This window comes from Hyperoodon ampullatus (assembly GCF_949752795.1).
Source record: "Hyperoodon ampullatus genome assembly, contig: scaffold_390, whole genome shotgun sequence".
Lineage (NCBI taxonomy): Eukaryota > Metazoa > Chordata > Mammalia > Artiodactyla > Ziphiidae > Hyperoodon > Hyperoodon ampullatus.
In genome coordinates, this window is record NW_027640681.1 from 975 (window position 1) to 289,332 (window position 288,358).

Sequence of the window (288,358 nt, forward strand, 5' to 3'; positions counted from 1 at the left end):
TGTAGCGACCAAGCTGTACATGACATCACGATTACTCACTTATCTTATAACTAGAAGTTTTTATCTTTTGATCATCTTCACTCATTTTCCTCACCTCCAACCCCCCGCTCTGGCAACCATCATTCCATTCTTTCTATCATGAGTTCAGTATTTTAGATTTCACATATGAGATCCTAAAGTATTTATCTTTCTCTGTCTGACATTTCATTTAGCATAATGCCCCCCAAATCCACCCATGTGGTCACAAATAGCCAGATTTCCTTCTTTATCATGGCTGAATAATAGTAGGTTGTATGCACCCCATTTTCTTCATCCATTCATCCACAAAAATCACTGAGGTTGTTTCCATGTCTTGGCTACTGTATTGGGTTGGCCACAAAGTTCATACAGTTAATGAATACACTGTTCAATAAAACTTGGTGAAAATGAAAAATGTGTCTTTCATTTTTACTTAAAATAAATCTTTGACAAAGCCAGCTAGGCATCCCTTTGAGTAATGACTTATATCGCATTGAAATATTTTAAACATATGAATAGTAATAGCTTAAATGACAAATGTTACTACTATTGACACAATTGATCAAGGAGAATATGTTAGAATATGTTAAAATGCAGATGGACAGTGAAAGAACAAATATAACTTTTAACTAAATATTGTCTTGATATTTAGACCATTGGTTAAGAACATGATAACAGGTTTCATCCATTTCAAGAAAGCAGAATATTTGCAGATCCCTTAACATTTACTAGGTATGTTCTCAGTCTGGAAGGATATATTTCATTTACACGTGTCATTTAATTTAACCACATCCCTCTGTAATAGATAGTGTTATCCCTATTTGCAGATAGGAAACAGGTTCAGAAAGATTAAGAATGTTACCTAATTCTAGTAAGTAGCCAAACCTAAACTGATCTAATTCCAGGGCAAAGCTCTTTCTGACACATCAGTGTGGGTCTTTATCTCTTTGAGAATTGTTGAACATTAAAAGCCTTCTTCCAGGTAAATGCATAAAGAAACAACATGAGCAATGATATAACAATACAAGTCTCACTAAATAATTGGTGTGTTTGGCCTTGCTTTTGCCGATAGATCTTTTGCAAAATTGCTTTTCTCTGAGATAGTGGACTTTAAATATTTTCTTTGAAGACTTTCCTAAATTATACCTATCAGAAAGCTACTTTGCTTTAAGGCTAAAGAAAAATGAAAGCTTACTTAACTACACTTAGGTGCCAGGGTCATACTGTGAACTCTACACCTGCCAGGATTCACGCTAAGATAGGGTGGCTCCTCAAACTGTCCATAGTACTGTGATTTCTTTCTGATATTTTGAAGTAGAAATAATTTAATAACTATTCACAAAAGAGAGAAACACTGTTTCTTCGTCCTCAATATCATACTGCTGTAGGCTAATTCTTTTTCTCTTCTGTTGCCCCTTAGTATAGAGAGTGTGTTTTGGGGGCCCTCCTTCACGATCTTCTCCATTCCAAGAGCATCTTACATAAATCCAGGACTTCTCAAGCAGCCAGTTTTGCCAGAGGGTCTTAGGGTTGGTTGTACCCATATATGTATAATCCTGAACTTCTCAAGTAAGGTCCTTATAGAGCATAATGGCTAAGAGAATTGGTGCTGATACCAGACCTGAGTTCAAATCCTGCCTGTGCCCCTAACTAGCTGTGTAACCTTGGAGAAGTAACTTAATCCTTAAAGGGATTAGATTTCTCACCCAGAAAATGGTATAATAAATGCATCTACCCCATATGGTTAGTGTGTAAATTAACGTAACTTGAGATGGTGCATGTTAAGCATTAGCACAGTGCCTGTCTCTTGTTAGTAATACCTGCTTTTATTATTAATTATTCTCTTTATATTCCCAGTTTCAGCTAGGTGCCTAACATATAATAGTTGTTCAGCAAATATTTACTGGATTGAACTAGCTCTGAAATTTAAGCATTGGGTCAACAGCAAAGTAGTCACCCCATCAATATTTCTCCCACAGAAAGGGAGAATAGATGGAAGCCAGCCATCATACTTTCTTTTCTTATTCTAAACTTCCCATCCAGGCCCAGCAATAAAATAATCTTCCTGAACCCCAACAATTTCGAGAATTTTTCAAATCACACTATTTGAAAATAGTTGGGTTTCCCTAATCTAATATGACCCAGGGCCCCAAGGTCACCAAGCTTATATTAATGAAGTCTAGTTAAGATAAATGATTACACTTAGTAAACTAACTGCTTATGAGCTCATTGGGCTTTTTAAAATTTACTATCTGCACTTCATAGAGACACAAGTATTTTGCTTTTGTAGGACACTCAACAGTCAAAGTAGTCTTTTAAAAAGCATAAATCAGATGCTATTATTGCACTGCTTCTAACCTCTAAAGGCTATCTATTGTAAAGAGATTAAATTTTCAACTACTTAGCCAGGCTCACAGGGACCATGGGCTCTGGTCACTTACTACATCTTTCCCTGACCTTCATGGGGTTCGAGGCACAGTTGTCTTTTTCAGTCCCTCAGATGCAACAAGCTCTACTTCTTGCTCTCCCACCTTTAGATTGGCTAATCCTTCTACCCAGACCAATTTCCCTCTGATCATTAAGGTCTCGGTTCAAACGCCACCACTACTATCTTGACCAAAGAGACCTGCCTCCTCAGTGCCTCTCCGTCCCATTGTCCAGTCGTATTTCTGTCGCTGTACAAAATTTATTTACATGTTTACTCTGTCTTCCTCCACCACTGGACATTTGCTTAAGAGCAAGGACTTTGTAATTTTTTGCTCACCACTGAATCTTCCAAGGCTTGCAGCAGACACTGGCACATAGAAGGTGTGTAGGAAATGTGTGTCTAATAAATGAATAAATATGTGAATGAAAAAAACTGAAACACTAACACAAGAATATTCTCCTTTCAAAAGAATAATGAAAAATAATTTCATTCAATAAGAGTCGTTCTTAGCTACTGATACATGACTTAGTAGTTCCCAATCAATTTAAAATGTTCCATTATTTTCTGGTACTTCACAAGTCATTAATTAAATGTTGCTCACATTTAAGGCCAATCTGTGAGACATTATTAACTTGTCTACTCTAAAGTTCCAGCATTAACTCAGGCGGGGCTTCACCAAGTACTGATCATGTGACCTTGGCCTCTCATTGCCTCAGTTTTCTCATTTGTAACATGGGTATAATAATAGGCTTATTTCATAGGCCTATGAGGAAAACCTCATATATATATGTGTGTGTGTGTGTCTATATATATGTATTTAAACAGTGTCTTAGAATAGTGTCTGGCACATGATAAGCATTACAGAGTATTGACTGCTGCTACTAGTACTGTTATTATGAGAACTAACTGTTGAGAATAATCCTTCATATACTGGTTTATTCCACTGAAGATAAAGGAAACTAATAGAATGTTAGAAATCAGATTAAACACAGAAAGCCAATAAAATATACCAAGACAGAAGATGAGAGTGTAAAAGCATAGAAGAAAAAAATGGTTTTTGTTTTTCTTATTCTTTTTCTTTTTTAAAGAAGGAAAGAGCCTAGAAATAGGACAAAAACTATTCATTGGCTATACTGACATGGGAATCGCTGGTGACCTTCATAAGTAAAATTTCAGGACAGTGGGCAGTGAGATTACGGTGAGAGAAGTCAGATGGATGTAAATTATAGAGTAAATGGGACGTGAGGAAATGGAAACAATATATGAAGATAACAATTTTGAAAAGTTCAGACATGAATTGGCTAAAGAAGATATGCAGGGATTAGGGGAGGAAGGAGGCTTTCATGTTACACGTATAGTTTTTAACATTTTAAGTTGGAGTTACTAGTCTAGAATGAGGTTGAATTTTGGCAAGAATCATTCATAAGGAGTAGATGGGCTGTAGAAAATGCAGTCCTGTGAAGTACTTGAGAAGATGAGAGAAAATGAAATGCTATCTGCAGTGCACATGGCCTTTTAACTTTAACTCCTGTAGTAAAAGGGAATACAAAGATCAATGCAAATGCTAATGAATTAATGGATTTGGCAGTGGACTGTTTACTGACTTCTGTGTTCTTAATGAGTTATGAAGCACCTCACCAGCTCAGAGTGAAGGAAGTAGAGAGGATGGAGGTTAAGTAAAGCTTCTAAGAAAATAGTCCTTAAGGAGAATTAGAAAGAGCTTACTGTAAGTCAGAGCAATATTTCCAGTCTTGAAAATCCATTTGAAGCTGGTGATTATTAATTTATTGGAATACCAATTTGCCCTGCCACATGATTTTTCTCCAGCTACCTGGATATAAGTTACACAGAGGCAGAAGAGAGTGAGAGATAACAATGGAGGGAAAATACAATTAGTATTTTTTTTTGACCTTTTTCCACTTCCCCGCTCCAACTCTGGGGAGCCTTCATGGACATGGCTGCCCTCCCAGCCTCCAGCAGCACTCTGTTATCAAAGAATTCAAAGAAATGGAACATAGGTTTCCAACTTATTAATTTAGCAAGATCAAAAATTATATATAATGTCTTCCGTTGGCAAAGATTTTTGCAATATAATTTGGTTCCATCTTTTGACAAGTAATTTGGCAATGTCTAGCAAGATAAAAATGTTAATAGCTTTTTACACATTAATTCTAATTCTGGAAGCTTATGCCAATAAATAATTTATAATCCAGAAAATTATTATATAAAGATGCTCATTGTCATGTCATTTGTAATAACAAAAACTTGGAAACACCTTTAATTGTTAACAATAGGAAAACAGTTTAGGAAATATCCACTCAGTAGAAAGTTACACAGTTACTATATTATAATTACAAGATGATGGAGCAAAATAGAATAATGCTTAATAAAGAAAGAATGAAGAAAGTTGACCTACAATTGTGTCTTCCTTATGACAGTAATTATGTAAACATATAAATATTTATTAAAACTTAAAACCAAAATAAAGTTTTAAAAGCTCTGTACCAGTAATGGGGATTTTATGTTTGTTTCAAAATATTTTTTAACATAACTCTTATAATTTTGTTTTTTCTACTCCTTTTCTTAAGAATTTCTGATTATTACCTCATTTTTCATTCCATAGTTTCAAATAAAGTCAGCAATTTTATCATCAGAGAAGATTAGACTTATTTGACAGTTCATAATTCCAAGTTACTTGGTATAAAAAGACCATATACACTTGTAGGTGCTTTCAAAATAATATTTCGAGAACCTTTTTTTTTTGCTTAGTCTTTCCTAGTATGGAGATTCAGCAAACTACCTAAAATTGCTAGCCATTCTTTTTTCATTTTTCTCATTTTATTCATTTATCTTGCCCTTCACAGAAATGATAACAAATGAGTCTGCAGTTGCATCTGCCAATTTCTTAAATCCTCTATTATCCACATTATGAAATCATACTTATATGAATGCTTCCAGTATTTTCAGAGCTCTTTAGTTATTATACTTGAGCATTCTGCATGAAGTATCTTATGTAAGTGTAAAATTTAGACTCAACTTCTGGAAGCTTTTGATTTCTTAGTTCAAAAGTGAGAGATCCTTAGTTCAGCCATATGATTAACAATTACTTGTATAGTAAGAAGCTCCTAAATTATTGTTTTATGGATACCTGGCAGTTTTCTTGCCATTTCTCAGAGGTTCTCTATTAAACACATTCTCTCTCTTTCTCTCTCTCTCTCTCTCTCTCTCTCACACACACATTGTGATTAAAAGCACAGACTTTGGCATTATGAAGTCTAAGGTTCAATTTCCAGTTCTGTAGTTTCTGGGCCACTTCACTTTAGGCAAGTAACCTAATGTCTCTGAACCTTGTTATTTTCATCCGTAAAATGGAGATTACAATTATATCAGACAATCATCAGAACATCAGTAATGAGTTTAGAGTTTCAGAGTCAGGTACAAGCAGGAACTCAGTAAATGGCTAGTGCTTTTATTACTTTATTATTATTTAGGTCTTGGTTTTCCTTGAGTCTGTGAGTCCCCATAATGAAATGTAATTTCCAGTAGATTGAGTAATACCTATTTTCACCAAAAATTTTAACTGAGTTCATTACTCTCTGTGCAACCCAGATTAGTTTTCTGCCTTTTTTTCTGTGCCGTCTGTAGGTGTTCAATAGATTTATTTAATAAATGTATGAATGCATGAACGCATAGATGAATTTTTAAATGCTTGTTTTTGAGAAGGTAGAACAAATGTGACACAGTAGAACAGAAAAGAAAATAGTCCATGGAAAAAATGGCAAAGTCACATATGTGCCCAGGACCAGCCTAAGGAGAATTGCTTTTTTTTTTTTTTTTTAAGGAAAAAAGTGTTGAATAGCTTATTTTAATTATTTTTAAAAGTTAAGTACAGGGACTTCCCTGGCGGTCCAGTGGTTAAGACTTCACCTTCCAATGCAGGGGGTGTGGGTTCAATCCCTAGTCGGGGAGCTATGGTCCCACATGCCTCACAGCCAAGAAACCAAAACATAAAACAGAAGCAGTATTGTAACAAATTCAATAAAGACTTTAAAAAGTGGTCCACATCCAAAAAAAAAAAAGTTAAGTACAAAAATTTGCTGATGATTTACATATTTAGCACCAATAAAATAATGTGAGATTAGCTGTACTAAAACAGAATGTTGAGCTACATTCACATTAAGTGACATTATATAGTCTAAATTTATGGAAAACTTCTGAAATGGCTGATAAAAAGTAAGATGGTGAGTGACCTTTGAGCAGAAAAAGACAGAAAGAGAAATGGCCTTTTCTACATTCTATTGTGCCTCTAAGTAAAATGCTTGGTAATCTAGCTACAAAGCAATATGTCATTTGGCTTTAGGCACCTACTGTGATTTACCTTGTGAGGATCAGATTTTGCCATGGAGAGGATTTGTAAAAGTATCACACATTCCAGTACCATTGGCAACCACAGCTACCAAAAACTCCAGTTTAAATTGATGAACCTAATGTCAGATGATAGTATCATTTCCTTGTGGGTGTCTTGAGAAAAGATGGGTAGGAAATGTATAAAAGTGAATACTTTATTGACTGAAATAACAATTCATCATTTTGAAAACATAAAATACATTAAAGTTGTTATAGCATCATGCATTACTATTTCACTGTACTTTAGACATTGCCTACAATCAATGTTTTCTGCCCTTTGAAACAGAATCTTGCTTGTGGTATGCATTAATCATATAAAAGATTAAACACTGAAAAGAAATTCAGCCTTTAAAGACAATTTGCTTTGATTTATTCAGTGGGTTCTTCCAAAAAGTTAATACAAGAATTATTGCTTGTTGAATTGGAGTTACAAATTCTTTCAGAGTTACTTAGTATTTTCTGTAATATCAGTATCAAGGAAGGTAAAGCAAATTTACATATTCATTAGGAAATACAGGCACATAATCATAAAACAAGAAAACACAGTGTTTTTATAGACTTTATTTTTTAGAAGTGTTTTAATTTTACAGAAAAATTGAGAAGATAGTATAAAGTGTTTCCATATACACTATACCCATTTCCCTCTATGATGATCAACTTCTATTAGTATGTTACATTGTTACAATCAATTAACAAATATTGATACATTATCATTTACTATAGTCCATACATTAGTCCAGTTCCTTAGTTTTTACCTAATGTCCTTTTTCTATTCCAGGATTTCATCCAAAACATCACATTACATTTAGTTGCCATGTTTCCTTAGGCTCCTCTTGGGTTTGATAGCTTCTCAGATTTTCCTTGGATGACCTTGACAATTTTGAGTAGTTAGGGTTTTGTAGGATGCCCACTACTAGAATTTGTTTGATGCATTTTTCATGATAATATTGGGATTATGTGTTTTGGGGAGGAAGACCACAGAGTAGAAGGGTTATTTTGTCAGATCACATCAAGTGTACAAAGTATGAATATGCATTATGAATGCTGAGGTCGACTTTGATCACCAGGCTGAGGTAGTGTTTTTCAGGTTTCTCCATCGTAAGATTACTGTTTTCCCTTTTTCATACTGTACTTTTTTGGAAGGAAGTCAATATGCTCAGCCCACAACTAAGGAATAGGGAGTTATGCTTAAGATGGAGTACTACATAAACTATTTGGAATTCCTTTGCACTGGAGATTTATCTATTCTCCTGCATTTATGTATCCAATTATTTATTTATATCAGAAGAACTCATGGATTTTTATTTTATACTTTGGGTTATAATCTAATTCTACTTTAGTTACTTTGTTCCTCAAATTGCTCTAGTCCTGACCCTTGTGAACTCTTTTCAGTTGGCTCTTGTGCCACTCTGAGGTATCCCCATCCTGTATTTTTTTTTGGAACTTCCTTACTTTCTGACACTATAAGATGGTCTTGTATATAAATCTTGTATATTTACTGCCCTAGTCCTAGAATCAGCTATTTCTGCAAAGATAACTAGGTCTTTTTAGTGGAGAACGGTATTAGACAGCAGGATCTGGGTGTGGGGTGTGCTAATTGCTGCTCGGATGTCATTGCTTCTAGATCTTCTCAGCTGACAGAGCAAAGAGATAATATGTGTGTACATTACCCATGTATACGCACATATCTATAAGTATCTCTCTACATAGCCATGTGTATTAAGGTAATATGAAGCAATATTAAGCTAAACATGAATGTATATTGATGTTTCCAACTTTAATCTGTTACCACATAGATCATCTTAGCCTCATCTCTTGCTTATCTTTAAATTTCAACTCCAGCAAAACACTTGGCTTTTAGAAGTATGAAAATCAAATTGTAGCAACTTTGGGAAGCCACATCATCTAGTAGAATAATTCTTAAAGGGCAAGGTGTATATCATCAAATTTTAATTTACAGTCAGCAGTACTTTTTAACATCAAAAGGCCTCCAGACCTCTGCTTCCAAGAAGATGAAGTAGCCCATTTCTCCCAGGTTCTCCCACTTAAAACTAAAACCCTGAACATAACAACAAACAAACATAGGAAGACGCTGAAAGGTGGAAATGAGAAGGCAGACTTAACTAGGGACTTTGGGACTTGAAGAATAACATGGTGATGAGTCCCCTGTGTTTCCTGTTGCTTCCCATACATCCTGGAGAGGGTATTAAACCACCAACAGAACAACAGACAAAAAAGCTTCAGAAAAAAACACAAAACCCTGTTCCCCCTAGCCAAAGTATGAGGAAAGGGGTTGCTAAAGACAGAAGACCATTTGGGCAATAATATACACACTACTCGAGCCAAGTGCCAGTGGAATATACACACTACTCGAGCCAAGTGCCAGTGGAATATTGCACCCATCCCCTATGTCCTGTCGTTTCAGTTGGGCCAAGGTAGGATTTGATCTTCCACACCACCCCACTCCTGCCCTCCAGAAGAGCCAGCGCTCTGATTCCCCACCAGGGTTGTTTCAGTGTGGTCCAGTGGTGAGCTGAGCCTCCACCCCTTTCCATTAGCAAACAGACTTTAAAAGGTGGTGCCTGGGCTTCCCTGGTGGCGCAGTGGTTGAGAATCTGCCTGCCAATGCAGAGGACACAGGTTCGAGCCCTGGTCTGGGAAGATCCCACATGCCACGGAGCAGCTGGGCCCGTGAGCCACAGCTACTGAGCCTGCACTCCGCAACAAGAGAGGCCGCAACAGTGAGAGGCCCGCGCACCACGATGAAGAGTGGCACCGACTCGCCGCAACTAGAGAAAGCCCTTGCACAGAAAGGAAGACCCAACACAGCCAAATAAATAAATAAATTTACTTATTTAAAAAAAAAAAAAAAGTGGTGCCTGACAGGCTTGTTAACACTGGGCTGCCCTCACACAGTTGTGGGGTCCAATGGTGGGACTTAGTGTCCATCTCTCCCTGACATCAATAAGAATAGGATGTTACAGGTTGGCGGGAGTAGGCACCCCACTAACCCCCAACACATGATGTCAGTGAGACCCAATGGGGTGCTGAATCCCCATAACCATCCTGAGGCAATAAGACAGAATGAGATGGCACAAGCAGGGCTAGTTGTCAGTTCTCTTCCTCTTACCCTGGTATCAGTGGGGCCAGCAGGTAGCTGACCCTCTACCCACACCCGGCATCAACAAGAAGGAATGAAGTGGGAGGAAGGACAGCAAACACTTCACTTCTCCCCTCCCCTGTGTCAAGAAATCTACTGGGGAGATGAACTTCCACTCCTACTAAAAGGCAACACAATGATATTAATGTTCCCACTTTTGGGGGGAAGGTGTCAGAAGGGCCAATAGGATAGCTGAACTTCTACTTGATCTGTCTGCAGTGAGACAATGTAAGTGCCCACTTTTGCTGAGGTATTGTCAGTAGGGCCCAATGGAAATTTGTACGTAACCCCCCAGTCCTCATACTATGCCTCAAATAGGATGACTTCCTTCTAAAAAGTAATAATAAAATTAAATGGGTTACAGAGTCATATAATAACTCACAATGTTTAGAATACAATGGAAAAATACTCATGACACCAAGAACCAGGAAATCACAGAATAAATGAGAAAAGACAATAAACATACACCAACACTGAGATAAAACATCTATTGAAATGATCAGACAAGGATTTTAAATAAGCTGTCACATAAATGCTTCAATTAGCAATTATGTGTTCCTTGACAGAAATGGGAAAAATAGAAAATGTAAACAAAGAACTAGAAGCTATAACAATAAAAACAAATGAGAACAGTAGAACTGAAAAATACAACAATCAAAAAACTTTGCTCAAGAATAGAGTGGAGGGCTTCCCTGGTGGCGCTGTGGTTGAGAGTCTGCCTGCAGATGCAGGGGACACAGGTTCGTGCCCCGTTCCGGGAGGATCCCACATGCCGCGGAGCGGCTGGGCCTGTGAGCCATGGCTGCTGAGCCTGCGTGTCCGGAGCCTGTGCTCCGCAATGGGAGAGGCCACAACAGTGAGAGGCCTGCGTACCGCAAAAAAAAAAAAAAAAGAATAGAGTGGAGATTACAAAGCATAGAATCATGAACTTAGAAGAGATCAATACAATGTACCAAATGTACAGAGAAAAATAGACTGAGGGGTAAAGATGGGAGAAAGAACAGGATCTCAAGAACCTGTAAACAGTAACAAAAGCACTAACATTCATATCATCAAAGTTCCAGAATGAAAAAAGAGAGCAGGTAGGACTGACAAAGTATTCAAAGAAATCATGGCTAAAAAGTTCCCAATTTTTTAGAAGACATAAACACAAATTCAAGAATCTGAACAAACCCAAAGAGGAAAAACGCAAAGATATCCTTGCCAAGACGTGTCATAACTAAACTTATGAAAAGTAGAGACAAAAAAAATCTCGAAAGTGGACAGGAAGAAATGATGCATTACTTATTGAGAAACACCAATTCCAATGACAGCATATTTCTTGTCTAAAACTCTGGAGTCAGAAGCATTGACATAACATTTTTCAAGTGCTAAAAGAAAAGAACTCTCAGCCACAAATTCACACTTTTTATATCCACTTTCTTGTTTGACTTACATTAATGGACTACTAACTCATCTTTCTATATCCGGGACTGCCATCACCCTTCTCCAAAAATCTAGTCACAGTATTTCCAGAGTGATCTTTCTGAAAATGAAACAATTTTTTCTTATAAAAATACCTGATTGTATTATGATACTTTTCTCTCTTCTAAGTTACCAGTTAAAATCATTCAATGGATTCCCATCTTTCTTGGAGTAAAATCTCACATCCAAACTCTCTTTGTCCTTTTGGGCTGCTGTAAGATTATACTGCAGGTTGGGTGGCTCATAAACAACAGGAATTTTTTTCTCACAGTTCTGGAGGCTGCAAGTTCAAGAATAGGGTGCCAGTATGGTCAGATGAGGGCCCTCTTCTGAGTCACAGACTTCTCATTGTAACCTCACATGGCAGAAGAGCTTAGGGAGCTCTGTGGGGTCTCTTTTATAAGAGCACTAATACCTTTATCATTTCCCAAAGGCCCCACCTACTACTACTATCACCTCCGGAAATTAAGATTTCAATGTATAAATTTGGAGGGGAACACAAAGACTAGACCATAGCACTTAGTATACATACATGGACCATTCATGGTCTGGCTTCTACCACCCTCTCCATTGTCTTCTTTTCTTACACTCCAGTGAGCATTTCTTTTTTTTTTTTTTTTTTTTCTGCGGTACGCGGGCCTCTCCCTGTTGTGGCCTCTCCCGTTGCGGAGCACAGGCTCCGGACGCGCAGGCTCAGCGGCCGTGGCTCACGGGTCCAGCCGCTCCGTGGCATGTGGGATCTTCCGGGACCGGGCCAAGAACCCGTGTCCCCAGCATCGGCAGGCGGACTCTCAACCACTGCGCCACCAGGGAAGCCCCAGTGACATTTCTTATACTGATTATGAATGGAACTCCTTTCTGGACTGATCCTTAACCATTCATTTTCTGGCAAACATGAATTTATCTTCTCTTTTCCTCAAAAATTCACCCTTCCTTCATGTTACATATCCATTTCAATTGCCTTCTACAGGAAGCCCTACTGATATCCCCCATATACTACTGTCCACAGCATGAATTAAGGTCTTACTGTGTCTTCCTATATCACTCTGTAATAATTTTTACGGTAACTATGGATTTTCTTATTTGAGTGTCACAATACATTGACTTCTAGGTGGCACGATAATGATTTTAGTAACAGTAACACTGGTGCCTAGTTTAACCCATGGCATACTTTAGGTGTTCAATAAATGCTTGTTGAATGAGTTAATGAATGAATGAATGGATGGTCAGTTTGAAATCTTAATCATGTTACTTTTCAAAAATCTGTTAAAAAGATACCCACAGTTTTCCAGAAGATTAGGGACTTAGGATCTTCAACTTGATTTAATAGAGGAAATTTTTACTCATACATCATGCTTAAATACCTCAAAGTAAAACCATTAACGCAGGAATTTAAGGTTACCCATTTGGACTTGCAAGCCAATAATTAATATCTCCTGCCCCGACTGTATTAGATGGTTTCAATGCTCCACTCATATCTCCCCAGCACTCATCATTCCAGTATATGCTGATAGACTCATGTTACCACCTGCAATTATCCACCTTAGGGCAGGCCAGAAATGTACAGGAGTTAATGTATCTGGGTGTAGCTTTCAACCAAGGACAGAGGGGACTGGAAGATAAGTACTTCAAGTTTCTCACCAATTCTTGGGATAACTCTGAGACATGTTCTATAGAGTTTCACAGAACTCCCCTGAAGTACTGGCAGCAGTTTTCTGCAGGAGTAATTTATTCAGTAATGCACCTCTGTTGGCTTCCTTCCATGCCTCCATTCTCAATTCCCACTCCACTTCTGAGTCTTCTGGAAGCACCTCCCAGATGAACAGTTTGCATTCAAATTATTGCCTCAGGTTCTGCTTCTAGGGGAATTCAATTTATAGCCTCCTAACAATCCAGTGCTCCTTACAGAGCCATCACTGGTACAAGTACCAAGGCATGGCACATTATGTATCACCCCTCCTAAATCCTAATATTTTTAAACAGATAGGAAAGAGCATGACCTTGAAGAGAAAAATCGTTTATATGAGAATGGCCAATGGATAAAGGGAAGGAGAGACAGTGCCATTTGTTTTCCATTAATGATAGTGTGAAATTTATGGGCAGATGGTCTAACAGGTGTGACTATAATTTGAGGAGCCTGCTCCCTTGGTTACAGAAGACTGCTATTGTTATTATTATGGAAGCACAACCTCATGACTTTATTGCTTCACTTGATGTAGCCTTTTCCTTTACCCTTAAATCTTTCTACATCACTGAATTGCAGCCAATAGATTTATTTTCTCCCTATGGCTCCATCACAAAAAAAAGACACACATGTGCACACACACACACACACACACACACAGAGTTTTGTGTATGCCAGTGCTAGAAAAGACAAGCTCATGGTGCATGTATGCAATGGATATTGTACATTACAGGTCTCTGTGAAATAGTCTTCTGCAGGTTCCTATGTTTATTTTATGAATAATTAACTTTAGTAAAGTTAATTTCCTGAAGATCTTGCTGAAGACTGAAGAAAGGAAGTAAATTTTAAAGAAAAAGACTTAGAAACTTGCCCTTTTTGCCCTTTCTTTGTGTCTTAATGAACAAAGGATAACTGGGACTTTTTTGAAGTCTTTGCTTGAGTTGAAGACACAAAATGCAACCTGTGCTCTTATCATAATATGTTCAGTTTATGAGTACACAAACTTATAAACTGTGAATTTCCCTCAAGTTATTATACCACTTAGAAGGTGTTTGCTGGGACGTTTACTTAAAACCAAACAATTGAGGTCTATATGTCCAAATAATTTCCTTCTCTCTTTCTGTCTCCATTTCAGTTTCCTGAGTTTCTGGGAAGGCCTGGTTTCCCCAAAGGAACGATTTCTGGTAGAAGTCTGAAGGTCTGACCCAAGAAAAATAATCCAGTATAGCCAATGAATTGAGGACAAGAAGTTTTCCAATCAGGTAGGAACATTTAATCTCATACATTACAATCACCTTAAGTAAGGTGTGCTGATAGCTGGATATGATTTAACTTCTTGGAAAATGATGCATATATAACCTGCCCCACAAGGAAGCTGTTCTCAATTCCCTTAGTGGTTGTGGTGTTTATCAGAGAGTGCCTTGGGGGAAGATGAATACAATAACAGTATGATGCTTTTCTTTTCATTTTTAGCTCATTGTTGCCAAGTACCCTTGGTGACCTTGGTGCCTGTGGTTTAATCCCAGGAGGTTAGACATGTGGAACAGCACATTAACCCTTTTTAGTATTTTCTCCCAATACAAATCATTTTTATAGGTTGTCTCCATGGTCTTCTAGTTGCTTATCAAACTTAAGCATCAAGTCTTCTAAGTGAGCAATAGGCCCTGTCAGTGTGAGGAAATCAGCTTGGTTCTTATTGGGGCACATCTTCTTGGTCTTGGCACAAAGTGAGTTCACATAGGGAGTTAGAAGGAGGAGAATGGGGCATGCGAAAGGGGAGTTCTGTGTTCTCATTTACCTATGCATGTTGAAACTCCACTAACAGTTTTATTTTCATTAGCAATTTGTGATAAAAACTTAGGGTAGGGCTTCCCTGGTGGCGCAGTGGTTGAGAGTCTGCCTGCCGATGCAGGGGACTTGGGTTCGTGCCCCCGTCTGGGAAGATCCCACATACCACGGAGCGGCTGGGCCCATGAGCCATGGCCGCTGAGCCTGCGCGTCCAGAGCCTGTGCTCCGCAACAGGAGAGGCCACAACAGTGAGAGGCCCGCGTACCGCAAAAAAACCAAAACTTACGGTAAAGGGAATAATGAAGCTGTCCCACTATATGGCACAACAAAAGATAGTAGTGACATCAAAATCAGGGCCTATCCATCTCATTTGCAGTTATATACTCAGTGTTTAGCATAGCATTTGACCCCTCATCAGTATTCAATAAGAAGATGCGTGTTGAATGACTTAAGGATGAATTAATGAATGAAAAAAGTTAATATGGTAGAAAATGTGTTTTATCCTTGTTTTTTCGTGTGTTGACTTCTGTATTTCAAGACCCAGCACTGTAACTGACACATAGAATATAAGCAGTAAAATTTGTTGAAAGAATGAATGAGTCCCCACAATTCTAAGAATAATTTTAAGACCAACACAGACCCCATATCTGCCAAGGTCTATGACAGAAGTATCCAGAGAAGAAAGCCTGATCTCAGCTAGTGGTAGAGCTGACAGAATTTATCTAGTTTTAATAATTTACAGCTCATCACATTATATTTAGTCATAGTACCTACATGAGCCATACAATTAAATGTTGACTGAAAAAAAATGCACAACCTAAAAGTTGAGAATTATGTTTTATTTGGAGGACATACTGAGGACTTAAGTCAGGAGACAGCCTCTCAGATAGCTCTGAGGGACTGTTCTGAAGAGGTAAGGGAGGGCACAGGATATTTAGGGGTTTTTGCAAAAAAAAAAAACAACCCGGTAGTTGGAACATCAACATCTAGCTCCCCCAAGGTAGACTGCAGCGTGTTACCCTTCCCTCGGCCTACCCTGGGGCACCCTGAAGGGCCTACGGGTCTGAGTGTGGCCCAGCAAGCCCAGGGGAGCCGGCGGGTCCTCAGAGTTCTTGTCCTGAAACTGGCGCTGACGCGACGGGGCCACGAGTCTCTAGACACTTACTGCCGTTAAACGAATGCAGAACTGCGACTAAGGCCTCAGGGAACCTGCTTCACGCCTACCCTTCTGGATGCCAAATCAAGACCTTACGTTGAGGCTAGGGCCCCCGTTGAGATTCCCCTTAGCTCTAGAGCAGGGCAGGAAGAGCTCCCACCCAGGACCTGGAAGCACCCTCTTTCTTTCGAGAAAACTCTTTTTTTTCTCAGAGCCATGCCTGCAGGGACTAGAAACACGGCAACAACAGTGTTTTTCAGGTTTTTTCCGGCTGCAAGAATGGAGCTTTCAAAATGGGAAAACCAGGCTTTTCGCTATAGACGCCATGTCTAGATTGACACGCAGCCTAAATACGTGTGTTTTCTAACAAGTAAAAGAGACACAAGCTACCCACTGTGCCCTAAACTGAATCAACTTTTTAAAGCAGGGTGTTCTGCGACTAGCAAACTGCCTCAATGAAGGAATGCCTTCGGTTGGCCGAGGGGCCTGTGTATCTTCCAATATCCGGCAGTGTTACATGAAGAACTGTTCTTTAGTTGAAGTTGCAGTGCAAGCTGAATTTCCCCTTGAGGTATGGTGACTTCATGTATGAGGTCCGAGGAAGAATTGCCTTCCTCCCCTTTGAAGTCCCAAACCACTACACCCAACATGTTTGTCTTTAGTTGAAAGTGGTATTTAAGGTGAGGATTTCAGCCATTTGGGAGATTTACTGAGTTCTCCTGGGTCTCTTCCATGTATACGTATTATTAAATTTTGTTTGATTTTCTCCTGTTAATCTTAATCTGTCTCATGTCAATTTAATTCCTAGACTAACCAGAGAAATCTAGAAGGGTTCAGGAAACTTTCTTCCTGCCCAACAGGCATTATAGTGCAGGGCACATTGCCTGCCTTTGAAAGCATCTGAACTTCTACACATTGAGAACCCTCTCCTTTCCATGCCCCTTTACCATAGGCATAAAGATTTCTGTGCACATCGAGGCTGAGAAGAACTCCTGAGTCCATCATTGTTTCTCCAGGCAGTCATGAAGACTGTCAGAGAGGAAGAACTTTTCCTCTGCCCTTCTGTAGGCAAATGGAGTAGGGAGTCCCCAAAGAAAAAGAATCAAATATAACTTTTTGACATAAGAGAAGCCATTTTAAGCCTAAATCATTTGTGATCTCAGGCTGGTCATGATGCTTGCTCTTGAACAGGTCTCAGTAATTAATGATCTTGTGAAATAAAATTGTCCCTTACCATCTGGTTCTATAAGAATGAAGTCACTAGCCACTGTAGTCTCTGACCTTGACAAAAAAGTAATCACTTGATCTAAAAGAGAACTGGAAATTTTTCTTTGAGCCAAATTTGAGGATTATAACCTGGGAAGAGCATCTCAGAAAACTCTGAAAACTGTTCTGCCCATTAGAAACCCAGGGAGGTGTATAAGTTTTTTTTGAGACAGAGAGCTGTACATCAAATGACATTTTATTGAACGTTTACATAATTCAGATCTAAGTGCCATCCTGCTGGTCATGTAACCCCTTACAAGGTCAAGAAGAAATGTTATCTCTTAAGGAGGGACTTGTCTTGTTGATGTTAGGAGAATGTTGCTCTTTATGGTTGAGCAAGTGTCCCTGCCTATGGGGGAGGTTTGGTCAATGTATAATGCAGATGCACAATGCACAGTGTGGGGAGAGAGGAGACCAAAGGGCAGAGAAGAATTTATGTTTAAATTTCTCTTGTCTTGCCATAAAATATAAATTTTGTTTCACAACCTTCAACACACCCTGAATGGAATTCAGGACAGAGATCAGGAATGAGGCAGTCTATGCTCTGGGAAAACCCGGCAGAACAGGCCTTCAGATAGTTAGATATTTTCAGAAGACTTTATGAGCCCAGTTTCTTTTATCTTCTCATATCTAGAAAAGCACTAAAATCATTAATGGAGACATCTGCTCCTTGTGACTAGCAGCCGCCATTTCGTGACTAGCAGCAAATTTCTGCCAAAATGTGTCCCTGATTCCATGTGTCCCCCTTCACCAAAATCACATACATGCTGACCTTCCCCCTAACTCTTTCGAGCAGTTCCTCAGAGCTATCTGAGAGGCTGTTTCCTTGGCTATAGTCCTCATTTTGCCCCAAATAAAACTTAACTCACAACTCTCAGTTTGTGCTTTTTTTTTTTCAGTTGACAGTTTAAAACTTTCCCAATTTGGCTGTTCAAGGAGCCACCGTTTTGGGAAAATCCCTGGTGTTCTCCTTACTTGCTGCAAGTAATAAAGCCTTCCTTCTCCTGCCCTTTGGCTTGGTTGTGTCTTTTGGCTCAACAAGAGAAGTGTTTCAGGTAACACTTTTAGCTGGTCTAAGAATTAAATTGACGTGAGACTGATTAACAGGAGAAAATAAAACAAAAGTTTAATAATATGTATATCTAGGAGTCATTTTTGGCCTAAGCCATTTTGCAATGTAAGCCTGGCCAGGATGCTTGCCGTTGAAAGGGTCTCAGTAATTAATGATCTTAAGGGAACAAAATAATGCAGAATCAAAGGACTGTTTTCAGGTAAAAGAAGTAACAATAACAAAGATAATTGTAAAGACTCCCAGTTCTCTTTCAATGGTAAAGATTAGCCTGATCAACTGGGAACATAAGGAATGATGATATTGACCTTTTCTGACCCTCGTGACTTCAGTCCACTAAAGCTTGGACTCTGTGGACCACCCAAACCCCTTCATGAATATGCATATACCCTTAGCTTAAAAATTCCCCAATTTTGCTGTTCAGGAAGACACTGCTTTGGGAAAGACCCCCGGTGTTCTCTTTACTTGCTGCAAGTAACAAATCCTTTCTTCTCCCAATCTTTGTTTTTGTTGTGCCTTTCAGCTTGACACCCACCAAGAGGCAAACCCAGGTTTTTGGGTAACATTAGCTCTTTGGCTGGCAATGAAAATGACATAAGGCAGATTAACAAGAGAAAATTAAATTATTATGTGCACATGGGGAATTCACATAAGTATGAAGAATTCCAAAGACAGCAAGACAAGGTGACATATATATATTCTTGACTAAAGAGAAGTGAAACTGAGCAGGACCCTGTGGGGCTCCTGCGCACTAAAGTCTTTCTGTGTCCCCCATTTCTTGTTTGCAGGGACTAGGCTTCAGCCTCCGCAACCTTCCCTGAATTCCAAAGGGTAGGGTCAAATAGTTGCTAATCAGGGAAGGGAGGGGCTGCAGAGACAAGGGAGGAACTGTCAAGAAACAATAGTGCAGCTTTGGGACAAGATCCTGGTTCTGCCTCAAGGGAAACATATAACAATAACTGAGCTCTTCTACAGAACTAAAACCCCCAACAAATGGAAGATGTTAACTACTTGATGAAGCATCCTTCATTCTAGAGAGAAGGTCACAGTTTGATAACCTTGAGAAGCATAGAAACCACTTGAGGCCAGATTAAAGGATTGCGGGCCCTGAACACACCATAATCCTTATCAGCAACCCTGACCTTGAACCATTGCTATAAAACTCCTCACCAAATCCCCCCAGGTTGGGACACACAGTTTTGAGGGCATTAGCTTGCTGTGTCCCCCTTTGCCTGGCAACACAATAAACCTATTCTTTTCTACTTCACCCAAACTCTGCCCCCGAATTCGATTCCATACCAGTGCACAGAGGCCAAATTTCGGCATCAGAAGGAGGTATGGGTCTGAAATTTCAAGGGGAAGTAAGGTAATTCACAGGAAGTTAAAAAGAGTTAATGTTTGGTAAACAAATGTTTGCTGATCCATCCAAAGACAATGAGACACAGAGAGAATTTTTTTTGCGGTACGCGTGCCTCTCACTGTTGTGGCCTCTCCCCTTGCGGAGCACAGGCTCCGGACGCACAGGCCCAGCAGCCATGGCTCATGGGACCAGCCGCTCCACGGCACGTGGGATCTTCCCGGACCGGGGCACGAACCCGTGTCCCCGGCATCAGCAGGCGGGCTCTCAACCACTGCGCCACCAGGGAAGCCCCACAGAGAAGATTTTGATCAAATGGGCTTTTCAATGTTCCTCCTGTTCTACCACACCTAATATTATACTACATTTATCTCTAGTGATAACTTCTTCCTGGGACAGGCCTCCTGTCTTAAATTATTTTAGGCAGTAAGGGGGAAGTTCAAAAGCTCTTCCTGTGTCTTTTGGGCCTGATTGTTTTCAGCTCAGAATAATCCACATGCCATAGTGGCACATCTTGTGGTGGCCTGCACTTAGACCCATTGGCTCCCACGTGCAAATGAGAACCATGCAATGACTCAGGGAGAGCCCTGAGCACATTATTCAGATAGACACCAACATGATGCAATTTTTCTTCGGTGTGTTCAGTGAGAGAAAGCAATACAAGAGGCACTGCCCTTTTACTTTGGGGGAGGTTGAAAGTCCCTTCGTAGAAAGGAAAAATAAGTACTTTTAGAGCATTTAGAAAACCTAAAACCTGTGAGTCAATTTTTTTTAAGTGCAGAGTTAATTTTACCCAAATGTGTTTTCTTAAAAATTGCAACCAGTCAAGATCAGTATCTTCAAGGGGTGCACCAGTTGTGATATTTGCTGACTTTACACTGTTCTGAAATTGAGGATACCTTCCCTCTACTCTGTTAATGTTTATTTTTATTAACTTTTAAAACTGTTTGAAGTAGGAGATCTTTTACTGGAGCCTGAGGATTGATAATGTTAACCACTGTGACACTGCTCTGTTACCTCCCATCAACCAAAGAATTGTGCAGGAGCCGATCACATACCCTGTGATTCCCCTCTCTCATCTGGTATTTAAAAATGCTTTCATGAAACCCATCAGGAAAGGAGGTTCAGGTGTTTTGAGCACTAGCTGACCTGAACTCCCTGCCTGGCACCTGCAATAAACGCTGCACTTTCCTTCGCCATAACCTGGTGTCAGTAGATTTCTTTACTGCACATGGGAGAGCAGACCCACGTTTTTTTCATCAGCATATTTATATATATTATTATATATTGTAGGCAATGGAGATATTTTACTTCTTTCCTATTGTGCTGTTTTATTTTTTAACTGAGTTAGCCATGAAAGTCAATTTTTGTTGATAGAGGAGAAAAGGTACAAATTAATGAGCTATAGTTAAAAATTTAAAGCTTTTAAAATGCTTGTTATTTATAATGAGATTTATATAATAGAGAATTAGGAAATAATTCTGTATTTAAATGGTTCGATTGTGACCGTGGAACATGAAATTGGTAGTCCACAGGACATATACTAAATTTTCACCCTTAGTGATACTATATGTGTACTGTCCATGTCAAGCTAAAATGTTGTTTTTCAACAATCTTTAGCAAACATATCTTAGTTTTATTATTCAGAGGGAATATAGGAGCTCAATTTGATATAGGGAACTTGAGCATTCCATCAACATGAATTTGAAGAATACACTAAGAATATCTTCTACATTACATTGGAGTAGTGAATTACTGGTAATTATTTAGGGAATTCTTTTGAAAAATATAGTCACCAGGGGCCAATAATTGAATTCTATTGAAATATAGAGATAGATATTAATAAGAATGGAAAATCATATTTTCATTTTATATTGCCCATATCTTCATTTTATTTGTAGGTTTTGAAAGTTTGCAAGAGAAAGATATCAGAATTTATACTTCATTCAGCAGAATCCCTTGGACCAAATGATCACACACTCAGAATACATAAGTGGAGACATTACTGACTGTGGCCCAGGAGACAAGGACAAGACCTAGAAAAGACACAGTAAATAATGGAGGGAAAGAAAGATTGGAATAGACAGGCATTTCTCTTAATGAAAAATGTTAACAGTAGAATCCTTGAGGGAGAATCTTTGAAAACATTGGATTTCTATAACAATAAAAAATTGAGTCCCAAAGTACAGTGAGAAATAACAATAATGAATAAATAGGATAAAGAAATTATATGTTAACTGGCATACATTCCAGGCGATTATCAGACTCCTGCAGAAACCAGGGCTTTCTGGCCTTTAATTCCCCTTGGGCAGAACTGCAGCACCCCTGTCCCCAGCCTTCAGCCATCAACTCCAGGACTACAGAGGCAGAGTCCTGGCCCTCAAGTCAGGCTGCCTCACTGACTTGAATGCCCATGGAAAAGGGAACATTGATCCTGACCTGAGATACAGCCCTCAGATGTTTGTAAGCTGGAAAGTCTGCATCAGACTTCCTCCTTGCATCTCTCTAGGGTGAACTAGGGAAAACAAAACGTCAGAAAACCCTTTCCCACAGAAGAAGTCTGGGAAAAAACACATGACGATCTTGGCCTTGGTGCCAGGTGAGGCTGATATAACTAGAGCACACCTTCTCCTGGGTTTGGTACCAGAATCCAGGGCCCTGGTGGGAGGACCTGGCCTCTGCCCTGGGTTCCATGGACACAGACAAGCAAGTGTGATGTCAGCAACCTTCAAGGACCCAGATGTGAGAAAGAGGCAATGAAGACACGATGGCTGCTTCAGGGTGGCTTGGTGTCAGCCTAGAACAGCTGGACTTCATAAGGAATAACACACTGTGGAGGGAAATAATAAAGAACAGAAAATAGTTTTATTTGAGCCAAGCTGAGGGCTATAATCTGGGAGGCAGCCCCTCAAAAGGCTCTAAGGAACTTCTCCACTGAAGCATGGTAGTCTTATACTTTATCAGAACAAAGAACATACATCAAACATGACAGGGGTATATTCCTTAAAGATTTCAAAAGAGACAGATTTAGTACATATATAGTGAGACAGTAGGATCCTGGTACGTGGGAAAGGAACCTCATCTTCGAGAGGGTGTTAACATGGACATCATAAGAAGGGAGTCATTTATCCTTATTTTTGAATCAGACATTTCTTTTCCTTAATGGTTAAAGCAGATGTGCTGTGTGTGTTTGACAGGCTCTTTCAGTTCACACAAAGTTTAGACTGAACCATGTATACGCCTAAATGATTTCCCCATACCTCATTACGTGAAAAATTTCTCCCTCAACACTATAATTTGGGGCTTGACTAATCTTGGCAATAAACCAGACACATAATACCCTCAGCTCTCTAGGCCTCTCCACCTGCAGATCCTGCTGTATCCTCCCCCCAGGGCACAGCACCACAAGAGGGTGTCAGGTGAGGGGTTTGGGACTCAGAGAACTGACTCCCGAAAGTGTTTCTGTTTTCCAAGATAAATAACAATACAGTTTGGATTCTAAAAATCATCCAAATAAGTGAAAAAAAAATGCTAGACCAACAGTGAATCACAGCGTTTTTCATAAGATAAATGAATGTTATAGAATGAAAGAGTAAATAGAGCCCAGAGGCTTTAATATGTAAAATTAAAATGGAGTTCAGTAGTGTTTAAAACACATCCAAAGGTCACATTTATGAGCTGCAAGTCCAGCTGTATTCAAGAATTGAGGCAAATGCATGAAAGATGAGTTATGAGTAAAGCACTATCCCCAAACTGTGGGTGTGGGGAAACTCATCCTAGCACTTTGTGCAGAACTAATACATTGCAACCATATCTGGTTTCAAAACTGATATTTTCTGCAACTAAAAAGGCAGAAATAAGCTAAATAAGCTACCTATCCCCCCTTTGTCCTTCAGTTATTAATTAAGACTCCTATTTCTTCCTCTCTTATCTATTTTTTAAATTCCAATTTCAAATGCCAAAATATTCAGCTATTATATATGATATTGTTCTCTTAATTTAGTCTCTACACAGCCTGAAATTTCTTTTTAATTTCCCTATTATATAATTAGTTTTATATTCATCAATTATGTGATATTTCCAGCAGGTACTGAGCTTTTATGCTCCAAATGTATGCCCTTCCATACTTTAATGCACTTAAATATACTTTATACTTTTACATCAATTTAAAAGGTAATCTATTGAGTGCAAATTCTGTCTTCAGCATTTTGTTGGGGTCAGCAGTGGGGAGAGAAAATGTAGAAGAAGGAAAAGACATGGCTTATTGTTCTCAAAAGAAGTTACAGAGAAACCTCTGACTTCCTTATCAAAAGGAGGCCCATTTCTTTTTCAATGTCTTTTCTTTTATTTATTTATTTATTTATTTATTTATTTATTTATTTATGTATTTATTTATGGCTGCATTGGGTTTTCGTTGCTGCGCGTGGGCTTTCTCTAGTTGTGGCAAGCAGGGGATTCTCTTCGTTGCGGTGTGAGGGCTTCTCATTGTGGTGGCTCCTCTTGTTGCGCAGCACGGGCTCTAGGCTCATGGGCTTCAGTAGTTGCAACATGCGGGCTCAGTAGTTGTGGCTCGCGGACTTAGTTGCTCCACGACATGTGGGATCTTCCTGGACCAGGGCTTGAACCCGTGTCCCCTGCGCTGGCAGGTGGATTCTTAACCACTGTGCCACCAGGGAAGCCCTCAATGTCTTTTCTATTGACTTCAAATCTATCGGGCTTTAAAATTATTTGTGTGTGTGTGTGCTCATATTCTGACTGTCTCTCACAGCAGATTGTGAGTTCTGTGAAAGTGAGGCAGGAGATAGATGGGCCCCAGGGTAAGCAGCAGGAGTTCATTCCCTCTGGACAGAAACTCCAAAATATCAATAACAGGGCAATCGAGAAAGGAGGCTGTGCCCTGCCCAGATAAGAGATAAAAGACTAGATGTTCCTCATTCTCGTAGTCAAGGAGACCTTCCCAGCTACACATGTGCAGAAGGGTTCCTTGGAGGTCAAAAAGGGAGAGGGCACCACCCCATAGTAAGTGATGTCAACTACCCATAGGCCTCTTCGCTAGACTCCATCTTGGCTAAGAGATGCACATGAACACGGGAGGACCCTGAGGTATACCAAATATGGACTCAGAACCAGGCAAAGCAAGATGATTGGTCAAAGGAAACCTGCAAGAAATTCCCCATAAAAGTGATTCAAACTACCCTGCGAGCGCAACTCTCTCTCTGAGCCCGCCCATGTGTCTATCCACATGTATTCTTTGTCCTCCTAATAAACACTTTACTTGTTTCACTACTTTCCATCTCTGTGGAAATTCATTTCTACACAGCAGACAGGCCAGGACCTTGTCACTGGCCACTAGTCCCTGGTGGTCTAGTGGCTAGGATTTAGTGCTTTCACTGCCCCGGCCTGACTTCAATCTCTGGCCAGGAACCAAAATCCTGCTTCAAGCAGCTGCAGGCTGAGGCCACCTGAGATGAAAACAGGGGCAATGTTTATCTTGTTTAAGGTCATGTCTTGTTAAAAAACAAAATTCAACTGAGTAAATTTGAAAATCTGATTGGCCTTATTTGATGCTTTATGAATTGGGCAGCATCTCATCTAGTAAATAGAAGGGCACTTTGAGAAGTTACACAGAGTGGAAGGTTTTTATAGAAAGGAGGGTGGGCAAGAAAGTCATTAGCAAAAGAAAAAAAGGTTATTTGGGACCAGTACTATCTTCTCTTTGTAGGGAAGGGAAGCCTTGAGTTTTATCTTGCAGATTGCCTCTTCTTCTTGGGTTGGGGGAGATGGAGAGGGCCCCTGTGATAGATTACCACATTGGTGCTGACCAGAAAATTCCAGATTTCAGAATTAAGATAACATTTCTGGTGAAGGTCGAAATTGCAAGTAGGTTAGGTATTAAATATATGCGTGGTATCGTGGGCTTCAGCACAAATGAAACCATTTTGTGTCAGTGGTTTTCCTCCTTAATAGTCCCTAATGCAGAACTAGCAGAAACACAACAAAGATTTGTGAAAAAGTAAATGAGTGCCTAACTCAATTGGTCAACTGGTGTAAAGAATGTGGCATAAGAATAAAAAGATCTAGAGAGCAGATGAAAGAAGCTTTTGTTTATATTTTTAAAAGGAATGTCTTCTGTGTTTTCAAATTACTGCAAATCTAATCAGCAATGTTGATGTGACTATTAAAAATGATGCTTTTTGAAAGGTTAGAGAAAGGAAAAACAAGAAAAAAATAAGGATGTTTGGCATTCTGGATGTTGGCTAAATGGCAATTTAATCACTAAGAACATATTTTATTCTATTGTCATGATATATATGTAATGTATGTAAACATATATTTATATGTCATACCTAATATATATTTCCTTTTAATCACCCCTATTGGGGTACAATTTACATACAACTAATAGCACTCATGTTAAGTGTATAGCACAGTTAGATAAATTTTGACAAATATATACAGTTGTGTAATCACTACCACAGTCATGATACAGAAAATTTCCATTACCCAGAAAGTTTCCTTAGGCTCCTTTGTGGTCAATCCTCACCTTCCTACAAAAGTGATATGATGATTTGCTTTCAGTGACTATAGTTTTCCCATTCTCAAATTTACATAAATAGAATCTAACAGTGTGTATTTGGTTCCTGTTTTCTTTCACTCAGCATGTTTTGAGATTCATCCATGTTATGTATATTAATATTTCATTCCCCTTTATTGCTGATGTGAATTACTCATTCACTTGATGATGAACATTTGAGCTGTTTACAGTTTGCAGCCTTAACCTTTATGAAACCATCGGGATTTCCATTAGAATTCTTTAATTTCTTACCCAATTCAATGGTATGATTTGAAAGTTATCAGAAACCTGCACTTGTCAGAAAGTCTTTAGTATGAATCTTCCTGAAGATGAAGCATTTTTGCAAAAGCATCTATGAATGATAAAAAGACTTAAAAAGACACAGTTAAAGAGCTGGTTAAAATGCAATTGACAAAAAAAATTTTTGTTTACTTCTGTAACATACAAATTTGACATATTCAAATTTTAGAAATTTTATTTAATTTCATATAACATAAGAATATCTATATTAATGATATTTAGTATAATCTAAATGTATAACCTAAGAAGGTTGGAGATACATTTATCTCTAATCAATTGACAGTGCCTCCCATAACATACCAAATAATCCTAATTAGTTTAATATCTCTCTTTGAGATGACTTAGGGGTCCTCTGAAACATCCCAAAGCTATCTAGAGGTCAACATATCTTTAATTAGGATTCTCTCCTTGAGAAGTTTATCCAAAATGTTAAAAAGTTTCAAGACACTTGGTCAAATAGGATTACAGATCACTGTGAAACAATGCTTATCCATTTAACCAAAGTTACAATGAAAGATTTTAAAAGCAAGTACAGAAAGTTATAACAGATTATTTAAAAGGTAAAGAAAATTTACCATCTGTAATCAAAAGCAAATCAATATTCCAAGAAAACTTTTTTCTCTTAACAGAGAGAGAAAAAAATTTTAAGTTTTTGTACCACTTTACTTTTAATCTTAAAATTCATTAACTCAATTAAATTCATTCTAATCTTAGTGAGTCCTGACAACACATAGAATTTCTTTCTAAAGATTACTTTTTCCCCAGAAATCTACAACTTTCTATATTCATATTAACTTGCCCTTTATTTTATTTCCTATTTAGAAATAACCAGCTTTAAGACAAAATTACTTCCTTTTTTTTAACAAAATAAATTCCTATTCTTCATACCTTCTTTTAATGAAAACACACATCCTATTACCCTGTATACGAAAATGTTCTCATTATTTCTAGTGGCTTTAATTACATATTTAATTAGAATTCTCAAGTCTTAAAAACCTAAATTCCTAGTGAAAATTAAGAAGTAAGCAATTATGAGCTGTTCTTTACATTAGCATTCTGTAGATTGGCAAATTTATAAATAAATGCTATTTATAATTTCTAAAAATATGTGCTTTCTTATGGAAAATGTCTCAGTGTGACACCAAACATATTTATTAAGAGTCTTAAATATCTTTACTTTCTCTGTAAAAGGAAGCCAATGTTTAGTAATTAATATTTCAGTATATTATTTTATTTGGAAAAGACCTCGGTATTCAATGAATTCTTATCATTTAGCTTAATTTAGTCAAACTCCAAAATTTCAAGTTACTAAAACGTCCAGAAAAGCTATTTTTAAGTAGACATTCCTAAAACATAATTATTCCCAGAGTTCACCTAAAAACCCTTGTCTCACTTACCTCTATTTTATTCACTTGTTCTCAAAAATTATGTTTAGATTACCCAAGAAAACTTTATGAGACATTAGACCAAGTCAGCCATTATCCCAAATTTAATATTGAATATTTTTCAGATCACATGAATCTGAAATTCATTCAAGTTAGTTTCTTTTATATTTCTGAGAATTTCTGTAAGTGCTTAATTTCCTTTAAGTCAATTAAATAGAGCTCATTTACAAACTAACTTTGATAATACCATCCAAAGGAAAAGAGATATATTTATAATGTACACATGGACATACATACATTCCAGACAAACAGAGATCTCACAGTTTTCCTGCCTGAGTTTAAAAAGGACTCTTCTCCCTTTTTTTCCCCCCTCAGTCTCAGGAATTGGCGATGGTATAGACAAGAGTGAGTGAGAGTACATTAGAGCCCAGGGTAGAACATTTACCTTTCAAAGGCACAGGGAGAAAAATGTAAGTTCCTCCTAGTAAGATTTGTTTCCTTCTGGTCAGAATAGTGAAGAGATACTTTTAACAAGCCACCTTTTTCATTCGCAAAAACAAGTTTTAGAATGTCAAAAAGTGCCCCATCTGGGTCATTATTCTCCAGAGACTAAAGAATACTGTGACCACATGATTTTAGAAAAATATCACCTTCTCCTTTTCATGGGTATGAGCCCATGAAACTAAGAGCTAAGAATTTCCCGATTCTGCAAAATACACCGTAGGGAATATAAGATGAAACAGAGCTCTGATTACCCATTCTCAGTTGTTTATGGCTGGTAATCTTAAAATCTCAAACAAACAAACAAATGTAGTCTCTCAGGGTTTCAAACTCCTCAGCCCAAAAGGGAAAATCCCAAGAAATGGTTAGCCACTGACAGACCCAAATGGCTAAGAGAATGAATACCCTGGTATTATCACACACAAGTTCCACTACTTACTAGAGAAATCTCAACCAGCAAAGCATGTGTCTTTTTCCCTTTACCACAGAAATCAAAAGTGCCATGGGCCAATGATGCCTGGTCAGTGGCAAGTGTTCAGGGCCATCTCTGAGACAAAGGTGCTCAAGCAGCTGCTGAGTAGTATCCATGAGCTGCCACTGGTCAGGGGCCAGTGTGCTATGGTTGAGATGCCCACTAGGGATGGTGGCCCCTTCATGGTTGCCCAAATTATTGCCAAACCAAACACAGATTCACTCACCCAATGCAGAGCAAAGCCAATCTACTGATACCAGTTGTGGTGAAGGAAAGTACAGTGTTTATTTGCAGGATGCGAAGCAAGGATAACAAGCAGCTAATACTCAAAAGACCCAAACTCCCTGAAGACTTTTGGGCAAGTGTTTCTAAAGACAACATTAGGAGTGAGGGTCTCAGGGTGAATGATCAGTTCATGGACATTCTTTTGATTAGTTGGTGGAGAGGTGACAGGGTGATATTTTGGGAAGCTTAATCATCAGCCTTCTTGTTCCAACCAGTCTGGGACCTACATGCTTGTGATCAGCATGTAGTCAAATCCTCCATCAGGTGGAGAGCCTTAGTGTCTACAAAAAACGCTCAAGTGTCGTGGTCCATACGTGGGTTGGAAAAGAATTTCCAGACACAAGGCAGAATGTAAAGAAGATAGAATTTATTAGAGGAAAGTGTCTCTGCCAGAACAGCAGGCTGACTTCCTAGTAGTCTGGGGGAGTGGACCCCAAACATGTGCTATTGATCAGTTTTTATAGCCAGAAAACAAAGGAATGCTCCAAGGTGAAAATTTCGTTTACTAATTGGTCGAGGCACATATACTTTCCTTCTATAGGGTGGCAGTGGGACAGGGAAGATGCCTTTTCTTATTTGGGACAGGTCTCATCGCCCAGCTGGGCTGAGGAATTTCATAACCATCACAACATGGTGGGGAGGGCAATTAAGGGTCTGATAAGGGGTGTAACGCTGACACTTTTTCAGAGAGGGTTGTCCTTTGTCCTTGAAGCACCATTGTCCTTGGAGCACCACATCAAGGATATGTGTCAGACTGTTATCTATATCCCTTGAGGAGAAAGGGATATAGACAACACTGTTTTTCAATCTATTGTTACTTTTCTTGCTTGACTGCTTTTCCTTTGTTTCTGAATTTTGTCAGTTCTATAATCATTAACTGCTCTCTGGAAATCAAGGGAGGCCTAGGAGACTAAAGCTTTGTTCTTCCAACTAGAAGCAGGGAACACTGGGAGTCTGTCACTGGAAAGGCCCCACAGGATCCTACTCAGTTTCACAATCATGAATAAAGTTGTTTCTATGAACGTTCATGTACAAATTTTGTGTGGACATATTTTTCTAATTTAAATTCCTAGGGGATGAAATTAGGGGGTTGTATTAATGCCGAACTGTTTTCCAAAGTAGTACATCATTTCACATTTTCCTCAGGAATGTATGAGACTTCTGGTTGTTCTCCATCCTTACTAACATTTGATGCTATCAATCTTTTTAATTTTAGTCATTCTAGTAGATGTGAAGTTATTTGCATTGTGGTTTTAATTTTTCTTTGATGACTGATAATGCTGAACATTTAAAAATGTTGCTTATTTACCATTCATGTATCTTCTTTGGTTAAGTGTCTTATTAAATTTTTTGCCCAATTTAAATTAAATTGTTTGTCTACTAAGTAGTGTTTTCGTAAAAGCTGGAGAAGAAGCAAGTTTGGCTGGATTACAGAAAACAAGGGGGAGAGTGGTAGGAATGAGGCCAAGAGAGACATGGGAGAAGGGGAGAACAGATCAAAAAGGACTTTGAGGCCTTGGTGAGAACTTTGGATTTATTGTAATTAAACTGAATTCACTGGATGATTTTGAGTGTAGAGTGGCACAATCAGGCTTAAATTTTAAGGGACCACTTTGGCAGCTCTGTGAACAGGCCAGAGGAATGGGAGTAAACACAGGATAGACCAGGAGGTTATTGCAGCAGTCAGAAAGAGAGAAACTGGTTAGTTGCAGTTCTGAATGACCTTTCCCCTCACTCTTGTTCCTGACATTCCAAACTGCATAATTTCAGATGTGGAAGACTGAGAAATTTCCTGGATTTTCTCAACAGAATAGTGACTTACTCAAGGCCTTTAAGTGGAACACTCTACTGAGGGTTGAGAGAAAGCTGACAATAGTGGCTTGCTTAGCTTAACTCAGTGGTTATGGTTGTTAGTTTTGGTTGCAATATTATGGTTGTGTGACTCTTTGGTTAGTATTCACTTTCTCCATCTTGGAATATACGTTTGATGAGGATGGAAAAATGATCTCTGTTTTTAACTCACCACTGTAGCCTCAGTTTGAGCACAGTGCCTGCCAATTAGCATTTAGTCAATGGGTTTTTTTGTAGGGGAGTGAATATGTGTATGTGTGAGGGAGAGAGAGAAGAGGGGCAGAAACAGAGAGGGGAAGAGACAGACATAGGGACAGGGGAACAAGTCCATATTGCAAAAGAACAGGACAATATTTTCTGTGAGTAGAATGCTCAGAGCCTGTGTGCTATGTTCTTTTCTACTTTCTCAGGTTAGATTTATCACTTCATAAATTTTCTTTATCTTATCCAAAATGAATCTACATTTTTTTTTCTTATAAGTATAAAGAAAAAGATTTTTTGGGGGGGAAAATTTTTAATGTCTCACTACAATTCAAGTGCCATACATGTCTCTTTCTATTATTTGTAATCTTGAAAATATACCAGCATTATTGTCTAACACAAAGGAGGCACTAAATAAAATTTTTTCTTTGAAACATTGGTACTATAAATTATAAGAGACAGGAGCCATGTTTTCACAGCTCTGTTTCTTGAGCACCCAGCCCAATGGTATTGTGGAGATGGAATAACAATCACCATGAGCACAGGTCACTGCTGACAAAGGGACTTGCTTTCTCTCTAAACCATTTGACTTTGTTGGTGCCCAGGGCAGGATGCTCCAAAATATGCCTCAGTGGAATATTCCTTTGAATTAAAGTTACTGAAGAAATGACTGATGCAAGAGAGACACACTGACCTTCCTATCTGTCTCCATGAAAGCAGGAAATTAATATCTCATGTGAATGGTGCCCTCCCTGTACCAGGAGGTAGAAAGACATCATTAGCACCAGAGACAGGGAATGCAGGGTCAAGAAGGCTGTATAAACCTTGTGACTTCTTTAACTCAAGAAGGTTGGCAGGGACATTTCTTCCTCCTCAACAGCTGACAAGACAACCAGGAGGCTGGCTAAACCCTGCTTCCCACCACAAGACTGCTGCAGCTGAGAGATCCTAGGACACATGACAAAGGCCAGCAGAAGGTAAAATTTCTTATCTCCTCAACTTCCCAGGCCTGTAAGGTCTGGTGGGAGGGAAAGTGCTTAAGAGTCTCCTTTTCTCTATGTCTAAATTTAGATTAGCAGAAGAAAATACTTATGGAGCAAGATCCTTGTGACATAGAAAATGTGGTTTTTGGAAATGAGTAATCTCGTCTCAGTTTTTCTTAATCCTTTCCTCCCAGAGACAGTCACTGTTTTTCTTTGTCTCTGTCTCCTGAGTCATGTTTCATAAGAAGAAAGAACCATAGGGCAGAATACAGGCATAGGCCCTATAAGCCTGCTGTTTGAGACAGCCTCACAGACTGGTGAGTTAACAGTTCTCTCCAGTCCAGTGCCTATTAAGACAAACTTTGCTGTCAGTCCTCTATATAAAAACTGGATGAGATTTTTCCTTCTGTATTTTTCTGTGTCCTGAGAGTTTGGCTTTCTGTCCAGTGAGAATATTCTCTCTGGTCTCCACCATCTGGATGGTGTATTTACTGGGGTGCATCTGGTAACCAGTTGAATTGACTGGGGTTCTGAGACACAAAGTCATAAACAGCACACTGTAGTCTTGTTGTGCCAGCTGTCAGAGGAGTTTGTCCTAAGGGGACCCAGTCCATAAGGGGCCTTTGTTGTTTCAACCTTCATTGCCTTGTTAGTGTTGGAAAAGTCCCATTCCAGCAGCATATGCCTGATGTCACAGATTAGTAGGTTTGGGATCAGAGGTGCCTCAAATTCCCAGGAGAGACCAGGGACACAGTTTGCATTATACCACCCTTACTGCCTGTGCAATGAAGGCCTTTGCTTTCTTAGGTTATCCTTGGAAATGAATATTCACATTATAGGGGCTATATCATCCGTGCCCTCTCCATCTGAAAGTATGCTTATTTCATCCATGGTAAGGATTTATTCTAAGCCTGAAAAGTTACCTCTGGGTCGTTCCATAAAAAGGCTTACTGATTTGAGTCACTATTTGAAATTAATGAAAGGTCTTACTCCTCAACGGCCAGATGATGGATCCTTTAAATTTGCTGTATTTAAAAGATTCCCTTTTTGAGAGCTCTCATCATAAACAGCTGTCATATTGGTATTTATGGAAGGATCAAATTGAAAGGAAAAATAATGTATAACAGCTAGCTTTAGGGAATTGTTATTAAGATGAAATAACAGAAATTAAAGATCCAACATGAATTCCCCTTTTTAAGAAAAATTTTAAAAATTGCCCCATCTCCTCAGCAATTCCTTAGGCCCTCCTACAAATAATTAGGAAAAGATCAGTTGGAAGCCAATATTCAAGAGCTAATAGAAACAATTATCTTTGTCTTCCAAATCTCTACAAAACCAGAAATGCAACTTAGGAACAAGTCAAGGTCCATTTATCTTCACCAACCCTGAAACCTATTCCTCTCAAATTCTTGTAGATATTATAAAAGTTGAGGATAATTGGAGCAAAATTGTCCTGTACTTAAGAAGAAAAAGTTTTTAAAATAATAATTACCCTGAGACTTATGATAATAGAAAAATACACTCCAAAACTCACAGAAGAAAATTTACACTTTTTTCTCTGTCCCTTAAAGTTATAAATCTTACCATGTCTTTGAAATGTAAACACAGCCACATTGCCTGAGACTGAGCCCAGATTATCTCAATTGTTAGAACCTGAAACTAAAATTTAAAGAAAAAAAAGGAAAGAGGTTTTTTTTTAAACAAAAACCACCAGAAAAACCCTCTCTTGCTCAAACTCTAAATCACAGTCTCCTTCAAATTGTTTATCAAGGGCAAGTACACTTAAAGGGCAAGAAGACTTAAAAGTCTTCTCCATAAATAATAAAAGACTGTAGCTATCTGAGTGAGTAAACTTAATTTATTCCAACAAGCAATATAAAAATTCTCAAAAATATAACAAAAACGAATACAAATATTTTTCAAATTCACATGATCTAGGATAATTTTTGGTAAGTAAAATCTAGTTCAGGTTTAATGGTTTAATTAATACAGACATATCTTAAGAGTTATCAGCATTAAGTATAATAGCTTTATGCTATGTAGTTTTACTAAAAGTCAAATAAGCTCATGTTATCTCTTTTACAAAATTTCTCAGAAAAAAGTAATAATAATAATAATTTAAGATGATGACTAACACTACTTTAACATCTTATGAAATTGTCATGAGTAATCTGAGTGATTGTTAAGAACAAATTAATTAAATAGACATAAGATAAGAATTCTTTTAGGTAAACTTTTTTTAGCAATAATTGTTTTTGCTATGTCAACTTAATTAGTTTTCTAAATGTCTTTGATAAATTGTACCCTTAGAGTTTTGCTAAGTTAAATTAAATGAATTGAATGTCTAGATTACTTCCAACTAAGACAAAATACTGAAATATTAATTGCTGAATGAGTCTAAGTTTACCTACTTTTGACCTCTTATTACACACTAAATATGTTTGGTTCTATTAGTAAACATGTCTTGTGCTTCATTAAAAGCTTGTACTATGAAGTAGAATATGTTTCTAGAAATTATGAAATGTATTTATAAGTTTGCCAAGCCACAAACTACTTACACAGTTAATAATTTTTAACTTTATCTTTACAAAAAAATTAAAGCTTCAAAGGATTAAGAATTGTAAATAATATATGTGGTTAAAGCTACTAGGAATTATAAGGAAATTAGAATATATTTTGGGGTAAGAAAAAGTGTAAGGTATGGAGATGTTTTTGTTAATGTAAAAACTTTGTTAAGTGATTTTTGTCCTAAAGCTGGTAACTTCTAAATGGGAAAGAGAACAAGGGACAAATCAAAATGGACAGAGAAAGTTGTAAGAGGTTTGTTAAAAAGGAATCTTTAGAAAGGAATTTTATGTGTAGTCAGGTCTAAGATTGGAATGAATTTAATAAAGTGATTGAGTTTTAATATCCAAAGTAAGCTGGTAGAAAATTAAAATTTGTTTTTTCTCTCTTTTTGCAAAATTTTCTTAATTATTGGTCTGCTCTTAATGAGAAATTGTAAACAAAGACTTTTTTTTACATTTAATGTAATCTGTCTAGCAAAACAAATATTGTATTTTGTCTTTATGAGTCTTTGATAATTTTGAAGAAAAACTGAGTGCTTTCAATATTAAAAGAGCTAAGTCTTTTTACACTATTAAACTATCTGTATTTACATGTGAATCTTTGTCACTTTGATTAAATTGATAACTAAATATTAATTCACAGAGACATACGATCATATTTGACAAAGTGTTTTAAAACATTTTTATTTTTGAAAAAGTAGATTTTCCCTCAAGTCAAATTCTAAATGAAGTCTTATTGACCTGGAAATAACGTTCAGGTTTTCCAGAGGCCCCTTGGAACACCTTAAAAGATTTGTTTTATCTTATTAGAAAAGAGAGCTATGAAACTCATTAGGCTTATTTGGTATGTTACTTACATGGGAAGCATTGCTAAATAAATGATCATAAACTCTAGGTTATATCCTAAGGGTGAATGTTATTAATATAAATGTTCTTGAAAGTATGTGAAATTCCTAAAATTGGATATGTCCTAGTATAATGTTATCAGTCATAATTCTAGTTATTATCTTAAATGTTTTGTGTCACAGAGATAAATTTTCTTGTCAATTCCATTAGAATGAATCAAATTTTTAGTAATGGATATTTGTCTTTTATCACTTAGACAATGGTTTTACTCAGATGCTTTTACAAAAGCTTCCTGAAAATGTGTTTCATGTTCAGAGAAATTCATGGAAAAGGATCTAACAAGTATTCTAGAACACAAGTTTCTGATGAATTTCAAATCATTACACTGAACTGAGTAAGAATTTACAGAACCCTAATGGAGAAATTGATGGTTTCATAAAACTTCTAACAAAAGATCAAACAAAACAAGAATTAATTACATGGGACTAAGTAAACTGAAGAAGATGGTTATAATATTTTATGATTTTAAAAATAAATTTATTTATTTTTGGCTGCATTGGGTCTTTGTTGCTGTGTGTGGGCTTTCTCTAGTTGCAGCGAATGGCAGCTACTCTTCGTTGTGGTGCGTGGGCTTCTCATTGCAGTGGCTTCTCTTGTTGTAGAGCATGGGCTCTAGGTGCATGGGCTTCAGTAGTTGTGGCTCGTGGGCTTTAGTAGTTGTAGCTCAATAGCTCTAGAACGCAGGCTCAGTAGTTGTGGCGCGTGGGCTTAGTTGCTCTGCGGCATGTGGGATCTTCCTGGACCAGGGCTTGAACCCATGTCCCCTGCACTGGCAGGCAGATTCTTAAACACTGTGCCACCAGGAAAGCCCCATTTTATGATTTTTTTTTCGTGGTACGCGGGCCTCTCACTGTTGTGGCCTCTCCCGTTGCGGAGCACAGGCTCCGGATGCGCAGGCTCAGCGGCCATGGCTCACAGGCTCATATCAATCAGTGTGATACACCACATCAATGAATTCAGTAAAGTCACAGAATACAAAATTAATACACAGAAATCTCTTTCATTCCTATACACTAAAAACAAAAGATCAGAAAGAGAAATTATGGAAGGAATCCCACTTACCATCACATCAAAAAGAAAAAATACCTATGAATAAATCTACCTAAGGAGACAAAAGACCTGTACTCTGAAAACTCTAAGATGCTGATGAAAGAAATCGAAAGTGACACAAACAGATGGAGAGATATACCATGTGCTTGGATTGGAAGAATCAATACTGTCAAAATGACTATACTAATTAAGGCAATCTACAGATTCAATGCAATCCCCATTAAATTACCAGTGAAATTTTTTTTTTAAGATTTTTTTCATGTGGACCATTTTTAAAGTCTTTATTGAATTTGTTACAATATTGCTTCTGTTTTATGTTTTTTTTGTTTGTTTGTTTGTTTGTTTTTTTTTGGTTGCATTGCATGTGGGATCCCAACTCCCTGACCAGGGATTGAACCTGCATCCTCCTCATTGGAAGGTGAGGTCCCAACCACCGGACCGCCAGGGAAGCCCCCACCAATGGCATTTTTCACAGAACTAGAACAGAAAATTTTAAAATTTGTATAGAAACACAAACCCCCAAATAGCCAAAGCATACTATGAAAGCAAAAATGCAGTTGGAGGAATCAGGCTCACTGTCTTCAGACTATATTACAAAGCTACAGTAATCAGTATGGTACTTGCACAAAAACAGAAATATAGATCAATGGAACAGAATAGAAAGCCCAGAAATAAACCCACACAACTATGGTCAATTAATCTATGACAAAGGAGGCAGGACTATACAATGGAGAAAAGACAGTCTCTTCAATAAGTTGTACTGGGAAAACTGGACAGCTACATGTAAAAAAAATGAAATTAGAACAATTTTCTAACACCACAGACAAAAATAAACTCAAAATGCATTAAAGACCTAAATGTAAGACTGGATATTATAAAACTCTTAGAGGAAAATCCAGGCAGAACACTCTTTCACAGCAGCAATATCTTTTTGGATCCACTTCCTAGAGGAAAGAAAACAAAAACTAAAATAAACAAATGGGACCTAATAAAACTTAAAAGCTTTTGCACAGCAAAGGAAACCATAAACAAAACAAAAAGACAACCTACAGAATGGGAGAAAATATTTGCAAATGATGAGACTGACAATGGAATAATCTCCAAAGTATATAAATAGCTCATGCAGCTCAATATCAAAAAAGCAAACAACCCAATCAAAAAATGGACAGAAGATCTAAACAGACATTTCTCCAAAGAAGACATACTGATGGGCAAAAAGCACATGAAAATCTGCTCAACATCGCTAATTATTAGAGAAATGCAAATCAAAACTACAATGAGGTATCACCTCACACCAGTCAGAGTAACCATCATCAAAACGTCTACAAACTGTAGACTACAAAAATGTTGGAGAGGGTGTGGAGAAAAGGAGTCCTCCTACACTGTTGGTGGGAATGTAAATTGGTTCAACCACTATGGAGAATATTATGGGATTCCTTAAAAAACTAAAAATAGAACTACCATATGATCCAGCAATCCTACTCTTAGGCATGTATCTGGAGAAAATTATACTTCCAAAAGATACATGCACCCCAGTGTTCAGTGCAGCACTATTCACAATAACCAGGATATGAAAGCAATTTAAATGTCCACTGACAGATGAATGGATAAAGAAGATGTGGTACATATATACAATGGAATATTACTCAGCCATAAAAATGAATGAAATAATGCCATTTGCAGTAACATGAATTGACATATCATACTAAGTGAAGTAATTCAGAGAAAGACAAATATCATATGATATCACTTATCTGTGGAATCTGAAAAAATGATACAAATGAACTTAATTACAAAAGAGAAACAGACTCACAGACTTAAAAAACAAACTTATGGTTACTAAAGGGAAAAGGTATGGGGAGGGATAAATTAGGAGTTTGGATTCACATATACACACTACCATATATAAAATAGATAATCAACAAGACCCTACTGTATAGCAAAGGGAACTCTACTCAATATTCTGTAATAACCTATATGGCAAAAGAATCTGAAAAAGAATGGATATGTGTATATGTATAACTGAATCATTTTGCTGTACACCTGAAACTAATTCAACATTGTAAATCAACTATACTTCAATATAAAATTAAAATTAAATTTTAAAAAAAGATTAAAAAAAGAAGTGTCTTCCAATGCAAGGATCAGATCAAAGAACATGAATGGAATGTTCCTACTGGGACGATTAGGAGGATAACACATCCTTGGTAGGTGCAGAGCCTGTTCACTTATCCTCTGACTTTCCTCGTTCCCTTTCTCTACTACATCCTATTAAGCAGATAAAAACTTTGAGAAAGCTGCCTCTTCCTTCACCAATGCCAAGCAGGACAAACTCAAAGAGCCATTTGTCTGTCTGTCTTCCTCTGATGTTGCTTCTTCATGTTTGAGCTATTGGGAGGAGAGAGAGGCAATAAATTCTCTCAATAAAAGCAAAAAATAAAAATAAAAAATAAGCCTATATGGTCAGTCACAATCCTTGCTATACTTATATAAATAAGACCAAGTTTATTCAATCTAGACTTATTTTGCAAACAAATTTGTCTTAATTTGGCTATCTTTGATAGAAATGAGGGTGATTTTAGAGACAAAAATTATCTTTCGATAGAAACCAAAATACATATTGTGGATATTAGATTCTAGTGCTATTAATTTTCCTTGAAGTTTTGTTAATTACCTGAAAACTGGACTGTATCCTGAATTTTTCTAGTTTCCTCCACTACCTGACTACAACTCTCCAAACTAGTGTTTCCAAATTTTCTCCCACCCTTTTGACTTGGAATAATTGAAACTAAAACTGCCTTTTTTTCTGAAGTCCTGCATACTGAAGGTAGATATCTTAATATAAACTTCAGAGAAATCTCCACAGCAGCTCATGTTTAGACAGTCTTCTTCGTTCCTGTTGCTATATGGACCACTCAGAAAGTTTACCTGAACATCTGATGGACATTCAAACTACAAAAGATGCTTTAACCCTGACATTTAGAGATCTTCTCAACTGTCTACCCTCAGAACTCAAAAACTGATATGAAATTTGCCTCAGTTATTAACCATTGTTTTTTTGTCTCCATAGCAATGCCTCTTATTAAATACCTGATTGCTTGTACAGTAAGCTTAACTTCTACTTGGAAATACTGCTTTGGAAGAGAAAATTAAGGTAAAATGATCATATGGATGGACTCTAATCCAATATGACTTGTATCTTTATAAGGGGGGAATATTAGAACACAGACATGCACAGACTGAGGGGCAACCATGTGAGGACACAGCGAGAAGGTAGCCATCAAAGCAGAGAGACCTCAAAGAAACTAAACTTGATACTTTGATCTTGGACTTCTAGCCTCTAGAACTATGAGAAAATATATTTTTGTTGTTTAAGCCACCTAGTAGTCAGTGTGGTCTTTTGTTATGGCAGCCCTAGCAAACAAATACAATCACTATTAGGGAAAAAAAAATCATGTGCTTTGTTATTCCAGTAGAATGATTTTAACACTGATTACTTCTTACCTTGAGATTATAAAAGACAGTGATAAACATTACTGTAGAGTATATATGAGTTGTGTCCTATGAAACAAAGGTAGTTAACAAACACCTCTCAGCTGTAGCTGATGCCATGTGTTCATCTGATCAGCAAGAGGACATGAGTGGAAGGGAGAACCTTTTCTGCTTCAGACAAGCAACTTCCTGGCTTACCCTGAGTATGACAAAGAGGGCCATTGCTTGGGGACCAGGTCTCCAAGCAGTCACAACAGGCCTCAGGAACCCACAAGAAAATTGTGAAGGAAGAATATTACTAGCCAGGCCCATATGAATCTTTTCCTCCCATCACTGCTCTTTTGTGAAAAATTATTCCAAATACACATTTTTGTCCCAAAATATCATGTTGGACGCTCGCTACTAGGAGCAAATTTTTCTAGCATCTCTGTTGGATGAATTTTCACACTTGCAAAATCACTCAGAAAAGAGTTCATCCTCCCAACACCTCCCCTGCAGCAGTGTCCCCCTAAACAGCATCTGACCACAATATGAAGGAACTTACCTCCCAGGTAAACAGGTGCTTGAATGTGATTTAATTATCTCTGTATCCTCTCCCTGGTCTCCCTGTGAAATCCAGTCACCTCTTTGCATTAAAGTATTTCTGTGAGAAGCCCTGTAAGGTGCTGGCTATTCTCAATTCTGTCCTGCTGGTTTCTCTGAAGTGCCTAGAAGCTGTCCTCTCCACACACAAACTGTTCTGACAAACTTCATTTGAATGATTTGGATTTTAATTCTCAATTTGCTTCTGTTCCTAAGCCTTAAGGCTTTTTTTTTTTTTTTTTTACCAATTCAGAAAAAAGCATCATTAAAAAAAAGACAAGGTTGGGCTTCCCTGGTGGCGCAGTGGTTGAGAGTCCGCCTGCCGATGCAGGGGACACGGGTTCGTGCCCCGGTCCGGGAAGATCCCACATGCCGTGGAGCGGCTGGAGCCGTGAGCCATGACCGCTGAGCCTGCGTGTCCGGAGCCTGTGCTCTGCAACGGGAGAGGCCACAACAGTGAGAGGCCTGCGTACCGAAAAAAAAAAAAAAAAAGACAGGGCTACTCGCAGATCTAACATGTTAAGCTTTAACTTAGTACGTTCTTAGGACTGATGTTTTCCAAGGAACAAACTTTCTTGTTTCCTGTGCAATAATAAAGGTTTGTTATAAAAGTTAAGTACGAAAAGTGAGAAAAAATAAAAATAGTGGTATCTTCACAGTTGAGTTCTTAACATATTTTCTGATATATGTAAAAAGAGAAAAATTGGCAAAATGAGTACCAACATTTTTAAAAATAATAATTAAGCCTAAATCCCTGGATTTACCAATTTTATAAAATAAGAAAGTAACATTTTATAAAATACAATTTTATGAAATATGATTTTATAAAATTTGTTTAGCTAAGTAACAAATGATTTGCCCAAAAAACAGATTTAGCAGGTGGAGTCCAGGGGGCACATTCTACAAAATAAATTTATTGACACTGTAAAGGGTTACTAGCATAAAATTGTGGTGGGAATAAAAAGGGCAGTGACCTTCTTCCTGAAGTTTAGGAGTGATCCCTGAATTGAGAGAGATCTGAGTTGAAGTGGTCACTGGAAACAAATGGTAGAGACAAATCACAGAGAGCAGACTGTATCAATTCCAGCTTCTGGACTCAGAGAAGGAAAGAAGAGCTTCAGATTTCATTGCAGAGAATGAGGCTGAGAAACTTTAAAATCAGATGCTTTTTCCCAGATCCAGGGGGCCAGTTAATGCACAAAAATGCTTAAAGCCACATAGGTATGTCACCTTTATTTCCTAGAGAAGATGTTAGCATTTTCTAAATCCTCATCTACCGTGCCTGGCATGCATTATTTTATAGCTTTCTGGGAGTTTCATCAGCACCACTGGTATATCTGTAGTATGATGTGTCTGTGGAGAGTACAGAATGCAGGTCCGGGCTGGGGGCAACGGACTCTTCTAGCTACCACAGTGAGTGGTGCCCCTGCAAACCTGAGTAAGGAAGACAACTTGCCTTTGGGTGGGTAGTGTTACAATCTGCATGTCTAGGGGCACAAATGTAAAGACCGACCCTGTTCTGGGAATGATGATGATTCTGACTGACCTCAAAGGGGTAATTATGAAACCCCTGGATCATCAGGATCTGGATGTTCCCTACTTTTTCCATGGTGTGATCATGACAGAAAGTGTGGCTGTAGATATCTGGGAACATTTCCAGAAATGTCCTCCTGTAGGAGTTAATTATAAAGTAAATGTGTATAAAAGAGAAAATAATATTGAAACCTATCAAGGGGAGTAGATCTTAAGGGTTAATATTGTAGATGGATTACTTTGGAAAAAATCTTTTTCCCTTGGAGTATTAAGAAGTCATCGCATAATTGCCATCTCTCCACATTTTGTTCTAGAGTGCCTGGTTTATTGATATCAGTGTGAGACCTGTTTTAAATAAAAATCTATTTGTAAAAATCCAGATCTGTAATATGTTCTAAATATCATTATAGTATCTTTTAACTATAGATTAAAAATCACTTCATTTTCAACAAAATATTTTGATGTAAACATCAAATGTTTTGAAAACAAAGGGGATCTGTTTTTGTTGTTTTCTGTTTTATCTAATTTTTGTATCCATTTTGTCTGGGCATATTAAATGGTAAAAATATTTATAAGATTTGCACTAGGTGAATCTTCTTAAAAAGAAAATACTGAAGGCCACAGAGTCTGGGAATATTAATATCTTTTTAATAGATTGATCCCCCTTGATTTCTTATTCTGGAGTAAAGGTACAAGTTTGTTTTGTTTTTTGTTTTTTGTGTTTTTTTTGCGGTATGTGGGCCTCTCACTGTTGTGGCCTCTCCCGTTGCGGAGCACAGGCTCCGGACGCGCAGGCTCAACGGCCATGGCTCACGGGCCCAGCCGCTCCGCGGCATGTGGGATCCTCCCAGACCGGGGCACGAACCCGTGTCCCCTGCATCGGCAGGCGGACTCTCAACCACTGCGCCACCAGGGAAGCCCAAGGTACAAGTTTTTCCATGAAAATTAGACACACAAATCATCTGACAGAATGTATGACAGATGGAAAATGATTGATGGGAATTTTGCTTTAATGCACATTGTTCATTGTAATTTTGCCCAGCTTAATGAACAGTGAATTAATAATGAGGAGCAACACATTCAACGTATTATAGTAATAAAGTGCTTTTATGGACATTTTTCATGTTTCCAGACTTTCTTGGCCACCCTGAACAATTTTAACTCAAAGGATTAAAAAATAATTGCTTATTTAACTGTGTTAAAATAGTCAACTTTGAAAAGGATATTTTCCTGTATGAACTTTTTCCTAATTGATTCCATTTTGTTCTGATCAGTAAACTTACCTGAGTAAGCTGCACTATTTAAAAAAAAGTGACCTGATAGAGTATTAGATGACATAAATGACCATAGTCCATTGTTTTCTGATTCAATGACATAAGAGAGTAAAGTGAAAAATTAATAATTGTACATTTTTTAATTAGGAGAATAGAAAAACTAAATTTCTTGTAGAAATAAGCCCAAAGAGTCCTCGTGTCAGCCCTGCTCCTCTTAAAAGACCGCGACGCTGTAATACCAATGGATAATCTGGGAGAGAACCAGCTGTCATTAAAATAGATTTTACCAAGGCAAGGACAATAGGTTGCTTATTAGCAGTGAGAAATCAGTAGTCTTTTAGAAGTGTACACTTTGGAAAGTGTGAGCTATATAATAAATGAAAGCCTTTCATTATTCATTGTTATAAGCCAAATGTAGATTAAATGTACACTACCTTCAATTCAGATATTAAGATATCCTTCCCTCAGTAATTTTATGAGGTAACATGTATAATGTCAAGCATAGGCTAAGTCATATATTTTATAATCTTTCAAAAATTTTTAAAGCAATGTGTTAACCCTATAATGAATATAAAATGGATCCTAACTGCATGTCTTAGAAAATGTGCATTTCATAGAATTATTGAAGAATGAGTCCTTAATAGCCCATCTTTTTAAGTATGTTAGCTGAACGTTATGATTGTGTAATATCATTTTAGGGCATTACCACATTTTAAGAAATAAAATAATATTCAGAAGCATAATTTTGCCAGAATGTAAAATTTAAAACCAGAAATTTGACTTGTGAAAAATCCTCACATGATTATTGGCCTGTTAAAAAATAAAGCAAACCCCACAAACCTGATGCAAGCTATTATGTGCAAAATAATGTGCTAGTTACACAGCCCTCTGGGAAGTGAATGTGAGTCCGGATGCTTCTTTCTTGGTTTATTTCATTCCTAGAGTACCTTTGTTGCAGGTTTTTCTTATGTTTCCAAAGGAAACAAGTAAGCCATCTCAAGTTTAAGTTCTGTCCTCAATAAAGTAAAAAATGTGCCAGGTACCATTTGACTGGATGATAACTAAACTGGACAAATATTTTCTCTCACTGGAGACTGACAGTGTTTTAGTTGTGCTTAAAATTTGTGATTCTCCTCAAAAAAGGGTACAAATGAAAACTTATGGTTACCAGGAGATAAGGGGGGAAGCATAAATTGGGAGATTGGGATTGACATATACACACTACTATATACAAAATAGGTAATAATAACCTACTGTATAGCACGGGGAACTCTACTCAATACTCTGTAATGGCCTCTATGGGAAAAGAATCTTTAAAAAAAAGTGGACATATGTATATGTATAACTGGCTCCCTTTGCTGTACACCTGAAACTAACACAAATTTGTAAATCAACTATACTCCAATAAAAATCTTTTAAAATAAAAAAATAGAGTACTACATGCATTTCTAAGAAATAAACATTATTTTCTTCATTCTTCTCAAATAAATAAAAATAAAATAATGTAATATGTGATTTTCAAGCTAATGAACACCTAAGAATGAAATTTGAAAATCTACATTTGGAATGTATAATTCTTTTGTTCAGAGGCAGTGACATTCCAAAAGAACAAAACTTCTCAAACATTTCCCCATTTAGAGTAATGCTGACAGTGAGTGCCTGGTGGATCTCAGAGGGGCACAACTGATAATATATTTATCATGCTGCCAGTTTGCTAAGTGGTTTCATATTCACTAAGAAAGACTTGTCAATGGATACTGAAGAATAGATGTGAGGTCTCTGTGTGTTGTCTCTGGGTGAGATCTCTGTGTGAAGTCTCTGTATGAGGTCCCTTTGGAAGGTATCTCTGGGAAATCTGTTAAATCTGTGCTAGGTTTCTGTCTGAGGGTCTGTGAAGCAACATGAGGTCCCTGTGTGAGGTCTCAGTATGTGATTTCTGAGAAAGGTGTTTGCGTGAGAAGTCTCTCTTGAGAGGTGTGTCCGTGAAGTCTTTGTGTATTGTCTCTGGGTCTCTCCATTTCTTTTTTTCTTTTGGTCTCTCAATTTCTTGTCTTACTGTACCTTATGGAAGACGGAGCAGCAAGAGAAGGGCAAAGGGACTTGCTTCTTTCTGTTTTCTTGCTGTTCCATCAGCATCACCTGTCTGTGGCACTCTCCCAGCAGGAGCCAGGGGGGTCCAAGTCCAGCTTCCCCATATTCCCAGAACTCACTTCTGGGTGCCCCTGAGAGGACCCAGCAGCAGCCAGGCTCAGGTCCCAGCCCTGTCAACTCTTTCCTCTGGGTACCGACCCCTCCCACAAGGCCTGGCTCCACTCTCACTGCTCTGCCCATTCTGGAGGCTGCCTTGGGAATCGGGGCCCAGAGGTAGGGCCTGGCTCCAGGGAGAAACCAGGGGTGTGAGCAGTCCTGTGCTCACTCTGCCCCCTCCACCCCAGGTCACAGCATTTCCACATGTTGAGGGGCCTGACAGGGATGGGGGATGGGGTCCATTTCTGTTGTCATCTGGATCAGGGGCATCAGCTGGAACAGAAATCTCCACAATGAGAAAGACACCACCTGGAGCTGTGTCCACCATGTGCCCTGCACATGGCAGAAAGCACCAAATCACTCTAGAGGAATTCTTCCTCATCTCCCTGCTTTTCCATATGGATGGGGGTCAGGAGACAAGAAAAGCTGTGCCAGAAGCAGATCAGTGGAACACTCCTGGATTGCACCCTGCCCCATCCACTTTGCACAGGTCACCTCCACACCACCACAAATCCTGTCTGATTGCTTCTTCACCTGCCAGGCTCTGGGGTGATCAAGGACTGGGAGACAGGCAAGGCTTACTACACAATCACAAGCCAGTCCCCACCTCTCTCCTGGAGCAGTCCTTGGGCCATGTGTTTATGTGAAGGTCACCAGACTAGGAGTCACATCCCAAGTTCCCTAGTCCTGGCTTTTACACCTATTGTTAAGTTATCCTTTCTACAAGTCAAGAGGTGATGATGTGTAAGCTTATTAAATATAGTATTAAGAGATTAACCTTCCCTGATTTGCTTTACTTCTATAAGTTTGACCTTCTGTTTTGACCTAAAGGTGGTTTCTCTAGGTCTGTGATCTTAGAGTTGGAATAGGGTAGAGACCCTGGCGTGGGGCCATGGTGAGCTACTGGACCCTTAACTTTTCCTCCCCTTTAGGCCTTTAGATGGTGGTTGTATGTCAGGGGGCTGCTCTTTCAGAACTGCAATTTATGGGAATCTGGTACCACTTTGCCTCCTTCCTTGGATCCAATGATTTTTCTACACCTACATCCCACCCTAAATTCACAGTGTTTGACCATCAGATAGTTACTACCCACAGTCACACCCCTATTCCATTCATCCAAAACTCCTTCTCTGGGGTTAACATAGAGTGGAAGGTAGGTGACCCATGAACGCAGCCATTCATTTATATGGGACTGGACTCAACACAGCCCTCAGCAGCCTCCCTGATACTCCCCCCACCTACACACACAGAGCTGGAAATGCCATCCTTGCTGCTGCTCTAAAGTGTAGGAAAAACAGAGGTGGGGGAGGGTGATGCTGTACATTTTCTTATGGCTAAGCTAAAAGGGGTTCATAGGGCATATCTCAATCCCAACCTTCATCAGAGAGAGAAGGAACTCTTAAGAGCAGATGTTGTATATTCCCTACCAAGAGATCCAGGGGCAAGATTTCTCCTGTTTCTGAACTCACGAGCCCATACTCTATTCCCCCCAAACTTCCATCCACTTGGCTCTGACACTTCCTGGAGCCTGAATTGGAATGTCCGGCCCTATCGAGTAAACCTATCCACTACAGTTGCATAAAGTTCAAAGTAGCATAGAAGAAGGAGAAAGACTGGTTGAACCAGATCCTTGGGTGTGGGTTTCATAGGTTTTTCCCATCTCATTGTTAGAGTAATTTTGGTTTGTGTAATGACAGTATTATAAGGTGCAATGAAGGGACACGAGACAAGGAGCAAGCTTGTGATGCTACTGTCAACCTCCCTCCATGCCCCTCCCTTCTAGAAGACAAAGTGCACAGCACAGACAGCAGCCATTACACTATGCTTTTATTAGAAAAAAAAAAAAATATATATATATATATATGTATTGGGGAACATTAAATATCTTGGATGTGCTAATGAGAAAATCATTTTCTCTACATGGACTGAATTTTTACTTGGAGACATGTCTTCCTACTAAAGGGAAGACTAAAGAAGGATTTTACTGTCGACCAGGCAAGACACCTCCCCAAAGATGACAATGCCTTGGACAGTGTTGATGGCGGGCTGGGGCACCTGGAATCGTTGGCCCATACTGGCAGGTACTAACTGGAAACAAACTCTTCTTGGGGGGCAAGGATGGGAGGCACCTTAGGCCCAGCTGCTCATCGTCGAACCTTACACTTTTCAAACTATGTTGGTGTCTGACTTTCCTTTCCCTGATAGAACAGCTCTGGCCCTTGGAGGTGGCTTTATGACTGCAGGCTGTATAACCCATCATTCTCCGTTGCTCTGGGTAGGAGGTAAGCCTATGGCCGCAGAAACACCCACATACTGGGACTTGGAATTCCAGTTTGTGTTCATTTAACTTTGTGGCATGAAGTCCATGGTGAATTGCTCTTTTTTCTTCTGGGATCTGTCCAACAGCTGTCATGAGTGCCTGACCCTCAGCAGTCTCACTCTTCAAGATTGATCTGCTTTTGACTGATCCGTGACTCTGGGCAGTGGCTTATATGGGCTTGAATTTTTGCAGAGCATCTCGACCATTGACTTTTTTATTGGGGAAAATCCACTTTAAAAATAGCCTCATCCTTTTTCTGAAGAGGCTTTCTGGAGGGCTATGTTTCTTCTCTGGCATGAGCTGGAGACATCTGCTCCCAATAGAGTCTGTTATTCCCCTGACCTGGGCAGGGTGGCTCATACTTCCAGCTTGAGAGGTCCCTAATTCTTTAAACCTTTCTTCGTGCTCTCCTGGTTTATGCCTCCTACAGTCCTCTCTTTTGTAAGTAGGGGCAATCATCTTGCTCTGGCTCTTCCATGAGTCTTGGAGTTTTGAAGTTTTGGGCTCCTGCTGCCCTAGGTTGCTCCTTTGGGCTTCCATAAGGCCACTTGGCTCCTGGGAAGCTAACCTGTCTCTGGTGGGGACTCTCTGGGGATGGCACTGAGGCACCTGAGAAGCCAAGTTGTCTGCAGCAAGGAACATGTGTTTGGGAAAGTCCTGAATCTGGTTGTCTGACTGTACCTTTACTTTGGAGTTAAACTCACTAGCAACCCCCATGTTAAGGCATGGCTCACCTGGATGTTGGAAAACAGACATTCTAGGTAGTAGGAAACTTTTACTGGCCGCTGGCACCTCTAAACTCCTCATATGTACATTTGTGGTTTGGGATTTTGTCAACCCTTTGGTTTCCAAGATAACACTAGACTGTGGTTGAAGAGCAGGAGACTCCTTGGCCTCCACAGCCTCCCTGGCCTCTTCACCTCTCAAAGATTGGGATCCTAAGTTCACCTCCATCACTGTTACCCTATGGCAGGGGTCTCCTGAGGCCTGACCACCACTCTCCTCTGTTGGCTCATTCCTGACCATTGCTGAACTTGGACCTGGCTCTAGGCTGTCCCTCTTGACCCATTCCCCAGTCTCACTCTTCCAGGTTCTGCCCACAAGGCTGAGTGTGAGGGACTGAGAAGGTGGCCTGCCCTCCTGTCCAGTCAGAGAAGCCTTTGAGGGCCCATGGTAGTCAGCAGATGGAATCGCTCCCAGGGCACTCTGGATTTCCTTACACACAGTTGAGGGGACAAGGAGAGGCCTCTTCAGGGTAGGAACTGACTCTTCTGTTATCACCTTCTCTCCTGAATGAGCCTGAGGAGGTTTCTCCAGGAACTCAGCACACTTGACTGTTGAGTGGGACCCAGACACACAGGTGGCTGAAGGGGAAGAGGCAAACTGCAGGACGGTGGAGGGTTGGAGCTTTTTCAGCTTCAAGAGATTTATGGGCTTGAGGACCTTGAGGGGGAGGGTCCACCTGTGCTTTACCCAAAACCTTCTAATATGTGCTTCCAGCAGCTCTCGAGTGTCTGGATCAAGGAAGGAAGCCCTACAGGAGGTGTTCATGCAGGGTTCCCAACCCTTCAAGCAGTATCTTCCACAGGCTCCAGCAGGCACTGCTTTGCACATCTCACCAGGAGGGTCTTGACATGAGAGCTGATGAAAGTTGCCCTTGCCAGGAAGCCTCCCCAGGCAGCTGTAAGAGAGCAGATGGGGCCAGGATGGCTGGACAGGACAGGCAGGGGTGGGCACCTGTATCCCAAGAACCCTCCTCTGCCCCCACACTGACTTCATAATGCTCCTGCTCTCCCTCACCCTAGGGCTTTAGCCACGCCCTCCCATGGCTCCCCCTCCCAGGGCTGGGGTCACATTATAGGCTCTGGGAGGAAGGACGACCCAGGAGAGAAGGGGAAAGATTCTTTACCTTTGCAGAAGTGAAACCAGGTTGTGAGTCCCCTCCAGTTCTTCCAGACAATCTCTGCAAGCTGGAAATCAGGAGACTGGGTCATGGTGGTGAAGGCAGAGGCCTAAGAGTCTTTCAGGAGGCTGAGTGCAATGGCCCTTTAAGGGAAATCTTTGGAGGATTAGACTCTGGAGCCCAAGTATCAGTGTCCAAGGCCACATGTCCCTGACAGTGATGGTAAGTCTCACTTGAAAAGAGTTTGTGCTTTGCAAAGTGCCTCCACGTTAATTAACCCCTGTAGCCCTTACAACTGCCGTGTAGGGGAGAAAGGTCAGTGGTCATCACACAGAGGAATCTGAGCAAAGTTAAACAACTTGTCCACAGTTGGACTTGGAGGTCCCACTTCCCAACCCAGGCACCAATGGTCCACCACAGTCCACACACCCCATTTCTAGGTCCTCATGGCTTCATTCTAAGCACAAATTTCTGGGAAGTATCTGGGCTCTGATCTCCTTCCAACGAGCCTTCCCAAGGCTCTGTTTCCTGAAGAATAAGCTCTGCCACTGGCATCCTCAGAGACCGTGAAGCTGGGCCCTCAGGATTAGGAGAGATGGAAGCTAACTCTCGGGGGCGCGCAGGGCTGAACGGCAAAGGCTGACCTTTCAAAGATCCACTTTTCTTCCTACTCCTGCTCCTCCCCTTCAGCTCTACTTGATGCTGAGAGAGAAGAAAAAATGAGGGGCTAACACCCAACTCTCACTGTCATCTATCTAGGCAAGCTGTGTTCATGAACAACATGACTTTCTACATTTAACTAAAACTCTGTGGGTTTTTTTCCCCTTTTACTTATTTTTAAAGTGGATAAAAATATTTTCAGTTTTTCTTCTTTGAAGAGTGCAAAGAAGGATTTTTTTTTTTTTTTTTGCGGTACGCGGGCCTCTCACTGTTGTGGCCTCTCCCATTGTGGGGCACAGGCTCCGGACGCACAGGCCCAGCGGCCATGGCTCATGGGCCCAGCCGCGCCGCGGCATGTGGGATCCTCCCGGACCGGGGCACGAACCCGCGTCCCCTGCATTGGCAGGCGGACTCTCAACCACTGCACCACCAGGGAAGCCCAAGAAGGATTTTTTAAGTTTTAATCACTATAGATTTCTTCTGTCACTGTTCCTCTGATCAAGAAACACACACATTCTCAGACCTAAATGCCCACGTGAGCTTTGTCAGATAGGATTCTGCTTCCCAAGGCCAGACCTCCACTCCAGCCTCTTCTCTCAGGCTCTCAGGGGCTCAGCATTGCCCTTAGATCAACCCCAACACAGAGGAAGGTCTCACTTGAGACACCCGCTGTGGGAAGGTGGCTGGTGAACCAGGGCTCAGGGGTCAGCCTTCCTGCAGAGATTGAACTCTTAGTAATCCAGTCCTTAACCATTAGTCACTGCACTGGGGACTTGCCCTGGAGCCCTCTACCATACCTGAACTCCTGGTCTACGATCTTAGGCTAGAAATCCTCATGCCCACTCTAACCCCTCTCTGGCCTGGCTTTTCCCTAGAAGGATGATGTTCTATACTTTTCTGAGAGTTCCCATCTCAGGAGTCTCTCTAGGTGGTTTAGAAAAGTGGAAATAAGAATAAGAAAAAAAGAGAGAATCTCTGCTGGGATTAAGCCAAAGGTTTCTTACCTTCCTGATGTTTCTATGTTTCCTAGGTGGTGTTAAGAATGGATTACTCTGGAAGCAGGGGAGTAACATTAGGAAGAGCCCCAGTCCACACAGGAACCCAAGGATGATATCAATCACCCAGGAAGTTGGGCTGGATCTCAGCCAGATAGCAACAATGTTTTTCAAAGAAAAGAGATTCTCCATCTTCTGAACTGCATTGCTGCCCTCAGGCAACAGAGCACTGGGAGTTCACTTGATGGCAGAACCCCAGGCCTGCATCACAGAGCTGTGGCCTTGTCACAAAGGGCTCCTGAGTGTGGGGGAGGGGCAATAAGAGAAAGAGGCTGAATCACTGCCCCTCCTTCCCATCCAGACCCACAGACACCTGCACCCTCCTGGGGCTTCCAGATCCCTCCTTCCAACTACTCTCATCCTGTCAGAGAGACCTTAGCCAATTTTCCGTTCATTCCATCTGGAACCTGGTTCCTTCATCCATTAGAGACCTTTACTTGAGGCCCACCAACTTGATAACTCTTGAACATCTTAAGCTGACCCTGGAAGACTGGCTGTTTCACAGACATTTTTACTCAGGATTTCCTTTGTCCTCAGCTCCAACTTTCCCACATCATGTTTGTGTCTTGTGTAAACCCAGGGATAGAACTTGAATTTTAGTTTTGTGAATTTTGAATAGTGTATGTTTTGCCTCATTTTCTATCAGAGGGAACTACACACAAAAATTAAAATAATTTATTTTTCAAAATTCATAAGTATGAAAGAATTATAAATAGTTATGTAATAGGGAAGAACAAATCTGACTCCACATCAGATCTTTTTTACTTTAATCTTTATGCTTTGTTGCCTGAGCTAACTCTGTCCATCCCTGTGACCCAGGCTGGCTCTGCACTTTTTGTAAAACAATGTTGCCTAGAGCCTGAAATACACAGGATAGCCTATTTCTAAGGCTCTGACTTTTAAGAGCCCATTCATGGAGATAAAAAGCTGCAGAACAGAGAATAATAATTGTTTTGTTGGAGGTTTACGGGAACACATGACCTGACCAGGATCTGACCCATCTGGCCAGCTGCTAGAACAAAGGATCCAACACCAAGATATTTGCAGCAATTAGCCATGCCCCTCCCTCACCTTGCCTTTAAAAAGGCTTTGCTGAAAGCCTTCAGGGAGTTTGGGGTTTTTCCTGGGCATGAGCCACGTGTCTTCTTGCATGGTACTGTGTAAACCTTTCTCTGCTCCACACTCTGATGTTTCAGTATTTAGCCTCACTGTGCATCAGGCACACAGACTTGCATCTGGTAACAGTTAAACCTTCAAATGATATTTTTGTAAGTTTGTAGTGTTTATAATTCTGGAGTTAGTAAATCTTTAAACTGCACAAAAACTTTTGGGACACACTGCAAACACGCACACACACACGTACTCATTTTCCTTAACCAATCTAGTACTTTCAAATCCAATAATCCATAATTTTCTACGTAAAAAAAATCTTTCCTATGTTGTCTCAACCCAACTTCTTAGTTTGCAACGATAAGACAGTCCCCACTCTCCAGATAAATTTTGAAGTATGTGGTCTTAATCCATTAGGGCTGCTATAACAATATACCATAGACTGGGTAGATGAAAGACAACAGACATTTATTATCACAGTTCTGGAGGCTGGGAAGCCCAAGATCAAGTCACCAGTATGGCCACCTCATAGTGAGAGCTCTCTTCTTGGTTCACAGCTGGAGCCTTCTCTCTGTATCCTCATATGATGGGAGGAGGCTAGAGATATCTCTGGAGTCTCTTTTATAAGGCACTAATCCCATTCATGAAAGCTCATAAGCACTTTTGCATGGCCCCGCCTCCTATCTTTAAGAGGTAGGATTTCAACATGTCAATTTTGAGAGAACATTAACATTCAGACATGTGCACTCATTCTATACCCGGAAGCTAGGAATGGGTTAGGGTGAGCCAAGGTCCTGACCCCAAAGGGCTGTAGGGTGAAGAGTAGGACTAGGGGTCAAACCCTTGGGGCTGAGCCAGGTCTTGAGCAGCCTCTTCAGATATCCCTAGTGTGTTATGTATGTATTCTCTTTTCTGAGTGCGCCTTGCCTTTCCTGCCCCATCCTCCCAGGCCCCTGAAGCTTCAAGTCCAGCCTGAACCATATAGAAAAGGAGCTTTGAGTCTTACACAAAATTCCCTTATGACACCACTTCCTATCCCTTAGCAGTAACACAAGATTCACTGAAGGATTCACATGGTAAATATGTCTTAATGCCCCATGAAGGCTTTAAAATAATGTGTATTCTCTGCTTGTTAGTCATAATTTTATACAGTTTTAGTGGGAACGTGGGCATGTGAGTTTATTTGGCTATATTGCCATGAACGTGCACTTTCACAAACATATCTCCTACATCTACTATTTTTCCTACAGTCTTTTCCTCCCATATGATAGTCTCACCTTAATTCAACCTTTTATCAAAATTTAGACTTAGGTCTGTCACCATGTGGACATGCTTTGTAACAAAATAGCTTCAACCGAGGAGGTCAGTGGAAGGCCTGGACCAGCTATCTTGGTTCCATGATAGTAAGCAAAGGATCGCAAACTCCCATGTTAAGCTTAAGCAGAAAGCAAAGTTTAGTTAAGCATAGGTACACTCTCAGAGAGGGAGAGAGAGAAGGAGAGAGAAAGAGCAGGCTGTTTCTGAGAACAGGCTATTTCAGCGAAGTGAAGCAAGCCCAAAGCAAAGTATATGGAAGCAAAGGTACACTCTCGGGGTGGGGGGGATGGGTGTACTGTTTCTGCAAATTGAAAGCAGCATTCCTATAAAGGCTTCCGAGCGCGTTTAAGGAGCATTTTGCAGAGAGGGGGGGGTGAGTGACAAGGATCATTATTTGATTGACAGTCCTGAGCTATGGAACAAGTTTTCTGCTGCGCATGCTCTCATCCTTGAATCCCCAAGAAATGCCTACTGGGTGGGGGGAGGGGCAAAACCGCATGTAATTTATTGTAATTATGGTCTAATGAGTCTGGATTTACTATAGGTCATACGCCTGTCTGGTCTGGGCATGCACAGCCTGGAGAAGTCCCCTTGTGTTACTGTGCCTCTCTTTATCAGGATAAGCTGCCCACCACCCGACCATAGTTTCTCCCGTTCTGGGTGGAGTCAAGGGAGAGTCCCCAGATGGCTGGGTGTGACTCAATTTCTTCTTCTTGTCTTTCTCACCACTGTCACCTCCTTGCTGCTAATGTCTGACTTAACTACCTAACAGGTCTTCTTTGCATTCATATTTGCTCTCTAAATTTTCTCTATTACTTTATTTTCAATATGTTTTGTTTGATGGGGGTTTTTTTTGAAATTTAAAAATCTTATGATAACATTTACCTTGATTTATTTAATTATTGTTCTACTGTTGTTGATTTCTGCCATCTTATTTTATGCTTTATTTTCTACATTTTCTTTATTGTTTCTTTTTTTCCCTTCTTTGGCATCTTCCATTTTACAGGTCAAGGGTACTTATGTTTGTTTGACATTTGGGAATTTTAGTATTGTAATGGTTTTATATCTTGAATTATGTTAATTTTCTCCTCAATTTCTTACCCGTGGATGAAAAATGTTCCCTGCCATATCAGTAGACAAAGGATGTTGCAGTCATCAAGTCAGACGTCAAAGCAGGAACCCTCAACTGTGCACCTTGAGGGGATTTGGGATGGAGAAAAACAGGGTACTGGTTCTAGAGTTAAGGTGCATATCAAAGGAATGATTTCACGGAGCCCAGATTCTTTCATCTTTTCATACATAGAAAAGTGCTAAAGTCCTTAACTTGAGAGGTCTAGTTTTCTTTAATTAATAATAATCTTTTGATGTTCTGACTACCTGGTTTTTGTTGACTCCTCCCTTAGGTCTTCTGAGCAGTTCCTCAGAGTGATCTGACAGGCTGTGTTCTGGGCTTAAGTCCTCAGAAAATCTGCCAAATAAAACATAATTCTCCTTTTGGGTTGTGCATATTTTTCAGTCAGCAGTCTTGGCAACCAATGAAGGGGCCCAGAGCAGACTTTTCTTCTTTGCCTGAACTCTATGAGGATCCAGAGTCCTGGCACCAGCAGAGGCTTCTTGGGCCTGTCCGCTTTCTCAGAGAGTCCAGACGAATTTGGGTGAGTATCTCCTGGTTCTTGGATCTCCAGTTTTGGTTGATGATCCTAAGTTTTATTCAGTGGTGTTAAACTCTTCTCTTGAGTAGTAGGTTATCCTTGAAACTTGGTTTCAAGAAGAAGTACCTGGGTCCTCCTCAGTGAAAGACACTGGGAAGATTTTTACTCAGTTTAAACACTGAGAGCTTAACCTCGGTAGAAAAACACTGGGAAGACTTTTGCTCAAGTGGGTTAGCCTCACTTAAAAGACACTGGGAAGATCTTGCTCAGTTTAGACACTGCGTGGTTTATCCTCAGTTGAAAGACTGGGGAGACTTTGCTCAGGTGAAAGACACTGAGTAAAAGTTGGACTGGGTAATTAGGTGGAAGACTAACCTGTCTTCCTTGAATTGGCTACTTTAATAGAGTTTGTCAAAATAAAAGTGATCTTCACAAATTGAACTCAGAATGGGGAACTTAGCTTTCAATACAAAAAGAAAAGGAACAACAGATTTCCAGCCTCCAACGGATATCCTGGCCAGGTTTATGTCCATACAAAATTTACATTTACAAGTGCTTACTTTCTTGGGACTTAAAGAAAATCTTGCCCTAAAAATGACTAAGATAGGACTCTTTTATTGCATATGCAGTTAAGTTAGAAAAAGCTGGCTTGATAAAAACATCTTTTCAGAATTCTGACTTCAAAAAAACAAAAGGCTTTCTAGGGGAAACTTGCATTTCTCTTCCTGTGTCTTTGAAATGTTAAGTGTTCTGATATTCTTCAGTGTGTGTGTGAGTGTGTGTGTGTGTGTGTGTGTGTGTGTTTTGAGAACTTGGTCACTACCATCCAAAAGTACTTATATGGTGTACATTTGCCAATTTCCTCACTTCCATTGTGAAAGGAGTTCCCTATTCCTAAGAAAATGGACCTATGTCCGACTGACACAGAAGATGGAGATGTATCCCAGTGCATTTATATATGTATATCTATTAAATTTATGTATATATATATATAATGCCTAATGGAAACATCTCAGATGTTCTCTTTGGTATTTTTCTTTAATTTTACTTATAAAATTGTGACCGTTTTTTAACTCAAAAGAGGAGAACCTTAAAAATTAATTAAGAAGACATCCTCAGTAGTCTAAGGTTCAGAGTGACTTGGCAGAGAAAATTGCTGAATGGTTAGATAATAGTGCTGGTATGCTTGGCTATTGTAACACTTTACATTTGAGTTTCTCTTCCTTGAAATTACAAGAACTATATGACTCAAGACAAAGAATGATAATTAGGAATATTCTGCTTGCTTTATTTTATTTAATTTATTTTTTTTGTTGTTGCGGTACGTGGGCCTCTCACTGCTGCGGCCTCTCCCGTTGCGGAGCACAGGCTCCGGACGCGCAGGCCCAGCGGCCATGGCCCACGGGCACAGCCGCTCCGCGGCATGTGGGATCCTCCCGGACTGGGGCACGAACCCGTGTCCCCTGCATCGGCAGGCGGACTCCCAACCACTGTGCCACCAGGGAAGCCCCTCTGCTTGCTTTTTATATAGCCTATTGAAGAACATTTTAATTATTTGGAGGTCATAGGAAGGAACCTTCATGATCTAAGTTTTGAACAAGTAGTGTTGCAACACAAAGCTATGACTTAAAAAGGAAATTTGAAATGACCTATTTCTTTTGGCATCTCAATCCAGATATCTGTCAGTAAAATGAGTCACTTTTCGGTCAAATGGGTGCTCAGCAATATAATTTTTTATTGGGAAGCTGAAAGGCACCATTGCCAAGCAGAGCACCTGCAGTGTTAACATCTATATTTGAGCATCTTTCGTTTTCCCAAGGGGTGCAAGTGAAGAGAAGGCAGGCAGAGAAATGCACTTGAATAAAGCTTTTCAAGATGGATAGAACAGAGAGCATTCCCAGAGGCAGGTCAAGTTCAACCCAAGAACAACTCTCTCAGTGCTTTCACAACTAGGTAAAATACAAGACCAGTAGTAACTCAGCTCTCAAATGAGTGCTGAAATCCAGCAGAAGGTTGTTAATATTGATACGGTTAACATACATCAAATAGGATTACTGAATTTTCTGAATCCAACTGAACTCCCAGGATTGTTTGGTTTCAAAGGCTGTTGGGCTCAAGATGCATTTGCTTTTAAATAATCCTTCCTAAAATGTTCAGCTTTCAGTCTAATATGATTGAAACCCAGCTTGAGTGTGTCTTATAATACACTGAACTGGAAAGACTATGGGCATTGAATTATTCAAAACATGGCAGGCGAAGGAGTGATATGTGGGGAGGATGTGATCATAGAAATGAGTGAGACTTGATATGTCTTGTTATCTCATTTGATTTACCTGTTAGAATTCTTCCAAATATTAGAGGAAAGAAATCAATATCAATTTTCACCTGTCACGTTCCACACTTCAATGATTAATGAATGTCAAATTTGACCACAGTTTTCTGTACCACCTGCTCTGAAATAATATTTCTGGGCCTTTATTAAAAATGTAAAATTTTCATTGAATTTCCAAATATGATTCTGCAGTGGCTAATTCAGCTTGTTTTATTAGTAAGCAAGTTCTGATGAGTAATACTAATTTAATAAGCCTGCATGTGAGGTTAAAGTGTAAACTATTCCTGCCGAAGGTGATGAGATATGACTGTGATGTGGTGGTAGGGCACTCACCTTCCTGAACGAACCCTGCGAGCACACAGGTCTTGGGAGAAACCAGTACAAATCTGATATCATTTTGCATGTCTCCTGTAGCAGTGGAATGCACACACATACAAACATGATCATGGGTGAAAAAACACACATGCGCACCTTAGAGGCTTACATTAATTTCTGAATATAGTTCTCCGGAAAGAAAAAGCTTTACTGATGATTTGTATTTTCATAGTTTATTGTTTTATCCATACTAAAACACTTCATGAAATCACTTCCTGTTTTGTTGTCCATGGAATCCTTTCAATTTTGAGATGCTAAATATAAATCGAAATAATGATTATAGTCCTTGGCCATGAAAGACTAAGTTACAGAGAACCCGGTGACTGGAGGTCAGAGCTGACACGGAATTATTCTCTGCTCCAGAGGCCATCAGAATATCACTGTGTACCCACTTAAGGATAGAATGCTGCTATTGAGAAACGAGCTCTCTTTTATTTCTACTAAAAGGAGAGAACAGTAGGGGACCTTGGCTGCGCGAGTGTATGAGACTTTCTCTGTTTTGGACAATAAGCCAAAAACAATACATGAAATAGCCTCACGCCTTTTGTCTTTTGTACCCAGCTCCTTCCTGTATTGCTCCTGATCAATTACACTTACATCAACAAGAGTTGCTTGAACATTTTGACAGTTATGTTCCCCATACCCTGAAGCATTTTTAAAGGGTTACTGAGATAAAGCTATTTCAAAAATACTCCCTCCAAATTTTTTCAGGGTGGCATCAATGAAAGTAACTTCTGAGAGGAAAAAAACTTGAGTTCCTGGCCTACCACTCTAAGGCCAGGCAAGCATAAACCTTCATAGCAAAACCTAAGTTTGCTCCCAGTTGAGAATTTGGTTTCCACGGTCTTATATAAAAAGTATATGGAGACTTTAATTCCCTATAAGCCCTTTCCAAAGAGTGAATACAGTTCATCATTCGTAAGAGATGATGGAAGTTACAATTTTGTTGAATAGGTGGAATATATATTACATATAATATACATATTTATTTTTAATATATACATAATATATATATATAAAGTTACTATTCAGAGTCCTAAAACGTGGATTTTTCTTACTTATCAAGAATGAACAGTAACTTGATCTCTAAACAATAAAGCACCTGGTCATAACAGAATCATAACAAATATTTGATATCAGAATGAATTCACTGTTCAGGTGTAAAGAGGGAATAGCTTCAGTTTTCCTCTTTCGTGCACCCCATTATTGCATCCTGGACAGAGGGGATTTTCTTGATTTTAATCTAAAGGAGAAATGGTCACTTTTGTTGAGATGGAAATTGACCACCTCAGTAGGCAGAGGCACTGTTTTTATTTGGCTGACTTCATGTTTCTAGTGATAATTCAAGGTGTAATAGGGTTTTCTCAGCCACTCCAAAATCTGAAAATGATAAGCATCTCACCAGAGTTTCAGGATGGCCCATTACCTATTCTGTGGAAAGGATATTCAAAATACCATGCTTCATCAATGTCTTCTTTGACTTATTAATGAATGGACAACTACTGAGTTAAGACAGTGTCTTATCCTTGCTTCAAAAAAATAAAAACAAAAAACCCCCACAAACACAAAGAAACTGTTAACAATGAAAACTTATTATGCCAGGCCTTAGTATGGCCTGACTTGGAAATTTAGTTTCAGAGGCTTTTGTGAATATACCAAGGAAAGAGGACCTAGGTGTACCTTATTCTCACAGGCCGCCAATAAATATTTGCTTAACGGACAAAAAATTAATATATAGTATAGGAGAGAACCTGACAGATGCTTAACATTATTGAGTGATAGCAATGCCCAAACTCATCTGTGATCAAACACTATGAAAGTATCCTCCTAAGGATAAACTTATTACAAATAAGAAGTGAAAGTTCAATTATGCAGATACTTTCAATGTCAGCTCTGATATGCAAAAAGCATGGAAGTTGTCACTGTATCTTGTCCTTACACGATAATGCTGTACAAAATGAAAATCAGTGACTTTTCTCAGACGTGATTAATAAAACATGTAAGTATGAAAGAATTTTCAAACGGTAATTATGTATGTGTATATATGTGTCTCTGAAAAATCTGTGTCAAAGAAAACTGAGGCTATCAGTATAAACTTATTTAACTTCTATCTCTTCTTACCTTTATTTCCTCCCAAACTTACCAGTATCCATCCAGCTCAAAGGATACAAGTGATTTTTATATACTGTGCAAGGTTTTTTTTCTTATTCATATGTCCATGTTTCCCCAATTCTCTAAATTATTATCTACATCTTCAGGATCTCCTTTATTGGTTCCTTCATTTCAACATATAAAATATAAGTCCTTCTCATTCTAAAAAATTCTTTTTTGCTAATTATTTTCTCTTTTCATCCAAACTCCTTGAGAGTAGCCTATTCCCACTGTCCTCACTAGCCCCGCCTGGCCTGACAGGCAGCCCTACACCCTCAGTTTATTGCCATCTGGCTTTTTGTCCACCACTTCACTGAACTGCTCTAAGGTCACTGGGGACCTAACTGCCCAAATCCAATGGACACTCACATTCTCTGAAGGATGACACTGTCATCTACTTCCTCCTGCTTGAAACTCTATCACCTCTCCCCTTCCCAGAATTCTTTCTCTGCTTATTACTTAAACGTTGTCAGTACTCACAATTCTCTGAAATCTCATCCATTTTCATGATTTTAATGACTGCTGCTATGTGCTGATGACATTCAAATTTTTATCTTTCCATGTCTTCACGTGCATGTCCAGTTATCTACCAGTTTGTCTTCTGAATTCTACAGGTGCTTTAAAATTCTACATGTCCAGAACTAAAGTCTTTTCCCCACTTCAGTTCTTTATCCCCTATTTCCAAACTCAATGATACCACCACCCAACCTTAGTCACACAGATGGGGGTTCAGCCTCCGCCTCCTACTTCTTCCTTACTTCCCAAGGTCAAGTCTTGCTGCTAATTTCCTAAATACAATTAGAACTTATTTCCTCCCTTCATCTATACCTTATTTCAGACCCCTTTCTTCTTGCTATTACCTGGTCTAGAAGTTACGAAATTGCTGTTTGGTGGAACCACTTGTTAGACATTCTATTAGAAAAGGACTCTAGGGTCAAATAGCTTTGAGGATGGCTGTGTACCATACGCCTGCTGTGACGATCCAGAATGAACATTAGCCTACAGCAGCCCCGAGAAGCTGTACAGTAAAGGAACCTGATTAACTTTACTTAAGCCAGGTTCTCCCTTCTGCCGGTCTATAAACCTTTCATTAGGGACAGGAGAGGAGGTGGCAGCGTGAAAATCCCACTTGAAAATATAAAGCACTGCTCCTCAGAAGAGTGGGGCATAATTATCTCCAGGCTTCTTCAGATTCCTCATCCATTCTGACGTCAGTGGTCTAAAATGCCACCTGAACTTGTCCTTTGCATTCTTAGCTATTTTCTGAGGAAACCAGCTCCACGCACATGGATGGTTAAGACCTGCTCTCCTCCTCCTCGCTGCCTCCTTTAGGGGCACTTGCCGCTGCCTGGGGACACTGCACTGATCCTCCAGAGCCTGTGCCTGTGGCTCTGTAACACACCCCTCGCACACTCACGGCTCTGGACTTCCGCTGTCCACTCTGCCTTGAGTATCCTTGCCTTTCACCAGCTGACTCACCAGTTTCTCACGAGTCCTTTAAGACTTAGCTTAGGGACTGCCTCTTTTGACGACTTTTCTTTGCCTCACGGCTCCCCCTCTTCTTCCACAAACACTGACTAAACGCCCTGAATATGCCCGTCACAGCATGTCACGTGCAGGATGAGACATCTGCTGTGCGTCTTCCCCTCTCACTCCACTGCTAAAGGGCCAACAGTACATCTTGCTCGTTGTTTCACTCCTCTAACACTCAACCCATGACTAAGGAACTAACTAGTACTGTAGTAGCCCTCTTAGTAACAATCAGGCAGGACCTTCTACAAGAAATCTGACACTCCAGCTTTTCTCTGATCTCACCTTTCACTCTGATTGAACTAAAGACTTATCTGTACATGTTTTACCAGGGAGACATCATTTAATCCAGAGATGTGTCATCACATACTCTTACATACTCTGCCATTTAAAAATTCTGCTCACGATGGGGGAAGGAGACAGGTGTGCTTTCTGACAGCCCCACTGTTCTTGCACTTCTAGTGGTCACTGGCTTCTCTCTCAGTGCCTTCCTTAAACCCTTCTTCTCTTAACAAGGAAACAGGATAACAAAGTAATTAAGAGCCTGGTTACAGCCTATGTGTGAACAGAAACATAACCAAGGACATAGAGAATAGACTGGCGGTTGCCAAGGAGGAGGGGGTGGGAGAGGGTTGGATTGGGAGTTTGGGATTAGCAGATGCAAACTGGTGTATATACAGGATGGATAAACAAAAAGGTCCTACATGGGACTTCCCTGGTGGCGCAGTGGTTAAGAATACGCCTGCCAATGCAGAGGACATGGGTTCAAGCCCTGGTCCGGGAAGATCCCACATGCCAGAGAGCAACTAAGCCGGATGTCACAACTACTGAAGTCCAGGCACCTAGAGCCCGTGCTCTGCAACAAGAGAAGCCACCACAATGAGAAGCATGTGCACCTCAACTAGAGGAAGCCCGCGTGCAGCAACAAAGGCCAAACACAGCCAAAAATACATACATACATACATACATACATACATACATTTATTTTAAAAGAGTGCATGTATTTAAAAAAAACCCAAAAAGGTCCTACTGTAGAGCACAGGGAACTATATTCTATATCCTGTGATAAACCGTAATGGAAAAGAATATAAAAAAGAATGTACATAAATGTGTAACTGAGTCACTTTCCTGTACAGCAGTAATTAACACAACACTGTAATTCAAGTGTATGTCAATAAAAAATAAAATTTAAAAAAATTGCCAGAAAAATAGTCACATAAGGGGAACTTCCCTGGTGGTCCAGTGGTTAAGACTTTGCCTTCCAATGGAGGGGGTGAGGGTTCAATCCCTGGTCGGGGAGCTAAGATCCCACATGCCTTGAGGCCAAAAAACCAAAATATAAAACAGAAGCAATACTGTAACAAATGCAATAAACACTTTAAAAATGGTTGACATCAGAAAAAATCTTTAAAGAAAAAATTCACATAAATCAGAAACAAATGAAAGATAATAAAGTCCATACATTAAAAAAAAAAAAAAAAGAGCATGGGTTGGGGTCACATTGCAACTTCCCACTTACTTATAGCTGTGTAATTCTGGGAAACTCACATGTCTCCTCAGACTGTTCATCTATAAAATGGGGATGGTAAGAGTTCCCTACCTCAGAGCGTTGCTGTAATCCATAAACACGGTTAAGTGCCTTGGTAAATGTTTGAGGCTCTCTGGTTATTATGAATTAAAATATGTCAATGGCTTCTGGCCGTGTGATTTATAATAGTTTGATGTTTAACCAAATGGTAAAACTATTCCATTTATTATTCCCATCTCTTTTTAACCCTTAGCCTGCTTTGTTGTTTATGTTTTCTCCCACCACAGAGTGCTAGTTCCAGGAGAGTAAAGGCTTTATTTTGTTCACTGCTGAAAGCAAAAGCACCCAGAGAAGTCCTGTACATATGAAGCCCTCAGTAAACACTAGCTGAATGAATGGTGCAAAGTGTTACAAGGAAAAGTACACCCAAACTTTCATTACAATAAAAAAGTGTAGATAAAAAAATCTTTCTCTAATGGCTTCCAGTCAAGTAACTGAAAACACCATATGCTATAATAAAAACATAAGTAATTTATTAAAATTTGAAGGCAAAAACATAATTTTAAAAGATTTAGACCTATGTTAGGCGTGATAGAGTATGGATGCTTTCTTGAAATTCACAATCAGATCCAAGAGTATCGCTTTCAGACTGTTCTAGTAGACTGAGTTTACTTTTAGTTGTCTTTGATGAAACAGTCACTATTCTACTCTCTTTCTTAACAGAAATGTGTTTTTTCGAAGACTCACTTTTAATTGGTTTATTAACCAAAGAATTATTTTGCCCAATTCCTTTGCTTTTCTGCTTTACAGGTGAGTCAGAGCAGGAATGCAGGTCCTTCCCAGGTTGTTTCTTAGCAGAGTAGTTTTTGGTCTATTCACCTGCTTTGCTCATTTTCTCTGAAGAAGACCTGCTATTTCTAGATAATTCCTCGTCTTTTCTTTGACTTCCAGTTCCAGAAATGACGTCTGCTGAAGGAGAACATGTTCTAGCAATGAAATCTTCAAAAGACTCCTGCCGCTGCTCTGTGACTGGGACCCCCAGGTTGTCTTTGGAAGTTTCTAAGGCCTCCTGAGTAGACGCTGGGACACGGAAGGAGTCGAGAGGCAAAGGAATCCTAGCATCACCTGTAATTTTCGGAAAGTGGAGGGGAAGACAAAAGACAAGACAAAAATTCAGTGATGAACAAAGCCAACCATTAAAAAGTAGAGTTCAAAACTTCAATGTTACTCTGTAATCTTATTATTAACACAGTCAATTGATTAATCAGAAGATTTCAGAGCCAGTTTTTTTTGTAATTATATCTTGCCAAGTGATTCTCAGCTTAACCTAGCTATAACCAAGGCTATGTCCGCTACGTTTTCAGACTTTGGTGATTGGGGTAGTTATTACCCATTTCCTTTCCCTCACTAAAAATAAAACCCTATTCTGTAAGATAATTAACTTCTTTTCTATCCTCCAGGCACATGTAAACCGTATATAGTTTGTGACCAGACTGTGTTCTCAAGCTGTCAGTTCCCAAGACCACTCTGAGATTGGCTGATGGGGGCTCCAAGTAAGGCTAGAGGAAAAGCTGACAGGTTTTCCCCTCCCATTCCCATAACCAGGTGATTCACTCTAATATGTTACCTATTAGCTATGTCTGGATTACTTATTTTAAAAATTATATCAGTATGTGTACCTTCATTAGTGTTCCTTCATTGTAAGCTGACTGCATACAAATAGAAACCTAGATAAAATATGAACAGAATAGACATTTATACAATTTAAAATCTGGAATATTTTCTCTAATGTCTTCTTTCTTCATTAAGGATAGTTTGCTTTAACTCATAAATTTTCTAAAGAACTTCCAGTCTCCTTATTTACAAAAGTACAGTATCATGAAATGGGCACACATTTACTAATCTCAGATTTGGAAAGGACTCCAGAGTCTTCTAGCTCCCGAGCATGTGAACCATTAGAGACTGATCATTATTGTTTTCTCCCTGACTTGGTCATTTCCTTTTTGCTAATCACTCTTAGAATCATTAAGTGCTGTTCTGTCCATTTACTTGGCTATTTTGCATTTGTTATGGGGCACCCTGTTTTGATTCTGATTTTCCTTCTTCAAGTGCCTTCTTTTCTTCTTTAGGTGGACTACTAACAGTAGAATTCATCTGGGGACGACCTAGTAAATGAAAATCTGACTGATCTATACCAGCCATTGTGGCCAACTGCCCAAGCCTAGACGAGAGGAGGAAAGGAGAAAAGACAAAGGTTATTATAATCACAGAAGAGCAGTTTAGATTTCCCCAGACCTACAATCATGAAATACTTCTAAAATCTTTTTTTTTTTTTTTTTTTTTTTTTTTTGTGGTACGCGGGCCTCTCACTCCTGTGGCCTCTCCCGTTGCGGAGCACAGGCTCCGGACGCGCAGGCTCAGCGGCCATGGCTCACAGGCCCAGCTGCTCCGCGCCATGCAGGATCCTCCCAGACTGGGGCACGAACCCGTAGCCCCTGCATCGGCAGGCGGACTCTCAACCACTCCGCCACCAGGGAAGCCCTACTTCTAAAATCTTAAAAGCCAACATCCTACTCCAGACTACAAGCCTCTCTCTCCCCCAAATCCTCAGCCCTTTCCAGATTCATCCTCTAGGAGACATCCCACTGTCTCACTAGCAGCTTCAATATGTACCATGCACCCTGTCCACTGCCTGTCACACCTCCATTCCCACACTTCTTTACCACCTTTCCTCCAGTTTCCAAGAATGTGTTTGTTCCTTCCTTCCCAACACCAACACCAATTCATTCACTGACAAAACACCACTCCATCAACTATCAATCTCCACTTCCCTCTTTCAGCAAAATTGCTCCCGGTTGAGAACCACTGACCTATATATCTCCCCTGCAGATTAATAATCATTTTTATGTCTAAGGCAAAGATAACTTTAATTCAAACTTATCAAACAAGCAAAATAAGTGAAAGATAGGAAAATTCGTATGCATTCCCGACTATTTTCAATGAAAACTGCCTTTAATTTAGTCTTTACAAAACAACTATACCTACTAATCACTCTGTCTACAGGTTACTCTTTTATAATGGGCTCCCCACTCTACCAAAGCAGGCTTCCCTATTTGCATTTCTTAAAAAATTTAATTCCTCATTTTAAAACGTCAACTATATTACCTATAATTACACTAAATTTGGCTAAATATAGCCACGTAAGTGATGAAAATTGCTCCAGTTCCTCAGCAAACTACCATTATAGTCGCAAAGAGAAGAATGCCATGAAGAGAAATGAACTAACCCAGCATCTTTAAGGAGAACCAGGAAAGCATGGAACTTCTGAAAAGAATTCTCAGTGCTGCCCAAAACACCTTCATCACCCAGGATCATGCTTGTCAATGAGTGGGCATGAAGGGCTTCAGACAAAGAGAAAGTTGAGTTTCTTAACTGGGCATTTTCATGTTCCAGCTATACAAGAAGACTGAAAACGTCTGACATGATTTTTTCTCATTGTCATCAAAAGTAGTCTTGCCTTGGGCTTCCCTGGTGGCACAGTGGTTGCGAGTCCGCCTGCCGATGCAGGGGACACGGGTTCGTGCCCCAGTCCGGGAAGATCCCACATGCTGCGTAGCGGCTGGGCCCGTGAGCCATGGCCGCTGAGCCTGCGCGTCTGGAGCCTGTGCTCCGCAACGGGAGAGGCCACAACAGTGAGAGGCTCACATACCGCAAAAAAAAACCCCCAAAAAACAAAAAACAAACAAACAAAAAGTAGTCTTGCCTAGTTTCAAGGAACAAAACTAAAACACTCAAAATGTAATTAATTTATAATTAATGTAACCCTCCGCCAGTAAAGACAGAGACCATATCACATAATAACCAAAACCCACAGGCACCCAACAAAGTTTCCTATATAACACTTAGGTGGTATATAAATAAACCAAAGTTACCGTTTTATTAATGATCTTTCACAAAAGATCACATTTCTAACTGGTTCAATTCATAATGGAGCCTCATTCCACATTAGAAAATGACCTGCTTTAAGTTTCCCTTAAATTAGAAAGTGAATTATAGAATCTGATTTGAACAAAACATATTACAACTCTGCTGAATGTTAAGAATTAACTTTAGTGAGTAAAATATCTAATGCTTACGTTTAAAAGTCCTAAATCATACCCAACCCAATTTATTAAATGTATGATCACCAGTATTTTCTTTGGCTTCTTGAAAATATTCACCCCCGTGCACTCTTCCCCTTCCGCTCATCATCTACGCACTTAAAACCCCCTGTAAGCTCAACTCTCGTATTTCTCAGAAAGGCCGTTAATGTTCATGATGCCCCTTTTGCCTTACATGAGCAGGTGCTCAACGTTTATTGAATGAGTGTCTGCCAATCCAATGGATGCACTTTCAAAAATTCCTCCCTACACTCACCCTGTGATAAATATTTAGATAGAACTTTTTAGATTATGCCCTGCTTTCATGCACATTACCTAATGTAATTCTCATAGTATATATTTTTATCTTTCATTGCATTCTTGGAAGTTTTCCAATATCTTAAATTTATTTAAATGATTCACTTTCCTAATTCATTGCCAGGAGAGTCTCATCATGTCTTTTATGTTACTGTATATACAATATATGCACAGAAAGTGCCTTCTTGAATCAAAGAATCATGAACAGGAAATAAGCTAATGTCATATAAAAGCACACACACACACACACACATACACAAAACCAGATTTTCACATCTTTAAAAACATGCTTTCTGGAATATAGATCATATGATCACTAAATACCAGTAAATGCAAAAGTCCATATGATACAACCAATTTGCAGCATATTACCGTTTTAAAGCTTACAAAATATGTGTATATGGCTTAAAATCAAATCAAAATAAAACCAAAACACTCTCAAAAGCAGATGAAACGTGTTTACCTCACTGACTCGTCTATCAGCCTTCAGTCTTATTACTCTTTCCTCCTTTAACTGCTTTAGGCACTCCTCCAGGGTTTCCTAAACAAACAGAGTCAATATTATAAGTAATTCATAGTATAATATCCAAAAGCCTTTCCAGCTATTGGTCTCATCAGGATTTAGGGGCAGAGCCAGAAGTGAACTCAGATTTTAGTCTGCTACTGGTCATAGCATACCATGCCAGTGAAATGAATGATCAAAATCTATCAAATTTGCAAAGATTTATTTAAATTCCACTCTTTCCAACATAAATCTGTGGCAGCCCACCATAAAAGGCATATGCATATAACATAGTAAGTCAGAAATAAGAAGTTACAACCAAGAAAGAAAAATTCGATTTTTCTTTGTGGGTCTCTTTATAGCAGGAAGTCCTATTAACGAACCTACTTAGCATACCTGAACTGCATAATTGCAGATTCAAAAGCATGTTTTAAAAAAGTAATCACTTTTAAAGCAATTTACAGTCAAGCACTGTTCCTGGAGTTCCCTGGGTATTAAATAATCGAATCATCAAAACCCTAAGAGGGGGCTTCCCTACTGGCAGAGTGGTTAAGAATCCGCCTGCCAGTGCAGGGGACACGGGTTCGAGCCCTAGTCCAGGAAGAACCCACATGCCGCAGAGCAACTAAGCCTGTGCGTCACGACTACTGAGCCTACGCTCTAGAACCCACGTGCCACAACTACTGAAGCCTGCGCGCCTAGAGCCTGTGCTCCGCAATAAGAGAAGCCACCGCACCGCAATGAAGAGTAGCACCCCGCTCGACGCAACTGGAGAAAGCTGGCCAGCAGCAACGAAGACCCAATGCAGCCAAAAATAAATTTATAAAACAAAAAACCCTACGAGGAAAGAACGATCACTAACTCCATGTTATTTTACAGATGAGGGAAACAGAGGCAGAGAAGTAGAGTAAGTAGAGCAGCACAGCCAAGGTCACACCACTAAGTAGCAGAGCCACACTGTGGACTCAGGAAGCTGGCTGCCATTCCTGCTCACGGAGGTGGTAGTCTTCCCTTCACCAAGGTCACTGAAATAAAATGAACACTGATAAACTATCTTAGGAGTTTTAGGAACTAAGACACTTCGGTCCTTGAAGTGGGGACACTGCTTGCAATAGGCAGAATTCTGACAGAGCCCCCAAGATGACCACTTACTGAAGTACACAAACCTTCACCTTCCACTTATCCAATCAAATTCTAAATGTAGGTGCTGTAGTGAAGGGATTTTGCACATGGAATTAAGGTTCAAAATCAGTTGATCTTTTAAGATAGGGAGATTATTTTAGGTGGATGTGGCCTACTCAGGCACCCCATGAAAAGGACCTGAACTCTTCCTGAATTGAAGTACAAAAGGGACAAGAGGGAGACTCTCCATTGCTGGCTCTGAAGAAGTCCAATGCTGCGGCAGGGAAGGCAAGCGAGAGGCCTCTAGGAGCTGAAACTCTGCCCCGACTGACAGCCAGCAAGGAAATGGGGACCTCTGTCCTGCAACTGCAGAATCTGAATTATGCCAACAAGCCGGAAGAAGCCTGTAGGCATTCTTTCCCAGAGCCTCTGGACGCTAACACAGCCAGACTGACATCTTGATTTCACCTCTGTGGCCCACACAAACTATGGTGAACATCCAACGTTTGGGGCTCAATATCTTACACTTAAACTTCACGTGCTTTAACACTCTCAGGAGGGAACCCACATGTTCCCGTGTGTATCTGAGCAGGAAGCCCAGTCACGCTGTGCCTGGACTTCTGACCTACAGAACTCTGAGCTAGTCAAATAGGTATTGTTTTCAGGCAGTAAGAGTGTAGTAAAAGAATTAATATTCTACTCAACCTCCAGGTTCGTGAACAAAATAAATGATTGTCATTGTTTTAGGCCACTGTTTTGGGGTGGTTTCTTATGCAGTGATAAACAATCATAATACCTATACTTATGAAAACAGTAAGGTATATTTATACATGTTAACTGCTTTGAACAATCACTTAAAGAATGAGGAACTCTATTACCTGCCATCATTGGGAGAGGAGCTGGTATCACTTTCTGGACAGTAGCTTTTGGTACCTAACAACGATCCTACATCAGGAGTTTACCCTAAGGAAATCAAAGATGTGGGCAAAGATTTATCTACCAACATGATGTCATAAGATTGTTGATAACCAAACCCTAGAAGAAAGCTAAGAGCCTCCGAATTGGGACTGGTTTAAATAAAAACAGCTCATCGTCTGAAGGAATGCGCTATGAAGCCACTAAGAATGACAAGAGGTCTCAACCAGAGTTCATGAATGGGCTTCAGGAGTGCTACATTCAAAATGTATCTGTGCGTTTTTCCTGGGAGATGATGCATAAGCTTAATCAAATTCTCTGATGTAGAAGAGTAGTTAGTGACATGGCAAAATATTTCGGATACTTTTTTAAGACAAAAGAGCAGATTAGGTGTGTGTACATGCAGAGGTGGCTTTTATTTCCTTCAAGAAGTTGTTCATTGTTTTCAAACATTTGCTCAATGAACATATATTTTTATATTCAGAACATGTTTAAAAAACTGAGAGTCTAAGAACTTCAAATTCTTTAATGTTTCATTACTAAAGCCAGTCAAGTTTTCAATGGGGAAAAAGGGAAAAAAATTGCAAAATTCCTCTACTTGTTTTTTTTCTTTTTTTTTGGTGGTACGCGGGCCTCTCACTGTTGTGGCCTTTCCCATTGCAGAGCACAGGCTCCAGATGCGCAGGCTCAGCAGCCATGGCTCACGGGCCCAGCCGCTCCGCTGCATGTGGGATCTTCCCGGACTGGGGCACGAACCCGTGTCCCCTGCACCGGCAGGCGGACTCGCAACCACTGCGCCACCAGGGAAGCCCCCCCTCTACTTTTAATATAATGGTTTAATCAATCTTCTAAAACTGATTTCAAAGAAATTCTAAACAAATAAACAAAAAAACAAAAAACCCTCAGCATGGTCAGAGGAAAGTAGACTAAAATTCCTGACTGGTTCTAAATAGCACATCAAAGTGCAATTACATGCAACAGTTTCTCCCTCTAATGGAGGGAATTAGAACACAGTGTTCAATTTTTGTGAAAAAGTGTACCCTCCTCCTACAAAGTATTCACAATTCATGTCCCTTACATGGAAATATGGAACCAAAAACGTTAGAAAGTAAAATTGTTTGATATTCTATTACTTAAGTAAGACTAATGATAAGGCTTTGGAATAATTTTCCTTCCTGCCATCTGCTCTCCTTCCTCCCTTCTGTACACTGGCTAGGGTGATTTTTCTGGGACAAAGCTCCCATCATATTGGATATCAAATTTTATGTTCAACTTTTCTCCATTTAACATTGAAATCAATCATTTCTCATATAATCAGGGGATTCATAACCTTGATTTTTTGTGTGGGCTACAAAATATTCCACTGAGTGGGTTTACTGGTTAACCATTTTACACACTTAAATTCTTTCCAACTTTTCAATATTATCAGACAAAATAACCGTTTTTATGCATGAAGGCTTTTTTCCATATTGAGAATAACATTCTTACAATAAATCCATAAAAATGAGTTTGAGATCAAAGCAAATGAACATTTTTAAGGCTCTGAGGTACCTATCTCCAGACTTCTTTCCAAAAGATTTCTGAGATTTTACACTGCCATCAGCGATGTATCACTTGGTATATAACCTCTACTATAACTGTTGGCTTACTTCCTCACTTAGAGTGCAAGTTATTTGAAGATAGGGGGTGTATTTTATTAAGTGTTTATCCCCAGCACCTGTGCCTAGCACAACGTAGACGGTCAATAAATAATTGCTTAATAAGGAAAATCCCTGCCACACACGTACATATAAGATGTACATGTGTGAAAGACAGACTGTGTGTTTTTCTCTAACTGGATAGATGAAAACTTGTCATCTTCTTTAATGTGCAATTTTTTTGCTTATAATTAGTAATTAAATTTCTCTTTTAGATTATATTGTAAATATTCAGATTCTGTGAGGCAAATGGGCCTGGCACTACCCATTAGCTACATAACCTTGGACAAGTTCTATAACTCTAGGCCTCAACTTCCTCATCTATAAAATGGAGATAAGCTCCCATATTACAGAGCTCTTGTGAGAATTACATGAGTTAAAACACATATAAAATTAAAAGAGTGCTTGGTACATAGAATATGTGCAATTAATGCTGAATGAATGAACATGCGAATGCAAACAGTAGTGAAGGGCTTAAAATGAAACGGTCTCAGCCCACTCCCACATCCAGCACTCAAGAAGCGACCGATTCTTTACGCAGTTTTTAATTGTAAAATACGATATGTGTACTGAGAAGTGCACAGAACAAAACTGTCAATGTGACAAATAAAAAGAGAATACTTACATAAGCACTACTCGAATCTGTCAGCATCGCAAAAACCCCCCATATCCTTTTCTCATCACAAGCTCCTTCCCTCTTCCCGGTTAAACACCAACCTCACTTCTTGACAGTCATTTCCTTTAACCTGCATGCATCCCTAACAAAAGAGTTTAGTTGTGTCAACATCTAACTTTATGTACAGGATCATAGTATATGAAGTCTTTTCTATCTTATTTCTTTCTCTCAACCTTGGTTTAAAAAATTCATCCACATTGCTGCCTGTAGCTCTAGTTCATTCCATTTTATTGCTGGATAGTTTTCCCACTGTACAAATACACATCATTTATTTAATTTTTGACTCTTAATGGACATTTGGTTTGTTTTCAGTTTGTGCTAATGCAAATCATGGACAGGAATCCTGCTGTACCCATTATTCTGGTGCATTTACATAGGGCAGGGGTGAGGGCTGCTGGCTCACAGGCTATTTATATACCTTCAGTTGATGGAGAGGGCTAAATGCTTTCCAAAGTAGTTGTGTCGATTTATACTCCAGTATAAACAGGGTAGAAGATTCCCATAGTACTTCAGGTCTACAATACCTGATACTACCAGACTTTTTATTTATGTATTTGTCAATCTGATTGACATGTAGTTTCCTTGGTTTTGACTCACTTTTCACTTATTACTTAATGAAGTCGTACACTTTTCTGTGTTTACTGGCTGTATGGATTTCCTTTTTTATGAGGTTTACGTCAAATATTGTTATTTTTTATTATTTTATTATCATTATTTACTTTTGGCTGTATTGGGTCTTCGTTGCTGCGTGCAGGTTTTCGCTAGTTGCGGCGAGCGGGGGCTACTCTTCATTGTGGTGGCTTCTCTTGTTATGAAGCACAGGATCTAGGCGCGCAGGCTTCAGTAGTTGTGGCACATGGGCTCAGTAGTTGTGGCTCACGGGCTCTAGAGCACAGGCTCCATAGTTCTGGTGCACGGGCTTCGCTGCTCCGTGGCATGTGGGATCTTCCCGGACAAGGGCTCGAACCCGTGTCCCCTGCCTTGGGAGGCAGTTTCTTAACCACTGCGCCATCAGGGAGGTCCAACTATTGTTATTTTGAATTCTTCTCCATTTCCAAGTAATACTCTTACATGACTATTTTCTCACTAAATTGGAGGCATTATCTGTTCACTTTCTAACTTACTAATAAGTAAGGGTTTAGTTCCTCTACACTCTTTCCTATGTCCACACTGCTCAGTAAAGTTATGTCATCATGAGTTATTCCACCGCTCATGATCTCTTTGACTTGTAGTGATATACTTAGAAACCTACATTGTTGATCAACTAGAAACTCTCTCAACGTCACGCTTTGTAAAATGAGGACATTCATACCATCTTCCCTTTTTTCTACCTCCTGTCTACCTTCCAAACCTAGCTGTTACGTTGTCAAAGTTGAAATTTATATTCTGTTCTATGTGCAGTTAAGTCTTCTGTTATTTGAGAGTCAGTATGGAGTAAGGTTTAAGAGAACAGGCAGAGAGCCTAAACTCAAAGCCTTGATCCAACCTTAAATTAGGTACAGCCTGGGCAAGTTCCTTCCCTGTATTAGCTTCCTGTTCTCAAAAGTGGGAATGATATTAGCACCAACCTCATAACGCTATTCAGAGGATTAAATGAGTTAATATATGCAAAAACACTTAGAGACTAATATATACTAAGTACATACTAGTACACAATACATTTCAGTACATACCAAGTTAATACTAACACATACTAAGTATAGTTTACATTAGATATTTGTGATTACATGCACGTTGACAATAAAAGCTGCAAACCAAGACAGTATTGCCATTATTACAATGAAATTAATATTGCCCACTGCAGATGTACTGTGTCTCTGTGTATAGACTACACCTCGTTCCATACTGTGCCAGTGTCACTGCCCTTGTGCAGGGTGACCACATACCCCAAGCCGCCTTGGGCTGTTCCAGTTTATACCTGTTGTCCTGATGTTACAGCATTAGAGTGCCTCCTTACACTATTGAAGTGTAAGGAGTTTGGACATGTTCTGGTTTGGACAACAAATTAGATACGTGGTCATTACCCCTGTGTGTCACTGAAAAGGGGGCCATCTACAGTGTCAAGTTGAAGTGGATTCTTCCCTTCCTCACCAATAGTAGCTTAAAAATCAACCATAGTTTAGTGTGCTTCAGGTTTATGTCCGTATAGCCTTTTCTCCTCTGGAGTTCAAGTTCCTTCTCCTCTTCCTCTCCCTCCTCCCTTCCAACAGTGCCTAACACCTAGTAAGTACAATATGCCTCAAGGTGTTTCTAAGCTCTCAATCACACAATCAATAGAAGCCTCTCCACTCTAGACTAGCTGCAATCTGCACTGAATCCCCTATTACCTTCCTTCTTGGTTTATTGCCTCATTTTGCTGGATTATGTCTATAAATAGCTTAAGATGTAGCACAGGAGGTCAATTTTTCAAATTTCTTTGGGTACAAAATATCTTCTTCAGCCTCCACTTATGACTCATAGTTTGGCTGGATACAAACCCCTAGGGTGAAAATTATGTGCCTGAAAAACTTTGGAGGTATCTTTCTAATGCCTTCCAGGATCCATGGTGCTCATGACAAGTATGATAAAGTCAGGTTTTAACCTTTTTTTTTAGGTGACCAGTATTTTTCTCTCTGGAATGGATGTATCCTCTCAGTATTTTATTCTAATTTATTTTTTCAGTATTTTAAAGTTTCACAATGAAGGGTGCCTAGGTATGAGTCTATTCTTGCTCATCTTGCATAACTTTTTTCAATCTGAGGCCTGATGTCTACTTTCAGCTGTGGGGAATTTTGTTGCCCTTTGACAGCTTCCCTCCATTTTTTTTCTGGGTCTGGAGTTTCTAATAGTAACATGTGGGATCTCCCAGATGCAGCCTCTCTAACATATTTCTATCACATTTTCCATTGTGTCTTTCTTTTTTATATACTGAGAAATTTTTAAAATTCCTACTGAATTTATTTCAGCAACCATATTTTCATTTCCAGGAGAACTCTCTTGCTTTCTGACCATTCTCCTTTTCATTAATACCCTAGTCTTATTTTATAGTTGCTAGCTCTTTTTAAACCTCTCTCAGGATACTAATTAGGGTTTTTTCTTAAATTATTCTGTTCCCTAAATTGTCCCTGGTCCTACTAGGATATGTTTGCACTCTTTTTTTTTTTTTTTTTTTTTTTTTTTTTTTTTGTGGTACGCGGGCCTCTCACTGTTGTGGCCTCTCCCATTGCGGAGCACAGGCTCCGGACGCACAGGCTCAGCGGCCATGGCTCACGGGCCCAGCCGCTCTGCGGCATGTGGGATCTTCCCAGACCGGGGTATGAACCCGTGTCCCCTGCATCGGCAGGCGGACTCTCAACCACTTGTGCCACCAGGGAAGCCCTGTTTGCACTCTTTCCCCCTCTCTCATGTTGTAAGCTTTACTCAACTAACAGGCAAATGACAGTTATTTTCTATTTAAGAATAAGCGCAGAAAGCTCCCTGAACTCAACGATTGATTGGCTTCTTATGCAGGAAGAAGCGGGGAGTAACTGTAACAGGATCTCCCCCAAACACAGTTTTCTAGGGTGTAAAAACTCATACGAGCTGCCCCAGTTCTCGCCAGTTTCACTGTTTTCAAAATGAAAGCATCTCATTTCAGGAGCGTGAGGGCGGGGCTGGGAGTCCACTCCCCCAAACACATCCCTTCAATGAGCTCCCCTATTTGTCACACTTTTAACTAACTCCACCCTCTCTCCTACATGCGCACCTGAGCATGGGGCTACTTTTTCAGGTGGGGTCAGAATCCTCCTCAGTTGCACGTGGTCCCTGTGCATATTCTAGGTGATGCTTTTCCTCTGTTCTACTGCTTCAGTTTCACACTCTTCCACCTGTCTTCTGTCTTTCAAAACTATGTTGAAATCTCTTGATTGTTGTGGGCATATATACTTAAACACTTTGATACCATCATTGTAGTGCCCTGTCAAAACAGAGAAGAGCTAAAAGGGTTCTCAGTGCATTCTGAATCTGCTATTCTGTGGTCCCAGTGTTTAAACTTCTTGGACTTCCCCAGTGTCTATTACTGCTTTTACAAATACAATCTCGTGGTCTATTCGTGAAGGAAATGAATACACCACATCTAAAATAACAAAGAATGGGGGTTAGATGCTCTAGGATCTTGTCATACTCTGCCATTTACTAATAAACCACTTACGTTCTACAAATTGTAGGTGCTCATTTATAAAACGAAAGGGAGTAACTCTACATGAACTATAGACTTCTCCTACTCTAACATTTCATAATTTTCTAAGTTCTTTTCTTAAATTTTCTCTATATTATCATTGATTTTAATTAAAAAATAAAAATCTAACTTTCTCTTTTGAAAATCAAAGAGTAATTCCCGTAGTCCTACAATAATGGGATAATCAGTTCTGAAACCTGTCAAGTGTCATGTTTCATATGAAGAGAAAGTCATATTAAATAATTTTAAAAAATTAAACATGGACTTTGTAGCACAAAGACAAGGTCCCCCCCAAATGGAGTTCCTTTATTTACTAGAAATGTTCAGCTCTGCATTAAAGTTGAAATAAAATAAATATATTAATTTTGAGGTGCAAAAATTTCTTATAAAAATCAATTTTTCTTTTCTGTCCATACAAACAAAAGTATGGAATGACATTAGAGGTCAGGTTTATTTGGTAATAGAATGTAGCTTCTTGATATTTTTGATTTTAGGAAAGGAGAATATCAACATCAAAACTTTTTTCAACTTTACTTTTATTTAAAATGAGGCCATATTTTCCTCTTATAAAAAGAGAGTTCAACTAGAACTGTCCATTTTCTCATCTGTAGAACAAGAGCACTGAATCAGCTGACTGTATTCAATCAGAACTCAATTTCCTTATCTTATGATCACTAAGCTTCTCCCTAAATCTAATATACTAAGGTTCTAAGGAAAGGAAAATATATTACTAACGACATGTTTTGATTTTAGTTTCTTAGAGTTCAAATGTCCACCATTCACCTTGGTCTAAGCTTAAGGAACCATTCAAGGGGATACAATGCAGGTGGGAGGAGAAAACAGAACCCTCACACAAGCTGTGCTGTGTTGCAATCAGCCTTCCGTTTGAAAAATAATCTTCTCTATAGCTTTAAAGTGATAACTCTGTACCTGCAATGCTTCTTGTTTCAAACGGATTTTCTCTGGCTCTTCCTGAACACGTTCTGAGGAATCATTGACCTCTTCGATTTCTGAGGAGGAAGGACTCTCTACTCTCACAGTCACAGGAAATTCTGATGGACCTGAGTGTCACAAGAAGAAGATAGGAAACCACAGAGTTGTTAAACTAAAGTGCAAAAAAAGAAGACAAGATTGTATAAAAAACAACACAAGCCAGATACCAAATATCCAAATATTAGAGGACACTTAACAAAAGTGATCTGAGGTATCATTATTTATAAATGTCTCTCACTGCTCTTTAGTGTAAAACAGGCAATGACTAAGTAAAAGTACAGTAACTTATTTTTGCTATGTTACTGTACAGACCTCTGTTGTACGTGGTTAGGATTAGTAATGGGAATTGCCCATATTATTTTATTAAGTTTCTTTCACAGAAGCCAAGTGAAGATCCAAGGTAAACATTTTTTCTCAGATCAACTTTATACTGCAAATGAAAAATTTATTCTTCACCATCAGACAAAAACAGTCTGGAAGAAAATGTAGTTTTTCAGAGGAAAATACATCAGTAAAGGGACTGATGAATAATCAGAAAGTCAACATATCTAAGCTGTGAATAATAGACATTAGAATTTTAAAAAATAAATCACATACACATACACAACTAAAACTGACCCATCAAAAATTTCATCTTCTCACCACCCTTAAGCCAAAACTAGGGCAACAATTCTCCCAGCAAGCTTCACTGCCACTGCAATGTTGTTCAATAGGGCATTTCCAAACATTTAAAAACTGACCTGGCCACAACCCCATAAAAGTCTACAGATCATAAAGAACTGTGCTGGGATTACATAACCACGCAGAAGACAAGTCACTAGGACATCATTTTGACAACAAGCAGCAAACCCTGCAGCATAGGAAAACCCTAACAGGAGAACAAGGTGCACACCCCTCTCTCTGGGAATGCAAGGCCAGGACTGACACCCAAGATGCTCTTCTCTCAACCTCAGCAGTGGTGCCATTCACAGAGCAACTATGCAGTCTCCCAAGACCACTGGGAAGGAGAATCTGATACTGACAGTATTAGCTTGCCACGAGGCCATAAGCGAGGGAATGTGTGTGGCCTTGGTGAGAGAGCAGAGGTTTGGGAGATGTTGCTTTATATTGGCTTTCAGATCAGGAATTTGTACATATAGCCCGCAAACAACGTTTCTTGAAAACATGTGAACATTCTTGAGTATGACAGCTCCATGTGAGGGGTCAGAAATGGCAGTCAAGTTCGTTTCACTGGGTAACAGCTGATTTGCGGACTGGAAAACAGGCTTCCTTGTTTACAGACATAGCCACAAGGCTGCCAGTTGTGTGCCAAATCCACACAAGTACACAGTTGCATTGGGAGAGCGACCAAACATGTTTTACATGGATTTATTTCAGAGAGGGAAATGCTTCTTGTAAGGCTCTGTCAGTTTAAAAAGCAAGAAGAATGACCATCCACCTTTCCCAATTCAAGCCCTATATATCGTAAATATGATAGCTACACACCACCAACTGATTACATACATCAGGAGCTTTGATGAATGGAAAGCCCCTAAAGAGATATCAACAAAACGAAGTTAGATCTTCATGTAAATACATCACCAGTTAAACCCAGTTAATACAACTATTTAGTATTATGTACAGTATCCATACAGAATTGTGTATAAAAATAAATAAGCTCAAAACAAGGACCTGGAGGGCTCTGCTACGGAGAAAACAGAACAGAGTTCAGCCTACTGGCTTGGTAATAACTCTCTGAACTGCTGAGAGGCCCCTTCAGCTCCTATGTTCAGGATGGTTGAGATTTCAGTCTCTCTTCTTTAAATGGTGATATTAATCGTTCTCTAATTTACCCCCCTGTGTGACGAGGATGGACCTGCGATTAAGTGTCTCAGGAAGAAGACAGGAAACCACAGAGCTGTGAAACTCAAGTGCAAACACTGGGGATTCAACACTATAGTTTATGCAACAGCAATTCACATTACCATTTGCAAAAAAGTAGTCGGTTGTCCAGTGGGGATTAGAAACATCCATTTAACATGAGCAACTGAACAGATATTTTACACAGTAACTACTTCAAGTACTATTTAAAATCAATTCTTTGTTTTCTTAAGCAATTGTTAATCCCCAATTTCGTGATTACTGCCAAGTAAGTCACCTGAAGATCATCTAGAGCCATCTATTTCACTTAGCAAGCCTAAAGCTATAATTCAACCATTTTATTTACTGTTCTGTGACAAAAATTACTATGAACAGCTATCCCCTGGATAAGAAATCAGGTAATGCTAGTTTGACTCACTAAATCTGATTTACTGAGTTAATAAGCCAGTTGATTTAGAATAGGTCTAATGCATATTTTTCATCCATTCTGCATTAAACTATTTCCCATGCCTAAAATGTCTTTTTTCCCATTCGTACGTATCCAAATTCCTACTTCTGTGCTGTAGGGCTTCGCTCAACTACACCTGCCTTTAATCAAACTTTTCTCACATGCACAATTGGTGATCATTTTAGTCTCCTCAAGACTCCCACGGAGTTACCTCTGTTGTGACACTTGAGAAACAACTTGAAACTCCCAATTACTTTTAATTTTTCTTCCTTAGAGGGCTCATTAGGCAGAAGCCATGTGTGAGTTACCTTTTTTCCTCTACACAAAGCACCAGAGACCACCCACATAATACAAGGTCCAAAATAAAGAACTCTAAATGACTGAAAAAGACAGGGAATGCAAACAGGTTACCTGTTGCTTTTTGCACTTTCTGCAGGACACAATGGCCGGAAACCAGACACTCCAGGTGGTAGCGGTTCAGGAGGGCAACATTCTTTACCAGCAGAGTGTTTCCTTCCATTACTTACAGGCTTCTTTGAGGCCAAGACTACGTTTGACAAAGCATGAAAAGAAGGAATCAAGATGCACCAAAGGTCTACAGAGCAACTGTCACACGTGCACACGTCGAAAGGAATCAAAAAGGCACTTGACAATGATGCCAAGCCCATTAAAAAGAGGATCGGTTTTGTACAAAGATTGTACATAAGCCAGCATTTTTAAAAAATATAAGTTCTCTACAGTAACAAGTTCTTTTAACTAAAACAAAAGTATTGAGATGTGCAGAAATGCAAAAATAAAGTTTAAAAAAAAATCCCAAAGTATGATACATTTTATGTATCATGCAGAAACACTCAAGTTTCCTGAATCTTAGAACACCTTTGGCATTTCAGAATCTCAAGGACACAGAAACACAGATATACCCATGACTTCTGCCAAACAGAATCTTCAGAAGTAGACCAAAAGTTAAATTGAAGATGAATTTTTCTATGTAAAAACAATACAAGTTATAAGGCTGCAAGTTGCTGGGGGGTAGGTGAGTCAATTTCACCCTCCTATAAGCCTGTCAACCTTCACTGCTCCTTTGATTTCATATAGAAAACACAAAAAAAAACAAATGAAACCCACTGGATGAAAGAGTGAAATGTGGAGACTTACCCTATATTTCAGTAGTAAAGAGGCAAGTATCTTTATATGAAACATTTGGTTGCAAACACTAGACCTACGTGTTAATATTTTACTTAGAACAAGCCATATATTAAAATTCACATTTAAATATTTAATTTGAATTTACTGAAAACAAACATCATAGGTTAAAATGGTTATATTTATCCTTCAAAGCTACTATATTTTGTTATTTTATTTATTTATTTTAATAGACCTTGATTGGAGTATAATTGCTTCACAATTCTGTGTTAGTTTCTGTTACACAACAAAGCGAATCAGCCATATGCATACACATGTCCCCATATCCCACCCTCTTGAGCCTCCCTCCCACCCTCCCTATCCCACCCCTCTAGGTCATCGCAAAGCACCAGGCTGATCTCCCTGTGCTATGCTGCTGCTTTCTACTATATTTTAGCAGCATTAGGATGCAGGGTAAAATGGAGTGTATGCAGTAATACAGGACAAATATTTCATAGAGTGTAGCTTATTGATAATCACCACACGATCCTCTGTGATTTACATGCCTCTTAAAAATATATAGGAGCTCAGTTCATTTTGTGCTATTTTATTGTGTTTTTTAACTTAATTGCCATCAAAAAAAATGTTTGTATGCATATGGTTTGTATGTGTATACCCTTCCTTTACTTTCAGAAACTAATGCAAATACATTTGTATTAAAATTTTTTTAAATTACACTTTTCTTGTTAGGAGATTAAAAAATTTCTAATAAAAGTTCCCATCTTTTATTAGGCATACATAAGTACAATATAAATGTGACACAATTCACACCATTATTTCACCCCTATACTCACCTGGATCTAGGTATATACCCAGATACTGATTTGGCTTACCTCTATGTCTCCAAATAACTGAGGCAAATACAAAAAAAAGCCCAAGAAATAAAATTACTCTTAAAAGAGCTCAATGAGCTTGTATACTTCAGTTACATTTCCACTTTGTTTAATCATGCTAACTAAAAAAAAATGTTTAACTGTTCTCATTCCGTGATGCCCTATTATTCTGTACAAATTTTACAGAATTCCTAATATGTTTTACATATACATGTTTTATTTATATATATTTCCATTTCTAATATCATAGCAAAAGTCAATGTAGCTATTTTAAGAATGCTTTACATATGATATAAATTTTTAATAATATCTAATTAGTGTGATATCACAAATCTTAACTTCTTTGAATGTACTATTTGATTATTAAAATATCACTCTCTTGAAATAACAATTGGCAGACGATCATAAGCTTTTTTTTGACTTCATAAACACTCTTAACAACTTATTTAATACACTATTGTCCAAGCAAGTTGATGAATAGAGAATCAAAAACATACAACTTTAAGTAGAAAAAAAAAGCTGTATTTATGAAGATGTTTACAATAGTTTATTCGAGGTTATTTCCAATTTTTCACCAATTTAAAAAATTGACCTACTCAATGAAACCTTGTGAATGCAATGTTAAAGTATAACTATGAATCACAGAATTTAAATTTAGTATGAAAAGAATGGCAAATTATATTGAAGCTATGTGGAATTATGTTTATAGACAGCAGAAAGAGAAAATTAAAATGTAAATATTGCTTGATAGGATAATGGGATTAGAGGTGGTCTTTTAAATTTTTCATTTTTATGCTAATACAATACCTTTATAAAACCCAAAAATCTTCAAACAACACATTTTTTAAAAATTGTGGTAAACGACACAGAACAGAAAATTTATAATTTTAACCATTTTAAAGTGGACCGTTCAGCGATATGAAGTCAACAAAGTTTTAAAACTTTCAGAGGGCACCTGAATAAAAGATGTGCTGTCCACTGGTGATTTTAATGTATCTGGTATATAACTAAAGTCACCACAAAACTCTTTCTGGGAAATTGGCAGATCATAAACATAAAAAATTTATTTTGCTTTTTATTAAACCTTATTGTTTTGCTGTTTCAAAATTCAAATTTACTCACAAGAAAGAGTCAGTTTCATATTACATTTGGTTTCACAAATGCTGCTCCTGCTATTCATTCTTATCACCAAAAAAAAAAGACTATTTGTGACTAACGATAATATGTTACAGAAAATAAAAAGTTAAAAGGTTTTCAGTCTGCATATCTGGGAACCTAAATTAAAGCATTACACAACATTTTCAAAAACAGAAAAGCCATTTGATTTGACTAAAATCTTAGTTTTAAGATGGCAGAAAGTACCTTGATAATTTTCTTTTAAGAAAGAAAGAAAACCAAGCCATTAAAGAGAAATTCTTCCGAGAGAACTGAAACATGTTATATACCTCTGACTTGGCACTCCTTCCACCTGGAGAACTTTTTTGGTAACTGTTTTCATCACAGAATGATCTAAAGTAAAATGAATTGAAATTAGAGTAATTATTTTCCAATGAGTGGCTATTTCCATTTAAAACCAAAAGCCAACTAATTATTGCTTTTCCCATACATTTAAATATGAAATCTACATTATATAATTATACACTTATTTCCCCCTTTGTGTATTCTAATTTCTTCCTCAGAAACCTAAGATGCCATCTTGCAGACTGCCCACAGTGGCTACTATTTTGGCAGCAGCAAAGGTCAACTTTAAACATTTTGCATCTAAAGTGGCTTTGGATACCTTTGGATACAAAGTACAGTCTGAGCACCGTCCAGACGCTTAGATACATAAAGAGCATCTAAGATATCAAACCAGGGCATCCAAGATAACAAACCAAGTCCTGATATTCCCTCAAAAGCTGCTCCTCCCATCAGCCCCCTTCTTCTAAGTGATACTACCCAGTTGCACACATAATCATCAACGACTTGTCTCCTTGGTACTATTTCCTTCATACCTCACATCTATCTGCAGGTCTTGATAGCTACACCCTCAAAACACAACCTGAATTCAACCACTTTTCACTTGCTGCAAACTTCCAACCTAACCTAGGCCATAAACATCTCTTATTTGGAGCACTGTGATAGTCTCCTAACTGGTCTCCCTGTTCCTCTTCTTTTTTTTTTTTTTTATTGCGGTACACGGGCCTCTCACTGTTGTGGCCTCTCCCGTTGCGGAGCACAGGCTCCGGACGCGCAGGCTCAGCGGCCATGGCTCACGGGCCCAGTCGCTCCGCGGCATGTGGGATCTTCCCGGACCGGGGCACGAACCCGCGTCCCCTGCATCGGCAGGCGGATTCTCAACCACTGCGCCACCAGGGAAGCCCCCTGTTCCTCTTCTTGATCCTCCCAAGTCCCTTCTCTATACCAGGTCACCTTATTCAGATACGATTTGGATCATGCCTTGTTCCAGTTCAAACCCCTCTACTCATTTAGAATAATCCACATCTTTACTCTGGCCTTCAAGACTTTACAAGAGCAGACTCCTGGCTAGCTCCTTGACCTCATGTCATACCACACTCTTCTTCACTCGGTACTCTGCCCAGATTGGCCTCCTTGCTTTTCCTTAAATACTCTACCCACCTACATGCCTACATACTCATTGCCTCCTTGTCCTGGAATGTGCTTACTCCACATCTTCCATGGCTTGCTCCTCTCTTCATTCAGGTCTCCGTTCAAATGCCCCTTCTCCAGTGAAGCTGTCCCCTAACAAACCTATCCAATGGAGTCCTACCTGCTCTCCCTCACTCTCCTTACATTAAGATATTTTTGCACTTCCTACTCTCTAAAATTATATTACTTCTCTGTTTACTCATTTCTATCGGATCTCCTTCACTAGAATGTAAGCTCCATGAGGGCAAGACTTTTGTCTGTCTGGTTCACTGCTTTATCCCTAGTCCCTAAACCCGTATCTGGCACACAGAAGATGATTACAAAATTACTTGTGAATCTGACAAATGAATAAAGTACTCCTGGCAAGAATTCAGAGGTTGCACAGGAAAGAAATAATGCTCTTGGTGGAAGCAGGCTTAGTATCTAGGTTCACCTCTATTCAGAGTAGAGATAAGAAAAATTTACAAGTATAATTCACTTTAATTAGTACATTAGCTGCTAAAAACATAAGGGAAGTGCAACACTAGAAAAGTACAGTTGAAGCTTGAACAACATGGGCTTGAACCTCGCGGGTCCACTGACACACGCATAGTTTTCAGTACATATGTACTATCGTCCTACATGATCCAAGGTTGGTTGAATCCACAGATGTGGAACCACTGACTATAAACTTATACCCAGATCTTCAACTGCGTAGGAGTCGACACCCCTAACCCCACGTTGTTCAAGGGCCAACTGGATATGATGAGGAAAGTTAAACACATTAAGTTTTAAAAAACTGTCAATACCTGAACAAATTCTTTTTGTTTTGCTATGTGTTCATCAATTTAAAAAAAGTGACCACATACCAACAAGCAGATTTTTTCTTATATCCAGAACGAGCAGAGTTCTGTTGGTTTCAAGGGCCTTTAGTAAAGCCTTTGCTCCTTCACTGGTGAGGCCGCACTGCTGCAGGTCAAGTGCTTTCGATGAAACACAAAAGGTCACTTGCTAACTCTACAGATTTAACATATAGACAACTCTCATTTTCTCACGTGTGGAAGAGTCCTGCACAAGACAAGTCATGGCAGGTTTGTAATTTGGGGTATGGAAAAAAACAGAAACATATACGCACACACATAATGCATAATCCAATTTAAAAACCTCTTCTTGGATGTGCAATGATAACCCTGGCTTTAGTACCAATAAATCAGACAACATATTTTACAATTACAGAACTGAAGAATAACTGTATATAACCTATGAGCAAAAAGCATCACAAAATGAATCTCAGTTCATAATTAGCAAGGGCGGCAGGGGCATGTAAACCTCACAAGCAAAACCTGGTGGAGCTCAGAAATGCACTGCATTCTTTTGATCATGATCTTCAGCTCCAAATCACACTTGAAACTAGTTCAAAGGGGAAAACAAAATAGAAGAAATGTAATAACTGTTAGTTTTAGAGGAAAAAAAGACAAGTCTAAGAGGATACAAATAATAAAAACTTTCAACAATGTGTGAATAGAGAATACATACTAAAAACCTATCATGAAAGTATGATGGTCAAGAACCCTCGCAGTAAAAGGTCAGACAAAAACCAGAAAAACTGATCATGAATTCTAGTAGTTCTGGGGCTGAACAACCTATTCATTTAAACCAAAGGGATCATCACTAAAGCACAAGTATTAAAAACGATTACATGAAAGGAAACTATCATGAGTCTTTCGTTTAAGTGTTGTGTGGACCATCACATTAAAATAACTGGAGTCTTTCAACACCCCCATGACACACAGAAATAGCAAGTCAGACATACGGATCTGACAGGATGTGATACAACCCTTACAAACTCTCACTACAGAAGAATGGACACAGGGTATAATTAACCAAATAGCCAAATTAATACAAACAGCCAGTAAACTGCACCAGTCAATCAAATGAATACAAAATAAAACAAAATGTGGTTATTCTCCTATCAGATGAAGCCAAGATTCTGTAAGAAAAGCCTTTAAATAATGTCTATACCCTTTGGATCCAACAATTCTCTTTCTAAGAATTTAACCCAAAGAAATAGTCAGAGATATAGGTAAGGATATATATCAGAGTACTATTTGTAACTGAAAAACTGGACAAAGCTTATATACAAGAATGGATAAGCTATGTGCACTGTGCCATATTCATATAATGGAATACTGAACAATCACAAAAAATGATGTAGGAGATGAAAATTTACTGACTTGCTAAAATGCTCATACTAAATTAATTGAAAAAAGTTATAAAATTTGGAGTAATCCCACTTGCATAGAAAATGGAGAGGTACTCATTTTTGTAGTTTTACATTTTTTTACAAGTGCTACAGGCCAGTGTTTGTGAGAGGCAGGCTTCACATCTACTGTTGGGGTGGACTACAAATTGGCATAGCCTTTCTGGGTGGTAATTTGGCCATGTGTATCAAATGTCTTAAAAATATGTCACAGTCATTCCACCTGTAGTACCTTATTCTACAGAAGTAATCCCGATGGACACAGAGATGTATATACAACGTATTCACATTGTTTCTGACAGGGAAAAGCAAACTGTCTAAATAGAATTGCAAAGAATTGATTAAACTATGGGACATCAATACGACGCAATACTACATGATACATCATTAAGTGAAAAAAGCAGGAATATGAAATAGCAAGTATACTACAATTCTACTTTTGTAATCCCTAAGTGTACATATGTATTTCTAGAAAAAAAAAGAAAGTATATACACCAAAATGAACAGTGATTATATCTGGGTATTAAAATTATAGGTAATTGTTCTCTTGTTACTCTGTATTTTCTATAAAGGATATATGCAACTCTTAGAGAAAGTTTAAAAGCAAAATAAAAGCTATCAGTACAATGAGGCTTTAAAAAAATCCTATCACAATAGTATCATGCCAAAAGCTAAGCATATTTCATATTAAAAATTCAATATTTTCAATTTTAGAATTTCCCTCTAAGCCATAAATCCTCACTAAGAGATTCTGCCAAAGCACTTGCACCCAGGTCACCAATGAGCGTGTTGCAGTTCAGAGTGATGCGCCTCAAACCAGCCATGCAGTCAAGATCAGGTCTCCTGGAATGAAGACTCTCAGCCCAGGTTTCTTCATGCCTTCTGGTAGTCGGATACTTCAAAGATTTAATGGGATGAAATTAAGATGCTTGAATAAGGAAACAGGGTGTGCCTGAGTATGGCTTATTATGTCAGAGATTTACACACACACACAGATCAAGCATATATGCCAGGAGCATCAACCTGAGAAATTCAATAGTCACTTCTGGTTTACGAGTCCAGTGAGTGACCCAGATTCTGCTCGGTCAGTGATTAGATTCTAGCCACTGCATTTCCTGTTTCTGAACACTTATGTAAAGTTGGACAACTCAATTACAGTCTATGAATTATTTTCCTTATCTTCTAAGTCAGGGAATTGGTTCTAAATTCTATCTTTGCTGAGGCCCTATATTTCATCATCCTGTCCTCCAATGGCCTCCAAACACCTGACTGGGCAAACCATAAGCAAACTTTTTAATATGCATCTTATTTATTAACAAATTATATACACAAAGTTCCATACATATAATTTATGTACATGATAAACTACACAGATTTTTTAAAATAATACAAAGGTAAAAATGTTCTAATATTTTCTTTTCCTAACTCCTAAGGCATTATTTTATTTTACTTATTTTTTATAAAGATTTATTTACTTATTTGTTTGTTTGTTTGTTTGGCTGTGCCGGGTCTTTAGTTGCAGCATGCCGGATCTTTTAGTTGTGGCATGTGGGCTCTTAGTTATGGCAGGCACGTGGGATCTAGTTCCTTGAGCAGGGATCGAACCCAAGCCCCCTACATTGGGAGCACATAGTGTTAACTGCTGGACCGCCAGGGAAGTCTCAAGCATTATTTTAAAAACTATATTTACAAAATGTCTCTCACCTGCTACCTAGGGTGTGCACACCAGCTTTAGAGGCCTGGACTCTGCAGAGCCAGTTTGATGTGCCTTGGGAAAATAATGGTTTGACATTTAAGCAAAAGTGCTGTCTTGAAGACATTCAATTCTTTATATTCATAAAGTAAATTTTGGTAACAGGGAACACTGACTGTAAATGAAAAAAGTCGTATTACATTCCTGAAAAAGTAAAAGACTCAAAGTGCCTTTGTTACTCTAAAAGGAAAATCATTCGTGTCATTTTTCTATTAACAATAACTTATTAAAGTTCCAAGCAGAAACAACAGCAATCACTTACACAGTGCTTAGTATGTGCCAGGCACTATTTATACAAATAAGTGCATTTAAATCTCATAATGAGGCATAGAGGTTAAGTGATTTGCCCATGGTCACTAGCTATGAAATGGGAGAAAGGGAATTTGAACCTAGGCCATTTGGCTTCCGCACCCAAGTTCCTGACTGTTTTCTACCTCAGGGGTCAATGGACTTGCCCTGTATAGGCTCAAAGAAGTTTTCACTTTTTAAAATCTAAATTTAAACATTTCCAGATTTGTGGGCTATACAGTTTCTGTTGCAACTACTCTGCCCCACTGGTGTAGGGTGAAAGGAGCCATAACTACCATGTAAACAACGGGTGCGACTATGTTCCAGAAAAACTTCCTTTACAAAGCCAGGCGACGGGCTGGATCTGGCCCACCAGCCAGAGTTTACCTATCCCTGATCTGCACCATCAAACTATTAAAAAGCCTCATGTCAAATTATTAACTAACTTTAGGCCTAAATACAGTCATTATAACCACTGTAAAGTTGTTAAGGCATTATTTTAAAAACTGTATTTACAAATTGCTGATGTACTGACTTTTATTAGTTTAAAAACTACAACAGCTAATAAACACTTGATTCATTTAAGTCTTGAAGACTAGAATGGCATAGTTTCTTCACAGTATTACAATAAAAGTTTTCAGTAAAAAAACATACATAAAAGTATTATTAGGTATTATATATTAAATCTCTTATTTCTAAAATTAAGTGGACTATCATTACTAAATGGTAGAATCCCAAACTGAAAACTGGTCATATTCTTTCAGCAAAATGAAAGCTGCGCTCACATGTATCAAAAGACAAAAATTAGGGCTTCCCTGGTGGCGCAGTGGTTGAGAGTCCGCCTGCCAATGCAGGGGACATGGGTTCGTGCCCCGGTCCAGGAAGATCCCACATGCCGCGGAGCGGCTAGGCCCGTGAGCCATGGCCGCTGAGCCTGCGCGTCCAGAGCCTGTGCTCCGCAACGGGAGAGGCCACAACAGTACCACACACACACACACACAAAAAGACAAAACTTAACTGCCTTCTGTATCAATATATTAATGTGTTTCAATCACATATGTTTTCATGAAAGTTTAAACATAAAATCACCTTTAAGATCTAGGCCATGTGATGTGCTCCTTGCCATCTCAGAATATACCCCGTGACGTTTACTTAACTTGTCTTAAGTGTGATAGAATTCTTTATACCTTGACAAATAACTAAAAGGAAAAAAAAAAAAAAACCCCACACACAATAAGATGAAGAGCCTATACATTTGTCAATCTTGACTTATTTGCTTTTCTTGAGTCAGTTGGAAGTTTATAGCCACATTCTCAAAATCATTAACTACAATCTTCCCAAACAGGTAATTGACGAACAGATGCATTCTAAAACTTGTCAGTAACAAAGTGCTATTCCAGTTTACAGCAACAGTTTAATTCTATTTAGATACTAAAACTGAATACACTGAATACTGCAAACTTGATTCCCAACCACTCAGCAAAGTATTACATACCTTTTCAGATATAGGGAAAAAAAGAAAAAAGAGAAAAAGCATACGATTCTTCCTATTTTCATTTCCAAAGATACATCCCAATCTTAATGATCAATCAGAGATTTAAACGTCAACTATAAACCCAGTATACTGCTGCTATGCAGTGTACTAGAGCAATAGAAGAGAGAGGACCTCAAACCCTCTGTTCCCTCAAATTCAAAGGCAGGCTTCCTGACCCCTCCAGACCACTACTGGACACAGGGAAGGCACACTAATGTTTCAGGACCCCAACCAACAGTCACCTGCTTTGTGATTACTTCCATGACACACCCTCACCAACACCACTGAGTTTGCTGCTCCTACGGGACGTTACATGTATTTCCTATTTTAACACATACCACAGTGCATCATAATTATGATTGCAGATAGATGATCTAACAATTGAAAGAGAATGATGACTTTTTTGCTCTTTACATCTTGCTATTTCCCGTCCCATAATATTTCTTGAAGCGAAACCATAAAATATAGACAAACACAAAAAACAGAAAATATACAAAGCGTGTGCTTTGCACCTTAACGCAAACTTAAGTAAAATTAGTTCTGACAGTATCCAGCATGACAAACTTCCATGGTACAAATGAGAATGGACCAAGGTTTGAGCAGGTACAGGAGACAATCCAGGCATGAACACCACCAAGGAAAGGTAGACAGGAAGTAACATGGTGTGTAGGAAATCACGAGACCAGTCTGATGGGAAGAGACTTAAACAAGACTGAAACTCACTTTCTAAACCTCCATCTCCAACTGGACAATTCGCAGGACACAGGTGCACCAAAGTGGCCAATTTATTCAATCCCTTTAATATGGAGGAAGAGTTTAAAATTTTACTGGTTTAATTTGCCCCAAAAGCAACTCTCAACAGTTATGGCCTCTGTCGTCGGAGCTTTGTATGAAATTAAGTCAAAGTGTGGAGCTCCTTGGCCTTTTTTTTTTCTCCTTAAAAAAGAAAAGAAACAATTGTTCCGAGTAAAAACAAACATATTCCAAAGCATGTGTACATTGAAAAGTAAAGAAACTTTATTAACAACTTCATAAAAACTGACTTAAAATTTTAAAAAGAAAAAAACATGTTTTGAAGCCCTTCCGACTGGAGTCGTGTCTCATAGTGTCCTTTCTTTACAGAAATAGTCGTATTATGACACATATGCACAAGGATTAACACCATGACACACTGTACACGGCGGGCCCCAGCGAGCTCACCAGTCGTCGTCTGAGTCCAGGTCTCTGGGGAGGATTCACTCCACGGATGAGCCCAGCAGAGTCTGAAGCTCGTTCGTGAACTCCACCAGATCTAAGAGCTCCTTACTTTCTGGATTACAGGACTCCAGGTCTTTGGGGCAAGAGAATAAGAGACTTGCTGACACTTGCCGGCAGAACTCGGCCTCCGCGATGGTGACAATTTCCACATTTGGGAAATTGCAGCGGAATATGCAGGAGGACATTTGCAGTTTCTTGAGCAGGTCTGAGAGCAACAGCCAGTTACGAGGCCTACACCAGAGAAAGGACAGTGGTTTGAGTTTCCGGCAAAATTAGAGGCGCTCCCAACTATGAACTACCCGTCTCCTGGCGGTGAAAGGGCCTGCTACTTCCACTTTGATTACCCCACCCCCACCCCACTTCTCACTGTCCTTAGAAGATCTACTTCTTCTTTTTTTTTTTTTTTAATTTTATTTATTTATTTATTTTCGGCTGCGCTGGGCCTGTTGCGGCGCACAGGCTTTCTCTAGTTGTGGCTCGCGGGCTCTAGAGCGCAGGCTCAGTAGCTGTGGCGCACGGGCTTAGTTGCTCCGTGGCATGTGGGATCTTCCCGGACCAGGGCTCGAACCTGTGTCCCCTGAACTGGCAGGCGGATCCTTAACCACTGTGCCACCAGGGAAGCCCGGAAGATCTACTTCTAGCGGGGGAACTCTGGACTCATGTGCATGTGTTAAGAGACCACCTAGGGCGGATCAGCCAACTTAGACAAAAGCAGGAGCAGCGCCCCTGAACGAGCCTCGTTGCAGGCCACCCCAGTGCTGCCTTGGCTCTGGTCACAACTCAGGTCACCCCTCTCCAAGTAAGTGCACCCCGTTCTAGTCACTGGGGAAAACCAGTCTGTATGCCAACCCAAGGGAGATGGCAAACACCTCTTTGACCTCTCCTCTCCTCCGGCCCTCACGGAGAGAGCATGAGAAACACTCGAGGTCACCTGGCTTTCCTTTCCTTTCCCACACCTCCAACCCGCCCCTCAATGCTGCCGGGAGTGAGGCTTTTTCGAGAAGGGAGGTGGTACAATCCTTCCTGATACCCTGCCACGCTTTATGATCTCTATCCCGAATACAGTGTCACCACAAAGGCAGACACGTTCCCAGCCTCAGAGTCCAAGGAGGATGCTACTCCTTAAGCACCGGGGTCAACACACAGCAGAGCAAGCTCTCCTGATGTGTTCACTCCGAAGGGCTGGTCATGGGGCACAGTGGCCCGACCGTGGGGACAAGACTCGATCTAAGCAAATCTGAAGACACATAAGATGCCAGGTGCCACATACGGCTTTCTCTAATCTTATACGAGAAGAGGGTACACATCAGTATCGTCCCGTGGACCTCACGCGCCTTGGAAGGCCCCTATGGTAGCCGTTTGGGGAGGATCCCTTCCCCAAGCGTTTAGTGACTGAAACTGTGCAATTGCAGTCGCTGACTCCCGTGTCCTTTGGGCTCTAGGGGTGTGTTCCAATGAGGGCAGTTGGCTGGGGAGCCCTCCCACCCCCCAAACTTTTCTGGAAAAGTTCCACTGCATTATGTGAGGTCGGTGGACACTTGGTGAGGAATTCACTCACCCCCCAACCCATCCACCCTCATCTGCTGAAGGGGACTTCTAACTCCTGCCACCCCACAGAGCAGCTGGGCTGGCTCTCGACCACACGCTGGCCACGCTCACCCCTGAGCGACGGACACCTGGACATTATAACACGGCAAAAGGGGGTCTTCGGAAAATTCAGATTCCAATAGGTCACCATAGGCCTCGTTGCTGCCATCCTGGTCCTCCGGTCCTGGGGGATTTGCTAAAACATCGTAACCACTTTCATCATCTGGTTCTAAACGGGGGGGCAAACAAGAGAGAGGTCAGTAAGCTGGAGCAAGATTCCAGCTGTTCGCCAAAAAGGACCCTGGAAAAATTCTTTCCCAAGCAAGTCCTGCTCACAGCACCACCCCCACCTCCACAAGCCCAACTGAAACGAACAAGGCTGCTCACCACACACACAGCTGCCAGAGAACTCCGAAGAGCAACCGGGGCTACCATCGTCAGGAGCCTGCAGGTTATTTAAACAGTCTGGAGAGAGAGAGGGGGAGAGAGAGAGAGAGAGAGAGAGAGAAACAAGATAACGCCTGCTGGTAAGAGGCAAATGCTGCTGGAGTTCGGGAACATCTCACGCTGGGGCTGGTGTCACCTCCTGATAAGTCCCACTGCACACGCCTCCAGGTATCTGACTGAAACCTCCCCACGCGTCCACCCGCCTTCCTGAGGGACTGCCCGCCTCACCGCCCCAGCCTTCCGAACAAAAGCTGGCCTGGCTAGCTAAGAGTTTTCCAGCCCCCCACCTCGCAAAACTCAAAGTATGTATCTCTTCTTTGACAGACTAACGTTGGGCCGCTTTTCCCAGTAAAGGGTCACTTAGAGTAAACGGGGGGTGGGGGTAGGGGGAACCCAGGTGAAAGGCTGTGAAGTCACCGTCTAGATGCTTGAACAAGACCGTGTCTTGACCTCTGCTGTACCTGTTAAGAACTTCTCCAGAAGTTCGCTGTGGTTCACTTTCTTGATGGTTCTACCTGAGTATGTAGCCAGGGTAGGATCAGCACCGTAGGAGAGGAGCAAGCGGACAATTTCGAGATGATCATTCTTGACAGCATCGTGGAGAGGCCTAGGAGAGGTGCGGGGGATTACACCCGTGCACGCGACGCTTGCTTCTAAGGACACGGGGCAAAATCGAGCGTGTGCGGCCAAGCCTCAGAGGCGCGCTATTTCACCGAGGAGGTGAGTGTACGGTCGCTGCGACAAATTACTCTGTTATTTCAACACATAACCCTTTACGGGACAGGTGAAGGGACCATCTCAGGCTTAATTCTTCAATGCACATCTCTCTTAATGCATGGCCCAAGGAGGAACTCAGGCCACGATGAAAACGTTTCCAATGAACTTAAATAGTGACAGACTGTAAGAAGGTAACGTACGGCGGGGTGGGGGGAAGAACCCCAGCACCACGGAAGCAGATACGACAAGCCATTGTTACACCATTACAAACAAAACCCAAAAAGTGCAGTTTGTAAAAGAAACTAGGGGCAAAGCGGAACCTCTCCTGAAACCAACTTGGAGATGCGTGATCAACCCTCTCGCCCAGAAGCAGTCGACAGGCAGGGCGAGTTCTCAGGAGGATACAGAGTCCTCCTGCCCGTGTCCGCTGGGGTCAGGAACACTGTCCGCAGTCCCATCCAGAAAGGATGCTATTTGGAAACCATGAACCACCAAATACCTTACGGTTTTGCTAATTTTATGACTGTCAGGAAAGCCCCAGTGCCCTGCCTCGTGGTGGCATCCCAGGTACAACCAGGAAGATGCTTGGGCTGACTCAGACCTGGGCCTCTGGCCAATAAACCAAGGTCAAGGACAGAGTGGGGGCCAGGCCCGGGGATGTGGGTGGACACGGCAGGTCCTATCAAGCCAGTTGCCACTGGACCTGTCTGTACTCCTGCAACTTTCACCTCACATATATGTTCAAGATTGAGATTCAACAGACGCTGGTGAAGAGTCCAGGGTCTTAAAAGAGAACACCCCTGATTATTCATGCAGGCTCAACATTTTCAGGGACTTCTGTCCATAAGAGCGTCACAGAGTTTTAAAGTTCTATGTAAATTTGCCAGAAAGATCTGTCCGATTCCATTCTAGAGAACTCCGCCATTAGTGTGCTTACAAGGCACTCACTCTCCATCTTTCCTTCTGGGGTTCCCCGCACACCCTGAGAACCACTGCCTATGCCCCAGCAGGGCCAGGCCAAGAGCAAGACCGCCACTGACCCGGTTCCATCCTGGGCACTGCAGTTGACATTGGCGCCATATTCAAGGAGGTGTCGTACGATGTTGAGCCGACCTCTTGCACAAGCCTCGTGCAGGGCACAGTAACCCGCGTTGTCGCGGTGGTTCACATCACAAATCTTGTTCTCCAGGCAGTACAAGACCACTTCCTATGGGGAGAGGAGAGGAGAGGGGAGGAGATACCATCAGACACCATACAGTGAACCTTGTAAGCGTGACCTCCCCATAGCTTGGCGGTGCCCACTTTCAAAGGCATACATCCTTGGGGCCAAAAGCCCACCATGGCGCGGGCAGGCGGCAGGCATCCTGGTGGGGGGCGAGAGTGCGTGAGAAGGGCTTGGAGATGCAGACAGTGTTGTCTAAGGCTCTGCTGCACCAGTGGCCTGGCCATGGGCAAGTTACCCTTGAACTTCTCCAAGCTTCCACAGGGCTGCTGAGAGGACGCATTCGGATAGCGATTCGGATAGCGATGAAAGCCCTCAGCCCAGGGGCCGACATGACCAGTACAGAGGTGTCACGGCTGCTAACATCTTAGATGACACATTGCCAAGCACAGACCATTCTCACTTGATGGGTCTGTTCAGTCAGTGGCAGTGGACGATAACACAAGTTTAGATAAAAGTATGGATGACCAACACTTAAAGAGAGCTTAAATCAGCCAGAGAACATTCCCCAGCTTAGAGAAGCAGGGACACCCAGGTCAGCTACATCCTCGCACCCCTTGTTAAGACCCCAAATCAGACCCTGGGCCTCAGATGCTCTTGTCTGTACGTTAAGTGGAGTTAAAGAGAAGCTCTCTCCCTCCATCCTCGAGGAATGACACAAAATGCCTCCAATAACCCCACCCTCTATTTTGCCTCACTCCACCCTCTCGAGTAAATATGAAAATTTTAGACTGATTCTGCCCCAAGTTAATGACAGGAACCTGATACACCACAGGCTGCAACCTCCACATTTCAAGAATCAAATAAAACGTTCACCCCCGCCCCCGGAGATGTTCTGTGTCAACACTGTGCATTAGAATCACTGTTATTAACCTTATTTCTTTGGCTTGTTAAAATATTAATATGAACCACTCTCAGTAAGCAGAGCAGGAATTTATTCAATGTTTTATTACCTTAAGAAAGTTTTCAGACACATCGAAAGCATTTGCCACCAGAAAACACGTTATACTGTTTATACTGGGTAAGTCGTGCCCAGCAGAGAGCCGTCAGGTTCTGAGAGCTGGGAGTAGGCAGAACGTGCATGTGGCCTAAAACATGGTCTGCAGGGTAAGGGGGGATGGGATGGGGTCAGAACAGGCCTCCTTGTGACATCTCTCAGGTAACTCATCTGTTAAACCTAAAACGGGGGTCATTCTAGCCGCCCATAAGTGCGAGATGGGTTCTGTAAAACCTTTTATGCCCTTTGGAGGACACGCCAATCAAAGGTGACCACTCACTTGGGAGCGAACTAGAATGTTCCATTTGCTTACCACGTGAACCCAATGGGGCATGCTGGTAAACCTGGCCATCGGTGCCCTGTTACTTCAGGTCACTGCAGCAGCTCCCTTCCAAAACAAGAGGAGGAAGAGAAAAGGCACACCCACGAATGCGTTTCTCCGTTTACATCCCAACCTGCCAGAAAGCCCACAATCCTCTGGGCTCCCAGGCCACCTGCCCCGAGCCCTGGTATCCAGGATACCGCATGAAGCTGCTGCTCTTTTAGCAGGCCCTCACTAGCCAGACTTGAGTGGACGGCTGCAAGCTAATGAGTTGTGTGCCCCAGCCAGGGAGAGGCCCTGTCACGTGGCTCTGGGATCAGGTCTGAACGCCACCAACTGCTGTGCACACATCAATTTACTCAACCCAGGGTTTATTTGCTGTGACAATCATGGCCTTCACCTGGAAACCTTCATCACTACTAGGGCAGATTCAAGGGTACCTAGAAATGAAAGGCCGTCCAAGCTGATGGGTAAGTCAACTCTCTTCTCCTGGAAGATGGTAGCAAAGGCAGCAGTAGCCCCACGGCCAGGTCAGACTTTTTGCCACGGGCTGTCCTAACTCAACCACGTTGATCCCACTATTTACACAGTGCTTCTCATTTCCCCAGATGAGGACGTCTTCTGTCACCCATAGGAACCCAGGAGATAGCAGGAAAGGAAGGTAGTACTATCCTCATTCAACACTTGCAAACTGAGGCCCAGAGATATTAAACCCCAAGTTCAATTTACATGAAGTACTAGACCTATAACTCAGGTGTTTGGTACCTGGTCAGCTGGGAAGATTCAAAAGGCCCAAGAGGGCCCCAGTTAGAGGGATGCAATCCAGCTGTGACGAGCATCCCACAGGCCTTCTCTGTTGGGGGTCAAGTGGGCTAACTATACTCTCCTAGCTAGGAGGGTGAAGGCCTCTAAATGGATGGCAACCATCGCCACCAACACTTTCTCTAACTGAAAGGTGAAGAGGCGGGGCGAGTCTGTCGACGCAACACATTCCTTGGTTTCTTTTCTCCGCTAGAAATAAACGGGAGTGTCTGAAGGGCAGCCCAGCCATTCCCGAGCAAAGTCAAACTGCTTTTGTCGGACAGCTCTCTGTTCAGCGGCTATAAGCCGAATGCCATTACCCGCAAAATGTAACCATAAAGGCCATAAGCCCGCCGTTGTTAGTTAATTAAATGCCTCATTAACTTTTTAAAAAACATGACTTATTCAATTCATAGAAAATTTAACCATCACCGCTAAAGGCACAAGCATGTGGTTGCACACTGGCGTTTTAGCCTAAGAAATAGAAGCCTTTTTCCCAGGAGGGAAAGGTTTGAGGTCTTTGACCACGCAAGTGATCTATTTAACGCGGATCTGAAGCCAGAGTGTGTTTCTAAACTTCCAGAACCAGATTATCATGACATAAAGCTCAGACAGCCTTTATACTGCACATGGTATCTTTGGCTAAGCAGAAGAAAATAACCAAGAATGCTGAAGACAAAACTTCAGGAAAACCCTCCCAAACCACACCCTTATCTGGTTAAGCAAACTGTCCTTCAATTTTAAAAGGTTTAAGCTGCCACATCTCCCAACTGGGCCATCATCCCAACATTTAACATTCTGCCCAGACAAATCCCAGAAAGTTGGATTCAAAGTTGAAAGCGTTCATCTACTTGTCACAATGTTCAGCATCAACACTGGTGATCTGTGGAATCTACATATTGAAATTTACATTTGAAGAAAAAAACAAATCCGACCCTAAACATTCCCAAGGCTTCCTGTGCAATCAAAGGCCAGGTAGCCTAAAAAAGTATGGATCAAGTGCCCCTTGGTCCAGGCCTCAGAGCCACCAAACCAAAATGGAAACTGTCTTAGAGGACCAACGAGGGTCTTTTGACGTCTCTGGTCCCAAAGGGAGGCTGCTGGAAATGATGCCAAGTTCACAGGTGGGGCTCGGAGCCCCGCCCTCCACGGCGGGTGCAGCAGCACCCCGCCCCCCATCTCCAGCATTTGCTGGAAGCGGGAGTCTACTTTCTCAACCCTAACCCAAAAGTTGGGGTTAGGGGTCTCCCCCCCACCTCCAGCGTTTGCTGGAAGCAAGGAGACTATCTTCTCAACCACGGGGGGTCTAGCTCAACACTATGTGCAACATCTGCTCTGTCCTCCTAGGCGCCCGCTCTCAGCTCTTGGGAAACCAACTGGGTGCTCCTTGGACTTCACCTGCAAGTAACTGCGCTAACTCCCAGAAAGTGCTCTCTAGCTAATGGAGAGGTCTCCAAGAGACGTGTAGATATAAACAACAGCACATTCAACCCACAACAACAACAAAAAAACACCCCCAAACTAAGCATAGCCCTAGTGCTTCCAACTTCCCACCCACAGTCATGACTTAGGGCCAAGGCAGGCACACTTCCAAGGGCTCACGGCACTATGGACCGGGGTGGGGGGACACGACGGGAGACGGGGTACAGGGGCACAGAGCTGGCTGAGGGTGTGGGCGCCAGGGCTCTGGGCCAGCCTGGGTCCTGCCACCCCAGTGCTCAGCCACACCTCCACGCTCAGCCTGCTGAACCGCGTTTTACTGTCACCATTCAACTCCCAGAGGGCTGATGCCAGCACAGAAAAATGCCTTTGCCCTGTGGGCTATTACATCACAATTGCTACTGACAAGTATGGTGGGGGAACTGCACAGGGCAGAGAGAGTCATCTGTCTCACAGAGGTTTTGAACTGTAAAAAGGGCAATTCCAGTGTGAGCCAGTCTTGCTGAGGAGCATAGTGGGCTGTGGAGCACTTCTGGATTGCTACCTGTACGGGTATCAGCTAACCCCTCTGAGGCTCAGTTTCCTCATCCGAGAGTGGGCTAGTACTCGTTACTCCCAAGTGAAGATGTTAAAAGGGTGAAAGGAGTTACTACAGATCACACGGGCTTAGGCAGACATCAGCTATCTTTCTATGTTGCTCTAGCAATAGAGGCTATCACTGTCATCAGCCGTGCTGGGTTGGGATACAGCAGTGTGGACAGGGAGTTTTGGGCAAGGCTCAAGCCCTGCTCCCCGCCCATCAGCCCTCGGCTCCCGTGCCCTCTCAGAAAGAGACTGCTCAGGTCTGCCCCACTCCCACCCCTACTCTGCACAGACACTTCCCACCCGCTACCCCACAGGGGCATCACTCTGCCCCAAACAGCACAAGTTAGTAGAGCTAATAACTACTCTCCTTCTTGCTAGTCAGAATCCAAAAGGGCTCATTAAAATTCCCCTGGTCGCCAAGCCCTGGGTAAGGTCAGATTTTATATCAGAGATAAGTGAGCCGGACTGGCCGAAGCAGCCTACCTGCCTGAACGGGAACGGAACATCAGAGAGGCCTGCCTTTCTTTTCACACCACGACTGAACAAGCCACCAAAGAGCCCGCAGTGTGAGCGGGGCCAACGCAAACACCCTGCTGGAACACCCAGCCCAGCCCGCCACGTGGAGGGGGCTGGGCTCTGAGACCCGCCCCCCATCCCCAGCCAGTGTGTCCTCCACCCAAGGAGCAGCAGCCGGCGGATCCTGATCTGGGGCACCCACAAGGATGCTCACCTCGTAGCCAAGCCGGGAGGCCTGCTGTAGGAGGGTCTCGCCCGCGTTCTTATTGACAATAAGTCTCCGCGCTTCCGGTGGCATCGGGCGGGACTGGGTGGTCTCTGGAGGGGAGCTTGAGCATGTCCGCTGCGAGGCCTGGGAAGATGGTAACAATTGCTTCAAACGGTCCAAGGGCTTCTGGTCCTGCTTGGCCGGCGAAAGATCATAGTCGGAACTGGGCTCAGGCCGCTCCTGAGTGGAGGAAAGCACTTTTCCTCCTCTCTGTCTGAGGGAGGCGGGGCGCGAGGAAGGGGCTGCATTTTTACTCGCTGGAAACTTCACCGCCACCCAGGAGACAGGTCCCCTAGGAAGGGGCAGGGACGTTTTGGGGGGAGGGGTTCAGGAAAAGGAAAGCTTTGTCCCCAGAAGCAGAGAAGTAGGCAGGCGGGATGTGCCTGCACAGGCCCGGGGGGCGGGGGAGAGCCAGGGGCAAGACGTACCTTGCCATCCGCATTGTCCACGTAGGAGTCCCCTGGCAGCGGCAAGCCCCGCCTGGGCTCCTGAGGGATCAAATGCTTGGTTTTGCACGGTCGCTTCCTGGATGGTTTCTCGCTGTTGTCGGTGTATTTCTGCGGCAGGGGCGAAGGCTGCCGATCCATTTCTTCGTCCATGCACAGCACATCTGTCAGGGGGAGAAGAAGCGGGCGTTACACAGTTGTAGCCGGTGAGGAAAGAAAAGCCCATTGTTAGCACTGATCGTTGGAGCAGCTTCAGTTTTTAAAGATATACCAATTATGTTTTCAAAGCACTAATATTTTAATTATCCCACATCAACCGGCAAATAGGCTAACCCACGAAACGCCAAATGGCAAGTCGCTTCAGAGGGCCGCAAGACAGGGCAGAAGCCAGCCCTTCGTGCGCTCCCGTCCCCACCCGTGGGGGGCCTGGGTGCTCGGGACAGGGCGACTGGGGACAGCCTGAGGCTGGAATGAGGGCACTGACAAGCGCCCGGGGTCACCCAAGACTTCCCTTCCTGCCCAGCCGCGGGCTGGGTGATGAGGAGCAGCCCAGGAAGTCGAGCTCCCGCCTCATTGTCCATTCCATAAGGAAGTGTGCAGGCTGAAAGGACCTCATGAAGAAAACTCCCCGCTCGCCACACACTACTCTTGTCAACTTGGATGGCGCTCAGGTCCCCTCCAGGGCCGTTTCCCACAGAGGGCGGGTGATCCACCCTCCAGGAGCGCCCCCCGCCCCGTGCGTACCTTGTTCATTGTCACTGCATTTAAGGGACTCCTCCAACCAGCTGCTGTTGCTTTTGGCCTCTGCCCTTTTCCTGCCAGGTTTCTCTTCGGAGATGCTATTGCCCTGGGGGGTGACCACAGGCTGAACCGCCTGGGTCACTTCCTTCCTGCCCTGCCGGCCAGGTTTGCTCTCTGCTGCCGACACCTGCTGCTCCCGCCGTTCTCTAAGGTGCAGCAAGCGGCGCTGCTTTCTGGGATGGAGCCCTGTTAATTCAATGCACACCTCAGGTTGGTCAGCTCACTATAATGTGGCTCTTCTAAGCGGTTAGAGGAACTGTTTGTCATTTCCCTCTCAGGCCAGTCAGCTAATGGAGAAATAACTACAAATTAATGAAGAAGCCCCCCGGGGCGGGGAACGAACTGTCTTACACATCACTAACAGGGGTCGGGGAGGGGAGGGGTGTGGTCACTGTGTTGGCTGGAACTTGTCACCAAGTCTCAGGAGGGGGCCTATTTGCCTTTGGCCACCTTTGGGCTCCAGCCCCGGCACCTGGCTTTGGGGGGGTGGGGGGTGGGGAGGTGTGAGTGGCTCCCCCCAGGGCTCCAGGGTGGGACTGGAACTTTCCACTGCTCCGCTCCAGGACTTCCGTAGGGTGCCCTGCGGTCCCGAAGCGAAACCGAGCTCACCTTTGGAGACCCGTCTCCGCTTGGCTTTCAGCAGAGAGTCCTCCGGGAGCACAGTGGTCTCAGTGTGGTTCCTATCGCCAGACACCTTGCGCTTTCTGTTCAGCCGGAGGGTGGGGCTGCGTGACGCGTCCGGGGCCGCCTGGTCGGCGGGAGACTCTCTGGGGGGCTCCGTGTCCATGTCCTCAGGAAGATCACTGTCTTCTGGGGCTTCGAAGGGGTCAGGTTTGCTTCCATCATAGCACTCCCCTAGGGGAGGGGAGACAACCCGGAAAGGAGGGAACAAAGGTCACCAGGAGCAGGCAGGACCCCCATGCCCAAGGCAAACTGCTACCAACAGACCACCCCCCTTTGGAGACCAGGGGCCTCACACGCTGGAAGCACAAAACCCTCAGAAAGACGTCCCAAAGGAAGGACAGCTGAACACAACCAGCAAAGAAAGCAGAAGATGAGGCGTGTAGCCCACTCACAATCCATCCTTCAAGGGTCAAGGTGAGGCATCTACACCATCCCTCTACAGGCATGTGAGATAACTGCCTAACTGCTTAACTCTCCAAGGTGGCTTACTTTTAAAGGGGGGGTGAGTGACCTCACAGTAAGATCCAACCAATCAGGGCGGAGCTACAAATGACTATGGAAACAGCTGCTAGTCAACAAAAAAGGCTGATGTCATCAAGAGACCAAATAGCCCCCAACTGCCATCTACACAGACATGGCACCAATGTTCACTTGGGTCAGCAGGGGCGAGGGTGAAGAACAAGGGTAGGGAAAGAATGGTGGGAGGCTGGGAAGCTGGGGAGACCAAGGCAAGAGGAGCCTGGCAAAGGGAAAGGAAAGGCTTCCTGGTGCACACACAAGGGTCAAGGGCAATTTCAAAGAACTCAACCAGATTGCTACAAGTCCGTCTGTCCTCTTTCCACACCCGTGGGGGGAAAAGCATTTCACTGCCATCGAGGGGCTGCTCCTATTTCCTGTCTAGGAAGAGGGCCCTCAGTGACACCAGTCACCCACCTGGCACGTCTCCACGCCTTCCTTCCCAGGCAACAAGCATCTAAAGACATTTCAAAGACAAGACTCCAACCCCTTTCATTGGGGTGAAGGGTGGGGGTGCGGCGGGCAGGGCTGAACTGCTCACACCCCAGCTCCGCCTGTGTCTCTCCTGCCCCCTCTGCTCAATCTAGCATCCACTTGGGGCTTTTCCTCCAATCACCCCAGCCTAACATCACTCCTCACTTTTGCTCTAGCCAAAGAAACAGTTCAACTGCTTTGCTAGTCGCATTGTTTCTAACACACAAATAATTCCATAATGATCACTGTGCTGTTAAAGAGTTCCCCGAAGATGACCCTGTGTCCATCACCGGCCGGGGGTGGGGGTGGGTGTATGAGTTTGGTATTTCGTTAACACCTGAGCTAAGCTCCCACAGCCCGTTTTTCTAGATGAAATCATGGACACACCCCTCACATGCTGCTCGCATTCCTCCTCCTCTCCCTAGACCACTTCAAGTATCACTCCCGCTTCTGCCCAGCCGGCTGGTCCCCTGATCAGCCTCTCTTGGGGGCATTCCCAGCATTTAATGGCAGCCAGTTGTGGGGATGAACCTCACCCTGGCCTGGGCTAGCCTGACCTGTGTTCTCAATGGTGGAACACACTTAGCTTTTCTCCAAGGGTATCCCAAGCTGGGACAGGTCCCCATCTACTCTTGCCGGAATGGTGGAATCACCCCAACCGCGAGGGTCTCCTGCCATGGCAGCAGGAGAAACCCCAAACTCCTGGCCTGTGCTTACAGGTGATGCAGCCCAGGCTACCGCAGGCCCGGTGAAGACGGCGTGCTGCAACTCTCACTCTGGCTTCTCTGTGACCCTCTTAAACACTCGGGCAGGAATGGCGCCGCTTTACAACTCGGCCCCCTTCACTTGTAAAGTGGGAATGTTACTGCTAGCCTCCCTCCAGGGTGGGCTTCATAATCACGGGCCGGGCTCAGCACAGAGAAAGGCTGGAAAAATCCCTTTAACCAAAAGATGCCAAGACTTTCAGACCAGCCTGAATCTCAGGCCTGAAATGTAGGAAATTTTAAGAGGTGAGCCCTGCTGGTTACACCATTGGACTTCTCTGGTCCAATCAGCCTTCCCTAAAAGCTCCGTGGGAGGGGATCCATGGAGGAATGGAAGGGCTACCTTAAGAACCCCCATGTCCAATTTGAAAGTTTCTTTTTCCAAACTAGGTCCATCCACCCTTCCCCCAACCCCGGAGCCTTTTAGGGCAAAGATCTCAATTCCCCTCAGCTAAGGCCCCCCAAGACCTTACGCTAGTGTGACCTTACCCAGGCCAGTAATAACCCTGAAGGACACCCACCCCGACTGCCCAAGATGCCCATGGCCACCAGCTATGGGGTAGAGGCTCCGTGTCACTTGGAGCTTCTCAAAGACTGTTCTAACCACGACCCACAGGAGGATTACCCTTGAGGGCAGAAGAGATGGGGAGATAAATAGATACACGGGGATCCTAACCATCAGGCTTTGCCATCATTGCTACTTTTGGCCCTTCTAAAAGTGGGAAGCCATGTGCCCTTGGTCACTCAGTCTAAGCAAGATGTGAACGTGGTCCCTGCAGCATGGTCCTATGACTCACAGCACCTATATCCCAAATTCATTATGGTTGTACCATAGCATCACCTCACAGAAGCATCACCACAGCAACATTTACAAGTCACTGTGGCAACAAAGCACCCTCACCACTGTTGAGCCATGCCCAGTGAGGCCTAAACAAGGTGAGAGGGTTCTGAGTTGCTGGAAGGCTCCCCAGGATTAAAATCCCCTTCTCTGTAGCTTAACTATAGCACCTCCAGTCAGGGCTAACCTTGTTAAAAGTTACACCCGCTACACAAGGAGTGCAGGGGATCTCTGTTCCAAAGTAGTTTACAAACGTGCAGGTGCTCAGCTGGAAGAGAAGTTCCCTGAGCAAAGAAGTTTCATGAAGCCCCTCGACTGAGGCTTCCTCCAGCTCCTGGCCAGGCACTGCCACTGAGCAAGTCCTAGGCCTGTCCCAGCCAAGTGGTTGGCAAGGGAGATGGTTACTCCAAGTTTGAGAAGGAAGGGACCAATGCCTCCTTGCCCCACCCCATCTTCAAATGCCACTGAGGGTTCCTAGTGATGAACTTCCAAGTCTGAGGAACCTCCAAACTCATTTGGTCAACTTCCAAAATAAAAATTTCACTCAGCCACCCATGTGATCATAAAGAATAAATGAGTATCTCGGCCACTGTGTTTTCAAGTTAATTCCTTTTTTTAAACAAGCCCCTAGCAACAAGATGCACCCGCACCAGGACAACCAGGGCCGCGCAAACAGCACCCACCACCTTGGAATCTCCTGGTCCCTCCATGGGTAGGGGCTGCCTCAGAAGGGGGAAGGCATCTTGAAGGCGTCCTGGACCCTCTCTGTGACCCCTGCCCGGCCCAAATCCCCGCCCCAGCTCCCATGTGCTCACAGCTCGGCTCTCGGCCACACCGACACCCATGAGAAGGACCTGAGCCCATATCAGCTCAAGACATCATGGCCCAAGAACAAGAAGGCCCATTCATATCCAGCTGAATGGAATGAACACCTGCTGTGCCTTGGATGTGGAGGCCGCAGTAAGAACAGTGGCCCCTTCAGGTCACCTTTCCTGACCAGCTATTTGCAAACCCCACGTCTCTACAAGACAGAGGGTGGATGGGGAACCCACCTCCGTTGCCCCAATCTTTCAAACGGAGCCCCTCACCTTCCCCAACCCTTCTCCTGCCCTCCCATGGTGGCGATTCATGGCTCACTGGGCCATGTCCCAGGTGCTCCAGGAAGAGACCCGTCGGTCGGTCTGAGATGGGAGGCAGGCGGTGGGGGGAGGGGGCTTTCGGAATCATCTGGGGCTCAGGCCCTGCTCCCCATCAGCCACACCGAGTTCTCGTCTCCACGCTCAGCAGGAAAGACTGGGAAGGACGCACACAAACGTCTCTGGGAAGAAGGGCGGGTGAGGCCACTGAGACGTGAAGGGCAGCGGCCACCCTGGGTTTGGCCACGTTGCTGGAGAAAAGGGCGAGAAGACTCGAGGCCGGTTAACTGCCCGCTCCCTTCCTCCAGCCTCCCTCACCGTCCACCCACAACAGGCAGATCCCCTCCTCAGAAAAGTGCAGCCCCGTGAACTTGGCCTTGCCCACTTTCATCACATCTCTCTGAGAAACTTCCCCAGGAGCTGAGTTATGAGGCCACTCAGGAGGGTAAGGGCTGCGTGTCCGCTGTGAGCACAGGCAAGGAGGGAGGCCTTCTTGCTGCTTCACTCCAGGGTGGCCTGGACCCTCCGTTTTTCACTCCAATCCCGAGGGGGAGGAGCTCGGAATCGTCTACTCCAGGCACATCAAGAGCCCCATCCCTCGGGTAAGGCCGCCACTGACTAGCCCCAGAAATCCCCTTCTACGGGAGCCACGTAGGACAAACCGGTCCCGGTGTGGCTTACCCAGAACCCTGGCCACAGGCCTTTGTCTGACCCCAAAGATGAGCTGGGGGAGGGCAGTGCTCCAAGCAGCAGAGAGATGCACACGCTGTTGCTGACCACAATTTTCCCGAACTGCATCAGGCACCCACGACCTAAGCGTGCGGGCGAATGCCGACCCTACGACTGGGTCCAAGGGCCTGGGCCTCCCAAACGTGCCCACCACCCCCGACTGTCCCGTCTCAGGAGGATTTCACGCCCACCCTGTCCTCGACGTTCACCTAGGTGCCCTCACTCACCATCACCGGTGAGGTTTCTGGGGTCCGGAGCAGGCTGCAGGCCACAAGCACGCACACTGAAGAAAGAGGGAGAAAGACCTCCACTTGCTGCCAACACATCTCATTAGCCCAGGAAGTCTCGAGGGCAAAGCCCGAAGTCAACCCCAGTGGGGGAGCAGCTGATGGGACCGCAGAGTGTGACTCGAGGCAAACACTAGCTTTCTCTCCAATTTGGCCTCCAAAACATAATACACCCCGTCTGGTAGGAAGAACGCCCTCGTTTATCCCACGCCCTTGGAGCGTGCTGTCAACTCCTAATGACTGCAAACAAGCCTGCCACAGAAAATAATTATGCTCATCTCTCTGGTGCCTTCATCAGCCCTCAATCTCATTTTAACGAAACCTCTGCCTTTGGAGGGAGAATCCGAGTACTCTCCACTCCCTCCCACAGGAGACTGTCACTCTGGAGGGTCTGGCTCTGGCTGCAAGTGTCATTCCACTGCTACCAAAAACCCGTATCCGTACCTGCTACAAAACAGAACACATACCTGCTACGCTGGAGGTCTTGCACTGCCATTCCTCTGCTCTACTGTATCAGACTATTACTAACTACAGGACTAGCATTTCTCCGGAAAAAGGAGATGCGTGCCAGGAAACAACATTTCATAGGTGCTTCACTCCTGGATGCCGCAACGCTCAAAAGGACAACCAGCCTTGCAATCCACAGCTGGGAAGGATGGCCAGAGCAGCCCGTTCTCCGAACAGCCAGCACCCAGACGCTGGGCCGTCGGAAGCGTACTGTTTCCTCTCACCTCCCTCGGCACTGGGAGCGGAACCGCCCCGTTCCCACCGACGTGGTACCACACGCGAGCCGCCTGGGTTCACTTACATGTCTCACTGTCGTTCTGGTCGGCAATGGCCTCCTCCGGGGCGACCGACTTTGGCTTTTTGTCCTGACTTCCTTTCAGCCTTTCCCAGTCAGCGGGGCTGAATTTGCGCACCTCGGAGTCTTTGGTCGTGGGGTGGCCACCTTCTCGCTCTTTCATCTCCACCTCTGAGAAGCGCATCACTGCACGCTAGAAAGAGAACAGAGATGGAAAAAAGACACACCTTACCACCAAAGCTATTTCACTGCCCTTACCTTAAAGGAAAGTATCTTCAAAGAAAAGTTTGCCCAAAACCAACCACAATTTATGATACAACTGAGATATTTTAAAATTGAACGATAAAAATGTAAGAGTGTCTATGTGTAACTAGTCACACACTCTTTCTTCGTAAAGCCATATGTATGTAGAGATATATGTGGTGTGTATGTATAGCCATACATACACCGTGGCATAGAGACAGACATTCTCTTTCGAAGGTAAATAAAACAAAACAAAAACACAACGCAAAGAAAGCGAAACAAAAACACAACAGAAAAGAAAACAAATGCACAATGAATAAAGACGACCATGGCCCACAAACTTCCCTTTGTATATTTGGAAATGAAATTTAACTCAAAAGGTTTATGGAAGATTCTAGTAATAAAAATTTGAACAACTGACCTCACAGTAAGCAGCGGGTAGACATAAAATACTGTCCTCTTGTAATCCTTCCATCTATGTAATTAAAATGGGCACTCAATGCATCATTTAGATAACTTCATCCATTTTTATATGCATAAACCAATTTTTTTCTTAACATTGCAAAACAATTTGGCTTTATTTGTCTTCTAATTAAAAGTAAAATATCTTAAGGAAATTCCTATACAACATCTATCATTCACTAGCAAGTTAAATACATACTCTATCCCTTTAAGCAAGGTTTGCTTTGTTTTTTTTTGTTTGTTTGGTGGAAAAAAAAATTGCACGAATCTCACAGACAGGCGGCCGCTACACACCTCCACCAAGTATCACATAAGGCATTCTAAGCAGCGCTTTTAGGTATATTTGTTAACGTACAGTAACGGCAGAGAAATCAAAGCGATTGATAGGTAAATGTCATGCAGTCTTTTAGACATCCTTCGCAATAATTAAAACTTCCGTTATCAGCATTCGAGTGGAGTTCGCTTAAAATCTACAGAATAACTTAAAGTATCCACTTACGTCCCCTTACTGGACACATTTCAAACATTTAAATTATCCTAAGCTTCATTAACCAAATCAGCCCGGTGTCCTGCCCTATCATACCCCCGGCCCCCTCCTCTTCACACATTAAAAAAACCTGACAACTGGTCAGGCTCCTGAAATTCGGGTGGGGGGCGCTCACCTGCAATGCCCGCTGCTCCCGGCCGAGCTGACTGGAGTCTGCGTACAGTCCGGTAGCGACACACTTGAACCGGTCACCCACGTAACCAGCGGAGTTTGCGATTCTCTTTGCCAGCTTAGATGGCTTCGGGTTCAGAACTTTGCCATCGGTTGATCCTGCCTCGTCAGCTCCGTCTTTGGTGTAGGTGGGGGTGACGTCCACACTCGGTGGGGCACCGCCCACGCAAAATGGTTTGGGATCCTCTTGGGTTTTCCCGAAAGCGACCGCAGAGCCGTCGCTCCCCAGGGTCGGCTCCAGGAATGGAGTCGAGACCGGCGTCGCCAGGTTCTCCTTGTTGGTTACCGCTGGAACATTCTTCTTGCTTAAGACGGAGACTGGCTGGCCCGGAGCCTGTTTGAAAGTATAGGCTTCGTGGAAGTCACTGATGCGCCCCAACTCCTCTCTCAGGGCAATGAAATTCCGGTGTGGCTGTAGAGCCGGGTCAGGCGGGGGCTTGGTGGGCTCGGCACTCTGCTGACACTCTCAGCCGTGAAGCCGGGTTTGGACACGTTAGCGTCGGTTTTCGCATCTGGCTCTTCCCGGAGGAGGTCTACATAGACAAGCTTGTCACTCTTGACGACGGTCTTCCTTTGATTTCAGCTGGGGCTGGGCTTTAGGTTCTTGTCCGCAGGGACTTCTGGATGTAACTTGGTGCTGCCGGCTTCCAGCATCTCAGAAAACCGGTTCCGGAGGCTTGGATCCTCTCGTGGGACCGGTACCTCCTCTCCGGTTTCTCCTCTTTAGTGATCTCGATGGGCGTGTGAGGTATCAACATGGGATGCACCATGCCCAACCCCAACGCGTCCTGGTAGGTCACAAACTCCGGCCTGCCCGTGGGTAGCCCGTAGGGCAGTCCCGGCTTTGGGGCGAGGTGCCCAGGAAAGAGACTGCCATTGGCCAACAACACCGGGTGACGGTAGACAGGGCCTTTGCCGTGTAAGGAGAGGGGACTTATGGCAATGCCCTCGGGTGCTGGGTAAGGCTGGTAACTCCTGGGGTAGGGGATTGGTGGGGACCTGAACGCCTCGTTTGGTGAGAGAAATACTGAGCTCGGCGGGAGGCCATTCTCATTCGCTTTGAAGCTCGGCTCTGGGTTGCTGGCTTTGGCGCCCTTGCTGCCGGTGCCGCCGCTGTGCTTGGCAGGTGTGGTCGGGGGCTGGCCCACGTGCTGGATGACGGATGGCGTGGTATCCACGGAGCTCCTGCTGGTCTTGCTGCCCTCGGCGGTGGCATTTGGGGCCGGCGACGCAGAGGCTGGGCGGCCGGCGCTCGACACCGACCCCGAAACCTTAGTGACCACGGCGTCGGCGGCACCCATGCGGGGACGCGAAGAACTGCGCTGCTGCGGGATGGCCCAGTCCAAGGCCTTGTTTTTCAGCGGCAGGCCTTTGCCATTGTTCTCTTCGTTAGGACTTGGCCCGGGCACCACCCAGGACGAGGGAGCCGTGCTAATGATCTCAGATCTATAGAGAGCACAGCCATTTCCTGGAGGAGATAGAGTTTCTTTCAGAATCTCACTTCCGGAGAGCACTAGGCCGCTTCCAGCTCTGCTGTGAACCAGGACGGTGGGAGCCATCTTTTTCATGTGGTCAGCTTTGGAAGCATCTACATCCACCACTTTAGAGGACAAGTCTAGTGGCTTATCGGTGACGTCTTTGGTAACTGTCTGCTTCTCCAAGAGAGGAGGTGAGCTGCCATCTTTTCTGTCTTCACCTGCTGTTTTCCGGGTGTGCCTGGGAGCTGGCTGGGTGCTTTCGGCTCCTTCGGGAGCCTTTGGATACTTGCTGCTGCAGAGCCTGGCCACGGGGAACTCGCTGCTGACCGTCATGTATGGCTTCGACAGGGTGACCGAGGGTGAGGTGGAGATCCTGGCACAGTGCTTATGGAACTCGGAGTAGGTGTCCGCAGCGGGCTGGGAGGGCAGGTGGACACGGGGTGAAGGCCGAGGCGAGGCGGGCAACAGGAGAGCCGTGTCCCCCGGCAGGCCGCTGGTGACCGCCTTGGCCGAGGGCACCCTAGGCTGCTTACTGCTCTGGATGTGGGGATACGAGCGGGAATCGACCGGGTTCCCAGGACGGATGCCCATCTTCCAGGGCAGGCTTTTGTCTGCGCAGTGGACCAGAGGCGGGATGGCTGGTGAGGCCGAAGGCGTCGAGAGTCTCATGGGCGAGGCCAGGGATGATGGGATGTGGGGACTGATGTGGTGAGGTGGCGGCAGGTAGAGAAATCGCTCCCCATTGGTACAGACCGGAGAATACAGCGGCTGGGCCACGCCGTAGGACTGCTGAGGTAGCAAGGCCTTGTACGTGTTCAGGGAATACTTCTTTGGCGAGTCGACGAAAGGGTAGATGGCTGGCGTGGCCCCCTCCATGTAGGGATTGACCCAGGGCAGCCGCAGGTAACTAGCACCATTGATGTTGAGCGGGCTCTGTTTGTCGCTGGCAGGTCTGTCCAAGCCCAGTGTTTCTGCCGTGGGGACAGCACTTTTTTGTATTCCGGGTGGCGTTTTGTATATAGCACTGAAGCCATTTGGGGGTTTTCCGGAGACAGCGGAGGTCTCCACCGTCTCGGGTGTATTCGGTTTGAACTGCATCTCTGGGTTTCTTTTGGAAGAAAACCCCAGACCACCTATGGTTGTGGCAGCCTCCCGCCCTTTCTCTGAGCCCAGTCCACACGAGCGAGAATAGACGATGTTTCCGGGGACACGCAGCCCTTCCCGGATCAGACCGGTGCGTGCGGTCCAGGCTCAGCGCTGCCAGGCCATCGATCCGATGGGCCGTGGTCGCGTCCACCTTCGCAGAAGAAGAATATGGGTATTACCGAGGACATGCCTTCAAAGCAGCCCATCCCAAAGAGAAACCGCCGACTAGCTCAATAGGACATCAGCCTCAACATCTGAGCCGAAACGGTTAAAAAATAAAGGATTCACAAGGTCTTTGGCCCCCTCCTCGCTTATCCAGAACCCTCCTCTGCCTGCCGCCTCACCTTTGTCCAACTAGTATCCTCAAAGCACGGAAAACGTTGGTCCCTTTAGACTTGAGGCCCCTGCATTAATTCAGTCATCTATTAACTCTGGAAGATCCACCTTCTCAGCAAAAATTCTTTGCTGCAACTGAGGTGATACCAACTCCACTGCTCTCAGAACCACCCTCGTGGGGTACAGAACTCGGACTCACCCTCCCCAGGCCCCAGTCAGGTTGGGGCGGGGCGATGTGCACTGCGTTTTTCCCGGATGGAGCTGGAGCGGGGAGGCGTTCTTTAACATAACAAAAACCAATCTTCAGGGGACAGCAAGGAATGAAGGACTTGAGCCGTCTCATTTCTAAATCAATACAGAGGCCACGGGTCAAACTGCAGTTGTGTCTTTTGACTTCCTCTCCCTGGTATCTGAAGACAGCTCTGTTTCATATTTTACTGGGAAGGTAAACCCTAAGGGTCTACTTGGAGGCTACACATTTATCCAGCTGGGAGCACTGATGTGGCACGTAGCTTATCGAAGAAAAGGCGGCACGTATCCCACCAGTCACCAGGGGACGAGGACGTAAATGGCGAGCACAGCCAAGAAAGCGAGCCAGGAAGAAATTGGGTGAGGCTTCCTCCTGCGGCCTAGGCTTTCTACTCAGCCCTGCCCTGAAACACCCCGCCCCGCCCCCAAAAGGCCCTTTAATGGTATGCAAATGAATGCACGATTGATTACAGATCACTGATACTCAGCACATCAACAGAAGCCATTCATCTCTTACCACGTTGTGATTCAAGGGATTTTCTTCCCTTAGTTCCAGTCTGGCCTTTGAAGTGTCACCTTCGTTTACAGGAATTTTCCTATTTAGAAGGACACACCAACTTCATGAAAGCATTCCTCACTTAATCCATCTTTCATAGATTGCCCCAGAATAGACCAGTTTCTAATAACTCCGTTTTTCCAACTGCCCTTAAAAAAAAAAAAAATCCTCCCCAATGGCCCATATTGAAAGTTGTCCCCGAATGGTGATTCAACGGGACTGGGAAAAACAAAGGAAAGGCAGGGCAACAGGGATGTGAAATCACAGATGCTACGTCCTCGAGGTGGGTAAGGCAGAAATTCTGCACAACCACGTCACCCTCACAATTTTTTCTCCAGAGAGGCCGGGCAGGACAGTCCGGGCTCTGCTGTCCTAGCAGACCCTTATAAGCTCTACCTGAGGACAGGAATGAAGTAATACAATGTCCAAAGCCAAAGTGGGGACCTCAAGGCTGGAGTCTGCGAGCTGGCTACATCAATCACTTCTGTGTTACCCGTGAGGACAGTCTTTCAAAACTTTTCCCCAAACAAAGTTAGGTACCATGTCCTATGAAACTGGTTTCCATGGTGATAATGAAGCCATATTTGACTGCCTCTATCAAAATGATGGGGGATAACACACTAATATCGTACAAATGTCAGCTGCTCCAGGGGATGCCGCACATCTGTGCCAGGCTGCTTGCGGCTGCCCCTGGAACTTGTTATCAGAGAGCATCGATAATGAAAGTGCTTGGTGCCAACTTCCAAATCCCCAGGATAAAATCACTGACAAGCGGCAGAGAGAAGTTTCATCATTACCCGGAAGAGCAGCTTCAATTATCTACTGCTTAGCTGCCTCTACCCCGCACTCCAAAATTACTGATGAGGAAGCATAACAGAGCTGCCGGGTGACTGAAACCAGGAGCCAGTGGCCTCGCTTAACAGGTGGCGGAGGACGCAGAGAAACCCTGGGCTTCAATGGTGTGAAGGGTGGCTATCGTCCCATTTATTACTGAGCAAACTATTTGTTTTAAAAGCACATCGAAGGCCGATCCACCTGGGCCCACACTCCTGACATTTAGAGTTAAAGCAGCATATAGACTGGGATTAATTCTCCTTCGTAAATATGAAATAATAAATTAAGGACGAGAGTGCACTGAAAGGCCGTTTTAGGGGCTAACCTCTTAAAGGGCGGCAATGCTTCGCTGAGCCAGGTTGCCTGTTAAAACTGTAAATCAAGGGCCACCAGCTAGGCAGGAGATCTCCCCCCTACCCCCTTAGGGCCCACTCCGGCTGTGAGGACATGAAGGGGGAGGCTCTGCTCAGGAGCCCTGGGGAAGGACCCACGCTCTCCCCAGGCCTCAGCCGGACACGCGCATTTACCTGTCGTCGCTGATCCCACACATGCGGACCCTCTCGCTGTTCATCCAGCTGTGAACGTTCCCATACGGGGGGGGCGGTGCTGAAAGCATGTCGTCTTCTTGGATGGCAGCTTTTCTTCAAGCGTCTAGTCTGTTTAAAACAAAAAGAAGCCCAGGAGGTTGAATAAAAAAGGAGCCAAAGAGGGAACAAGAGAAACCCTCCTTCTAGGCACTTCATACGAATGCACTTGGGAAGGCAGACCCTGCTCCACGTTCTACAGATGGCCAGAAGCAAAGGAACACACCTGAGCCAGAGGTTCAAGGAGGGAGGTGGAACTTCCCTGGCAGGAGGCGATGGGGATGCAGAGAGTTCAAGAGCCACAGGCCACACCATTCAAGGTCCAGCACGTGACACCCTTAACCTGCCCTTCTCCCTTCTCCCTTCCCCTTTCCCAGCCTTTTGGAGAACACACTTGGATCGAAAGTGGACGGTGCTGGATTCCAGGGAGCCCCACATTGACTCTTCTTGTGGCTGAAAGGATTGGGGACGGGGGTGGGGTGTGGGATAAAAGGCACAACAGTCCGGTGTGGCAGCCCAAACTACGACTCACTTCCACGGCTGCGGTGCGTGTGACTTACAGATGGAGGGGTAAAAAGAGTCAGTGGGCTGGAGAGCCACCCCACCCGAGCCCTAGATTGGATTAAGCCCCAGACCTGGGTGGTTTGGCCTGGGAGCTGCAGAGGGAGGCGGCTGAGTAATTCAATGACGCCTGCTCGCTGGGGACCAGCGATCAGGAGCGAGTGCAGAAATCGTAGCAGCCCAGGCTGCCGGGCTGGGCCTGGGGCTGCAAGATTCCGGCCCACGGGGAGCAAGCAGAAGCCACCCGTTTTCCGTCTACCGGGAGGAGGGGGGAGGCTGCTGAGGCACAGGGGAGAGCCCCGCCCCCTCCTTAACTTCCCGGCCCACCAGCCCCACCCACACCACATTCTAGTTTGCTGCATGAGTGAAGGGTCAGGACAAGCTGCATTTCATTCACAGGATTATCACGGTGCAGTGATTCATCCTCGTGCAGGATTTTAATTGCTCTTTGGAGGTTGAGCCGTTTCTTTTGACTGCGCTTCAGCTCCATATCCTGCTGTTAAATGCTGGGTTAATAATAAATAAGTAGGGGAGCCTTTAATGCCTGGGACCGATGGCCCTAGGCAATTCCCCTGCTCACAGACTCCCTTGTCCGGGGCGGGGTGGCCGGGGAGGGCCCCCCCCCCAGCCACGGCCTCTTTACACAGGACCCAAACCTGAGTGTGAAATCACTGGTGTGCAGCTCATGGGGGCAACCTTTCTTTCTCCTCCCTCACACACCCACCCACACAGCTTCCGAAAGCCCAAATGTTCCCCAAGTCGACACATTTCCTTTGTTAGCAGGAAAAAATACGCAAATGCTTGCTTTTACACTTTAGCACACGGAGCTGACCTCCAGGTCTGTTGGGTGGGAGCCACCAAGGACTGGGGACTCTTTTTCCGAGAATGACTAGGGGTGGGGTCGGGGAGCACCTGGGAGACCTGAATCCCAAAGCCAGCCAGGCTATCCCTCTGCATTTCTTTGTCCTAACACAGGCTTTTGTCCACCAGCATCCCCCATCGGCCCCTATACAGAAGAGAACACCGTCTGTTCATCAAGAGCCCCACGCCGCAGACACACGGCGCGTAGTTAGAGCTCAACGATGAAGCTGGAGGAGAGGCAGGGATCTCCCAGTTGTGTCCGGCCTGGTGGGATTCTAGAGAAGCTATTTCTTTAGGAAGCGTCCCTTTCTTTAGACAGACTGGGGCATTTCCAGTGGCTGGCCACAGTGCCCCGAAAAGGTGGACTCAGATGGACTTGGGCATCAAGGAAGGTTCTGTGGGGGGCTCACGGGCTGTTCTTCCATGTTTCGAACATACAGATCAAGTTGGGGGCAGGCCACCACTAGTGCAGGGCCGACCAGAAGGCACGTTCAACAAAGTGTCCCCTCCCTAACCCCTGCAGCCCCTTCTACAAAAGGAAGACCAAAAGGAAGATGTCCAGGGAAGCCTCATCTAAAAGGTGGAGGAGCAACATTCCTCGGTGCAAGTGTCCTGGCCGTGGCTGCAGCGGGAGGACCACACCATGCCACCCCCTGGCTGGGTGTCATGATGAAATTTGGACATTATACCAGAAGCCAAAGGGTCACTCCATCAAACCCTTAAGAAAAGGATGAGGGACGAAGCGTGTGTGCCCTCGAAGCCCCAATCTCCTTCTGGTGCTCCAGTCTTCAAAACTTACACAAGCTGCCTCTTACATGTCTCCTTTAGTTGTCACCTTGGGACAAGGACCTCTGAGCACCTGACTGAGGAAACAGAAAGGCCCCTGCCACAATCATCCTACTGAACCCTCTCCCCTCCCCTCAAAAAGGGCCAGCAGCCCCCTTCCCTTGAAAGGGCTTTTCTTTAGAAAGGGCGGCCTGGACTTAGCATGAGAGGGGAATGCAGTTTAGAGACACCTGGGACCATGGGGTGCTTTCAAAGCCTCTCCCCGCCCTTCCAGGTCTTGACTGGTGGGGTTTTCAATATTAACGCCGCACAGATAAATAACACCCAGTGTCAGGATGAAGTGTTCTTACGTGCACAGGGTCAGATGGAGGGTTGAGGCCCCGAGCGTGGTCCGGTGTCACGGGAGTGGGGGCGGGGCGGGGGGCTGGCTGTGAAGAAACAAGAGGAGGAGGGGCAAGGCTCAGTACTGGATCCTGCTGACTACACCCCACACACACCCACACACACACACCCACACACCCACACCCACACACACACACACACACCCACACACACACACTTATAAACTTTAGCTGCCCCATGAACTTTTTGTGAACTGTTTAAAAGTGGAGGTCTGTTGAACAAACAGGGGCGCCACTGCCAGCCATAATTTCATTGCAACGAGCTAAAGACTTTTAACTCTTCAGGTTCCGGGCCAAAGATGGACCTGAGCGGAAAGGGCCATGGAGCCGGGGGCCCTGCCTGGCGTGAGGCCCTTCTCCAGAGTGACAGCCCAAATCCTGGGCAGGAACACCCTCATCCTGGGCAAAGGCCATACTGCGTACACCCCACCATCCCTGAAGAACGGGCCCACCCCCATCTCTCTGGGATGTAGGACTAAACTAACTAAGGGGATCTTGGGCGCAAGGGACACAGAGATAGGGTCAGAGACACCGCCACGCTCACCCCATTCCTCTTCTAGAAGCGGCTATTGAAATAGTTCGGGGTCTTTCTTACTTTCTTCTTCTTCTTTTTTTTTTAACCTCCAAGGAAAAGTTCTTCAAAAGTGACTTCCCTGGCCCTTGGCTGTGGGTCATGCTGCAGGGGGCAAATGACGTGATTTAGATGGCAGACAGAGCAGGCGCTTTGCTGCTGTATGTAAGAGGCTCATCTGCCCTTATTTCTCAACGACCCCCCCCTTTTCTTCCACAGGTGGGTGATGCTTCTGGAAGTGCCAAGATGTGTGAAGTCAGTCATGAAAAGCACTTTACAAGCACCAACCTGTTTCCAGTGGGAGCTGCTAAGCTACACCTTGGCTCTGGGTTTTAACCCTTTTTTCCAGCAGTGGAGAGAAGGGGGCAAGGATGTGGGATAGGGATGAAGAGGGAAGGTGGCCAAGAGAAGGGGTCAGCCGGGGAGACGGAAGAGCGTCTGGTTTCTGAAGAACAGACCAGGAATTGTGGTGGCTGCCCGCTGAACACCCAGTTCTGGGAGAGACCCGGCTTGCAAAACGCAGACTTGCAAGCGTGGTCTCCGGCTTTCGGTCTGGCCCTAGGGGCAAGCACAGGAGAGCTTGAGTCTCCCTCCACAGACTTGGGCAGTCATCTGGTCCGGGAGCCAGGAGATATGATTAGCATCCGAGCTTGGCCTGGACGCTGGGGAGAAGAGCCTGATTGGCAGAAAGAGGTCAGAGGGACCAAGATTAGGAGCTGTCCCCCCAGCCTCGGCATCCCTGAGCGAGGGCACCTTGGCCCTCTGTGAAAAGACACGAGGGGGCACACGGGTCCCCAGCTGCACCCACCACCGTTCTGCCGATTCCTGCCATGAAGACACCATTATGGAATGAGGAGCAGGAGAGAACGTTTGTTTTGTTTTGTTTCTTTAAAGGCGACTTCCCTTGGCAGGCAACACACAGGTTGCAAAGGAAGGAGCAGTGGCCGTGAGAGGCTGGCGTGAGCGCAGGGAGGAAGGCAGCACCAGGCCACTCCCGCCACCTCTCCTTTCTCTCCACCCCAGCTTCTCCTGGCACCGGGCCACTTTCCACTGCCTCCGCCCTTGAGGCGCTGATGGATTGGTTCAAGTCTGCACAGCACGCGTGTCAAGTGACAGCGACGGAATGGGAAGCAGTGCCACCAAACCATCCCAACTCCACTCCAATACGAACGGTGCCCCTTCCTAGGGCCTCACTCTCTAGGCACCCCATGCCGCATCAGGCACTTATCCAGTTAGTGACCAAGAAGACCTGGACAGGTTTTGGGGAGCTTCCGGCTCAGAAGGCCGGGCAGACGGCAGGGCTCCCAGCCAGCATGCCATGTGCCACGGTCCTCCGTAGGCTGAGGACCTCTTCGCGGAAGGGGTGTCTCTCACTGCACCGGCATGGCTGGTTCTCTGTGGAGGACACGCGCGCGCGCGCAGTCACCACAGCCTCCCAGCTCCCACTCTCATCCACGGCGTGTCTCTGGGCAGGTGGCCGGACCTCTTCAACTCTGGCCCCCTCATCTGTAAATATCTGGCACCGTGTTTTCCAGAGGATTAAACTGCACTATGGACTTGAGTTCTGCCTGGCAATAGCTGGTGCAGGCCACATCTAACCCATTAAACAGCATCTGACTCCACTAAACAGTCTACGTAACAAACAAACCCCAGAATGGCTATACAGTTTTCTTGCGTCAGAGGGAAGGCTGAGGCAGGGACACAGAGGGGGCCAGGGAGGGGTGACCTTCTGCAGAGTGTGTGGCTTTCATGGAAGCCCAAAGCTCATGGCGCGGGAGCCCTTCCTGGGACTGCTCCAAGCGCAGACTGAGTCACACACAGACACTTCTCTACTGGCGTCAAGGAAGGGAGGGATGAAGTTCCTATCTTAGCAATGGGGGCCGCGAGGAGGTGGGAGATGAGAAAAAGCGGTCCAGGGTGTGCAGCGTTGGGGCAAGTCCTCCTGGGATGTTTTCCCCAGTATGTGTAGCAGTGGGGAGAAGGGAACCCCAAGGATGCCCCCAGGTCGGGGCGAGGGTCGCAGGCTTCCTGGGGTGTGGCTGAAGGAGGTCGCCCGACGGGTCCTGCAGCCGGGCATGGGTGCTGGGGGGGAGTGGGGGGTGGGAGGAGTGATCCAGCCTGCCCAGGCGCTGTCTCTTGGCACACTCCAAGTCATGGCTGTCGCCGCCTCCAGAGGCGTCCCCACTCACGACCCAAGTTTTGCATTAGTAACAGAGCTGCGGAGCAGGAGTGCGGGGGTGACGGGGTGGGGGACGGGAAACTCACGCGGCTGGCCCTGACCTTTTGAGCAACCAGAACCTTCCCTGCCTCCTCCCAGGGCGCCAGGATAGCGCCGCGAGCCACTCGGGTCAGTCGGGAGTGAACTTGGCCCGCAGCGGCAGCGGCGCGGTGGCGGCGGCTGCGGCGGCGGCGGCGGCGAGTGGGGGAGGGGCGCCCCCTCCCCCGCCTCAGCCCTGAGCACGGATCGGTCGGCAACAAAGGGATTTGCTCTCCCACCACACACCCCCGCGCTGCCGCAGGCTCCGCGCCCCTCCTACGCCAGGTCCCCGCGCGGGGCCGCCCGCCCCACACGCACCCCCCCCGCCCGACCGTCCAGGACCCCCGGCTCTCTCGGCCAGCCCCCGACCCCAGCTCACCCCGCCCGCGCGCTCCTCTGGGCTCCCCCTTCCCAGGCGCCTGCCGCTGAATCTCTGACAAAAAGCAACTTTGGGTGGGCGCACGGAGAACCCAGGATGCGCGGCGGCGCGCCCCAGGGGAGTGGGCACTGACTGGAGACCGCTCCGGCCCATCATCCTGCGCTCCCTTCGGCCAGTCTGGAGTGTTCTCTCCGTGGAAGCCTCCCCCACCTTCCCCGATTCAAAGATGCAAGCCAGGTGTAGCCAGCTGTAAAAGGGGGCTCGGGGGCTTGGGGAGGGGGGCACCAGCAAGGATCGAACGGGAGAGCCGCTGCCAAACCGGGGCTGCCCGCCACACACCCCCTTTCCCAAAAACAGAGCCGTGGCCCCCCGTCAGCTCTTGGACCAACCTCAGACACTTCCCCTTCCCCCCGCCAACCCGCCCCCCACCCCGACGCCAGGCCTCGGCTTTTTGTTCCTTTCACTTTCTTTCACGGTTGTGCCACACACAACCACGCGTGTATGCAAGAGGGGGCCCCATTTGGAAGCTGGTGTCCCTCAACAGGAGGCAGCAGCCCAGGACAGGAAACCGAGGTTGAATGCAATTCATCAACCTTACTCCTCTCCTCCCCGCCAACCCACCCTCCACACCCCCTCGGGTCTGGTCCCTACAGGCTGGGTTCCCACTTGGAGTCTACACAACCTGGAGGCAAATCCAGAATAAACGATCCATAGACCACGACTCTAGAGGGGGTGTCACTGCACTGCAGCCTCCATCAGGGCTTTGTAGAAATAAAGTGAACTCACTGCAAACTCCTACCCCCACAAGGAACAAGCTAGACCAGAAAGCTATTAACGACAGCTATCATTAGTACACACAGGAAGCACAAAGGAACTTTTTACGAATAAAAGATGCATAAAACACAGGGTCCTGTGATCTGCACCCGGCTTCCCTGCTGATTGTGTGCAGCCTGGGAGTCCTGGGAAGGCTGGGGATGAGGGTCAGAGGAGGACAGGGGCTCCCACTTTCTTTACGAGGAACAATAGGAACCCCACGTCTGTTCATCTTGGAACCCGGAACACCACAAACAAAGCTGTGGGAAAACTGCGGTAGACGTGGGGGCCCGTGAATTTTTCTAGCTGTTCAGAGCTTAATTACTCCTCCTTGATCCGTGGGACCAGACACGACACCACCAAGGTTAAAATGCCCCAAACAGCGCCGAGCAGATGTGAGCGAGCTGGCAGACGCGCAAATGAGGCCTGCCTCGGAGCACGATAACAAGTGACTAATACGTTGCATATCGTTGAAAGAAAATTATTTTTCTCTAATTTGCATTTGCTTCGGGGGAAAAAAAAAGCCAACCAGAGTCCCTCTTCACAAGCACGAGTCTAATCCTGGAAATGCAGCCCGGCTGCTTTAAGAGAGCTGGAAGGAGGGCAAGACTGCCAGCGCTTTGGCGTTGCAGGCTTGTTTATCTTTCCGCCTTTCCTCCAAGGCGAAACTCGTTTTGCAAGCAACATTCCTACAGAAAATGGCACACGTCCTAAAAAGAGACCAATTTATAGAACCGGCACCGAAGTTCATGTATCATTCCAGAAGCATCTCCCAGCTCCCCACTAGGGAACCCAACTAGATGTACAAGTCCACATTATAACTCAGAGAGTAGATGTGGGGGCGGGGGGGAGCGGAGGTGGACCCGTAATTTGCAGATATCCTGCAAGCTGTACACTCAGGGGCCGGAATCACACAGAAGGGCAGGATATAGAATTAAGTCAGCTCTAAATGATCCTCCAAAGCCCGGGGGCCAGGGCTGCGGAAGCCTTCAACCTTGAGGTTGGGGGGAGTGGTGCTTACACCCAGCTTGCCCCAGGACAGCCCAGGGGCAGGCCCAGCTTCTGGACCATCCTGAGGACCATCCTGAGCCCGCCAGCTTGGACCGGCCCAGCGGGGTATTGCTGCCACCCACCAACTGTTCTCCCTCCCACCCTGGCGCCTCCCCGCACTGCCTGGCAGAGGACCAGGAACTCAGAGAAGGCCGGGCTGTGGGCATCTAGTTGATTAAGTCACAGAGGGGGTGGCGCTGTGGGCAGACCTCAAGACAGCACCGCTGGTCCTGCAGCTGAAAGGCAAGTGCGCTCTTAAAAACCGGGAAGGCAAAGGGAGGCGGGTGATCAAAAGCCGACTTGCACCCCTCCCCACCCCCATTCACCCCCCTTCGGGTCCTGAACCTACACACTTGTGTTTCCAATCCAGGAAACAGGGCCGAGGGCATAGAACACAGCGGCCGCCTGTCTCTTGAACTTGTCTGAATAACAGGGCCATTTCAGAGGAAGAACAACGGCCTTCAGAGCCTCTGCAATTTCCAGAAAGCCTTCAGTTAATACATTCTTTCCAACAGGCTTGCTTTAGGGTGGAAAGTTACTTTCCCAAATCTTAACAACCCGGTCACAAGCCACTGAGGCCCCAGGTCAACAGATCCCGGCCAAACCCCTCCAGACAGTTGACACTCATGACCCCGCAGGCCTTCTCCTGCCACCTCTGCCTAACAAGTTCCCTAAACCACAACACACCAACCAGCGCGCACGTCCACCACGATCCCAGGAGCCAGAAAGATGCGTGTCGCGGGGTGCGGGGGTGCGGGTACCGCCGCCGGAGGGCTCTCTCGCAGCGCATCCGAGGGCTCCCGGGCCAGCAAGGGGCGGCCACCTCTGCAGCTCTCCGTGGGCCTGCACAGTGCGCGCATTGTGTGAGCGCCGAGGAGGCACAGCGCTGCTCCTGCACCAACAGCTGTCACATTCTTTGCACTCGCTGTAAACAGCCTTCACATTCCCCCCTTACCACACAGTTAAAGCCAGACTAACCATCCAGTTAGAGATCAAACCAACGACAGCAGCATTGTGTCTGCCTTCGCACCAAGCCCAGCAGCTGGCAGGTTTCTCCGGAACAAGAGACCCCCCCTCCCCCCACCCCTCCAGGCTCCAGCCAAGGCTGGCCGAGGCAGCAACGCGTGTGTCGCTGCTGAGTGTTAAAGCAACAGAACACAGCCATGTCGCGCAGAGTTCTGTGCGGTTCATCAGCTCTCCCAGAGTGTCCTCCTCTCAGGCCCCCTCCCCCATTTCCTCAGCTGGGAATAAAGGTTGTTCAGACTCCCAGGGTCGGTTTCTCTGCTCAGCAAAGCGTGGGTCGGCCTGCCCCGGCCAAGCCTGGGGTCCTGCAGCCCTCTCTACCGTGGTCCCAGAGGCTAGGCAGCTCGGCACTTTCTGCAGCCCAAAGCCTCGTGTTTCGGAAAACCGTCCAACTCCCTGAATCCCTCCTGGTCGCCCCACTGATCAAAATGTCTCCTTTTATGATTTTTGGTTAAGTCGAACATCATCGTCATTATTAGCGCAAATTACACGCCTAATCGGTCCTTAAATAGATTTTAATTAAATAATCATACAGGCTCATTTTATGACTTAAGAAAGGCATTAGTTTTCGTTATAACCTTTCCACCAGGATATAGAATAATGATAACAGACAAATACTTATTCTTTGAAAAGCAAACTGATGGGCAGAGTATTGGGAAAGCAGACCCTGCTTCACACCTTCTGGAATCCAAGTGGAGACCAGACAGACCACATCCGCACGACTTTCCTCCGGAGCAGGGAGAGGGGATTTCTTCCTCCAAAGCATCACTTTTGTCTTCTCTTCGGGGCCAGGAGAAAGGAACCCCAAATGTTCCTTTTCCTTGCCCATCTGAAGAGACTTCTCCAGCTTAGAAGTCTCTCCTAGAGACCACTCCTCGCCACCCCCATCTGTTTTCCACCCCTCAGTCTGCTGAGAGCCGTGGTGGAAAGCAGGCAGGCTGTGCTTGTTAAATGCTCTGTACAATGCTGTTAATAAAATAATAAATACAAAGGATGGAGGCTGCTGGTTCCATGGGTGTTTTGACTGGAAATGCCTTGGCACTTGTCATGTGTTTATGGGAGGGCAGACAACTCTAGGAATTACATAGTTTGGACATCTCTGTACTTCATTTATTCTTTCCTAATTGACGTAGGCCTAGAGCTATGTCAAGTTTGCATTTGTACAGAACTGTTAAATGCCTAAGAGTTTCTCCAACTAAACCAAGTTTTAAATCAGACCCAAGGCTGGAACGTACTCTCGGCCTCGCCCCACTCCACCCCTCTGCCTCTGTGGCTGGAGAAAACAAACAGACCCTCAACAACGATCCCCTGTCCTTGCTCTCCCCACCTTCACCACCCCCACCCCCGGGGGGGCACCTAGGGCAAAGGTTAAGGTGTCTTCAGATTACAGGCAAGGCCCTGGCTACACACACTGGAAAGCACTGCAGTTGGGCGCATCCTGGGCATACTCGAACCTCTAAAATAGTGAGCTAAGATGGGGGGAAAACTGCTGGCCTGGTAAAACCCGCCGTTCACAAAACAATGTCAGCAAAGGCTGGAAGGCATTCTTTAGAGAGGTACCAGGGACTCATGCCTACTGAAGCTCTTTCAGCACAAAGGCTTTTAGGGGAAGAAGGGAAAAGGGGGGTGGGGGGGAGGAGAGAAAGGGAGGGCTCCTGTTTCACAGCAGGCATCCCCAGAGAGTCAAGAACCAAGTGTAGCTTCAATCAAACGCTCACTTCCCCTCTGGGAGTCTAGTAGGAAACCTGATCACAGTAGCTTACTACCGGCCTGGATCCATACAGGTCTGGTTTTCTTCTCATGCTAGTAAATTTTTTTAAATACATATCCATAGAAAAGAAGCAATCCCTGACAGACTTTTATTGAAAACCACACTGAGACCTCATAACATCCGGACTTAATCCCTATCAGACAAACCACAGCACCTCTGGCCTCTGCAGCGGGCCAGACCCTTTCACCTCTTCCCACCAGCTCTCTCCCCTCCAGCCGCTGCTGTTCCCTCCCCCCGAAAGAATGACGGGAGGACTTGCCAAAGAGCACCTACATACCGGTTCTGGAATCAATTCCTAACCATATAAATGATCCCACTTAGGGGGAGAAAAAAAAAATCCCAGCCTTTTCATATGGATTCCTTTAAAGCCCAGAATGCAAAGAACTGTAACAAAGGGAAAGAAAGAGGAACCCACGGAGGCAGACCTGGAGGAATAGCCTCAAGAATACCCTTGGAGGGGAGCTTAACCTGCAGGTTGGTCCCCAGACACTGGCCTACGCAGGTCTTGCGGGGGGGAGGGCGGCGGGCATCTCAGGGGCAGCAGGGAACGGAGAAGCAACCTATAGGAATCTGACCAGTCATTCAAAGCAATTACTAATCCTCCAGGCCTACTATGTGCCAAGTATTCTTTGATCCTAAAGGTGGAAAATTATACCCAGTCTTACAAATAAGAAACTTACTGAGGCTCAGAGGCCATAAATAACCTGCCCCCAAGGTCACACAGCTAGTAAAAATGGGCCACGGTCAAACTCAGTCCTGGAGTTGCGGAGAGGAGCCAATGATCGGTCAAATTGTGCCATCCAGAATCCCCAAGAAGTTCGGAAGGCTTCCTTAGCCCTTGTACTCCAATACAGAGTAAAAGGATAGCACTTAACACCTATGAAATTCGGTCCACAAGGAGCCCGCATCCTAGTTTCTCCTACACCCAGAAATCTCTTGGTCCATGTGAAGTCTTTCGAAATTTCTGCCAACATCCTACCCATCTCCCTACACTGGAACACCCTGCTGTGAGGCCAGGGAGTCCCAACAAGCCTCCGCTTTCCCCTCCTCCAGGAGCCCAGAACAGGCAGTGGGAGGTGGGTGCTACTCTTAGGTCTCTGGAAAAAGTGCTGACACCTGGAACTACAAGAAGGCTTGCCACACTAGTTTTGCCACATAAAGCAATCAATCAAATTATCTAGACAGAGCAAAAGCCCTTTGGAAAGACTGCCTACATCTACCTTTCCTAGGACTTTAATGAAAAACCCAGGGACCAAAGTGGGCTGGGGAGGCAACTGAGGGGGAAGCGGCTTGCAAGATGCTGGACCCTCCTGGACTCCTGGGGGTCCCCACAAAAAGCCAAGTCCCGAGACAAGCCGGAGGTTGGGGTTCTCTCTCCTCTCCCCAACTTCTCATCCCAGCAGCGCAGGGTCAGCGCTCAACATCCCCTCCCCACCCCATCTTCAATTTCCTGCTCTGCCCCGGGCTTTCAGAAGCTCCGGGAACCATCCACACCCGATGCCACAGACGCCACAGGCTCCACGACCCAGGGCCGTCTCCAGCTCAGCTCGGTGGGAAGGGGAACGGGCAGGAGGGCCGGACACTCAGCCGCCCCTGCGGCTTCCCGGCCCCGGGCGAGTGGCTCCTCCAGTGGCCGAGGCTCCGGATGCGTGAAATGGCTCCAGGAGCGCCTGGGGCAGGCCAGGGCCTCTGCAGCGGGACGGACCGAGGCGATGGCGGAGCCGGGTCCTCACCCCTCTAGTCAGCCAAACACGCCCCGGCGGCCCGGCAGCCCCTGGCTTGCAGCCAGTGGCTTTCTCTCTTTTTTAAACTTTCCAGCCTTGGCGATCACCGCCGATTGGGACACGATTTCCAGCCCCCGCCTTCCCTCCTCCACACCCTCCGTGCAGGCCCTTCCAACCTCCAGGGAGGTGACCCCCGCCCCCGGGCACCGTGAGTCCCTGGCCCCGCCAGACCCTCCCCCGCCCCCGCCACTTGGGCCACCTGGAACGAGCCGCTTCCCAAAGCGATCGGCGTCCGGGGAGGAACTCCCGCAGCCTCCAAAGGTCCAGGCCTGCCCGCAGCGGCATGCAGAACCGCCCCCTACTCGCGCTCTCTTCGAGACCAGACGCGGGGGGAGGGGGGGCGGGGAAAGTTTACGGCCCGTCTTTAAAAAAAAATTTAACTCTTCAGATGCAAGAGTTTGGGTGCCCTTGGCACGGTTATGAGCGCTCGGGTAGAACAACAGAAATGGGGGGTGCCGGAAATGGTGCAGGAAGACCCCTATAACCCTATAAACCTCTCCTCCCCCCTCGCAGTTACTATTAGCATTAAAAGATCCCAGTGCCTTCAATGCAATAGTGCCTGTTTATAACTTTTCCCTGCTGGGTCCCCATACCCTAAACAAGCCCCCTCCTCACGTTTTGAAATCACCAGGGCAAAGATCGCTCCCAAATCTGTGACCTCCCGGAGCTCTTGGGCCTCTCACCTGCTCTGCCCCTGGCACCCTGACCTCACTCACCCTCTTCCCCCCAGTACTTCCTCTGGTTTGCACCTAGACAATAAATTTAGTTTCATTTAGCTTCCGGTCTTTAATTTTAGCAGGTCTCCTTTCTGCATGCAAATCAATACGGCAATTACCATCTAAAAGCTCGCCCAGCCCCGGGTCAATGTAAATTGATCATTGTCCGCCTTCCACAAAGTAACACCGGGAGTCTGTGATGCATAACGAGATTATACTGGAAACTGTCTTTTAGATCAAATTCTATTTAATGCTGTCAGGATCTTCTCCTAGCGGACTTCCCCGCTAGTCTAATCATGGGGCGCCGGAGCCCATGGGTGCTGAGGGGCGATGGCTGGCCGGGGAGACACGGTTCTAAGAAATAACAAAGTGCGGGGACGCCCCCCCCCCAATTCCAACACCCTCGACTAGGGGCCGGCGGAAATGAGCCTGCGCTGGTAAAGGGGGCCTGCTACAGAAACGTTGCGGGGGGGGGGGAAGCTCGTTGGTTAATTCCCATCCAACAGAAAGTCAGCTATCCCTTCCGGAGGAACACATGGGGGGCAACCAGCGAAAGCCGACGGGCCGGGCTGGAGGTTGGGAGACGTCCCCGGCCAAGTGCTCGGGGCACAGGCGGCTTGGCTGCCACGGGGGTGGCCTGAGAAGACCTTCCACTCCTGCCCCGGCTGCTTCTCAAGCCAGCGCCACCATCTAGGCCCCGGCAGCGCAGCCAGCCTTGCAAACAGACGGAATCCTGCCGGCCGTTCACTCGGGCGAGGCAGCCCGGTCGGGACGGGCCTCCCCTCCCCTGACTGGGCGAGGCCCCTCCAGGCCGAGGCCCCTGTGAGCCGAGGGCTGGAGGCCTCCAGCCAGGAGAAGGTCCTCCCGCCCCTGCGCGGCCCCCAGGGCACGGGTGTGACCCTGGCGCTTAACAAAGGGCCTTCAGAGCTCCTTTCGGCCAAGGGCTGGCGGGGGAGCGGTGGGGCCAGCGGGGAGAGGGGCGGTACGGCGGCCCAAGTGGACCCGTGAGGCCCCACGCCCCGCCGGGCTGGGTCTGCCGGGCCCGCCGCCCTCGAGGAAACCACCGAGGTGGCATTGCCGGGGCCGCTGGGCACTCCCGAGGACCGTCCTGGGGTTCGGGCGGCTCGGAGGCCGGCGAGCCTCCTGCCCAGCCCCGGCTGTCGTGCCCAACCCAGCGCGGGCTCCACCCGAGTGCGGTCTTCCCAATAAAAGCTGGAATTCCCGGCTGGGCTCAGACAAAGAGGGACCGCGGCAAACCGACGCCACGCGCAAACCAAACCCAAGCCGAGTTTACGCGCGCGTCTGGGGTCACAGAGGCGCCCTCCCTACGCTGGCCGTCCCCGCACGGTCTCCTCAAGGGGGGAAAAAAAGGGAAAGTAAGCATACCTCCCCTTGATTCCGCCCAGAGGCCGAGCTTCGCACTTCTTTCGGTTCAGTCTCTCTCAGTTCACTAGGCCCTGCGCCACCTTAGCAAACAGGGCTTAGAGGAGCGCAACATCCCTTGCTTCCGACCCAGAATGCAAAGCTACTCCTCTTTTTCCTCCACCATCCATCCTCTCAGGGTCCAGAACTCAAAAATCTTTCAGAAATCCTCCTACCTGCTCAAGACATACTCTCTTCCCCACCCTAGATGGGAAGAAACTATAACCAGAAGCAATCTTAGTAACCAAGGGCCATCCACCCTTAGCTAGGCACCGTCGCCCTCACTTTCCCTCTAGCCGAAGACACAGTATTTCCCAGTGAATGAGTGTGCGATGTGGTTGTGTGGCCCACACTTCCGTGCCCTGCTCTGTCTCACTGGGCAGGAAAATCTTCATCAGGCACTGAGGAGTTTTTGTCATTCAGCCTGTGTATCTAAGCATGGATGTATGCATGTGAATGCTTTTTGTGTTTCCAAGTGACCCTCTTCACACCTTTAAATGGGCTTTTGTCTCTCGAACGAACTTACAGAAATCCTGCTCCAGTTTCCAGCTCAACAAAGTCTGGGATTTTCTCCTAGAATCTCGCTCTAGGTCTCAGTATTTGCATACCCATGTTTACATTCCTCGCGGCCAGTTCTTTCTCTCTTCTCTATCTCTTGTTCCATGTGGGCACCAGAGCCCAAGGGTCTTGATTTGTCTCAGCACATGTCATTCAGGCGCACATCTTAATCTGTGCATTCCTGTCTAACACGTACACCTCCCCACGACTTACATTCTTGCTTTGCCTATAATGGGGCTCGTTCCCAGACCAATATGGGTTTGCAGTTTAAGGTAACTAGAGGATCCCCTAAGACTACAAACCCTAAAAGGAAGAGGAGGGGGAAGGAGAGAGGAGTGTGACTAATGATTCATTTCTCTATAGGGTAACCCACCTACCTCAGGGGTCTACCTCAGGGAAAGAACGAGACCAATGCCTGCAGAGTTGTATTAAATTTTTAGACCCATTCAATGTTGACCCCATGGATGTGTATACAAATGATCGATCTTGTACACATCGCTGTCCGACTCCTGTTTGGAGGCTGCCTCCCTGCACATATCTTATTTGAACTCTCCACAAGTTCATGGTTAAAAGTGTTTTTATTTCCATAGACAACTCAAGGACCCCTTTGCTCTCTCCGACGCATACCTGTACGCACTGGACAGGCATTTCAGGCTTGGGTCTTTGGTAGGCAACACTCTCGGTCAGAGGCCCCACTGACTAAAGCTCTGAGCAGACCGTCACATACTGGGCCGCTGGGAACGGTAAGGTCTAACCTCTGCATCTCCCCAACTCACTTCCTTAAGTGAGGGTGCCCACTGTGTGTGTTCACACCTTCCCCATTGAGAAGTATCGGGTCAAATTAGATCACCTAGCAGCTGCATTTGGTTCGTCGAAGAATCGAGCCCAATGTACCAGGATGTGAGATTGCATACACAGAAGAGAAAGGAAAACCCTAAGCCCAGACTCCCGCCTCCTCTCCCCAGGGGGCTACTTTGCCTCCAGGAATTTCGACTACACTCCCCACCCCCACGCTCCCTATCGTCTTTAAAGGGTTAAGAGAAACCCTCGCAGCCTTGCCTCCACCCTGGTCGCTGGGCCCGAAGGCTCGCTCGCTCACGGGAGTCTGCCGCCGCCTCCGCGGCCCGCCCCCAGACAGACAGAACGCTGGAGCGTGACCGCGCCTGCAGGGTCGGGGTGGGACTCTGCGGGCTCGGGCTGCCCCGAGCGCACAGCGGGTCCGCCCCGGCCCCGGCCCACAGCGCTCCCGCCAGCCCGGCTGCCGGGGCACAGTCACAGCTCTGCGCGCTGGGCAGTCCGATTTTTATCTTGTCTAATCCCGAACTGGGCGGGGAGCACAGGCGTCGTGCTTAGAGAACAAGAGATAGGCGAGGGAGGCGGGGAGGAGCAGCCAGGCAGCGACGCGAGCGGGAGCGAGTTAAAGACACAGTCGAGGCGACCGAGAGCAAGAAGAAAGAGCGGGCTGCGCGGGCCTCGAGGCGCCGCACGCAACGCGCCGCCCGGCCAAGTTACACTCACCTCCCGGTCGCCCCTCGCCGCCCATCCCTCCCCACTTCCCAGAGGCGCTCTCCGCAGCCCGGGCCGCGGGGTCCCGGCCTGTGTGGGAGGCACAGGCCCGGCCGGCCCTGCAAAGGGCTGGAGAGAATCACTAATGAGCTGTGCGGCCCATTGATCCGGAGAACACTTCTTAATTAACTCTCAGTCACCTACTGGTGACACTGCCTCAAAGGACGGCGCTGGGGCCGTCCGAGCCCCAACCCCGACCTGCCCGCGGAGCGCCTGGCGCCCGAACCCCGCGCCCCCCCCCCCGCCACTACCCCAGGCAATCCCGGTGAGTGGCGGCGTAAACCCGCACACTAAAGGCCAGCCTCGGATTAAACCTGGACGGCATATTAATCACCGCCATCTCCCCGCTTCCTCCTCGCGGTGAAATCATGCCCAAAATAAACAAGGGAACCGACACTGCAAAGCCCAGACCAGATAACGGGTCGGGGGTGGAGTGGGAAGGGTCGAGAAGCAAATGTGTTTTCCAAGTGTCCACGTACAGGAGTCTCGGAGGCCGACAATTAAAATGCCTTCCACACAAGCAATTCTGTTGGCCAAACCGAATCCAACACCTCCTAAGGATTGATTTCGGCCCGCGGTGTCCGTTTCCAGTGCCACAGCAAGTGTCACATGGCTACAAATACCCAAGTCTGTCTGCGTTCACCACCCACCACCTTCTGGGGTGGGCCATTTCCTCCTCGTTTTTATTCCTAAGTCATTTTAAGGATTTTTCTCCAGAGACTACCCCTAGAAGCAAATACCACTACCCCTCCTCTGGCCTTCTCTCAAAAAAAGAAAAAAACAAACAAACAAAACAGCTAAAACCCTGAGCTGTCTACTCTAGACACAAGAGGCTGTACGAATACCTATTTGAAGCGCGCTGGTTTCTTTTTTTAAGGTTTGTTTTTAAATACACATAACCCTCCCCCCTCCTTCGCTCTTCCATCCCCGCAACCCCCCAACCCTTTAGACGCCGGCGGCGCGCGCCCTCGCGCGCGGGCACTCACAGCCTCTAGCTGGAGATCGCGGACTTTCTGGAAAAGATTCATTAACTGCAAATTAAGCCTCGCCCCGGCTTCGGCCTACACGCGGCCAGGCTCAGCCGTCTCAGGGACCCGGGGACGTGCCCACTCCAGAGTGCAGGTGGCGCGAAGCCCGCCGGGACCACGCGTGCCTCGAGCCGCCCTACTCCGCACACGGCGCCCCGGGGCTTGCTTGGTAAACAGCAGGAGCACGTCGCCGCCGCCCCGAGACCCCTAGTTGGCGGAGGCTCTGCAGCGCAGCCGCCCGCCTGCTCCGAGCGCGGGCCCCAAGGCGCAGCGGCGCCTCGCCCTCCCCGCCTCGGCCGAGGATCGCGCCCGGGTGCGCAAGTTCCTCTTCGCCCTCAGCCTCTGCGCCGCACGCCCTCCGAGTGGGACCAACTTCCTCCGGCCGCAGACTCGCACCCGCCCTACAGGGCTTTCCACCGGACTCCACGCTACCCAGAGGAGGACCCAGGTCTCGCCCCCCTGCCCGCCGCCGCCCCCGCCCCCGCACGATCTACCCCCACCCCTGGGGTCTCACAACTTAAAACCAACCCCACGACGTCGCGGGGAAGGTGGGGGTGGACCAGGGTGGCAGATTACAATTTTAAAAGAACATTTAGAAAACAAAGCGTCTGACCTGACTGGCTGGCGGGCGGGCGGGCAGAGTTGGAACCCCTCGCTCTGCTCCATTTCCTAGTATTTTTTTTTTTTAATCCACGTGATTCACGCTTTGGAGCAAGCCAAAAAAAGCCCCCAAAAAAACAAAAAACCGGGACTCCCCTCCCGAGTCGCGCGGCAGCGGGGGCAGGTCGAGCTCGGCTCGGCCCGGGGCGCCCGCCACACACACCCTCGCGCACGCACACGCCGTCGTTCCACGAGCAAGAACGAGCTGCTCCCGGAGAGGCGAGACGAGGCAGCGGCGGCTGGAGGTTTTTACAGTTCTTTCCCGAGTCGAAAAAGAAAGCAGACGGGAACCCGCCGCCCTCCCTTTCCTGCTAGCGAGCTAACGACGAGCCGAGCTTCCCAACTTCCAGCCTAGCTCACCCCCCCCGCCCCCCACGCCCGACTCGCGGCACTCAGCGACGACCGCGCTCCCGCGCACACAGGCACACACTGCCTGCAAACTTCCACTCCGCGAACTCCCTGCTCTCCTCCCAGCCCCCAGGGGGGCGGCAGTCCGCCCCCGCCGCGCCCCTCCCTCCCCGAAGCCCACGCCGGGCCGCTTAGGTTGGCTGCATTTTTAATAACTTACAGCTAGGAAATAAAAACGAAAGCGAGCAAAGCAGCCAAAGTGAAGCGCGAGGCACAAGCTTCGAGGGGTACGCGAGAGAGTCAGAGGAGCCACCCGCCGCTAGTCTGGGCCCCGAGGGAGGGGGCCGACTGCAGCCCGCCGCACGCACGCCCGCCAGCCCGCGCGGCCTCCGCGGGGAAAGGTGTTCCGGGCACTGACCTGAAGTCCCCAGCCGGGGAGTAAGCAGGGAGCCTGCGATCCGGCGCTTTGAAGTTTTCCCCGGAGCAGAGTCGAGGCGGCGAGGAGGAGCGACGGGAGGCGGGGTGGGTGGGGAGAGGTGTGCGGGGTTGGAGGAAAGTCGGGTGGCGACGTTGGCGATGGGAGAAGGGGCCGGGCCGGGGAAGCGCGGCGAACTGCAAAGTTTGCCGTCCCCCGCTGCCCGCAACCCGCTCGCGGCGCCGCGCCCGCTCGCCTCCCTCGCCGTCTGCTGCCAGCCGGCTGCCCTCGGGGTCTGCCCCGCCGAGGGGTGGGCTCTGGGCCGGGTGGGGGTGGGGGTGGGGGCGGGGGCGGGGCGGGCTCAAAGCTTCCGGGCAGGTGGCGACAGCCCCGCGCGATCCTCCAGGCTCCGGCGGCTGGGCCGGGCTCGGCCGGGCTCGGCCGGGCTCGGCAGCTCTCGCGTCGCCGCTGCTGCCGCCCGCGCTCGGGCAGGAGCCCCAGCGCCATGTTGACGATTAGCCGCGAGCGCCAGCTCGGGCTGGGTGTGTGAACGTGTGTGTGTGAGTGTGTTGGCCAAGTCTTCCCTGCGCGGCGACAGCGCGGCTTGGGCTCCCCGCCCGGCAGCTTGCGGGCTCCCCCTCCGCCGCCGCTGCCGCCTCGCTCCCGCTCCCGCTCTCGGTCGCGGTCTGGGCTCCGGCGCGTCTTCCCCGCTGCCGCAGAGCTCGGTTCGCGTTCAGCAAGGAGCGTAGCTCCGCCTCACCTCGCCGCTGGGAGCCCAGGCTCCGTCTGACGCCGCGCGCCGCGATCCCAACGCGTCCCCCCTCCCTGGTTCCCTCCTCTTCCTCCTCCCCCTCCCTCCCTCCGCCCTCTAGCTCGCCCTCCCTCCCAGCAGCCTCCTCCCCTCCCCCCGCAGGCGCAGCGCTCGGGCGACAGCCGCCTGCCCGACGCCTCCTCCAGCTCTCGCAAATTTGAGCTCCCCCAGCCTCCGCTCACCCTCCGTTGCAGCGCCTGGGCGGTGGGGTGTCGGAGGGGTGATTCCCCAAGAAAGGTTTGCCCGAGTTTCCCCAGCCGTCATCGATTCCCGGCGCGTTTCGCCTATCTGGGTCCGAACCCCAGACCACTTGGGTGGCGTCCTCCTCGCCCCATGTCCTCCCCTCCCCCGCTTGGACCGAGTTGGCTGCGCACACCCCGCCCGGGCGCGCGTCCTGGGCGAGTGAGAGACCGACTTGGGCGGCGGCGGCGGCGCGGGCGGCCCGTTGATCCTGAGCCGAGGGGATGGGGGGCGGCGGGGGCGGCGGGGGCGGCTCTCCCAGCCGCGCGCCGAGACCCGGAGAGTTACAGAGCAGGCGTACATTGGAGAGAGCTTTCCTATATAGGAGAGCCAAGAATTTGTTACTTCTTGAGGGGGGAGCATGAAGGTAGGGGACCCTATAATGAGAATCCTAGGTTTGCTTCTAGATTTCTAACTTGGATAAATGACAGGACGGTACTCTTTGGTGAATACTAAAGGAACAGTAACAGCAGCAAAAGTCTAAGAATGGAACTTTAACATATCACAATGCCACCTTTAAAGTAAATTTGGCATTCTCCTTTTTGAATAAAAGAAAATGCATTAATTCAAGACATACACATTCACACACCTGCTAATATCTGCTCTTCTGCAATCATGTGTTTTCTGTATAGTGTCTAAATATCTATTCCAGTTGAAGTAGTGCTTAAACACTTCAATATGCCTCTTTCCATCCAAAAAGAAAAACTGTCTATGACTGTTTCAACGTATTTTAAATATATGTATAATCATTGCCAACTTATCTGCTTTGCAGATTCTCGTTTCCTACACAATATTTAACATCTCCCTTTATTGAAAATGTCATTGCTCAGTATTATGATTGTTTTTCATTTTTATTATATGTCTGAATGTTAGAATTATTGATTAATCTCTTTATTAATGGAATAATCTCAGCACAATGTTAAATACACTTCTTCTCTACCATTATTATATGTTATTTTAACGATTTTCCATACAGTTACTTTAAATGGGATTTTCAGAGTTTTCAGGCTTTTTGAAGTCAGTGGGATAGGCTCCAGTGAGTAAAAGAAATGCTGAAGAACAACAATATGAATTAAACAAATTTAAGTAGTTAAGAAAGCACTAATCTAGTCATTGAGAAATATATATTACTATTTACATAGTATGTATATATAAATCAATAGTTTCAAAATGAGATAATCTACTGAACAAAATATCTTAAAATGTGAATGAAAAGATGTTGTAAAATCGCTATATGATTAAAGTACAAAATTTTTTATAAGCTTGGAATATCAATAATAAGTGCATTTTTGTCTGGGAGACAAGTTGTTATCTGGGAAACCTCAAGACATTTTGTAGATTATCGAAATCACTTTACTATCAATCTTGAGCATTTCTCCTATCAACTCTGTAATTAGTATTGGAATTAGTATGATGACTCTATTTCACCATCAGGAACATTGAAGAAACTATTTAAAGTGCTAAACATTGGTTTTAACAAATAAAAAACAATTCATCTGAAGAAGATGTTACAATGAACTGAGGAATTAAAAGATCTCAAAGTAGAGAAATTTCACTGACTGCAGTATAAACAACTTGAGGGTAGAGAGTGTCTGTTTTTCCTGTTTGCCCTCCAAATTTGGCAACAGTGTTATATGCACGGTGCAGGGTAATAAGCAAATATTTAACAAATGAAAAGTACTGAATTCATTACCTTGTGGTACAAATTAGGATTTCTTTTGTACTGTAACTAGAAGATTTTAACTTCAGCATTATGAATTATTAATGTCTTTATCTGATTCCCAGTTCTGTGTCAACCAAACTTATTTGAGTGATAATTAGAGGACTTCATGTTTATCCTATCTTCTAGGATTTCACTTTTGCATATCTGTTAATTCATAATTTTGACATTTTTATAGCACAACCAAAGACTATAAAAACACAGAGCAAGCACTTGCCAAAGAACTCTAAATAAAACAGGTCTCAGATATGAAATTAGAGCCAAGCTTGGTTATACTTCTAAGTGCTTCATCTAAAGAGAAACGTGCAACACTGCTGCATGAATTAATCACCTAGGGTGACTTTTAAACCTATCAACAGCTGGCCCCTCTATCATATCTGATTTTATTCAATAGTCTAAGTGATAATAATTTTTTGATCAAGAACTTTATTTTACTGGTTGTAAAGGTGCGCGCATGCACGCGCACACAATCCCCAGTGCTTTTAAAAATTGTGGGACAGAATTAATCATAACTATTGAGTTTAAGTGTCATTTATCAACTTATTAAAGTGCAAGCATGCAGGGAAAATAAGCTAAAGACAAGACTTTCGTTTTTCAATTTATTTTTTAAAAGTCTCGTAGAAATCTTTATGAAATTAACACAAAATGGTGGTACCAAAAATCTCTTTGCTTTGTTTATTCCCTAGTCTGTGGCAATGTAAACAGTGGAAGTTAACCCGGAATTTAAGTTAAGGAAAGCTATATTGTATTAAGTTTAGCCAAAATTCTCTAACTTGCCATCATATTTTTTCAAATAAATAAAATTTCTATTCTCTTCCCTCTCTCCTCATCTCCCTTAAGGTATGTCAACTCTAACCCCGACCCCCCCCCATACACACACCTTGTTGCCTCTGACATTATCTCTTCTACTAGACGCGCTTTTGTACTTATTGCTACACAATAGTTCAAAATAAAATGTGATAAATGCAGGCAAAGGTGTTTCAAGAAAGAAGGTAAATGTCCTTACACATTTTCAACATAGAAACAGAATTTTTCAAAAATGAGTTACAAAACAGCAAAATTAAAAAAAATAGTTATAGATAAAGTTTGCAGATAATGTTGTCATCCCTCTTAAAAGAAGAGGGATAAGGCACAGAAGAAATGTAGTGTTGAGGACAATGAAAATCAGCAGTTATTGCAATCTATTTATGCTGCATTCAATGGATTTAGAAGACAGAGGCTTGAGTGCTGTCGTTATTGCTTGTTTGCCATTTGATGGTGGGCAAAATATTTAATTTCATTGGGTTTCTCTTTCTATGCCTCTAAAATGTGGATTCCCAGGCCAGGAAAATATTTCAAATCTTTTCTAGGTCTAAAAGTCACAGACCTTAGTGTACCCTTTATAAAGGCCACATTTTCACAAAAGATAGCATTCTTGTAAAACACCTTTATAGAAAGAAAAAGCTATATTTAGAAAGTCCACTCAGTATCCAGGGTTTTCTGAAGTCGTACTGCTGTTTATAACCAGGTGTAGGCCAGTAGGACAACACATTTGCTTTAATAACTGTCCAGATTTCTTGGAGTTAAAGATAAGTTTTTCATTATTCTAAGTGTTGACCTAAGAAATTATTGAAAATAAGAATTGTTCTAATTTACTTCTTGAATTGCCCAGTTCTTACATGGCCTGACATGAAAGGTGATTTAAAAGATTGCATTTAAGTTTGGACATATAGCCTTCATCCTGCTGTTTCATCACAGGCCTCTTACAGGATAAACACGTGCAACCATTTTGAGTTTCTGAATGGGAAATAGTATAGTATTTTCCCCCTATAAATTTCTTGCCAACTTACTCCAATTTGAATGCAGGTAGAAATTTATAAATTTCTCCAAGAACTTATTTTTATTTTTATGAATCTTACTGATTTTGTGTTAATACCGAGGACTTTATCAAATTCATAGACATTTGATAGAATAAAAAGCAAAAGCATAATTAGGAAAAATCCAAAAACCTCAAATAGAAAATAAGATGCTATGTTGTTAGTAACAGAAATTAGCACAAATAGACTGAAAAACTGACCACCATTGTAAACTGAGCTTTTAACTATGGGAGTCGCCAGGAAAAGGAGGGTTACCTGACTCAGGGGTCTTCTCCTTTGTTTGCCTTCTTTTAACAATCTCAAAAATTAAAGAAAGGTTGAAATGACAATAAAAATAATTTATTTCCCAAACCATTTGAGAGTAGTTGCCAACACAATGCAATGTCTCCCCCAAATCCTCTAGTATTTCCTACAAACATATATCCAAATATAATCATGAAAATCAGGAAATTAACACTGACACATGACTACAGAGCTACTAATCCTCAGACCCCTTTCAAGTTTTGTCAATTATCCCAATCATGTCCTTCATAATGAAAGGATCAGCCCAGTGTCGCATGTTGCATTTAGTTGTCCTGTCTCTTTAGTTTTTTAATCTGGAAAATTTTCTCAGGCTTCCCTTGAATTTCATAAACTAGAAAATTTTAAAGAATATGGATCAGCTATTTTGTAGGATTTAGCTGTTTGTATTTGTCTCATGATTATTCAGGATATGTGTAGTTGGCAGGAATAACACAGTGGTGAAGCTCTGTTCTTCTCACTGCTTCCTATCAAACAATTTCGGCAAACTTTTAACTTGTAACCTTACTGGAATATTATTTTACTCATTTGATTAAGGTGTATATCACCCAGTCTTCTCCATTGTAAAGTTATTTTTTTCTCCTTCATTATTAATAATTTTTGTGGTAAGGCACTTTGTAATTATGTAAATATCCTGTTCCTCATCAAACATAATTTATTCAATTTAATGATTTAAATCAGTATGAACTCATAGACTCCTATTTTATTCAATTGACTATAATACGTTTCTACCATTATTTATTTTGAGGCTTAGATTGTTCAAGATTTGTCCAGTGGAAACCCCTTCAGTTTGGCTTCTATATCCTTTGATGTTTCCCAATTATTCTTTGATATCTCCCTTCTTCTTCTTTTTTTTTTTAACATCTTTATTGGAGTATAATTGCTTTACAATGGTGTGTTAGTTTCTGCTTTAGAACAAAGTGAATCAGCTATACATATACATACATCCCCATATCCCCTCCCTCTTGCGTCTCCCTCCCTCCCACCCTCCTTACCCCAACCCTCTAGGTGGTCACAAAGCACCGAGCTGATCTCCCTGTGCTATGCGGCTGCTTCCCACTAGCTATCTATCTTACGTTTGGTAGCGTATATATGTCCATGCCGCTCTCTCACTTTGTCACAGCTTATCCTTCCCCCTCCCCATATCCTCAAGTCCATTCTCTAGTAGGTCTGTGTCTTTATTCCTGTCTTACCCCTAGGTTCTTCATGACATTTTTTTTTTTAGATTCCATATATACGTGTTAGCATACGGTATTTGTCTTTCTCTTTCTGACTTACTTCATTCTGTATGACAGACTCTAGGTCCATCCACCTCACTACAAATAACTCAATTGCGTTTCTTTTTATGGCTGATCCCTTACTTCTTGAAACAATAGTATGTTCTAGGGTCATCTTATATTTTCCCTGTAGTGGTTCTAGAATCAGCCATTTCTCCAAAGACCTTTAGTTCCTTCAGTTGGAGAGCTGTATTTAGAAACCAAGATCTGGACACTAGGTGTATTCATTGCTCTTGGGAAGCAGTGGTCCCAGGTACTCTCAATAGGCAGAGCTAGGGGATTTATGTACATATATACATACACACATATGAAAACACATATTCATAACCATTTACACATATTCACAAACACATTCATAAACATATGCATACATATAGTCTATGTTTATTTCTATAATGTCTCTATATTGAAAATCATGTGTTCACATTAACATCCTCCATTCCCTTTCAACACCCTTTCATTCTAGTTTTTGCCCTTTTCATATTTTAACTCCCTCCACAGATATTAAAATAACACTGATTACCATATTCTTAATATCCTTAATTATTTGATCAATCTTCCTGTATTTAAGTAAATTCTTGTAGCTGCCACTTTCCCATCCACACATTTTCTCCACCTGGCACGGGTTATGACAATCTGTACAGAGTGGTTGCCAAGGCCACTTCCTCATGTGGATGCCCTTTCACACGAATCAGACTTCAGCAGTCAACTCCAGGCTCCCTTATGCAGACATCCTCTCCCCTTTCTCAGACTCTGAGACCCAATGCCAAGTCATGTGGTTCCTTGAATGCCCACCTCCCCCATGCTGACAAAGGGTTATTTTACCTCACTTCATGGACTAATTTGTTCAAGAAGGGAAGGGATCACAATACTATAAAGCAGTTATACTCCAATAAAGATATAAAAAAAAAGAAGGGAAGGGACAAGGAAGGGGATGAAGAAAGGGAGGTGGACAGGGATGAACAGGCACCTTTTCTTTCTAAACAATATTTGAAGAGGTCCTTCATTTAGAAGTTGCAAAGACATTATGAAGTATCAGCTGAAGAACTGAAACAACGACATATAGTTACACATCTGTATCCCTACATCTATGACACACAATGTACCCCTAATTTTATAGCAACCAAAATATAATTTAACAAAACTTATGATGCTTAGCCATACACTTTAATACTCAGCAACTTAAAAAAATATGCAGTGCCATTTGGCTGTTAACTATCATCCATTTATATGAATGGATTTGTAAAACTCCTAGCCAAGAGTGCTTGGGATAGCGTCTCTACTGGTCCTTACTGGATCCTCTTCTTCTTGTGTCACTCTTTTCAGTCATTTGTTGATTCTCGATTGTATCTCATTGGTGACTTGCATGACCATTGGTAATCATATCTGGGCAAATACCCCAGCTTGGTGTCTCTCAAAGGGCTGACTGAAAACCATCTGCAACAGAATCAACTGTGGTACTAGATAAAATTCAGGTCCACAGGCCCTGTTCTGATTTCCTGCTCAGAAGCTCTTTAGAGAGTAATGAGTATTTGGAAAATACCTTAGCTAATTCTCACACATTAACACTGAAACCATGGTGTAGTGTGCATGTCTACAATTCCTCAAAGTTCACGGTTTAAAACACATAGGTCTCACCAACTACAGTTCTTTTATTTTAGCTTCATCAATTCACATTTGTTATTTAACCAACTTGGAAATTGCCAGATGTGTGAATAGCCGCCAAAGTAAAATGTATCAATCTTCTGCAAAAATGTCTTCTACCAAATGTCTCTACAAAATGAAATGTAAATACCTTCTAAGATCTTGCTTGGAGGAATCTTACAGATTTTTAAAATCTTCCAGGTTTTAGGGAATAGCAAGTGCAAAGGCCCCGATGTTGGGAAAGCCACTGCAGAAAGAAAATCTGGATGTGTGTGTGAGAGAATAGTAGTAGTAAACGAGCTTGGAGAGTAGGGCAGAAGAAATACTGAATAAAGCATGTGGGACAGGTAAAAAGTTTAATTTTTATTCTAAAGTGATGGGAACAGGTTTTGGGAAATAATGTATTATGATTCACGTTTTTTTTGTGATTATTCTGGCTATTGTATTGGTTATAGACTATAAGGATTGGGGCAAGAGGGGAGGAAGCAAGGAGGTTGTGGAAGAGGCTGCCTATTGCATTAGATGAGGCAAGCAATGATGGCTTGGAGTAAGTAAAGACGGCAAGAGTAAGGTGAGAGGTAGGTGGATTCAGGATGTATTTTCAAGTTAGACTGGCAAGAATTTCTGATGGACTGGACATAGGAATTGTGGGAAAGTGAGAGTTTAAGGATGAATCTAACATTTTTGGCCTGAGCAACTGGATGAGTTATGGAGCCAGGGAAAACTGGAGTGCAATGGATGGATCAAAGCAAAATATTTAGTTTTATTCGCTAAGTTTGACATGTCTATTATGCATAGATTGGAGATATTTAGTGGGAAATTGGAATTAGGAGTCTGGAGGTTAGGTGAGTGCTTAGGGCTAGAAGTATGAATTGGGGAGTCATAAGTCATCTTCCCATTAAAGTAATGGGACTAGATTAAAACTCATGAGTAGTTAAGGTAGATGGAGAGTGAAGGGGGCCAGGAATGAGCCTTAGGGCATTCTAACAGACGTTGAGGGATGGGAGGCATCACCAAGGGAGACTGCCAAGGAATGGTGAGTGAGAGGGGAGAAATCTAGGAGAGGATGGTGTCCTGGTAGCCAGTGAAACAACATATTCATTCTGGAAATTATGAGGTTCATTTCCCAAAGTTTCTTGAATTGATGATCATTTGAAACTTGGTATTTTAAAAAGAGCTTTAGCAAACAGGAAAGAGAATAATTTTCTATCATGAGTGATTGATTGCAGTAGCATGGGGAATGGAAAAGTTGTGAAAAGGGAATCAAGAATCTATGTAAAAGACAATTTTAAACAAAAGTATTCATTTAAAAAACAAGTACACAATATTTAGACATTATATTTTGTCTTTGTGTCAACAGCAGCTACAGCATGCTGTAAGTGAAAGATGAAGGATTACAGTTTAATATCAAATCAGGGAAAAAGGTGAAATAGTTGAATTCTTTGTAGATTTTTAATAGATTTCAAACCTCTATTGGTTTTGAATAATGTCATATTTCAAACATAATTTTCTAAATAATCATAACAATTTTAGAATCAGAATAAACCTTATATAACCTTATATAAAACTTATTTAAATGCACATGTAGTTCATTTTTATGGGTAAAACTAGGACTCTGGTCTTCTGATTACCAGTACTATTTCTTATTGCAACACACTGTTTAAATGTATAGATGATTGAAAAAAAGAGCATACCAGTGATCTCTTAAATGTTTTACAAAATATTAAGTAATTAAAATTAGGGGAAATAAAGCTCATGAGGATTAAATTACAGGAAGAGTTTATAAGAGGGCAAACAAGTAGGAGATGTATTTCCACACAGATAAATATGAGGTTTTAGTAGAAAATGACCAAAACTGCATTTATAAGGTCACGATACTAGCTAAATGAAATAAAGACAACCATCATGGGAATAACATATAATTTTGAAGGTGAATTTTGAATATGGAGACTGATACAGATTAACATCTGATTATAATAAAAATCAGATAGGCAGGGTAACAAGGTCTTCTTCATCCAATCACAGCTTATCAGGAATAAGGGAACCTCTTGATACTTTAGTATGTGCCATTTTAGGACAATGAACTTGCTACAAAGTGAACACATGACATAAGAAATAGTTTAGAAACATAAATATGATTCAAGAAATTCATGGATGGTGAAAGCTATGTTGGATTATTTCAAAAAGTTAGGGACGACTAGGTTAAGTAACTTCTCTTTTTAATAACAGAATAACTGTCACATGAAAGATCTCACTATGCCATTGACAAAGATAAAATCCCGGGACGCCATGGCTTCACAGTCTAATAGTCTAGAGATACAATGTCCAGTATAGTGTCCATTAGTCACAAGTGGCTATTAAATACTTGAAATGTGGGCAAGTTTGACTTAGGAACTGAAATTTTAATTTTATTGAACTTACCTTTAAAAATTTAAAAACACATGTGACTAATGGCTGTCGTTTTTGACAGCACTAAGAACATTTCCATTATCATGGAAAGTTCTATTGACCAGAGCTGACCCATAACCTTTTTACTTAATTTTACATTTATTCCTCTTTGCTAAGAAAATCCTCTCTTACTAAAAAACAATATTAGCAAGATGGCTAGATATAAGCTCAAGATGCAAAAATCTATTGGATTTCTATAATCCAGGAACAAAGAGAGAGCTTAAAAATTATTTAAAATGGAAAAAAAAACTACCTAGGAATAAATCTAAATAAAAATGTGCAAGACATTTATGGAGAAAATAAAACCTTATTGAAAGATAGTAAAGAAGTCTTAAATAAATGGAGAGGTACATCTTGTTTATGGATAGAAAAGACTCATCATAATGGTGTAAGTTTCCCCCAACTTAATTTATATAGTCAATACAATTACAATAAAAATACTTAATAGTGGTTTTACAGGATTGCCAATTCTGAAATTTATGTGAATGGTCAAGGACAGCTCAGACACACCTAAAAAATCCATTCATTCCAAAATGGTCCTGGAAAACTTAATTATTCATAAGAAAACAAAGAAATTGGATAATACAGACAAGTCGATTGTACGTGCATTAATGGCTTGAATATACAACAAAGATACACTAGAACTTTCAGAAGAAAATATACTATATCTGGGTAGCATTAAACTAGGGAAGGACATTTTAAGTAGAACAAAAAGACACTAAGCTAAAAGATAAATTTGATTTCATTAAAATTGAGAGCCGCTATTTATCAAAAGACAAGATTAAAAAAGTTAGAAGGTATGAAATAACTTATTTGTGTCATATATAGCTGACCAAAGATTATTTGCTTGTATTTAAAAAACAATACAAATAAGTAAGAAAAAGATAAACAGTAGAAAAATGGACAAAAGATATTCTCTGGACTTCACAGAATAGGAAACATAGGCCACTATTAAACAAATGAAAGGATTCTCAGCCTATCAGTAATTAGGGAAATACAAATTAAAATTGTTATGGACTGAATTGTGTTCCCTAAAATTCGTATGTTGATGCCCCATCTCCCAATGTGGCTGTTTGGAGACAGGGACTTTAAAAACATAATTATGGTTAAATGAGGTCATAATGGTGGGGCCCTAACTGATATGACTGGTGTCCTTGTAAGAAGAGAAAGAGATAAGAGGGATGTATACACACAGAGAAAAGGCCATGTGAGGACATAGCAAGAAAGCAGTGGTCATCTGCAAGTCAAGGAAAGAGGCCTCAGGAGGACCCAAAACTGCCAACATCTTGAGCCTGGACTTCCAGCCTCCAGAACTGTGAGAAGATAAATCTCTTGTTTTTTAAGCCACTGAATCTGAGGTATTTTGCTAGGACAACCTGAGCAGACTAATACAAGGAACAAAAGACTAGAATGGCCATTCTAACTGGTGAAGCTATAGAGCAAAAGGGCTGAAAATTGATTCCATAACTTTGGAAAACATTTTGACATGAATTTTTAAAGTTGAATATTTGAATTCCCTACAACTCAGCAATTCTACTCTTAGTATGTCTACTCTTTTACTTTTGTTAAATCTTGCACATGTGTACCAGGAAACATTAAAATAAATGTTCATGGAAGTACTGTCCGTAATAGGCCCCAAACAGCCCAAATATCATTAATAGAATAATAAACACATTTTCTTGTCTTTATACAATAAAATATTATACAGTAGTACAAATGAATGAACACTAGTTAAAGTAAAGTGGATGATCCTTAGAAACATAATGTTGAGTAAAAAAAGCAAGCACAGAAGACTAAAGTATGATATCAATTTTATAAATCTCAATAATAAGCAAAATCAGATAAAAATTATGTGGATGTTGAACATAAAGCCAAGATCAGAGTGATTTCTTTGGTGAAAGCAGGAAGGTGGGATCAGGGTAGAGAACAGAGAGAAGACTCAGCAGTTTTGATTCTACTTCTTAGTTTTGGTGGTGTGTTTGCAGGAGTTTTTATTATTTCTCATAACTTACATACAATTAAAGATATTCTTCTGTATATTATCTAATAATATTTAAAAAATCAAAATCCATTATATACCAAAGATAACCCCTAGACATTAATTATAGAGAGTCCACTTTGAAACAACATACATAGTTACTCATAAATCTTCTGTAGTTGAAAGCTTTTAGCTATGAAATTCTTCCCCCTTCATATGAGGACTTTATGTTCCATAATGAAGGGAAACTGTTCCTACTTTGGGACAATTTGCCTTCTTTATTTAAGTGATACTAGTCCTTTGGCTGCCTAGAAATTTTAAAAACAACTGATAACTACATCTACTGCCTGCAAGAGAGTAAAGGAAAAGGAACATAGGAGGCAATCTCATACATTATTGATAAACACATACAAAGACAATATTCGTACAAAGCTATTTCTCCATATAGCAACTCTGAATTTTATTAATAAATACATATATATATATCAAACATTAATAAAAGAATAAAATCCAATATGAGTACATTTGCTCTTTTTTTGCAATTAGTTCCAGGATTCTATTTTAGATTATTACTTCATATCTGCGAGAGTTGGGTGTGTGTTTGTGTGTTTGGTTTTGTGGAAGTTGCATTGTGCTAAAGTTTACATTTCTTTCTTCAATTAAATGGCTTTTGTTATCCCTTGGGAATACTGAAGATAGCAACAGCAGATTACTACCTACTGGTGGAAAAGTATAAATAGCAATTTTAGCTGCTAGTGATTCTGAAATTGCCCTTAACTTTGTCCTTCTAAAAATGCTCCAAGAATTACATTTTGCAAATCCACAGATTTACTATCCATATTCAAGTCATTTACGTGGACAAAGAATGTAGCCTGCGGTATCAGTAACAAAGGATGTTATAGCCATCAAGCCATCAGCCACTGAAGCCACCCCCAATGCTGCACCCTGAGGGGATTCAGGATGGAGAAAACAGGATACTGGCCCTAGATAATTAAAGTGCATATCAAGGGAATGATTTCCATGAGACCAGATTCTTGCATCTCACCATATATAGAAAAGTACTAAATTTATTAACTTAAGATGTCTAGTTTCTTTAATTAACAGTAAGCTTTTGATGTTCCAACTACCTGGGGTTTTTTTTTGCAAGAACCCCTAAATATCCTGTGCCCTCCCTTACCTCTTCAGAACAGTCCCTCAGAGCTATCTGAGAGGCTGTCTCCTGATTTAAGTCCTCAGTATGTCCTCCAAATAAAACATAATTCTCAACTTTTAGGTTGTGCATTTTTTTTCAGTCAACATTTAATTGTATGGCTCACGTAGGTACTATGCCTAGATGTAATGGGATGAGCTGTAAATTATTAAAACTAGATAAATTCTGTCAGCTCTACCACTAGCTGAGATCAGGCTTTCTTCTCTGGATACTTCTGTCATAGACCTTGGCAGATATGGGGTCTGTGTTGGTCTTCAAATTCTTCTTAGAATTGTGGGGACTCATTCATTCTTTCAGCAAATTTTACTGCTTATATTCTATGTGTCAGTTACAGTGCTGGGTCTTGAAATACAGAAGTCAACACACGAAAATACAAGGATAAAACACATTTTCTACCATATTAACTTTTTTCATTCATTAATTCATCCCTAAGTCATTCAACACGCATCTTCTTATTGAATACTGATGAGGGGTCAAATGCTATGCTAAACACTGAGTATATAACTGCAAATGAGATGGATAGGCCCTGATTTTGATGTCACTACTATCTTTTGTCCTGCCATATAATGGGACAGCTTCATTATTCCCTTTACCCTAAGTTTTTATCACAAATTGCTAATGAAAATAAAACTGTTAGTGGAGTTTCAACATGCGTAGGTAAATGAGAACAGAGAACTCCCCTTTCGCATGCCCCATTCTTCTCCTTCTAACTCCCTATGTGAACTCACTTTGTGCCAAGACCAAGAATTTGTGCCCCAGTAAGAACCAAGCTGATTTCCTCACACTGACTGGGACTATTGCTCACTTAGAAGACTTGATGCTTAATTTTGATAAGCAACTAGAAGACCATGGAGACAACCTATAAAAATGATTTGTCTTGGGAGAAAATACTAAAAAGGGTTAATGTGCTGTTCCACATGTCTAACCTCCTGGGATTAAACCACAGGCACCAAGATCACCAAGTGTATGTGGCAACAATGAGCTAAAAATGAAAAGAAAAGCATCATACTGTTATTGTATTCATCTTCCCCCAAGGCACTCTCTGATAAACACCACAACCACTAAGGGAATTGAGAACAGCTTCCTTGTGGGGTAGGTTATATATGCATCTTTTTCCAAGAAGTTAAATCATATCCAGCTATCAGCACACCTTACTTAAGGTGATTGTAATGTACGAGATTAAATGTTCCTGACTGGAAACCTTCTTGTCCTCAATTCATTGGCTATACTGGATTATTTTTCTTGGGTCAGACCTTCAGACTTCTACCAGAAATCGTTCCTTTGGGGAAACCAGGCCTTCCCAGAAAGTCAGGAAACTGAAATGGAGACAGCAGGAGAGAAGGAAATTATTTGGACATATAGACCTCAATTGTTTGGTTTTAAGTAAACGTCCAAGCAAACATCTTCTAAATGGTATAATAACTTTAGGGAAATTCACGGTTTATAAGTTTGTGTACTGATAAACTGAACATATTATAAGAGTACAGGTTGCATTTTGTGTCTTCAACTCAAGCAAAGACTTCAAAAAAGGCCCAGTTATCCTTTGTTCATTAAGACACAAAGAGAGGGCCTCGTGCCCCCGCCACCGCTGTCGCCGCCTCGGCGTCCCCCGGCTCCAGTACCTCTCCTAGGACAGCGCGGCCGCCACCGCTCGGCCCTGCCCGCCACCTGCGCCGCGCAGCCCTTACGCGCTCCCGGATGGCGCCTTCCTCCCCGGACCGGTTTATAATGTAATAATTCCAGAATTTTATCATACAGTGGAGTAGCTTAACAACTGTCTATGTGCTTCCCATGATATGTTCTCTACATTATGAAAAGCTCTTGGTGCTGCAGCCAGGAGTCAGTGCTGTGCCTCTGAAGTGGGAGAGCCAACTTCAGGACACGGGTCCACAAGAGACCTCCCAGCTCCACATAATATCAAGCAGCGAAAATCTCCCAGAGATCTCCATCTCAACACCAGCACCCAGCTTCAGTCAACGACCAGCAGGCTACAGTGCTGGTCACCCTATGCCAAGCAACTAGCAAGACAGGAACACAACTCCACCCATTAGCAGAGAGGCTGCCTAAAAACATAATAAGGCCACAGGCACCCCTAAACACACCACCAGACGTGGACCTGTCCACCAGAAAGACAAGATCGAGCCTCAACCACCAGAACACAGGCACTAGTCCCCCCCCACCAGGAAGCCTACACAACCTAATGAAACAACCTGAGCCACTGGGGACAGCCACTAAAAACAACGGGAACTACGAACCTGCAGCCTGCAAAAAGGAGACCCCAAACACAGTAAGATAAGCAAAATGAGAAAACAGAAAAACACACAGCAGGTGAAGGAGCAAGATAAAAACCTACCAGACCTAACGAATGAAGAGGTAATAGGCAGTCTACCTGAAAAAGAATTCAGAATAATGATAGCAAAGCTGATCCAAGATTCTATTTCCAAGATCCAAAATCTTGGAAATAGAATAGACAAAATGCAAGAAACAGTTAACAAGGACCTAGAAGAACTAAAGATGAATCAAGCATCGATTAAAAACACAATAAATGACATGAAAAATACTCTAGATGGGATCAATAGCAGAATAACTGAGGCAGAAGAACGGATAAGTGAGGTGGAAGATAAAATAGTGGAAATAACTGCTGCAGAGCAAAATAAAGAAAAGAGAATGAAAAGAACAGAGGACAGTCTCAGAGACCTCTGGGACAACATTAAACGCACCAACATTCGAATTATAGGGGTTCCAGAAGAAGAAGAGAAAAAGAAAGGGACTGAGAAAATATTTGAAGAGATTATAGTTGAAAACTTCCCTAATATGGGAAAGGAAATAGTTAATCAAGTCCAGGAGGCACAGAGAGTCCCATACAGAATAAATCCAAGGAGAAATACGCCAAGACACATATTAATCAAACTGTCAAAAATTAAACACAAAGAAATCATATTAAAAGCACCAAGGCAAAAACAACAAATAACACACAAGGGAATCCCCATCAGGTTAACAGCTGATCTCTCAGCAGAAACTCTACAAGCCAGAAGGGAGTGGCAGGACATAATTAAAGTGATGAAGGAGAAAAACCTGCAACCAAGACTACTCTACCCAGCAAGGATTGCAATCAGATTTGATGGAGAAATTAAAACCTTTACAGACAAGCAAAAGCTGAGAGAGTTCAGCACCACCGAACCAGCTTTACAACAAATGCTAAAGGAACTTCTCTAGGCAAGAAACACAACAGAAGGAAAATACCTACAATAACGAACCCAAAACAATTAAGGAAATGGGAATAGGAACATATATATCAATAATTACCTTAAATGTAAATGGACTAAATGCTCCCACCAAAAGACACAGATTGGCTGAATGGATACAAAAACAAGACCCATATATATGCTGTATACAAGAGACCCACTTCAGACCTAGAGACACATACAGATTGAAAGTAAGGGGATGGAAAAAGATATTCCATGCAAATGGAAATCAAAAGAAAGCTGGAGTAGCAATTCTCATATCAGACAAAATAGACTTTAAAATAAAGACTATTAGAAGAGACAAAGAAGGGCACTACATAATGATCAAGGGATCGATCCAAGAAGAAGATATAACAATTGTAAATATTTATGCACCCAACATAGGAGCACCTCAATACATAAGGCAAATACTAACAGCCATAAAAGGGGAAATTGACAGTAACACACTCATAGTACGGGACTTTAACACCCCACTTTCACCAATGGACAGATCATCCAAAATGAAAATAAATAAGGAAACACAAGCTTTAAATGATACATTAAACAAGATGGACTTAATTGATATTTATAGGACATTCCATCCAAAAACAACAGAATACACATTTTTCTCAAGTGCTCATGGAACATTCTCCAGGATAGATCATATCTTGGGTCACAAATCAAGCCTTGGTAAATTTAAGAAAATTGAAATTGTATCAACTATCTTTTCCGACCACAATGCTATGAGACTAGACATCAATTACAGGAAAAGATCTGTAAAAAATACAAACACATGGAGGCTAAACAATACACTACTCAATAACGAAGTGATCACTGCAGAAATCAAAGAGGAAATAAAAAAATACCTAGAAACAAATGACAATGGATACACGACGACCCAAAACCTATGGGACGCAGCAAAAGCAGTTCTAAGGGGGAAGTTTATAGCAATACAATCCCACCTTAAGAAACAGGAAACATCTTGAGTAAACAACCTGACCTTGCACCTAAAGCAATTAGAGAAAGAAGAATAAAAAAACCCCAAAGTTAGCAGAAGGAAAGAAATCATAAAGATCAGATCAGAAATAAATGAAAAAGAAATGAAGGAAATGATAGCAAAGATCAATAAAACTAAAAGCTGGTTGTTTGAGAAGATAAACAAAATTGATAAACCATTAGCCAGACTCATCAAGAAAAAAAGGGAGAAGACTCAAATCAATAGAATTAGAAATGAAAAAGGAGAGGTAACAACTGACACTGCAGAAATACAAAAGATCATGAGAGATTACTACAAGAAACTCTATGCTAATAAAATGGACAACCTGGAAGAAATGGACAAATTCTTAGAAATGCACAACCTGCCAAGACTGAATCAGGAAGAAATAGAAAATATGAATAGACCAATCACAAGCACTGAAATAGAAACTGTGATTAAAAATCTTCCAACAAACAAAAGCCCAGGACTAGATGGCTTCACAGGCGAATTCTATCAAACATTTAGAGAAGAGCTAACACCTATGCTTCTCAAACTCTTCCAAAATATAGCAGAGGGAGGAGCACTCCCAAACTCATTCTACGAGGCCACCATCACCTTGATACCAAAACCACGCAAGGATGTCACAAAGAAAGAAAACTACAGGCCAATATCACTGATGAACATAGATGCAAAAATCCTCAACAAAATACTAGCAAACAGAATCCAACAGCACATTAAAAGGATCATACACCATGATCAAGTGGGGTTTATTCCAGGAATGCAAGGATTCTTCAATATACCCAAATCAATCAATGTGATACACCATATTAACAAATTGAAGAAGAAAAACCATATGATTATCTCAATAGATGCAGAGAAAGCTTTTGACAAAATTCAACACCCATTTATGATAAAAACCCTGCAGAAAGTAGGCATAGAGGGAACTTTCCTCAACATAATAAAGGCCATATATGACAAACCCACAGCCAACATCGTCCTCAATGGTGAAAAACTGAAACCATTTCCACTAAGATCAGGAACAAGACAAGGCTGTCCACTCTCACCACTCTTATTCAACTTAGTTTTGGAAGTTTTAGCCACAGCAATCAGAGAAGAAAAGGAAATAAAAGGAATCCAAATTGGAAAAGAAGAAGTAAAGCTGTCACTGTTTGCAGATGACATGATACTATACATAGAGAATCCTAAAGAGGCTACCAGAAAACTACTAGAGCTAATCAATGAATTTGGTAAAGTAGCAGGATACAAAATTAATGCACAGAGGGCTTCCCTGGTGGCGCAGTGGTTGAGAGTCCGCCTGCTGATGCAGGGGACACGGGTTCGTGCCCCGGAGCGGCTGGGCCCGTGAGCCATGGCTGCTGAGCCTGCGCGTCCGGAGCCTGTGCTCCGCAAGGGGAGAGGCCACAACAGTGAGAAGCCCACATACCGCAAAAAAAAAAAAAAAAAAAAAAAAAAAAAAAATTAATGCACAGAAATCTCTGGCATTCCTGTACACTAATGATGAAAAATCTGAAAGTGAAATCAAGAAAACACTCCCATTTACCACTGCAACAAAAAGAATAAAATTTCTAGGAATAAACCTACCTAAGGAGACAAAAGACCTGTATGCAGAAAATTATAAGACACTGATGAAAGAAATTAAAGAAGATACAAACAGATGGAGAGATATACCATGCTCCTGGATTGGAAGAATCAATATTGTGAAAATGACTCTACTACCCAAAGCAATCTACAGATTCAATGCAATCCCTATCAAACTACCACTGGCATTTTTCACAGAACTAAAACCAAAAATTTCAAAATTTGTTTGGAAAAACAAAAGACCCCGAATAGACAAAGCAATCTTGAGAACAAAACACGGAGCTGGAGGAATCAGGCTCCCTGACTTCAGACTGTACTACAAAGCTACAGTAATCAAGACAGTGTGGTACTGGCACAAAAACAGAAAGATAGATCAATGGAACAGGATAGAAAGCCCAGAGATAAACCCATGCACATATGGTCAACTTATCTTTGATAAAGGGGGCAGGAATGTACAGTGGAGAAAGGACAGCCTCTTCAATAAGTGGTGCTGGGAAAACTGGACAGGGACATGTAAAAGTATGAGATTAGATCACTCCCTAACACCATACACAAAAATAAGCTCAAAATGGATTAAAGACCTAAATGTAAGGCCAGAAACTATCAAAATCTTAGAGGAAAACATAGGCAGAACACTCTATGACATAAATCACAGCAAGATCCTTTTGGACCCACCTTCTAGAGAAATGGAAATAAAAACAAAGATAAACAAATGGGACCTAATGAAACTTCAAAGCTTTTGCACAGCAAAGGAAACCATAAACAAGACCAAAAGACAACCCTCAGAATGGGAGAAAATATTTGCAAATGAAGCAACTGACAGAGGATTAATCTCCAAAATTTATAAACAGCTCATGCAGCTCAATAGCAAAAAAACAAACAACCCAATCCAAAAATGGGCAGAAGACTTAAATAGGCATTTCTCCAAAGAAGATATACAGACTGCCAACAAACACATGAAAGAATGCTCAACATCATTAATCATTAGAGAAATGCAAATCAAAACTACAATGAGATATCATCTCACACCAGTCAGAATGGCCATCATCAAGAAATCTAGAAACAATAAATGCTGGAGAGGGTGTGGAGAAAAGGGAACACTCTTGCACTGCTGGTGGGAATGTGAATCGGTACAGCCACTATGGAGAACAGTATGGAGGTTCCTTAAAAAACTAAAAATAGAACTACCATATGACCCAGCAATCCCACTACTAGGCATATACCCTGAGAAAACCATAATTCAAAAAGAGACATGTACCAAAATGTTCATTGCAGCTCTATTCACAATAGCCCGGAGATGGAAACAACCTAAGTGTCCATCATCGGATGAATGGATAAAGAAGATGTGGCACATATATACAATGGAATATTACTCAGCCATAAAAAGAAACGAAACTGAGCTATTTGTAATGAGGTGGATAGACCTAGAGTCTGTCATACAGAGTGAAGTAAGTCAGAAAGAGAAAGACAAATACCGTATGCTAACACATATATATGGAATTTAAAAAAAAAAAATGTCATGAAGAACCTAGGGGTAAAACGGGAATAAAGACACAGACCTACTTGAGAATGGACTTGAGGATATGGGGAAGGGGAAGGGTAAGCTGTGACAAAGGGAAAGAGAGGCATGGACATATATACACTACCAAACGTAAGGTAGATAGATAGTGGGAAGCAGCCGCAGAGCACAGGGAGATCAGCTCGGTGCTTTGTGACCGCCTGGAGGGGTGGGATGGGGAGGGTGGGAGGGAGGGAGATGCATGAGGGAGGGGATGTGGGAACAGATGTATATGTATGACTGATTCACTTTGTTATAAAGCAGAAACTAATAAAAAAAAAAAATGTCATGAAGAACCTAGGGGTAAAACGGGAATAAAGACACAGACCTACTTGAGAATGGACTTGAGGATATGGGGAAGGGGAAGGGTAAGCTGTGACAAAGGGAAAGAGAGGCATGGACATATATACACTACCAAACGTAAGGTAGATAGATAGTGGGAAGCAGCCGCAGAGCACAGGGAGATCAGCTCGGTGCTTTGTGACCGCCTGGAGGGGTGGGATGGGGAGGGTGGGAGGGAGGGAGATGCATGAGGGAAGGGATGTGGGAACGGATGTATATGTATGACTGATTCACTTTGTTATAAAGCAGAAACAAACAAACAAAAAAGAAATCTAAAAACAATAAATGCTGGATAGGGTGTGGAGAACAGGGAACACTCTTGCACTGCTGGTGGGAATCTGAATTAGTACAGCCGCTATGGAGAACAGTATGGAGGTTCCTTAAAAAACTAAAAATGGGGGGCTTCCCTGGTGGAGCAGTGATTGAGATTCCGCTTGCCGATGCAGGGGACACGGGTTCGTGCCCCGGTCCGGGAAGATCCCACGTGCCGCGGAGCAGCTGGGCCCGTGAGCCATGGCCACTGAGCCTGTGCGTCCGGAGCCTGTGCTCCGCAACGGGAGAGGCCACAACAGTGACAGGCCCACGTAGCGGAAAAAAAAAAAAAAAAAAAAAAAACTAAAAATGGGCTTCCCTGGTGGCGCAGTGGTTGAGAGTCCGCCTGCCGATGCAGGGGACACGGGTTCGTGCCCCGGTCCGGGAAGATCCCACATGCCGTGGAGCGGCTAGGCCCGTGAGCCATGGCGGCTGAGTGTGCGTGTCCGGAGCCTGTGCTCCGCAAGGGGAGAGACCACAACAGTGAGAGGCCCGCGTACAGAAAAAAAAAAAAAAAAAAAAAAAAAAACAACTAAAAATAGAACTACCATATGACCCAGCAATCCCACTACTAGGCATATACTCTGAGAAAACCATTATTCAAAAAGAGACATGTACCAAAATGTTCATTGCAGCTCTATTCACAATAGCCCGGAGATGGAAACAACCTAAGTGTCCATCATCGGATGAATGGATAAAGAAGATGTGGCACATATATACAATGGAATATTACTCAGCCATAAAAAGAAACGAAACTGAGCTATTTGTAATGAGGTGGATAGACCTAGAGTCTGTCATACAGAGTGAAGTAAATCAGAAAGAGAAAGACAAATACCGTATGCTAACACATATATATGGAATTTAAGAAAAAAAAAATGTCATGAAGAACCTAGGGGTAAAACAGGAATAAAGACACAGACCTACTGAGAATGGACTTGAGGATATGGGGAGGGGGAAGGGTAAGCTGTGACAAAGCGAAAGAGAGGCATGGACATATATACACTACCAAACGTAAGGTAGATAGCTAGTGGGAAGCAGCCGCATAGCACAGGGAGATCAGCTTGGTGCTTTGTGACCGCCTGGAGGGGTGGGATAGGGAGGGTGGGAGGGAGGGAGACGCAAGAGGGAAGGGATGTGGGAATGTATAGATGTATATGTATGACTGATTCACTTTGTTATAAAGAAGAAACTAATAAAAAAAAAAGACACAAAGAGAGGGCCAAAAGGGCAAGTTTCTAAGTCTTTTTCTTTAAAATTCACTTCCTTTCTTCAGCCTTCATCAAGATCTTCAGGAAATTAACTTTACTAAAGTTAATTATTCATAAAATAATCATATGAACGTGCAGAAGACTATTTCACAGAGACCTGTAATGTACAATACCCATTGCATACATGCACCATGAGCTTGTCTTTTCTAGCACTGCCATACACAAAACTCTGTGTGTGTGTGTGTGTGTGTGCACATGTGTGTCTTTTTCTGTGATGGAGCCATAGGGAGAAAATAAATCTATTGGCTGCAATTCAGTGATGTAGAAAGATTTAAGGGTAAAGGAAAAGGCTACATCAAGTGAAGCAATAAAGTCATGAGGTTGTGCTTCCATAATAATAACAATAGCAGTCTTCTGTAACCAAGGGAGCAGGCTCCTCAAATTATAGTCACACCTGTTAGACCATCTGCCCATAAATTTCACACTATCATTAATGGAAAACAAATGGCACTGTCTCTCCTTCCCTTTATCCATTGGCCATTCTCATATAAACGATTTTTCTCTTCAAGGTCATGCTCTTTCCTATCTGTTTAAAAATATTAGGATTTAGAAGGGGTGATACATAATGTGCCATGCCTTGGTACTTGTACCAGTGATGGCTCTGTAAGGAGCACTGGATTGTTAGGAGGCTATAAATTGAATTCCCCTAGAAGCAGAACCTGAGGCAATAATTTGAATGCAAACTGTTCATCTGGGAGGTGCTTCCAGAAAACTCAGAAGTGGAGTGGGAATTGAGAATGGAGGCATGGAAGGAAGCCAACAGAGGTGCATTACTGAATAAATTACTCCTGCAGGAAACTGCTGCCAGTACTTCAGGGGAGTTCTGTGAAACTCTATAGAACATGTCTCAGAGTTATCCCAAGAATTGGTGAGAAACTTGAAGTACTTATCTTCCAGTCCCCTCTGTCCTTGGTTGAAAGCTACACCCAGATACATTAATTCCTGTACATTTCTGGCCTGCCCTAAGGTGGATAATTGCAGGTGGTAGCATGAGTCTATCAGCATATACTGGAATGATGGGCTGGGGAGATATGAGTGGAGCATTGAAACCATCTAATACAGTCGGGGCAGGAGATATTAATTATTGGCTTGCAAGTCCAAATGGGTAACCTTAAATTCCTGGGTTAATGGTTTTACTTTGAGGTATTTAAGCATGATGTATGAGTAAAAATTTCCTCTATTAAATCAAGTTGAAGATCCTAAGTCCCTAATCTTCTGGAAAACTGTGGGTATCTTTTTAAGATTTTTGAAAAGTAACATGATTAAGATTTCAAACTGACCATTCATTCATTCATTCATTCACTCATTCAACAAACATTTATTGAACACAGAAAGTATGCCATGGGTTAAACTAGGCACCAGTGTTACTGTTACTAAAATCATTATCGTGCCAACTAGAAGTCAATGTATTGTGACACTCAAATAAGAAAATCCATAGTTACCGTAAAAATTATTACAGAGTGATATAGGAAGACACGGTAAGACCTTAATTCATGCTGTGGAGAGTAGTATATGGGGGATATCAGTAGGGCTTCCTGTAGAAGGCAATTGAAATGGATATGTAACATGAAGGAAGGGTGAATTTTTGAGGAAAAGAGAAGATAAATTCATGTTTGCCAGAAAATGAATGGTTAAGGATCAGTCCAGAAAGGAGTTCCATTCATAATCAGTATAAGAAATGTCACTGGGGCTTCCCTGGTGGCGCAGTGGTTGAGAGTCCGCCTGCCGATGCTGGGGACATGGGTTCGTGCCCCGGTCCGGGAAGATCCCACATGCCACGGAGCGGCTGGGCCCGTGAGCCATGGCTGCTGAGCCTGCGCGTCCGGAGCCTGCGCTCCGCAACGGGAGAGGCCACAACAGGGAGAGGCCTGCGTACCGCAAAAAAAAAAAAAACAGAAATGCTCACTGGAGTGTAAGAAAAGAAGACAATGGAGAGGGTGGTAGAAGCCAGACCATGAATGGTCCATGTATGTATAATAAGTGCTATGGTGTAGTCTTTGTGTTCCCCTCCAAATTTATACGTTGAAATCTTAATTTCCGGAGGTGATAGTATTAGTAGGTGGGGCCTTTGGGAAATGATTATGGTATTAGCAAAACCTGTAGGTTGCAAATAAAGCTGTGGTCACAGAGAAGTTTATGTATTCAAATTAGATTCTCTAAATGTAAAAGGGACAGGAATAAAGCAACTAGAAGATAACCTGTCACCCTGAGGTAGGCAGCTCCTGGACTGTACCTGGTGGGGAAGGCAGGGCAGAACTTCAGGAGGCCAGCTGAGAGCACGGTGAACGCCACGTCAGGAGCAGTCTCCAAGAAAGAGCACTTGATGTACAAAGGGATGACTAAAATATATTTAAGAGCTAGCACCTGACTCCTCTTAAGGATGACTTAACGCTGCTGGGGAAAAAATAAGAAGTGCTCGGTGTAGAAGGTGAATAGCTTTATAATTCCCAGGAGAATCTTGGTACCAGGACCACACAAGGAAGAACTTGGAGTCCCCGTGGCTAATCCAGCAGAGAGAAAAGGAGAAACAGAGATGCGAGAGAAAATAAAGGGAACTCTTGGTGCAATTTGGTGCTGCTGCAGGCCCAAGTCCAGGTATGTGCTCTCTAGCTCCCCATCTTAAATAAAAGCCACCATGTTCCTCAGTCCTTCAGGTACTTAGAATTTCTCTTTACAACCTGAAAATGGGGTCAGGTTTCCTGTCTGCATTGCTACAGTACAAAATAGAGGCAGGATGTTTGAAATAGTTCTCCATCTGGCAGAGGAGGCCTTGAAGCTGTGAGCCACTCACTGCAAACCAGCAGGACATGAAGGATTCTTGAGCAGATCTGAAGCTGCTGGGAGGCCTTTCAGGAGTTAAATCCCATAGTAAATACTGTACCTTCAATTCTCCCTCTCTTTCCAGTCTTCCTCCACTCCCATGGGGGCGCAAAGGGGCTAAATGAGCACTCTTTGACTTGTACTTGGTGGTCCCAGAACTTGACTTGGGCTTGGAGACTTCCATGAAAAGTCTGCCTTCCACCTACTGGCTTGGGTTTCTTGGTCTCTCTGCTCCAGGCTAATCCCTTCAACCTGATTTTTCCATTTCTGCCAATAATCCCCCTCTCCAGACCTTCCTAATGCTCTTCTGGGGCGGGAGGAGACTTACTGAGGGCAATGTTTATTTCTAGAGGGAGAGGTGACCACATGACTTCACAGTGGTCATCCCCTTGATTCCTCAGTTTCTGTCTAGATTAGTCGTGCGTGTCTGTGCACCCCAGCCTCACCCCAGGAGGCTGTAGAACACTGTCCTTATCTCAGCCCTGAGCCGCTCTCTATCCTCCTTCCCTCTCTCTCCTTACCCTTCTTTACCCACAGACTCGCAGGCTTTCTAGACCTCTGAGGAAGATAAGCACGTCACAGAACCTCTGCTACAGAACAAAACATACTGAAACAAAGCTATTGAAACAACAGAAAAAGAATACATGACGATTGTTTCTCCTGAGCGTTCAATTACCTAGGGGGCCTTTAGCAAACATTGATTGATAAATCTAACCTTTCTTTCCTTGGCAATAGTTGATCACACTGTGAGGAAAACAAGTTAGAGAATGGAAAAATACTATTTGGATTTCAAGGAAATAATAAAGATGCAGGGACTATCTTTGACTTTTGCAAGGTGAGAAGAGAGTTTACATTTTGATTATTGATGGCAGGAATCCCTTTTAAAACAGGGCCAGTCTGCATGATGCATTTAAAAATCAACCTTTTCAAATATAGCCATAGCCCCCACAAGATCTCTTGATTTCTCTGGGGTCACATAAACCATCACATTTCACAGTGGTGCCCTGTATATGAAAGTGATAAACATAATCTGGAAGCATGGCAGTGGCTAAAAATATGGAGCTGGCAGCCACACGTTGAAAGGATTTTTTGCTTTTAATTCATTGCATAAAATGCTAATGTCCAAATTCAGGCAGGTAGATCTTACCAACCATCAAGAGCTTCAACCCTGCTAACAGCTAAGTATGCACTTTTAAACCCTACTTTGACTGCTCCAGAAACTTACTGGGTTTCTTTAATGCCTCTGTTACTATTTCCTTTGTGTCATTTTGTTTTTCTTTAAAAACATAGCTGTGTGACCTTGGGGAAGTTAGATTATTTCCTTGAGACTTGGTTGCCTTCTCTGTGAATATCTGGGTATAATTTTAGTATTGCTCAATAGAATTTTGGGTGATAATGAAAATATTCTATATCTGTACTATGCAAAGCAGTATTCAATAGCTACATGGAGCTAATAAACATCTTTGAAATATGGCAAATGCAACTGAGGAACTGAATTTTTAATCTTATTTTTAAATTTGTTTACATATAAACAATGCCACATAGCTAGCATCTGTTGACAGTACAGATCTACATAATATTTTAAGGACACTCTCCACTCAAAAACGCTACCATTCATTAACTCAATCTAAATATTTTTGCCCTCTGACAAACAGAAAATAATTTATGCTTCCCTTGAAATTATCTGTCAAGACCTTTATCAGTTTGGGGACATTATATTCTTAAAATTGACTTTGCTTTATGAAACTTTAATAATGTTGGAGTTCCCTGCCCTTGGTATCACCTTTGTGACGATGGGAAATATTGTGGATGATCAAGGACCATTTCAAGAGATCATGGAGAGAAACCTCCTTCTGGATTTAATTTCATTATGACGATGTCAAAATGCTTAATTACTTAAAATAAAACCTATACCGTTTTTATGCTGTTATATTCTACATGTAGCTGGAAAAATGTTTAAAATATTTTTAAAGAACTGCACATGTATTTTTGAAGCTGATTTGGCCGTTCAAGGCTTGCTAGCACTTTATCCATCTCAGTACTATTTCACTTAGTAAACAAATGCAGTTGCCATAATTGCTGCACATGTGTCTGTGTTCCCTTCTAGGTTATATGTTTTTGAAGTTAGAAACTATATTTATATCACAGCCCCTATATATAGCACAATATCCATTGCTAATTCAGATTGTGTTTTAAGATATGAGACAAAATTTAAGACTTTTATTATAGTCATAAACATCTAGCAAACCAACCAGAAAATAAAAGTTAATTTTCAATTGGTTGGCCAAGAACAAAAAAGAGAGGAATACCTAGTGCAAAACCATATCTCTAATAACTACTGTTGGATTTAGAGCATGCAGATGCTAAACTTCTTTTAAAATATCTTCTTATCAAAGATTTGAGGTTGGACCTGAAAAAATTATATCAAAAGTGAAAATAATCATGTGGTCTGACCAGCCTGGATCACACAAAGTAAGTGTATACTATATATAAAGTAGATAAACTACGAGGTCCTACTCTATAGCACAGGCCACTATATTCAATGCCTTGTAATAACCTATAATGGAAAAGGATCTGAAAAAGAAATATATATATCTGAATCACTTGGCTGTACACCTGAAACACAACATTGTCAATCAACTATACTTCTAGTAAAACAAAACAAAACAAAACAAAACAAAGTAAGTGGAAAGGGAAGTATAGTTTTATAAATTCACCTCTGATATCCAATGGACCAACTTAAAGACAACAGAAACTACAACTTTCTAGGAGACAGGACATGGCCAGCAAACCAGGCCGTTACCCTCGGCCATACCTGCCAAAAAATATACAGACTAGTCTGCATTCATGAATACATAGGAATTCTTCATTTATCTGGCATTATTAGGCAATGAGGTATTGTATGTTAGGAGAAGTTTTTTTAAAATGACAAATTTAAGAGGAGTTATTTTAACCTTCACTCGGTAATATTTTTCTAAAATTAAGAAATGTATCCACTGGTGTATCTAATGTTTCCGTGATAACTCGGGGTCATCAGTTCAATCAACGTTTACATGAATAATGCAAATGGAAACAAGACAGGCATGCTTACTGAAACTGAAAATGACATATCACTGGCTGCAATAACTGATGAGAGAGCAAGAAAACAAAAATGAAAACAAACCGTGATCAAGAAACAATCAGTCAAGTTCTGACTTTCTGTACTTACTTTCAAAAAGAGATACCACAAATCCCAGCGAGAGACTCCAGCAGCATTAGCTGTCTTTCTCCTTTGTTTCCACCTTCCTTTCCTTTTCCTTCTACCCTAGATTGTTCCAGGAAATGTTTATAGCTGCTTCCAAGACAAATTCTAATACTTTCTCTCACACAAACTTCACAATATTTCCATGGGATAAGTAGTGTGGAGGTAAAAGACAATTCATCACAGGGACATCTCCTATGAAAATAAAATTAGAAACTAGCTTCTAAACATGCAGAGAGAAGGGCGTGGTGTCAGGCACTAATTTCCTTGAGAATTCCTCTCCATTTCTAATAGACCTTCTTATTTACCAAGATCCCTTTTTATTGGTGTCCTATTCCAGACTGTTCCACTCTGCCCATCCTCATCCTGTCAAATACATTCACACTCTTTTGTGACCCTACTTATTTGCCCATTAAATAATCAATCATAGAACTGTCGGAATTAAATATAGAGTGAAATTAAAATACTGGAGTCACTTGGAGGGTTTAAGCAGCTCCACCAGAAAATACTGGGCATGGATTGAAAGAGGCTGTGCGGGACTTGCTCTTGTCCAAGTTCTTTCTCAAGAAGTATCTGAAATAAGCCTAAATTCAGAGTTAATCAGATTGGCCTCCTTTCTCAGGTGGCCTGGAATTCACTGCTCTTTCCCCTCAACTCCCTGATGTCAGTGGCACTTTCCGGAGATGAGGTGGACTTCTCTGCCTACTGCAGAAGCTCAGTTCCCCCCGGGCCCACTCCCTGTCTGAATCCCACACTTGAGGCCAGATGCCAGCCTTCCCAGAACATTCGTGGTCTCATTTCAGTTTTTGACCTGCTCAGATTGAGTCCCTGTAGACTCTTTCTCAGCTTGAAACCTGATCTTCAACCCCTTTCCCTGACCTCGATGGTTACCTTCCTACATTAGGCCTCAGGTGCTTTAGCTATAAAATGATATAGTTGCCCTTAATTCTAAAGTCTTCTTCCTAAAGCTCTACAATGTGCTGGCTCCTTGAAAATGTTTCTCTTTGCTGGTTTTAATTTTGTAGAGAATTAAAACCACAGCTACTCTAAAAGACAGTAAGTTACACTGGATAAGGAAAGTGTGCTTTTGTAGTTAGATTAACAGGGATGGAAGACGACTTAGTATGTTTTAACATACTCATGATCCATTCTCGTGAGAGTCAGGGGAAGAAGGGCAAGAGAGTTAATAAAATACCAAACGATTGTGACAAATTAAGTTCACAAAGATGTAGCTGATTAGTTACTACTTGAATAAGCCACACATATCCAATTCAAGTTTTCCTTTATTTTTCTAAGAAGGGATCCCAGTGAACTGAGTCCCATGTTCAGGAACTCCACGTTCAATGGCTTAGTCTTTAAAAACTGTTCTGGAGGGCCTCCCTGGTGGCGCAGTGGTTGAGAGTCCGCCTGCCGATGCAGGGGATACGGGTTCGTGCCCCGGTCTGGGAGGATCCCATATGCCGCGGAGCGGCTGGGCCCGTGAGCCATGGCTGCTGAGCCTGCGCATCCAGAGCCTGTGCTCCGCAACGGGAGAGGCCACAACAGTGAGAGGCCCGCATACCACAAAAAAAAAAAAAAAAACAAAAAACTGTTCTGTTGCTGGAAGGTGAAATATTGCCCATCAGTCCTAATTGATGTTTAGCTATCACGCACATTTGAAATAAATTTATTACTTTGCCTGATCTCATTGTAATACAGTCCAAAGGGGCAAAGAGCACACGAAAATTTATGGAGTCTGCATCTTCTACAATAAAGTGTGCCATAAATTACGTATTATTTGGCCATGAAATTCACAAGCCATAGAAACCACACCATTAGCAATGTATACAGTGGTAAACAGCAGGTAATGATAATGATATAAAACAAAATAGACTGTGCATGTTGGCACTGCTGCCAATAAAGCAATCATTAAATACATTCATATGCATCTACGCTAGGTAAGCTCTTTGAGGGCAATTGCTATGAATTCTACATACCTGTCAGGATATTATATATAGCCCACTTTCTATGGCCCTTATTCAGAGACGCTGAGAAAGGGTTACTGTGGGTAAATTCAGACCTTTTCTCAATATAGAATTTGGTCAACATGCATTCTGAACAGCAAAATTTCACACTGCTTTCAATTTTCCTACAGTAATTGCCACCTCAACAAATGCAGGATTAAGTAGAATGGATTATAAGAAGTTAGAAAGGAAAGATGGAAGAAAAGAAGGAAGGTAGAAAAAAGGTGGGTATGGAGTACTTCAACATTTACATAAAGAGTGGACCTAAAACGAACCTGAGGTTACCCTAAACTATTAGCATATGCTATAGAAACTTAAATGAAAAAATTTAAAAAACCCAGCAAGGGAAACTCAAAGATTCTTTGTTTTTTTCACTCTATTGCATATACACGTCCAACTTAAACAATCTATATGCTCATGTCCAATAAGAGAGCATTGTTTTGCAAGGCTATTTGGGTTCTATCAGCATGTAAAGGTCGGACAACTCAACTTTAGCAGAGCTAGCCTTCAGGTGAATAACTGCTTCTTTCAGGTTGTGAGCATCTGAATTTTCCGGAAATATTTCCCAAAAAATGAAAACTAAAAGAGTCCTAGGACAGCGTCCTTTAGAAGTTTTATAGTATCAAAGTTTTTGGAGGAAGAGTATCTTTGTCGATTATCAACATGATGATTCCAAGCAGGTCAATTTATGCTGAGAATATTATATAACAGAACCCACTTCACCTCAATTATACTGACAATGGTCTTCCTTACTTCAACCTTGTGCTTCTTAGTAAAGCTGAAAATACTAAGCCAAGAACAGACAGTGACAATGCCAGAGACTCAGATGTACCTATAGGTGCCTTCAGACAACATCGCCACCGAGGCTAAAGTCCTGGTTTAAAACATCCCAACATGAATGACTCTCAAAAACCGTATGCTGAGCAAGTGAAGCCAGATCAAAAGGGCACCTACTGTAATATTCAACTTACACGAAATTCTAAACTGGGCAAAATTCATCTCTAATGATAAAAAACAGATCTGTGGTTGCCTTGGGTTGGGAGATGGGGATACTTTTGCAAAAGCCTAGGAGGAAACTTTCTAGGGTTTTAGAATTGTTATCGATCTTTATGGGGGTGGTAGTTATACAAATGTATACATTAATTAAAAGTCACTGAACCGTTGACTAAAAATGTCTGCATTTTATTGTATGTAAATGATACCTTAATAAGGTTGATTACAAAATGAACCAAAACCAAAACAAAGCAGAAGAAAAACCTCTCAAGACCTCAAAGGAAATACACCGTTTTCTTCCAGGGTACCAGATTGGAAATGAGGCATTGGTCTGTTCGACCTCAGATTATCCCTAGGATTATCTAGTCTATTTTAAAGCACTAGAGTCCCGTATCAGAAAAACTCACCCCATGTTTTATTACTTTGATTTCTTCTCTGCCTCTTCTCCCAACATGGTGAAGTCATTTACGGAAGAAAAACCCGCTTTTTCCAACTTTGCATCATCACATATTCTTTCCAAAGCTATTATTTATGGAATAAAATTTGGCTACACTTTGTAAAAATCTAGCTTTTTGAGCCTTACAAATCTTAACAGTTAACCTATTGCCTCCATTGGAATTTGGAAAAAAAATATTTTGAAAATGAATAGCTGAGATTTGACATTTTTGTTTTTTGTGATTTTCTCTTCCCCTAAGTGACAAGTGAGTAGGAATGAGAAACACATACATAAAGAAAAAAAATTATCTTGCTGCCTTTGCATGGTTATAATTTATAGGAGGCCCTTTTCAACAATAATCTATTATCAGAATCAATAAAATATAATCTCCATGAAGCCCAGGCCAGGATATTTGTCTCTTTTTCAGCAGATTGCAATACAAACCACATTCATGGATTTGCTTCTTGATGATCTTTGTAATACTGTAACAGCTGACCATTTCCTCATGCCTCTTCACCTTAACTTAAACCTGGTTTTTCACTAATGACCTCACATTTCCTTCTCTATCACTTGGTTGTCGGCCTCTTTTCCAACTCCAACTGCAACTCACATTTCACTCTGGAACCAAAGGAAGACTCCCACCTTCCTGCTTTTTAGTGATACCTCAAGGTCATTACCATATTGTGATCACCCTGAAGAATAGCCAGACAATTGCTATTGCAGAGCCATCTGACAGTTTGTAGCTCTAAAAATTAACTAAGGACCACATTTGTCCAAAATATCCTAGTTTAAGATTTTGGTAATACAGCAACAGTAATTCCGAAGTCATTTATGACAATCAGTGTGGGAAGCACCCTCCTTCAGGAAGATCCTTTGCCGTACAATACTCTTTCCCTGTCAGGTAATAAGGAAGCACGGCCGTGGAAAGTAACCTCCTGTGGAAAGAAATACTTGGCTTCGAGACGGCCTGAAGTTCATACATTTTTCTTGAATTAGATTCCCCATTAGTTACTTCATCCACAAAGAGGTAATTATCAGAATTCTGTAAGCAATTAAGGAGATGCTACTGCACATTCTTTCAGCTTGTTGACCTTTCTCACTTTATTTCATGTGGCTATCTGAAACATCAGTGATTTACATGTCTTTTTTTTTTTAGCAGATTTCTGTGTGTGTGTGTCCCCATGATGAAAACATCATTAAAATAAGATATCACGAATAGACTCTTAAGAAGCAGAGTCTACTTAAAGTCCCAGAAAATGTGAAAGCACTAATATTCATGGACAACTCTACATTCTGAAAGTTACTCCAAATTTTATTGATCTCTATTTTGTCTAGGAGTTTTTCAAATTTTCTACCATGATCATTTGTTAGTTTTATAATTACATAATAAAGGCATTACATCATACAATCTTTTGTAATCCATTGCCGTTTTAAAACTATTTGTTTCCTTGTCCTCAGCAGATATGTCATAGATTATTAGTACACAAGCAAAGACTTTCAACATAACAGTACTTTAGAGTGAGAAGAACTATACTGAGCTATCTCTATCCTAAGACAATGCACTAGGAAAGCACTAGGAATTCTTAAGCACTAGGAATACAGACACGATCAAGGGGCAAGTTCCTTGCCTTCGAGTATACATAATCATTATAGCAAATGCTTAAATAGCACTTAGTAGATAACTCACCACAGCAGTCTTATTATACTCCTTTTTAATAGGTGAGCAGAGGAAGCCACAGGGAAGTCATAGGGTAAAGCCAGAATTTGAACCTAGGTAGACTATAGTACACTCTCCACTGCTTTAACTACTACATTAAAATATGTATATATAAAAGTTATATATATATATATAACTCCAAGTATTTGAAAGTTACAAAACACTTATCTACCAAAACTCAAAAAGGAGCACACAAACTTGCATGGAAAATAAACATGTAAAAGTTCATGAATAAACCACAATATAACCTGCTCCACATAATATACTGACTTCAGTGTCCTGGGCCTCTCCCATCCTTAGGTAGCCGGAAATTACAACAAAATAATACTTTTCACCTTTGGAAGCCACACCATCTCTCATACCAACCAACCAATTACTTCCTTAGAGAGAATAGGAAATTAACCTGAATATCATATATATATATATATATATATATATATATGTGGCATTACTGATGTAGAATCTTTGTTTAAAGACAATAACTTCAATAGCAGAGGGAACTTTACCATTGCAGGCTTCAGATAACCTCTATATTTCTCAGATTTTATGCTAAATCATAAAATGCCATATTGTGTCTGAAGCTATTTTTTCAATAGTCCATTTTCTTAAATGGACTAGCAAAGCAGTAAATACTGAGGAACATTTTGGCTCCCAAATCCTAACAAACAATAGAGCAGGGGTCAGTAAATTATGGCTAGTGGGCCAAATCTAGTCCTCTACCAGCTTTTATAAATGAAGCTTTATTGGAACACAGCCATGTTCCTCAGTATATGTATTGTTTGTGTCTGTTTTCACATCACAGCAGCAGAGCTAAGTAGTTGCAAAAGAGATTGTATGGCTTGTAAAGCCTAAAATATTGACTGTCTGACACTTTATGGAAAAAGGTCTCCAACGCCTGCAATAGTATACAATGAAAGTGATGCTATGTAACATCTAAGACTAGGTCATAAAAGGTCATGCAGCTTTTGCATGATTCTCATGGAATGCTTGAACCCTGGACACTCATTCTTGGGATACTCTACCTTGAATCCTAACTACCACATTATGAGAAGTCCAAGCCACATGGGCAGCCATCTATAGGCACTCCAGTCAACAGTCCTTGTTGGGACCAGTCTTCAAGTCATCCCATCTCAAGGGCCAGAAATGGGAATTAAAATTATCTAGATGAGTCCAGCCCCAGCCATTTCAATCCTCATGAGGTGAGGTTTCAGACATTAGTCATGGAGTAGAGACAAGCCATCTCCTCTGTGTACTGTTTGAATTGCTGACCCACAGAATCTGGGCACATATTAACATTTGTTTTTTGTTTCAACACTAAGTTTGGACTTCTTAATTCTGTAGCGGTACATAACTGTGTTATCTATTAGATAACACAGTTAGATATCTATTATCTAATACATAATATAGCACTGTGTCTGTACACAGGAGATCTACGTTTCACAGAGCACATACTTTTAGATGTGAATGTTGACTGCTCAATTTCTAAGAGGAACGTATACACACATCTAGGTACAAAATGTTTATGTAAATATTAGACCTATATAAACTAATCTATATTATCCATAAAATAAGGGGCCCTAGATAATGGCTAACATTTCTTTCTGGTATTTATTGTGTTCCAAGAACTGATAAATTCTTTCATTGTATGAATTTTCTCTTTTAACCCTCATAGTAACTCGCTGAGAGAAGTAATGTTATCTCTATTTTATAGATGAGAAAACGGAGGCAAAAACAGATAACATGCTCAAGAGTACTCAACAAGTAAATTTGAGAGTCAAGATTTGAATCCAAGTTCTCAAGTTTTAGATCCCTTACTCATAGTCACTAAGCTACATACTGAGGAAGGGGATGAAAGCTGAAGCCATTACCTCCTGCTCAAGAAGTTAGACAGAAACTTAGCAGGTATGGTTGAAAGAAGACAGGACTTGGAGTCGTAAGTCCAGAGCCTGAGTGATGACATGACTTCTCCTCTCCTCTAGATACAGGTTTGTGTTTAGACAATGAAGAAGAGCACTGCACGTTTTGATGGTTGATTTCTGGACTTAATGACGACCAGAGAGTGGAAGTTCACCAGGGAGCTATTCTGCAATGACATAAATTATTGATCCAAAATCAAACCTGTAGTATAAATTACTGATTCAAAATCAAATCTTTATCATGTCTCCCTTGCATCAGAAGTCTTTCCCACTCTTCATTTCTTTTTAAACCCTTTCCTGTCTACTCTTGGCCAAAGCTTGAAGCCTGATTTAACATTTGGAAATAAAATAATGAAATAGTCATAACACAGCAATTCCAATGCCTACTGAAACAGAAGCTCTAAATAATTTTTCAGATAATTTAGGAAATTAAAAATACTTACATCATAGATGCAAAGACAGAAGTTACTTGTGTAATAAAATAAATCGTGAGACAAAAGGTTTCTGGTCAAGTAGATTTGTTTAAATAGGAACACTAATCTGAGTTCTACCCCTGTGCTAAAACCCAGTGACAGGTTGCATACAGCTTCTAAAGGGATAGTTCAGTGCATTGGGTCAAATTCATGCCCTAAAAGGTGGTATTCTTAGTAGTACTAGAAGACAGAGTGTGACTGTCTTCTTTGGAACATAGATGAAGACCCCAAGGTAGACAATATCAAGGACAAGTTATGTAGAATAAGATATTATCTCAGTCCTTGGGACATGTCATCCAGGATAGAACAAGAAGTAGATTTATTATCAAGTACATGAAGCCAGAGACAGTAAGCAATGAGTGGTAGTTGGTTAAAATAGACAGGTTTTAGAAGTAGAGGCACGGAGGTAGACAACAAACTTAGGGTTACCAGGGGATTGTGGAGGGGAGGTTAAAATGGGAGATTGGGACTGAAATATACACACTACTCTACATAAAATAGATAACTAATAAGAACCTGCTATTCTTATTAGCACAGGGAACTCCACTCAATACTCTGTAATGGGCTATTTGGAAACAACTCTAAAAAAATACAAGTGGGGCTTCCCTGGTGGCGCAGTGGTTGAGAGTCCACCTGCCGATGCAGGGGACACGGGTTTGTGCCCCAGTCCGGGAAGATGTCACATGCCGCGGAGTGGCTGGGCCCGTGAGCCATGGCCACCGAGCCTGCGCGTCCGGAGCCTGTGCTCCACAACAGGAGAGGCCACAACAGTGAGAGGCCCGCGTGCCGCAAAAAAAAAAAAGTGGGTATATGTATATGTATAACTGTTTCACTTTTCTGTACACCTGAAACTAACACAACACTGTAAATCAACTATACTCCAATAAAATTGTTTTCAAAAATAGGTTTTAAGAACCATAGTCAGGGAGCAGTGTGCATTGGAAAGACCTGACAAGAAATATTTCTGCATCCTCAGGCAGTGCTCCCCAAGCTGGCTATTGCAAGGGTGAGCATTTAAGAGATCTTTGACATAAGGAGGACATGAGATTAACAATCTATCCCAATGTGCATGAATTATTCTCCTCGGGGCTATCAGAAATCAGATGGCATCCTAGAGCAAGGGTCAGCAGATCTTTTCTGTAAAGGGTCAGATAGTAAATATTTTGGATTTTGTGTACCATACGTATCCGTTGCAATTGCCTATCTGCTGCTGTAGCACAGAAACAGCCATGCACAATACCTTAATGAATGGGTGTGGCTGTGTTCAAGCAAAACGTTATGCACAAAACCAGGAGTCAAGCGAGATCTGATCAGTGGGCCAGAGTTTGCGGACCCCAGTTCTGGGTCAGCGTTCACAGCTGAATGAGTCATGAGGCCTTAAGTTCCAGTTCTCATTGTACTACTTTCTACCTGGGTGAATTTGGGTTCATCCTTTTATTTCTATGGGCCACTATGTTAGTCAAGTTTCTCCAGAAAAACAGAACCAACAGCAGGTGTATACAATGTGCCCATATATATTGATAGATATAGATCTAGATATCAATATTGATACCTAGATCTATATCCATATCTATATAAAGATAGAGAAAGAGAGAGAGAGATTTTAAACAATTGGTTCACACAATAATAGAGGCTTGGTAAATTCATAATCTGCAGGTTAGGCTGTCTAGAGACTCTAGGAAGAGTTGCAGTTCAATTTCTGTAAGTCTTCTGGCAGAATTCCTTTTTGCCACAGGGAAGTCAGTCTTTGTTTTATTAGAACTTTAACTGATTGGATGAGGCCCACCCATATTATGGAGGATAATCTGCTTTACTCAAAGTCCACCACCAATTTAAATATGAATTTCATCCAAAAACACCATCACAGGGACTACCCTGGTGGCACAGTGGTTAAGGATCTGCCTGCAAATGCAGGGGACACGGGTTTGAGCCCTGGTCTGGGAAGATCCCACATGCCGTGGACCAACTAAGCCCATGCACCACAGCTACTGAGCCCATGCACCTAGAGCCCATGCTCTGCAACAAGAGAAGGCACCGCAATGAGAAGACCGTGCACCACGACGAAGAGTAGCCCTCGCTTGCTGCAAATAGAGAAAGCCCACGGGCAGCAACGAAGACCCAACGCAGCCAAAAATATAAAGAAAGAAAGAAAGAAAGAATTTAAAAAACACAAAAACGCCATCACAGAAATATCCAGAATAATATTTGACCAAATAACTGGGCATGGTGGCCCAGACAAATTGACATGGAAAATTTACCACCTAAGCCATAGTTTTGTCATCTTTTACTGAGAAATTTGACTTATCTGAACTATTTTCATACCTAGAAGATACCTTCTACAGGTAACATGATTTGGCGCCCAAAGCCATAAGCTAGAGCATTTCATTCCAGGTCCCTCCTCAAATATCCATGATAGGTAGAAATCTGACATCAGTAGTTCTTGAAATCTCCCCAGTGAATATAATATGCAACCAGGGCTGAGAATCTGGAGATGTAGAGAGAATTTAAATTGAACTTTAGTTAAACAGGAAAACAAGCTCTGACTCTACTGGCTGGAGCTAGACAAGGGATATGCATTTAGTGGGATGAGAAGATAAAGAACACTAGGGAGTAAATCAAATGCTTTACACCTGTGCTTAGCTAATTGTTACTCAGATAATTCAGACAATCTTACAGCATCGGAACCCTGAAATTCCTTAGTTCTGTTTACAAAAAAGTAACTCTTCAAGTAACAGAACTCTGAGAATCATGTAAATCATAAAGAAAAAGAAAAAATCTTATTTTCTGAATTAGTTGATTTCATATATACTGTTTCACTTCCATGATATTAACTAGTTATCTTTCTTTCCATTTTATGGTTGAGGAAAGTAAGGCTTTAAAAATCTCAGTCATGGGCCTCCCTGGTGGCGCAGTGGTTGAGAGTCCGCCTGCCGATGCAGGGGATACGGGTTCGTGCCCCGGTCTGGGAGGATCCCATATGCCGCGGAGCGGCTGGGCCCGTGAGCCATGGCTGCTGAGCCTGCGCATCCGGAGCCTGTGCTCCGCAACGGGAGAGGCCACAACAGTGAGAGGCCCGCGTACCACAAAAAAAAAAAAAAAAAAAAAAAAAAATCTCAGTCATTTTCTCAAGGTCACTTGTTAAGGGTGTGGTAGGCAGCATAATGGCTCCTAAAAATGCCCTCACCCTAATCCCTGGAACCTATTAATATGTTACCTTACATGGTGAAGAGGACTTTGCAGATATGACTGAAGTTATAGACCTTGAGATAGAAAGATTATCCTGGATTACCTCATGGAACAAATCTAATTGCATGAGTCCTTAAAAGCAGAAAACCATTCCCAACTGTAGAAAGAGAAAGATAGAGATGACTTAATAGAAGCAGAATCACAGCGATGCAACATTTTGGGTTTTGTAGGTGGAGAAAGGGGACTCTGAGTCAAAGACTATAAGTGACCGCTGGCAGCAGATAAAGTCCAGGGAACAGAAACACCCCTAAGAGCCTCCAGAAAACAATGTAGCTGTGCCAACACTTTTTTTTCTTTTTTAACCATCTATATTGGAGTATAATTGCTTTACAATGGTGTGTTAGTTTCTGCTTCATAACAAAGTCAATCAGCTATACATATACATATATCTCCACATCCTCTCCCTCTTGCGTCTCCCTACCACCCTCCCTTCCCTATCCCACCCCTCTGGGTGGACACAAAGCATAGAGCTGATCTCCCTGTGCTTTGTGGCTGCTTCCCACTAGCTATCTATTTTACATTTGGTAGTGTATATATGTCCATGCCACTCTCTCACTTCATCCCAGATAACCCTTCCCCCTCCCTGTGTCCTCAAGTCCACTCTCCATGGCTGCATCTTTATTCCTGCCCTGACCCTAGGTTCTTCATAACCATTTTTGCTTTTTTTTTAATATTCCATATATATGTGTTAGCATATGGTATTTGTTTTTCCCTTTCTGACTTACTTCACTCTGTATGACAGTCTCTAGGTCAATCCACCTCACTACAAAAAACTCAATTTCATTTCTTTTTATGGCTGAGTAATATTCCATTGTATATATGGGCCACATTTTTTTGTGTGTGTGTGTGGTAAGTGGGCTTCTCACTGTTGTGACCTCTCCTGTTGCAGAGCACAGGCTCCGGACGCGCCGGCTCAGCAGCCGTGGATTATGGGCTCAGCCACTCCGCAGCATGTGGTATCTTCCTGGAGCAGGGCATGACCCATGTCCCCTGCATCAGCAGGCGGACTCCCAACCACTGCACCACCAGGGAATCCCTGTGCCACATCTTTATCCATTCGTCTGTCGATCCTGCCAACACTTTTACTTTACTCAATTGAGACCAATGTCAGACTTGTAAGGTAATAAATTTACCTTGTTTTGAGTCACTAAGTTTTTGGTAATTTGTATGAAAGCAATAAAAAACAAATACAGAGGTTCTACAAGAGCCAGGCTATATATTTATCCTTCAGTATTTCTGAAATGAATTTAACATTGTGATTGACAGCAACAGCAGCAGCTTCCATGGGATCCCATCACACACCTGAGGAAAAGCAGCCTAATACAAAGCAGTGACAGCAGCAGGTCATTGCCCCACATTTGGAGTAGAGAGGCACTTGTTCTACTGTAGCAGCAGCATAGCCTGAATGGGAACCCATCCTCCTGTGGCACTAGTCCCATCAATATTAGTGTAATTGTGATTGACAGCAACAGCAGCAGCTTCCATGGGATCCCATCACACACCTGAGGAAAAGCAGCCTAATACAAAGCAGTGACAGCAGCAGGTCATTGCCCCACATTTGGAGTAGAGGGACACTTGTTCTACTGTAGCAGCAGCATAGCCTGAATGGGAACCCATCCTCCTGTGGCACTAGTCCCATCAACATTAGTGTAATCTGCTAGCATCTGCTGAGCCAACAGGCCCCACATATACAAACCCTCCAACTCAGCAGCATTAAGTGAGCCAGGCTCAGGGTTTCCTGAAACTCATATCCAATGGCACTGGAAAGACCAGATATCACCTACAGTTATGAAAACATAAAAAAACAAAAACAGAACACTGGGAACTTCAGAAAGAAAAGGGGAACAATGGAATGGGTGAAAACAAATGGGGTAAATAGAAGAGACTATCATTAGCCTCATGAGTTTCTTAAATACTATATGATGGTCAAAGCAAAAATTAGGACACCATCTGATGTGGTTCTCAATGTAGAGAAAGGAAATACTACAGAAAATCATACTTTAAAACTGGGGAATATTAAGAGACCTAAATGGAAGTAAAATTTTGAAACTTCACTTGAAGTCATAAAACACTGATTCCTGTAGACTATGATAAGTTACATATGTATACTGTAATGCCAAAAGCAACCACTAAGAAAACTATACACACAGTATACACAAATGATTATAAATAAATAAATTTAAATGGGCTTATTCAAAAATGTTTAAGTAACCCGCAAGAAGGCAAAATAAGAGAAACACAAGATTGAGAAACTAAGGTAAAAGACAAAACAAAAAATAAAATGGTAGACCTAATCTTTAACATAGCAATAATTACATTAATGTAAATGATCTAAGTAACCAAGTCAAAGACAGAGATTGGAAGAGTAGATGAAAAAATCACAAGCATGATCCAAGTATATACTGTCTATAAGAAGCTTACTTTAAACATCATGATATAGGTAGTTCAGAGTAAAAGGATGAAAATCATATATCATGTGAACATTAATCAGAAGAAGCAGGAATGGATAAATTAATATCAGATAAAGTAGATTTCAGAGCAAAGGAAATTATTAGGGGCAAACAGGGTCATTACATAAAGATAACAGGAATAATCCACCTAGATGACCTAGTGATACGAAATGTGTGTGCACCAAACAACAGAACTTCAAAATACATGAAGCAAACACTGAAAAAGGTAGTAAAAGGAGAAAATTTTAAATCCACAATTATTATTTGAGACGTCAACACAGCAATTTATAGAACTACCAGACAGAAAAATCAGCAAGGATATGGAAGAGCTGAAAACATCATCAATCAACAGGACATAACTGACATTTAAAGAACACACTCAATAAGAGCAGAATACATATTCAAGTGTCCGTGGAACATTCACTCATATACCATACACTGGGTGATAAAAAAACATTAGCAGATTTAAAAGAATTAAAATCATAGAGAGTATGTTCCCTAGCCATAATGGAATCAGACTAGAAATCAATAACAGAAAGACAACAGGAGAATCTTCAATGACATGAAAACGAAACATCACAATTCCAAAGAATTCATGGGTAAAAAAGACAGCGTCAAGGAAAAAATTTTTAATGCATAGAATAAAAGAAAATGGAGATATAACAGATCAAAGTTTGTGGAATGAAGTGAAAGTAATGCTAAAAGGGAAGTTTATAGAACTAAATTGGGAAATAAAATATTTCAAAGCAATAATCTCATTTTCTATATTACAATAGTAAAAAAGGAAGAGGAAAAAACAATAAACAAGCAGAAAGAAGGAAATAATAAAGATGAAACAGAAATCCATGAAACTGAAAACAGGAAAATGGGGGGGAAAATCAATGAAACAAAAGGCTGGTTCTTGGAAATAAACAATTTAATCAATAAAGATCTAGCAAGACTGATAAAGGGAAAAACAGAGATGGCACAAATCACAGATATCAGATATACAACCAGGGATACCATGACATATCCTGCAGGTTAATAAGGGACAAGTTATTATGAACAAGTCTACACTCTAAATTCAAAAATGTAGATGAAATGGGCCAATTCTTCTACACCCAAAACTACCAAAACTCAGCCAAGATGAAATAGATAATCTCAATTTTCCTGTAACCATTAGAAACACTGATTTTTCATATAAAAACGCCCAAAAGAAATATTCAGGCTTAGATGTTTCACTTTTACCCAAGACTTAAAGAATGAAAACCAATTTTACATGATTTGATAAGAAATAGAAGTAGAGGGAACCGTTCCTAATTAATCTTATGAAGCCAGTATTACCTTCATACCAAAACCAGACAGGAATAGTATAAAAAGAAGAAGACTATAGACCAATATGTTTTATGAAATTGCCTGTAAAGATCTTCAGCCAGATATTAGCAAATTAAATCCAGAAATATATAAAAAGAATAACATATCATGACCAAGTGGTATTTATTCCAGTTATGCAAAGTTGGTTAAATATTTGAAAATCAAACAATGTAATCTACCATATCCAATAGATTAAGGGGGAAAAGTCATGTGATCCTATCCATTAATGCAGAGAAAGCATTTGACAAAATCCAATCCCATTCATGATTTGGCACATATATACAATGACATATTACTCAGCCATAAAAAGAAACAAAATTGAGCTATTTGTAATGAGGTGGATAGACCTAGAGTCTGTCATACAGAGTGAAGTAAGTCAGAAAGAGAAAGACAAATACCGTATGCTAACACATATATATGGAATCTAAGAAAAAATAGGTCATGAAGAACCTAGGGGTAAAACAGGAATAAAGACACAGACCTACTTGAGAATGGACTTGAGAATATGGGGAGGGGAAAGGGTAAGCTGTGACAAAGCGAGAGAGAGGCATGGACATATATACACTACCAAACGTAAGGTAGATAGCTAGTGGGAAGCAGCCGCATAGCACAGGGAGATCAGCTCAGTGCTTTGTGACTGCCTGGAGGGGTGGGATAGGGAGGGTGGAGGGAGGGAGACGCAAGAGGGAAGAGATATGGGAACATATGTATATGTATAACTGATTCACTTTGTTATAAAACAGAAACTAACCCACCATTGTGAAGCAATTATACTCCAATAAAGTTGTAAAAAATAATAATAAAATTAAAAATTTTTTAAAAAGAAGAAAAAAACCCCCAAGCAAACTAGGAATAGAAAAGGAACATACTGAAACTCATCAAGAGGATCTACAAACAACCTATACCGACATTATATTTAACTGTGAAAGACTGAATGCTTTCTCTGTAAGATCAGAAACAAGGCACCGATATCTGCCCTCACCACTTTTATTAAATATATTAATCGAGGTTCTAGTAAGAAAATAAAGCAAAAATAAATAAATACATAAATTTAAAAGTTAAATTTTTAAAACATTTATTTAAAAGATAAAAGGACTATTCCTACTACGTTGAATAGGAAGGAGTATATCCTACTGAATGTTGAATAGTAATATATACTATTATATTAAATAAGGAAAAGTAAAACGGTATCTGAAGAGGAGATGATAATCTAAATGGAGAAAATACCAAGGAATCCACGAAAAGCTTGAGAAATAATATTAGTTTGTAAATGTTTTAGAGTACAAATCAACACAGTTTTATCAAATTATATATTAATAACAAATGTGTAGAAGCTTAAATAAAAATATGTGATGCCATTTACAACTGACCTAAATAAATACTTAAATATAAGCCCAATAAGACATTTATAGGTCCTCTATACTGAAAATTACAAAATGCTGATGAAGAAAAATTTAAAAGTCCCAAACAAATAGTGAGACATACCTTGTTCATGGATTAGAAAACACAACATAATAAAGATGTCAATTCTCCCCAAGTTAAGAGGCTTAACAGAGTTACTCTTAAAATGCCCTCAAGGTTTTTGTGGATATAGACAAGCTTATTCTAAGATTTATATGGTAAGAAGAGACTGAAGAATAGCTAAAACAATTTGTAAAGGAAGATTAAAATGGGAGGAATTCATCTACCCAATTTCAAGATTTTGCAGTAATGATGGAGGTTAGATACACAGATCAATGGAATGGAATAGAGAACCCAGAAATAGACTGACATAAATACATTTAACGTGTTTTTGACAGCAGTGTGAAAGCTATCAAGGAAGAATAGACTTTTCAAAAAATGGTACTGAAACAGTTGGACATCCCTCGACAAAAACAAACAAACAAAAAATGAACCTTAACCTAAACCTCCACACCTTACACAAAAATTAAATCAAAGTGGATCATAATCTTCAATGTAAAAGCAGGACATTTTTAGAAAAAAAAATAGGAGAAAATCTTTGGCATCTAGAACTACGTGAATAATTCTTAGACGTGACACCGAAAGTATGATCAATAAAAGCAAAAATTGATAAATTGGATCTCATCAAAATGAGTTAGAAATGCTTCATAGAAGATCATTTTAAGTGGATGAAAACTCAAATTACACAGTGGGAAAACGTATTTGAAAATCCCACATGAGACAAATGACTTGTATCTATAATATACAAAGAACTCTCCAAACAACTTAAAAAAACCCAACTAGAAAATAGGCAGAAGACAGGAACAGACATTTCATGGAAGAGAATATACACATGGCAAAGAAGCACATGAAAAGATGCTCAACATCATTAGCCATTAGGGAAATGCAAATTAAGACCATAATGAGATATCAGAGAATAACTAAAATTAAAGTATAGTGACAACATCAAATGCTGGTGAGTACATAGAAAAATGATATCACATCACTGGTGGGAAAAGAAAATGGTTTAGCCACTCTGAGAAACAGCTTGACAGTCCCTTTTAATCCTAAAAGTAGATTCACCCTACAACACAGTAATTGTACTCTTGAGCATTTATCCAAAAGGAACAAAAACTTAATTAAGTTCCCACAGAAACTTACACATAAATGTTCATAGCAGTTTTATTTATAACAGCCAAAAACTGGCCACTACCCAAATGTCTTTCAATGGATGAATGTTGAAACAAATTGTGATAAAATCTTATGATAGAATACTACCGAGCAACAAAAAGGAACAAATTATTAATATATGCAAAAATTGAAATGAACTTCAAGGGAATGATGCCGAGGGAAAAATTTTAAAAAGCCAATCTCCGAAGATTAAGTAATTCATTATGATATTTACATATTATTCTTAAAATAACAAAACTGTGGAGATGGAGCACAGATTAGAAGTTGCCAAGGGTTAGAGATGGGGGTAGAAAGTACAGCGGGGGATCTTTGTGAGGTTTTTGTGGTCCCAGTACAAATAATACAGCAATCTTGGTTTTAACCCCGAAAGATGTTTAAAAGCAATTCCTAATAAGAGGTGTCCAGATATTTAGCAATGGCAGCAGATTAGAGGTAGAGCTACCCAACATGACAGCTTCAAAACAGATGGTACTAATTCAATGCATATGTTAATTTTTAAAAGGCCAATCACAATACTTAAATGGTATATATCTTAACGATATTATTCTAAAGATCCAGCTATACCAGATGGACTAGCAGGATTTTCTGTACATTCAATCTTATTTAAGACAGTAAATCTTTTTTTTTTTTTTTGCGGTAGGCGGGCCTCTCACTGTTGTGGCCTCTCCCCTTGCGGAGCACAAGCTCCGGAGCACAGGCTCAGTGGCTATGGCTCACGGGCCCAGCCGCTCTGCGGCATGTGGGATCTTCCCAGACCGGGGCACGAACCCGTGTCCCCTGCATCGGCAGGCGGACTCTCAACCACTGCGCCACCAGGGAAGCCCAAGACAGTAAATCTTATAATAAGACAGTTAAAAAAAGAAAAAGAAAAAAAAACCAAACCAACTACAGTTAGATATTCTCATAGGAAGATGAGGTGAAAATATGTAGCAGCGGTTCAAGAGCTTAAGCAGTGGCATCTAAATTTGGCTGCACATTAGAATCATCTGAAGCACTTTTTAAAAACCCTCACACCAACAGTTGGTCATCCTAAACCAATAAAATCATTTTAAATCTCCTCAGATGATGCTATTGTCTAGCCAGAAGTGAGAACCAGCGGACTAAGCAGAAGGGGATGTTTCTACAAAGATTTCTTTTTTTGTTGTTTTTGTTTTGTTTTGTTTTTTGTGGTACATGGGCCTCTCACTGTTGTGGCCTTTCCCGTTGCGGAGCACAGGCTCCGGACGCACAGGCGCAGCAGCCATGGCTCACGGGCCCAGCCGCTCCACGGCATGTGGGATCTTCCCGGACCGGGGCACGAACCCGTCTCCCCTGCATCGGTAGGCAGACTCTCAACCACTGCGCCACCACGGAAGCCCTACAAAGATTTCTTAACAATAAGTTCTTTCACCCAATCAGATTTACCTTCCTGCAAAGGGGTAAAGAAGGCTAGATGTTGTCCATACTTGCTTAGCTTTAATTAGCACTTGTGACTTGCCCAAAACCTAGATCATGTTTCCCCTAAATTTCATGTTATTTCCTAAGTTCTTCAAATCCAGGGCTACGGGGTTTGCCAGGATGAGATTTTAAGTGCTCACACAGGGGAAGTCCCTGGCAAACCAGGACAGAGGTCACTCGACATTGAAATGTAAAGCATCCTAAATAACCCTGCCACTGCCCCCAGATACTAGTCTGGGCCAACCAGTGGAGAAAAGGCATTCTCCATTACTACCACGGCAAATGCTGCTGTACTTGCCTTGGCTACTCCCTATCTTTTCCAGGCGTCTCTCCCCTTCACCTGCTGGTGGACGCTTTGGCAGCTGACAATGCAGATATTTTCAAACTTTAAGGTGAATAAAAATCATCTGGAGGGCCGGTTATAACAGAGATCACTGAGCCCCACTAGAGTTGCTGATTCCATAGGGCTGGGACAGGGCCCTAAAACTTGAATATCTGACACATTATCAGGGGACGCTGGTAAAGCTGGTCAGGTTGTTACCGAATGCACGTTCGTGTGTCTGAAGCACAGTGAGGCCAAACAAACCGAAAGGTTGCAGTCTGGAGCAGAGAAAGGTTTATTGCAGGATCGAGCAAGGAGAGGGGTGGCCCGTGTTCCAAAAACCCTGAAATCTCCAAAGGATTTCAGCAAAGCATTTTTAAAGGCCACGTGAGGGAGGGACGTCCCAGGGAATGTGATCAGCTCGTGCACAATCATCTGACTGGCTGATGTTGAGGCCACAGGGCAGGTAACATTATCCATCCTTAGGTGCCAGAAGGTCTGGGGGCTGTGTGCTCATGATCATCAAAGAGTTAATTTCTTCCATTGGGTGGTGGTTTTTAGCATCTGAAAACTCAAGAAATATGCCTGAGATACTATTATCTGAGGACTTCAGAGAGGAACTACAGCAGAGGCTATGGGGGATGGGTCTGTCCTAGGAAGGCCCCATAGGGTACTGCTTGCTTACAAGGTGACCATACTTTGAGAACCACTGCTCTAGTGGCTTGGAATGTTAAAGTAATGGAAGAATCCCTTCCCAGATCTAGATTCTAGTATCACCAGCTATTTTGGTGGGGGGAAGGGTAAGTTTTGTCCTTGCTTGGACTTCTTGTTCATTTATATCAAAGCCTATTTGAGGCAGTGCACTCGGCAGTCCTGCAGATCTGTCTTTTGCTTCCACAGTGTTTGGAATGAACAGACCCAGGGACGCTCCTTGCTCCAGCCCCCGACCACCCTCCAACATTTCTTCCTGTCGCAACCTTTGGAATCAGCCACTCAGCTATCCTCAGCCTCCAGGACAGGCCAACACCGTTTTTGGAGCTTAGCTCCTTATCACTGATCAACCACGAGTTCCCACGTTCGTCAGAATTATTCCATCGAGGTGGAGGCCGCCATCCACCGCCTGTTCAACATGCATCTGTGGACACTTACCTCTCTCTAAGCTTCTATTTCCACAGCAACAGTGGGACTCTGGACAATGGGGGCCGCATTTTTTGCCAACTGGCTGAAGAGAAGTGTGAGGGCGCCCAGCGACTCTTGAAAATGCAAAACAAGTGCTGCGGCCGCGCCCTCTTCCAGGATGCGCGGAAGCCTTCTCAAGATGAGTGGGGTAAAACCCAGGACACTGTGCAAGCCGCCATTCTTAGGGAGAAGAACCTGAACCAGGCACTATCGGATCTGCGCGCCCCGGGTCCTGCCCGCGCAGACTCCCACCTCTGTGACTTCCTGGAGAGCCGCTTCCTGGAGGAGCAGCTGAAACTCATCAAGAAGATGGGCAACCACCTGACCAACCTCCGCAGGCTGGCTGGTCCGCAGGCTGTGCTGGGCGAGTATCTTTTCGAAAGGCTCACGCTCGAGCACAAACAGGAGTCTCTGACGTCCAGCGGCCTCTGACGAGCCCCTCTGGCGTCAGAGTTTCTGCCTGAAGCCCAGCTCTGCAGCCACTAGGCAGCTTTGTAACCGCCCTGGAGCCCTCTCCCAAGCCTTGGACCAAATGGAAACAATAACGCTTTTTGCAGAAGGAAAAAAAAAGCCTATTTGAAACACAAACAGAATAAAGAGAAAAAAAGAAATATATATATATATTCATGTTTTTTAACATATGAATTGCCCCACTTTATCTGTGTGAAATACGTTTGTTCCCGTTATTGGGCTGGTTCTCAAGCTTTGCTGCTCGTATGAATTACCTAAAGAGTTTTTTTTTTTTTTTTAGTATTAAATATTTTTTTAATTAGTTTCTGCTTTATAACAAACTGAATCAGTTATACATATACATCTGTTCCCATATCCCTTCCCCTAAAGAGCTTTTAAGAGAAACTTTTGTGTCTAGGTCTCAGCCCCAGAGATTTTGATTCAGTAGGTCTAGGGAGGAGCCTGGGCACGGAGAGGTCTCAGAGTTCCCCAGGTGATTCTAATATGCAGCAACTTTGTGAACCACCTCTTGGCTTCAATCCAGCTAGTGATCAGATATTAAATCTAAGACACATGGGCTAGTGCGTGAGCTCTGCTGCTAGGTGTGTTCCATTTTCTTCCTCCTGGAAGATTCCTGCCAGGGAAAATGATTGATAGTTGTGTTACTTCTCTGAAATGGATAGAAATTTCCAATTAGCGTGAACAGGGGAGGGTGAATGGGTGAATGCAATAAGGTGTATCATTTATGTATTTCCCTATGTGTATGGCTAGAAGCTTTTGCAACTGACGTCTGCCCTACTTTTCATGCGAATGGTAATGCTTGTCCTCCTAATGCAGCTGTAAACTTTATAAGCCCATAGGTAGACAGCATCACAAAATATTTACCCCTCCCACTGGCCCACTCTCAAGCTTCACTCCCCTTCCCCAATACACAAATGTACATCAATGTGCTGGAGACCAATATCAACATACTGACCTTCAATTCTTCTACTTTGCAGCTTCCCTCTTATCAGGAGATGTCAGCATTTAGTGCCCAGAGGAGGCATTTCCAGTCATCTCAGCTTAGAGGTCAAATATCCAAATATCCAAAGCAAAAAAGGTTAAAGAAAAGAAGAAGAAGAAGAAGAAAGCAAGGAAGAAAAGAAGGAAACAATTTTCTTATCTCATAGTAATAAGGCAGTTTTCCTTAAAAAAAAATAAAGACTTAAGCCTTAAATTCTCTTTCCTAATCAAAATGTGCTTTTCCGTCTTTAGACTATTCCTCTTATATCCTGTATTATTCATGATGTTTAATTCTTGAAATAGCACATGGCTGAAAACAGAAGCTAACCTCTTGTCCACTATGAATTAAATCTTCTTTTCCTAGGACCCGTCTACAATGTACAATTTGGGGTTTGCCAACATAATTATTTTCTCTGAAATAAGGTACAGCATTTTGCCTTTTCAATATAGAGTTATACAATACATTGTTAACACAACATAGTTAATATAGTCAATACAACTATAACACACATGATATGATGCCACTTTGGTGATTTTCTTCATCCATGTAATTCTGAAATTTGACAGTATAGTTTTCGTATTCTAATGAGCTGAGTATTACCTTTGCAAGGATAGAAAAATAAAATAAATTCATAATATTCTTGTGTGGTTTGCCCCTGGGGTGGATTACCATAGTGGGGGCATATTTGAGCCTTTCTCCAAGTCATTAAAAAACCTCCAGCGAGTAGCCCCTTGTCCTCTCCAGGAAATTGCGGGAAAGTAGCTTTAATCACAATAATCCTGGGGGGAGAAATCTCGGAAATAAGACATCTGCTTCTGTGCCTTGTTGTTTTGCAGAATAGCAATGATTGCTTTAGCAGCTTCTATTGCCATATGTGTATAGTAAGTAAATGAACATAAAATTGAATGAACGCATAAAAGAAGGATAAACCCACCCAGTTTAACAAATCCACTCTCTCACCTGCTGTGCCCTGAAACGTGAAAGAAAGAATCACGGGATCATAAGGATTCATAAAATAACAGTCTCTGTTAACAATATTGACAGGAGGTATAAGGATGATTTGTCTGATGTGGGACCAACAGCTTAACTGCTTAATTCTTTTTTTTAAGGGCAAATCATTCATTTATTGTTTAAAGATCGCAAGACAACATCTGAATTTTTGTAGCACAATTTAAATGTTTTACTTTTTTGATAAAGCAGAGTATAATAGAAAAACAATTAGTTTCCAGTAATATCTATATCTCTATTCAGAATTAAGTCTTCCACAGACATGTAACCTGGAAACAAAAGCCTGTTACAATAAGCAAAGCTTCAACAGAGCGGCTACTTTTCGGGCCAGGGAAAGGTTCATCCCTATAGGATCATGATGTGCTGTGTAAAATGGCTGCAAGGTCACAGCCTTGAGGGTGTTGGAAGTCTGTTATCCTATTCCACATTAAGTAGTTCGGTGAACTTCAAACGACCGTTCGTCTGCAACCAAGCTGCCAACCTTTAACTGATATTTCAAACAGGTAAAAAATAAATGAAAAGAAATCCCTACACTGATGTTCCTTGATTTACACTGTTAAATGGTTCATTAACATGTAATTCTGGCTAAGAATTACATTTGAGACTCCTTGCTCAGATTTTGGTTAACAGTACTAATCTTTAGAAATTCAAGTTCTTATTAATCAATAATTTGTCAGCTAGGATACATTCAGGCATCAGCTGCAACTACAGAATAGGTGCACTGCCTCAGCGCTTTGGAAAGACATAATCACCAACACTACTAGCAGACAAAATATCTGTTACTAGACAGCATATGTGCAGTACAGCAAGACAAAAACATATATTCATGTGTGCCGCGGACCAGCCGGAGAAAGAGGATTTCACCGCCCAGGGTCAGAAGGGACGGGGTAAGGAACTGAAGTAGCACCGACGAATGGGGTCAGAAGGACCAAGACAACTGATGGTTGCAAGGTAAGTTTTATTATGCTACGGTTGCAGATTATATAGACTAGAAAAGGGAAGGTTGCCAGATGGTGGTTTACATTATCTATAGACTGTCTCGGCTCAAGGTTAACTTCCCTGGGAGAAAACCCATAAGCCCAGAATCATCCAAAATAACCTGCATGTGCAGGGGGGAGACAGCTTTGCTTGTCTCATTTTACATTCTTTCTGATTTCTGGGCCCTGCTGATTTATCTCCCATGGAATGGAACAAGGAGGGGAACAAGTAGGGACAGTCCCTTCGAGCAGCGGCGGCATGCCTGGCATGTCCGTAGCCTGATCTCAAGGCTGACTGTTTCCTTCAGTTCCCCCTTTTTTATTCTTTAATTTTTGCTGCAAAATAATTCGATGAAGCGTAGTGCCGAGAGTAGTATATTGTTGCATGAGGATACGAAACAGACATGAGAAGATTATTATCAATAATAGGCAAATTATGGCCAGGGTAATAAATCCTGACAACCCTCCAGTAATCCACGACTGAGGGTTTAACCACTTTAAATGGTCCAGTAAAGTTTTAATTACATCTTCTTGTGAAATATCATCAAGATGTGCATTTTGCATATCCTGAATTTCAGCATTTAATTTCTTAAGATCAAGACTAATATTATCTGACCAAACACTCAGCAGATGCATTTTTACTTTTTCCCATTCCCAAATACAGTCATTGTACTTGTAAGGAGTAACACAAGTCATGTATACTTTTCATGACAAGCTAAACGCATCCTCAATTTTAATGCTGCCATCTGATCTCCAATCCCCCAAATTGCGTTTTTAAAGTCATCTAACTTGTTATTCATCTGTAAATCTATGTGACTTTGTAAAGATAAAGCAAGACTGGTATTTTGAGATAATTGATTAGCAAAGTGAGCATGATTAATACTCTGTGAAAGAGCAAGACGGGCAGTAGCCGCAGTAGCAGACAGAGCAGCCAAGGCAAGTAAACTTACTATTAGCCACCCAATAAAGCGTCTCCTTCTCTGCAAGGCTTTAGAGAGTTCCACCCATGCCTGTACTCCAGTATCTTCATACCAAGGTTCTCTCAGATGTACAGGCACCATAACATATATGGGTTGCTTTAGTATAAGCACAGATTGTGTTCCTGCAGAAGGGAACATACAACTGTAAAAATACAATGAACACAGCTAATATTATATCCTCCTTTGGAAGAATTACCAATGTTAATAGAACCAATCAAAAGTGTATATGGAGGAGCAACACAAGTTATAACAGGTGTATTGGAATAAGTTAGAACTAGTTTCCATATATCCCAGTTCTTTTGAAATGCGATAAACCTATCTATGACGGGAATAGAAGAGATAAGAATTTACCCCTTGGTATAATCTATAGTACACCATATTTGGTTATTATTCCAAGATGCATTGCAACATTCAAAATTGGATCCAGGAAAGTTAATGGTCATAAAAGGAGGAAATTGATTTTTTGACTTTCTCTTAAGAATAGTAACCATATGTCCAGCCATAAGTATCCCTTGTCCTCCAAGTAAAAGCTTCATACACAAATAATTTCCTGAATCTTCACCTGTAACCTTGGCTATAGTAATAGCGGAATCCCTAAGTGGTGAGGCGTATGAGATTCGACCTCTAATATTAATAGGTTGCCCATTTTTATAGCAAATGATGGTATCCTTAAGATCCTCTCGTCGGCTGGTAGCCGGGCATGTAAGAGTAATGTTGGTTCCTGTAAAACGAAGGATGCCTGGAGAGCCTGACAAACTAATTGATTGATCCGTTCCCTCATAAACATCTGTATGCTCATAACTAATAGCCTTTACACATCCAGTTTCCAGATTCAATGGGCTAAGACGGACAGGATAGGTACTAAACCAGTTAGTATAATTTACAGACATATTGATTTGTTTTATATTCCAATAAGAGGCCCATAAACAGTATCATTGTAAAATACAGGAAACTCTGCTTCAGACCAAGATATGGGTTTTAATAGTGGAGGATCAGGTACATAGGCCCAGTAAGTTGCTGCATTAACAGAGGGAACACATGAAATGGTTGCCAACATAGCCAAAAATAAAGTCACAGGTGTAACAGGATTATTCTGTTGTTTCACTAACTCTTGAGCTCGTGAAACCAATTGTTTAATTTGTCCCCAAGTTGGAACATCACTCCTTTGAGTCGTCCTGGCAAGTGCTCTCTTCTTCTTCTTTTGCTGAATCAACACTGTCAAATTTTCGGGAGAGATGCAGAGCTTCTTCATCTTCTGAACTAGTTGTGAGCTGTGGCGAGCCATCTATTTGCTTGACTAAGCAAGTGCTCAGGAAGCCAGAGAGGTCCAGGAGCTGATCTGGGAAATATACACACGTGACCACGTCCCCAAATCAACACAGGATCAGGACCACGCCAAGTGCTGGTTAGCGGATCTTTCCCGAGGACCTCCAGAGATTGAAAGGCCAATCTTGGCTCAGCCACCAACCTTTCCCCTGTCAACAGTGAGAAAATTTAAAATACACAGAGCATGATTTATAAGGTTATGTAGTGTTGTTCTATATAATTCCCCCATTTTTAGTTTTTCAATAGTTAGCTTTAAAGATCTATTTGCACGTTGTATAATACCTTGTCCTTGAGGGTTATATGGAATGCCTGTAATATTGGTAATTTGTAATGAATTACAAAATGTTGCAAAAGCAACACTAGTGTGAGTGGGCCCATTATCTGTTTTAATAATTTTGGGAAGGTTCATGAAAGCAAAACAGTGTAATAAATGAGTGATAACATGTTTAGTAGCTTCTCGGGTCTGTGCTGTAGCACAGACGAAACCAGAATAAGTATCAATAGTGACATGAACAAACTGTAATTTCCCAAAAGACGGGATATGAGTAACATCCATTTGCCATAAATGACTAGGTAATAATCCACGAGGATTAACACCATTATGTGGAACAGGAAGGTGAGGTAAGCACTGTGGGCATTGCTTAACAATTTGTCGGGCGGCTTCACGAGGAAGGGAAAATTGTTTGCGTAATGTAGCCGCCGACTGATGGTGTAAAGCATGCGATTGTTGTGCTGCTTGTGAAGCAGTTTGATCATAACTTACCATAATATGAGGGTGTCCAGGACATGGACCATGAGTATCAACAGTATGAAGATAATGAATGCAATACCTTAGCCATTCTTGACAGCATGACGAACGGAAAGGAGGAGGACGGTAAATTGGGATATGTCCTGCTTTAGGGAAAAGAGATTGAGGAGGAAGAGTAACTTTAACTTTATTTTTGGGAGGAAAATGCACAGGATAAAGATCACGTTTAGATCGAGTTAAAACATCTGCAGTCGCATTCATTTTAGACAATGGACCAGACAAGTTAGAATGAGCACGGATATGCAGAGCTGCAACAGGACCATCGTGGGAATGAATAAGCTGTTGAAGCAAACGAAAAGAGGATGATAATTCAGGGTCATTAGTATATCCTCTGGTTGCAGTCTCCAGAAGAAATAATAAGCTAATAAGATATTTACTATCAGAAAACAAATTAAAAGATATAGAAGGCAAATGTTTAAAAGCCATAATGACAGCATACAGTTCAACACGTTGAGCTGAAGTCAAGGAAGTTTGTTTAATGAGTTTTGTTCCGTCGTCAGTGATTACAGTAGCCACTCCTGAAGAAGAACCATCTGTAAAAACCAAAGGTACATGAGGAATAGGCTGTTGCCTAATTATAGAAATTACAATAAGCGTGAGGAAAGTCAGGTTGAAGCTTCAGCACAGTGCGATAAGAAGCAATTGCTTCTGGCATATTCCCTGAATCGTGGTGAATGGAAGCCAAATTGCTGTGGGCATCCGCAAATGCAGGGCTGATCTGAACGGCACGAGTATAACACTGCAAGGCTCCCTGAACATCCTGCATCTCCCGTAGGGTGTTTCCCATATTGCAGTAGGCATCAGCAAAGGTAGGACTGATTCGAATAGCCTCCTTATAATGCATCAGAGCTTCGTGCAGTTTTCCCTGCTGCTTCAATACACTTGCTAAATTCGAATGGGCATCAGCAAAGTCTGGGCAGAGCTCTAATGCTTTACGATACAAGCGAACTGCCTCTTCACTGTTTCCCTGTTCTCCTTTGATATTGGCTAGGTTATTCAGAGAGTCTGCATGGGTGGGACACAGCCGGAGAGCTGTATGATAACAATCTTCTGCTTCAGCAACACTGCCCTTCTCTTTGAGAGCGTTTCCTAGGTTGCAGTAAGCATCAGGGAAATGTGGTTGCAATTCAATAGCTCGCCTGTAGGTGTCTATTGCCAGATCCATCAGGCCTTGCTCATAGTATACACAAGCCAGGTTGCCATGTACCACTGCATGATTTGGACTCAAGCTTAGGGCACGAAGGTAAGCTGCCACAGCTCTGTCAAAAATCCGTGCCTCATTGAAGACATTTCCTAAATTGATATAAGCATCCAGAAAATTGGGGTCAAGGGTGACAGCCTTTTCAAAGTGATGAATTGCAAGCCAAATCTCCCCTTGCGCATTGAAAACACAGCCAAGATTACTCCAAGCTACTGCAAAGTTCGGTTGCGTCTCAATTGCTTTCAAATAACATGCCTTGGCTTCTTCTAAGCCACCCAGGGCTTTGAGCAGGTTCCCCAGGTCACTGCGAACACAGTACAAATAAGGATTGTACTGAAGAGCACAGACATAAGCTTGTACTGCCCCTTCCATGTCGCCTGCTCCTACCAATGCGGCTGCCAGGTTAATATAACCATCGATGAAATCTGGTTTGAGATGCAATGCATGCCGGTAATGCTCAGTTGCTTCCTGCAACTGCCCTCTTTCCTTGTACACATTCCCCAAATTTGAATAGGCTTCTGCCAGAAGAGGGTTCTGTTTAATTGCCAGAGTACTAAAGTGGGCAGATCTGTCCAGCCTTCGACACTGGAAGTGTAGAGATGAAAGTAATAAAAGTACACCAGTATTGCCTGGCTCTTGTCTCCAGAGCTGCATGCAGTGTCTCTCAGCTGTCTCAAAATCTCCTGCCTGATATTCTCGATGTGCCAACTCAGCTAACCCTTGGAAGGAAAGCATACGTTTCGTTGGTTCTGTGCTGTCGGCCACGTTGCCCACGGAAGACGCCATCTGGAGCTTCTGGAGAGAGTGAAAAAGGGGGTAATTGAGTCCCGCTGCCACCACTACTGGCAAGAATGTTTCTAGAGGTAGCAAACAGGAGCGCAGCAGCCGTACCACTGCTTTGGCAGGCTTAAGCGGCGGCAACAGTTACAGGCACCGAACCTTAGGAACTCTGGTTGGCCATCTACCTCTCATGCTCTTGAAATCTTAATTCTTAACCCTGCCCTCTTCCACCATTTTTCTCCTAATCAGGGAATAAAAATTACCTATCCATTTGCCTTACAAGAAATCAAAAGTCAGTAGTCCAAACACTTTTTAAAATATTGTTTTCTGTCCAGTTGGAAATGAAATACATGATTGACTTTTCTTCATCATTCATATAGTCAACGTGGAAAACATTAGGGCCATGAATTTCAATACAGTAAGATGAGAAAATTTTAAATTGGCCTTCCCAAACCACTAATAAGTAACCGATGCTGTATATGATGCTAAAATCTTACAGACTGAGTTTGATATTTTAAAAGTTCTGAAAACATTAGCTAATTTCTCCTCATCAAATTTCTCATGACTCAAACCTGAGTATTACTTTTTAAAAGATAAATTTATTTATTTTTATTTATTTATTTTTATTTTGGCTGCATTGGGTCTTCAGTGCTGCGTGCAGGCTTTCTCTAGTTGCGGCGAGCGGGGGCTACTCTTTGTTGTGGTGCCGGGGCTTCTCATCACAGTAGCTTCTATTGTTGTTCCACAACTCTATGGGTTCCTTTTTAGGTCCTACGAAGAACCCTAGAAATTAGTTCATGTAATTATAGGTTTTTGCAAAATTGTCAAAAGTGAGATATTTTTACTTCCATCAGGTAAGACCAGCATCTATTTCTTTGCCAATGTTCCTTCTATCATAGTCCGCTATGTTGGATCATATTGGATTGGTCACAGGCTTTTTTGAAATCTGGCTAAGCAGATGTTTTAAGTGAGGCTATTATGTGATTTTCAGACACCACCATATGTAATTGACTATATAATATCCCATTACAGGAATAACTTCCAGTACTCTTACTGACTAATCTACTGACTTAACTAGCACAAGACACAGAAGCGTAAGGACAAAAACCACCTCACAATATAGCCATGTCTTGCACTTCACAGCTCTCAAAGCATGTGCATTTGAAGAAGAAAAAAAGAACTGAAAAGTATAAAACCAGAAGTTATTCTGTGGAAAATTATTTCAATCATCAGGCATGTGAAAGATAAGTCAAAGATTCAGTTTTCTTCAATGCTTAGGCAAAACGGAAATTTCCTTCTGTCAAGAATATACTCCAGGGCTTCCCTGGTGGTGCAGTGGTTGAGAGTCTGCCTGCCGATGCAGGGGACAGAGGTTCGTGCCTCGGTCTGGGAAGATCCCAAATGCCACGTAGCGGCTAGGCCCGTGAGCCATGGCCACTGACCCTGCATGTCCGGAGCCTGTGCCCCGCAACGGGGAGAGGCCACAACAGTGAGAGGCCAGCATACCGAAAAAAAAAAACAAAAAACAAAAAACAATATACTCCAGGGGCTTCCCTGATGGCACAGTGGTTAGGAAGCCACCTGCCAATGCAGGGGACACGGGTTCGAGCCCTGGTCCGGGAAGATCCCACATGCCGTGGAGCAACTAAGACCGTGTGCCACAACGATGGAGCCTGCTCTCTAGAGCCCGTGAGCCACAACTACTGAGCCTGCGAGCCACAACTACTGAAGCTTGCGTGCCTAGAGCCCGTGCTCTGCAACAAGAGAAGCCACCACAATAAGAAGCCTGCACACCTCAACAAAGAGTATCCCCCAGTCGCTGCAACTAGAGAAAGCCTGCGCACAGCAACGAAGACACAACACAGTCACAAATAAATAAATAAATAAATAAATAAAAGAATATACCCCATCAATAATGTGTGTAATGGAATGGTGTGAATGAGTATTTTATCAGAATTCCTGTAATGCACAATCCTATAGCAGTACTGAAATCAGTAATGCATTTATAATAGTAAATATTTATGAGGAAGTAATCCATAGAGGTTTTCTCAAAGTTAACAATGAAAATTAATGTGACATTATCAATAATAAATTGTGACGCTGAAATAAACTTTTCTAAACTATTAATAACTAAAAGCAAACTCTAATCAACCATGTTAAAAGAAATCTATGTCTATAAACTACAAAGTTTATTTCTTAAAATTTTATTTCTAAAACACATAAACTGTCATATGAGGAGGCAGTTAAAGAATATATAGCTACAAGAGTGGGGAAAAAGTTTTATAGAGACACATCTGGCAGTAGTTAATTTTCAAATGTCCTTTTTCTAGATTTTGTGACACCTATAGTATTGATATTTGAAAGCATTTAAAAAATTGTAATTTGAAGATTTGCTACTTCCAGGTAGAGTAAAATATTTTGAAGCAAAACAATATTTCCACTGAGAAAAATTTAAAAAGCCAAATAAAATAGTCAGCATTCAATCAAAAAGTTCTAGACATACCAAGAGATAGAATCATATGACTAAAATTCTAAGAAAGGAACAGATAATACAAAAATATTTATATAAGATATTGTGTATCTTTATCAGGAAAAGTCTTTATCAAGAAAAGACTTTAGGGCTTCCCTGGTGGCGCAGTGGTTGAGAATCTGCCTGCCGATGCAGGGGACACGGGTTCGTGCCCCGGTCCGGGAAGATCCCACATGCCGTGGAGCGGCTGGGCCCGTGAGCCATGGCCGCTCAGCCTGCGCGTCCGGAGCCTGTGCTCCGCAATGGGTGAGGCCACAGCAGTGAGAGGCCCGCGTACCGCAAAAAAAAAAAAAGAAAAGACTTTAAAATCATCACAATTAATATTATATTTTATTTATTTGTATATTTTATTTATATATTTATATAAAGGACTTAAAGATAAAGCCCTAGTTAAGGCAGTGACAAAAGCAGTAGCAGTGGGAGTGAAAAGAAATGGTTATATTCAAGGATATTTTGTCAGTAAAAGTCCAAGATCAAATGTCTGACTGCATACATGGGATGGATAGACGGAGTGGGAAAAATCAAAGTTAACTATAGAGGTTCTAGTGAAGATGGGGTTGCCATCACCCAACCCAAGGGGTTGCGATCATCCCCAAGGTCTAGGAGACTCAAAGGGAAGGTCATGGTTGAGGAAAAGTTAATTGCTGGGAAAATAAGACTCCCAGTCTCTCCATCTCCTTATACTAGTTTTTTTTTTTAACATCTTTATTTGAGTATAATTGCTTTACAATGGTGTGTTAGTTTCTGCTTTATAACAAAGTAAATCAGTTATACATATACATATGTCCCCATATCTCTTCCCTCTTGCATCTCCCTCCCTTCCACCCTCCCTATCTCATCCCTCTAGGTGGTCACAAAGCACAGAGCTGACCTCCCTGGGCTATGCGGCTGCTTCCCACTACCTATCTATTCCTTATACCAGTTTTGTTTTTCCGCTCATATACGTAGCAGCATTTCATTCAAGGGGAAAGTCATTGATCTGACTGGTCAAATTAAACACCATAGTTCAAGGCACATTTACAGTGGTTAGTTCCTCCACAATTTAGAAAGGAACGTTCACAATTTCCCTCTTCCTACACTGCAGAACACATTGGCCATTCCTCCAAAGTTTCCACTCCATAGAGTGGACCAGAGATGACGTTAGCCCAGAACTGAGAGCTTGGCATGAGATGGTGTCAACCCCGCCTAGAGCTCTGGCATAAGTTATGACCCAACCCAGTTCTACAGAGAGCTCTGCATGGAATCTTGTCTCAGCCATAATAATGTGATTCTGTTTTTCATTTGGTTGTCTTCTTTGCTTAACTTTCCCTGGCCACTCTGACAAACAAAATTTCAGGCAATCCTGGGCCACTCACTAACTTTATTCCATCTAATGTTCTCCAGATTCCCAAGAAAATTACTAACAATAAAGGGGGAAATTTGGAACATGGTGAGTTTTAGGTGCCTGAAATATACAGGTAACTGAATCCAGTTAAGTAGCAAATTATTTGGATCTCAAATATGCCAGTAGAAGAGCAGACTAAGCTCAATTTAATGTACTCTTACTGGAGACACATGTAAATTCTGGGTCAATTTTGAAAAAGTTAAAAGCACGTAGCTGAGATTAAAAGAAAGAAAGGAACACCTGCATGTTTCAGAAAGTAACAGAGAAATTAAATCCAGAGAAATAAGAGCAGACTGATGTCTATGGGTTCCGTTCCTTAGTATAGGCCTTATGTAAATAGGGGCTGGAGCTAGAAATCTAACATTACCTTGAGGCCAGGAATTTAGACTCAGGATGGAACAATATTGAGAAGTTAGTACAGATATCCTACAGAAATTTCATGAGGAAATGCTTAGTCCATTAAGAGGGCCAAGGGAGGTGGTGAGGAAGATTGATATCTCTTGAAAACCTTCAGGTACAGAAAACATCAACACCTCTGAAAAGTAGGCCTGTCCTTCCCAGAGTTGTGATGGCCAGGTTGTCACTAACCTGGAAGGCCCTGTAGGAATCAGAAACTGCAAGGAGAGTAATTCAAAGAAAAACAGATGCAGGATGGGTGTGGCAATAAATCCTAGGACCCTACCAGAAACAAAATTAAAACCACTCTAGAGGGAAATTTTAACAAACCAGGGCAGAGAGTATCCTAACCAGAATAGAATAATAATTCTGAGGAGGTTACTTTATTTATTTAAGCAATATTCAATGCATTTCCATGGCCAGGCCCTTTTGAAGAATTCTAAAACATATACAAACAATTCATTTACATCTTATATATCCCACCATCCAGAGCAAAATTCACTTAAGAACTGTACTGGTGGAAATTGGGCAGCACTATGGAGAAAATAAAATGTGTTTACCATCAAAAAACATGAAGGTAAGAAAGCTAATGTCTAATGTTTTAATTATCCTGTGGTTTCTTGAAATCTTTTGAAACCCAAAATAGAGAAACCTAGGAGGAAATGAAGATTTAAATATTTAGAGATTTATCAACTCATCTCTAAAAGCTTTATTAATCTCTTCTTTTAATAACATTCCTGAGAGGTATAAATGTGTCCAGTGATAGGGTTGAATAAGCCTGAGAGAATTTCAATTGTTTACTATTCTTGGTCAGCTCTTAAGACCTTTCAGGAGCATCTTGATTTTCATGGCCTCATCCAACAAAAGCAGGATATTTTATAGAAAGTCCTGGGCCACTTTTTGGCTTGCTTTTGTGTTTATGTTTTTGGTTTTTTCACATCGGGCCATACATTAGGCTACCTATTGCATACTCCCTCATTCATGCATGCATTCATTCAAACAATATTTACTGAGTTGAGACATTTAATTAACACTCAATAAATGATGTTTAGATGAATGAATGCGCTTTCTATCAAAGTAAGTGTAAGTACTGAGAAAAATTACAGAATGTATGATCCCAGCCCCACAAAAGCTTATAACTGTGTTGAGGATATAACAGATGCTGATGAAATAACTAATATATCGTATTGGACAGTTTCTAAGTTCAAAAATGAGTTTTTAAAAATAATCAGAGCCTAAGGAGGACAAAGAAGGGACAGTTCATTATGGGTTGAATCTATCAATAAATGTACATTTCAGATGAGATTTGAGATTGACCTCAAAGAAGAGGACTTAGATATATGAACAGAGAACAAAAAAGGCATGGTGATAGCATGTGCATAGATAGTGTGGCCCATATTTATGTTCTTCATTAAAGATAGTCAGAGATAACCCAAATGTAACTGTTTCCATGGGTCCATTCTCAGTATCCAAACAAAACGGCAAATCCTATCTTAGTAAAACTAATGAAAAACACAGTCTTTAACAAAGAGATTGTGAAGGAAAGGGGGAGAGAAAGGCTTGCATCCCACATCACACAACAAAACTTATTGAATTATTTGTTTAATTTTCTCCCTCTGAAAATTTCCTCTCCCCCTCTCTGTATGTGTCTCTTCTCCCACATCTGGCCACACTCTACCAGCCATCTTTGAGATCTTTCCAGAACTCTCCATCCTAGTTTCATTAGGCCACAATTTAAACATCTCACAGGTCTCCAGGATGCATCCCCATCACTTATTCCACAAAGACAAACAAAGGACACTTCTCAGGATCACGTTTCTTTGAAGGAAGAGGTCATGAGGAGTGATTATAAAGAATATAAGGTGGGGCCTCCCTGGTGGCGCAGTGGTTGAGAGTCCGCCTGCCGATGCAGGGGATACGGGTTCGTGCCCCGGTCTGGGAGGATCCCATATGCCGCGGAGCGGCTGGGCCCGTGAGCCATGGCTGCTGAGCCTGCGCATCCGGAGCCTGTGCTCCGCAACGGGAGAGGCCACAACAGTGAGAGGCCCGCATACCACAAAAAAAAAAAAAAAAAAAAAAAAAAAAAAAAGAATATAAGGTGGAGAGCAGTGACTTAAAATACCATTTTTCAGCTTAGAATGTGAATACAGGGAACTTTGGGAAACTAGAAAATCTAGAAAGGATTCACTGATAATTATTTATGTTCAATGAATAAAATAAAATGTAATAATACAGCTAAACTCTGACAGATTAACTTTTTCAAAAGTTGCTTTCACACACCTTCACTATTGGGATGTTTGATAAACACACCTTTCCTTCTTTACTTTCTTCTTTCTTTGCAGATACTGGCACCAAACTTTCCAACAATAAGAACCTTCCCATAAGTCCCTTGCCAGGCAAGATTAAGGTCTAACAATCCAAACAATTTTTTGAAGAAGATAACTGGTTGACAGCACAGGAAAAGTGCTGGGTTTCTCTTATTCAACAGTCACATAATGAGTAATGTGCGAATTGTTTTAAAAAGTCTCTCTGCATGAGGGGCTAAGGTTAAGATTAGAACTTCTGAGGCCAGAAGAGCAAAATGACTACAACAATCCACATATTTTCAAGAGCCGCCCTTTGGATGTGAGGGATTGATTTTTCCCACTAGTTTTTCAGCAACCCAACTGGTGTCTTTATTAAACGACATAAGAGAATACAGTGTGGCCAAGAAGGCTTAGATTTCCTTAGCCCCAAGACAGATATTCTCCAGTGACTGTCCACTCAAATGAAAAGGAGAGATTTACAAGAGGAACCTGGATACAACTGAGTGTACTTTAATTTTACCTGAATTATTTGTTTTGCTTTCAATTCTCCGCTGAAGTGCCTACATTAATATATTTTTAAGAACATTTCCTTAAGTTGAAGTATTCATTCAGTATATTCATTTACTATAATTTAGAAAAGCCAAATGATTTAGGCAAATTCATTTCTATATTGCCACAGTAGTGTATTGTGAACTAAATGACACCTGGCAGTTCTTTACTCAGATACTAACTCAATTAGAAGGCAGAACAAGGATACCTACCCATTCAGGGAGGGAAAGGTCACTTAGCCTCTGTAGCTGTCTTAGGTCTCTTATCATCACAGTAACAAACTGAACACTAAAAACCATATGATCATCTCAATAGATGAAGAAAAAGCTTTTGAAAAAAATTCAATATCCATTCATGGTGAAAACTCTCCAGAAAGTGGGCATAGAGGGAACATACCTCAACATAATAAAGGCCATATATGACAAGCTCATAGCTAACATACTCAATGGTGAAAAGCTGAAAGCATTTCCCCTAAGATCAGGAAGAAGACAAGGATGCCCACTCTCACCACTTTTATTGAAGGTACTTTTGGAAGTCCTAGCCACAGCAATCAGACAAGAAAAGTAAATAAATAAAAGGACTCCAAAATGGAAAGGAAAAAGTAAAACTGTCACTGTTTGCAGATGGCATGATACATAGAAAATCTGAAAGACACCATGAAAAAATTATTAGAGCTCAGAAATGAACTTGGTAAATTTGCAGGATACAAAATTTATATATAGAAATCTATTGTATTTCTATACACTAACAGTGAACTATCAGAAAGAGAAATTAAGGAAACAATCCCATTTACAATCGCGTAAAAAAGAATAAAATACATAAGAATAAATCTGCCTAAGGAGGTGAAAGACCTGTACCCAGGGAAGTATACGACACTGATACAAGAAATTAAAGATGACACAAACAGCTGGAAAGATATACCATGGTCACGGATTGGAAGAATTAATATTGTTAAAATGACCATCATACCCAAGGAAATCTACGGATTCAATGCAGTCTGTATCAACATATCAAGGGCATTTTCCACAGACCTAGAACAAATAATTTTAAACTTTGTATGGAAACACAAAAGATCCTGAATAGTTAAAACAGTCTTGAGAAAGAAGAACACAACTGGAGGAATCATGCTCCCTGTCTTCAGACTGTGCTACAAACCTACAGTAATCAAAACAGTATGGTACTGGCACAAAAACATCGATCACTGGAACAGAATAGAGAGCGCAGAAAGAAACCCATGCACTTATGGTCAATGAATCTATGACAAAGGAGGCAAGAATATGCAATGGAGAAATGTCTGGGCTTCCTTAGGGATGGTTTCATCAATTAATTTGTTTTCTTAAATGGACCATACTTTTCCATGTCTTTGTATACCTTGTGATTTTTTTGGTTGAAAATTTGTCTTTCAAATATTATAATGTGGTATCTATGGAAATCAGATTCTCCCACTTTCCCAGGGTTTCCTGGGCTTTTGATTGTTGAAGGCTGTAGTAGTCTGTTTAGGGACCTTTCCAAACTATTTTTGCAATGACTGTTTTCCTTATCGTATGTACACACTGAAGTCTCTGTTCCTTTAGTTCATGTTTAGCTAATGTTTTGACAGAGATTTCCTTGAATTCCTGCACCTAAAACAAACAAAAACAAATATACACAAGCACATCCACATGCACATTCAAAACCACACACCTCTGCCCATTGTGCAGATTGCTGGATCACTCCTTCAACATTTCGCTGACCTGCATTGAGTTCAGGGCTCAGCCCATGGTCAAAGCTTAGAGACTCCTCTGGTGTTTTCAGAACATGCATCTTATCTTGAGTATGCATGTGGCTTTCTTAATTTCTCTGGACACATGTGTACTTTTTGTAGGTTCTAATTTCCCAAAGAACCTCCCCCAACTTTGGCTCCTGCATCTTCTGTGGTCTATTGTATTTCAATGCACAGTCTTCTGCCCCAGCCATCTGTGCTTTGTTAGTTCACCTTGCACTTTTTTTGAGCAATGACCGCTGCTTTTCCAGACTGTGTTCCAAGTTAGCTAAGACAGAGATAAGCATCTTGTGTCAGTCCTTCAGGTAGCTCCCAGACAGGTTAGAACAGATACACATAATAATCTGACCGTACGGTCTCTTCTGCTCCCTCCTGAAGCAGGATGGAGGGTCCCATACTAGGAATGGTCTGCTGCTACTTTAAGACTATCACTGCATTAAGACTCCACCACTTTAAGACCATCACTACACTAACAGTGGATGGGGCAAGGGCAAGTAAAAATGCCACAAAGCTTTCCTGCCATTTCCAAATTGCCTCTTCCCTGGTTCAGTATGTGTTTGGTTGCTATAAATCTTTGGCTGATTTCAGGACTAAGAGAAACTCAAAGAACCCCACAGCAAAAAACAGTATAATTAAACTCTCAGAAGCCAAAGGACACAGAAAGAATCTTTTCTTCCAAAGGAGAAAGAAAAAAGAAATTTTTTACAAAGCAGGGATCCTCAAAAAGATTAGAGCTGGGCTTCCCTGGTGGCAAAGTGGTTGAGAGTCCGCCTGCTGAGGCAGGGGACACGGGTTCGTGCCCCAGTCCGGGAAGATCCCACATGCCGCGGAACGGCTAGGCCTGTGAGCCATGGTCGCTGAGCCTGTGTGTCCAGAGCCTGTGCTCCGCAATGGGAGAGGCCAGAACAGTGAGAGTCCCGCGTACCGCAAAAAAAAAAAAAAAAAAAAGATTAGAGCTAAATTCCTATATGAAACCACAGAAGCAAGAGGCCAGACATATTTAAAGTGCTGAAAGAAAAAAAATTGTCCACCAAGAATTCTATATTTGGCCAAAGTGGTTTCAAAACACAGGGAGAAATTAACGCATTCCCAGATGAACAAAGGCTGAGGGCGTTTATTTTACAACTTCCTACCACTGCCCTAGGAGAAATGCTAAATTGAACCTTCAGGTTGAAATGAAAGGACACTAGACAGCAACTCGAAGCTGTAGAAAGAAATAGAAATCTCCAGTAAAGATAAATACATGGGCAAATACTAAAGCCAGTATTGTGTTATTGGCTTGTAACTCTACTTTTTATTTCTTACATGATTGAAAAAACAAATGCATAAAATAATCATAAATCCATGTTATTGGGCTCACAAAGTATAAAGGTGTAATTTGTGACAACAATAATGTAAAGAGGAGGAATGGAACTGTAGAGGAACAGGGTTTCTGTGTGCTACTGAAGTTGGTTTCAATTGAAATTATATTGTTTTAACTTTAGAATGGTAAATGTGATCTTCTTGAGAACCACAAAGAAAATATCAATAGACTATATGCAAAAAGAAATGAAAAGGGAATCAAGAGTTCACCACAAGAAAATCGGCTAAGCACAGAAGTCAGTAATGGAGTAAATCAGGGGCAAAAAATGCATAAGACATACAGAAAACAAGCAGGAAACAGACAGAATTAAGTTCTTCCTCATCAGTAATTTTTGAGAAAGTAAGTGGATTAAGCTCTCCAATAAAAAGATAAACATTGGCAGAATGGACTTTAAAAACATAATCCAAGTATATGCTGTCCGCAAAAAACTCACTTGATTTCAAAAGACACAAGTTGCTTGAAAGTTAAAGCATAGAATAAAATATCCCATGCAAATAGTAACAAAAAAGAAGGAAAGAGAGACAGAAAAAGAAAGGAAGGAAGGAAGGAAGGAAGGAAGATAGATCTGGGATGGCTATGTTACTATCACACAAAATAAACTTTAAATCAAAAACTATCACAAGAGGAAAAGGAGGCCACTATATGTTGATAACAAGTTCAATCTATCAAGAAGATAGAACAACTATAAACATATATGTACCAAACAACCCCCAAATATGTGAAGCAAACATTGACAGAATTGAAGGAAGAGATAGATAGTTCTAAAATGATAGTTGGAGATCAATACCTTGCTTTCAATAATGGAAAACACATCTAGACAGAAGATCAGTAGAGAGGTAGGGGGACTGAATGACACATTTAACCAACTAAACCTAACAGCCGTATATAGATCACTCCATTCAACAACAGAAGAATACACATTTTTCTCAAGTACACATGGAACACTCTCCGGGAAAGACCATATTTTAGGCCACAATACAAGTACCAATACATTTTTAAGAAATTGAAATCATACAAAGTATCTTGTTTAGCCACAGTGAAATGAAGGTAGAAATCAATAACAGAACCATTGATAGCCATTTCTCATCATGCCTGCCACACATGATATAAAGCAATGAAGGGAAAAACATAATTTACCACTTAGAAAAGTGGGAAAGAGGACATACCATTGACACAGAGTGTGTGCTGTTTTCCGTTGTCAGGGATAGAAATAAATTAGCATCATTTATTCATTAGTGTGTTAATTTCTTGGTCAATCATTGGGCAGCCAGTGTTTCTGCCTGATGGGAAGATTTCCTATACTCAGTGTTGAGTGGAGCCAACCTTGAAAGGGACATTTTAAAGGATTATACTGTGATGGGCTTCGCAGTACCCTTCCTCCTATGCCAGTATTTAGGCTGGGGTATTTCCATGGAGTGTGTACAATCGTAGGCCCCAGTTCACCAGAATTTAGTTTGACTCGTTTTGTTAATACATTCCCTCAGTACTTTGTCTTTTGTATCCGTTTGCATTTACTTCATTCTTTATTATCACTGCGAAACAACTTTGCTTCCTGTTCAGATGCCAAAAAGTGGATATCAATACCTCCTGAGTTTTACACATCACAGATCAGTTTTGGATATCAGGGACAGAGACAACAGCTATTTCCAATGACTTTGAGACATACTTTGAACATGTGATTAACATGTTGAGTGTTGAAATGTGTGTTGAGCTCATTATACGTGCTCTAAAAGGTTTCAAACTGCAAATATTTAAAACTCTCTTTCTTTGAATAGTTTTCCTGTGCTGTCCCTTTGTGTCAGACTGTTAATGTGCAGTCTGGCACCTTCAAATAATGTGGCTTTGTAACCAATTATTTACATGTTGTTTTATCCACAGAGAATCTTTTTTTAAAAAATAAATTTATTTATTATTTATTTTTGGCTGTGTTGGGTCTCTGTTGCTGCACAAAGGCTGTCTCTAGTTGGGGCGAGCGGGGGCTACTCTTCGTTATGGTGTGGGGGTCCTCATTGCTGTGGCTTCTCTTGTTGCGGAGCACGGGCTCTAGGTGCTGGGGCTTCAGTAGTTGTGGCACACGGGCTTCAGTAGTTGTGGCTCATGGGACCTAGAGCACAGGCTCAGTAGTTGTGGCACACGGGCCTATTTGCTCCGCGGCATGTGGGATCTTCCCGGACTAGGGCTCGAACCCATGTCCCCTGCACTGGCAGGCGGATTCCCAACCACTGTGCCACCAGGGAAGTCCCCACACAGAGAATCTTAAGGTCAAAACATATAACTCGATTAACTACGCTTCCTCCTTTTCACATTTCCCTCATCTTTTCTTCATCTTCTATGTTTCCTTGGCCCTGTTTATATTAAGTGCTTTTGCCATTATATTTGATTGTCTGTATTCCAGTGAGTTACCACAATGCTTTATGGGACACGCTAGGATATAAATGCATTTAAGTAATATGTATATATATATATATACACATATATATGTAGTTTGCTTGAGTGCAGTGTTTTTTGTTTTCTGTACTGAATTCATTAGCATGGGTCGGTATAATATTTAGCATAGGTCGATATGTAATTTGTAAACTAATAAAGTCTTAAAGGTGAGGAAATAAGTCTTTCAAATTTAATTATTTATTTTAAAGAGCAGAATAGCATACATAAACAGGTGCCTAATGAAAACTTGTATTCTAATTTGGAACTCTCATGAACACCTATTTTTTTGTTCTTCTAATGGTATGATAGTAGGCCATTTGATTATTTTTATTTTTATGGCTTTAACTTTAGAACAATGAAATATTCGTAAATTTTAAAAAGTATTTTTCTTTATTTCATGGGGGTGGGATACTGGAGAAATGAAAGGTCAAACACCTATGGAGGAATCCATACTTGTCTATATAGTGTGTACTTTTATTTCAATAACTGATTTCAAATTCCTAAAAGGATGCTATAATAAGTTATTATGCCATTTTACAGACTGAATTAAGTGAATTTCAGGGAGGTATGAAACTTGCCTAAGGCTATCCAGCTGCCAAGTGGTAGAAGTGAGAATTAAATCCAGGTATACCTATCGCCAAAGTTTCTGCTCATCTCTTTACATCATCCACTTTTAATAGCCAATGCTTTTCTGCTTACAAATATGACTGAGGTTTCCAGACAGTCAACATGGCTTTTTAATCAGATAGAAAAATTACTGTTGCTTCTCTAAAGACATATTCCTTTTCCATTAAGTGACTTTAGTTGTTCAGATAATACTTCCAGACAGTAGTCATCATACAGTTGGAGACTAAGAACAGAACTCAGGGATGTGTCTAGCAGTCAGTAAAGACCAACTGGGCTCACTGATGGTACTTATGGTCATTTCCTCTAGACTAACATAATCTTATTAATAAGACCCTAATAATTCACAGTACTGCCCTTGCCTGATTGTTTGTTCTTCTCCCTCTATCACTCTCTCTTTCCCCATACTATTATTATTTTGGACAATTTTTGGTGAATTAAATTCAGGGATTAGTATTCAGGAGCACTAGTCACAAAAGCAGAGAATCTTAGCTCACACCAAAGGAAGAAAATAGAGAAAAAGTATAAATTATATGAATACACACATATCACACATGTACCAACTATATGTTGCACTTCTCCAAAATCTATTCGGTATCTGCACATTTATTGTATATTAGCAGTAAGACAAGAAATGAGCGTAACGATCTGTTTACAAGATACAGAAAACAGACCCAAATATGGAAATTAGTAGCGATGAGAATGGGGAAGAAAGACTACAACAAGGAATGTAGATGATAGTTTTGTTTCTTAGCTGTGATGCCAAATATTGAACTTTCAACTTGAGACAAGGAGGCCATAAAAAGTTGTATTAGTTTCCTAGAGCTGCCATGACAAAGTACCAGAGACTGAGGAGGTTAAACAACAGAAATTTACTCACTCACGGGTGTAGAGGCTAGAAATCTGAGATAAGGTGTCAACAGGATTGATTTCTTCTGAGGTACCTCTTCTTGGTTTGTAGATGCCATGTTTTCCTTTTGTCTTCACATGGTCTTCTCTCTGTGCATGTCTGTGTCCTAATATTTTCTTTTTATAAGGACACCAGTCATATTGAATTAGAGCCCACCCATTTGACCTCATCTGACCTCAGTTACCTATTTAAGGGCCTTATCTCCAAATACAGTCAGATTACGAGGTACTGGGGGTTAAGACTTCCACATATTAACTTGAGCAGGACACAGTTCAGGTGATAATAGAAGATAAGAGTAATTTAAGCAAGTAAGTAACTATTGTTTACAGTGAGTTGCTTAAGGATATGAATTTACTCAAGAAAAACAAGAAGAAATTACATAACACTGTGTGTTATACAAAGATATTAAATTAAGCATCATAACATCCTGTGAGATGGGCATTAAATTAGACTAAGCAAGAGTAAGCAACTTATCCAGAATTGTATACTTGGTACTTTCCAGAATTTAAACCAGGTATTTTCCCAGTTCCATTCTACGTTATATATTCATTTCATTATTTGAAATGAATTTTGAGTCTTCATTTTGCTTAGTTCCTGAAGTTATATGGGGATAGAATGGAGTTGGATATTTTCAGTGACATTCACACATGGGGAAGGAAATTGAGTCCAGAAGCTTCAGCAATGTTTCCATGGAGAACGCTAACAACAGAACCAGAAACACCATTATCCTTTTGGTTCAGTGATCTTTCCTAAAGCACTACAAGAATCAATTTTAAGAAGCCCAATGTTTTCCAAACTTTCACCAATGGGCTCTGTAGGGTCCTCTAACAATATCTAAGAGACTAACTAGTTTCACATTCCAAGCCACTTAAGACAAGGGGTTCTGATTGTTCTCTGTGAGGAAATCAAGTGACAATCATAGCTGGTAATTTAGGATAGTTTCTTCAGGGCCCAGGCAAAACCTAATACACAAGTAATAATCATTGTTAAGTGCATCTTTGACAAGGATTCATCAAGTATCAAAGAGGTCTATAAATTGGGAGAAATTATGATCAAAGACAAACATAGACTACAGTTATTTAATTAATGCTCAATTATTTATGAGTTTAACTTTGGTTAACCTCATTTTCCTTCTTCTAGACAATTTCCAATTCATCTCCACAAAGAGACCAGAATACTTACCTTCCAAAACAAGATTTATTGTGTTCCTTTAATTCAAAGCATACAGTGACTTCTACATTCACTCCACCAAGTTTTGCTAGGAGAGAAAAGGAGACATCATATTTTGTCTTGAATTACATATGCCACCATACTTGATTTAGCTCATCCTACTGGAAGCACTTTTTTTTTTTTTTTTTTTGCGGTACGCGGGCAGCCTCTCACTGCTGTGGCCTCTCCCGTTGCGGAGCACAGGCTCCGGCCGCGCAGGCCCAGAGGCCATGGCTCACGGGCCCAGCTGCTCGGCGGCATGCGGGATTCTCCCGGACCGGGGCACGAACCCGTGTCCCCTGCATCGGCAGGCGCACTCTCAACCACTGCGCCACCAGGGAAGCCCCTGGAAGCACTTTGACGGCGGATTCTACAGTGTTGTCTTACATCCTCTACGCAATCAAGCCAAGGGAATCACACATAGTTACAGCTGGAAAAACGTTTGTTCTGGGTTGATACTTTTAGCCTTTACCACCAAGACTTTATCACCAAGATCTATCTTTACAGTCTCTAAACAGGAGACCTTCTTGCCTTCCGTTTTCATATTGACAAGGAAGGTAAAGGGACGAACTGAGAAGTACCCAAAGTCAGCTAGCAGCCAGCACAGATAAATCATCTGTGGAGATATTGTTTCTTTCAAAAGATATAAACATGAGAGGAAGTCCTAGTGTTTGAAACAATTGTGCATAATAAAATTCCATGAAAACCTAGAAATCCAGATGCAGATCAGTAACATATTGGCTAAATAAGCTGTTATGTTCATGCAATGGACAAGTGTACAGACATTAAGAAGAACGAGATACTCTTTTCTATGAGATTCTCTTTTCACTGAACTCATCAGTGCTGCAAAAACAATGTTACATAATACTTTTTCTTTAACATTATATCAGGCATCCTCATCTTGTCCTGCATTTATTGCCAGTGTTACTAAAGTTTATCATTTACCTCTTTCTCTTTTAGACATATAATTTCTTCTTATTTTGGAAGCATTCATCAATCCCTATTTTACTCTTTCTTTTAAATTACAAACGAATATTGAATTTTATAAACTATCTTTTGGGGGATATTTCAAGTGATTGTATAGTATTGCTCTCCTTGGACCTTGTTATATGGTAAATTATATTTTGTTATTTTATATATGCTATTTATTATATATCGTATTATGTTTACTAATTACATTTATTGTATTATAATTACATTATAATTAAGGTAGCATTTTGTTTTAGATAGACAAAACAACCAGTGGAATAGGAAGCATCTTAAAATTAGATGCAAGAGCATAAGGGAATTGAGATTAAACTAAAATTCACATTTTGGATCAGTAGCAAAAATTATTCAACAAAAGTGGGAAAATATGGCTATCATTACTAAATTCTAGATACAGCAAGTAGTTAAAAGTTAAAAAATAATGAAACTGTAAAAGTATCAGAAACCTGGGAGACATGAAATAAAGTATTCATGAGGAATACCTTTCTAAGATACAAAGAAAAAAGGATACATTTAATTATATAAGAAATAAAATTTGCCTCATGGCAAAATGCACTACAAAGGTCAGAAAACAAGCAAAAGAAATTGGGAAATATATTAAGAAATGGGTATGCTTTCTTTACAACTTTTGAGAGAAGCACATGTTTCTTTTTCCTTTAACCTGTTATGGGGGTATTAATCTATAATGTAAGTGCATGGTTCCTTTCCTTTAACCTGTAATGTGAGATTTAATCCATATGGTAAGTGCCTGGTTCCTTTCCTTTCATCTGTAATGTGAGTGTCAACATGGGGCACTGTTTCCAAGCACAGACTTTGGATGTTCCTGTACTGGTCCCATCACTGCCCATCCACAAAAACTTACAAATGTTGCTTCACTTTCCTGGGGGTTAGAGTCTTAGCTAAGAAATGGAAGCAAAATAGAACTTTCCCGCAGGGATGATAGAAGGTTTAAAGGAGTAAATATGTAAGTGACTTAGCACAGTGCCTAGTACAAGAGAGATCAGTATAAGTACTTATCAATTTTTTAAAGAGACAGATGAAAGAAATAAAATGTGGTGTTTTCAATCTATTGATATATATTCTTGACATTAAACTACCTTTTCATTCGTTGGATGACCTAACTTGCTCATGCTTTTTCTGACTCTAGTGAACTTGGGTAGCTAATATCATAGTTTAAAATTTTTGCTTTTATATTTACAAGTAAATTTGACCTGTAAATTTCTTTTTCCTTACAGTCCTAATCTATTTTCAGTATTAGGATTATATAGACTTCAGAAGATGAATAAAGGAGCATTCTTCCTTTGCTATCTCTAGAAGTTTTTCTTTGTTAATATTGATGTTATCTGTTTAATAGAAGTTGGATAGAATTCACCTCCCAAATGATCTGGCTGGGTCTGGTATTTTCTTGGTGAAAGACTGTAAACTATTGACTTCATTCCTTTACTGGTGAAAGAACTCCAGCTATAGATTTCCTCTTGTGTCAGTTTTGGTAAACTTTAGGAGCTAGGAAATTGTCCACTTTACAGAAATGTTCAAATTTAATGGCATTTTATATATTCTGTTTGTACTCTCTGCTATAACATTGTCCTGATTCTTTCTGTATATTATTTACTTATGTTTTTGTTTTGCTTAATCAAAGTGTGTTTTTTAAATCTTTTCAAAGAATATTCTTTTGACTTACTAAATCACCTCAATTTATACTTTTTTCTGTTTTCTTAAGTTCTGCTCATATCTTTATTTTCTATTTTTTCTATGTTCTCAGGGTTTATTGTTTTACTCTTCTGATGTCAATTAAAACACTTGGTTATTAATTTTAAGAAATCTTTTTAGTTATAAATAGTTGAACTTTTTGAAGATTCCAGCTTAGTTGTAAGTATCTAAGGGTCAGCTCGTCCACATTGTTGCTAGCCTAAGGCTAAGTTCACCCTACCGCAATGTATATATTGACATTTTTTCCCCTCGACTTTCTGTGTCGAGAGAAGCCCTTTGAAATACCCTTAACTTATTTTACAGCCAATAAGTCTTTAAAATAATGTGTATTTTTAAAAGATAAATCTACTTATATAATTAGGCAGGGCTTCCCTGGTGGCGCAGTGGTTGAGAGTCTGCCTGCTGATGCAGGGGACACGGGTTCGTGCCCCGGTTCGGGAAGATCCCACATGCCACGGAGCGGCTGGGCCCGTGAGCCATGGCTGCTGAGCCTGCGTGTCTGAAGCCTGCGCTCCGCAACGGGAGAGGCCACAACAGTGAGAGGCCCACACACCACACACACACAAAAAAAACTAGGCAGAAAATCTGACCTGCCATATTTTTAAAAAGAGCATAAATTCACTCTTCTCCATGATTAATCTGCTGTATTACACAACCTTCGAGTTTTTAGCTTTATCAATGACATGTACTTGAAAAATGTTTTAAAGATCCTACCCAGTCTTTTAAAACATCCTTGTTCCTTGTTTCAGTTCTAGTTTTATGTATATTTTCTGCCTTGCACCTGATTATTCCAACATCTGATGGATGGTCTTGGGAAATCTAATTCTGGTATTGATTGGTTTTTGCTGATTCTCTCCACTTCTAGCTGATTTCTTCATTATTGTGTAAATTTAGATCATGAGCTCATGTTTACCTAAACTTTATCTGTGGGAATGCTATAGGCCTGTGTTGAAGGTCTACCTCTCCAGAAAGGGTTTAGTTTTGTGTTTGGAATACCACCGATTTGGGAGCATTTTAAGTTAATTTCTTAGCTTCTGTTTGCAAGACCGCACATAAATTTGCAACCCAAACACTGGGAACACGGATCTGGGGTTCAGAATTCTCAAGATTTCCTACCTGTTTCCTACCCAGAGCAGAGGCCAAGAGAATTTGGTCTTAGTCTCCCTTGGCCAGCAGATATTTTTTCTCCTGGCACACCCTTTCATTGAAGGTGAAGCTAGGGATAGATAGGTTTAGTTCTAACTTCCCATCTAGTAGGGATGGAGTCTTACCTCCTGCCCCTCACGTGGTTATGGCCATTTAAAAACAAGTCTCTATGTCGGGTGTGTCATTAAACTATGGCCTGTATTACAAATCCAGACAGATGCCTATTGTTATGGCCTATGAGCTATGAATAATTTACACATTTTAACTGGTAACATTTTAAATGGTTACATAAGTACCTAAATAATATCCTCAATTTTGCTCTTTGGTCTACAAAGCCTAAAATATTTGCCACTTGGCTCCATAAAAACAAGATTTCCAGCTTCTGTTCTAAGCTATCAAGATCTTCAATCCACTCCTAATATAGCTATAACTCTCACACATGCACCACCCTTCTTTCATGGGTCCTGGAAATTTCTACTGCATACTTCAAAAATCAACCACGCACTTAAAAATAAGTTGTGTACATTTAACCTAGCATACCTAACCCTTTTCCTTTAGGAGAGTTTTTCAAGTAATCTTGCCCACCGTATTCTTTAGAGCTTCATTAATAATGGCAAAAAAATTAAAACAACTTAACATTCAACAAATGGGAATTGTTCATAACAATTATAGAAGCACATACAGTAGAAAACTATACACTGTTATTGAAACAGTGAGACATAACTAGTTTTATTCTTAGAGAACTATGTTTATTTAGGTCCCTTTTGTTTAAATAAGTATATTTCTGTGTATGTATGTATATAGTCATGTATTTATATACACATACATTATTTGTATGATATATAAACGTATGAAATACCTACCTATACACATACCTTTGATTTATATTTGTATACATACAAAGGAATATAATTATATATATTATATAGTTATATACATTGAACTGAAAAATGGTAGTATACATATATATCATGTAGAAATGTGTGTCGTCTATGTGCATGTGTAGAAAAGCAGGTTGAGAGATATGGAAGCATGAGCTAGACAGGGTTCACGATTATAAAAGTAGTTATGTGTAGATAGTGAGGTTAAGGCCCATTTGATTGAAAATATTGCATATTTTTACATCAATTGTTATGATGAACAGATTCCTATGCAAATAAAATTATAAATAGCTATACATACTTGTATGTGTAATGTATAATTAAAATATATATAGTTTTATAGATGTATTATATTTATGTTACATAATATAATTGTCTTATACTAATACATTATGTATTGTGTTATATAGAATATATTAACTATAGTGTATTATATCAGATAATAATAATTATATATTTATAATATATATAAATATATATTTATAATTTATATATTATGATATAGTTGTTTTATAATCAATATTACAGGATATATCATATTAATATTATGAACATATTAACCATATAAATACACTTCATTACCCATATATTTTGTATATAATATATGCTAGGCAAAAATATATATTAATATAACACATAATTGTTATACATTAATATAAATATTAGTATATTACATTTATATATCAATATAATATTTAATATTGGTATATTTATATTATATTTAATATATACATAGCTAATGCTCTTTAAAGCCATCTGCTACAAGTAGAATAAGACCAGGAGTATGGCCAAAGCAAATTCTAAAAATATTAGATTACTTATATTCATTTATATGTCATTTTCCTGGAATCTGCATCTGGCTATTAGAGAGGACACACAGCAAAATCAACAAAAAGTGCCCAGGAGGACGTAGGATCCTTTATTTATCGGAACCTCAAAGGAAACACAGTGCTATCCAGTCCCCCATCAAAGAGCCAAGAGCAAACCTTGAAGCACCCAGTAAAAGCCCATTCAAACAAAAAAGCTTTCCCACTTAAACTGGAAAAAGTTAAGTTCCCAAGAGACCCCCTACATCAACCACCGAAGCTCATTTGGCAGTAAAAACAATAACGTTCACCGAACAACAAGAAACCCAAAACAATAGTTGTTTTAGCACAAACACAAAAAAGCAGCTAATTAGTGTCTCTCCTGTTTGAAAGAAGGGGGTGGGAAGTGGGCAGAAGACCTGATAGGAAAGATAAAAAGAAAAGGAAAAGGAAAATAAGTTTCCAGTTTGACACTCAAGCTGTCTTCTGCATCCATTTTGTCAAGACCACCAAGTCAATGTGGAGGCTTTTTCCCCCTTCCCTTTCTTTTCATGAGACTGATCACAACCAGCACTGCAGATTCCATCAAATTAAGGAATGCTGTTGCCTACATGTGTGAATGAGCTGTGAGTAAAGTACTGAAGTAGAGGACACCTAAAGTGAAACGTCTTCATGAATGTCCATGTGGCTGAGCAGGAAGTTAACCTTTCATAGATGTGCTAAAGAAGAAGAGTTGGCTTTTATTTTATTTACTTTTCCCTGCACTGTGTTGAATGAGTATCATCTACAAGTTCAGGCTACTTTTTGCTGAGGATTATAATATTTGCTGTGTGTATGGATCTGCCACTGCTGGACATTTCACATAAATGGAACCATACCATATGTAGCCTTTCGTGCCTGATGATAAGTTGTAGTGGTAGGAAAAACTAAAATGAGATGTACTGTATGATGTATGTTTTACTGAAGTGGCTTGGTCAGATTATAATGATTTATGATAAAATCACGTAAAGCAAGCATCACAATTCTCCAGGAACGTTCTGAAGAATGCTAATGTTAATTATGAATATGTGAATCCCAAATCTTTCATTTGTATTGACCTTATCTCATTAATTCTTCTCCCAACACTGCTATAACTAGAGTTGAGTTCTAAAATATACCTTCCTCTTTTCCCATAGAAATTGTCCCACAATTTCAAAAAGTTCTCAAAGGTGAAAAAGTGCACACGACATTTATCACGTTTGCAAATGCCAATGGAAATGCTAAGCTAACACTGTCTAAAATGCAATATTCTTCTGTGAGAGCACCCAACTTTAAACAAATACACATATTCTAAATACAGCTTAGATCTGTGACATGTTTTGGCCACTGAAGTATGAGCAGACATGATGGCCTTAAATGAGCAGAAGAGGCCTTAAATGGGCTTGTGCGGTTGGGCTCACCTCTTATGTTTCAGTGAACTTTTTGAGAAGACAGGGCCTGGGAGCTGAGGCCTCACAGTTGGGCTCCAGAGGAAGATGTGTGTGAGAGACCTCAAACTGACCCAGGACACGGAGCAAAACTAGCCATCTAGAGGTCTAAAAGAGAGCCACTGCAGCTAGCCCATAGGTCCAAGAAAAATAAATTCTTGTTTATGTAACTGAGTTTGGTGTGACTTGTTCCAAAGCATTATCACAGCAAGAGCTGACTAACACAACATCCTCCAAATCATTGTTATGTAAATGGATGCCACCATGACTACATTTAAGGCAACTGTGTCCTCAAATTGTGAGAATTCTTGAACTCTTGGTGCCTCTCCAACACAATGTACATGGCTAAATTTCCACAAATAAGTTCACTAATATGCCACAAAGATCTCCCTAAACTTTTATTAAATGTGATGCAAAGTTCTTTCTTTTCATTTTCTGCTTCTACATAGTTAAAATGCTGTTTATCAATGGAAAACGGTTCTTGCCGTTTGGCTTCTGTCGTTAGAGTCTTTTGAACCCTTTGGCTTTTCAGCTCCTAGGCTGTAACATTTGAATCAGCAAATGCCCCAAGGAGAAAAGCTGCACCAAATGTGAAGCTTGCGTCTGTGTTTCCCTTCTCTCCAGAACTTGGCCCACATGTCTTGGTGTCTCTCTAACATTCAGACGCCAGCGAACAGAAGTTTTCCTACTCTATCCAGCTCTTCTAAAATTTCTTTAGACTTCGCCTGATCTTATGTTATTATTCAACTATCATCTCAATTACCCCTAGGAAGAAAATTTACAATTTTTAGAGAAAACGGAATCCTGGTACACTGTTGGTAGGAATGTAAACTGGTGCAGCCTCTGTGGACAAAAGTATGGAGGGTTCTCAAAAACTAAAAATAGAACTACCATATGACCTAACAACTCCACTCCTGGGTATAAATCCAAAAAGAACAAAAACACGTGTTTTCAAAAACATGTATTTGAAAAGATACATGCACCCCAATGTTCGGAGCATCAGTGTTTACAATTACCAAGATATGGAAGCAACCTAAGTCTCATCAACTGATGAATGGATAAAGAAGATGTGGTACATGTAACCAATGGCATACTACTCAGCCTTAAAAAAGAAAGAAATGTTGCCATTTGCGGCAACATAGATGGACTTGGAGGACATTGTGGTAAGTGAAATAAGTCAAACAAAAACAAACACCATAGGATATCACCTATATATGGAATCTAAAAAATACAGCAATCTACCGAATATAACAAAAAGAAGGGGAGTCACAGATATAGAGAACAAACTAATGGTTGCCAGTGTGGAGGGGGAGGAGGGGGCAATACGGGGTGGGGAAGTGAGAGATGTAAACTACTGGGTGTACGACAGGCTCAAACATGTATTGTACAACACAGGGAATATAGCCAATATTTTGTAATAACTGTAAATGTAAAGTATCCTTTAAAAAGTATATAAAAATTTTTTTAAAACAGAAATCATACTGAAAATTGGAAACCATTTAAATGTCCATCAACAGGAAAATGCACATATAAATTATTGTATTTCCCTACATGGGAATCCTACATAGTGAGGAAAGTACATGAACTAGACAGATCTTTACGTGTCAGCATGGATGAACCTAGTAAAGATAACACTAAAAAAAGCAAGTAAGAAGAGAAAACATAGTAGAATACTATATGAGGTTTAAGAATACTTTAAAATGTAGCCTAAATAGAAAGACATCCATGCAGTGATGGAGACCAAGTTCAGAAGAGTGGTTACCCAGGGTCAGCTGGGGAGTGGCTGTGTTTGGGAAAGTGGTCACAGCAGGCTCTTCAACAGGAATGGTAATGTTTCAGTTCACACGCTGGCTGGAGGACGGAGGAGTGTCTGCGATGTTATAATGTGAGCATGCTGCATGTGAAAGCCATTGCTGACCACATCTAGGGCATCTGATACGCGGGAGCTGGTAGTGGGTGGAGGCATCCAGAAGGTGGTGGTAGAAGAGGAACGTTGTATGCATAACGCCTAAGGCCTCACCAGAGGACGACCACTGTTCTAGAAACTGGACACAAATCCAACTTCTACGGCCAATGTTAAAAGACAAACTGAGGCATGTTTAAAACAAGACTTTACGTGAGCAAAAATAGATTCAATTCCGGCACCGCCGAAGCGGAAGTGGTGAGGAGCGCTCCAGCCACAGGAGCTGCAGAGATTTTTAGTTTCAAAGGGCAGAAGCAAAGCAAGGAAATGACTCACTTGCTATCGCTTTAAAGCCTAGTTGGTGGTTTGTGACTGGTTGTCCTCAGCGGTGTGCGTCACCCTGAGGCGTTGACAGGCTTAGATTTCGGTTGCTTTACGTAGGCGGCCGCATCACTAGAGCCACCGCAGGCTAACGGCCTCCTTGCAGGGTTCATTTACTAACACCAATTGTCTGAGTCCTTACTCTTACTCGGTCACTTCACTTCCTACGCCTCAGTTTCTCTTCTGTAAAGTGGATATTCAGTAGTGAATTCTCTGTGGAGTTGTCAGTACAAAACAAAGTGATTATTAGTAACCACGATCATGTCCTGAATGCATGGAACACGTCACCATTTGCCAGCTACCGTGTCAAGTTAGCAGAAGCTACAGAAATTAAGAGCTCTCCGCATAAATTCACACACCCGTGCACCAGGTAAGGGACCACAGGCAGACGTTCACTCAGCCTTTCGTGTGTCCCTCACGGAATACACGCTCTCTCCTGGGCGGGGGGAGCACAGACACTTACGGGAGTTTACTTTTCAAATGCGTTGATACAACCAGGTCTCACTTTTGTTTGGATGAGTCAGCAAACGCTTTTTGGAAGCCCCAAAGTCTCCACACCTCCAACGTTTCGCGCTGCCTTAGTCTCAGAGCTCAAGCCCCTACTCTTCAGGCCGCGTCACCATGGGAGACAGGGCTGCATGCGGACGTGACGCACGGCGAGCGTGCTGACGTCCTCGAGCCCCGCCCCCACAGTCCCGCCCGCTGACTTAAACCGCAGCCCCGCGGCGTGGAGGGCGTAGATGCGTGCGCCAAGACCAGGCCCTGCGGGGTCTCCGGAGCGCGGCATGGGGGGGGAGGTTGGCGTAGCTGGGGCCTGTGGCCCTATGTCTTCTGGCTGCGACGCCGGTCCTGCGCACGCTGCGGGGCCTCAGCCGCCGGGCGGTGGGCGCCCGAGGGGCCGGGAGGCGAGTCGGGGCCCCCAGGCGGGTGTGGGCATCGTGTCCGCAGCCAGCGTCCCCGAGGCCGCGCTCGGGCCATGATCACTTGGTGAAGCTGCGCCGGGACAGCGTGGCCGATATCTTTCTGCGCTCTGAGGATCTGTGTGCGCTGCAGGACTCGGTGCTTCTGCCCTCCGTGCGCGCTTCCCTGCAGGAGGGCCTGCTGGACTTAAGGCCGACCGCCTCCGCGGGGTGCACTGGGCGCCGCTCCTGAGCACCCGCTGCCCCTGATCTGTATCCAGAGCTTCTTCGAGCCATGGCTTGTCGAGACAGGTTTGTACTTCCCGCTTCCAGGGCCCCTCGTGTGGGCGCTGAGAAGCGGGGTTTTAAATGGTGCAAGGTGGAGGGTGGGCACTAGAACCAGTGCCCAGTGACCGGGTGTGCGTGCACTAGACGGGGCGTGCGGCCTAGGACTCCTGCCAGCTCGGTGAGCCCGGCCGAGTGCCTTAAGGCTTCAAGGTCTCAGTGTTCTCATCTGTAGCGTGGGCTTAACAGGACCCAGTCTCTGTGGCGGTTACAAGGATGCACTGTGTTAATGCTTCTAGACTCTACAAAGTAGAACACTTAGCACAGTTTGGAGCATCGTTAATTGTTGCACAGATGTTACCTGGTCTGTTGAATGACTTTGCCTGGTACACATCAAAGCGATTAGGAAATGGATATATCCCAGCTTCATTTCCTTTCCATTAAAACAGGGCTCAGGAAAAAAAAGTCTGTTTTTCAGTAGTCGTATCATATAGTGGAAAGAGCACTGGTGTGAAGGCAGCCTAGGGTTTGAATTCCAGGGCTTATGCTGTCTGTGGCCTGGGCAGGTTTCTTTTGCACTACAATCCCCACACTTGTCAAATGACATTAATAACCACTCTTTCTGTGGGTTCTTAGAATTAATTAAGCAGGTTATGTGTGTAAAGTAGCCTGGCACTTGAATGAGTTGTCAGAACCAAGGGCTGCTGGAGACGATGCTTCTGCCCTAGGTAATCTTCCCTTCTACTGGGCAGCAAGTAAACACAAGCACAGTAGTCAGTGCTCTGGAAGAAGTGAGTTCTGGTGCTATAGAGCACAGAATCTCTTTTTTCTTTAATTTAATTTTTATTTTATATTGGAGGATAGTTGATTTACAATATTGTGTTAGTTTCAGGCGTACAGTAAAGTGATTCCGTTATACATATATCCATTCCTTTTCAGATTCTCGTCCCGTACAGTTTGTTCCAGGCTATGGAGTAGAGTTCCCTGTGCTGTGCAGTAGGTCCTTGTTGATGATCTATTTGATATAGAGTCGTGTGTCTATGTTAACGCCAAAGTCCTAATGTATCCCTCCCCCCGATCTTTCCCCTTTGCAGAGCACAGAACCTTGGAAGGGAAAGTTCAGGGTAGGATTTTTGGAGGAGGTGCCATCCTTTCTAAGGATATGTAGAAGCTCCTGGGGTGGCTGGAGAGAGCAGTGTGTGTTGAAGTTTGAGAAATATAAGAAAATATGGCAAAACTACTGTACAGGACTGGAACTCAGGGTTTGGGAAAGAAATGAGAGCTGATACTGGAAACCTCGTGGGGCCCAACAGAACGGGGCCTTGTTTGTCCTGTCAGAAGTTTGGATGTTTATCCTGAAGGCTGTGGGAAACACCAAAGAACAGTGAGATGAACTTGTGGTTTAGAGGCTCACTCGGACCTCCATGTGGGAGGCAGTTGATTTGGTGCAGGGTGAATTGTAATCTGAGGGTCCCACTGAAGTTATGAAAGGTGGGACTGGGTTTTGCAGATCTGAGAGAGAATGGGTGGGGCCTGGTGACCAGTTAGAAAAGGGAGGGCAGCAAGCGTGGGTGACAGTTTACAGCTGCATCTTTTTGAGAGATACAGAGCACAGTGGGAAGGGATTGGGGGTGGCGAGAGGATCTTACTTCATCTTCAGTGCTTTAGAGGGGCCTGGTAGACGAGTCTGGACCCAAGGTACAGATCTGGGCTTTTTGGGAGGCCAGGTGTTTGAAGGCATGGTAGAGACTTAGGTTACCCACAAGAAGATCCAAAGAATCATAGGTCTGAGAGATTTTTAAGTGGGTATATTTGAGGATGTTTATAAGCTGTGAGAAAGTAGCCAGCAGAGGAAGGGTGTAAAGATCTAGGACAGGAAATGATTGTTCATTTGATTTTGAAAAGCTGAATACTTATCGTGTGCCTGGCCCTTTTCTAGGATCTGGGGTTCACACCATCTGTTATCTCTTCTGCAAGGATAGATCAACTCATCCCCTGGTGAAGAGAAGTCAGATTATTCTTTGCGTCCCATTCAGGTATAAGAACTGTTCTGTACCTCTGAAGGGACTTTACTTAACCAGAGTAATAAGTTAGAAATCAAAAGAAATTAGAGCTGGAAGGGACCTTAAAGGCCACTGTACTTAATTTTGCCTGATATTTGACATTGAATGTAAGAAAAATTTATTGTAGAGCCCATTCTCTTCAGAGTTCCTTCACTGAACTTTCTTTATGTCTTGCATCCAGTGGGTCTATCTTGTTAATTTTGGCCTCCTCCTAAATTTGCTTCTTCATCCATATTACATTTTGCCCAGACTATGGCAGAAACTCCTGGGTGGTTTCACGGCCCCTGGGTTCAGTTCCTCTAAGTTCATCTGCCTCCTCGGGTTAAGTGATCTTCTAACAGAAAAAGATGTGCTTAAAATAATGCTGCTAATGGCTTGCCCACACAGAGTTAGTGCATACTAGCCGCCCAGCGTGTGCTCTGCACGGAGGCGTGTAGTATGAACTGTGCTCGGCCAAGCCTTATAGGGCTCTTTGCCCTGGGGAAGGGGAGCTTTTTGTGATCACTCCCTTTATCTAGTCGGTCCTTCAGCAGCGGGGAGCCTTTTTCTAATCAGCAGAGGCATCCTTGCTCAGCCAGTGGTAGCCCCAGGTCTCACCACCTGTGGGATACAAGCCATGCTCTCTCCCAGGCTTGCTTGGACCAACATCTCTATTTTCATTTCTGTCTCTTCTCACACTTGGACCCCTGGTCTTTAGTCATCCCCACCTGCAGTATTTACAGTGCCCAGCAGGAGTCAGGCTTGAGTGTCTTTTCACACATGTTCCCTCTGCAGCTAATGCACCTCCTACTCCACCTCTGCGTAGCCTCATCTTTCCAGACTGTACTTCAGGGTTATCATGAAGCCGTCACTTAGATATAACTTTTTACCTCCATAGGAACCTCTGTGCATAAAGGTTATGTTTATTTATCTCATGTGATTGAAATTTTGAGTTTATACATCTTCCTCCTTAATGAAGGCTTTAAGGGCAGGAGTCGTTTCTAATCCTTAGCACAGAGCAGATGCTTTTGTTTTTATTTAGATACTTTTTAATGATGATAAAATGTATGGTTTAAATCACTCATTTTACCATAATTTTGCTTTAGGTTGTGACAGAAAAGGAGTTTACAGAAGTCGTGTTCCTGCGATAGGAAATAAAGATGTGACCTTTCAGTTGTGTAAAGCTCATAAATGCTGTGTAAGTGCGTCGGGTGCACTAAGGAATATGGAGCTAAGTGGGCTAGTTGTGTGAGAGAGAGACTTAACTATGTTAACAAACGTGAGCCTTCATTGTGTCCTGCCAACATTTGATAGTTGGTTTTGGGGCTAACTAAACCAGTAAAAGTTTAAACTGTTCCTCCCCGTTAAAGGGATTGAATAATTGGCTTCTTTGGTGCACCTGTGTCTTGTGAATTGTCCAGTTGGGGATGGAGGTTTAGAAAGTGGGTTTCAGTCTTGTTTAAGTGTCTTGCCATCAGACTGGTCTTGTGATTTCCTACACACCATGTCTGTCTACCTTTTCCTGTCTACCTTTTTTTTTTTTTTTTTTTTTTTTTTTTTTTTTTTTTTTTGTGGTATGCGGGCCTCTCACTGTTGTGGCCTCTCCCGTTGCGGAGCACAGGCTCCGGATGCGCAGGCTCAGCAGCCATGGCTCACGGGCCCAGCCGCTCCGCGGCATATGGGATCCTCCCAGACCGGGGCACGAACCCGTATCCCCTGCATCGGCAGGCGGACTCTCAACCACTGCGCCACCAGGGAGGCCCTCCTGTCTACCTTTTGTTGGTAGTGTTCAGGCCTGGATTGTCTCCTGTACCTGCTCAAACCTTGGTCCATTCTCATTTGTACCATGGAAGTTTGTCATGCTGGATACTGTCAGAATTAATCTTACTTAAGTTTGTGTTAAGCCACAAACTACATGTTTTGTATATTTTCTGTTTTCTCTGTTTGTTTATATTTTTATGGTTTCTCTTCAAGAAATATTATGGGAAGGGAAATAGCAAGATGAAGAGCAAAAAAGTCATCATTCTCTTTCAATTGTTAGAACATCTATCTGCAATCATAATTATGATGCACCGTGGTATGTGTTAAAATAAGAAATATATGTAACATCCCGTAGGAGCAGCAAACTCAGTGGTGTTGGTGAGGGTGTGTCATGGAAGTAATCACAAAGCAGGTGACTCTTGATTAGGGTCCTGAAAGATTAGTGTGCCTTCCCTGTGTCCAGTAGTGGTCTGGAGGGGTCAGGAAGCCTGCTTTTCAATCTGAGGGAACAGAGAGTTTGAGGTCCTCTCTCTTCTATTGCTCTAGTATACTGCATAGCAGCTAATAAAATACTGGGTTTATAGTTGACATTTAAATCGCTGATTGATCATCAAGATTGGCATGTATCATTGGAAATGAAAATCGGAGGAGTCTTATGCTTTTTAGGTTTTTCTTTTTTTTTTCCTTTGTCTCAAAAGTATGTAGTACTTTACTGAGTGGTTGGGAATAAAGTTTGCAGTATTCAGTGTATTCAGTTTTAGTACCTAAATAGAATTAAACTGTTGCTGTAAACTGGAATAACACTTTGTTACTGATGAGTTTTAGGATGCATCAGTTCATCAATTACCTGTTTGGGAAGATTGTAGTTAATGATTTTAAGAATGTGGCTATAAACCTCCAATTGACTCAAGAAAAGCAAATAAGTCAAGATTGACAAATGTACAGGCTCTTCATCTTATTGTGTGTGTGTGTGTTTTTTCCTTTTAGTTACTTGTCAAGGTATAAAGAACTCTATCACTGTTAAGACAGTAAACTTCACAGGGTATAATCTGACATGGCAGGGAACAGATCACATGGTCAAGATCTTAAAGGTGATTTGATGTTTAAACTTTCATGAAAACATATGTGATTGAAGCACATTAACATATTGATACAGATGGCAGTTAATTTTTGTCTTTTCATACATGTGAGTGCAGCTTTTGTTTTGTAGAAAGAGTATGACCAAATGGTGATGTGAATTGCTGTTGCCTAAACTATAGTGTTGAATCCCCAGTGTTTGCACTTGAGTTTAACAACTCTGTGGTTTCCTGAGACACTTAATCTCAGGTCCATCCTCGTTACACAGCGTGGTAAATTAGAGAACAATTAATATCACCATTTAAAGAAGTGAGACTGAAATCTCAACCATCCTGAACATAGGAACTGAAGGGGGCTCTCAGCCGTTCAGAGAGTTATTACCAAGCCAGTCGGCTTAATGCTGTTCAGTTTTCTCCATAGCAGAGCCTTCCAGGTCCTTCTTTTGAGCTTATTTATTTTTATACACAATTCTGTATGGATACTGTACATAATACTAAATAGTTGTGTTAACTGGGTTTAACTGGTGATGTATTTACATGAAGATCTAACTTCGTTTTGTTGATATCTTTTTAGGGGCTTTCCATTCATCAAAGCTTGTGATGTATGTAATCAGTTGCTGGTGTGTAGCTATCACATTTATGATATATAGGGCTTGAATTGGGAAAGGTGGATGGTCATTCATCTTGCTTTTTAAACTGACAGAGCCTTACATGAAGCATTTCCCTCTCTGAAATAAATCCATGTAAAACATGTTTGGTCGCTCTCCCAATGCAACTGTGTACTTGTGTGGATTTGGCGCACAAATGGCAGCCTTGTGGTTACGTCTGTAAACAAGGAAGCCTGTTTTCCAGTCCGCAAATCAGCTGTTACCCAGTGAAACGAACTTGACTGCCATTTCTGACCCCTCACATGGAGCTGTCATACTCAAGAATGTTCACATGTTTTCAAGAAACGTTGTTTGCGGGCTATATGTACAAATTCCTGATCTGAAAGCCAATATAAAGCAACATCTCCCAAACCTCTGCTCTCTCACCAAGGCCACACACATTCCCTCGCTTATGGCCTCGTGGCAAGCTAATACTGTCAGTATCAGATTCTCCTTCCCAGTGGTCTTGGGAGACTGCATAGTTGCTCTGTGAAAGGCACCACTGCTGAGGTTGAGAGAAGAGCATCTTGGGTGTCAGTCCTGGCCTTGCATTCCCAGAGAGAGGGGTGTGCACCTCGTTCTCCTGTTAGGGTTTTCCTATGCTGCAGGGTTTGCTGCTTGTTGTCAAAATGATGTCCTAGTGACTTGTCTTCTGCGTGGTTATATAATCCCAGCACAGTTCTTTATGATCTGTAGACTTTTATGGGGTTGTGGCCAGGTCAGTTTTTAAATGTTTGGAAATGTCCTATTGAACAACATTGCAGTGGCAGTGAAGCTTGATGGGAGAATTGTATTACTGTTGCCCTAGTTTGGGCTTAAGGGTGGTGAGAAGATGAAATTTTTGATGGGTCAGTTTTAGTTGTGTATGTGTATGTGATTTATTTTTTAAAATTCTAATGTCTATTATTCACAGCTTAGATATGTTGACTTTCTGATTATTCATCAGTCCCTTTACTGATGTATTTTCCTCTGAAAAACTACATTTTCTTCCAGACTGTTTTTTTTTTTGACCTATTTTATTTTATTATTTTTTAAATTAGTTTCTGCTTTATAACAAAGTGAATCAGTCATACATATACATCTGTTCCCCCATCCCTTCCCTCTTGCGTCTCCCTCCCTCCCACCCTCCCTATCCCACCCCTCCAGGCGGTCACAAAGCACCAAGCTGATCTCCCTGTGCTATGCGGTTGCTTCCCACTATCTATCTACGTTACGTTTGGTAGTGTATATATGTCCATGCCTCTCTTTCGCTTTGTCACAGCTTACCCTTCCCCCTCCCCATATCCTCAAGTCCATTCTCAAGTAGGTCTGTGTCTTTATTCCTGTTTTACCCCTCGGTTCTTCATGACATTTTTTTTTTCTTAAATTCCATATATATGTGTTAGCATATGGTATTTGTCTTTCTCTTTCTGACTTACTTCACTCTGTATGACAGACTCTAGGTCTATCCACCTCATTACAAATAGCTCAGTTTCGTTTCTTTTTATGGCTGAGTAATATTCCATTGTATATATGTGCCACATCTTCTTTATCCATTCATCCGATGATGGACACTTAGGTTGTTTCCATCTCCGGGTTATTGTGAATAGAGCTGCAATGAACATTTTGGTACATGTCTCTTTTTGAATTATGGTTTTCTCAGGGTATATGCCTAGTAGTGGGATTGCTGGGTCATATGGTAGTTCTATTTTTAGTTTTTTTTTTTTTTTTTTTTTTTTTTTTTTTTTTTTCGGTACGCGGGCTTCTCACTGTTGTGGCCTCTCCCGCTGCGGAGCACAGGCTCCAGACGCGCAGGCTCAGCGGCCATGGCTCACGGGCCCAGCCGCTCCGCGGCATGTGGGATCCTCCCGGACCGGGGCACGAACCCGCGTCCCCTGCATCGGCAGGCGGACTCTCAACCACTGCGCCACCAGGGAAGCCCCTATTTTTAGTTTTTTAAGGAACCTCCATACTGTTCTCCATAGTGGCTGTACCAATTCACATTCCCACCAGCAGTGCAACTTAATAAAATAATATGGGAAATTCCCATTACTAATCCTAACCATGTACAACAGAGGTCTGTACAGTAACATAGCAAAAATAAGTTCCTGTAATTTTACTTAGTCATTGCCTGGTTTAGACTAAGGAGCAGTGAGAGACATTTATAAATAATGATACCGCAGATCACTTTTGTTAAATGCCCTCTAATGTTTGCATATTTGGATCTGGCTTGTGTTATCTATTTTACAATCTTGTCTTCTTTCTTTGCACTTTAGTGTAACAACTCTGTGATTTCCTATCTTCTTCCTCAGACACTCAGGTCCATCAGAATTTCCTGTGACTGTGACAGTAGAGAGTCCTTCCTCCTCAGAAATCGAAGAGGTCGATGATTCCTCAGAACGTGTTCAGGAGGAGCCAGAGAAAATCCGTTTGAAACAAGAAGCATTGCAGGTACAAAGTTATCACTTTAAAGCTATAGAGAAGATTATTTTTCAAATGGAAGGCTGATTGCAACACAGCACAGCTTGTGTGAGGGTTCTGTTTTCTCCTCTCATCTACATTGTATCCCCTTGAATGGTTCCTTAAACTTAGACGAAGGTGAATGGTGGACATTTGAACTCTAAGAAATAAAAATCAAAACTTGTCGTTAGTAATATATTTTCCTTTCCTTAGAACCTTAGTATATTAGATTTAGGGAGAACCTTAGCGATCATAAGATAAGGAAATTGAGTTCTGAATGAATACAGTCAGCTGATTCAGTGATCTTGTTTAAAGATGAGAAAATTGACAGTTCTAGTTGAACTCTCTTTTTATAAGAGGAAAATATGGCCTCATTTTAAATAAAAGTAAAGTTGTAAAACGTTTCGATGTTGATATTCTCCTTTCCTAAAATCAAAAATATCAAGAAGCTACATTCTATTACCAAATAAACATGACCTCTAATGTCATTCCATACTTTTGTTTGTATGGACAGAAAAGAAAAATTGATTTTCATAAGAAATTTTTGCACCTCAAAAATAATATATTTATTTTATTTCAACTTCAGTGCAGAGCTGAACACTTCTAGTAAATAAAGCAACACCATTTGGGGGGACCTTGTCTTTGTGCTACAAAGTCCATGTTTAATTTAAAAAAATTATTTAAATTTAATTATTTAAATTTAAAAATTATTTAATGTGATTTTCTTTTCATATGAAACATGAACCTTGACAGGTTTCAGAACTAATTATCCCATTATTGTAGGACTATGGGAATTACTCTTTGATTTTCAAAAGAGAAAGTTAGATTTTTCTTTTTTTATTTTCTTTTATTTTTTTTGCAGTACGCGGGCCTCTCATTGTTGTGGCCTCTCCCGTTGCGGAGCACAGGCTCCGGACGCGCGGGCTCAGCAGCCATGGCTCATGGACCCAGCCGCTCGACTGCATGTGAGATCCCCCTGGACTGGGGCACGAACCCGTGTCCCCTGCATCGGCAGGCAGACTCTCAACCACTGTGCCACCAGGGAAGCCCGATTTTTATTTTTTTAATGAAAATTAATGATAATATAGAGAAATTTTAAGAAAAGAACTTAGAAAATTATGATTTAGAGCAGGAGAAATCTTTAGTTCATGTAGAGTTACCCCCTTTCGTTTTATAAATGAGCACCTACAATTTGTAGCACGTAAGTGGTTTATTAGTAAATGGCAGAGTACGACAAGACCCTAGAGCATGTAACCCGCATTCCTTGTCATTTTAGATGTGGTGTATTCATTTCCTTCACGAGTAGACCAGGAGATTGTATTTCTAAAAGCAATGATAGACACTGGGGAAGACCAAGAAGTTTAAACACTGGGACCACAGAATAGCAGATTCAGAATGCATGAGAACCCTTTTAGCTCTTCTCCATTTTGACAAGACACAAAGATGATGGTATCAAAGTGTTTAAGTATATAAGTCCACGACAATCAAGAGATTTCAACATAGTTTGGAAAGACGGAAGACAGGTGGAAGAGTGTGAAACCGAAGCAGTAGAACAGAGGAAAAGCATCACCTAGAATATGCACAGGGACCACGTGCAACTGAGGAGGATTCTGACCCCACCTGCAGAAGTAGCTCCGTGCTTTGATGCGCATGTATGAGAGAGGGTGGAGTTAGTTAAAAGTGTGACTGAAATAGGGGAGCTCATTGAAGGGTTGTGTTTGGAGGAGTGGACACCCAGCCCCGCCCTCAGCCTCCTGAAATGAGATGATTTCATTTTGAAAACAGTGAAACTGGCGAGATCTAGGGCAGCTAGTGTGAGTTTTTACACCCGAGAAAATTGTGTTTGGGGGGGATCCTGTTACAGTTACTCCCCACTTCTTCCTGCATAAGAAGCCAATCAATCGTTGACTTCAGGGAGCTTTGTGCACTCATTCTTTTTTTTTTCTTTTTCTGTACGCGGGCTTCTCGCTGCTGTGGCCTCTCCCGTCGCGGAGCACAGGCTCCGGATGCGCAGGCTCAGCGGCCATGGCGCATGGACCCAGCCGCTCCACGGCATGTGGGATCCTCCCAGACTGGGGAACGAACCCGTGTCCCCTGCATCGGCAGGTGGACTGTCAACCACTGCGCCACTAGGGAAGCCCTCTGCACTCATTCTTAAATAGAAAATAACTGTCATTTGCCTGATAGCTGAGTAAAGCTTACAACATCAGAGAGGGGGAAAAAGGGTGAAAACATATCCTAGTAGGACCAGGGACAATTTAGGGGACAAAATAATTTAAGGAAAAACCTTAATTAATATCCTGAGAGAGTTTTAAAAACAGCTAGAAACTGTAAAACAAGACTAGGGAGTTAATTAAAAAGAGAATGGTCAGAAATCAAGAGAGGTCTCCTGGAAATGAAAATATGGTTGCTGAAATAAACTCAGTAGGAATTTAAAAAGTTTCTCAGTGTATAAAAAAGAAAGACACAATGGAAAATGTGATAGAAATATGTTAGAGAGGCTGCACCTGGGAGATCCCACATGTTACTATTAGAAACTCCAGACCCAGAAAAAAAATGGAGGGAAGCTGTCAAAGGGCAACAAAATTCCCCACAGCTGAAAGTAGACATCAGGCCTCAGACAGAAAATAGTTATACAAGACGAGCAAGAATAGCCTCATACCTAGGCACCCTTCCTTGTGAAACTTTAAAATACTGAAAAAATAAATTAAAATAGAATAAAATACTGAGAGGATACATCCATTCCAGAGAGAAAAATACTGGCTACCTAAAAAGAAAATTTAAAATATGACTTTATCATACTTGTCATCAGCACCATGGATCCTGGAAGGCATTAGAAAGATACCTCCAAAGTTTTTCAGGCACATACTTTTCACCCTAGGGGTTTGTATCCAGCCAAACTATGAGTCATAAGTGGAGGCTGAAGAAGACATTTTGTACAGAAAGAAATTTGAAAAATTGACCTCCTGTGCTACATCTTAAGCTATTTATAGAAATAATCCAGCCAAATGAGGCAATAAACCAAGAAGGAAGGTAATAGGGGATTCAGTGCAGATTGCAGCCAGTCTAGAGTAGAGAGGCTTCTATTGATTGTGTGATTGAGAGCATAGAAACACCTTGAGGCATATTGTACTTACTAGGTATTAGGCACTGTTGGAAGGGAGGAGGGAGAGGAAGAGGAGAAGGAACTTGAACTCCAGAGGAGAAAAGGCTATACGGACATAAACATAAAGCCAACTAAACTATGGTTGATTTTTAACCTAGTATTGGTGAGGAAAGGAAGAATCCACTTCAACTTGACACTATAGATGTCCCCCTTTTCAGTGACACACAGGGGTAATGACCACGTATCTAATTTGTTGTCCAAACCAGAACTTGTCCAAACTCCTTACACTTCAATAGTGTAAGGAGGCACTCTAATGCTGTAACATCAGGACAACAGGTATAAACTGGAACAGCCCAAGGCAGCTTGGGGTATGTAGTCACCCTGCACAAGGGCAGTGACACTGGCACAGTATGGAACGAGGTGTAGTCTATACACAGAGACACAGTACATCTGCAGTGGGCAATATTAATTTCATTGTAATAATGGCAAAACTGTCTTGGTTTGCAGCTTTTATTGTTAATTTGCATGTAAACACAACTAAAGTAAACTATACTTAGTATGTATTAGTATTAACTTGGTATGTACTGAAATGTATTGTATACTGGTATGTACTTAGTATATATTAGGCTCTAAGTGTTTTTGCATATATTAACTCATTTAATTCTCTGAATAGCCTTATGAGGTTGGTGCTAGTATCATTCCCACTTTTGAGAACAGGAAGCTAAGACAGGGAAGGAACTTGCCCAGGCTGTACCTAATTTAAGGTTGGATCGAGCCTTTGAGTTCAGGCTCTCCTCCTGTTCTCTTAAACCTTACTCTGTACTGACTCTCAAATAACAGAAGACTTAACTGCACATAGAACAGAATATAAATTTCAACTTTGACAACGTAAAAGCTAGGTTTGGAAGGTAGACAGGAGGTAGAAAAAAGGGAAGATGGTATGAATGTCCTCATTTTACAAAGCGTGACGTTGAGAGAGTCTCTAGTTGATCAACAATGTAGGTTTCTAAGTATATCACTACAAGTCAAAGCGATCATGAGCAGTGGAATAACTCATGATGACATAACTTTACTGAGCAGTATGGACATAGGAAAGAGTGTAAAGGAACTAAACCCTTACTTATTAGTAAGTTAGAAAATGAACAGATAATGCCTCCAATTTAGTGAGAAAATAGTCATGTAAGAGTATTACTTGGAAATGGAGAAGAATTCAAAATAACAATAGTTGGACTTCCCTGGTGGCGCAGTGGTTAAGAAACTGCCTGCCAAGGCAGGGGACATGGGTTCGAGCCCTGGTCCGGAAAGATCCCACATGCCGCGGAGCAGCGAAGCCCGTGCTCCACAACTACAGACCCGGCGCTCTAGAGCCTGCGAACCACAACTACTGAGCGCACGTGCCACAAGTACTGAAGCCCATGCGCCTAGATCCTGTGCTCCCTAACAAGAGAAGCAACCTCAATGAAGAGTAGCCCCCGCTCGCCGCAACTAGAGAAAGCCTGCATGCAACAACGAAGACTCAACACAGCCACAAATAAATAAATAATAAAATAATAAAAATAATAATAAAAAATAACAATAGTTGATGTAAACCTCATAAAAAAGGAAATCCAAACAGCCAGTAAACACAGAAAAGCGTACAACTTCATTAAGTACTAAGAGAGAAGTGAGTCAAAACCAAGGGAAACTACATGCCAATGAGATGGACAAATACATACAATCTGGTAGTATCAGGTATTGTAGACCTCGAGTACTATGGGAGTCTTCTACCCTACTTATACTGGAGTATAAATCGACACAACTACTTTGGAAAGCATTTAGCACTCTCCATCAACTGAAGTTATATAAATAGCCTGTGAGCCAGCAGCCCTCACCCCTGCCCTGTGTAAATGCACCAGAAAAACCGGTACAGCAGGATTCCTGTCCATGATTTGCATTAGCACAAACTGAAAACAAACGAAATGTCCGTTAAGGGTCAAAAATTAAAGATGATACAAATAGATGGAGAGATACACCATGTTCTTGGATTGGAAGAATCAACACTGTGAAAATGACTCTACTACCCAAAGCTATCTACAGATTCAGTGCAATCCCTATCAAACTACCACTGGCATTTTTCACAGAACTAGAACAAAAAATTTCACAATTTGTAAGGAAACACAAAAGACCCCGAATAGCCAAAGCAATCTTGAGAACGAAAAATGGAGCTGGAGGAATCAGGCTCCCTGACTTCAGACTATACTACGAAGCTACAGTAATCAAGACAGTATTGTACTGGCACAAAAACAAAAAGATAGGTCAATGGAACAGAATAGAAAGCCCAGAGATAAACCAACACACATATGGTCACCTTATCTTTGATAAAGGGGGCAGGAATGTACAGTGGAGAAAGGACAGTCTCTTCAATAAGTGGTGCTGGGAAAACTGGACAGGTACATGCATGTAAAAGTATGAGATTCCATCACTCCCTAACACCATACACAAAAATAAGCTCAAAATGGATTAAAGACCTAAATGTAAGGCCAGAAACTATCAAACTCTTAGAGGAAAACATAGGCAGAACACTCTATGACATAAATCACAGCAAGATCCTTTTTGACCCACCTCCTACAGAAATGGAAATCAAAACGAAAATAAACACATGGGACCTAATGAAACTTCAAAGCTTTTGCACAGCAAAGGAAACCATAAATAAGACCAAAAGACAACCCTCAGAATGGGAGAAAATATTTGCAAAATGAAGCAACTGACAGAGGATTAATCTACAAAATTTACAAGCAGCTCATGGAGCTCAATACCAAAAAAACAAACAACCCGATCCAAAAATGAGCAGAAGACCTAAATAGACATTTCTCCACAGAAGATATACAGACTGCCAACAAACACATGAAAGAATGCTCAACACCTTTAATCATTAGAGAAATGCAAATCAAAACTACAATGAGATAGCATCTGACACCAGTCAGAATGGCCATCATCAAAAAATCTAGAAACAAATGTTGGAGAGGGTGTGGAGAAAAGGGAACACTCTTGCACTGCTGGTGGGAATGTGAATTGGTACAGCCACTATGGAGAACAGTATGGAGGTTCCTTAAAAAACTACAAATAGAACTACCATATGACCCAGCAATCCCACTATTGGGCATATACCATAAACCATAATTCAAAAACCATAAATTCAAAAAGAGTCATGTACCTAAATGTTCATTGCAGCTCTATTTACAATAGCCAGGAGATGGAAACAACCTAAGTTTCCATCATCGGATGAATGGATAAAGAAGATGTGACACATATATACAATGGAATATTACTCAGCCATAAAAAGAAACGAAATTGAATTATTTGTAGTGAGGCGGATGGACCTAGAGTCTGTCATGCAGAGTGAAGTAAGTCAGAAAGAGAAAGACAAATACCGTATGCTAACACATATATATGGAATCTAAGAAAAAAATGTCATGAAGAACCTAGGGGTAAGACAGGAATAAAGACACAGACCTACTAGAGAATGGACTTGAGGATATGGGGAGGGGGAAGGGTAAGCTGTGACAAGGTGAGAGAGTGGCATGGACATATATACATTACCAAACGTAAAATAGCTAGCTAGTGGGAAGCAGCTGCATAGCACAGGGAGATCAGCTCGGTGCTTTGGGACCACCTAGAGGGGTGGGATAGGGAGGGTGGGAGGGAGGGAGACACAAGAGGGAAGAGATATGGGAACATATGTATATGTATAACTGCTTCACTTTGTTATAAAGCAGAAACTAACACCAAATTGTAAAGCAATTATACTCCAATAAAGATGTAAAAAAAAAAGTGTAGGCTGTTTTTATTATTGGATGCAAGCTAGTGATGCTGTAAAAGCTTTCAGCAAGTATGTGTTTCTTTCTTATATAAAGAACTGCCATTAAGGCTGCCCTAATATTTTTTAGATTACATTTACCTATAGATTACTTACAGGTTCAAATCTACAGTGGAAATAACTTTTTTTTTTTTTTTACTAGTTTTGGAATGATGTTTTTAAACCAGTTCCTTAGAAGACTCCTATGTGACCCACACTAGTAAAATATACCTTCAGGTGCCTCCTCTGTCTGTAGGCAACAGCAGTGTAAAATATGTAAACAAATGAGTGTCCTTGTTTGCTAAAATTTAATCTGTTGATCATGTTGTATTATTGCTCTTCCCCAAATTCTCTCTCTCCGTCAGGTAACATTCCTTATTATTAGGAAGAGGAAGTTCCTTAACATGTTATTTCGACAGCATAATTTACCCAGATGATGGTCATTATGATGATGCTTCATTTGTTTTTGATTTATTTTACTTTTTTTGATGATGCTTTAGATTCATTTAGAGTCCACCATTCAGAGAGGAAGAATAGCTGGCCTACATTATTTCTCATACTTATTAAAAATTGCTGCATTCCCATTTGTGAGTTTGTTGAACGACTGGGTAGCATACCTCTTTATAAAGCTAAAATGGAGAGTAATAAATGAAAACACTCCCTAGCTATACTATTGATTTAATTGTTTATTAAAATAACCTCATATTGGACTTGTATTTTCCTCTTAGAAAATTGGCAAAATGCTAATATATTTAGTTTAACTGGACCAAGTACATGTCTTATTTAACTTTGATTCCCCAGCACAAACTCATTTATTAAGAATAAATGCTTGGGACTTCCCTGGTGGTGCTGTGGTTAAGAATCCACCTGCCAGTGCAGGGACACGGGTTTGAGCCCTGGTCTGGAAAGATCCCACATGCCGCAAAGCTGCTAAGCCTGGGTGCCACACTACTGAGCCTGCGCTCTAGAGCCCGTGAGTCACAATTACTGAAGCTCACACACCTTAGAGCCCATGCACCGCAACTACTGAGCCCACATGCTGCAACTAATGAAGCCCGTGCCCTCTAGGGCCCATGTGCTGCAACTACTGAAGCCCACATGCATAGAGCCCCTGCTCTGCAACGAGAAGCCACCACAATGAGAAGCCTGCACAGTGCAACGAAGAGTAGCCCCCGCTCGCCACCACTAGAGAAAGCCCATGCGCAACAATGAAGACCCAACGCAGCCAATAAATAAATAAAATAAAATAAAATAGAATAAACAGTCGAGAATATTGGACTTTATTTAAAAAAAAAGAGTAAAGGCCTGTTGAATCGAATTAATCAGCCAAACAGTAGACAAATGAAAGTTGTGGTTAATAAGATGGGCCAGACTGAAATAGTATTCTTGTTGAGAAGCTTACTTTAATCACCTTCTTATTTTCCAGCCTTATATAATCATGTATTAATGTGATAGAATATTTCTCATATTGAGAAAATAATAGTTTTGTATTACGCTGAATCTGCCTGGGAATAAAATAGACACCTTATCAAATTCAGTGGAGGTGTCATGAGAATTGATACCTAAGGGTTGTTGTGGGAACACATTTAAATTTTAAAAATATACAAGATTTTTGATATTGTCTCATGCCCACTATATTGTTTGGGAATAATGCAGTTTCAATTTATAGAACTGCATCATGTATTTTAGGGCTGGAGAGAAACTTGATAAGTCCTGCATTGAACCTAAAGAGGAATGCATTGCAATAAGGTGCTCATTCAAAAATCAAATAATGATGTGAATAATGTTGATCATCTCTACTGGAGGAAAAACATGCTACACATTAAACATATTACTTATTATATATTTATTTAACAATCTTGGACTTTATTAATACAATGTTTTGTAGTATGTATGCCTTATTTCTTTTCTTCTAGTTAAATGTCTGAATTCTGAGAAATTTCAGCATGCTTTGGTGAGAGGAACAGTCATCTTATTTTCAAAAAGATGCAGGCACAGACTGTTTTTGACCAAAAGGTGTATTACTGACCAAAATTCAGCCATCTAGTCTGGAAAATAAATGAAGAATTCTGCTGCTGGTGAGATGAATACATAGGTAGAGGGAGGTGAAGAATATAAACTACTTAGCAGCCTTAAACTTTCTCTTGACTTTGATATACGTGCTGGAGAAACATCAATGTTATCATTCCCAGAGACCATTCATTTAGAAATGTAAATTAGAACAGATGGAAAAATACAGTGTTGGGAGTTACCTATCAGGAAACAAAATGGATGTGTGTGATATCTACCCACTGTCATGGTGAGGGCCCTGCATTACACTTACTGTCTAAAGCTTACTGTGCTGAAACCTTCACAGCAAAGGTTCCCGTTCCTCATAATGACCTCTAAGTGAAAGTGAATGAGGTTTAGCTACCAGGTATGTGCTTCTGGAACAACACACGAAGGGCCCTATTTTTTTTTTTTACTTTATTTTTATATTATTTTATTTTTTGGCTGCGTTGGGACTTTGTTGCTGCATGCGGGCTTTCTCTAGTTGCGGCAGGTGGGGGCTATTCTTCATTGTGGTGCATGGGCTTTTCATTTCGCTGGCTTCTCTTGTTGCGGAGCATGGACTCTAGGTGCACAGGCTTCAGTAGTTGTGGCTTGCGGGCTCTAGAGCACAGGCTCAGTAGTATGGCACATGGGCTTAGTTGCTCCGCGGCATGTGGGATCTTCCCAGACCAAGGATCAAACCCATGTCCCCTGCATTGGCAGATGGATTCTTAACCGCTGCGCCACCAGAGAAGCCCAGAGTGGGACCTTTTAACGTTGTTTCCAAAGCTATTTTCTTTGGAATACTGTTCTGTGAGACTTGGTAGAAAAAGAATCCCATGATCAGAATGTTTGGGAAGCACTGAATATTTTATCCCCACGTTATACATTCAAAATGCATATTTTTTACATCAGACATAAAATTCCTAGAATAAACAAAAACTGAAAAAACAAAACAAAAAATCCTGCTAATTCGATTAATACAAGTTTTCCACTGAACACTTGTGAATGTTTTGGAGGCACTGGCTGATACTGAACACAGTCTTGGGAAGGTTGATCGAAGGAATTAAAATTCTGTAAATTATGAGGAAAACACCTTTAGGTGAGAAGAGGTGCATATGGTAGCAGGCTTCAGTATTCTGTATTTCCATTCGGGATATTGTTCTTACTTGATCCCTTCCACCCTTGATCCTTTTTCCTTTCAGTGGACTCTGTAGTAGGGATAAAGGCAAAAATGTCATTTACTACCCTAGAAGAGCTATTTACTCTAGTGTAAATATAGTGGAGGCTGGTAAAAGTGTGTTGATAATAAGACATATTAGCTTAGGTTCTCTTGGTAGCAAATAACAAAAACTAAATCAAAGTTGGATATGTGAAACCCAAGGGCAGAAATACAGCCAGGCTCAGGAAAGGTCTAGGAAGCAGCTATATCATTTCCAGTAATGTGATTGCCGAACTGCTTTTCAACAAAGGGCGTCTTCCTAATGAACTTCAAAATGAGCTCTGCTGCTTGTTGGAGTTATATATATATATATATATATATATGTTTATACATATATATATGTATACACACACACACAAGCATGCATATATACATATGATACAAAGAAAGAAAACATATATAAGTGGATGTTTTGTTATTACAACATGCATGCCAGGCATTGGTGACCATGGGAGGTCACCTCCGTGTTTCTGAGCAAGACAGCCTAACACTCATTTTTCCATTATCACTGTTGCCCAGAGTGAACTTGTCAAAGAGATACTCCACCATTCAGACTTCCAAACCCCTCCACCCCCCATCTTGCTACTCATACTTAACCATTAGTATTTGCATAATTAATGCACATAAACATTTCAGGTGAAACTGAAGACACCCTTTATTTTAATCCCTGCCCAATCCCATTCCCTTCACTTGTTCCCCAGAGGCAACTGCAATCATGATTTTCAGGCTATGGTTCTATACTTTCACTATGCACATGCACCCACATTCACCAGGTACCCCTACCTCACCCCACCCCACCCCAGTCTACCCCCATATACCTACATTATTTATAAGGGGAAGACTGATTTTGTGTTTTCCAGGGCCCCATGGAACACCTTCTCCCTCCCACTGTGGAGATCCTGAGCTGCATATGGTTGGGGTATGGCTGTGTTCAGAAACTCCTGGATACCTGTTTTAAAACTTAAAAAATGAGAGATTTGCCCACATGAATCAACCAGAGACCTTTATTTATTTATGAACCAATAACTTTATTGGAAGAAATGGAAAAACTGGAAGAAAAAAACTTAAGTGATAAAATAAAGTCCAGGAAAAGAGAGTCCTGCCCTTGTTGCCAAAAAAAAAACCAAAACCAAAACTTAAGTGAACTTCTTCTGCAAGGGCACTCTTGCCGTCTGCATGGCAGGCATGGTGACCAGGGCTCTGGTCACCCCGTGGCTCTGGGGAAGTCCAGTCCAGGCTCAGTTCTTCTTGTCGCTGTCGCCCAGAGTGAGCTTGTCAAAGAGTTACCCTGCCAGCTCGACGTCTGGGGCCCCCATCATGCTCAGGGTGGTGACATGACCCTCCAGCTGTCTGATGAACGCCACCTACTGGCTGAGGTAGTGAGTTGCCAGGAAGTGGAGCAGGTGGGGGTCGCACTTGTCGGTGGCCAGCTGGTGCAGTGGAGCAGGCTCCGGGTCACTTGCTTCTCCAGGAACAAGGCGCACTTCATGGCCTTGAGGCCGCTCTTCCACCCGTCACTGACTGGCTTCCTGATGTCTTGGAAGTTGAGGCGGCCCCCCGCGCTGGTTCTGCAGGCGCTTCAGGCCCTGGGCCCACAGTGGCGCAGGAAGAACCGGCTGAAGTGCTTCAAGGCCACGTCGTCGCGGTGGAGGTAAAAGGCCGCGGCCAGGCACACGAAAGAGGCCTGGAGCTGCAGGGTGAAATGGCTGTTGACGGCGGCCTCGCAGTCGGCGTGGTAGCTCTGGCGCACCTGCGAGGGCGGCGCGGGCAGCGTGGTGGGTGTGAAGGCCAAGGTGAAGGCGAAGCCGCGGGGCCTGCGGTACCTGTCTCGGAGTCCCTTTCACGTGATTTACCAATTTCCTTCCTCTTGGGTAAGTGCAGACTTCTCTTTTGTTTGTCAGAAAACAAAAGGCTTAGGTGTATTCTTAGAGAAAGAGCTTAACTGTGTGGATGTATTTCTCCCCTCCAGCCTCATTTGTCCTTTCACTGCCACTCAGCAAGCATTTTTTTTAACCCCTCAATGATGTTGTATGGAATGAGCCACAGTGGTAGGAAATACCATTGATCTCAAATTATCTTTCATTCATTCATTCAGTAAATATTTATTGATTACTTAATATGGCCCAGGCACTGGTATGGGATTTGGGCATATATTAGTAACAAAGAGAGACAAAGTCTGTTCCCATGAGGTTTGTCTTCTAGTGGAGAAGCAGACCAAAACAAAACAAAACAAAAAACTACTGTTTTTCTCCCTTTCTTGTCTCCAGTAAATACGTATAAGATATTACACATGTATATGATATTAAAAAGTCAATATTTTCTTAGGAGTTAAGGATGTTATAGTGGAAGACATAAGACCAATCTAGGTATTTATAATTAATTAATTCAACAGCCATTTCTATACAGTATTCCAAATATGTGTCAGTGTTTGACTCTGGAGATACACAGAAGAATCAGACATGGTCTCTGTTCTCAAGGTACAAGAAAGAGTGATGGACTGTTTTAAGTGCTCTCAATGGTTTTAAAGTTTTTGGATAAAATAGCTGTTTTCACTTAAAGTTTTATTACCATGACTTTGACTAATGTACTTTTTTGGGGGGTCCCTTTATTTCTCTTTGAAAGCTCATGCTGTGCTATAATCATTGTTTATGAAGGAAGCAAAGGATCAAATATCAACTGTCACTTTGTACACTTATCTAAGCAATTTTAGAGGCATTTAATTGTTGAGTCTGTAAAGAAATAGAATAATAACTGTCTATTTGATAAGTTGATGTTAATGATAAGATCATACATTAGAGATGGAAAAGAACTGCATGATCAGTTTCTCAGTGAGATAAAATTGTATTCTATGTTTGCTTAACACCAGTGTTTAGTCTTAATATAATTGCAATCTTTCAAAAATTTCCTTGGAATAGTCCATTGTAGACTTCACTGGAAGAATCTATTTAAATAGAAGAAATCTTGATTTTGTAGAACATTTTCTCCTTATGTCCCAAGATTATTTAATAATTAATTTATCTGGACAACTTTACTCTTCAAATATTAAAATAATATTATTGAATGGTTCTATGTGTACTAAGGGGTGATAATGGTGTTTCTCAGATTTTTTATCCCTCATCATTACTCCCTAGGTTAGAAGATAATGTTAAAATACATGTTATAACTAAGAGAAACCTAAGGTTTAAAATCTAACTTTTTTAAGGGAAATCAATAAACTAGCATGAACTGGAACCTCAAATTTCCATGAAGGAAATATACATATATCTAAACAAAAACATTGCATCCAGTTTTTCTTTAATGAGGAATGTAAAGCTAAGTACAAACACAGAATGAAAAAACTTCAGAGCAGATGATGTTTTTAGAAAAATTTAAAATTTTATTTTTTTAATGTATTTATTTTATTTTTTAATTTTTGGCTGCATTGGGTCTTTGTTGGATGTGGGCTTTCTCTAGTTGCAACGAGTGGGGGCTACTCTTTGTTGCAGTGCATGGGCGTCTCATTGCGATGGCCTCTCTTGTTACGGAGCACGGGCTCTAGGTGCTTGGGCTTCAGTAGTTGTGGCATGCCGGCTCAGTAGTTGTGGCACATGGGCTTAGTTGCTCCATGTCATGCGGGATCTTCCCGGACCAGGGCTTGAATGGATGTTCCCTGCATTGGCAGGTGGTTTCTTAAGCAGTGTGCCACCAGGGAAGCCCCCGAAATTAAAAAAATTTGATAATCAAATTTTATAGTTTATAACTTGGTCTGTGCTAAGATAATGTCTTTTAAAATATCAATCTAGGACTATAAGATGAAGGTTTCTTTGAAATGTTTGTGGTCAGTGTTGGTATTATGTTAGGATTCTCCAGAAAAACAGAACCAATAGAAGATATATTTGTATATTATATAAAATAAAGAATTAGCTCACGTGATTATGGAGGCTGACAAGTCTCAAAATCTGCAGTTGCCGTACTTGAGACCAGGAGAGTCCATGGTGTAGGTCCAGTGCAAAGGCCAGGAGGCTCAAGACCCAGGAAATTCAAGTTGAAGGCAGGAAAAAACAATGTCCCTGCTCCAAGGCAGTCAGGCAAGAGGAGTTCCTGCTTACTCAGAGGAAGGTCAGCATTTTTATTTTATTCAGGCCTTCAAATGATTGTATGAGGCTCATCGACTTTAAGGAAAGCAATCTGCTTTACTTAGTCTACTATTTCAAATGTTAACCTCATGGAAAAACACCCTTTCAGGCACAAACGATAATATTTGACTAAATATCTGGGTACCCCCTTTGAAGTTGACATATAAAAATTAGCTATCACAGTATTATTCATGATAAATGCAGAGTCAACAAATAAAAATTCTCATGCTATAATCTGCAAAAACTGTTTTGACTTTCAGTTCCCTTCATTAATTTACAAATGTTAAAGAACTAATAGTTGCACAACTGATATTAGACAATAAGTTCTGACTCCATGTCAATGATTAGCTCTCATTCATTCATTCAGCATATTTCTATTGAGCACCTATTATATGACAGGTATTTTCTAGGTACTAACATAAAAACTTGTTCTATAAGCTCCTCATATTTGTATTTCTTTTGTAGCTAAGTGCTAGTAAATGTTACACATAATTCCTTCTTTGAAAATTAATAGATGAAGTAGGATCAATGGTATAATCTTAAGGAAGTAGACCATAAGTAGCAGCAGTTGGTGGCTTATCTCACTCTCTGTGTTTTGTGTGTGTGTGTGTGTGTGTGTATACATACGTATAAATAAATCATTTAATGAGAGGTAGTGAAAAGTGATACATCAATATTCTATATCTCTGGGCTGTTCACTCTGCATTACCTCATTATTACAGATACTGGATTAGATTTGATTCTTATTACCCATATTTTACAGATAAAGAAATTGTGAATTAAAGTATGTAACATGATCAAACACAGAGCTTATAAATAGCAGAGAGTGACACTCTGAATTGGATTCCTCTCTAGGTAGTTTGGGAAGTTTGGCTGGACCATGAGCTCCATTAGAACAAAGACTGTTCAACTTGTGATGCTAAATTTCACATAGTAGGGGCTCAAAAATATAAATTAAAATATTGAGTGGCCTATGAAAAGCTTTAGTCTCATTATTTCTCCAAATTAAAAAAATGAGTGGGAGTAGATGTTGAATATATATTTAAACTCTGTTTCCTTTAGAAGGAAAAAAAATCAAAGACACCCAATGGTGATAAATTACTATTATAATTTTACTTTAATATGCATAAACATAAAACCAGGCATAGAAATTGGTATGCTTTTATAACTGTAAACCAGACAATTTGTAAATATATGCAAATACAACTATAAAACTATTAAAATTAAGAAGTTCCAGTTACGCATCCGATTATGCATTTTGTCTTAAACACAGTCCCTTGTCACTGAGAACATACTAGTTGACGAGATGCAGGTTTCCTTTAGAGTGCGCCATGTCTGTGTCCCGACATCCGTGAAAGATCTTAGCGCTCTACCACCCTTCTTTACTGAAGACATGACGTACTTTAGCTCATATGATGATTCATAATGTACTTTTGCTTTCAGGTAGTGGAAGTCATCATTCAAATATTGTCTGTCCATGTTCTCTTTTATTAGTTTGTGAAAAGTAATTCTGATGCAGTTTGTTGATTTCATGAAATACCATTAAAAGCCTCAGTAACTTCAATAACTGAAGAGGCTGTTCAAACTGGAAATTGAGGGGGAAGAGAACTACTGACAGAATTTTAAGGGATGACACTCTTCCCTTTGAGTTTCATTCTATTAAACTATTTTTCACCTCCCAGTCATCACTTTAAAAGGAAATTTTAGTGTTTGCAGCTGGTAAAATGTGACTATAAGGGTGGACATGCGACAGTTGTCCTTTTTACACTAGAACATGCCAGCCTAGCAGCAGTCACACTCAGTGTGATTCAGAACACACACGCAGGCATGGACAGTGAGTTTGTGCTGCTGCATTGAGCTATAGACAGATGCAGATAATTCTGAAAATGCTTCCAGTAATTTTTCATTTGGATGTAAACACAAGAACAGATCCATGGAATTCACCAATACAGGTAGAGAACACTGAGTTAGAATGGCATGGACACACCATATATCTAGTCAATAACTATCTAGGACCTAATATATTCCAGCTTTGTGCTAAATGCTGAATGATTGCAACAGGCGTTGACTTTAATCTCATGGGCCCTAGAGTCGGTTTCAGTTCACTATGTTCACTGACAGAATGTATATGGGATGGATGTAAAATTAGATGCTAATGAGTTGATAATAGAATATGTATATATATATTGAAATATTCATATATATTCAATAATATTTTGTTTGAAATCTTTACTACTATTGTCACAGATCCAGAAATTGCTACAGACGTTCTCATACCTTTTCCTACATAGCAATTAGGTTTAGGGAAAATATTTTTGGTGGAATGGTGTTAGTCAACCTACAAATCCAGAATGTCTTGGTTGAAAGTGTAGATACTTTGTTTCACTAAAATCAAGTGTAAGTTTTTCCAAACAAGTTAGGAAAAAAATGCAAAATCCTTATAAAATGTTCCTTATGATTCCATACCTTACTATACTATTAACCCAATGTGTTAATAAGCTTGTATTTAATGTAATCATTATTCTTCATAATTTGACATGAGTAATGTGCTCTCACATGTTAATTTTCTAAATTTTTTTTTTTTTTGCGGGACGTGGGCCTCTCACTGTTGTGGCCTCTCCCGCTGCGGAGCAGAGGCTCCGGATGCACAGGCCCAGCAGCCATGGCTCACGGGCCCAACCGCACTGCGGCACGCGGGATCCTCCCGGTTCGTGCCCCCCGCAACGGCAGGCGGACTCTCAACCACTGCACCACGAGGGAAGCCCTAATTTTCTAAACTTTTTAACTATATTCTCAATGACTTATTTGCTGATTTCCTTTTTTATAAAAATATGATACCTCAACCAACCACTGTGAAACTCAGCAAAAAGTACAGTTTCCAAAGTAAATGTTTTGTAAAGTGTTTCCTGTGTATTATTCACATTTATTACTTTTCCTCTGACCTTTTTATATTTCAGTTCATACATGAAAAATAAACAATGTCCTTTTGACTTATTTTCTTGAAGTCTTTTGCCATTTTCCAAATATATCTGAGTAGTTAAGGTCAGTTAAACCTATTTAAAGTTTCAAATTTCTAGGAAATATCTGATATTTAGTAACTTTCTGCCCAAATGATTTTAAATCTCATTTATTATAAAGTGAATTAAAAGATTGGCATACATTCTTTAAATAGAAAGATTATCAACCTGCTTTTGCTAATGTAGATGGTGCTCTTAAGTTCTGATTTCATACATGACAAACAACCCAGGATTAAAGGCTCATTAATAATCTGCCAAATACTGTCAGCTGTATGACTCAATGCTCCATTAGTAATGTAATCCCTTGATTTTCTTCTGCCAGAAAAGTGATTCTTTGAAACCACTGGCAGTAATATGAATTTATACATTATGTGTGTGTGTGTGTGTGTGTGTGTGTGTCTTGGAAGAGAGACTGAACGCCAAGACAAAACCTTGCATTCCTTTACAGGACGTGCAATGCAGATCTATTGTGGAGTAACTGCTGGATCTGGGAAGGAAGGTGAGGCTAAAGGCAGCCCATTAGAAAGGGAAGAGGCTGTTGGAACTGGGAGTTGAGGGGAAGAGAACTACTGACAATTTTAAGGGATAACACTCTTGCCTTTGAGTGTCTGTGTGGTAGAGTCCGTGGCCTGGAGTAGAAGGGGGAAGCTGTACTAGAGCAGCTTCTGGTGGCGGGAATATTATTTTCTTATACATGCAGCTATTGAAACATTCCTCGGATCTTAACTGTCAAGGACAAAAAACAGTAATGATAACTGAAAATGTCAGTTCCACATCCACAATAATCTATTCACAATTGCTTCCCTCTTTCACGAGTTCTCTATCAATTATCCATGCTTTTATCCCCCCCTAAATCATCACTTTTTCCTTAATCACATGTATTCCTCAATTATGCTGTAGAGAACTGCAATTTTCCCTACGTGGCCCTTCCCCCTTAATCCTTTTTTTATTTTCCACATTAACAATCCCTAATTTTTAGAAAAAAGACAATAGCATATAAATGAATCAAGGTGCAGAATTCCTCAAATTATAAAAATTAATTCCTGGAGCGTTATTGATTGGTAACTGTATTGTCACATCAATGTAAGTATTTTAATCCATCTGTCTACAGAGATTGCAGCTACAAGATAAAAAAAATAATCAGTTTATTCAGTTGTTACAAATGTAGGAGGCGGAAATGGAAATAGGATTAAAAAGATTTTATGCAGAACCAAGAGTCCACTTCCTTTTCTTTCCAGAGACACTATTCTATAAACCATGGTATTGCTTCTCCTAGCCAGACTATTAAGCATGTTTGGTTAGATTACATTTTGAATTATACCAGTTCATTGGAGTAAGTATCTCTATGGGACACTTGGGTTTATAAAACTCTGTTTCATAGCTGGATGATGTAGAGCATCCCTCAGACTATCTTGTTGCAAAAGAATGCTGTTGGGTCAAATGAACAAGTGAAAACAGGTAATAATATGATATTAGAACTCTCTACAAAATAACATCTCAATTCACATTTTGTGCTACGTTCAGTGACATCTTAGAAAACCATGTTGTGTGTATGTATGTATGGAGTGCACACATTTGTACGTAATATTGGGCTTTGATCACTAATGTTAATGTTCGCTAAAATTTGTACCTTAATGTGGATTGTAGTATGAATATATATGTAGTAAATTATTATAAAGAAAAATGATTATTAATATAGAATAGTATTCTGTATTTTATAATTAGGGTTAGAATGGTATAATTTAAAAATAATAATATTGAATATTTTTGCCTACCCTTCCAATATTGGACGTTAGTTAGTTAAAGCAGACACTAGTGGAAACATGCATCTTAGCTGATTGTGTATGTATATACTCTGTCAATTTTTAATTCTTTAAAAAATACAAATATTGTATTAGAAGCCATGGAGTATTAGAAGTCAGTGGTAGTGGAAAACTGAGGTTATTGATTATTTTGTGTTTTCATATCCACAATATGAAGTGATTTTGGAAGTTTTTTGCTAGCTACTAGAAAATAAGCTAAGATTTATGTTAGCTCTTTGAATGCATCTACCGAAGTTCCATCACTAGGAAAGTGAGGTCACCCTTCTTTGATTAAATCATCAAACATAACATAGTACCATTTACATGTCCTCAAAGTTTTATTACGACACAATTAATAGCCAAGATTTTAGCTATTTACAAGGTCTTCTAACTATATACCAGATAGTTTGATGTGTACATGGCATGAACTACCTTATAAAATACAGCTGCCTCTTTTTATTTCCTAAATATTATAATCTATCTATATTAGTGAACTGGAGCTGTGGATCAGATGATAAGATATGCATAACTGTGTGCACTGAGTGATTGGAATGCCACTTGTTATCTTTTTTCTGGAAATGTCTATATAAGAAAATAAAAGGTACTTTATAGAAATATGAAAAACAGCAGCCTGATACTGTTCATTCTTACCCTTTTGGGGAATTTGAATAAGTAATTTATTCTCCCTTAACCTCAAGTTCTCTATTTAAAAAGTGACCTTGGACTAGATCCTGTTGCAGATACTGTGGTCAAATGATTTTATGCCCAGGGATTTCAGCCGTTGGCTGTGAATCAAAATCAGTTGAGGGAATTCTGATTCAGCAAGTTCGGGGTTGAACTCTGGCATATGTACAGTTGACCCTTGAACAACTTTGGGGTTAAGAGTGTGGACCCTCATACAGTCGAAAATTCAGGTATTACTTTACAATTGGCCGTCCGTATCTATGGTTGAACATCTTCATATTCACTCAACCCCAGATTGAGTAGTACTGTAGATTAAGTGAACCCACCCAGTTCAAGTCCGTGTGGTTCAAGGATCAACTGTTCTTTTAAGAAGTGCCACAAGTGATTCTGATACTCAGCCAGGATATGGAATATTGATTCTATGCTATTTGGTGCAAAGAACAAAATGGGAATCTCTCAGTCTATATATTGATTATAACTTATCTAAATATCACACCTTACTAAGAAAAAATATCATTGGGTGTAGCAATGGTAAAATAGCTGCAGTGTATTTCATTATAAGAGAAGATGGTTACCGTGTTACTGGTAGAAAAATGATCAGAATAGTGTATTAGTTAGGGTTCTCCAGAGAAACAGACCTAATAGGATATTTATATTATATTGGATTGGATTGGATATATAATAGGTTATTGTATTTTATATAATAGGGTAAAATATCCTATTGCGGTTGACCCTTGGACAATATGGGTTTGAACTGTGTGGGTCCACTTATACACGGATATTTTTCAGTAAATACTGCAGTGCTACACGATTCGTGGTTGGTTGAATCTGTGGACGCAGAACCGGATTATGCAGTTTTTAACTGCACCCTAACCCCCATGTTGTCCAAGGGTCAAATGTATATATGTGGGGAGGGGTGATTTCTTTTAAGGAATTGTCTATTGGCTTTGGTTTATGTGATTGTGGGGCTTGGCAAGTCAGAAATCTGCAGGGTAGGTCAGCAGGTTGGAAATTAAGGTAAACGTTCATGTTGCAGTCTTGAGTCCAAAAGCTAGAAACTCAGACAGAATTTCTCTATTGCAGTCTGGAGGCATAGTTCTTTATTCATGGGAGGACTTCAGTCTTCATTCTTAAGGCCTTCAACTGATTGGATGACGTCCAGCACACTATGGAGGGCTCATCTGCTTTTCTCAAAGTCTACTGATTTACAAGTTAATCACATCTCAAATATACCTTCACAGCAGCTTCTAGACCAAAGGACCAGGCACCATAGCTTAAGTTTACATGTAAAATTAACCATCATAAATGGTAAACATGAATGAGGGCTGGCTGATGCAGGCAGAAGAATGCCAAAGTGGGTTCATTCAGAGGGAATGTGATTGGGTATCAGAGGAGGGCTGGCATATGCTGTGTGGGTGGACGAGGCAGCAAGGTTGTGGACTACTTGAATCTGTTGGGGCTCAAAAATGGTGCCCTGAGCCAGCATGAATTCTACCACAGTAAATGTGGTAGGCAACTGAGGGTAGGCAGAGGCACATAGGATGTCATACTTGAGACCAATTAGGCTTCATTTAACCAGGGAGTTTCATCACATTGATTTTCATAGTTCATTCTCATTCCCTTGTTCATCTGTTCATTATATAATACTCCAGTCAGAGCCTTTCAACTTGCTTGAGCATTTGTTTATTAGCTTGGTGGTGTAGGTTTTGGTTGTCAGTACTGCACTATTCATTTTTGGAGTAGTATCACTTCATACTAAGGCAGTTGTTGCCTGTTGATTGAACAGGCCCGTTGTAATTTCTCTGCACTCCATAGCAATATCACTTGTCTTCAACCCAGGAAGGGTTGTTTGAATAAGCAAGTTGCTTCCACTTCTAGTCTTTCAGCTGCTACTTGGATACTTACCATACTTTGAATCCACTTGCCAAACTATCATGACCCTGTTATCCTATGTGCCCACCAGTTATGTACATATTATCTTTCCTTACTATCTTGCATATGCTGAATTTTGACTTTCTTCAAATTTGGTTACCTTGGATAATACCATTACTACTTTGGTTTTTAAAGCTTTTAAAAGTTTTTTGGACTATAAAAGGCGCAGGGCTCTAGAAATGGAATCCTCAGATTTTGGTGTGCATAAGATTCACCTATAGCTATATGAAATGCAGATTCTTGGCTCCATTTCTAGAAAATTCTGATACAATTTATATGGAGAGGGGGGGTCTGCAAATCTGCATTTTACAGGAGCTGCAGTTTCTACTATGCTTAATAGCTATTCTGTGTTGATTCATCATAATGCAATGCAACTACGCACTTAAAATAACTGAACCTGTTTTTGAGAATATTAGATTTATCAAACAGTTGCAGAAATAGTACAGAGAGTTCTCATGTACTCTTCACCCATCTTACTCTAATGTTACTATTTTACGTAGTACATATGTTAAAACTAAAAAGACAGTGGTGCATTACTTTTAGCTAAACTCCAGACTTTATTCAGATTTATCGATTTTTTTTTTTACAATTATGTCTTTTTTCTGTTCTCGGATGTAATCAAGTATATCACATTGAATTTAGTTATAATCTCTCTTCTATGGTCTCTGACAGGTTCCCAGCCTTTCCTTGTTTCCCATGACCTTTATAGTTTTGAGAAGTACTGGCCAGGCTTTTGTAGAATGGCCCTGAATTTGCGTTTGTTTGGTGTTTTTCTCATGATTAGACAGACCAGGGTTTTTGGGGTTTTGGGGAAGATTACCATAAAGGTGAAATGTCTTTCTCATCACCTTGTGTCAGTAATGACTTATTACTGGTGATGTTAACCTTGATCACTTGGTTAAGGTGAGGTCTGCCAGATTTCTTCACTGTGAAGTTACTATTGTTCCCTTTCCATAATCTATCTTTTGGAATCCAGCCAATACTCCTAAGAGGGAGTTTAAGCCCCATCTCCTGGAGGGAAGAGTATTTACATATGTTATTTGAAATTCTTTGTAAGAAAGATTTGTACCTTCTTCCCCATTTATCTATGTATTCAGTTATTTCTATCAGTATGGACTCATGAATATTTATTTTATATTTCTCTATAACTTTAAAGTTTAATTAATTTTATGACTCAAATTGTTCCAGCTTAGGCCATCAGGTGCTCCTTCAGTTGGGTTCTTGTGTCCCTTTGATCTGCCTCTATCCTTTTGATTTTTGAGTGCCGCCTTATTTCCTGGCCCTACATAATGCTCCAGGCTCATCTTGTGTTTTCATTGCCCCAGGCCTAGAATTAGTCATTTCTCCAAGGATGTCTGGTTTTTGTTATTTTGGAGAACCATATTTAGAAACTAAGGCCTGGATGCTAGATGTGTTTGTTGCTACTTGGTGTCATTGTTTCTAGTCTCTCCGCAGAGTTATGAAATATATGCATGTATATTAACCAATATATACACACATATCTATAATCCTTTCTATAGGTGTCTATCTCTATACCTATTAAACTAAACGAGAGTTCATAGTAATGTATAAGACTCTAATCCAGTATCACATGGTTCATTCTAGCTTTTGCCCCTTGCTTATTTGTAAGTTCTTTTACTGTCAGTGAGAAACCTGACTCCAATTATTTACCATTATTTACTGTTCTACAGTAGTGTAAATGTGTTTTCAGATTTCTTAACTGTATTCCTGTGAGAAACAAACTTACCAACTAAAATTGTGTTTATGTACAGTTATTTTTGCGCCTACTCTTATATTTACCAATCAAAACATCATTTTCCAAAGTCACTTATGTCAGTTCCTTTTTCTCCACCCCCTTCAGTGCCGTTTTGTCATATATTGGGAATACAGTTAAATTTATTTGTCACAGTATGCATTACATCCAGGATACTCTGATTAAAAATTGCATACACTAAAGTTCACCCTGTGATGTACTATTCTATGTGTTTTGACAAATGCGTAGTCATGTATCTTATGCCTAGTACCATACACTAGTTTCATCAACCTAAAATATTCTCTGTGCGTGGCCTTTGTAGTCATTCACTCCCAGCCTCTGACAAATGCTGATTTGTCTTCCATCCCTATAATTTGTCTTTTCCAGAATGTTGAATAAATGGCATCATACAATATGTAGACTTTTGAATTTGGCATCTTTGACTTAGCAACGTGCATTTAGGATTCATCCATGTTGTTGTGTGAATCTATAGTTTCTTCCCTTTTATCACCTGAAGTATCCATCATCTCGAGTACCAAGTTTTTTATCCATTCACCTGTTGAAGGATAGTATGATATGATTATTTCCAGTTTGGGACAAGTACAATAAAAGCTGCTATAACCATTTGGGTATAGGCCTTTGTGTGAACATTGGTTTTCAATTGGCTGGGGAGTATGATTGCTGGATCCTATTGTAAAACTATGCTTAGCTCTGTAGGAAACTGTCAAACTGTTTTCCCAAATAACTGTATCATTTTATATTCTCACTAGCAATGAATATATGTTCCTGTTGCACTTCGTCAGCATTTGGTATTGTCAGTTATCGAATTTTAGCTATTCTAATAGGTGTGTAGTGATATCTCATTGTGGTTTTATTTGTATCTCCCTAATGACATATGATGTTGAGCATCTTTTCATATGCTTATTTGCCATCTGTATATCTTCTTTGGTAAAAATATGTATATATGTATTTTTTTTCTTTTGTTCTTATAGATTGTGTGTGTGTGTGTGTGTGTGTATATATACACACATATATAAAGTTAGGTTGCTTGTTTTCTCATTGTTGAGTTTTAAGAGTTCTTTATATATCCTAGATATGAGTCCTTTATACAATATATTGTTTTGGAAAGTAAAAGAAATGAAATGGATACAAGGTACAAATAAAAGTTTTAATCAACAGTCATATGAAAAATTTTGAAGCTGCCCAGTTGAACTTTAGGATATTCTAGATAAGTGAATACTCATTAGGCTTGCTAGTTACAGTATTATTAAAGGGAATGGTTGAAACATTGGCTCTTATACAAGTTCCTCAGAATTTTTCTAGGTAAGGAAGCTAAAATTATATCCTTATGAAAATTCTCTTACTATATAAATAAACATCATGAAATCTAAATATCTTGAGACTTTAAAGCATATTCCTATAAATAAATGAAAATATTTGTGAGATATAAGAAGATCTCTATGACTTTTGCTTCCGCTTTATGCATTGAATATAGTTTACTTCTGTTTTCTGATTATAATTATACTGTATGAAATAGCAATATTATACTGGATGCTTATTCTGAGACAGATAACATGCAAAACCATGTTACATAAATTATATTGATTTACAAATAACCCGTTTGATTTCGTATGAAATTTAGAAAGAATCTATATTGTGTCCAGTTTACAGAGGAAGAGCCAGAGGCAAAAGAGGCATTTATCATTCCTCATTCACAAGGAGAAACTAAGGCATACTTGTTAGTAAGGTAGAAAACATCGTTCAGCTACATCTAACAAAGGAAATGATAAATATTCCCTTGACAAGTTAATAAACATGTTTAGAACAATTAATTCTGTCATGAAAAATACTGTGATAAAAGAATAATCCAAGATGAATTTGTCTGTATTTCAAATCTTTAGAAAACAGCTTTTTCACGGGCATTGTTGTAAGCACCATAGAAGAGATAAAAATCTAACTGTTATTATTCATGGAAAAATCAAGGATTGCAATTGGATCTATAGAGTAACAAATATAAATCTGTGATGTTAATCACCTACTGCTTAAGAGGTAAATGTCTCAGTTTTCGAAGTCTAAAGTATTTATTTATTTATTTTTTAAAATTTATTTATTTATTAATTTATTTTTGGCTACGTCGGGTCTTTGTTGCTGCACGTGGGTTTTCTCTAGTTGCAGCGATAATGTATTTATTTTTATTTCTTTGGAGATTTATTGTCTTCTTACAGATCATACGGTATCACCACTGTTTAAAATTCTCATATTATTCTTTCATTTAAAAATTATTTTGTTAAAGTACTTAAAATTTTTATACAATTTTAAAGGTTACTTTCCATTTACGGTTATTACAAAATGTTGGCTGTATTCCCCGTGTTGTACAATATATCCTTGAGCCTGTCTTACACCCAAGAGTTTGTACCTCCCACTCCCCCACCCCTATATTCCCCTTTCCCCTCATGTGTGGTAACCACTAGTTTGTTTTCTATATATGTGAGTCTGCTTCTTTTGTGTTATGTTAATTAGTTTGCTGTGGTTTTAGATGATACATATAAGCGATATCATACAGTATTTATCTTTCTGTCTGATTTATTTCACTGAGCATAATGCCCTCCAAGTCCATCCGTGTTGCTGGAAATGGCAAAATGTCATTCTTTTTTATGGCTGAGTAGTATTCCATTATATATATATATTTGCATATATATATATATATATATATATCTCGCATGTTCTTCATCCATCTATCTGTTGATGGAAACTTAGGTTGCTTCCATACCTTGGCACTGTAAATAACACTGCTTTGAATATTGGGATGCATGTATCTTTTTGAATTAGTGTTTGTTTGTTTGTTTGTTTCTTTGGTATATACCCAGGAGTGGAATTGCTAGGTCACATGGTATCTCTGCCATTCGTTTTTTGAGAAACCTCCACTGTGTTTTCCACACCGATTTACTTTCTCAACAACAGTGTACAAGGGTTCTCTTTTCTCCACATCCTCACCAACATTTGTTATTTGTTGACTTTTTGATGATAGCCATTCTGACAGGTGTGAAGTGATATCTCACTGTGGTTTTTATTGGATGGGCCAAAAGCTTTGTTCAATTTTTTCTGTAAGATGGCTCCAGTAGCACTTAGTTGTCTTTAACTTTCTTCAAAACAATTTTGTTAGTTTGTATGTGACAGCTGTCATATCAGCATGCATATAAAGAAAGACTTATCAAAATTGGTAAATTTTTGTGTAGCCATTTTAATATTGAAGATGGAAGAAAAAAGCAACATTTTTGGCATATTATGCTTTATTATTTCAAGAAAGGTAAAAACGCAACTGAAATGCACAAAAAGATTTGTGCAGTGTATGGAGAAGGTGCAGTGACTGATTGAACATGACAGAAGTGGTTTGCGAAGTTTCGTGCTGGAGATTTCTCGCTGGATGATGCTCCATGGTCAGGTAGATCAGTTGAAGTTGATAGCAATCAAATCGAAACAGTAATTGAGAACAATCAACATTATACCACGTGGGAGATAGCCAACATACTCAAAATATCCAAATCAAGCACTGAAAATCATTTGCACCAACTTGGTTATGTGACTCGCTTTGATGTTTGGGTTCCATATATGTTAAGTACAAAAAATCTTCTTGACCATATTTCCACCTGCGATTCTCTACTGAAACGTAATGAAAACGTTGCATTTTCAAAACACATTGTGATGGGTGATGAAAAGTGGATACTGTACAACAATGTGGAATGGAAGAGATCGTGGGACAAGCGAAATGAACCACCACCAGCCACACCAAAGGCTGGTCTTCATCCAAAGAAGGTGATGTTGTGTATATGGTGGGATTGGAAGGGAGTCCTCTATTATGAGCTCCTTCCAGAAAACCAAAGGATTAATTCCAACAAGTAGTGCTCCCAATTAGACCAACTGAAAGTGGCAGTCAACAAAAGCATCCAGAATTAGTCAACAGAAAATGCATTAATCTTCCACCAGGATAACACAAGACCACATGTTTCTTTGATGACCAGGCAAAAACTGTTACAGCTTGGCTGGGAAGTTGTGATTCATCTGCCCTATTCACCAAACATTGCACCTTTGGATTTCCGTTTATTTTGGTCTTTACAAAATTCTCTTAATGGAAAAAATTTCAATTCCCCGGAAGACTGTAAAAGGCACCTGGAACAGTTCTTTGCTCAAAAAGATAAAATGTTATGGGAAGATGGAATCATGAATTTGCCTGAAAAATGGCAGAAGGTAGTGGAACAAATGGGTGAATATGTTGTTCAATAAAGTTCTTGGTGAAAATGAAAGATGTGTCTTTTATTTTTCCTTAATAACTGAAGGCACTTTTTGGCCCACCCAATATTTGCATTTCCCTGATGATTACTGATGTTAGGCATCTTTTCATATGGCTATTGGCTATCTGCATTTCTTCTTTGGAAAAATGTCTATTCAGTTCTGCCCATTTTTTAATTGGGTTGTTTGTTTTTGATGTTGAGTTTTATGAGCTGTTTATATATGTTGGATATGAATCCTATATTGGTCATATCATTTGCAAATATTTTCTCCCATTCAATAGGTTGTCTTTTCATTTTGTTGATGGTTTCCTCTGCTGTGCAAAAGCTTTTAAGTTTAATTAGTTTAAGTCCCATTTGTTTATTTTTGCTTATATTTTCTTTACTTTAGGAGAGGAATCCAAAAAATAGAGCAGAAATAAATGAAATACAGTCCAAAAAATCAATGAAACTAAAAGCTGGTTCTTTGAAAAGATAAACAAAATTGATAAATCTTTAGCCAGACTCATCAAGAAAAAAAGAGAGAGGGCCCAAATCAATAAAATCGAAAATGAAAAAGAACTTACAACTGACACCACAGAAATACGAAGGATCCTAAGAGACTACTATGAGCAACTCTATGCCAATAAAATGGACAACCTAGAAAAAAATGTACAAATTCTTAGAAAGGTACAATCTCTGAAGACTGAACCTGGAAGAAATAGAAAATATGAACAGACTGATTACCAGTACTGAAATGGAATCAGTTATTTAAAAACTTCCAACAAACAAAAGTCTAGGACCAGATGGCTTCACAGGTGAATTCTACCAAACATTTAGAGAAGAGTTAACACTGATCCTTCTGAAACTAATGCAAAAAATTGCAGAGGAAGTACCACTTCCGAACTCATTCTTTGAGGCCACCGTCACCCTGATACCAAAACCAGACAAAGATACTACAAAAAATGAAAATTACCAGCCAATATCACTGATGAACATAGATGCAAAAAGTCTCAACAAAATACTAGCAAACTGAATCCAACAAAACATTAAAAGGATGATACACCATGATCAAGTGGGATTTATCTCAGGGATGCCAGGATTTTTCAGTATCCCAAATCAGTCTGACACACCACATTAACAAATTGAACAATAAAAGCCATATGATCATCTCAATTGATGCAGAAAAAGCTTTTGATAAAATTCAACATCATTTATGATAAAAACTCTCCAGAAAGTGGGTATAGAGGGAACCTACCTCAACATAATAAGGGCCATATATGATAAGCCCACAGATAACATCATACTCAACAGTGAAAAGCTGAAAGCATTCTCTCTAAGATGGGAAACAAGACAAAGAAGCCCATGCTTGCCACTTTCATTCAACATAGTTTTGGAAGTCCTAGCCATGGTAATCAGAGAAGAAAAAAAAATAAAAGGAATCCAAATTGGAAAGGAAGGAGTAAAAACTGTCACTGTTTGCAGATGACATGATACTATACATAGGAAATCCTAAAGGTGTCACCAGAAAACCACTAGAGCTCATCAGTGAACTTGGTAAAGTTGCACGGTACAGAATTAATATACAGAAATCTGTTGCATTTCTATATGCTAACAATGAAATATCAGAAAGGGAAATTATGGACACAATCCCATTTACCATTGCATCAAGGAGAATAAAATACCTAGGAATAAACCTACCTGAAGAGGCAAAGACCTGTACTCCAAAAACTATAAGACATTGATGAAAGGAATTGAAGATGACAGAAACAGATGGAAAGATATATTGTGTTCTTGGACTGGAAGAATCAATATTGTTAAAATGACCATACTACCCAAGGCAATCTGCAGATTCAGTGCAATCCCTATGAAATTACAAATGGCATTTTTCACAGAACTAGAACAAATAATTTTAAAATTTGTATGGAAACACAAAAGATCCCGAATAGCCAAAACAATTTTGAGAAAGAAGAACAGAGCTGGAAGAGTCATGCTTCCTGTTTTCACACTATACTACAAAGCTACAGTAATCAAAACAGTATGGTACTGGCACAGAAACAGACACATAGATCAATGGAACAGGATAGAGAACCCAGAAATAAACCCACCTACTCATGGTCAATTAATCTGTGACAAAGGAGGCAAGAATATATAGTGGAGAAAAGACAGTCTCTTCAATAAGAGGTGCTGAAAAACTGGATAGCTACATGTACAAGAATGAAATTAGAATGTTCTCTAACACCATGTACAAAACTAAGCTCAAAATGGATTAAAGACCTTAGTTTAAGAGTGGACACTATACAACTTCCTAGAGGAAACCATAGGCAGAACACTCTGACATAAATTGAAGCAATAGTTTTTTGTAAAAATACTTTTCGTAGAATTTTAAAAATATGAACATGTGGTAGGAAAATTTTCTTCGCATTTGCATTTTTTTCTTCTTTCACAGAATTGGTCATCTGACTGGGTATAAACTATTGGTATAAAATAGTTTTTATCAGGCATTATTCTGTTGATGTCTAGTATCCAGCAGTTCTGGTAAAGGGTTAGATGTACATCTGATTCCTTAGTAGGTCCCTTGTTTTTCTGCTCTGACATCTTTTTAGAAAGCCTTATACTTAAGTTTCTGAAATTTCATCAGCGTATGGTTCGCTATGAATCTTTTTTTTAACACTTTGAACTCTGTAAATTACTCCGTGGACCTATTTCAGTCTAAAAACTCAGATATTTGTTCAGCTAAGGGATATTATTTTATTAATGGCTCTGATGACTTCTTCTCTGTTTCTTATGTTAACTGATTTAAGAACTTCTGCTAGTTTTGTGTTGGACTTAATCACCATATATCTTAATTATCCCTCATATATTTAATCACTGTAACTTTTATTCAACATTCTGTAGTATTTCCTCAATTTTATTTCCCTTTTGCCTGATTCATTGCATTATTCAGTTCCTATACTGAAGATTTAAATTCGAGAAATAGTATTTTAATTATTTATTTATAATATATAAATGTAATATTGTGTTAATTTTTATAACTTGCTTAATCTGAATTGTAAACACAGATAATATTCTCTTATCTGGTGTTTTTCCAAAGGATGTTCCACTTGATATATGAGAGTTTAATAGGTATTACTTGAAAAAAAATCTTTTCTAAAGTTAAAAGAGTTTAGGAAACACTGCGCTTAACAAATATTAAATTTATTTCTTGAATCCGTTATTGTAAATGGCATTTAATGAACTCATGGGCATTGGGAAACTCTAAGCGATTTTATAGGGCGAATTTTTCAGATTTATTTTACTAAAATATTTATAAATTAAAGAACATATTAAGGCACAGGGCAGTTTAAGAAATGGAACCATGTCACTTTAGAATATACAGCATTGGAAATACATATTTTACAATCAAATTTTGTTAAATTTAATCTGGTATATTATTAGAAATTTCTAATATCTTTGTATTAAATAAATAAATTAAGAAGTACTTTATGAAGATAGGAGCAAGGGAATATCATTTTTTCCTCCATGCCCATTTCATTTCCTCCTCCAGGATTTTGAAACTAATTTATCACATCTTTATTTTGGTGACAGGTTAAAGTTTGGTTGTCTTTTTCTAGATGATAGTAATTATATTAAATGAAGGGAATTAAAGTACTACAGAAAGGCTTGACTAAGTTTACTTTAGCTTTCCTCCTTATCACTATTAGGAAAACAGTATTCAATCAAGATCTGTCGGTTTGGAGACTAACTGTTGACAGGGTCTAAAAAAACACTGTGTTAAGATTATTTCTGGTATAAAATTTATTATAATCAGATCAACAGTGGGCCACAGAAATAGCTTTTTAAAAGTAAAACCAATCAGTCAACATACGTATTGACTGCCTATATATTTGTAATAAGAAGAGCGGAATTGTATATTGACTGTTTTGTTGCCAAATTACAGGAAAAAACCACAGTTGTTTACAGCAGTGACTTTTTTTACCCAGCAGGATGGACAAAACATTCTCAGAAATGTTATAAATATTTTCAACGTAGTCAGTTTTGTGGTTGCAACTGTATTTATTTTGATTGATTTAACTCATGGTTAAGTGTTTGCAAGGCCCTTTGTATGTAAGTCTGTGGTGCATTATTGAACTAGAGTTCATTAGGTAATGGAGTTTTATGAACTTTATTAACTTTTTCATTTTCTTACCCAGGAGTAAATAAATAACGTTCTTGCTCTAAATAATAATTTCATAAACTATTGGTCAGATGACTTTAATTTTAAAAAGGCTAGCAAAAATAAATGAATGAAAAGCTTGTTGCTGTGTTCTGTCATCATCATCTTGCAGAACACAAATTTCATATTCACATTAAAAAGACATATTGCTCAAGTTGATCATTAACTAGGAAAATGAGCCATAGGGTATACATTATGCTAAAGAACAGTGAAGTGAGAAAAATATCCAAGACATTTGCCTCTTGAAAACAGCCTATAAGTAAAATCTTTTAAGCACCATGCTGTCATTTGATAAACTGTTATACTGAAAAGGTAAAAGTCAACACCCAAATTTGAGATGTCACCACACACATATACTGTGTGACTTCACTTGTCTGTAAATTGAAGTCCTCTTTTTAATTTTAGTTATAATAGTCAATATTCTGGTAGTTAGCAGAAAGTTAACAATAATAGCTTAATGATATAATAGCAGCCCTGGGAATTGAGATAATTCATGATCTATATATATTCTCAGTGTACTGCTACTTCATTTAAGATATATAGGTACAAAATGAATGCAATAAGCATTCTTTATTTCTTTCGCAGGTATGAAAGACTTGGGCTTCTGTGTCAAAAAGTCCTCAGTTGAAAGCTTGTTCCAAGCTATGTGAACTTGCATATAGTGATTTACTCATCAGAAGAATGGGGCTAATAATACCATATATTATAAGTATTAAGTTAGATGATTCATTTAAAATGATGCTAATGTTACACTTAGCTCATTGGCTTCAATTAATATGTGGTAGCAATTATTTTTAAAAGACTGACCTTGATAAAGTAGTCTATTCATTATGAAAAAACTCAAGTTCATTTTTAAACTTTAGGTTCTTCTGTTGTGAGTTTGGAAGGCTAACATAATACCTTTCCCCCCTTTTTTCTTTTTTTTTTCTTTTCCAGCTAGTCACTGAAATCTCATTTATAGTTTTTCTTGTAGAAGTGTTAGTAGGTAGCACATTTCCAGCATGTGAATAGCTTTTGGAATCAATAAATCCTGAAGATTAGTTTGAGACAGAGGAACTAAACTTCAAAAAGTAGCTTATCAAGGGCTACATTTATATGGCCTTTAGACATTTCTTATATTATTGTCCTGAATTTTTATTTAATTTCAAGAGTAACTGTCTTGTCTCTCTAAAAACAGCAGAAAAGGAACCTTAGATATTGTCTGTGTTTCCATTACAGATTTTTCTCTCCCAGAGGCTCAATAATAATGGTGTAATAAGTAGTAGATCTTATGGAGTTTTTTAGTCCACTGAATACAGATCCACTAAATATTGGTACTGATGCACTGTACTGTACTGTGAAAATTTTGAAGGTTCATCATGCTAAATTTGCTTTTTAAAAAAACTGGAGGAAAGATTGCAAACATACAATATATAGTAGATTTCAGTGGTTTTTATTTTTTATTTATTTTTAAAAATAAATTTATTTATTTATTTTATTTGTGGCCACATTGGGTCTTTGTTGCTGTGCGTGGGCTTTCTCTAATTGTGGCAAGCAGGGGCTACTCTTTGTTGTGTTGTGTGGGCTTCTTATTGTGGTGGTTTCTCTTGTTGCAGAGCATGGACTCTAGGCTTGCAGGTTTCAGTAGCTGTGGTGCATGGGCTCAGTAGTTGTGGCTCACGGGCTCTAGAGCGCAGGCTCAGTAGTTGTGGTGCAAAGGCTTAGTTTCTCTGTGGTATGTGGGATGTTCCTGGACCAGGGCTCGAAACCGTGTCCCCTGTATTGGCAGGCAGTTTCTTTTTTTTTTTAATTTTTGAATTTTATTTTATTTTTTTGTGCAGCAGGTTCTTATTAGTCATCCATTTTATACACATTAGTGTATATATGTCAATCCCAATCGCCCAATTTATCACCCCCCCACCCCCACCCCCCTGCAGCTTTCCCCCCTTGGTGTCCATACGTTGTTCTCTACATCTGTGTCTCAACTTCTGCCCTGCAACCCGGTTCATCTGTACCATGTTTCTAGGTTCCACATACGCGTGTATGACAGTCTCTAGGTCCATCCACGTCTCAGCAAATGACCCAATTTCGTTCCTTTTTATGGCTGAGTAATATTCCATTGTATATATTACCATGTCTTCTTTATTCATTTGTATGTCGATGGCCATTTAGGTTGCTTCCATGACCTGGCTGTTGTAAATAGTGTTGCAGTGAACATTGGGGTGCATGTGTCTTTTTGAATTATGGTTTTCTCTGGGTATATGCCCAGTAGCGGGATTGCTGGATCCTATGGTAATTTTATTTTTAGTTTTTTAAGGAACCTCCATACTGTTCTCCATAGTGGCTGTATCCATTTACATTCCCACCAACAGTGCAAGAGGGTTTCCTTTACTCCACACCATCTCCAGCATTTGTTGTTTGTAGATTTTCTGATGATGTCCATTCTAACTGGTGTGAGGTGATACCTCATTGTAGTTTTGATTTGCATTTCTCTAATAATTAGTGATGTTGAGCAGCTTTTCATGTGCTTCTTGGCGATCTGTATGTCTTCTTTGGAGAAATGTCTATTTAGGTCTTCTGCCCATTTTTGGATTGGGTTGTTTCCTTAATATTGAGCAGCATGAGCTGTTTGTATATTTTGGAGATTAATCCTTTGTCCGTTGATCTGTTTGCAAATATTTTCTCCCATTCTGAGGGTTGTCTTTCATCTCGTTTATGGTTTCCTTTGCTGTGCAAAAGCTTTGAGGTTTCATTAGGTCCCATTTGTTTATTTTTGGTTTTATTTCCATTACTCTAGGAGGTGGATCAAAAAAGATCTTGCTGTGATATCTATCAAAGAGTGTTCTTCCTAGGTTTTCCTCTAAGAGTTTAATAGTGTCCAGTCTTACATTTAGGTCACTAATCCATTATGAGATTATTTTTGAGTACGGTGTTAGGGAGTGTTCGAATTTCATTCTTTTACATGTAGCTGTCCAATTTTCCCAGCACCACTTATTGAAGAGATTGTCTCTTCTCCATTGTATATCCTTGCCTCCTTTGTCATAGATTATTTGACTATAGGTTAGTGGATTTATCTCTGGGCTTTCTATCTTGTTCCATTGATCTATGTTTCTGTTTTTGTGCCAGTACCATATTGTCTTGATTACTGTAGCTTTGTCTTATAGTCTGAAGTCAGGGAGTCTGATTCCTCCATCTCTGTTTTTTTTCCCTCAAGACTGCTTTGGCTATTCGGGGTCTTTTGTGTCTCCATACAAGTATTAAGATATTTTGTTCTAGTTCCATAAAAAATGCCATTGGTAATTTGATAGGGATTGCATTGAATCTGTAGATTGCTTTGGGTAGTAGAGTCATTTTCACAATATTGATTCTTCCAACCCAGGAACATGGTATATGTCTCCATCTGTTGGTATCATCTTTAATTTCTTTCATTAGTGTCTTACAGTTTTCTGCATACAGGTCTTTTGTCCCCCTAGGTAGGTTTATTTCTAGGTGTTTTATTCTTTTTGTTGTAGTGATAAATGGGAGTGTTTCCTTAATTTCTCTTTCAGATTTTTCATCATTAGTGTATAGGAATGCAAGAGATTTCTGTGCATTAATTTTGTATCCTGCTACTTACCAAATTCATTGATTAGCTCTAGTACTTTTCTGTTGGCATCTTTAGGATTCTCTATGTATATATCATGTCATCTGCAAACAGTAACAGTTTTACTTCTTCTTTTCCAATTTGTATTCCTTTTATTTCTTTTTCTTCTCTGATTGCCATGGTTAGGACTTCCAAAACTATGTTGAATAATAGTGGTGAGAGTGGACATCCTTTTCTTGTTCCTGATCTTAGAGGAAATGCTTTCAGTTTTTCACCATTAAGAATGATGTTTGCTGTGTGTTTGTCATATATGGTCTTTATTATGTTGAGGTAGGTTCCCTCTATGCCCCCTTTCTGGAGAGTTTTTATCATATATGGGTGTTGCATTTTGTCAAAAGCTTTTTCTGCATCTATTGAGATGATCATATGGTTTTTCTTCTTCAATTTGTTAATATGGTGTATCACATTGATTGATTTGCGTATATTGAGGAAACTTTTCATCCCTGGAATAAATCCCACTTGATCGTGGTGTATGATCCTTTTAATGTGTTGTTGGATTATGTTTACTAGTATTTTTCTGAGTATTTTTGCACCTATGTTCATCAGTGATATCGGTCTGTAATTTTCCTTTTTTTGTAGTATGTTTGTCTGGTTTTGGTACCAGGGTGATGGTGGCCTCATAGAATGAGTTTGGGAATCTTCCTTCCTCTGCAATTTTTTGGAGGACTTTGAGAAGGATGGGTGTTAGCTCTTCTGTAAATGTTTGATAGAATTCACATGTGAAGCCATCTGGTCCTGGACTTTTGCTTGTTGGAAGATTTTTAATCACAGTTTCAATTTCATTACTTGTGATTGGTCTGTTCATATTTTCTATTTCTTCCTGGTTCAGTCTTGGAAGGTTATACCTTTCTAAGAATTTGTCCATTTCTTCTAGGTTGTCCATTTTATTGGCATAGAGTTGCTTGTAGTAGTCTCAGGATGCTTTGTATTTCTGCAGTGTCTGTTGTTACTTCTCCTTTTTCATTTCTAATTTTATTGATTTGAGTCCTCTCCCTCTTTTTCTTGATGAGTCTGGCTACTGGTTTATCAATTTTGTTTATCTTCTCAAGGAACCAGCTTTTAGTTTTATTGATCTTTGCTATTGTTTTCTTTGTTTCTATTTCATTTATTTCTGCTCTGATCTTTATGATTTCTTTCCTTCTGCTAACTTTGGGTTTTGTTTGTTCTTCTTTCTCTAGTTCCTTTAGGTGTAAGGTTAGATTGTTTATTTGAGATTTTTCTTGTTTCTTGAGGTAGGCTTGTATAGCTATAAAGTTCCCTCTTAGAACTGCTTTTGCTGCATCCCATTGGTTTTGGATCGTCTCGTTTTCATTGTCATTTGTCTCTAGGTATTTTTTGATTTCCTCTTTGACTTCTTCAGTGGTCTCTTGGTTATTTAGGAACGTATTGTTTAGCCTCCATGTGTTTATGTTTTTTACGTTTTTTCCCCTGTAATTCATTTCTAATCTCATAGCATTGTGGTCAGAAAAGATGCTTGATATGGTTTCAAGTTTCTTAAATTTACTGAGGCTTGATTTGTGACCCAGGATGTGATCTATCTTGAAGAATGTTCCATGTGCACTTGAGAAGAAAGTGTAATCTGCTGTTGGATGGAATGTCCTATAAATATCAATTAAATCTAACTGGTCTATTGTGTCATTTAAAGCTTCTGTTTCCTTATTTATTTTCATTTTGGATGATCTGTCCATTGGTGTAAGTGAGGTGTTAAAGTCCCCCACTATTATTGTGTTACTGTCGATTTCCTCTTTTGTAGCTGTTAGCAGTTGCCTTATGTATTGAGGTGCTTCTTTGTTGGGTGCATATACATTTATAATTGTTATATCTCCTTCTTGGATTGATCCCTTGATCTTTCTGTAGCGTCCTTCCTTGTCTCTTGTAACATTCTTTATTTTAAAGTCTATTTTATCTGATACGAGTATTGCTACTCCAGCTTTCTTTTGATTTCCTTTTGCATGGAATATCTTTTTCCATCCCCTCACTTTCAGTTTGTATGTGTCCCTAGGTCTGAAGTGGGTCTCTTGTAGACAGCATATATATGGGTCTTGTTTTTGTATCCATTCAGCAAGCCTGTGTCTTTTGGTTGGAGCATTTAATGCATTCACGTTTAAGGTAGTTATCGATATGTATGTTCCTATGACCATTTTCTTAATTGTTTTGGGTTTGTTTTTGTAGGTCCTTTTCTTCTCTTGTGTTTCCCACTTAGAGAAGTTCCTTTGGCATTTGTTGTAGAGCTGGTTTGGTGGTGCTGAATTCTCTTAGCTTTTGCTTGTCTGTAAAGCTTTTGATTTCTCCATCGAAACTGAATGAGATCCTTGCCGGGTAGAGTAATCTTGGCTGTAGGTTCTTCCCCTTTCATCACTTTAAGTGTATCATGCCACACCCTTCTGGCTTGTAGAGTTTCTGCTGAGAAATCGGCTGTTAACCTTATGGGAGTTCCCTTGTATGTTATTTGTCGTTTTTCCCTTGCTGCTTTCAGTAATTTTTCTTTGTCTTTAATTTTTGCCAATTTGATTACTATGTGTCTTGGCGTTTTTCTCCTTGGGTTTATCCTGCGTGGGACTCACTGCCCTTCCTGGACTTGGGTGGTCATTTCCTTTCCCATGTTAGGGAAGTTTTCGACTATAATCTCTTCAAATATTTTCTCGGGTCCTTTCTCTCTCTCTTCTCCTTCTGGGACCCCTATAATGCGAGTGTTGTTGCATTTAATGTTGTCCGAGAGGTCTCTTAGGCTGTCTTCATTTGTTTCCATTCTTTTTTCTTTATTCTGTTCCGCAGCAGTGAACTCCACCATTCTGTCTTTCAGGTCACTTATCTGTTCTTCTGCCTCAGTTATTCTGCTATTGATTCCTCTAGTGTAGTTTTCATTTCAGTTATTGTATTGTTCATCTCTGTTTGTTTGTTCTTTAATTCTCCTAGGTCTTTGTTAAACATTTCTTGCATCTTCTCAGTCTTTGCCTCCATTCTTTTTCTGAGGTCCTGCATCATAATCTTCACTATCATTATTCTGAATTCTTTTTCTGGAAGGTTGCCTATCTCCACTTCATTTAGTTGTTTTTCTGGGGTTTCCTCTTGTTCCTTCATCTGGTACATAGCCCTCTGCCTTTTCATCTTGTCTATCTTTCTGTGAATGTGGTTTGTGTTGCACAGGCTGCGGGATTGTAGTTCTTCTTGCTTCTGCTGTCTGCCCTCTGGTGGATGAGGCTATCTAAGAGGCTTGTGCAAGTTTGGCATGCAGATTCTTAACCACTGTGCCACTAGGAAAGCCCAATTTTTATTTTCTTAATTAAACAAATTTCCAACTTTATTGAGATATAATTGAGAAATAACATTGTATAAGTTTCAGGTATATAATGTGATGATTTGTTACCTGTATGTATTATGAAATGGTTACTACAGTAAGGTTAGTTTATCCATTGCCTCACATAATTAAATGTTTATGTGTATGTGGTGAGAACATTTAAGGTTTGTCTTAGCAACTTTCAAGTATATAATATGGCACTGTTAACCACAGTCACCATGTTGTATTTTAGGTCCCCAGAACTTACTCACCTTATAACTGGAAGTTTGTACACTTTGACCAACATCTACCCATTTCCCTCACCCACCAGTACCTAACAACCACCATTCTGCTGTTTCTGTGAGTTTTTTGTTTTAGATTCGACATAGAAGTGAGATCATAGAGTGTTTGTCTTTCTCTGTCGGGCTTATTTCACTTGGCATAATGTCCTCAAGGTCCAGCCCTGTCACAGATGGTAGGAGATCCTTCTTTTTTATGGTTGAATAATATTCTTTTATATTTAGGTATGTATGTATGTGTGTGTGTATATATACATATATATATATATATATATGTATGTATATATGTATGTATATGAGATAACATATTCTGCAAAGCCACTTGCCTATAGCCGCAGGATAACAACATGGCAGTGCTGGACTATGAACTCATTTCTGCCTGGCTCAAAAGGCTGGACTTTTAATGCTGTTTCATGCAGAGTGCCAGAAATGAAAAACAATTTCCTTTTTCTTTATTAAACTACATATTCTTAGAACGAAATTCTCCAAAGGTTTTGTTACCCCTTATGTGACACTGTAATACAATTGATTATTATAATATTTGTATAATATACCATCAGCTTTAGGCACGTGGCTGGCTTAAAGTGGAGGCTCACATGGACACACACATCACCAAAGGGAATTTTAACAGAGAGGAAGTTTCCTCCAGTCTACTGCAACCTATTTTCCTAACCTAAGCAAATCCTTATTTTAAAGAATTTTAATATGAGCATAATTAACCTGGTTAGCAATGTTTAGTAATTACACAGTGTTTGTTTTCAGTAGGGTTGTAGCAAATAGAAAATACATGTTTCAAAAAATAGGATGAGGTATAATATTTTCCCTTTTTTAGTAGGATACAATTTGATGTAAAAAGTTAAGTGCTGTGCATTTGGGCAAAAAAGCAGCAGTGAAAGGGCGATAATTAAGAAATCACAGGTTTCCATTTTGTAAGATATTAAATAACAGGAGTGGCTATTCATTACCTTTCAATTCTTCCATGTACTATCAGTTTCTTCCTCATGATGGAAATATCTGTTGAATAAATTATGCCATAAATATTTGCTTACTTAAAGGCATTGTCTTTATTATGCACAATAAAAGTTCCTTATTTACTCTAATGATAGAGTGAAAGAGAACAATATCCTTAACTTTTTTTTAAATGGTGAAAGATCAGGAGAGCATGATACGAGTATGAGTGGCCATGCAGTCCACTTCCACCTTGTCTGTGGCTTTTACATCCAGAAAGGAATTTATTCCCCCTCCTGCCACATAACTGACCAACAACAGGTAAGATGAAAAGCAGGGTACAACTCATTCCAGAAAATGAAAGTATATCTTTGTGTTTTCTTTATTAGAGGCGGTACATATGTTATTGCCCTAGTTTCAATAGTTGGGGTCCAAGGTTTCAAGATGTATATTTCATTTTTCATAATATTGCTGAATGTCAGTGTGGAAATAATGCACACAATTAGAAGACACTGACTCAGATCTCACACTTTAGGTAACTCAAGTTATCTGGAGTTTCCTCAGTTATTAAAATGAAGACAATAATACCCTCTGGTTTCTCTATATCGTTAACCTCAAAAAAACCAAAGATGGGCTTCCCTGGTGGTGCAGTGGTTGGGGGTCCGCCTGCCGATGCAGGGGAGACGGGTTCGTGCCCCGGTCCGGAAGGATCCCACATGCCGCGGAGCGGCTGGGCCCGTGAGCCATGGCTGCTGAGCCTGCGCGTCCGGAGCCTGTGCTCCGCAACGAGAGAGGCCGCAGCGGTGAGGGGCCTGCGTACCACAAAAAAACCAACCAACCAACCAACCAAAAAAAAAAAAACAAACAAAACAAAACCCAAAGATTGTGAATGGTCTTTGAAAACTTTAGGAGGCTACACTAACACAGATATATAAGGCTCTCCTGGTTTCTCTCTCCTAAAAACTACAGATTTGAGGGCAGGTTATTTCTTAAAATCTCATTGATGCTAAAAAAAAAAAATCCAAAGAGATCAAACATTGCTCCTGTTTATTTCTATATGACAACTTATACCAATACAGGTAATTACAGCAATGGAAAAAAACACATAATTTCTCCAAGGAAAGTTTATTTCACTGGAAGTAGCCATCACCAATAAGCAATAGGAAGCTTTTCTAGTGACTCTCATTTTGCAAATACATTTTTTTCATCTTAATAGATAAGATTGACTGAGCTTTAATTGAAGGCTATCACACAAGATAAACCCCATTAAAGCTTTTTTTGTCTTGGGTTCTCTGTACCTTTTTGGAACTCTCCTTCCTTCCTCTCTCCCTCCTACTCTTCTACAAATATTTGCTGAGTATCATTCTGTGATGCTTGTAATATTAGGGACTTATGTAAAGTGATCATTTAATTCTCACCAAAGTTTGAGTTTGATGATATGGTTTCCACTTTATAGTTGAGTAAATGTGTTCTGTGAAATGCAAGGTCACGTAACCAAAATGTGGAAAAGCAGATTTTATGGGATGGAATAGTGTAAGGGTGAAAGCTGCTTCACAAAGTCAAAGGCTTGAATGAAGAGCCACAGAAACCAGATAATGCTGAGCCAGAGGGCATAATATTGGCCTCTTTGATGTGTGAGTAAATAAGTTTTTCAATTTCCTAGATTTTTTTTGGAGGGGGGGTATGCGGTCCTCTCACTGTTGTGGCCTCTCCCATTGCGGAGCGCAGGCTCCCGACGCGCAGGCTCAGCGGCCATGGCTCACGGGCCCAGCTGCTCCGTGGCATGTGGGATCTTCCCGGACCGGGGCATGAACCCGTGTCCCCTGCATCGGCAGGCGGACTCTCAACCACTGCGCCACCAGGGAAGCCCCAATTTCCTAGATTTTGAAGGCATTAGTTACTCATTTGTCTGGAGTATTAGAATGAATTCTTCAGTAGAAGGCAACTGGCAAATGAGGGTCCTTGTCTAAAAACATAAGATCTTAATAAAATCAATCATAAAATTGGCCTCGAAGGAGAGAGCATTGAAACAAGATCACAGTGGCCTGAGTGAAACCCTAACAATAGGGAAGATCATGTACAAAGACATAGAGGTATGAAAAGGACATGTTGACTGGAATCTGGAATGTAAGAGTGTGTTTGTGTGGCTGTGTGTGTGTGAGAGAGATGTGTTTATGCGTATAGGTAAGTTTAGATGAGCCTGGAGAATTAACAAGCATATGAATTTGACCAGATTTGCATTTTATAAAAATATACTTAAGAAGAGAGACTAATTTGGAAATCATTGCATAAATAAGATACAGCAGTGATATGGACTTAAGGTTGTGGTGAGAAATTTTAGATTAGAGAGCAATTCTAGGCTTTGGCTTCCACAACTACATAGAAAGGACCTGGTTCTTCAGGCACACGATGCTCATAGGCAAACTTCATTTGAAATAGAATATTTGCACATAAACAGATATCCTCTCCTATAAGGATGAAATATATACATATACTTCCATTTATAGATGAATTCCTTCATTAATGGAAACAGAAGTACACTTTAGGTCTGCACTATGAATTTTTCTAGCTACAAATTTTCCTGTCCCAGACAGTTTTAGCTGTTATTTTGGAAATGTAAAGGAGTTGCTTGATTTCTTAATGAGTGAATTTTAAATTGCTATTCATGAAATGCAAAGTATATGAATAGATTTCTGAGGATATTTGATGTTGCTGTGTAGTTTTGATCACAGATGTCTATTTTGCAAACTACATTTGCCAGGGACTTGAAGCACCCTGCTGTTCTGTATCTGTGATATAGGATATGGAAATATTCCTTTGTGGTGAATTTTTATGAATATTGTAAAATTTAAAAATTATATTTAGTTGGGAGATAAGGTAAAAGGGCATAACTCAAGTTTTACCTACAATTTAAGTAAGTAGTATTCAATCTGGCTTTGGGGGCTTGATGGAATTGTAAAAGGGGAGTTAATAATTTCATTATTAAGGAGAGTTAACACTGTTTTGACCATAGGTTTAAATTTTTGGTTAACAAAATAATTGTCATAATTATTTCATTACAATCTTAATATAAGTGGAGCTATACAATTCTCTTTTTACTCAACACTATTATTTTGAGATTCCTCCCATGCTGTAGTGACTTAACAAGATCTTTTTTTTTTTTTTTTTTTTTTTTGCGCTACATGGACCTCTCACTGTTGTGGCCTCTCCCATTGCAGAGCGCAGGCTCCGGACACACAGGTTCAGCGGCCATGGCTCACGGGCCCAGCTGCTCTGCGGCATGTGGGATCTTCCCAGACTGTGGCACGAACCCATGTCCCCTGCATCGGCAGGCGGTCTCTCAACCACTGTGCCACCAGGGAAGCCCAACTACATCATTTTTTTTTAAGAGTAATTCTGCTTTTACTTATGGCTTCATTTTCACCAGTAATTGATACAACAGTGTAATGTTCATAGCACTACAAAAATATGAGAGGAGTATATATGAATGTTGGTCTCATAGTTGATAAAATATTGATGAACCTGAAGCAAAATTCAACTTCTTTAATAGATATAGGTATATTCACATTGTCTATTTATTCTTGAATGAACTTTATTAGTTTGTGTATTTCAAGGAATATATCTATTTCATCTATCTTGTCAAAATTATAGTCAAAGTATACATGTTACTTCTTGTTATCCTAGATAGCTGTGGAATCTCTAGAGTGATGTCACCTCTTTTGTTGCTGATTTTAGCAGTCTTTTTTTTTTTTTACTAATTAGACTGGCTTGAGGTTAATATACTTTATTGGTCTTCTTAAAGAATCAGCTTTTACCTTCATTGATTTATCTCTATTTTTTCTGTCTTCCATTTCATTGAGTTCTCCTCCCAATTTTGTTCTACTGTTGACATCCATTTTGCTCTTTTGTATCTTATAAATTCCATACTACCTAAAAAAATACCTTTCTTTAAATACTGAATCACCAATGATTTTAATATATAGGAAATCTTATTTATCTACCCATGTAGTTATCAATTTCACTACTCTTTATTCCTTTAGATACTTATTTCCATCTGGTATAATTTTCCTTCTGCCTAAATGAAATTATTCAACTCTTTTGGGGGTACTTTATGTCTGCTGGTAATGAATATGTTCATCTTTCGTATGACTAAAAAAAATCCCTATTTTGCCTTGGTTTAAAGAGATGTTTTCACTGTACATAGAATTCTAAGTTTACCAATTTTTTTCTTTAAGAAGGCTGTCTACTTTTTCTCAGTTGCATTATTCAGATAAGAGGTCTGATTTCATCCTGATTTTTGTTTCTTTGTATGTAATGTGTCTTTTTTCCCTCTGGCTCCTTTAAAATTTTTCTGTTTATCACGGTTTTTGAACAATTTGTTTGCGATATGACTTGTCCTTTTTTTTATGTTTCTTGTGCTTGAAGTTTGTTGAAGTTCTTGGATTTGGGGACATAGTTTCCATTAAAATTGGGGAAAAGTTGCCATTATTTCGTCAAACATGTTTTCTGTCTTGCCTTCTCTCTCCTCTCCTTTGGAGACTCCAATTTTTTATATATATACGTTAGATTGTTTGAAGTTTTCTTCAAACAGTTTACTGATGCTCTGCTCATTTTGAAAAATCTTTTCTTTTTGTTTGTGTTTTATTTTGGTTAATATTTCTTGCTTAGTCTTCAAGTTCACTAATCTGCAGTGTCTAATAATGTCATGGATGCCATTCAATGTGTGTTTTTTTTATTATCTTACACTTTGCATTTTTCATTTCTAGCAGTTTGATTTAGGACTTTAAAAAATATATTGCATGTCTCTAACTTAACTTTTTGAACCTTTTGAGTATAGTAATAAGAATTGTTCTATGGTCATTTCTGCTAATTCTAACATCTGTGTCGATTATGAGTTGGCTTTGATTGCTTCATTTCTTCATTACAAGGGCGATTACTGCCTCTTTGCTTCCTTGATAATTGATTATTGGATGCCAGCCATTGTAAATTTTACCTTTTTGGGTGCTGGATAATTTTTTATTTTTACAAATATTTTTTACCTTTTTTTCTGGGATACTGTGAAGTTGCTTGGAAATGGTTTGATCCTTTTAGGTCCTTTTAAAGATTTGGTAGAAAGAAACAGAAGTCTCTCCTGTTATATTATATGGCTAAATAATGTTCCTATATTGTTCTTTTATAATATATGGTTAAATATTCCCAACCACCGAGGCAAGACCTTTCCATGTATATTGTCCATTGCCCTGTTAATCTTGAGGTTTTACAGTCTGGCTGATAGGAAAAGTCAGTATCTCAGGCCCTATATGAATACTAGGCACTCTTTTCTATAGTCCATTTAAGTGGTTCCTTTCCTGCCCTCTAGTAATGTACTCACACACATAAGCTGATCAGTAATCAGCTGAACAGTTAGCTGAACAGTAATCAGCTGAACAGTTAAGATTGCCAATCAGTGAACAGTAAACAGCTGAACAGTTAGGTGCAAGATTCTGGAGTTCCCTCTCTGTGAATCGTTCTCCTCTCTGGTACTCTGTCTTGAAAACTCTACCCACCGTGTTCTGTAGAGTCTCTCAGCCCTTTCTCCTTTATTTAGTGAGACTGCTGGTCTCTGCCTGGGATTCCCCTCCCTGAGCTGTGGCCTGGAAACTCAGGTAACGTGAAGCAACCATAAGGCTCACATCATTTATTTCCTGTCTCTTAGGAATGAGTCTCTGCTCCTTGATGTCCAGTGTCTTGCAAACTGTTGTCTTATTTCCCTACCCTTTTTTTTTTAGGTGTTCTAGAGGGTAACTCTGATCCCTGTTACTCTATTTTGGCCAGAACAGAAAATGTAATTGACTTTTTCTTGCTTTGTCTCCACCTGTTTGTCAATCTACCTTCTCAAAAGTCACCAATGACTTCCAAATCATCAAATATCGTCAGTCCCTGACTTACCGTGGTTCGACTTTGTGATGGTGTGGAAGTAATACACATTCAGTAGAAACCATACTTCAGATTTTGAATTTTATCTTTTCCCAGGCTAGCGATATGTGGTATGATACTCTTTCGTGATGCTGGGCAGCAGGAGTGAGCTGGAGCTCCGAGTTAGCCACGCTATCATGAATGGGAACAACTGGTACACGTAAAGCCATTCTGTACCCATTAACCATTCTGTTTTTCACTTTCAGTGCAGTATTCAATAAATTACATGAGATATTTAACTCTTTATTAAAAATAGGCTTTTTGTTAGATTATTTTGCCCAAATGTAGGCTAGTGTAAGTGTTCCAAGCCTGTTTAAGGTAGGCTAACAAGCTATGCGGTTTGGTAGGTTAGGTCTATGAAATGCATTTTCAATATATGACATTTTCAAGTTACAATGGATTTCTCAGGATATTACCCAATCATAAGTTGAGGAAGATCTGTACCTTATTACATTCTTACTGATCTCCATCCTTAGAAATTGTAGCTCACACTCACATCATTGAAACCAAGTTCTCGCTTAACATCCATCCCATTCTATTTTTCTTTTCCCCCAATACTCATGAAATTTATCTACTTTAAAATCCATGAAATAAATACCAAACTCCTTAGCATACAACATTAGGTGTTTTACAAGTTTGATGCAGCATAGCTCTTCTTTTGCCATAGCCAATAATACTCCAGTACACAAATTACATATTAGATATAATTCTTCAACCATGGCTGCAACTCATATCTTTTCTTAAAATACATTTTTTATTCGTTTGCTCAACACGTTTGTTAAGTTCCCATTTTGTGTCACAGTGTGCTGTATCCTCAAACTATTGCAATTAAAGATACAAACATTATGTTTTCCTATAATAAAATTTCTACCAATTCTTTGCCAGATGAAATACATTTTGTCATATGAATTATTTCAAAGATTTTGTTCAAACTTCATCCTTGAAGTACGTTCTTTCGGAGTAAGTTTTGAGTGGGGCAGGTTAAGATTGCAAATCAGTGAAATAGAATTAAATGTGTCAGTACAACCAGGATGACCTAAGATTGGTGTGTCAGAAGCTAAAGTATGAAGCAAAGGACTAAAAATTTAGGTGACCGTCATTCAATGGGAACTTGGTTTAGTCTAGTGACCATTGTGTGTTACTGTTATTATTATTATTATTCCCTGCAGTATGAATCACAGGCAGAACATCTCCACTTAAGGTCAAGGACAACGTGACATTTTCATTTAAAGAAGAAAAGATGATTAGCAAATTGCCTACAGTTAATGGCCAGTTAGGAAAACATCTGATAATCAGATACCTTTGAAAGTTCACTATCTCCCCACTTTGTGATATGGCATATACTTTTTCCATATGATGAGAGATGTACAATTAAAATTACACACACCCATTATTACAATTATCAAGTGAAATGTAATGAATCAGCATCATGTGTTCCAAGTAATGCTTTCAGAGCTCACTTCACTCAAATGAAAGAGATTACATTACTGTATGAAAATCAGAATCTTCCAATTATCCATCCTACTCTGGCTATGGAAGTCAATATCAGGAGATAAGGCTATTGAAAAGGAGCCTGCTGAGGTTGTTTAACATCTCTCAAAGCCATATTTCTGAAAAGTGATTATCAATGTAGGAGCCCATCTGTTTGCTCAGGTGCCCCATGTTTTGCTTCTTGAAGTATTAGGGAGCATGTTAATGTTGTATCTTAAAGGTAATTGTTACCATAATTTTGGTTTTTTATACCAACGCACAGTAAAAACATTTTTGACACCTTGTTGTCTAGGAAACCTTTTCAATATCAGATTATTATACTAGTTTCCTCTTTTAGTTTTCATTTTGATTTTCCTTTTTTTTTTTATCAACATGACATTGTTAATTCTCTATATGCTTGGCTTCTATGTGTCACTTCTCTCTCTTTTGATATGATCAAATATTTGTATATAATGATGTTTCTACTTAGTCATCTGCTTTTCCAAGTTTTCCAAATTTAGTCTCCCTTGTTTAATATTTCTTTATAAATCATTCCAGGCATGCATCATTATGTTCATCTTCTCTGAAGTTCAATTTCATCTAATTTTGCCCTTAATTTTCACTGTGGAAGCATGCAAAGTTTGTTCTTCCTGAAATATCAAGAAACTTCATATTTTATTACTTGAATAATCAAATGAAAAGAACATGACTGTGAAATTGTAGATTCATTTCTGACCTAGCAAACGGAAACACAACCAAGAAGCTGTGTTGTGTAAAGTTTAAGTATATAGGAGAAAAGTATCAGCCATTATAACATTGAAAGCATAATGTGACTAATCACAGACCAAAACTTTGTGAATTTTAGAAATTAAAGTGTTAAAAGATGAAGTTCAGCATTCAACTATCATGAGAGGCACTGATTCTTTCCTGTAATAATGTACTTTATATAGGGAAAAATAAAAAAGTACAGAGGCATTTCTGATTTCTTAAAGAGGAAACACCTTTTATCTTTTCAGAAATATAAGTCTGATACATGTTAGTTTTCCTTCATTTTCCTGGATCAGATTTTCAGTGTGTCTCACCACAAAAAAAATATCATTCTCATGGTCTCTCTTACGTCAGGTTTGTACCCTCCACTTTCTACACTGATGGTAGAATATTACTCTTCTTTTTTTTAAATAACAGCTTTATTTTGATTATGATTCACGTACCATACAATTAACCCATGTAAAGTGAACAATTCAATGGCTTTTAGTACGTTCACTCAGTTGTGCAGCTATCACAACAGTCAATTTTAGAATACTGTCGTCATCCCCAGAAGAAACACTATATCTATTAGTAGCCACTACCTTGTACCCCCATCTCCCTCAGCCCTTGGCAACCACAAATCTACTTGTTGTCCATAGATTTGCCATTCTGGACATCTCATAAATGATTACATAGAATATGTGGTCTTTTGTGGCTGGTTTATTTCACTTAGCATGATGTTTTCAAGGCTCATCCATGTTGTAGCATATATCAATACTTCATTTCTTTTGATTGCTAAATAGTATTCCATTGCATAGGTATACAATATTTTATTTTTTCTACTGTGAATAAGGCTGCTATACACATTTGCATATACTTTTTTTATGTGACATACATTTTCAGTTCTTTTAGGTATATACCCAGGAATGGAATTTCCGGGTCATATGGTGGTAACTGTATGTTTAACTTTTAGAGGAACTGTGAGATTATTTCAAAGCATCTGTACCATTTTACATTCCCAATAGCAGTATATGAAGGTTCTAATTTCTTCACATCCTCACCAACACTTGTTGTTATGTCTTTTTGATGATAGCCATGTCAGGGTGTGTGAAGTGGTATCAAGTTGTTGTTTCAATTTGCATTTCTCTGATGGTTAATGACATTAAGCATTTTTTCATGAATTTACAGACCATTGTATATCTTCTTCAGAGAATGTTTATTCAGATATTTTGCCCATTTATAATTGGATTATTTGTCTATTATTGATCTGTAAGAGTTCTTTATATATTCTAGATTACAGGCCCTTTATTATATATATGCTTTTCACATATCTTCTCCCATTCTGTGGATTGTCTTTTCATTTTCCTGATGGTGTCCTTTGAAGCAGAAAAGTCTTTTTAAAAAATTTTTTATCAAGTTTGATTTATCTATTTTTTTTCTTTTGTTGCTTGTGCTATGATTTTGGTATCATATTTAAAAAGTTACTGCCTAATCCAAGGTCACAGAGATTTACCCCTAAGAGTTTAATAGCTTTAGCTCTTACATTTCCATTTTGAGTTAATTTTTTTCTATGATATGATATGAGAGATGGGTCCAACTTCATTCTTTTGAATATGAATATTCAGTCATCTCAGCTGCATTTGTTGTAAAGTCTATTCTTTCCCCCATTGAATTATCTTAGCAGTGCTGTTGAAAATCAATTAAATGTAAATGTGAAGATTTATTTCTGGGCTCTCCATTATATTCCACTGATCTATATGTCTAGCCTTATGCCAGTACCAAACTCTCTCGATGATTGTAGCCTTGTTTTAAGTTTTGACGTATGGAAGTGTGAGTCCTCCATTCTTTTCAAGATTGTTTTTGCTAGTCTGGGTCCCTTGAATGTCCATATGAATTTAGGGTCAATGTGTCAAATTGTGCAAAAAAGCTAACTGGAATTTTGATAAGGATTGTGTTTAAGGTGTAGATAAATTTGAGGAATATTTCTCCCTCAACAATATGAAGTCTTCTGATCCAAGATGTCTTTCCATTTCTTTAGGTGTTTAATTTCTTTCAGCAAGGTAATGCTACTTTCAGAGTATATTCTTTTGTTATAAGCCTCTGCCCTATGAGTAGAGGCTTTAAGTGGTTTTAAAAAAAATCATTTTCACCAGCTATGATTGTTTTGCTGGGGAATGGGTCTGCTTTTCATATCATCATTCCATAAGTGCTAACGTGAGAATAATCTTGAGGTTGATTCTGACTGTATCCATTTCTTCCTTGAATTATATTGCTCTCTTATTACCCTCTAAACAATTAATGATCATTTTCTAAATATGGTGATGTGCCATCTGCCTTACAAGCATTGTTTTTCATTTTTTCTCCATGATAATCTGGACATAGAGAATGACTCACTATGTTCTGAAAACCCCTGTACCTTTTAGTAATTTTACCTTTACAATGAACCTTTTTACATGGCTCTTTCCTCTACCTCTGTCAAAGAGTTTTCAGTCTTTGAAGGATCCTTCAAGTACCACCTTCTCCTTCATGAATCGTTTTGCATTCTCAGGAGGCAAAAGAAGCATTTCCGTCATCTGCCTATATTAGCAATTTGAAATTCTTCCATAGTCCTTATCCCATTAAACTTTGCTCTAGAGTCATTTTATGTATACTTTTCTAGTATACTATTCCATGAGCTCTTTGTAGGCAAGATTTCTTACCTTTTTATTAGTTCACTTCCACAATACTTAGCCCAATTCCTTTCATATAATGCGATCTCAAATTTTTGCTGAATCCAAGTGAATGTTTTCTGTGTCAAAGTACTATGCAGCTTTTATTCCCTTAAAGAATTCTATATATAAAACATTCAAGGGGCTTCCCTGGTGGCGCAGTGGTTAAGAATCTGCCTGCGAATGCAAGGGATGCAGGTTCGAGCCCTGGTCCGGGAAGATCCCACATGCCGCGGAGCGGCTGTGCCCATGAGCCATGGCCGCTGAGCCTGCGCGTCCGGAGCCTGTGCTCTGCAACGGGAGAGGCCACAACAGTGAGAGGCCCACGTACCAAAAATAAATAAATAAATAACAGCAAAAAAACATTCAAAATTGATCATGGAGCAATTTAAATTTGATCTCTTAATTCTTTTACTGGACCATTAAAGCGCTATATTTCATCTTCTAATTAAGGGGTCTAGCAAAAGGAACAAAGCTGGCCTTTCAGTCTTTACTGTGACTGCAGCAACACCATGGATTACAGTGTAGATTACACTGATTTACTGCTAAGTAAATGGAGACTTGTGGACTAGTCAACACTGTGTATACTCTGCTCATTGGTCATATTAGGTCACAGTATTGCTTCTATTTGCAATGGCTTCACTGACTTATGGGGAAAATAAAATCTTTTCCTCCTAGGAGCTTTAACAGATTATATTTACATTATTTTGGTTAAAATAAATACTTATGAAAAAGTAAAATTTCCAAGGAGTGGGTAGCATTAATAGCACTGATTTGCATTGATTTGATAATTTAGGAGTATGAAAAGTGGTTTGAGAAGTGTTACGAGCATTCATAGTCATTTAGATATTTTTTTCTAGAGCTTTTTGGAACTGTGAAATTGAAAACAGATGAGATTTGGACTTGATGGTAAACAGCCCTTAGATTTGCCATGAGATGGCATAGAATCCATTTTCTTCTTTAATACAAAAGATAATGGACAATTTGAATATCATACTTGCACAATCTTATAGACTTGTTTTCCGATCTGTACATTTTGTTTCTGTGATAAGGCATGATTCATTTCAAATTTATGTTATATTTTGTGATGGCTTTTTAAAAATTCTTGTTTCATATTGGTTGTTTTGGTTTTTTCCATCTACTAGGATATATATAGGACAGAGAATTATATATATATATATATATATATGACAGAGAATTACAACAGGGCATATGAGTACATATATATTGAGTATATACACACATACAGAGAAAAATACAAATAAGAGAAAATAAAATAAGGAAATTCTTAGGATCTTCCTAATATTATTCTAATGTCATTTTTCTTATTTTAACCTAAATCTGTGCTTGAACAAATTCATCAAATAAGATAGAATACTTCTTTAAGATGGGATCATATATTTTTTTCTACTTTAATGTCTTATGACAAGAATTTTGCACTTACATTCCCAGATTGCCTTTCTAAAATTGGTAATTTTTATTAGTGGCATTTAATTGAGTTTTAAAAACGATTAAAACTATGACTTTATAAATAAATTATTTGAAATTTCTCACAACACATGCTATGTATGTAATCCATAGATACAAGGCAACAACAAGATGTGTGGGCTCGGGTAAAGCTCAGATTTCAATTTAAACAATGAATATTTTCTAAAAGAATTTCTAAATATCTTTAGGATAAATGACACAATACTAATAAATTCTGTTGTTTGTATTTGTATGTATGTATGTATTTACTTATTTTTTACAAAGAACTGGAAGTGATACAGCATTGGTGGAGTTGTTCCTCTTTGAGCCCCTAGCATCTAATATGAGGGAAATTCTGCTCCGTGCCTCTGTTACCCCTAATTTCTTAGATTTATTTGACCGAACTTCCTATTCTTTTTCCTTTTCACTGCTCCATTTGTGTTCTTCTTGAAGGTGAGATCTTTAACAGGATAAACTTTGTACTTGTTCAAATAGTCTTTAATTCAATTAAAATAAAATTACCAATTAAAAGTCCTCATCACAAGAAAAAAAACTTTTGTAACTATGTATGGTGGTGGATGTTAACTAGACTTTTGGGGATGATCATTTCACAATATATACAAATATCAAATCATTATGTTATACACTTGAAATTAATATAATGTTATATCAATTATACCTCAATAAAATTTTTTTAAGTATTGAAAGAAAGAAAGAAAAATCTGGACCTCAGTCGTCTCTATCATCAAGAAACTTTTCTTTTTGTGATACTTTTTGTGTCCCTGGAACTGCCTTTCAGAGTGGCTGATGTCCCTCACCTTGGACAGACCTGGGAAACTGCTGTGGATGCTTTGGTTGCTGGAAAGAGAGAGTATGATGAAGTTTAAAGTTGGCTAGATTGTGTCAGAGTGATCATGGAATATCCAACTAGGTAAAGAGGTGCCAGAAGAAAAGTTTCCAAATAACCAGCATCTTTCCTTGTCTTCCACAGAAAGCTTCCCCCTTCCTCAGTGCTGAATAGTGTATCTAGAGCAAAATGACGTGCACTCAAGTGCCTGCTTATTAAGAGAAGAGGTAAATATGCACGTTCAGGGGTGAGAATATAGGTATTAAGCATTTAAAGATGAGTTTCAACAATCCCTTTCTTGATCTTTTGCTTAGCAACAAATGGCTTTGACAAAAATCTCTGGGTACACACACATGCGTGCGCACGCGCGTGTGCGCGCACACACACACACAAAGGGTGGGGGGGAGAGAGAGAGAAGCGTTTGTGTTATTGCTTATTTAGCTTATTTAGAAGACTGTAAGAAGACCCTGTTTTTCTCAAACCTCACTGTCGAAAGAACCAGGATTCAGGTTGTCTGCTAAAGAGTTCAGTATTTAATTACAATCAACCATTCAGTTAGTGAAATGTATATTTTGCTCACTAAATGCAAGGGGTTTTAGATACAACTTCTGGGTTGAATATTAAATTTCCATATTTAAGCTTTTTTCTTATATCTTGCATTCATTATTCAAAACTTTATCCTCGTTGTGTTGCTTATACTTAGACTTATCCCTATTGCAAATTTCCTAGACTTTTCTTTCCCACCTCTAACCTACCTGCTCCTAATTTTCTTCTTTCTCATTTTCTTTCTATAAATCTGTTTTGCAAAGCTTGGGTCAGAAAGCAAAGTAGATTTTGGAATCCTAGAGGTCTATTTCAAAGTTATTATAATTATTATATTACTATTATTTTTACTATAGTCTTTTGAGCTCATACTATCTGCCAGATACTTTAAAAATGTTCTAAATATATTAGTTCATATAATCTCCATAAGAAAAAAATTATCATCAAAGCAGCGTTCTCATTTTACAGTCAATCACTCTCATAAATATAGTTTCTCTGGATCTGTATTCATCAGTTTAGTAAATAAATAGTTTGTGTGTTCATTTTGTACCGTGTAATGTATAAGTTACTGTTGTTAAACAGTGATTAGCCTCATAATCTTTTTCTTAATGAGGATAACAAATAAGCAAAGAAAAAACTATAATAGCAGGTAACAAATGCAGTGGTACAGATATCCTTGTCATCTCATAAGATAAAGATAGGGATGTCAGGGGAATGTTTTAGAGAAGGTAATATACTTTTCTTCTTGAAAGAGGAATTAATCAGATACACAAGGTTGGTGTGGACATGACCATGGAGAGAGTATCCCAGGTGAATGGAAAAGAATGTGAAAGATCTCAGACACATAAAACCTATGATATTTTCAGGTAATTTAAAGAAAGTCAATGAAAGGAAAATTAGAAAAGCAGAAAGTACCAGATCTTGAGAGCTGGCTAAAGCAGAGTTTCTTTTTAAACCCCCCAGTTTTATTGAGGTATAATTGACCAAAAACATTGTGTAAATTTAAAGTGTACAATGTGATTATCTGACATACATATATATTGTGAAGTGGTTACCACAATAAAGTTAGGTAATGTGTTTCAGAAGTTGTGTAGCCTTAGTTCAAATCCAAGTTCTGCCCACTGTTACCTTTTTGTGCCTCAGATTTACATCTGTATAATTGAGATAATAATAATATTTTCCTTATAAAGTTATTGAGGGGTTAAATCAGTTAATAGCTGCAAAGATTTTACAGTAGCCTCTATCATATAACAAATGCTATATGAATGTTGGCTGCTATTATGCTCTGCTAAAGAGACTGAAGTGACAGGTATATATTTAGATTTTCTTTAACAGGATCCCTGCAGAATAACTGAGATGAATGGATAGTGGGATGCATAACTGCCCTCACTGAGACCAGTATATAGGTTAGAAATATTGCATGAACCAACTAAGATGGTACCTGTGCCTATGGAGAAGAGGGCATGGATGTAGATTGTCCCTGACTCAGGACCTTTATTATATGGAGAAGGAAAATCTGTTTTGAAAAACTGGCTATACTGTGGTTCTGCTTACAGAAATAGGAAAAAAAAAGTAGGAAGAGGTTTTTCATTTGAACACCTTGTCTTTAGTTGCCTATCATGCATTGTAATGGAGGTATCTGGTAAGTGGTTGAAAATGTATGTCTGGAGCTTACATTTCGATTTGTGAGAGAGTCATCATGAGAAAAATTGGTAAATTTTTGAAGTATAGTTAGAAAAATTATGAATCATAAGTGCATAGCTCAATGAATTTTCACAAAATAAAATACCCATATCATCACTATATTTTAATCTGAAGATAACTCACTTGAACACATGAAACATATATTCTAGTCTGAGAGTGGCATTTTAGTATAAGAAACAGACCATAAACTAAATAAACTTCAAAATAATTGGAGTTATTTAATTGTTTATAAAACATTAGCAAAGATATATGGAGTTTAGAGAAACCCTTATTAAAATGCCATTTTCTTTCTCTTATACTTCCTTTCACCCATAAAATTTCTCAGCTATCTATTCCAAACTCTTCAGTAGAACCCCAACCCTCTTTACAGTTCTTTTTAAAAACTCTGACAAAATATCTTTGCTTTAAGCAATAATATATTTCTTTTAATTGTTTAACTGTTCCTCTTCCCCTAATTTTATGTCCCATGCAACTCAAAGAACTAGGCTGTGAATGTTCAAACCCTTTCAGAGAATGGATATCAGCAAAAACACTAATAAAGAAGAATCAGAACCTCTTTTATAGGAAATTATTGGGAATGCTCACAGAACAATATTTCTTTTATATTGACATTTAAAAAGCTTTGAGAAGGAAGCTCTGGAAAACATCAAAAGTAGACATTGCAGCAGGAAAAATAAGCAAGGGACATCTGGAGAGGAGTCATAGAAATCAAAGGAGGAAGAAATTTCAGAGAAATGGAGGGTGGCAATCAGTATAGTAGGTTTCAGAAGTAATGTAGATGGTTTCCAAAAATTTTCAATTGGCTTTGACAAATTGAAAGTTTTGGTGATTTGAGTAATTCCTTCTAGTGGAGTGACTAGAGAAGCTAAATTCCAGTGGGTTGGGAAGTGCATGGGGATTAAAAAGTAGAGGTAGAGGGGCTTCCCTGGTGGTGCAGTGGTTGAGAATCTGCCTGCCAATGCAGGGGACACAGGTTCGAGCCCTGGTCTGGGAAGATCCCACATGCCGCGGAGCAACTGGGCCCGTGAGGCACAACTACTGAGCCTGCGCGTCTGGAGCCTGTGCTCCGCAACAAGAGAGGCCGCGATAGTGAGAGGCCCACGCGCCGCAATGAAGAATGGCCCCCGCTTGCCACAACTAGAGAAAGCCCTCACACAGAAACGGAGACCCAACACAGCTATAAATAAATAAATAAATAAATTTATTAAAAACAAAAAACAGGGGCTTCCCTGGTGGCACAGTGGTTGGGAGTTCGCCTGACGATGCAGGGGACGCGGGTTCGTGCCCCGGTCCGGGAGGATCCCATGTGCCGCGGAGTGGCTGGGCCCGTGAGCCATGGCCGCTGGGCCTGTGCATCCGGAGCCTGTGCTCCGCAACGGGAGAGGCCACAACAGTGAGAGGCCCGCGTACTGCAAAAAAAACAAACAAAAAACAAAAGACAAACGTAGATGTAGAGAATTTAGATGACATTTCAAAAGAACTAAAGTATGAGGGACATGAAAGGAATAGTAAGATTTCTGGCAGGGTGAGGGAGATGCAGAATAGATGGAGAGTTGCTTTTGAAGATTTGAGTGGCTTAAATGAATATTTTCTTAAATTCTGAAGAGGAAAGAACCAGTAGAAAGGAAGAAGATATGATATATAAATCAGATGAATTACGATGATTGAAGAAATGAAAGCATATGGAGTCCAGAACACAGATGGAAGGATTGTCACAGTCATGAGGAAGAATACTTCCTTTAGTGGGACAGGTAAGAGAAGTGGATATGACTGTAGATACATTACAGAGGGATCAGGGAGGTGAGCTATGCTTTGCTGAAAAGGCAGTGTTTCTTGCTGAAACACTTGAAATCAGGTATGTTGCTTCCATGAGAAGTGATTCAAGTCCACTTTCTGACCCTTTCCTAATCCCTCACATAACACGTCTGGAGGGAGAAGGATAGTTTATGAATTGGTTAGAATGAATGTCTTGTTTACTTTTGGAATTGGATGTGTTAAATTTTAGTTTATCATAGTGGTTCTTTCTCTTTTACTCAAGTGGCTGGAACATTAAGCAAACCAATGACCTACTCTGTTAGGTAGTCCTTTTTTTTCTTCTTCTGCCTCTTCTTGCCACTCAAATAGGAGATAGAAAGTAAGGAGGATTGAGTTTGGATGCATGCCATGTCATCTACGTTCCTGCTTACCTCTTTTCCCCTGGTACCTTCCTCTGCCTAATTCCTGTTGGTAGGACCTGGTGAAATTCTCCCTTCTTCAAAGAGATTGCTAACCCCACATCTGAATCATGACCAGTGTTATATTTATGTGTCTCATAATAGCCCATTTTTTATGTCAAACAACTGTTGATATTTATAATTGCATGTTTTTGGTATTGTTTAAATGTTGCTTTCCCATAAGACTGTAAGCTTTGGAAAGGTAGGTACAAAGTATATTATAACTCTACGTTCCCATTGTTCCTTTTACAATGATCTGTTTAGAGGACCTCCCGGCCAAGGAACCATATGTCTGTGGTCCACAGCAGGATTAAGGTAATCTTGATTCTATGAACAAGCACTGAAGTGTCACTATAGCTTGTATACTAGTTGGAGGTAAAGGCAATTGATTATTAATGATCTGGCTGACATAATGGAAAACATACTCATTAAATTTTAAGAGGACACTGACAATGTATTATTGGGAATTTTAAATGGTCCAGTGTCATTTGTTTCCTTTTTGTATTCTCACTTGATTTACTGTTTCTTAGTTAAAAAGAATGCAAACATCTGATTACAGACAGCCTAACCAGCTAAACACCAGACCAAACAGGAAAAGAAATGAGAAACAGATTAAAATTAATTTTTGATGTCCAACACATCATTAGTCAGTAGGCACATAAGCAAGTGATTATTTTCTTAGTTAATTCAGGAGTGCTAGACCAAAGAAGTTAAGAAAAAGCTCTTTAACTTTTTGTGTGTTTCTGTTTTTAAAACTTTCAGAGCAGTGCAAGTAAACCTCAAAAGTGACAGGTAACTTGGTTCAGAGGCATAAGCCCTGCTGGAATTAAGCCTAAAGTTACTGCTAATCTTATAATAAAATTGTATTATATGTGTGTTTAAAGTGCTTCCCCTTTATGAATACGGAATAACTCAGAAGGCAAGGCAAGGCTTATTTAAATAAAGCATAAAAATAATTCCAAGCGTACAATGATTGTTTCTGACCTCTGAGTTTCTGTAGGATGATAGCAGCTTCTTAAATCCTAATCTTTCCACACATGCTCTAGAACCCATAGAGATCAACAAGGAAAGAAAATAAAACCATGAGAAACTTATGCCAAAAGCATAGAAGTCAGAGAATACTACAACTTGGGTTTATGTCTAATAGGAAGACATCTGAAACCAACAAAACTCATCTTGAAGCCCAGGGTGAAGGGGAGATTCAGATGAGACTGCTGAAAATCACGAGCATGCAGCAGGATAAAACTGGTGCCAGAACACAGATAAATTTCTCCTAGAAAAATGAGGTCTTACCCTGAATGGAAAAATACCAAAAACAAGTAAGAGACAGGAAGAATTAGAAAACACTGGGTACTAAGAATCCAAAGGAAGGGACCTAAAAGTGTGGGACCAGAGGTAACAGTCATAGAAAGGCACTGCTTCTGGGAGAAAGGGAGCAACTTGGAAGGGATGAGCATCCCCTGGACTTTTGAAGATGAAGAGAAAGAAAAAACTATATGGAGGAGATCAGAGGTCCTACAGAAACAAAATAATGCATAATCAGAATATATAACCCTCTTTTCATTGTGTCATTCATTAAAGAAACTGTACTTCACTATAGCAATTCTATTCTAACTCTAGAAAATAATTAGGAAGAAAAAGAGAGAGTTATACATGATTATAGGGTTTTGACATTTTGACCTGCCAGTAGCAAAGAGCATAAATAATACTGAGATCTTGGTTTTTAAAAATCATTCCTTGCTGAAAGGAACCAGGATTCCTTGGAGATATGGCCTGTTGTAGGAAAGGTCAGAGAAAGTACAGGGTAAACCAGAAAGCAAGGAAGTGCTCAAACACAGATGAGACCATATCCAAAAAATTCAGTAGTTGACTTGAAGTTGGGCCCAATGAATACATTTGGTACAGTGTGAGCATTACAGAGAATAATGATGGTAGTACATTAAACAATAATAAATATCTATGAATAAGAGTAAAGAAAATTTCATAATTATTTTGGAAAGAGAGGAGAGGGATAGAAAAGATAGGAAATGATCTCTTAAATATAGGATTTAAGATCATACCAAATGATCTCAGCAAGTAAATGTAAAAAGAATTTCAGAATTAGAAACTCACTGTTTTGTAACTCCTGATGTCATAATATTTTCAGTTAAGGGTCAATGGCTGAAACCATATGGTAAAGAAATGTGGAGAACAGGCTCTTTACAATCCCTTAAATTACGAATTAATTACAAATGGAAAATATGTCTTTACAACAGAGAAATCAGTGGCCCTCTCATAAATCACTAATGTTATGACCTGGCATTAATGAAATGCAGAGAAAGTTACACAATATTACCTACGTGGTGTCCTTGCCAGAAATATTTTATCTGAATTTAAACATGGGAACACACTCTGATGAATCCTGAAAGTATAACATACTGAAGAACAGCTGGCCTTGACTCTGCAAAGTATTCAATGTAATTAGAAGTACAGGACAATAGATCAACTCTTCCAGATCATGGAAGACTTCCATGATCATAGCAAAATACGATGGTTGATGGTTGAATTAGATTGAATCATGGGGAAATTCACGAGCAGTAAAAAGTACATTTTGGGGAAAATAAGAAAAGTTTTAGTGTTGTATGGGAGGAAAAATAATTTTCCCTTTACCCTTCTAGATTCTTGGCTAAGATGCTATAAGGGTAGAAAAATTTTCCTTCTATCCTTCTAAGTTCTTTGGCTGGTCTAATAAACAGATAGACATAAAACAGATTAACAGGAGAAAGACAAATTTAATTTCGTATGTAAGAGAGTCCCAGAAAATATGAGACCCAAAAGGCAGCCAGGTAATTGAAGCTTATATAACATCCCGAGCTAAGGAAAGGGGTAGGGGTCTGGGGATACAAAAGGAAGGAAGGCATTCACAGGAATGCAGAGGAGATGTTTAGAAAACAATGGTTATCCTATTATGCAGGTAAGTTTCTTAGGTAAAAAGTTATCTCTGGTAATAGCTCTCTTCCTGTATAGGCTCCCTTTCCAATGTAAATTTAGGAACTTGAGGTAGAGGTAAAGAGCTTTTCCTGAATCTGTTGGGTTTTGATTGTTTATAGCTCAAAATAATCCTCCTGCCAAAGTAGCATATTTTGGGGTGGCAAATGCTGCTTCCCTTAAGTTCCACCTTTGAAACTTCAAATAAGTTTCACAACCCAGACGCTAAGTTGATAGATTGCTGCCTATCTCGTTGACCCAGTCTCAGTCTTGAGAATAGGTCAGTTGAGTTAACAGTTGTGTTTCATTTCAGGAGGTGGATGATGCAGGTGGGCTCCCAAAGTCAGGCTTTATGCAATACAGATATTTAGTAAGAGGATTTCCATGGAATAGAGAGTTTCTATGGAAGAAAAAGAAAAACGAAGGTTAATGGTTGGAGCAAATTATGAACCCAAGGTCTGAGTCCTGAGAGCTGCCAGTCAAGAAGACCTCTAGATCTAGATGTCAGGCTTGAAACATCTTCAGATGGAGAGAGGGCAGACAGACAGTGGGAATCTGATGGATTTTCCTGGTTTGCAGTTTGAATGTCTCTGATGAGGGTACTGGGTGTACCAGTCTGAGTGGCCCATGCAGTAACAGGCACAAAGTCGATTGTCTAAACAAGCTATTGTGGTGATTTCTCTGAAGTTTATATCAAGTCATTCACATTCTGTTTGCAGGGGTGCAGGAAAAAGCTTTTGTTCTCCCATCTAAGGATGGGAGAAAATCAGAAATATTAGTTTGGAGAGTTGTAGCCAGGTATTTGAGGGAACTGAAGGAATTAAAGATCCAGTCCACTTTACAGGCAAATAATAAAACCTCAAAGACAAGAAACAGCTCTAGAATCTAATATCCACAAAGGTGTATTGCTGAAACATACTTTATCTCTCTAAAAAATTTCTACACCCCCATTTTTACAAAGAAACAAAATAAGACTAATTTGTTTGCAAAGTAAGTCTAATTTCAATAAAACTTGTCCTGACTTTGTACAGAAGTGCAGCAAGAATAGTGATTGACCACATAAGCTCTTTTAAACATGCTTTGCTGGAATTTTTCATAGGGAATCTCAGATTGAACTTTTGAGCTTTTTTTTTTTTTGGCTATGCCCCGCAGCTTGTGGGATCTTAGTACGCCAACTGGGGATCGAACCTGCACCCTCAGCAGTGACAGCACGGAGTCTTAACTACTGGACCGCCAGGGAATTCCTGAGATTGAACTTGTAAAAGCCTCTCAAGGGTAGGAAGCCAAACCAAAGACTTGCTATCTGACTTCACTTGCAATACCTATAGATATAGGTGAATTCTTCTCTTCTCTAGGTTCCCCAATTATCCTGAGATTACTGCACCTGTCAAGAAGTTCATTACTCACCTGATTAGGCTGTTGGGAACCCTGTAAGCAAGATTCCAGGCTGTCTTTTCAAGGGTTTTTATTCGCTCCATAAAGTCACCCTTAATTTTTTAAAGTTGTCTGGTCATATTTGATTCTATGTACATTATTCTCAAATATTACATTCCAGTCAAAGCCTTGGTTAATATAATCAGTTTCCTATTGTGTCCTGTTACAAGAAAAGCAGATATCTATTGCACTTCTGCAGATAACTAACTGTATTGCCGTGAGATGAATACTCAAGAGTTTCCAAAATCTGGAGGGTCAGGTAGGGAGAAAAAGTAAATGTTTCATCTT

General features: G+C 41.0%; 2 protein-coding genes and 3 pseudogenes across 5 annotated transcripts; 1 reads left to right on the top strand and 4 right to left on the bottom strand.

Annotated features, from left to right (window-relative positions):
• Positions 1–47,982: 47,982 nt before the first annotated feature.
• On the bottom strand, positions 47,983–49,935 carry LOC307070073 (spermatogenesis-associated protein 31A6-like; the record flags this gene model as incomplete). Its single annotated transcript, XM_079728670.1, is given in 2 exon segments — positions 47,983–48,489; positions 48,493–49,935. Coding segments are annotated over 2 exon segments (1,950 nt in total).
• Positions 49,936–64,511: 14,576 nt separating this feature from the next.
• LOC307070069 (centrosomal protein of 78 kDa-like) lies at positions 64,512–92,421 on the bottom strand (annotated as a pseudogene). The gene is made up of 14 exons: positions 92,398–92,421; positions 92,001–92,073; positions 90,833–90,942; positions 88,424–88,598; positions 86,312–86,425; positions 84,210–84,323; positions 81,211–81,405; positions 79,973–80,022; positions 78,429–78,559; positions 68,855–68,932; positions 67,221–67,387; positions 65,984–66,155; positions 65,614–65,661; positions 64,512–65,075 (listed from the first exon to the last, which is right to left on the bottom strand). The product of its transcript is annotated as a centrosomal protein of 78 kDa-like (transcript).
• On the bottom strand, positions 92,273–134,740 carry LOC307070072 (BCL-6 corepressor-like). The gene is given in 23 exon segments (XM_079728669.1): positions 92,273–92,765; positions 94,194–94,350; positions 94,509–94,586; positions 95,030–95,175; positions 96,326–96,492; positions 101,383–101,637; positions 101,865–102,046; positions 102,627–102,890; positions 102,893–102,970; positions 103,293–103,538; positions 108,920–109,106; positions 109,578–109,631; positions 110,281–110,795; positions 110,798–110,915; positions 110,919–111,025; positions 111,028–113,053; positions 113,055–113,111; positions 114,063–114,141; positions 115,463–115,591; positions 117,741–117,804; positions 118,078–118,155; positions 118,673–118,804; positions 134,493–134,740. Coding segments are annotated over 19 exon segments (5,058 nt in total). The 5' UTR covers positions 115,552–115,591; positions 117,741–117,804; positions 118,078–118,155; positions 118,673–118,804; positions 134,493–134,740; the 3' UTR covers positions 92,273–92,512.
• An 8,597-nt stretch (positions 134,741–143,337) lies between these two features.
• Positions 143,338–183,901, top strand: LOC307070070 (ferritin light chain-like; annotated as a pseudogene). Its single transcript has 2 exons — positions 143,338–143,373; positions 183,375–183,901. The product of its transcript is annotated as a ferritin light chain-like (transcript).
• A 53,422-nt stretch (positions 183,902–237,323) lies between these two features.
• Positions 237,324–241,679, bottom strand: LOC307070071 (ferritin heavy chain-like; annotated as a pseudogene). Its single transcript has 2 exons — positions 241,603–241,679; positions 237,324–237,908 (listed from the first exon to the last, which is right to left on the bottom strand). The product of its transcript is annotated as a ferritin heavy chain-like (transcript).
• Between the last annotated feature and the right edge of the window lie 46,679 nt (positions 241,680–288,358).